At 52.0% G+C, this 288,358-nt stretch overlaps 1 protein-coding gene across 1 annotated transcript; it reads right to left on the bottom strand.

Annotated features, from left to right (window-relative positions):
- Window positions 1–52,716: 52,716 nt before the first annotated feature.
- Window positions 52,717–241,919, bottom strand: LOC133353379 (receptor-type tyrosine-protein phosphatase kappa-like). The gene is given in 35 exon segments (XM_061569582.1): window positions 52,717–53,945; window positions 60,287–60,422; window positions 66,086–66,249; window positions 67,656–67,781; window positions 76,641–76,772; window positions 80,893–81,066; window positions 81,816–81,965; window positions 87,215–87,350; window positions 90,809–90,963; window positions 93,688–93,804; window positions 97,272–97,369; window positions 104,569–104,605; window positions 105,804–105,880; window positions 106,853–106,940; window positions 107,552–108,117; window positions 119,223–119,234; window positions 120,399–120,449; window positions 124,734–124,811; window positions 132,768–132,922; window positions 144,635–144,764; window positions 151,038–151,074; window positions 153,297–153,392; window positions 153,394–153,565; window positions 157,024–157,126; window positions 161,019–161,220; window positions 164,218–164,327; window positions 166,420–166,767; window positions 170,954–171,247; window positions 172,217–172,388; window positions 175,621–175,736; window positions 176,571–176,649; window positions 179,571–179,735; window positions 184,716–184,828; window positions 200,946–201,071; window positions 241,516–241,919. Coding segments are annotated over 35 exon segments (5,133 nt in total). The 5' UTR covers window positions 241,874–241,919; the 3' UTR covers window positions 52,717–53,885.
- Between the last annotated feature and the right edge of the window lie 46,439 nt (window positions 241,920–288,358).

Below are 288,358 nucleotides of genomic sequence, written 5' to 3'. Positions count from 1 at the left end.
AACACGTCTGGCTAGCCGTGGAGAAGTAGACCAAGAGACTCACCAGAGGGGCCTCTCTACAGCTCCCCCTCGTGGAAGCCCTTCTGCCAGCAGTGGCGTGAGCGAGAGATTGCAGGGCTGCGCCTGTGTGTGCGTGCTTTTTTATGCGCACCACACCGCCAAACTCTTTACAGTCCTGGCACGTCCATTGCAGTGGCCGTATTACGTGAAAAAGTTTACTTCGTGTGATAAATGCAACGCCAGTAGTTTATGCTAATTCCTGGGCACCGCACCGCGCTTTGCTCCCAAGGTAGGATTTAAATGCCATGTTTATGCCGCAGGTAACACCGGCAGTTACGCTCGTCCCCGTAAAGTAATTTCAGCGATTTTGTTTTGATATGTAAATGGTAATTGTAGTGCATCCTTTAGCCCAGAACGGCCAAAATTGTCCATTTAAAAAAGAAATTCGAATGCCTCCGTAGAGCTCCTTTTGCACGCGCCTGGATATTGGTGTCTAATAAAACGCAGCGCGTGGAAGGAGCTGCGTTTAACACCAGAAGTTCTTGACTCTTGCGTGGCCGTGTTATTTCTGTGTTGCACTTGTTGTACTGTAGTTCTATGTTCACACGTCCGTGCTCCCCCCGCCTTCGCCAACTCGCACTGACCAGCATGGCGAGGTGTGGCCAAACATCTCCCGTGTCGAGGCCCTCGTCCAGCAGTGGATTGACAAAAGGGCTGCACGGGTACTCGTTGCACTTTACTCGCTGTGTTTGCCTTTTGTTTGCCGTACGCCGCCGATGTCATTATCAACATCAAGCAGTTGCATCTCGGTCCACGGTGGCAGCACTGGGCAGAAGCAGAGGAAGCAAAAGCTTCGGGCCTCAAGAAGCCCCACGCGGCCTGGATGTATGATTTAACAATACAGTATGGGTGCACTAAACATACATTCTAATCCTAATACTCATAACCAGCGAATCAATACAAAAAGAGCCAATTCATCTCACCTCTCCCTTGCCTGCATCTCTCTTCGCTCACCTCACTCCATTCTTGTTTCGTCTACGACTCCCTGATCTCACAACATCTCCATCTCTTCTGTCGTCTCACTCTTAGTCGACACATTGCGAGGTAAGCCCGCAAAGATATAATGATGAATCCTCAGGGTCCTCCCTCCCCCAATGTGGCCACCACCACCGCCACCACAACCGCCACCACCACCGCCACCACCACCGCCACCACCACCGCCACCGCCGCCACCGCCACCACCACCGCCACCACCACCACCGCCACCACCGCCACCGCCACCACAACCGCCACCGCCACCACCGCCACCGCCACCACCACCGCCACCACCACTGCCACCACCACCGCCACCGCCGCCACCACCGCCACCACCACCACCACCACCGCCACCACCGCCACCACCACCGCCACCACCACCACAACCGGTAACCTAAACGAGAGGCGACCGCTGCCCGAGCGACTCCACGGCGAGGGCTCTCGCCTTGACAGCCCCTCCACGTGGGCAGCGTGATCGTGTTAATGGCCACGGGACAGACGAGCACACGGCCGCCTCCTCCCTCGCCTTGACGTGCACGGCGCGAGAGTGGCGAGCCTCCCTCCCGCACCACTCACGTTTTCGAGTGTCAAAGTTTATCTTCCGTTTAGCCCGGTGACAAGCTCGAGGGACGCAGATTTGCCAGCGAGTGCCTCCGGTTATCAACATGAAGAGAGCCGAACAAAGTGCAGCAACGAGACAAACCCATCAAACAGAGGTTGGAACAAAAACACGAAAAAAAACACCAAAAAAACCCTCGGTGATGTTTCACTGCACTGATGATCACAATTGAAGCTGCTTTTCACAGCCGACCGGCTAATTGCATGATAACTTGTATCAAGAATACAAATACGCCTTCATAGGTTGACCTGGTTGTATCGCTCCCCCATGTGAGGTCAGGTTGTACCGAGTTGCATTCAGTTCCTAAGAAGGCAAATCGTCTGATATTGTGCCCGACAACACAGGGAACAACCGGCAAACGCATCTGGGAATCTTATCACATCTCAGGTGCATTCCCAGCAATTTGGTCATCTCGAAAGCTAAGCAAATTTGAGTCCGGATAGTGCCCTGGATAAAAGCAGGTGCTGTAGGATTCTCGGCGCTACGTTATGAGTTCAGGGCGGTGCCGCAGCAGATGCCATCGTTGTATTGTGCTCCAGTATCTGGTGCGGGAATATGGCTTACCATGTTATAGTGCTTTCGGAGTTATCATCGTTATAGTATGGGAATTAATTCACAGAAATGGCTGTAAAAGTACAAATACATTAACGTATCGGCCTCTCAGATGATTAAAGTTTAATGTGCACACAACGCAGACTGCAGCGTTCGTGATGAGCATGGCTGGAGATCGCTCGGGAGATTAATCTTCAAAAAGCATTCATCGCGTGGCTTCACTTTTATTCAGCAACTTTGAAGCCAATGTAGGCGTAATACAAGGTGATCTGTAGAACTTTAAATTACATCGTGTCTACACTGTTCAGACAAGTCGCAAGTCAAAGCAGCGTCTCCCCCGCTGCGAACGCGCGCAACGGTACAGCCACGAATGGAGCGAGAGCCCAGTAACGCGTGGGTGCTGCAGCGCCCTGCGCAGAGCACGTGTCCGTCCTCACACCGATTGAATCAGCCGGGATGGCGGCGCTTCGTGTCAAGGTCAGAAGACGTCACAGGGCTAGTGACGCGTAATGCCGTGGGGTGACGTCACGCCTCGCGGTGCCACCCGCACGGGAGGAGATGCACGCGTTACGGTCAGGGCGCAGATACCGTGGCGATAATTTTAGCGCTGGTATTTGTTGTCTTTCCTACAGACTTTAGGCAACTCCGTTGATAACATTCATTGCATTTTTTGTAGGCCAAGTCCCAAATAGCAACTCAGCATGCGACTGCTGAACGTCCATTATCGTTTGGGATCGTGGTTAAGAGCGTCATAGCCCTCCGCGCCACAGATGACTCGTTATTAACGCGCTCAGCCTTGCTTGGAAAGTGTTTAAACAAAAAGCTTCATTTTATTACTTAAACAACAACAACAACAACAACTTAACTGTGCCTATGAACCAATGTCTATGAAGACCACGTGTCTGGCGTGCCTAGCAACACTCCCTATTATGCCATTCCGTTTTAAGCTCGGCCTCGATTTGTGGTTGAAAATTTCATCGGTAAAACTTCAAAGAGCTAAGAACAACCCCCGCTCGCTGCGAAACTTCACGCAGGGCAGCTTCACCCAAGTGGCGTCTCGAGACGTGCTGTACACTCACACAAATGGTGCTGTGCACCAAGGCCGTAGCCATGGAGTCAACATTGGGGGGGACCAAATCTTCCAGAGGGTCTGGAGATCCCCCCCCCCCTCCAGAAAAAAAATCTAAACTTTAAAACGAATTTCCTGCCTAAAATATAAAAAATTCACTAACACATAGGATGGACTAATATTGTATTGTATTGCATTTCTCTGTTTTTTTATTTCTTACCTTTTCTTGTTTCATTGTATGTAATGGCAGAGATGAGGGATTAATAAAGTACAACCATAACCACAATCATATAAACAGACATTTATTTTATAGCAATATATTGGGGGGGGGACATTTTAAGCATTTTTGAATATTGGAGGGGATGTGTGTCCCCCCAATATATATATTATAATTACGGCCTTGCTGTGCACTCACCACGTCTCATTTGGGAGGCGGTCACGTATATCGCGCGGTGTGGAGATTGCGTCCAGGAGCAGCAACGCTGTCGGCTCACTTGGCGATGCCACGGGGAGACGGACAAACCAACGTCACTGCTGCCACGGGGTCCCTCGCTCGTGCTGCTGTACCACCGCGTGTAGTTCGGCACGATGTCCGACGTTTTTTTCTCCGTCAGTTTCAGCTCGTGCGGAAGCTCCACAAGCACGTGGAGCGAAACGTCGGGCATCGTGCCGACAGAGCCGCGCTACATTTCGTTTTTTTGCAAAATGTCCTGCGGGGAGATTTTCTCGTGGGCAAGGGAAGCAAATGGGCAGACCACGGGAACGGTATTCTACGAACGATCGCGATCTTGGAGAAATCGTGTCTATGCCGCACGTTAATCGGATACGAGAACGGGAACTGTGATGCAAAATCGTGGGCTGGGAGTGAACTTATTTCCAACTGGACCCAGCCAACAAACTCCATCCCATCTTTTCACGTTTGCCATAGGTGAGATGTTTGCAAAGTACAAAACTGATTCGTGTTTTCGTGGAGATTACTGAAGAACATCGGGGTTGGGAGGAGTTATTATTGTTCAACTGTTTTGCCAATGCACTGTTGAGATTAAATCATCTCCATGCTGCGTCAGCCATGGGGGTTGACACCGCATGGTTGAGGCGGGGGGTGGGAGAGCAGACGGGTTTAGATGTCATAACCGGGAATTGAACTCGGGTTCCGAACCAGTTAACCACTGCGCCACCGCTCTCCCATAACTTGTGTGTGGACCCTGCCTTCCATGCAGTTAAGATGCAATGTCTGTTGGCTCCGTCCCTTCCTTGAGCTGTAGCGTCACGCGATACGTAACTGCAGCCCGTAATTTGTTCTCTTTAGTTTTTTTTACGAGGAATGAACATTTATATTTGCGGTCACTACAACATCGGATTGCGCGCAGAATTGTGTAAGCAAAAAAAGACCTCCAAGGAATGACCATTTATGATACGGATTAAAGATACTATTGGACCAATGAGTGGGATTCCTGAGTAGGATAGTGGCTCGCAGCGCCAGTGGCCAGCAGGCTAAGTGACATGTCATTGTAAAAACTGTCATCGCTCGCTGGTACATTCATTACCCCTGCCCCCCTCGCACGCCCGAGCAGCGGTCACATTCGGAGGGGTCACTGAAGCCCGACACTAGAAATTGGAGCCGATCGTCTAAGTGGTGTCCATGTAAATGACTGCACGAAACCATCGGCTGTAATTTGGCTTCGGCTGCAATGTCACGTGATCCTCATGGCGGTACCCGGGGCACCAAATAATACAAAATGGGCGAGGCAATTAAATATTTTATTTCTGGGACACTATTTTTTTCCAGGGGTGTACTTCACTCCGCGACTGGGGTACCAATCAATCCGAAATCAGTGCTACTCCGCGATGTCGAAACGCAGCGAGGACGACTGCGCTGAAACCCTGAACGCTCGTACACACCATGGTGGTGCATCGTGCACAGCTCGTCGAGATGAGTCGATTGTTGATGGTCGGCGATGCGGCAAACTAAACATGACTACATCACGGACATTATGCGAGAGCTATGGTACCCCGGGGTGCCGCCATAATGTTCAAATACATCTTTGAAATATACAGCGAGTGCGTCGAGTGCCTGCGACCAGGCGGCCCGGAGCGTATGCCCACTACGGTGGATGCCGCAAGCCAAGCGGGGTCATGGGGGGGGGTGGGGGGTGGGGGGTGCGGCCGCCGTTCCCGCAGGCAATGCCCGTCACAGGACTCTGCAAGGCTCTCCGTAGAGGCCATCGGGGGGGGGGCAGTATCTGTTGTTGTACTGTACTATATATATCCAAGTTTGTGCTCCCCGGATTCATAAATCAGTGCTGACCAGAGTTGTGAAATTATGTGCGGTCAAATAACCACAGGAGTCCCGGCACAGGCTGGGGGGGGGGGGAGTCCCAGCATGAGGTGCAGTGAGATGGCCGTGTACAAAAACAACCGGAATGGGTTCAATAGTATGAGATCTCAGAAGCTAAGCGTGTTTGAGCCTGGTTAGTGCTGTGACCAGTGACAACACCGGTGTTGTGGGCACGGGGCTGCGAGGCGGCCAGGAGAGGGCATTGCCGAGAGCGTCGTCCCTGCGTAGTCGTGGCTTCTCTCCGGGTTCTCTGGTCATTCCCAACACGAGGCCAATCAGTCGTTGCTTGCCATGTGTCCAAATGTAGCAGGACCCGCCAGAAAACAGATGCTCAAAACTCAGCGAGGCATTCGTGGGTAAATGAGTAGCATTATAAATTAGTCACCACCTGTAAGGGATTGGGACTGGTGTAGCGTGGTTGGCATGGGCCCTTGTGTGCAAGGATCGAAATGGGCCCCTCTTGGCCAATTGCCCCTCCCCCGCTACTCGTAAGCCGGGCACCTGGCCCCCTCCGATGCACAGGCGCTGGTGCAGCTGCACCACAGTCGCTGGTGCAGCTGCATCACCTGCACACTCGATGGCCACGGCTCTGGGGAGCTTTTACTCGCCGTGAGCAGCACGACGTCGACACCGCGAGCACTGGAATGTGAAGGCGTTTTACTGCGTTCTAACGGAGCGAGGATATTATGCGTGATTAATTTGAAAAATCATGGAGAGTGGGGAAATGGATGGCAATAAATGCCGAGTGCTACCCATGACTTACGCTTTTAAACGGAGGTTGAAAACGTGTATGACTATGCTCTGTCCGCCCTTGTGTCCATCTGTCCCTATTTGTGTATTTCCATTTGTGTGTCTGTAACTTGGGGTCACGATACATATCGTAAGGATGACGAGATATGAATGAAACTTTCGTGTAAAGCAGTGTTGCTCGTCTAGACTCTGACCCTAGGAGGAGACTGGCCACAGTGACCACAGCGCTACCCGCGCCCTCCCGGGCAGAGCCGCTACCCGAGACCTGTCGTCTCACCGTGGCCTCGGGACGGCAGTACCGCCTCCTGCGCGCCTGGCGCGACTGCTGTCGGGTTCCCGGGACACACACATGGCAAAGCGTGACAGAATTCACGGATAAAATCACGATTAAGCTTTCTTTTATTTATATTTTCCGTATTAAGCACAGTTTCTGCAAATATAACCCGCTCGATATTGCACAGGGGACGGAAATGATAGCGAGGTGTGGTGGCATAGGCCCCGATGACCTCTTGACCTCCAAAACAGAAAATATCCAGCAGGCTAAGATTGGACAGTGGCCCTTTTTCAGAGCCGTTAACAAGCATGGCCAACGATTCACATTGGGCGCTGTTGACGTGCGAGTGCATGGGCCCTTATACGGATTCACAAAAAGGATCCGGCACTTAAAGCAAAAAAACAGCTCCTTAATTTGCCTCTGGAGAATTTCCGAAGTAAGGCCATGAGTCCCGTGGGGGGAGCACGGCAAGGAGAGCGCTCCCGTGGTTATTGGTGATGGATGACTCTGCGCGGAGCCCCAGTCGCGAGACTTCACCTTGTCAGTGCGGTTTTAACGCCCACGCTTTAACCCCATCAGGAGCAGGGCTCGCGCGGCTGTGCCGCTCTGCTTCGGAACGCCGCGACATTTAAGCATTCCGGAGGCTTGGAGGTAAATACTCAGGGGCCGGTGGCCCAGTAGTCAGGCGAGTGGCTCGCAATTCGAAAAAGGTTCGAAGTTCAAATTCTGGGTGGGATGGCACGAAGGCTTGGGAATGGCTTTTCACGTAGGGAGGCGAGTCGAGCAGGATTATGCTCATGAAATATTACTCATGGAACAAAAATTACGGGGGAGTTTAGCTCTTGGTCAAGGTCACAAAGCAACGGGTGGAGCTTCGCGTAAACCACCAAGCAAAGGCGTGGAGGCACACGCAGCTCAGAGGCCCCAGATTCATAAAAAAATAATCATAAACCAAATATCAGCTCGAATTAAAATCCTAACGTGAACAATCGAATTCACATGCAATTCCCATCTCGTCTGTATCGGTCTTCTCCCCTCTTATCTACATCTCTCTAATTTCACTGCATGTCTATCTCTTGCCTAGTTCCCTCTTGTCAACTCTCTAGGTGTTTATGAATCTGGTTCGGGCCTCAAATGGGCTATAACCAGTGCCGTTGGAAGTCAAGCTCAATTACGTAACTTTCTTGTAAAAATGTGGCTTGTAATTGTGTGTCATGCCATACAGAAAGGTGGCACTCTGCTTAGAGCGGCTAATACATCATGTGAGACAAAGCCTGCTGTTTGGTGGACCTATAGTTGTATAATTAATCTCCCCAGTGTAAGTAATGTCAAGCTACAGACATCATCCATCACTCCAAATGTGTATTTGTGTCAGACAGTATCTTCATACACGGCAGCTCAATTAGGATGCATCTTGTCTGAGAACATTACACCGAGAGGTTGGCTTAAGCGTGAGGCAACAAACAATGGCTCACGAGTCAGAGCCATCCAGGGACCTCAACACATCCATGTGCTGTCACCAACGAAGACTCAACGTTGCTCTAAAGGACGCCTTGTCTAATGATGCGTTGGGCTGCATTAAACAATAGATTCTTTGGAAATGATTTTCTATTCACACAAGTGGCTCGTCAATTTGTTGAGGTGTCAAAAGTGAACCGTTACGGTCATGATTACACGGGCTGCCGGGGAAGATTGGGTCATTGTTCCATGATGCACGGACGTCGATGGGCATAAATTAATGGTTATGTAAAGTAAAACAGCCTGGATTTCACAACCAACATAACCGGAATGTACAGATTTTACATTTTAAGCAAAAGGCACCATTTCACTCGTTTTTTGGGTTATTCAGCCAGCCTTACCTGGAAATCTTTACTTCCAACTTGTTTTAAGCTTTCCAACGAAGGCTGATCGCGTGTTTTGCGTCCGTACTGCCCGCAACAACAGGGGGGGGGGGGGGGAGACAGCTCTCATGAGGACCATCGACTCGGGGCGAAGTCCGTGTGAAGAAGTTGCCATTGGAGAGATTCCCGAGAGGAAACGAGCCACATTAATCAGAGGGTTGCCCAAAACTTGGAGATACAAACCCGAGGAAAAAGGACCGGATGCTAATACGCTAATTAATGTTTACCCTCGACAGCCGTGGCTTCCACGCAGCTAATTGCATGCTGTGTGGAGACTCGCGAGCTAGGAAGCGTCAGATGATGCTCGCGTTCGTGCAGATTTACCCACCTCCCTTGTTATTTCCACGATAAGCGCGCGACGCTTTCGCTAGGACCGGGGTGGCCACGAGCGCTGTTCGTGAATCGCGAGCCGGTTGTGGGGGGGGGGGCTCCAGAGCCCGGCGAGAGACGCGCAGAGCGCCCCAAGCAGCTCAAGGGGTTCCCAGATTCATGACAAACACAGGGACGCAATTTCGGCTCAAACGCAGATTGTAATCAACATTAGCTCATTAACATAAACACGCGATTCTATTTGATTTCTGTTCTCTATATTAACTGTACGCTCTTTTCTCATCTCGCTAAGAGATTACAAATCAGAAGTGGGGGGGGGGGGCGGAGCTAATAAACTATGTTCAGGGCCACAATGTTCACTCCACTGCCGACAGTGATGTGCATCTTTACCTTTATTTACACACAGTTACTAAAAAAATCTACTAACTTTGCTCCCCCAGAACTTGCCCATGAGACGATGCAACTCGGCATGGTCAAGTGCCAATCAAGTTGTTCACTGCCAAAGGAAAAACAAATGATTAAGTGTACATAAACGGAGGGCGGCACGCACATCAGTTGCATGCAGACCAGCTGTAACTTGCTTACCTGGGCCACAGTAATAAGGACAGGGAGCGCATGGGCATGGCGATGTGTAGGAGGCGGTTTAACTCACAGCGGTTCATCTGAACCAAGTCAATTCCTGGTTGGACTCGTCGTCCAGTGCAGTACAAAATCAAGCCTTGGCTTGACCAAAAAAACCACGAAACAAACGTCATCATCATCATCTCCATCATCAGCAGCCATGATCAATCCACTGCTGGATGAAGCCTTTCCCAAGCCGCCACCATCTCACCTCCGATTATCACGGTTGGCTACGTACGGTGCGAAAGAAGTTCAACATACATGTACGTACATCTATCACGGCTCAAAGATGTAACAATCCACGGGCCGGCTTCACCTGCACATGCCCCCCCCCGGTTTCAATCGCTCAATTTTTTTTCGGTGGGCGGCCGCTAGGATGTGTCCCATGCCTCTGCTGCGACTCCAACACGATTCTTTACCTTCAGTCAGAACCCATTCTAGCCATGGACGTGTCCGACCCAAGGCCACTAACTTTTCCTAATAATTTGAATCGTCATTAACCGGAACATAAACAAATGTAATGAACAATAAACTCTTTGGACGTTTGAAACATCATATTATACACGCATATTAATTTGAGCGATTGAGCCCACTTTATGTTTGAATAAGCATCTTCAAAAGCATTGTTTATTGCAAATAGCACATATCATGAAACGTGGTACATTAACACGGGCGCGATAATGACATATTTGAACTTTAGCTCAACTTCATAAAATTAGGCGCGCGCATGCGTATGTACGGACGGTTCTCATGTTTTATATATTTTTTTAAATAATTGAAATTTTAATTGTTCCCTGCAGGCATGACGGAGCCCTTTGATAGAGCCGGGAAGCGATCGCGGGGTCTTTGATCAGCTACAGCAGTGGTAGAAGGGGGGGGGGGGGTAAGTACATAGTGATTGGGAGAGCCAATTGAAGTCACTCCAGAGAGCCGAGGGCAGGCGCCGACCAAAATTGATTTTATTATCTTATCATTCTCACCAATCCTGCGACGCTATTAACTCACTGTGGCCACGGCGAGCCACAGTCGCCCCAGTAGACCAAATGTCTAGAGAATATCCACAGACATTAGCATCAACACATGGCCAGGCTCATCCTTGACAAGTCAGCCCTGTGGCAACAAGGGGGCTTCAGGGGGCTGCCCTAGTCCGCCCGCCCCTCCTAATTTGTTTACAGTCAAGTCAAATAATAATAAGAATTGCCTTTCCTCATATGCATAGAGGGCGACAGCTAGAGGAGCACGCACGGCAGACGAAGCAGATCGAATCTGTTTAACATTTGCCTAATGTTTGTTTAACGTTGGGTTGTGTGTCCCCCCCTCCTCCTCCACCACCCCTTTTCAACAGGGTCACGGCACAGGGAAGCAACAGCACGCATTCATTATTTGGTGATTTGTGGAAATGCAGTCGCATGGGTCACACATTAAATGTTTGTTTTATTTTAATACTGAAATTGCTGCACTTTCTACTTAAAGCATATATATACCAGTGCGTAATTTATGAAAGAAAACAAGATGTATTCAGGCTACATTTAATTCGCAGTAAACAATGGCACATATATATACATGTAAAAGTCTAAAATGCATCACAATGTCCTGCTGCTCAAATGGGCAGAGGCATTGGTGGCCATCTCCCGTTTACAGCCCTGCAAAGCCAGTGGAGGAAACTCGACGTTCCTCTGGTGGGGCGAGTCTCTCTCCAAGGCCAGCCACTTTTGCACCACACAAAAGGTGAACACACGTTATCAACCCCAGGAGCGATGGTGATGATGATGATGATGGGCCCAGTCGATCCCCAACCAGAATTTGAGAACTCGCAACCTTCAGATCGTGAGCTGCTTCCTCTTCCACTGTGCCAACCAGTCGGATTATTTATATATATATACAAAGATCCCCCGTATTGCCCGAAGACTGTTTAACACGTAGGCTTTCACGACCAATATCATCCATAATACGTCTTTTTTACGTGATTTCACCCTAAAAAACTGTATTATATACGCCTGAAGACTGTCGGGGCAAGTGCTATTCGCGAGCACCTATGAAAGCCGGTAGGGCACACGAGGGGGTGGGTGGCCAGCACCACGCCCGGACGCATTTGTCAGGTTAAAATGCTCTCTTTTTACGAAGAAGAGATAGAGTGTAACTTTAGCGACATACTAACAGGGTTGCCCTTTGTTGTCACTCGAAAAAATATTGAGCAAACGTAGATATAGGAGGGCAAACTTGCCACGGAAGGTGGTAAAGTCTGCGTACTTTGTTTTTGATTCGCAACGCGCGTTACAACGTGCCTGCTTGTTAGGCCTGGCGCGTGCGCGGTGCACCAACTTGGGCACTTTAACCCATCGCACACGACCTGCCAATCGACTAACGGTGAACCCAGACCGTCGGGTGGACAGGTGGAGCGGATTTGAGAAACTTTCCCATTCCTTCAACTGCCACACCAGGAAATGCAATCGACCTCTGTATTGCAAGTCCAGTGCGAGAAACCGTTGACACCGCTGTGGCGGCTTCGCCAGTAAAACAAAATAAATGAACAAAAACCACAAAAACCACAGCGCGTCTCCTCCGCCGCCTGTTCTCGTGATTCCCGGCATATCCTCTGCTGCCGTCTCGGCTCCGTAGTCCGAACACGAGTGGCGGCGCAAGTGTCGGGTCTCTGTGCGTGCCAACGCCACTGTACATGCACGCATTGCAGACCAAATAGAAATTGGCAGTCCTTCCTGGCCAAAGTCATAAAAAGTAATGGATATCAATGGCACTAAGCAGGTCGTCTGGGCTGACAGACGCTGGGCTTGTGGAATTCTCTCGAGCCACAGATGGTTAACCCAGGCGAGTGTTGGGAGGATGTCCCATCATCTGGAGAGGGCGGCTTTTACCAGCTGATATTTCACATTCTGTTGAAGAGAGCAATCTTTAAGGGCTATCAGGGGCTGCGCGCGTGATATAGGGTCACGTTCTACAAATTGGCAGCGACAGAATAAGGCAACTGGGGCGGGGGGGGGGGGTAACGCCACACTGCAACCGCCAAAGTCAGGCTCATTTTTGTCACGCTTTTTAACCAAAGGTTGAAAACATTAATGGATTAGCTCCCTTCCGCCGCTCCATCCGTCCATAACATGGGGTCACGATAACTCTCGTCAAGATGATCCAATACTAAATCCAATACTAAATTACATTTTAGAATAAAGTTGCGCAGCTATTAGGGACCTGCCCAAATGAAACTTTGGTAAAATGTATCAAGAGGTTTCCCAAAACTTGGCCGCAAAAAAAACCCCAGCGCTAAATGAACAAAGCCCTTTCTTTACGAAGGCAAACCTATACGCTTTGATTATATCGGTAAAGTCACGTAAAGTCACCGAAAGAACCAAAGTGTATGGATTCTTGCAGACACGAATACTTCAAATCTGGAAGGCAAACCTGTCAAGCCACGCGATCCAACCTAAAAAACACCCTGTATTATGGATGATATTGGTCGCGAAAGCCTACGTGTTAAGTATATATATATTTTCTTTCACCATTATAAACACAACGCTCATAATGTCATGCATTGTGACGAGTAGAGAGCTCAAACTCCGCGAACTCAAACATCATTGTCACGTGGTTAAGGCCACAATGTTTTCATTACAGCGCCGCATATTACTTTCTCACGGCAAATAATCTTAAGACTCGGCCGGCATCTCGCACCTAATAATTCACCGGTGGAGTCGGCGGGCTGCGAGGTTTTGCACCGCATCAGCCGTGGATCTCTGCACGGGTCCCTTCGGGGAAAGAAAAAAACACCGTTCAAGTGTTGAGCAAAACACGGCAGTGGCATTCTAGATCGCAGATCAACCCGGCCACGGCCGTGTTTGCACGGCGTTTAACGAGCGATCATGTCATGTCCGCGCAGGGCCCGATTAAGGCATGGGCTTTATGGGCTGCAAGCCCAGGGGCCTCCAGAGATTAAGTGAAAAGTTATTTCATTTGCGAATGTTGAATTTTACTTGTTGTTAGCCTTGTAAAAATGTGTTTTTATTTCACTTTGTTTTCCTTTAGAAAATATTACTGGGGGCCTCACAGTACCTGTAGCCCAGGGGCCTACACAATCTTAATCCGGCCCTGGGACCGCGACACGCACCGGTGTAACAGCAGTGGTATTGTGAACTTTTTAGGCCAAATTAAAATGGCCAGTGACAGTGTGTGCAGCAGCTACAGGAACTGTATAAAAAGTAGGGGCGAGTTCTACTCTGTGCAATATAGAAAGAGAGTTTGGTTACATACTGGGAATGATCTCGTCTACAAAGGAAGTGGAAACAACGGAACCACCATATCACAGTTGGCCAATCCATCTTTCACCGACGACCAAATACGGACGATGACGCCGAAGCGTAGTATCTCGGTTGAATGTGCGGCAACGCACGTCGCAGGGAAGTCGTAACAACGAGGCCTTGGTGGGGGTCAGAAATGAAGATAAAACCAGAGAGGCTGACATGCTCCAGGGAATTCATTATTTAGTACTGATTTATGTGTGGGCAATGTTTTAGATTTCTCATGGGACGGTTGTTTTTGCATCGATTTCTATTGGATTCGATGCTTTTCTCATTTTGGCGTCCCATGCCACTCTTGCAAAAGAGACTCATCCTCTTGAGTTCTCGTCGGGCTATGTCACTCATACGGGTTGTTTGACCACACTTCACCACGCTGGTCACTGGGTTCGTAGGTTCAGTGCACCAACCACTCCCCTCCGTTCTATGTTGTATACAGTACGCAATTTAAATCAGTGGCGTTAGCTATCGACTGTGCAGGCACTCGATAGCCGTGCCAGCACCCACGGCCCAGAAGGGCTCAGGCCCTGGGCTAAGGATGGTGGCGGGGGGGGGGGGTAAATTTGCCAGGGGGGGGGGGCGTCATTTAATTCCTTGCACAGAGCCCTCCCTTGTCACCCACCCTGCACTACGACTTAAAACTGGAGCAATAGAAAGCGTTAATAGCCGCAATGCATAGGGGAAGGAATATTTGCATATCATTTGCCGAGCTCTGCGACTGTTAATCTGTAATGCGCCTCCACTGGTTGCGTCAGTAAAGAAAGCGGTTTGTTTAGACAAATCTCTTGTGGCACCGTGAGCACGGAAGTCGTATATTATTAAAAAAGGATCAATTTGCACATGAAGGTGCAATTTTGTTTCGTAACATAACCCATCATTGCATCAAAAGTAGTGTTTTACCCCAGGCATAGCTGCTCAAATGGGCATAAAACCATTATTCCGGTAATGTGCAATGTGTTCGGAAAACAAACAGCATGTTTCTGTGCAGGGCAGTTATGTCGTGGTGTGTTTTGATGTTTTTTTGGGGCCCATAAGGTGCAGGAGCTGGAAAATGTCATATTTGTAGATTTCTCTTTTACATGCATCATCACCCATGTTCATTCTCCTGCTGGATGAAGACCACCCCAAGCTGTCACCATCTCTCATGGGTCCAGCAATGTTGCAATCCACCAGGCACCAGCACACGAGCGGAATTCATCGCTCCATCTCCAACGTGTTCCTTTCACTCGGCTGCCGCTCCGGAACATTTCTTGACCATCAGCAGTGAAGCGTCCTGTCGGAGCCTTTTCCTACGAACTTGAAGCACCGTCTCATCTGCATGATCTCTAGTCCACGTGCTCCTCCCAAATGTCATTCCAAGCATGCGTCTCTCCGCGCCACTTGTACACTTTTCAGTTTGCGTTCCATTGTATTTACCGTCTTTCTGAACCACGTCCTCGCGGGTGGCACACACCGATCAGACACACACAAACGATCAATCGGACTGTTACGAGTATGGCAGCTATCGAATCGTTTAAGAAAAGGCACTCCTTCAAATCATGGCATTGCCAAATAAAGAACCCCGCCTTGGTGGGTAATGTACAAATCTGTAGGTCATTTCAAAGTTTAATTTCCTGGCTTGATAGTGGCAAAATAGCATCCTATTGGTCCAGAGAGCATGCCCACGATTCTCAAAGAAGGCAGCGCTGTGCTGGATAGCAAAGTTGCATTCCCCGTTTTCCTGGTGGCACCTCCTGGGCACCGCTAATGTGCCCTAATGATTTGATAAATGTGAGTAATTAGCTGGCCCAGTGAAGCTAATCAATGACTCCTCTAGCCAAAGTACATCTGACTAATGGAGTGTGATGGGGTGACTGAGATTGATAGGAAGGTAAATGATGCATGCGTGTACACAACTGGGCCGCGCATAACCCATCGTTTTATGCTCAATTAGCCGATGTGGCCATCACAAACAACAAATCACTTCGGGCTACGGAGTAACTTTCATGCTATTTTTGTCTCACTTTTCTGAAATTGAGAAATGTTTCCCTATCACAATTGTGGGGGCGAGGGCGGGGGGGGGGGTGTGCCACAGTGGTGACGTGGCCAGGAGCGTGCTCAGACAGGTCCCATGTATGTTACAACCGTGCCGCTCATGTGTTACCGATGGTGATGAGACCGGACCGCTGTGTTCAGTGTAATATAAAAAAACACAATCACCGAGCTGCAGCCATTTTATGAACCAAAGCAGCGTACAGCTTCATCCGTCCGTGTGTGCACGCGCATCTCAGATTCAAATAAAAAACACAATTTTTGCACCGAAAACTTTGCAATGAACGTTTGACATTTGAGCGCATGAACGTGCGTTGCAAACAAATGAACGAGGAGACGAGGCGCACGCACGCCTGGACGGAGGCCGCGCACGCGACTGTTTAGGACGGAATTGGCTCTCGATGTGCAATTCCACGCGTTTACACGCATCTCACATGAAACCGCCGTGCCATACAAACTTTTAATGCCTCAAAAACAAGATTTTCATAGGTCGGTGATCTTCGCAGTTCAGGCGCAACTCAAGTCACACAAATGGCCCTGGTTGAGGCGTCATTTATTTATTTATTCAATCCTCCTCCTCTCTCCAGCGTGAATGTCAGCAGTTTTGTGGTGGCGCGTTCCCTGGCGGGAGTTGGGAGGCCGCGGCGACACGCGGCCGCCGTGGCGTGCGATCGGTCGCACGCTCCCCGCCGAGCAGACGAAGGCGGCGGAGCAAGAGGAAGTGTTCCCGAGCGGCGTTCCCGACATCCTTGGACTGTGTCTTTTGTATTTTCAAACTACGGGGGAGAGACGGTGAGGGGGGGGAGAGATGGGGGGGGGGCGGTCACGGCGATCGTAGCGCCGTGACAAACGCAACGAGGAGAGCTCCCCGGGTTACGAGCTTGGAAACAAATCAGACAAAAAGAGAGAAGAGGACAGGCGGAGGAAGGGAAAAAGAGCGAGAAACGGGGGGAGCGAGAGAGACGGGGAGCGAGAGAGACGGGGGAAGGGAGAGAGACGGGGGGAGGGAGAGACGTGGGAGAGAGAGAGACGGGGGAAGCGAGAGAGAGACGGGGGAGCAATCCAAGTGGGCTCCTAGAACGCGACCTGCCGCGTTGTTTTCTACCTGCATCCTGAATTGAAGATGCTGCCACTGGTTCTCAAGATGGTTGTCCCATTCATCTGACCGTATCTGCGTCTGGCGGAGGTCCGGAGGTTTGGAGAGGTGGGCTGCTGCCGTGAGCGACGATGTCTCTCGCTTTGACATGACCTGCAGACCTGATGGAGAAGAGCTTGCAGTTTAAACCTCGTGGTGGCATGGATCGCGGTCACGTCAAACGCAGGCCCAGATTTATTCACGTGCAACAGGATTTAAAGCTACACAAGATGCAAGCGTGCAGTTTCCATTGGTATCGTTACGAACTTGGCTACATGCTTAACGGGAATAACGTCTACTGTGAACGTTTATGACGAGGTGGAAATATATTTTGCTCAAAAAGAACAAATGTGTAAACACAATAACTATGTAATCCGATAAATAATACTAATTGCTTTCCTGTTGGTACTTCCATTAGAATAAAATAACATTTTTGAAAAAAAAGAGAGACGGGGGAAGCGAGAGAGAGACGGGGGAGCGGGAGAGACGGGGGAAGCGATAGAGGGGATGGGAAGCAGACGAGCTTTGCGAAGGGGTAACAGGGTCCAATGAGGAACTAGTCGACAAAGAAAGGGAACCCAATCTTCCTGCGAATAATCAGCAGTCCCTACGATGGAGCGCCACTTCACATTTTCAAATCTGTGCAGAAGAACCGGCGGGGAGAATTAAACATGTCCTTGTTTCTGTTGGCCTCAATTTTTGATATTTTTTTTCCTTCCCCGACTGCCAAGTACGCGGAACGAATTTCATTTGCTTCCTTTGCACAAAGCGCCTAGAATACCAGAGTCTAGAAACCGCTCTTCTTCCCGTTCGCGCGGACACACGACAGAATCATCACAATAATGACAGCTGCAGGTCGATCCATTTACAGATACCCCACCGGTTTATAATCGACGCCCATACTTTCTGCTCAACAGGGCGACTGAACGATTCGGAATTCGTTGTTTGGGTGAGGTTGTGTGGCTATAATGTCAAGTAGAGATAAGAATTAGACATTATACCCACACAATCAACCCCCAAAATATTGTGAATCATATTGCCCGTTTAAGCCTAAGAATGAGACTAGGTGATTCGATACTGAGAAAGCGATAAAGTAGAACTTTTGTATAACTATTATAATTTAACCAGGTAAGGCTCACTGAGCTAAGACACTTTTTTCAGAAGCGACCTGCCCACGAATGAGAGCACAACGAGGTGGCGGCTTGTCGCGTAGAAACGTATCGCAGCCAACTACTCGAAACGCGTGATGTTGATTATAACATGCGGTAGGAACAGCCGGAGGACCCAGAGAAAAATCCACGCGATCACGGGGGGAGAGACACGCAAACCCACGACCTCCTGTACACCAGGTGAGGTAGTTAACATCTCGTCCCCCGTGGCGCCCGAGTAAACTTGTGGACTAAGTCGATTGAGATTGGTGAGACATGCAGAAGCTCTGAAACGAGTCGGTTGTTTTTCTCTTCTCAAACATCTCCCCGTTTACACTATGAGATCTCTTTTACCAGTGGCAAAATATAATAGTAGGTTTTTACCCTTTTAACTGGTACAATAAAGGTGTCAGTTTTGTACCAGTTAAAAGGGTAAAAACCTACTATCATCTCCCCGTTGTTTGAGTGGGGTGTCTCTAAATGGATCGCCCTGTATATCCCACTGTGAAATCAGCAGCGGTGCAGTTGATGCAGCGGCACTTATCCTGCCCGTTCTGAATACATTTCTCTTGTTAATCCCCAGCGTGGCTTTAATGGAATTCTACAAGGTCCCTTTTGGGCTCAGGGGTCTTGTGGGGTCCTCTCGTGATGTATCGTTCCTGCAAACACTGCAGTGCAACTCACAGTTTTCCGTGCCAGGTATGGGCGGCTGCGTTCTGCCTCTGCTGGAACGGGAAGCTCTCGTCACTGTTCATCAATGTCTGGATTAAAATCACTTGTGAACAAAGGCCTTCATTGCTCGAGCCCAAGACACATTTCCATATGCTGCACGTGGACAATTCCACATATGCGGGAACCTCAACAATTATTTTGTTGTAAAATCATCCGAATAATGCAGGCGCCCATGTGCAGCCCTTTCGTCAATCTGCTGCCATGCGAAGGCTTTTCCACACAGCGCGGGTCTCGTTGTTTAACTTCACCACACGAATCCATGTGGATCTGTGACAGTGGGGAGCATGTACGTGGGTGTAGCAAGGTACGGTAACAACAGTGGACTTTGCCGCACCACCCACAGCGTCATCCCGCAGCAGTCTACAGCAGCAACCTGCCTTGTTATATGAACGGTGGTCACCCATCCAAGCTTCATCCAGGCTCAAAACCTGCTTGGGTTTTGGATATTCGCCGAGATTGGGCACAATTCCCCATGACTTCATTGAAAATGTAATATTACAAACTTACCCAGTTGGTATTCAAGTACCACCACAAGCAATACATACATAGATCATGATTACAGACACTCAACCCCGTTCTCCCCCGATCGGGTTAATAGCACAGTGTGTATCTGTTAACCCAGCAAGAACATCCTTTCGGATATCGCTAGTGAAACAATAAAACACTTAAGTCAGCAGTTTTTTTTAATTATAATCGGTTGACTTCTTAAAGAAACAAGGTGAGAGAAGTTAATGAATCAAATTAATACATCAGTCAATTGGCCCATGCCAGCAACAAGGTCAGAGAGACAATGGAGCGGACAGGGGGGTGGGGGGGGGTAACAGGCCACTCCGTAGTCCGCTGCACGACGGTCAAGCCACGTTCACTCACCGGATCCCATCGTCACGTGGCGATCTGCTCCGCGTTAAAATAAATATATAAAAAGAAACTAAATAAACGTGCAATAAATCAAAGTGCAAATCGTGCACTCCGCAGCCATTTAGGTGCCAGCCCCTTTCCTCGGCGGTAATTAATCAGAATTTCTGACTGCGTGCGCTTAAGGGCCTCACTTACACTGGGCCCAACCACGCGGAATGAGACGAGAAGGGTACCTTGAGAATTGCATTTTCCGTGGGATCGCTTCGTATCTGAGAGATCTATTTCACCGTCGTCGCGTGCATGCAGGCGTACGGGCTAACCCGACACATGGCTCAAGCGGCAGGCTGCCGATTAACTATGAAACCCTTTCAGCGTAAACAGACTCTCAAAAGGAAAGATTATGAAAAGATTGCGTTTATAAAACAATGTATTAAAACTTCTATCAGCCAACATGGTCAGCTTTAAAAAAACTAGGATGCGGTAAAGCATTTAAAATACTGGCAGCCTACTGCTTAACATCGGCAGGGGGAAAGGTTTTCGTCTCAGGAGGTACCAAAAAAATCAGGACAGAACATGGGAAGATGATCTCACAACACCAAAAGACAGGCGAACGGCATGTCAATGCGTCGTCTTTAGTGATGCGTTATTTTGCAACTTACAAAATCCATCACCTTTAATGTCCCGAACCAACTTACAAATATCCCAGGACAGCTAAATGCGACATCGAGGCACAGCTTGAAACTATCAGGACAGGTGAGAACCATGGTGCTTTTATTGCATGGTATTATCTGGGAGGCAATAATCACCATCAGAAGAAAACTATAAGCTGTGGGATTTAAACATCCCTTCTGCCGCTCTGTAGACAGATATTGAAGGTGCAAACTTTGGGTAGCAAAGACAAAGTTCCCCCATGTAGCCTTTAACAGATTAATTATTTGAACAATCACATATTAGCGAGTATCGCCGATGTAGTTCGGCAAGGCACACAAAGCGTTGGATTGCCAACGCTACACCCGGCCGCCTTCATCTTCCCAGTGCTGTTTACACACTACACCAGGGACTCATTTAAGGCAGAATCGACCTAGTGGAGGCCCAGAACCAGGTAAAATATTCACTGTTTGTCGTCGCAAGCGGGAATTTAACTCGGGTCGGTGTGTTCGTAACGCGGTGCGCTCACCACTAAGTGGCGGTGACGCCACCACGGCGCTTGTGGCAAGCCACGTGCACTGCGAGGCCACACATGAAGCACCTCCACACATAACACACATCCAATAATTGTTCTACGGCAATAACCCGCTCAGCGTTTTACGGCGTAACTCGTGGAAATTCTTGCACAGAGCGGTCTCCGATCAGAAGCCTCCTCCACTGCAACACGACCTGTCGTGTCCACGAGACGCGCCGCCGTATCGTGAGCACAGAGTACACAACACGTCTGGCTGGCCTGGATATGGGCCCGCTCTTGTGCAACACCAACTCTATCCTCAATTATCCAATCATTTATGTGCCGCTGAACTTAAGTGAGCAGACCAGTTCCGCGGCGCCTCCACAAGTGCAACTGCCGTAATTATTCAATCAGCCCAAAATGGGATTTGGCTGAGCGAACAAACATTGGAGTGCTGGAAAACGTATTTATTAGTACTGCTGTTTATACAGATATATGAATCAAGAACCAAAACTGGGCAGGCTAATAGAATTAACGAAGGAGAAAATGTCGGGCTCTTGGCATTTATATTTAGTTTTGCGTTAAGTGCCGTCACAATTTGAAACTTTTTACAATGGCTGGGACATTCGGGGTCGGTCAGGTTGAAAACTGTCGTGTCAAGCCGTGGGAGAAGAAGTCTGGGAGGGCTGATTGAAATCTCGGAGTTAAAAAATCTTCTACACTTATGAAATCAGGAAAACCAGACACGCGATTATTAAACAGTTGATCAGAGCCCGGTGCGCCACGCGTGTCCTTGCGGTGCGTGGCTGCCAGATTGGAAATCGTCTGTCGTGCACAAATGGATGCAGCTCGTGGCCGTGACCTCTGTGTGTTTGCTCGCCAGCGCTGCCCCTGGCTCCCGAGATTTGCAGCTCAAACTCTGCCAGCTCCGTGCGACTCATATCTCAAAGCTGAGTTGCTCACATTCATCAAATCGCCTCGAGTGCAAATTGTCAACAGCACGATTCGCAGGATGACAAAATACGGTGTCAGTGCGGCTCTGCAGGCCGGTTGGATTGTATTCATTCCTCTGATCAATTACCGAGTTAAACATGAATAGCAAATGCGTGCTCGCAGCCAGTCCGAGCCACGTGCTGATGCTACCACGCCTCAGCGTTCCCTGGTCAGAAAATGTATATTTTGTTCCTCTAGGAATGCATTTGCATTCCTCCTAGGAACCAATGTCCTTGAGTAATGGTTTTGGAATATTGGCTTGAATATGGAAATAGGGCCAAGGCGAACATCAATATATCTGAACTGGTTCTGAGATGCACCATCAACCCCCCTCCCCTCTCACCCATCCCCCCGACTCCCCCCGCTGGCCCCTCCCCTCTCCTCGACAATCCTCTCCCTCTGCCGCCTAACCCTGCCTGATCCGCAATGGCAAATATATGGGTTCCAATATTCAGAAAGATTGGTTTCCCTTCATTATATATGTGTGTGTGTACCCTCTTTTATTATTTGCAGTAACAATGTTTCTTTTCATACACACCTGTACCCATGCACTTTCGCCTAAAAGTTTGATTTGAAGACCACGTCAAACCCTTAAATGGGAATCAATTTCTCAGATTACATTCCGTATAACCCTCACGCCTCACCCCTAACCCTCTCACTAGGGCATCATTGCAGCCAGGTCTGCCTGGGTCGGCACACCACATCCAGTATCTCTCTCGCCATGTCAGTGGATAAGCGTTCTCCAGTCCACCAGCCATCCAAAGTGTTTACAGGGGGTAAAACAACCTCCTGGTAGGAACAAATACAACCATGGTGGCAACAAACGACCATTGCCCCTGGGGGTACAAATGACCGCCTTGCACATTTTGTCAAACCACTGCTGGATGAGAGCCTCTCGATGCATTGCCTGACCATACTTCACCACGCTGGTCAGTGTGGTAGCATGAGTAGGGTGCAATGCACGTTTCTGGGTGAGAACAAAATGTGCCCCGCCTAAGGGCAAGCATATTCATGACCAAATGAATGAATGTTTGAAATATTCGGAGAACCGATATTTGTTGACACTGTGTCCGGGCTAGGTGCTGCCTTGTGATAGGGCTCACACAGCACAGTTGGGGCCAAATTCATTGCTGCTGCTGCTGTGGCCGTTTCACTTACGTTGAAGCACGGTGACCAAATGAATGTTCTTAATAAACAGTGGAGGGAGGGCCACGAGGTCACCGTCACTCAAGTGGCCAGGCCGCAGATGGACATTTGTGGAATAAATAGAAATGTTTTGAAACAGCGTGCCGTGTTACAATCGCTGTTGTAGGTACCGCGTCTCGTGGAGGCGCGGGAGTTGGTGGACGTTATGAACCTGGCACCCTTCGCTTCAAGTCGAAGGCACGGCTAACATCAGTGGCCGAGTGATATTTGGACTGGTCCCGACTGCCCCTCTTCCCCTTTACCAACTCGCACTTCTCCGTATGGTTGATGTTGATGTCGATCAACAAACTCTCATTTTACAAAGGGGGAGTTGAGGCAGATGATTTCGTGAGTTGAAGCGGAGTGGTGCACTGCTGTGATGCCTCTGTCACCATTGTCAAACGGATATTGAGCCGCTGCGCGTTTCACGCTCCGTTCTGGGCGATGCGGTTTGGGGTTGCAGCACAGAACCTTCGCAGAAGATGGAAGGCAGGAAGGGATCTTTCTCGAAGGGTTTTTCACGGGATGTGTGTGACTTCTTGTGAACCCCATGGAGGCTTTCCAAGCACTGAGCATCATGAAGTATGGTCAAATAACCCCCGTGACTGACACATCATATACCTTCATCCAGCAGTGGCTTGACAAAGGGTCTCTCTACATTACCATTACAAACGTGAGAATACGTTTTCCCTTTTTTCTGGCAACAAAACAGGTTCTTTTGTTTGCATTCTGACCACAAGTATTGTGGTTAATGGAGACATGATTCCTTGTAAAAAGTTTCAGTTTGGTGTTTAACATCTTAACACAGCTGTTTTGTTGCCAGAAAAATGAGGAAAACCTATTATCATATTTTGGTACTGGCAAAGGAGGTCCCACGATGTATCATTATGTACGTGTTCAGTATATAATGTACTCGTACATCGTTAATTAAATTACATGCTTCGTACCTGGAGTGTCCCTCGGGAACATTTAGGCCTCCCTCGACAAATGTTTGTTACCGTTTCTGTAGCTGGCGGTGCTTCCCCAGTGTATGCCAGTTTCAGCTCTCTGGCTCGCACGCATAAATGAGCTGCGACATGAAAACGTTTCATTATTTACGTTATTAATACGTACATTTATATAGCTTCCTTTCAGAGCCTAAACATTATTTACGAGTCACCAACAATGTAAACTGAAACAACGCCAAATATCATTCCGAGAGTTAGAAATGTGAACAGAAGCCAGCAAACGGCAGGGTTATTAGTGTCATAAATTATCTCGAGTAATGCAGGCGGAGCTGAAAACCAGCCCCTTTAACCAAGCGCTCCCCGCGGGAGTGTCGCGGACCCATTGTGTCGGTGTCAGTGTTCCTCGTGAAAGGCTACACTTCTCCTTTCACGTTATTTCACTCATCGCTGAACAACGGTTACGAGCAAGGGGCCGTTTGCCTGCCGCTCGTTAAATCAGCCGGAAACATGTGCGGCACATCTCAAAACAATCCTCGCAATTACGGCGCGGAGCTAAGGCCGCGGTCCGGAATTCAGCATCGGCTGACGAGCATTGCATGCTGGGAGGGGTGGGGGGGGACAGCCCCATTAAGGCAGTGACGACATCACGAGCCATCAGGGACGACATCACGAGCCATCAGGGACGACATCACGAGCCATCAGTGACGACATCACGAGTCATCAGTGACATCACGAGCCATCAGTGACGTCATCACGAGCCATCAGTGACGACATCACGAGCCATCAGTGACGACATCACGAGCCATCAGTGACGTCATCACGAGCCATCAGTGACGACATCACGAGTCATCAGTGACGACATCACGAGTCATCAGTGACGACATCACGAGTCATTAGTGACGACATCACGAGTCATTAGTGACGACATCACGAGCTATCAGGGACGACATCACGAGCCATCAGTGACGACATCAAGAGCCATCAGTGACGACATCACGAGCCATCAGTGACGACATCACGAGCCATCATTGACGACATCACGAGCCATCAGTGACGACATTACGAGCCATCAGTGACGACATCACGAGCCATCAGTGACGACGTCACGAGCCATCAGTGACGACATCACGAGCCATCAGTGACGACATCACGAGTCATCAGTGACGTCATCACGAGTCATCAGTGACGACACCACGAGACATAAATGATCTGTCTCGACCACTTCAATATAAAAGTACAGATTTTGCTCTCCATCAGCCACACGAAGAGGAAGCTGTAACATTGTAATAAAAGGACTCGGACACTTCCTTCTGTCTTCGTGTCTTTTATTGGGTTCTCGTCCTCACCCACACGGCACTCTGTTATAACTCTGTATTTGTAGCCCCCGGCTATTCACTGCTATTATAGCTCCTTCTTCCCTCTGACTCTCTGCTTCATCTACCGTAACCTCCTCCCTGCAGACTCGCTGCTACCTCTATGCAGACTCCCGCTGCTACCCCTATGTGCAGACCCTCTGGCTGCTACCGTATGCAGACCCGCTGCTGACTCTGTATGCAGCCCCGCTGCTGACTGCAGCCTCCTCGCTGCTTCGGGTCGGTCACCGCTGGCCAACGGTGCCGATCCTCGCTCCCCCGTGTTCGTGGCGATCTCACCACCCTCCGCTTCGCCCTTCGTGGCCTCTCTCTGTTCCTGGTTCCCCGTCACTCCCGTCCTCTTCCGGTTCCCCTCCTTCTATACTCAACCCCTCACCCCCCCACGTGACCTAACTCCTCCCCTCATGACGGCACCTCCGGAGGGCCGTTTACACCCGCATTACATCACCCTCCCCCATAAAGAAAATCCAGCCGACCTCGGCTGAATTGCAACCTGAAAAGCAATGCGGGTGTAAAGGGCCAACACGTAAAAAGACACGAAGCATGCAAGAACAATATAACAATGAACACAACACAACACAATCTAACGAAACGTGAGGGATTTCGAGCGAGTACGGGTAGCCGGGCCGTCCCGGACGGTCGGCAGCCCACCCGCCGAGCGGGAACGTGGAAGGGTTTTAGGGGCGACGGGCGCAAGTTCTTCCGTCGCCATTGGAGGCCCGCCACTGTCCCGCTCGCGTCCAGAGACATCCCGTACTCGCGTCCGCGGAGGGATAGGAAGAGCTGCAGGTCCCGTGGGTTCCGCGGCACCGGTCGGCATCCCACGAGCGGAACGTCCTCCTCCCTGCGCTGTCACGGCCGGCTTGTCTGTGAAGGGTACGACAGGCGCTTTCGCAAGGTCAGCAGACACAGGCAAGGGCGAGTCGGCAGCAACAGACCCCGGCAAGGCAACTTCGGGAGATGACGCATCCGGCCGCGGGGCAATGTATGGCTTCAACCGGGATGTATGCACGAACCAGCGCCGCGAACCAACCTGAACACGCGCCGACTGTGGGTTGGGAACCTCAATGAGGCGGACCGGACCTTGCCACGGTTTGTGTAATTTAGGAGAGGTACCTGGCCGCACCTGTGGGCAATGAAGCCAGGCCAGGTCCCCCTTCTTCCAGGGGCACTCCCCCTTCGAACGTCGGGCACACCGCTCATTCCTGGCCTGAGCTTTGGCTCTAGCCATGCGGGCTCTTTCCCTCGCCTCAGTGACACGGCGAACGTTGTCCTGAATATACTCAGGAAGAGGCTTAACAGGCCCCCTCGCACCGGTTCCCAACTGCTCATTAATCGGCGGCACATTCTCACGGCCGTACATAAGGAAGAACGGCGAGTATCCAGTAGCCGCGTGCGGCGTCATGCGATACGCCGAAAGCACCCCAGGAATATGCAAATCCCAATCAGATTGATTTTCCCCGACTGTATGGCACAGCATGGCGGACAGAGTCCGATTCAACCGTTCCACCATACCATCCGTTTGCGGGTGGTAGGGGGACGTCCGTATCTTTTTGGTTCCAAGAGCCGCACACACCTCCCCCAACAATTTGGACGAAAAGTTACGTCCTTGATCCGTAAGGAGCCTCTCCGGCGCCCCTTTGTCCATTACATACCCAAATAGAAAGGCGTCAGTGATAGACGCCGCTGACTGGTCAGGCAAAGGCCAGGCCATCGGCCAGCGAGAGAGGTACTCAACCCCCACCAGTAAATACTTATTTCCCTTAGCAGATGGCGGAAAGGGTCCCAAAATATCTAACGCCACCAGCTCATTAACCCGAGATACTTTAATCGATTGTATCGGCGGAACATATGGATGTTTAGGTGGTTTACGGCGGGCGCAATCGGGACACGCGCGAACGTGACCGACGACATCCGTCGTCATGCCGTGCCAATAATAGTCTCGTTGCAGCGTCAATAGGGTTTTCTGCACCCCCAGGTGTAAAAGTGTGTCACAGTGCAAAGATCTAATCAACTCATACCGCAATGACGCAGGCACAACGAGACGCCAGTGTTCCTGTATCCCTTCCCTCCACATCAGTAACCCATCTCGGAGAGCAGTTTCCGAAATACCACCCGCACCGACTTCCTTACCCGCCTTCTCCGTTCGTTTTCGCAACGACACCAAAGATTCGTCCAACATTTGCTCCCGAATCCACACAGACCTTGGAAGACGCAAAACCCCGTCAGCCGTTCCCCCATCAACCGGTCCCGGTGTAAGCGGAGTTTCGGGAACATCCACTGCCAGCGCGACAGGCTGAGGGGGGGGGCTGAGTCGGTCCACACCTATGCGTCCCCGACGCACACGCACAAGGGGATCGTTGCGGCAACCTGGACAGTGCGTCCGCGTTAGCGTGACGCACACCCTTCCGATGGTGAATTTGGAAGGAGAATTCTTGCAACGTGTCCAGCCATCTCGCCAATTGTCCGGATGGCTGGTCCATCTTAAGAGCGTACTGCAAGGCCGCATGGTCCGTGCGGACAATAAACGACCGACCGTACAGATACGGTCGAAATTGTCGGAGAAAAAACACAATAGCCAAAAGTTCCCTGCGAGTGACGCAGTAACGGGTTTCCGCGGGAGATAAAACCCGACTCCCATACGCCACCACACGCTCAACACCACCTTTTGACTGGGACAACACCGCCCCAATACCAGTGTCACTCGCATCAGTATCCAGAATGAAGGGATGTTCAAAATCCGGATAATCCAACGTCGGCGCAGTAGCCAGTAAATCGCGCAGGCTCCGAAACGCCGCCTCCTCCGGCGGTCCCCACACAAATTTATGCCCCTTCCCAGTAAGGAGATGCAAAGGCCTGGCGATAGTAGCGAAATTCGGAACAAACCTCCGATAATATGAGGCGAACCCCAAAAACCGACGCACATCACCCACCGTGGCCGGGGTTGCCCAATCCCGGACACAAGCAGTTTTCTCTGGATCCGTGGCCACCCCGTCCGCACTAACAATATGTCCCAAGTATCGAACGGAGCGTTGCAGTAAATGACATTTCTTAGGCTTGAATTTCAAATTAGCAGAACGCATTCTGGCGAATACAGCCTCCAACCGCAGTAAATGCTCATCAAATGTGCGGCTGAAGACTATAATATCATCTAAATAAATGAGACATGTCTCCCACTGCAACCCCGTCAACACCAACTCCATCAACCTCTGAAAAGTGGCAGGGGCAGCATTCAACCCCATCGGAAGACAGTTAAATTGGAATAACCCCTGCGGCGTACGGAAAGCTGTCTTTTCTCGCGAGGGCTCGTCAAGGGGGAGCTGCCAGAAGCCCGAAGAGAGATCTAGCGTTGAAAAAAACTTAGCCCCTGACAAGGCGTCGAGAGAATCGTCCATACGCGGCAGGGGATACGCATCTGCCACCGACACTTTATTCAGCTTCCGAAAATCCACACAAAATCGCAATTTACCATCCTTCTTTTTAACCAACACAACAGGCGCGCCCCATGGGCTATTAGACGGAGATATAATATCCGCTTTCAACATGTCTTCCACTGCCCCTCGAACATGCTCACGCTCAGCCGGACTCATCCGACGCGAGTTCAACCGGATAGGGGCAGCGTCCCCCGTGTCGATATGATGAGAGAGAAGCGAGGTGCGTCCCAAGTCCAAATTGTCCGAGCTAAACACATCTGAATAGCTCGATAATAATTTATGAATCGCACAACGCTGCTCGGTGGAAAGGGCCGAATTTTCCCCACATAATTCGGCGATCCAACGATCATCAACCCCTCCATCGTGTGAAACACCACCCACAAGCCCCCCGTCCGGCAGGTCACTCTGGGCCGTAAACGCCGTAGTGGCATGTGCCACAACGGTACCAGCTGGCACACACACGCTTTCAGCACTCGCATTTAACACCTGCAAAAACGGGCGCTGATCTGGACGGACAATAGTTTGCGCCCCTACCAGCGCTAAGCCGCCCGTAACCGCGGCAGACGGCGACAGCAAAATCCCAAAAGCACCCTGCCGACCCGGAACCGGCTTCCGGTATCGTAAGGGAATGAGCATCTGAGAGCCAGGTGGAATATCAACCAAAACTTCCGATAGCGCCTGCACCTGGGCGACAGGAGCCGGTCGCCCCCAGGCGGACTGTAAAAATTCCAATTTCCGGCCCCCCGGTAGTTCTATGCAATTTTCATTGATTCTAATTAGAATGGGCATCTTAGCCAAAAAATCCGTACCCAACAGGCAAGGAACCGCCAGGGACCTCGAAATCAACACAACGCCCGAGGCCGAGACACCCCCGATAGAAATGTTAGCGTCCACCTGTCCCACGATGCCCATACTACCCCCGTTCGCAGCGATGCAGGAAGCGTAAGCCGGCCTCACGGCCCCCGGTGGGATGTTCAAAAGATGGAATATCACATCCGAAATAATGGTCGCGGACGCACCGGAATCCACCAAAATACGTACGTCCACCCCTTGGATGGACCCAGGTACAGTGGACGAACCGGTAGCGGCCGCGACAACCCGCCGAGCCAGCTTACGCCACTGCGTTATCGAGCGACAAGGCTCAGATACTGGCCTCCCGTATTTTACAACATCCGCGTCGCATAACAACGGCGATGAGTGAGGTGTCAGGCCTTGCCGGGTGTCTGGTGCGCACCGACTTGCCTGTGCCGGAGGGTCTTTCTTTGGGGCGTCCGCTGTCGAGGCCTCCTGCTGGGGCGGCCCCGGAACCCGGGCCCAGCAGTCCCTGGCATAGTGGCCCCGACGGCCGCAGCGGAAGCAGTCGACGTCGGGGCGGCGCGCAGCGGGCACCCCGTCCCGACGCGGCCGCGCCGGCGGCGGAGCCCGCGGCCCTGGCCCGCTTCGAGCCGGCCACGGAGTGGAGGCGGCCGACAACTCCTTTGGGCCGGTCGCATCCGGCACGTACACGGCCTTCGTAGGGTCCCACCCTACGGCCCCCCCATCGACGACAGGACCGCCCGTCCACGCCGTCACCTGTTTCCAGCGGTGGAGATTGAACTGGGCGTCCAAACACTTGGCCGCGGTCCGGGACGAGAGTTTTTCGTGACCGCACGCCTGCATGGGAATGCCGAGATCTCGGGACAACTCCAACATCTTCCCCAAGATGAGTGGTTCCAGCAGGTCAGGCTCCGTCTCCGGGTAAGCGGCCATAGCGAGTTCCAACACGGCGCCCCTGTACGCTACAGGTGACTCCTCAGGTGCGCGTTGCCGCTGCACGAATCGGCGATGGGCGTCATCCGGTGGCTCGTACGCGTCCGCCATTTCCTCGAACACCCCTCGCAGAGTTTTCTTCTTCGCAGCTTTTATAGAGCGAAAAAAACGAACGGACTCATCATCAAGAAGAGTCGGGAGCACCTCCAGTGCCTCAGCGTCCGTCCACCTTGCCGTACGTACCGCCGCCAAAAATCTGCAGGCGAACGCACTCCAATCGCCCCCGATGGAGAACTCTTTGACGGTTGTAAGGTGACGACTGCGACTCCTTGGCTTGCTTCCGTCCGTCGCTGACTCTTCCGGCGGTAAGTTCAGCAAGGCGTCGCAACGCTGTGTCGCCAAAATGGCGGACGATCCTCGCGGCGGCCCCAAAATGGCGGCTTCCCGCCTTCCGTGGTGCGCCACGCCCAAGATGGCGTCTTCACGCCGCGTGGCCGATGGCGGCGCCATCGAAGACGACCCGGGCTCCTGCCGATCACCACCATCACCTTCCAACGCCGCCCTTGGCGTGACAAGGTCACACAACTCTGTGATGACGGTTTTTAGGGTTGCCAGTTGCTCCGCCATCCGGATCCATCTTAAATCTTCGTCCTTCAACGCAGATGGGTCGGACGAAGGGGCCACCTCCTCGACGCCCGGGCCCTCACGGATCTCTCCCTCCGCCGAAGTGAAGCCGACCTCAGGAGGAAGATCGTCGTCGTCCGAAGATGAAGCCGACGCCGGGGATGGAATATTCTTTTTCCTCAGTTGTTTCACCATGCCGTTTCACTTCTGACTCCAGTGTAATAAAAGGACTCGGACACTTCCTTCTGTCTTCGTGTCTTTTATTGGGTTCTCGTCCTCACCCACACGTCACTCTGTTATAACTCTGTATTTGTAGCCCCCGGCTATTCACTGCTATTATAGCTCCTTCTTCCCTCTGACTCTCTGCTTCATCTACCGTAACCTCCTCCCTGCAGACTCGCTGCTACCTCTATGCAGACTCCCGCTGCTACCCCTATGTGCAGACCCTCTGGCTGCTACCGTATGCAGACCCGCTGCTGACTCTGTATGCAGCCCCGCTGCTGACTGCAGCCTCCTCGCTGCTTCGGGTCGGTCACCGCTGGCCAACGGTGCCGATCCTCGCTCCCCCGTGTTCGTGGCGATCTCACCACCCTCCGCTTCGCCCTTCGTGGCCTCTCTCTGTTCCTGGTTCCCCGTCACTCCCGTCCTCTTCCGGTTCCCCTCCTTCTATACTCAACCCCTCACCCCCCCACGTGACCTAACTCCTCCCCTCATGACGGCACCTCCGGAGGGCCGTTTACACCCGCATTACAACATGACAAACACACGCATGTCTCTCGCCCATGTGTCGCCTGTATCTCGCTCCTGTCATCCCACTACGGTTTTATCTCGTGTCTACATTTATCTCCGCTCTCCACATCTTTACCTCGTGTCGACATTTCTCCCTTGATCTCACGAGGTGATATACAAATCGAGAGGGGGTGGGGGGAACCCCACATCAATGTCTGCTGAGCACCTCCCTGCCCCCTCCCCAACCGGCCAGCACGAGCAGTGACGGCCACGCTCGCCTCGCTCCTCGCCGCGTCGTCGCGGGCACGCGGCGCCTGTGGAACGCCGCAGGTGCCGTCACGGCGGAGCAGGACATTGATTTTGTTTTCATCTAAACTCTGAGGCCCGTCACACCTCGGCAGCGTTTCCTGGCAATTGCTGCAACTCGCAATGCACCGCGGCAGTTTTTTTCCGCCTTTTTAAGCTGCGAAGTCCATTTCCTCGGCGAGATAAATGCCAATGTTGCACGGTGGAATAGCAGCTCGATGGAAAATGACTTCTTGTAAATGCACAACGATACGACAGCCATACACCTTGATGACAGCATTTTATTTGTATTGGATCATCTTAACGAGCTGTATTAGACAGAGCTAACAACGTTTATGCTTTCAAGCGAACTTGTAAATCGTTAAAGAGGGAATGCAAGTGCATCGATGCTCTGGTATCGTTCAAGTGCCCAGGCGCCTTGGCATGGAGTCCGTCACGTGCTTGTAGTAGCCAGCGTTCGCTTGTTCACGAAATTGGTGACGACAATATTTGTTAACGAAGAGGGGATGGGGAGACCGGGGGCGGGGGGTTTATATTTGTTTATTTTATTTCTCTTAGTCAGTGATGCCTCTGCGTGGAATAGAACCGCGTGACGATGTCTCAGCCTGCCGCCCAGCGCGGGCAGAAGCGCGGCCGTGACGCGAGGCAGCGAGGGGATGCAGCCCGACCGCCAGAGACGGCTCTGACCGCAGTGCGCCCACAGAGACCTCGCGCCCCGTCGGTGCGCGAGCTGCTGGTGGGCTTATACCGTCACACATTGAGAGGGTGGATTGTTTAATCAACTTGACTGAAACCATCTCCCCTCGTGGGAAGGAGGTCAACGGTGGTTGTCCTACGGACATACTCGCCCCCGTCACATGAACAGGGAATTTCCACCACTGGCTCAGTGCTGCCAGCAGGCGGTGAGCACCCACATCGCGATGCTCATTTGAGCAAGACATCTCCCGTGACTTTGTTGACTACGACCCAATAAAAAACACTGCTGACCGCGCTAAACGCGGCCCCTGGCTGCTCACACGGTCGAGGCGGCAGCGGCAGCGGCGTGGATCCCCCAGCAGCAGCAGCGCTTCCCGCACGCACGGGCGGTGGTGGCGTGCAATCAGCTCGGAGCGACTTGAACTGCGGGAGGTCCTCAGCGGCTGCGAAAGCCAATTAGAAGTCGATTGAGGAAGTCTTGAAGCTCTCACGGGCGCAATGGATATTAAACCGCAGCGGTCTCTAACAATGAAGTATATCCCGCTAATCACGACTCCAGCATGAAGGTGCAATTCATGAAAGAGAAAAAAGAAGCTGGCAATTTATTTTCAATTAAATTAACAAGGAGAGGCTACCATTAGGGTAGAGGCTATCGTGTTGACTTTTCGCAGATGGACATTAGCGTCGGGGAAGAGATCTAACAGCGATGGCGGTGGGAATGAAGCCGCGTGCACGTGGAGGTTGCCGTGTGGATCCGAGGTCAGAGCGCTGAGCTGGCACCTCTGAGCGGCTGAGTTCGAATCCAGACAAGCGCCTGGTTTGAATGTGGGTTCTCGAGCGCAGTGAGTGGATGGTCTCGGCCTTGGTCGCCAACGAGCGTGCGCAAGATGAGTCAGAGCGCCAGGGGACAGTGCTACCCTCGGCAGCGTGGACAGGAGGTCGCTTCAAGTCTGTGGTTCTCAAGCAAAAAGGGAGAGATACAAATACATCCTTCGTCCGATTATGCTCAAAGCAAGATTGGAATATTACGCAAAACGTTCACGACTGCTTCAAGCCACACTCAGTGACCAACCTTAAATTTCCTCATTCGCAGAACTGTCCATGTGCACATTACAATTCCGCGTAAGGCTTTCATCCAGCAGCGTATTTCTCAAACGGCTACACATTATAAATGATTATGTACATCTGTGCATGCTATTTCCTTGCCACACGGAGCTAAACAACGCGTTTGCTCTGCTGCGTAAGCCGGAGAGTTGTAACTTTGGAGGTGGCAGCAGTCTCTTGGACGCCCTTTCCGTAAACACGAATCCCGCCAGCGAAACGAAATAATGGATCATTTATCCCAAACCACCGTGGTGCCCGTGCACCCAGTGGGGAGCACTCCACCTCTATTACCCCTCGAGGATGTAGGATGCGCGTCCCCGGCGTCACACTCGTCTGTCTGCATGGTCGGTGAACTTATCTCGCACCGTACCGAGCCAACCGCGCGAAGCGGAGGTGCACGGGAAGGACAAGAAACTGAACACAAAAAAGCAGTTCTAAAGAAATGAGTTTGTCAATACAGATGATTTAAAAGTGCATAGCTGCAGTGGCTTCGTAATATCGGAAGAAAGAGCGTTCCAGACGGCCGCAGAAGCGCATCTGGAAGCGCCGCGCGATGATGATGTGTTACGTACATCACGAAACACATCTGAAAACACTCTCTTCAAAGAGGCATTGACACTGGGGCTCAGGCTGAATACGAGAGACGCCGAGGTGCAGTGCAGCAGGGTCCGTGTGTACTGCGGAGTGAGTGGTCCGTGTGCTGTGGAGTGAGTGCTGTGTGTACTGCGGAGGGGTGTGTACAACGTGGGACCGCTGTGGAAGGAGGACCAGAATCAAAAGGAAGAAATGAAGACGCAGATGAGAGCCGATTGGAGCGGTGTTGGACAGCTGAACCTGAACATGAAAAGTTGCCGATGTGCGCGGACCGCGAGAAGGAATTGGTCCAACGTCACCAGCAACAATTAGCGGCATTGTCCGTTCTCGTCGAGCCTAATTATCTGATCCGGGGTGGCTCCGCACTCTCTCGCGAGAGAGAATCTACCGCCGACAAACCCTTCGCCCCACGGGGGCTCTTCCTCTCGGCACGCGCGGCTGAACCGCACGCGACCGAGCGGCGCAATTAAAGCCCACCGATCTCGCGCAGTGAAGTGCACCTCTGAATCAATAAGTCCATAGCCTACAGCGGAGGCACCGCCGCTGCGGGGAAATCCTTTACTCGGGATTGATAGAAACAATACGGGGCGAGGCGGGCGGACGTGCGCGCGCGAGGAGGATCGCCGTTCCATTTAAAAACCTGACGGACCCAAGGCACGCTCGCGATTAATTTACAATGCGCCGGTGCGGTGTACGCACGTCTCAAACTCGACCTCCACAGCACACCCATTGCACGTTTAACACCACCACCTAATCCGCCGTGGGGTTCAGTCCACCGCTGCACGAAGAACATCCTGGAATCGCCACCACGACCCCGCGATTCCTGCGAAGTAATGACCCGCGTGGCGCCTGCACGCCATACAACTTCATCGCTCCGTCTCCTTGGTGGACGTCCTCTCGGACAGTAGATACGTGTGGTGAGAGGAGATACGACGTGCGGACAAGATCGCGACGAGAGAGATTAATTCGAGTTCATGACAATTGTATTGTCTATGATGAATAGGATATGAATTTGAGCTGATATTTAATCACCCGATTTTTGTTTCCATAATCCCGGCACCCCATGAGCTACTTGGGGCCCTGAGCTTTTGATCATTCATGCCGAGCTACGGAATAAAAATAACGCGTGGAATTCTCCAGAGACTATTAGCATTTGCGTGAGTAATGTGGTTTGTGCGCTACCGGGCGTTGCTTGGCAGTGCAAAGTGTCCGTGGGAGAACGCTTTGAATGATTATCCTAATCTGCACAACTACCGTACCGTACATCTATTCATCAATCGATCAAGCTTTGCCCTGCTTGTCATACATTTCCTTGAGAGGCAGCGCTCGCATTAGACACGGGAAGAGGCTCGAGTTTAGCTCGGCGGAGCTGCGCGCACGAGGTGATGTGAAGTTGGTTGTCACGGGAGGCTCTTGTGATATGAGAGATACATCGTCAGCAGCAGGTAATACATTACAAACCGAGCCACCAACACCGCCTGCCTCGTACCCCTGCCTCAGCCGTCACCTGCTATGACCCCGCTACCTGCAACACAGGGGACGAGGTCTTCTTTGTTTTGCGTGCCGTTTTTGCACTTGCAATATTTTACGAGTTTAAATAATATCATTAACATCGCATTGCCAATCCACTTTTGGGTGAAGACGAAACAAAGCTGCGTTGGACACGGCTCGTCGCCACGCCGGTCAGTGTGCCTGGGTGAAGGAGTTGCAATGAATTGAACTCGGTTCAGATGTCGATGAAGCTGCCCAGCACGTGCTGTGCCGAAACGTCGGACATCAAGGCGAACAACATACAGCAGCAGAAATCCGCAAAACACGGGGGAGAGCCGAACCGATGAAAGTTGCACAAAACCGAGTCACGCGATCGCTACCGAAGAGGGCAAGAGAACCAAAAAAACTCGTCCGCTTCCCTTAAAATAGACGCTCGCTATTAGCGTCCTTGCCATGTGCCGCGCTAATTGAGAAGAGGCGGGCGGCACTTGCACCTGTCTCCGAGACGATGTTCCGTGAGCAGGGGAGGGCGCAGCGCAGCTGTACCGCGTGGCTATCCCCAGCCGCATCGCGTGCATTGCGTCCACATTGGGAGCGAGCCTGCCGAATCATCTGCGGTATTTTCTTTGCTGGCTTTGCCGCGCCGTTTGACTGCCGCGAGCTGCCACGCCGGGGCTGTCCGGGATGAGGGCGATCGATTTGGTGACCCCCCCCCCCTCTTCCCGCTCGACATTCCTCCACCCCCAGCCCCCACTTGGGGGGGGGGCGCTCGTTTGGCAAGGGCGGCCCCTTTGGCTCAGGAGGGCTGCCCCGCATGGGAATTCATGGTCACGTGTCCATTCTAGCCGCAGGGGTGGCGAGGGGTGGCTCAGCGGTTAGCGCGCACGCGACTCGGTTGAAGAGGTTCGCGGTTCGGTTTCCCCAGGCCGCCCTGGTTATCACTGCAAGAGTGGTTAATAATAGAATTATAGTTAATTTAAAATAATGACACGTTGCATCAAATATTACAGTCCATTTAAGAGACATTGCGTGCGATTTAATGGTATTCGAGTGTGTTTCATTGTATATTAAACATCGTACTCATCGCAATTTGGCAGGAAGTGCAAATTGGTCTAACGTTTTCATAACGGTCACGTCTCCGGTCTGAAAGCCGCATGTTAAACAGTGGCTGATGATAGTTTTGTCAAGAGCAGTTAGGAGAGAGAATTCTATAAACAGACGCAGATTTTCTTATCCGAATTCCTAAATGAAAGTCTATATTTTATTTAGACTAACCGTACATGTATTCGTTTGTAACATAAGTTGTGTTTTAAGATGTAACAAAAGAAACGATTCACATGAATGAATTTGCAGTGGAAATTCTTCCACCCTGCAAATTTGGCATAAACGTGACAATTGTCCACAGCCAAACATCCACCCCTCCGAGATCGTTATAATAGGTACTGCTTAGTGCAGAATTCAACAGTAGCTGTCCTTTAGATATATCCTGGCCCCTGTCACAGGCACATGGAATTTCCACCACTGGGATAGGGCTGTGAACAGGAGATGAGCACCACGTGAAGGCTCATCTGAGCTTGGCATCAATGTGGCTGCGACAGCCGTCGACTGGCCCATTACGAACTGCTGCTGGCAGGCCGCGACATTCCAGACAAAATTTCTCTGTCTTGCTCTGAAGTGTAATTACAATCAAATCGATCGCGATGCAAACATTACTTTCTTAAAGATTATTTCTGGAGCAATGAACGAATGTAATTTCGGCCGCAAACCCAATTAACTGTTCAGAATTAATTATACGTCTTGTGCTTCATAAATTCAATGTTAATGGAATTAAATTCATAACAAACAGAAAATCTGACGTAAATGTTACATTTGAATCGTTCACGCGTTCGTGTACATCTATATGCAGCAAAGCCATTGTCACTCTTTGCATGTTCCGAGAGTGTACATAATTAATATCTACCGCTTATTTTAACCCCACTCTGCACGTTACACTTCTTTTTTTTTCACACAGGCTCTTGAGATGGCATTGTATTTAAATGCTATATGAGCTCACATCAATACACAGTATATTATAATTATATTTATACGGTAATCATTCATGACCTTTAAAAAATATTATAAAATGTGTTTTATCCAGATCTCTCTCTCGAAAAAGGCTTTTAGTCTAAATTGTAATAAATAACGGTCATATATAATTGCGCTGTATATTAGTGTACTTAAATATTATAAAACTACAGTCATCTAATTTACTAACGGTTATACATTCCTGTGATAAGCACATAAGTGACGACGTCACATTTATCTCCCGTCTATTTAAGGAACGAAACAGGAATATTTCTCCACAAATCTGACTATCGCCTGATTATGCTAATTGTAATTGCTGGCGAAAGTCGTACTCACAATTGTAAATGTTTTGGCTTGGTTATCCAACACACCGGTGTGCTGTACTAGTGACGAATTGGCACGTTCTGTTTACATGACAACCCCCTTACTAATTGGCGGTGTCGGGTAGTGGCGAGTTTAATGACGCATTTATATTTACGCGATCTAACCCAAAAACCTCTATTAATCACATACAGGTGAGTCATGAGACCAGGGGCCGTGAGAGGTGGCGAGGCTTGGTGAGGCCTTCGTTCAGCAGTGGATTGACCACGGCTTAAGGACGACCACCAGTGGTAGACACACACACACACAGTCCATCTTTACACTTCGTGAAAACACCACGAGCCACCACAGTGCGTGCATATCGTGATTCGATACAAACGTGTTACATTGGCGTCTATTCTGTAAAAAACGTGTAGAGAGAGAGAGAGTCAATGTTACAGCCAATCAGCCTGTTCTGGAAGACTTGAGCTGAATAATAAGGAGCCAGGCGTGAGAAATGAATGGAGGTTTTTTTCAACCAAAACTATTTGTAAGAAATCCATGAATCTATTAATTCTCATTCTGCAAGCCTTTGTCATCGCACTGCGGGATCGAGGACCTCCCCCCCCCCTCACACTGCGCTGGTCATTGTGTGTTGTTTGTTTACCATCACCACGCTGGCCAGCGCGGGACAATGCAAAGGACAAGCCATCCCAGAGACTCAACCTGTAACACCTGGGACCTGTCCCATGACCTGCTGCCAAGCAGCGAGATTTCCACGCTTCACGCGGCCTCAAAGCGCACCTAGCCTGGCACGAGTGATGCACCGCCGTCAATGTTGATTATGATTGTGCACTTTCAATGTCTTCTGTAACGTGGTACATTTTGCGCTGTTTTAAATGTGCTCTATTGTTGTACATGCTTGTGCTGTTGCTTTGCCATTTAGATGACCCAGGCCACTCTTTCAAATGTGGATGTCCACGTCTCGTAAATTCTCAACAAAATAAAATCGCATTTGGACATTGTCACTACACGGTGAATGGCGGTCGATGTTGTTATAACGGGGGCACAGGGGCTGGTTCAGGTGTCACTGGTTCACCAATATTATCCGTGGTCAGGAATCAAGATCTGGCTGGCCGGGTTTCAGTGCGCTCACCACTGCACCACTGCTCTCATCCCAGCAAAATAGTTATATGTTTTGTGAAATTTAAAATCGAGCAAAGCCAAGAGATTCAATCGCAAGGTGCAATTTCCAATGTGTATGTACATAGTTAGACAAGAACACAATGTACTACAGCACAATCAAATTCCCCATTGATGGTGAAACCTGTCGTGATGTCGGATTGATAGTCCGAACGTTACCTTCTGGGACGGAGTGACACGAGTGGCGCTGTGCTGCACCACACACACACACCGACACGCACACAGTGACACACACAGTGGCACACAGTGACACATAACATAACAAACAACCGCCATTCGCCACTAAGTGGCGGTGACGTCACCACGACGCTTGTGCCAGGCCATGTGCACCTTGAGACCACGTGAAGTGTCGAACGCTCGCTGGCAGGTCACGGGGCAGACCGAGGTGCCACGGGTCGACTGAATGAGATGACCGAGATGACTGGCTAATGCACCACCTGTGCCCCCTACTATGCCAACTTGTTGTGTTTTAGCCACCCGGCGCTCCGCTCGTTGTTGTGAGCGTCGCTCCTCCGCCCTCCGTTGTTGTTGGAGGGCACACACACACAGTGAACCACACACAAAGTGACACGAGCGGGGCTGTGCTGCACCTGACCCTGACCATAACCCTGACCCTAAACCTAACCCTGACCATAATCCTGACCCTAAATCTAACCCTGACCCTAAACTTGACCCTGACCATAACCCTGATCCTAAACCTAACCCTGACCATAATCCTGACCCTAAACCTAACCCTGACCCTAAACTTGACCCTGACCATAACCCTGATCCTAAACCTAACCCTGACCATAATCCTGACCCTAAACCTAACCCTGACCCTAAACTTGACCCTGACCATAACCCTGACCTAAACCTAACCCTGACCCTGACCCAAGCGGCCGTGCACACAAACTCCACGCTGCGCCTCGCGTCAGGCGGCGGGACAGGTCGCCGAGTGACTCCCCGGCACGGAGCGCTTCTCTCCGGTGCTCGGGGCGCGTCTCCAAGTGCGGACCCCGGCCGATAGAACCCCTGCAGCGCGCCGCGCGCACCGGCCCCCCTCGCTTCCCTTCCCCACACAACAAACACCACGCGCGCCATCTCACTCTCTCTCTCTCGCTGTATATTTAGCGCCAGCGCCAGCTGCCGCGAGCCCTCGCCCCATCGGCGGCATCTCCGCGATTTGCGTTATGCGACTTTTCCCGTGAGCGGCGCGACGCTACGGGGGGAGGGGGGAGGGGTGCGAGCCCTCCCCCCCCCCGCCTCTCCCCCCCGCCCCTCCCCCCCGCCCCTCCCCTCCGCACGCACCATGCCCGCACGTGCAGCCAGGCAGCCTCTGTATCACGTGACAGCAGGCTTGTGAGTATTATAATTATTTTTAACAAGTGCTTATTTAATCAAGCTTTGCTCATTTTCATGCTTGCTCTATTCTAATAATTTCTTGTCAATCACTTTAAATTGTCGCGTTTATAGCAGTGGGGTTTTTTTTCTCTCTAAAACGATCTCGCAAGCGAGGCCCAATTTGATCATTTTTCCCTTTCGGTTATCATCTTAATGCCCTTCTATTTTCTAAATTACGTTGCATCGCATTGCCTGTCCCCGGCTCGAGTTAAAACGTCTCGGCTGATAACATGAAAACGGTGAAATCAAAGAGGGGTGGGGGCGGGGGATAGAATCATGGAGCAAACAAATGAAGTCGGTTTGTTTGTTGTCTGCGGGACTCCAGTAATTGCCGTGCCACTGCCACGACGCCTGCGGTCTCTCCAGCCCGCGCCGCAGCCTCGCCATCAAATACAAACCCTCCAATGAATAAACGCATTTCATCAAAGCTGCAGCCAGTACCAATCTAATTTAACACTGCGACTACGACTTTGTTTTTGCCGGTTTTTTTCTACTTTCTCGTCGTTTCGCCCTAAAAACAACGGCACGGATGCGTGCGCTCGCCAACGGTGATGGCCTCGGACCGCTGGAGATGACAGCGGGTTTTCTCTCTTTGTGGATCGACTTGGATCAAGCAAGATTGTTGTTGATTCGTCGAATAAACGAAATCCGCCGGAGAGTTGAAAGAGCAGAACACGTCCCGGGAGGGACGAGAAGAATGCGCGACTCTCCTACATGATCTCAAGGGCGCGGCGGAAGGTGGAGGGAGGGATGACCCAAGGTCAATTGGGTGACAAACGTGACGATGTGAACTCACGGATGCAGCGCCACCTGACAGACTGCAAATGGCAGCAAAAGTGGAGAAAGTTCAAAGCCGATGCATTCATGGTGTGCCCACCACCATTGTGGTGGGAGGGAGAGATGGTGATGATAATGCATTATGAAAAACAGCCATTTCAGAAAAAAATGTAAATGTTATTATTTCCTAAACATTTACATTTTAACTTGCAACTGCCATTTATTCGTCTTCTTCCTGCCATTGTCCCCATTCTTGTGAGCCTGTGGCGTGCTGGACCTCTCAACCCCAGCCTGGGCCATCTCCACTCCTCAGTCCTTCGCATCCTCGCTCACCACTAAGCACCACCCCTTCCTACGTCTGCCTCTCCACCGTGCTACCGCCACGTTCAACATCGCCTCCCTTCTCACGTGGGTATCCTCTCATCTCGTGCCCTCGCCATCTGAGTCGACTGGGATGGACACCACCGCTCTTCTGCGTCTCTTCATTTCTCACCCCATCCATCACCTGATCCATCCCAACATCTGCTCCTCCCTGGTTTTGAGTTCAACATTGAGATACGTGTGTCAATTCTAGTCTCATCCCTGTCATATACTTTCTTATAGTTCCTACGGGCAATTACAACGTTATTTGTTTTCCTAAATAGAATACAAATGAAGTTCATCAAATGATAGTGATGTAACCAACCTCTAGCAGGTGTCGGGGTGGAATGGTGGCACCCCGGTGGTGAGCGCACTGAGTTGGATTCCCGGTCACGGCTGACATCAGTGGCGACTGTGGTTATATTTGGCAAACACATCCCCCATTTCTGAAAGGCAGAGGAGAAACCTTCATCCAGCAATGGATCGACAAAGGGCTGAACATTATTATAATTCATCGTAGTCAGCCATGCTCAATCCACTGCTGGATGAAGGCCTCCCAAAGCTGCTGCTGACATTTTTTTTGATCCTACGATGCAATAATCCACGAGGATGTGCACCTGTACTGATTTCATCGCTCCATCTCCTCGACGGATGGTTTCCGGGCCAGGATACATTCCAATTTCTGCTGGGTTGTGAGCCTTATGCTTATCCAATTTATTATGACATGGAATTGAATATCACGACTGTGGAGAGTGTGTACCTCCCCACCCCACCGTCGTAACTGCGCGTGGATGTTGACGATGACAGCCGAGCACGGATGTTCAATATTGATGCATTAAACATTAACGTGGCACAGGTACGCACATCAAAATGCAGCCATGTGTGGGATGGGATATCAATAATAAATACTTACAACCGATACTCTTTAAACATTTATAATTGTGCAGCACGACGATAAATTACGTGACGACTTCTTCTCGAGGGAAAACTTTCACAGATAACTGCGCAGCTGTGCGGAAGAATAAATTGGCGAAGAGATGGATTTATCAATTATTGTCTTTACTTTAATGAATCAACCCATTCAATTTTGACTTAAAACATTCTTGACTGCAGTCACGTAGAGAGAAAAAAAATAACACAAGTAAATAAATATTTGTATTATTATTTTAATGTTATCATCTTTTTCTATCTACGTGACTTTACCGAAAAAAACACAGAAAATGAATCGGCCAATTATACGATGCGTAGGAATGCAAGTGTGAACTATTTTCTTATGAAATTTCAACTGGGGAGTGTTATTGCTGCAGAAATTATTCCGAGTAATTTTTCTTTCCGACAAAAATGTGTCAGAAACTAGGGGCTTAAAATTACTTTGCCATCACAGTCATTAACAACACAGTACGGCTGAAACTTATGCGATACTTTATGATTTAACTCCCCCATGAGTTTCAGAGTCGTGCCGCGATTTGTCTCGGCGCCATGTCCGACGTTTCTCTCCAAGTACCGGGACCTTTCTCGGGAAACTTCGACAGCAAAACGTCGGACATCGTCCCGAAACGGCACCGCGGCACGGCCCGCAAAAACAAAACAGCAGCACAACCGCGGAAAACCTGCAAGAGGAAAAATTACATTTTGAACAGCGCCTCTACCTGCATGAGGAAGAGGTCACGGTGAGAGTGTGTGTCACCTACCCACCCACTTTAAAATCCTGCCAAAGCAGACGTGACAAAAGGTGGCAGAAACCCACAAAGCTGTGTCTTGGTTTTTTTTCTGGAAAAAAAAATCCGTGCTTTCAGCACATTGCCCGTGGCAAAGACCTTTCGGGTCTCGGGTTGGTATAAAACAGTCTCACGGGCGAGTCTCATGATGACTGGGAGCTGGGGGGAAGAAAATCAATGGCAATAGGAAGCATTCATCCCCGGGCGCGCTGCACGCGGCTGTGAGGTTGCTATTTCCACCGTAGGCCTCTCAGTAGGAAAACAAAACAATCCACAATAATCGTTTGATTTAGCTCACGCGATGCTATTTACAATAAGCGCGGCTCGCCAGTAAATTTGCGATAATACCAAAAGGGAACAATTTGTAACGTCTTGCGAGAGCGGACAAGAGATGCGAACGTGGAGTGTTAACGGGTTTGAAAAACGACCGCATTAGGAGCATTTTATTCCGAAAGCGGACCAAAGCCATTTCGCTCTAATTCATCGCCATCATATTGCAGTCCCCGCTGGATGGCCACGTCCAGGCTGGGGGTGATGTTTTTTTGCTGGCGCCGTTAACGTCTCGCCACGCGAAAGGAGCGGCTTCTTCGCACGACACCGCTGGGAAGCGGAGTCACTTCTGCGACGCGCTTCTCGCGCAGATGAATTTGTCTCCATGGAACTTGCAGCGGCATCAGGAAAAACGGTCCCCCACCGCCCCCCCCCCCGCCCCCTGGCAGCATCTGCTGGTAATTTAATTGAATTCACAACATAAGAAAGGCCACTGAAAATTGCATCGGTGAATTTTTGTTGTCGTTGTTGTTGTTACTGATTCAATTTAAATCGCGCCACGCATTGCATTAGTGACCTGGCTCGTGTCGCCGTGGCCATGGCGATGTGGGACTGCAAATGAAAATTTCTGTCAATTCCCAAAAGCATTCTCACGAACACATGTCAGAATTCCCAACGGGACGTTAACATTTGCAACCGCTTGTTGTCTTTTCCCCCACGGACGTCAACATATCTGGTGTCAAATCTGTTTCAAAATCTCCCCCCCGTTTAATTTCGTGCGTGTCACGGGAGGCCTTCACTCGTTGTATTGATAAATAATGAGTGAAGGACTCACACCTCAAAATAAAATGCTGAATATTAAGGAACAGGAACCTTAAAACTAATCTTTCTGGTACATGTATGCAGAGGCATGCCCATTTAAATTACGTTATTCTAATAACTGTTGGTGCCCCCCACCAACCCCCCCCCCCTCTGTAATCATTAACAATGAACTGTGCACAATCTACCGAGATGCCACACACCAGAGACACCGGCAGCGAAGTATGTCTTCGTCTATAAATCTCGTGCGTGAAGTAACCTTGGGCTCGATGCGCGGATGGATGGTTCATTTACGTGAGAATGAGGAGGATTTGGCCCGCAAGCAAACGCTATCCCCGGCACATCCCCAGAACTGAGGCTTCAGTCGAGTAGGGTTCCTCGGCGCTTGCCTCGCTCGCTAGTCCAGCAACACTCAGCTTTTTGCGCCAAACTTCCTGCAACCGTAAAACTTTTTTGGCGAGCGCAATTTTTTCCGCCCCCTTAAAATTAAATACATTTTCGTCAAAATGTTTTAACGCGACCTCGAGTTGATATAATATGAATTTCATAGTATTAACGTTGACTGCGTCGCTTGTGGAGAGAACGAGTGGCGGCGATGCGCCCGCACGCGCGATGCTCAGGGAACGGAACCCAGGGGACTCGCTGGAGCTCCACGAGGAGCGATCCGACCCGGGCGTCGCTCCTCCCGGCACCGCCGCAGCGTCGGCCACGCTCTCGACGACCGCCGCTGGATGCTGGGACCCCGCCAAGCCGCCTCCATCTCTCGCCGTCCTGCCACGTGGCGATCCACCGATCAGCTGTTGCGCGAGCCGATTTCAACACTCCGTCTCCGCCGGGGATGGGCTCTGTAAACTCGTCACTTTCCACGGCTGACACTCCGTCGACAACTTGGCCGTCGGCCGTCGTCCGTTCTCGCGACGTGCCCTGGTCAAGCCAGTCACCTTTCTCAAATAGTTGACATGATGCCGCTAACCTGCGTGCGCTCTCTCGCTCTCTCATCCTCTTTCTGTCTCTCAATGCCATTCCGAGCGTGCATCACTGCAGGGTTTTTTAACTAATTTACAGTTTATTTTTCATTAATCTCCATGTTTCTGGAACAAATACCACATCAGATAGCAGGCAGCCCGCCTTGGTGGAATGTCAGTGTCCACTCCTCAGTGAATGCCAAGTGAATTATAATATCCGTGGCGTGGGTGACAAGTATATTTATGTGATTTGAAGCTTTCGTGACTGCAGGAATCCATATTCTTTGGTTCTTTCGGTAAAGTCACGTAGGTATAAAATAAATAAAAATGACGACGTTTCGGGCGCAATACAAGCGTCCGTCACCTGATGACTTACGTGACTTTATCGAAAGAACCAAAGAGTATATATTTATGTTGCGTCGTGAATAGTGTACTGCATTATAAACCCGGAGTTCTGAGTTCAGTTCCCAACCAAGGCTAACATCAAGAGCGAGCGTGATCTGAACCGTCCTGGGCTCCCCACCGTTCACCAACCCGCAAGAGCCAAGTGTGGTGAAGTATGGTCAAACAACACCATAATCGACACGGCAGCGAGAGACATTGATCCAGCAGTGGATTGACAAGAGGCTGAAAACTAAAAAGCTGTAAATGAGTTTAACTCTCAATTTATGTTTCTAACCAAGGTACCCCTTTAAAACTATGGGCTTTTACCTTCAGTGGGCTCTGACCTGCAGATAAACAAGGGGTCGAGTGAGTGGATGATGGGGTTTTTTAACAGAACAGTTGCACAGTAATAAACTTTAGTGACAACCATGAATGAAATATCCCACCCATGTTTTAAAAAACCCCTTGCCTCCCGCATACCACAAGCAACACTATTTCACACAATTTGTGTTCCTGGGTAGTAAGTGTTATTTCGTAATTGCTTATGTCTAAAAAGTATAGAAAATGGCTATTATTCCCCACAAACTTTGCTTTTGTGACCAGGACAGTGATATTTAGAAATTTAGCTATTTTCAATGAGAAAACGGGCAAATTTGTGTCTTTTTCACGTAAAGTCAGAAAAACAACATATGAATCAAAACTAACATGTATTTATACTAAAGTAATACAAAAAAGTCTGTAGGCATAAGCAATTAGGAAATAACACTTACTACCCAGGAAAAAAAAATAATGTGTTACAGTGTAATCACTACACGTCATTTTGGAGAATGTTAAGGGCTAAATAATGAATGCCCCCTACCCATATTTGTCTCTGAACATAAAAAATAAAAGTATTTTTTTTACACAAAACCCATCTAAGCTCCGTTGCCTTCTGGAAGTGAAAATGAACAGCAGCATTGGGGTTGAACACAAGCAAACTCTGGACCGGTATCAACAACACGCAGTGTCTCATCAGCGGCCCGGCTTGCTGAAACTAATACTGGGGGACTGCGCGATGGTTTGTAGCAAGATACCGGCGACATTGGTTACTTGCGACGGGCAGGAAGGTTATCTCGGCTGTAGCTAAATTACACGTTAGCCCAACAATGTCATTAGAATTGGAGCAAGGGTTTATTATAAACAACATTATTTTTTTGCCAATTCCGTGAAGCTAATTATGCAGATAAGGAATTTACAGAATATTTAATCAACGTCCTGAGAAACCTGAACAAACACTATTTCAAGCCCTGGTGGCGAACGGCAGACGGGTACGGTTTATTCAAGATAATGTTCTGGCTACACCGCTACACCCTGCGAGTGGAATTTTAAAAGCCCTCAGGCACGTTCGGTCTGCCCGATCTAAATGGAATCTGCAACTGACCCGTGGTATCGCTGAGCGGATGATGTTTAGAATAAACAGCACTTGTGAATTTCGCAAAGTACTTTTCGAGTGGCGGTTTTTGGCAAAAGTGGCCACAATGATAACGACGGTAAAGGCGACACGACGCTATAACCCGCGTACATCTACGAGAAATCTACGAGAACCCGCGTACATCTACGGGAAATCAAATCATCATAAGCTCCTTGGATGAGCTGAGCCTTCCAACGATTTACCGAGCAGCTCCGGGCATTCGAGGCACTCGGCGAACGATTTAAAATGACGCTCTATGCATTTTGCACGGTCACCTTGCTGATCCTACTTAACCTTGCCGAGCAATGAAATACGGCTCTGGTCTCGCGAATACGGCGGTTATTGGCAAAAGCTATCTCAATAACGGTGCACACGCCGCTAATGTGGCTCGCAATACGACCCGAGGCTGTAGCAAAGCAATTCGTCGTTAAGGAGAAGATCGCCACGTTGACGTGATTTTTTAATTTAAAACAAAACACTGACGAGGCAGGCGCGCGGCGCGCGTCGCGAGAAACGCGCGACGATGCAGAGCAGATGGGTGTCGCGCGGTTGTAGTGTTACTCTCGGCGTCACTCTCCACATCATTACCATCCGCTCACTTAGAGCCATCGCCCGTTATTGCGTTAATATTCCCTTTAGCGAGCACTTCCTAAAGTAATGGACTTGCCTTCGCTCACGGAGAGCAGTTATCGCACGAACGGCAATCGGAGGACGCTTCGCATGAATCATCGGCGTCAACCAGCGCCACGATATCAACGCGCTGGTCGGCGTGATAATAGCATTCAAACGTTTAAAATAATTTTGCCCATGAGAATATATTATAATAATAATCATCATCATCATATTGCCCTCTCATGTCCACCATGTGGCCCTCACGAGATCGGGTGATGAGTAAATCCACACAGCGCCTCGGGTCGCATTGATAGTAGGGGTCCATTAGGGTTCCAGTCCAGCGTGGTAACCATTACACCCTAGCAGCTTCCCCAGGAGAGGGGAAAAAACATAATTATCTTAAAATATTTAAAACTTGTGTGTCGAGATGCACAACTGGCACGGGCAGAATCCACCAAAGCATCCGTCTTCATATGACTCCCTCTGCTGCCTGGAGCCTTCTTTGCGTCGGGCAACGCCACCTGTAATTTATTGAGCCCGGGGCTAATTGCCGGTACATTATTGGACAAATGGGAGAGTAATGATGCTAGCGCATGGGCCCGTCGCATTAATTTGAGTCCAGATGTCAATGCGCAAGCCACGATTACTGCCACCGAGAACAAATTGACACCTCCGCCACGGGTGGGACTATAACGGAGACGGGGCTCATTGGGCGCAGGACCCACTCGCACATGTACATGGCCTTCCCACGCAAGCTGAGTGTGGGGGGGGGGGCACCGTTAGAAAGCACAAACGGAGACAAACAGCAGCCTTTGGCGGGCAAAGCCACAAGAACGATATTCGCACGACTGTGCCCGCATTTGCGTAAACATCGGTCCTTCCACCTTCAAGGAAGCGGCAATCTTATTCAAACCCTGGCCTGTGTCCTGGCAAGATGAATTACCATTCTGAGAATTCAGTAGGGGGAATGGGAGATGCTTAAGCCTTGGTGAGGCAGGCTACAAGACAATTACTGAACGCAGCCGACTGGAATGGAGACTGCAATGGGGCTTATGCAGCTCATGGTTGCTGAGGCTACACGATGCAAACTGCGAGACATGTATTTTATAATGGGATGTGTTTACTTTCGGATGCAGTATTTATTTAGTTTTTCTTGAACCGATACGAGTATTTTCCGTTGATTTTAATGGTTTCACCACGCGTGTAAAGCACGTATTTTGTTAATGTATTATACTAACTTTCAGCCCTTTGCAAATCCACGGATTAATGGTCTCCATCCATCCATAATAGTTGTGGTGTTTTATTTTATCATACCTCACCACAACGGTAAATAAAAAAAAATATCCCAAAGTGCATCTGCCGTCGGCGACATGAAGCCGTGGAGGGCGCGACGGCTCTCCGGCAGCGGACCACGTGCTCACCAGGCTCCTCCCTCTGGCTCTCGCGAGGCTTCACGCGAACGCATGCACGTGGCCTGTTGACTCCCTCTGCCATTCGAAGGTGAAAGGACGCCTTGGTCAGAGTGCGGGCTGGTCAAGCACAGGGCCCAGAGTCTGTTCAAAAACCAACTCCCCACTGATGTTAGCAATGGTCAGGAATGAAACTCGCGTCAAACGAGTTTCATTCCTGAGACGCTGGACTCTTGATATGCAAATTATTTTGTCGAGGCGCCCTTCCCACCTTCCAACCCAGCTTAAATATATGCTCCAAGCGTGGTGGTGTTTCATTCAGACGCTGTCACCCCGACAGACCTGGTCTTCACCTGAGGACGGCTGCTTGCGTTGTGGCCGAAATGTCGTGAGAATTATTTTATTGTCTTATTTTATTATTTATTATTTCCCTTCTACGTGACTTTACCGAAAGAACCAAGAAGAGGAAGTCGCGTCAAGCAGTCTTACGTGCAGTGCGCAAACCACGTCACCTCTGGTCGTCTACCCCATGTACTAATTTACCAATTTCAAATTAATTGAAAACATGAAGCATTGAAACTTCAATGTGTTAATAAAAGAAATAATACGAGAGCTTCACAGTGTACACGTCACCAGTGTACACAGAACCGGGTGGTGGTGGTGGTGGATATGCACGTGGCCTCGAGTGCAGCACGGTGGAGGTGTGAAGCCATACCTGGCTCACCAGAAGGCAATACAGCAAGTGGACAAAATGCCATCCGTTTCCATCTGTTAGGGGATTGAGTGTTGCCCCCTTGCATGCGTGGGTTTTCTCTGGATGCTCTGGTTTCCTCTCACACGTATGAACACTCATCATCAAATGGCTGAAAACATTTAAAATAGAAATCCAATTCAAATCCTTCCTGAAAAAAGGAGTTATATGACTCAGTGTGGCTTTTCTGTAAAATCACAAGCACTCACTTTCACGAGCAAAGCGATCACGCTCGCGATCGCCACCGCTTCGCCAACGTTCACTACGGAGTTGAGCCGAGTGAACCCACGACAAATACAAGGGCGACAATCTCCACTTTGTTTACAAATACAGATTTATTTAATGCTCCACAAAATGAATTGCAAAAAAAAAGGGATCAGCTTTCGGCATGTCAGCTCTCTCTCGTCGTCACTTTAAACTGGCCTTGCAAACAGGTGACAATAAATACTCGACGTGCGGGGCATCCGTATGTACACATCTTTCCGCGGGGTCTGCTGCCCAGTCTTTGGCTTGGCCTGCACGGTCCCCCGGGGCGCCGCCCCTCCTCCTCGCCCCCGCCCCTCCTCCTCGCCCCCGCACTCCGAGAGGCTCCACGGCGCCGTCATCGCCCTCTCAGCGTTGGGCACGTGCGCCGAGCGATGCAAATTCACGCGGAGTCTCGCGATCCCTGTACCTCTCTGCCGTGCACTACCGTCATCGGTGCCCCGCTCCCCTAGGGAGACGCTGGACTGCGCCGCCATCGTTGGCATCCGTCGCGTGCAGCCACTTCCGATCTTGCGCCGTTGTGTTGGCTGGCGCCGTCTTCAAGATCGCAAGCGAAACCCACGAACGCCACAACCGCGATTCCGCACGGAAACACCGCGCGTGCGCTCACAGTCGTAAACTCGCACGCAAACTGCGCGCGCCCGTACATACTCATATTCAAAGGTCAAACCCCAGGACTGATGAAAAGCACTGAAAATAGGAGGCCCGGCAAAGGGCCGCACAACTCGTCAATTAAACAAGCTTCCTTTGGGCCGACGCGGTGTGTTTGGGCGACGCAGCAATGATGCATAAAGGTTGGAATTGTACTCTTTATACTCTTTGGTTCTTTCGGTAAAGTCACGTAAGGTAGAATTAAATCAATCACGACGTTTCGATCGCAACACAAGCAATCGTCATCAGGTTTTCCACTTGATGAGGATTGCTTGTGTATTTCTACCCACGTGACCTTACCGAAAGAACCAAAGAGTATGGATTCCTGCAATCACGAAAGCTTAAAATCAAAATTGTACTATTTACTTTGATATATAAATAAATCCAGCACATTATCTAAAGACCTGTGGTGTTTGGTGTAAGCGTACCAAACATCTGTTAAAACCACAGTTTGAACAAATGGAGGGCTGGTAGGAAGTGGGAAAAAATTGTCAGTGAGTGAAGTCCAGGGCCTTCAAGAGGGGGAGGCAGGGGGGCGAAAGGGAAAACTTTCCCCAGGCCTCACGTAATTGAAGGCCCCACAACCAGCTCGTGGATGGTGGAACAAGGGCCTCCAGGGACCTCTCGTCGGCCCTGGTGAAGGTCCGCTGAAAGCTCGGTCTCTACGAGACAGAGGCAATGGCAGTGTGTGTGTGCTCACCGGCACCCCCGTCACCCAAGCCATTGTGTCCGTAGACGTGAACACGAGTTTGTTCGAGGTGCAGAGAAGATCGCTACTCGCGCTCTGTAACCGTATGCGAAGCAACATAGGACGTGCGTGTGCTTCCCAGACGCCTTGCAATAATACACGAGGCTGACTTCACGTTGCACGATTTTACTTTAACGCAGAAGAGGATCGGGCCCAACGACGAACGGGTGAGCGAGCAAGCTGCTGCCCTAGTATTCGAACAGCACTGCGAGCGAATAATGAGAGAGCTTGGATTAGTAAGCGCCCACAGCATCTGAAAGGTAGCACGACTTCGTACCGTTTGAGCGACGGCATTCTGACGCAGTTCTCCAAACTGTCATTGTTTTGTTTTGTCGCTCGCTCCACGTGGGCCGGCAAACGGCGAGCACCGGCACGTTCGGTGCCGTAGCAACGTCACGCGAGCGGGCGGACGGACCCCGCGCACCTCGGCAGTCGCAACAACGGCCAACGCGAACCACAACCCTCCCCCCCCCCCGACTCGTCGGTGATCCGCGTAGAGGCCTGCTGCCCCCCCCCCCCTCTCGCATTGTGGCGGACAAGACGCGGGACGGGACGGCGGCGTACACGCCCGGCCGGCCTCAACTGCGGGGCCGGCCGCTACGGGCTCGAGCGTAGGGTTCAGCGGCGCGCGCGTTCGTTCGGCTCGCAGACCCACGGACACCACAATCATCTCACGACTTGACGCTGTCAAGCAGCACTCCGTAGATTTAAAAAAATACAAATATCCAGGCATTTTCTCACACCGAAGCTCGCCCCGTTATGTCACAATCCACTCGAAAAATACCGTTTTAGTTTATATCATCTGCAAGTATATTAACATTCAGCACTGCGTCTAGATAGCATTATTTAAATTACATTTCGCTGCATTGTTTCTTCAAGCGTAAGGATTCGAAATTCAAAATAATTAAGTCGCTCGGTGTACGCGTGGAGGTCTAAAAGACTTGGCAACCAAAGTCAAGGAAAATAAAATCTTACGGTACAAAAACACGTCCAACTCAAATCACAAATGCCAAGCAAATATACGGGAAAAACCCCCAACTTTTTTCCCCCCACTGCATATTAAACGCCTATGCCTCAAACAACATCAATATACGCAACAGTTAGTGCAAATGTATTAAAACGGACAGTTAAATTCCAAAGGGCAAGGTCATGATGCGGGGAGGGGTTGGGGCACCTACAGAAGCGGCAGCGAGACGCGAGTGAGCGAGCGAGCAGCTGAGCTCCCGCGGCCACTCTCGTGGTGCAGTGCCGAGAGCGAGGAGACGCGGCTCATCGACGCCTCTCTCCCCCTCCCTCCTTCCCTCCCCACCTGCCCCTTCCATCTTCACTCTTCGTCTCTCCCCTCTCCCGTCTCGCCTGGCTCTCAAGTTCTCCGGCTGTCCGCGGACCTCCCCCCTCCTCTACCGCCCGCTGCTGCTCCTCCTCATAACCTCTGCGCTCCGCCGGCTCTCATTTGCTCGAAGTCTTACTCGCTCGCGCTCCATCTCAAATCCCCGCTCCGCGCCGCTTTCCCTTCACCCCTGACCCCTCACTCGCGCTGCACCCCCCCCCCCCCCAGTCCACCGCCTCGCTCCCCTCCCCCGCTGGAGACGCGGGGACCGCGTGGGAGCGCGACAGGGTCCCCTCGGCTGTGCTGGACGGGGACGCGGGTGGCTGCAGAGAGACAGCGAGTCTCCACTCTACGGCTGGAACTGGCTCAGGAACTCCAGCGCCGTGTCGTAGCAGAAGCGGTATTGCTCCTGTGGACAGAAGAACAACAGCAGCACGCATCACACGCCTGCAAGGCGGCAACCTCGAGACTGGCACATAGCGTATGTTCCTGATCAGATCTGCCGTGGTGTGAACGGTAGCACAGAGGACCTGCAGTTCAGGGGTCCGCTGGTTGGATTCCATCGACTGTCACGGCGGTCTTAAAACAATTATGGGACAAGTTTCTTTAATGTCCCCACCTCTGTCCACCAAGCGGTATAAATGGGCACACCATGGTTCTTCTGTGACCCACGGGTTGTCTGTAGTGAAGTCACGTGCGGTCACTCCCACCTCTGCCAGCACGTGTGATCAGCGTGGAGGAGTAGGGAAAATACCCTCTACAGCTCCATTTAGTGGAGGCCCTTCCACCAGCAGTGGTGTGAGCGAGCAATTGCAGGGCTGCGCCCTTGCTCTTACCCTCTCAGTGGGGCTGCTATAATAGACTGGACTCATTATTCAAATGTAGGTTTCAGAATCAAAATCTGAATATTTATTTACGCTGCAGGAGGAATCCCACGAGCTATAAAGCTCTTTTTCACAGATGTCCAGTAAACATGGCCGGTGTCCGCATTGAGCATTTCTTCCGTCAACGTTTCACCATGCGCTACTGCAGACATCCTCAGCAGTTGAATCGAGAGAGGAAATGCCCAATACAGAAAACCACAACTCGTATTTCAAGTAGCTGCTAAAAAAATAACTCGCGTGAAATTCCTTACTTGCAAACATTTGCCTTAAAACAAACTCTACATGAGGTAGGCATCTTATAGTCCTACACCCCATTTCCACTGCACAGCTGAGCCATGCCGGAGCCGTACCGAGCTCGCTCGGCACGCGGCTCAGGAGGTGCCGGGTTGGTTTTCCACTGCAAAAGCCGAGCCGTGACACTGGGTGAGTCGGGGCACAAGCAGGTGACCACGATGGTGCGGTGCCCTCACGGTGTGCCGACTGACACCAACGTGTGGACCAAAATGATTAATTACCGGCCCTGGTCATGCTTGGCCCGAGCCACACTCAGACATCTTGCAAGGCCGGTTTTATGGTTTGCATCCGGCTCGGTTCAGCAGTGGAAAACCACTCGTACCGACAAGCCACTGTGCAGACTCGGCTCGGATGTGCGAGTGGGAAAAGAGGTGATGTCAGTCTGTTACCCGGTTTAAACAAAGGAGTGACCGACCGACACATAGCAGCAAGATGCACTTTTCCGAGCCAATTGTGAGCATCGCACCCCGCACTGCCACTCGCTTAAAGCACAACGGAGGCTTTCAGCCTCGATTACGGCTGTCAAGACGTCGTCCAGCTGAGAAACTGAAATTAGACACACACTTAAGCGTTTCCATTACTTTCACCCTTAACATCAATAAACTCTATGTGACATCATTAATACGTAAATGAGAAGCTTCAAACTAAGCCCAATAATAACTTGGTGTGGCTTCTGACTTCTATGTAAATATATATTTACACAAATACATTATTTTGGCCTCCTTTTGTAGACAATAAATTGACTCGGATTACAGTCCAATTTGATTTCAAATGCTCCTGCGATTGCCACCCGTTCCACATGCAAAGGAGCACACGCGTGTCAACGGCTTCTTATCAGTTTATAAATAAAGGAGCTGATTGACCGATCTAATTTGATTCCTGTTTATTGTCCTTAAGCCACCGGCATCACCGGCATCGATCGGCCTCTCGTAAACCGCGGTGGCCGTCGCGTCCCACGCCTGCTCGTAAACAAGCCGGCAGCCATCCAGCAGTGGAGAAGAGCCGTGTCCTCTCCTACCGCCGGAGTCAGGCCTGCGCAGGCCTGGAGCCGTTTCCCACGGTGTCGCAATGCGGCAATCTCCCCTGGCTCCCGCTCGGTCGCTCCACCTCCACGGCAGAAGTGTCCTCGGTCACACGTTGCCCTGCCCAAGCCCGTTCACGTTCATCAACTCAATGCGATCTATTGTTTAATGTGGCGCGGTGCAAACCGTCAGGCATATCACCGATGACTGCCCCAATACAGCACGCGTACTCTGGTGGAACAAGCCGACTCCCACTCAGCTACCACCTCGCATGCCTTGGAGTCGCTTACAATGTTAACAATACAATTGTAGCCTGCTGTTTTATTTTTTAATGCTATACAAACAAAGAAGTCAACGAGATGCCTCTAACCGGCTTGTGCTCTCTAAGTCATGTACCGCTTCCTGTCTCTTTGAGCGATGCCAAGCATGCACTTCTCTCTCCGTGCATTTTTGCAACATTTTCAGCTCACTGTTTTTTATGCACCACTGTTTTGCCAATGTCTATATTCATCACCCACATGCCAAAGCAGGTCATAGGCGGTGACTGAATATCTGCAATTGTGCCATGAACACCAAGAGCCAGATTGTCACACGTTGGGTGAGAGGATGAGTGTCACAAATTTGGAAAAACCGAGGGTGGCAGAAGGAAGGAAGCAATGGCATGGTGCATTGTCATCAAAGGCTCTGGCCACAATGACCCCTCGAGCTTCAATTATTTCAACCATTTTCCAGATGGGGCGGTGGCGTTTAATCCGTTCCTGGTGGTGTCTTTGTTGCGTAACCGCCGCGCTGAGATAGCCACTCAGCTCAGAATTTCACCCTTGTACACTTTGAAGTAGCCCACATGGCAGGTTTGTGACAATGCGTTTGTTAATATCATCATTCAGTGCCAATGCCCTTGTGTCCACAGTCCACAATTCTTTTGCCAATTTGCGTTTGAAGGTCACCCACTTAAATAGCCTTCACACAGACACAGACCAGTGCCTTCCACACTGCAGGGTCGCCAGGAGATAGCGGCAGATGGATGGACTATTGAGTCTGTCTGTGTGGAACTTTGAGAGACAGCTTTCTCCAGGCACTCTGGGGGCTTATGCTTTTTTGACCGTAAAAAATAAGTAAGCGGACTTGGTCAGGCAGGATATGTCACTGGATGGGACGATGGCCGGTGGTCAAGACTAACAACAGATTGGCAGCCAAAGGAGGGAACGCACCCAAAGGGCGATCGCTGTGGAGATGAAGCAATAGCATCGGCTCGTGCGCAGGTGCTGGATGAGATTGGGACATCGCCAGACTGAGACGGTGACAGCTTTTGGGAGACATTCATCCAGCAGTTACGATGATCACTCACAGATCTTGCCGCACATTAATCCAAACACTCGTTACAGTCGCGAGACTCGGCGAGGCTTTCCTGTCCAGGAAAGGGCATTAATTCACCTGGCCTCTGTTGGTTCCCACTCTCAAACTGGCTACACACTGGGAGTGATACGTTTCATTGGGTTTGATATTCATTTTACAAATGCATATACCGCATGTATGTTTGCGTACACGGTGTCATTGCCACGTATGTGTTAATGACACCCTGGACGCAGTTGCAAACGGGGTTTTCCATTACGAGGGATTTTGCAAGGGTGAAATATTTGGAGTAAAAATCCGAACGCTCCCGAAGGCGCGGCGAGCGGCGCGGTGTACGGCGAGCCGGATCGAGGTGGCTTTGGCGTCTATCTCCGACCCCGCATTTGTGGAGGTCCCATCGCCACCACCGGACCCTCTCTGCAAAGCTCAGCAACCTCTCCTCCTGCCTCTCTAGAGAGCTCAGCAACGTCTCCTCCTGCCTCTCTAGAGAGCTCAGCAACCTCTCCTCCTGTCTCTCTAGAGAGCTCAGCAAGCTCTCCTCCTGTCTCTCTAGAGAGCTCAGCAAGCTCTCCTCCTGTCTCTCTAGAGAGCTCAGCAAGCTCTCCTCCTGTCTCTCTAGAGAGCTCAGCAAGCTCTCCTCCTGTCTCTCTAGAGAGCTCAGCAACCTCTCCTCCTGTCTCTCTAGAGAGCTCAGCAAGCTCTCCTCCTGTCTCTCTAGAGAGCTCAGCAAGCTCTCCTCCTGTCTCTCTAGAGAGCTCAGCAAGCTCTCCTCCTGCCTCTCTAGAGAGCTCAGCAATCTCTCCTCCTGCCTCTCTAGAGAGCTCAGCAACCTCTCCTCCTGCCTCTCTAGAGAGCCCAGCAAGCTCTCCTCCTGTCTCTCTAGAGAGCTCAGCAAGCTCTCCTCCTGTCTCTCTAGAGAGCTCAGCAAGCTCTCCTCCTGTCTCTCTAGAGAGCTCAGCAAGCTCTCCTCCTGCCTCTCCTGCGCTTATATTTTTTTTTGGGGGGGGGGGGTGGTCTGCAGAGATCATTGCCAAATCAGCCGCGAAATGATCGTCCTCTCGAGATATCCCGCTGACACACTTACATCGTCTGTTGCCCGCGGCTGTCTTCATTACCTGGCTGACTATCGATGCCAATGGCACGGTGACAATGCAGAGCTCCCAGCACATCCCCTTGCTACTGGTGGCACAGCTCATCCATCATAACCCCCTCCAGCACCAAATGGAACTCAGACCTCCGTGTGCGTGCGTGCGTGCGTGCTTGCGCAGTTGCGTTGGTGACTGTGGGGAACGCTAGCAAGGTATGTATATATGTTGAACTTCTTTTGCGCTGTACATAGCCAACCATGCTAATGGGCGGTGCGGGGGAAGGACAACAAACTGAACACAAACAGAAGTTCTAACAGTGGTGATTTTCTGAGCCGTCCGCGGCCTCAACCTTAAGCTGACTCAGCCTTAAATCAGCAGCTGGTGCGACGTGTAAACATCAGCACTCGGGAGACAGAGTTGGCCGGAAGTGCTGGGGACCACACCACCCTCGCATGCACCGGGAAGACGATGATAGTCGCTCGCTGCAGCACTTGACCCAACACTCTGTATAGCCTACATGGGGATTCTTTGTCTTTGTGGTTATTAGACGACGTATTCCAGGCGTACTGGAGAAGCTGTAGCGTGTGCCCCCCTACCCTACAAGGGACTTAATACGTCAAAGCCGCTGGCACACACACACACGCACACACACACACGCACACACACACGCACACACACACACGCACACACACACACACACACAACAACAACAACAACCGCCATTCGCCACTAAGTGGCGGTGACGTCACCACGATGCTTGTGCCAGGCCAAGTGCACCTTGAGGCCACGTGAAGTGTCGAAAGCCCGCTGGCAGGAGGTCACGGGGCAGACCCAGGTGCCACTGGTCGACTGACCGAGATGACCGAGATGACTGGCTGATGCACCACCTGTGCCCCCTACTGTGCCAACTTGCTGTGCTTTAGCCACCCGGCGCTCCGCTCGTTGTTGTGAGCGTCGCTCCTCCGCCCTCCGTTGTTGTTGGAGGGCGACTGCCTCCAACTGCCCAGTAGCGTCCTTCACGAGCCTCCTCCACTGAGGCCGATCTTGACACCGCTGGTACCAGTCATCGGCAAGTCCACTCAGCTCCACGTCCTCCTGTACCACATCACTCCATCTCTTCTCCAGCCCGTGCCGCGCCCGTCTAGCCCCCTCGATCCGGCCGAACAAAAGCTGTTTAGGCATGCGGTGGCTGGGCATGCGGGCTACATGACCCAGCCAACGCAGCCTTGCCTGCCGGAGGAGCTCACTGATGGGACTTTGCCCAGATCTTTCAAGGATTTGTGAGCTCCTCACACAATCCAGCCTGGTTAAACCCAGGATGGATCGTAGGCAGGCCAGCCTAAATGTTTCCAACCGGCGAAGATGCTCCACCAGGGGGGTCCACGTCTCGCACACACACACACGCACGCACGTGCTCTTTATCCATGCCGCGTGATGCACTCCACCACCGTGTTTGCCCCACAGCAACATCATTTTTAGCCAAGCGATTAGCGCGTGTCTGTTCCGCTCGCTGAGCACCTCCACGGAAGCTTGAATTTGATTTCACACGGAGCCCCCTCGAATTTGCAACGGCGGTGCAGATGGGTTTTTATTATTCTCAATATCATCATCATGGCTCTTGCACACAGGCCCAAAGGTGGTCAGCAGTGTTCAGCACTACTGAGGGGACAATCGACCACAGTTTCGATGTTGCAATCGAAATGTATTCATACATCTCACAGCAGCGCAACACCTCGTGTTAGAAAACAGCCCACAGAAGTGGATATCACAGAGCTAACTCCAGATCCCTTCTGGTCCACACAGCACAGCATAGCACTTTTCCACCCATTATGCATGAGAGTAATGTTCATTGTATGACAGGCACCTACATTTAATTCCCAGAGGTGGAATTTCACCTAATTAAGCACAAAACCCAATTTAATGGGGTGAGGTTTATTGCGCAGTGACTGGGCTGAGGCCACCAGATCGCTGCGCTTGAGAAGCCGATTTTACCTACAGGCAGCCAAAACTGGGATTCGAACCCAAGTATGGGCCCAGCAGCCATCGCCCCTCACCCCGCGTCCACGGCCGCTGAGTGGCTCCGTGTTCGCACGCCCGCCCGCCACTCACCAGCGTCTCCACCATGTTGGGCTTGTTGTTGCGCAGCGTCTTGACGGCCGTGAACACGTCGGCCACGCTCTGACCCTTCACCATGTCGCACAGGATGCTGACGGCGCAGTACGTGCCGCTCTGACCGCCGCCGTTCCTGCCACGCACGCCAGGGTCACAGCCACGCACGCCAGGGTCACAGTCACTCTCCGTCCGCCGAAAGTCACGACGATCGTTCGTATCCCCTCCCGTGGTCCTCTCGGCTCGGTCCACCCAGACGCTTCCGACTGCCGGACGGCAGCACGGAATCCTTCGAGCCGGGCTCTTGCGGGGCTCACAGAGCGATGAGCTTGACGTCACGGCCAACTGAACCGCAACGTGGTCTGCCCCAGAGCCAATTTGCGCCACAGGGAATTGACGTTTGAGAAATATTTTTCATGCGTCCTGTGATACTCCCATTTTTGTGCCGATTTTTTTTTTTGCCTTTTACCATTGTGGTAACCCGGGTCAATCTTGCCAATGAGATTCCTCTATCCTGGTCCTCTTGAGTTCTCTCCCTGGTTACACAAAATCAACTTGAAACTGGAACCTATGGCTACACACAAACCCTCAATAAGACGGCATGCTTGTTTATGAAAGTCAATTCTCTAAGAGGTTAATGTCATATTCTTTGGGTCTGTCGGTACACAAGCACTTGTGTTGCGATCAAAACGTCGTAGTTTGTTGTTATTTTCTTTGGACCTATCTACGTGACTTTACCGAAAGACCAAAATAATATGAATTCCTGCAGTCATGAAAGCTTTAAGTCAAGACGTATATATGTCACTTGACATGCAAGGCATAATGGGAGGAACAATCCAATGGTCACGATCTCCTGTGTCGCAGTCTATAAATCACCTTGTGTGTAATATGACTCTTGCTCATGTCTCCAGCCTGCACACATTCCGGTCTGCTGAGTTTCGAGTCGATGTCATCACGAACGTTCCGTTCCCGCTCACGACTCACATTTATCCATCACTGCAAGCACGCAAGCCGCACCAATCGGGTACGAGGTGGATAGATTGTAGAAGTTTACAACAACAGCATATATTGAATTTTAGCACACCCATTCACTTCCGCCCAGAGTTTAATTTCAACCTCGAAAATATTTCTGACCCTGGCACGCAACATCCAATATACTGTACCTCTTTCGCTACTGTTGGGGCTGCTAGTCACGTGCCTAACTACGCCGTTCTGCCAGTGCCCTTGAAACTATTCGGTGAGAAATTAATCCCTGCTGCTGTCGCTGCAAGGACCTCTCATAGCGACAGAAGTGGGGTAAAGCGTGCGTGGACGTGTCGCTTCCCGCCATCGGTATTCCCATTCGGCAAGTAACCGGTTCCCCGGGCCTGCCCGAGGCAGCCTGAGGCTCCGTAACGCAGAGACGACGTGACATCGCCATCTCCTCTGCACCGCGACCGCACTCGTGCAGCGAGCTGCAGTTGCCATCTCGATGAGGTGCACAAAAAAACCCGGGACGCATCACGCAATTGAAGGATGTCTCCCAATATCAGACGTGGGGAGAATGGTGTGTAAGTGCGTCGCATTGAGCAGTGTTTTATCACGCAACCGACTGAAAACCGAGAATTTGAACGTTCTGTGGAAGGTCTTCAGATTTCCCCGGACAGCAGCAGCCACCTCAACAGAAGTGATCCGGGGGAAAACCTGGACGGGTGGCAACCCCACACTCCCACACCCCTCCTCGACAGCCAGTGAAAGGAACGCAGGCGAATTGTGAGTCACTGCGTCCTCGGTGCTGGTGCCAGGACACGGCTTCCTCCCGGCCGGCCAGGAGGGGGACGCGGGGTGCTCAAGCGCAGAGCCTCGGAGAAAGCGGCCGTTTACAACGACAACAAAAATGTTCCCACTCGATGATGGACGGCGAGGCGCGCCTCACAGGGTGCCGTGCTCACCCTCGCCTGATTGACATGGGAATGAATTATGCAAAATATAAAGGCCGAGCGAGCTTTTCATCAGCTCTCATAAATATTTCGAGAACATATAAATGTTGCACGCAGACTTTATGCTCGTAACTGTCCGCATTACAACGATGTATCAACGTCGTCTGTTTTGCAGCGTTTGCTTACGCCTGCGCATGTACGTACGGAGGTCTGGCCTCGACATAAACAGAGCGCCGGGTCAACAAAGAATGTGGAAGCTCTTGGAAGTAATCCACGGTAATGACCCTGTCACTCGTCAGCCGTGACTCGTTTGTTACGCGCGGTTTACGACGCATTCACAAATTTGGGAAAAAATCTGTAAAGTTTCCCTGCACTTGTAAATATTCAACGCCGCTCGCAGCTCTGAGATTTGGCAGCCACCCTCCGTGCCCAGCCCCTCTGGTCACCGCCATGCGGGCAGCGAGCAACTGCTCGCACAGGAGGAGGAGGCTTGCCACCTGTCTCAGGAGTGCCCTCTCTTTCAGGTAGCTGTCCTGGGAATGCCGTAAGTCTTCGCGGAAAACTTAGATTATATGTTTGTCAGTTCTATTAAAAAAATACACCACTCAGGAAAATCCATTTACTTGTAGACCTCGCCTGCTCAGATACTGGCAGATCGTTCTTCTTGTCCGTGACATGAGTTTTTTTCTAACTCAGAGGTTTCCATAATTGAGGACCAGACAGGCCTCTCTCAAACACCACAAGTGAGCAGCAGGGCCGGTTCCAGCTCCTCTCGGTACATGAATTTACCGCTAAGGAAAGTTAACTTTTGAATTAAAGCTTTCGTGACTGAAGGGATTCATATTCTTGGTTCTTTCGGTAAAGTCACGTAGAAGGTAAACAATAAAATAATAAAAATATAAAACAATAAAATTATCACGACGTTTCGACACTTGATGATGATTGCTTGTCTTACAGTCGATACGTCGTGATAATTTTATTGTTTTATATTTTTATTATTTTATTGTTTCCCTTCTACGTGACTTTACCGAAAGAACCAAAAATATGAAAGTGAACTTGCTTGGGCCAAAAGGGACATTCGGTGGTGCAGGGCCCACCCCGGCAGCCTGGCGGGCCACCACGTGTGAAGACACAATCTCAGTCACGGCTGTCGCTGCAAACGGCCCTTACAGTGACAGAAGTGACCACGATACGTCTCGGTTCCTTTGTACCCACAGAGGTAGCAGCCACACTCGCGAGCGATAACTCCCCACGGGCACGACGAGCCCGTTGGGGCCCTCAAGTGCGAGCGGTCGCACCGCGGCTCGTTAACCCCGTGGGGGGGGGGGGGGGGCGCAGCGCCGAGGGACCAACCCCTGCGCTGTGGATGAATCATCTTACTTGGGAGGAGTGGGCCGGGGGGTGGGGCGGCAGCCTACGTGGAACCAAGCGAGTGTCCCCCCCTGCCCACGCGCTCGCTGCTTTAATGAACGTGGCTTTGCAGAGGCCGCGTGCAAATTGGTGAGAACGCGATGCTGTGCACACACGATTTAGATGCAAATTCTGATTGAAAACTTTTCCGGCTTAAGGGGCAGGCAGTGTCAGAGTCAAGTCACCGTCACACCGCCGCGATATTACACGTGAGATTAAAGGTGCCGCGAGACAGTTTAGAAGGGGGATTGCAAATCCCGTCGATGGTCGGGCCGGAGCTCGCTCTGCAACACAGCTGTTAACGATGAGTAGTAAATCTCGCAAAATGATGTTTGCAAAGTGCGCAACTATTACATTACGCTGTGCCTGTGCTTGTAATTATGGGATTAGATTTTCCGGAACATTTCAGACCGTGTCACTCTAGTGAGTGCGTGTGTGTGAGCTCGTACGTTTGAGCATACGTGCATCTTAAGCGTGTGCGCGTGGAGCGGTGGCGTTGTGGTCAACGCGCTGCACCAGACACCCACGGGCTACCGTTCGTTGAGAATATCTGAGCTGGTTCCGAGCATCCCCTATGTCGACTCGGCCTTAAATACGTCTTGTTAACATCAGCACTGGGGGGAGACAAAGGCAGCCACGTCAACCCCCCTTGTTGCCGTGCCAGCCTGCTTTGGTGGTCCCTACCGGCTACTTGGCCAACGGTCTGTTGAAGGCTACACGGGGGATCTTTATCTCTGTGTGTGTACATGTCAGTGTGCATGTGAGTGGCTGTATTTTTATGCGTTTCTAGGAATGTATGCGCATTTATATGTAGCAAAGAATGCATGTGTGTGCGTGACTGAGAGTGCTTATGAATGTGTGTGTGGGGAGCGGTAGTGTAGCGGTTAGCGTGCTGGGCTACGAACCCGGCGACCAGAGTTCGATTCCCGCTCACGGCCAACACCAGTGGTGAGTATCTGAACCAGTCCTGGACCTCCCCGAGGCCGACTCAGCCTCAAATGAGTACCTGGTGTGATGTGTAAACATCGCCACTAGGGAGACAAGGGCGGCCACCCATCCCCTCGTGTGCTTTTCCGGCCTTCATAGGTGCTTTCTAACAGCACTTGTCCCAACCGTCTGTTAAGGCTATCTAGGGGATTTTTGTCTTTGTGCTTGCGTGAGAGTGTGTGTGTGTGAACATCACTTGAGCCCAGAGCCCTCCATTCTACAACAGCACCACAAACCGTGAGAACACGGACCGAGAGTAGTTCAGAGTAGCCGCCTCCTCTCAAAGCCATCTGTTCGAGGCGGACACGGGAAAGTGCCGATAAACATTGTGTCGCTGCATGAAACCAGAGGTGGATTGCGAGGGATCCGAGTCGATGACGCTGGTTACACTGTCGCTTGCGTAGCTACCGGAGCATCGCTGGTATTGATCCACCCTTTTCCGTACTAATGGAGCTGGCGTGCGTGAGTGCATGAGCGCAGCACTGACACGCCTGCAAATCTGTCACGGCCACTGACACGCTCTGCACTTCTGCAAGCCAATGCAATCCTTCGTCGGTGCCTGATGATGCAATTTTGTCATCGTCATCAACAAACGCCTAAAAAAATGCGGCCATGAAATGAAGTGCTGCGCATCCTCACAATATTTATACGCAACGGTTCAATGGTTATTTAAAACATGCTGACATACCGTCCCCTATGAAGCTCAATGTATGGCAGAACAACAACATCCTCTTGACTTTATCTCGGTGTGAACGACGGCTAATTGGAACGAGAAATCGGCCATTGCTCATCGAGAACCGTTTGACTTTCAGCTTCGTAAAAAATCGGCACCAGAGGCGGAACAAAAACATCAAAGGGCTTCATGTTGTGTTTTGCCGTCGCGTGCGGCCAACGATTTAACAGGATTCCCTGCAGATCATGCGGAGCAAGCAGAGTGTGCAGAACAGAGTAGGGGCCGTGGATGAACGTAAACGGAATGCCCGTGAGACGCTATTCTTCTCCTCGGTCAATCGTTCCCACTCTTGCGTGCGCTCGGCTGCTCAGATTTTTCTTTCTCCGTGAACTTCTTCTGTTGTGTGCCACTCCTCCAGCCCTCTCCACTACGCTCGCATCTCGTTTCACTGCATCCTCCCATCCCAGCCTCGGTCTCGGCCCTCCGCTCCTCATGGACTACACAACTGGCACCCTCATCTCGACATACGCTATGAACATGTGTAAATGCACATGTGCGCACGTTGTCCATACGTCGATGTTCACGGGTAGCAGTGGTGAGCGTACCGCGCCACAAACCTTGCAAACCCGAGTTCAATTACCGCTTGCGGCCAACATCGGTGATAAACATCTGAGATGGTTATGGGCCTCCCTTAGTTTGAAGCACCGAGCACGGTGTGTAAACATTATGTCTGGGGAGACAAGAGTGGCCCCAACGTGACACGCGGGGGATCGGTGTCTTGAACTGTGTGTGTGCGGCGCGTATCCTCACAGGCAGTGCACGAGCGTGCGGCCCTCCTCCTCGGCCAGCTGGTCCTGCCAGGCCCCGACGCGGCCCACCAGGCGCAGGAAGGAGGCGGGCGAGGTGGGCACGTCGCGGTGCGACGGCCAGCCCAGGTACTGGAAGTGTTGCACCTCGCGGTGCCCGTCCTGCGGCTGGGGCGACAGCGGAGACCGTTAGGCGACAGCCAACCACAAAGCTCCCTGCGACGAGCGGGAAGGTCGTCTGACGAAGCAAGCGTCACAGTCGGCCGCGGTCGATCGACCGCCAGGCGAAGTCCAACAAACAGACCGTTGGGGCGAGCACCTATGAAGGCCGGAACGGCACACGAAGGGGTGGGTGGCCAGCACCACGCACGGCCGCTATTGTTTCCCCCGTGGCAACGTTTTTACACATCGCACTAGGTACTCATTTGAGGCCGAGTCAACCTAGGGGAGGCCCAGGACCGGTTCAAATAATCGTCACTGGTGTTGGCTGTGAGCAGGAATCGAACTCGGGTTGCCTGGTTCATAGCGCAGCGCGCTAACCACGACACCACCGCTCCCCACAAGTCCAACATACGTACGTGATGCTCGACCCATTTTAAAATGTTTCCCAACATAATGAATTAACATTTGGATAATTACTCCAAACGAGTGAGTATATTGACCTCTATATAACCAGCAGTAATAATAATGATGCCAACGACATAACACTGTTTGCAGTTGTGCGCAATTCGTTTATTGCACACACACACATGCGCGCGTGCGGTAAACAGCTTGACTATTCACGGCTCCGCCGTCAGATTTAACGAGACATTTTAGAGGTCAGAGGCAACCAGCGGAGCTGTCGCCAACCCTGGCCCAGGCGCCATCGCATGCATATGTGGGAAATGGCAAGCGCTTTCTCAGTCGCTGAGCTGCTACAGATGACAAGAGCGGCTTCAATAAATAAAAACTCATTTCCAGGATGGCGACGCTGAAGCGTTGAGAGCACACGAATATAAAAATAAAATATATATATATACACGTCAAACTTTATTTTTTATTTTTTGCCCTGGCCACACAAATGTTAGAATGTCACTCAGGACCGATTTGAAATTGTAGCTGCTGAATAAATAAGACTTGCAATGTTAGATTAGATGCGAATGGCAAGTTGGCTTTGAACGCCGTGCATTCAAAGTAAAAGAAAAAATATTCCTGTAAGTGGCAGGAGTCACCAGCGTGAGACTCAAAAGGAAATAAATTATGGAAAATTTCACCTTCGGAGCAAGATTAAGCAATCGCATTACCGTCTGCGTAATTGACAACGAACAGTGAGTGCATTGTCAGATTTAACGACCCTGAAATTAATAACTGTGCGCTCTCCCCCCTCCCCATATGATTAGCAAAATTGCTCCCGGTTCCTAAAAATAAAATACAAAACATGCCACTTTCTCGAACCGAATTCACAAACAAAGCACACAGACGGAAAAATAGCGCGAGCATCTCATGAAGTGTCATCATCGCCCCCCCCCCCCTGGTCCCATTGCACGTCGCGGGCTCGCCGGCGTTCGCCCGGGGCGTGGTCCCGTCGCATTTACCCTGGAGACGTTGCAGATGCGGAATATCCGCGAGATGATGTCCACGTCCTTGCAAGCGGACAGGATCTCCACCTGCACGGGGCCGTACTGCAGCATTCCCTCCTCGGGCCAGTACTGCGGGAAAGTCTGTCGGCAGAGAAACAGCCCCCTCTTAGGCAAGCGGCGGTGCCGGGCACGGGACAAAGCAAAGCAAAAGGGCAGGGTTCTGAAGGAAGTCGAGGACCTTCGCATATGTAAAAAAATCGGGATGTACAAAATATCAGCTAAACATCAAATCCTAATGAACATAACGAGATCATCAACATGCAACCCCAATCGATCTGTTAACTCTCTTGTCTGATTATCTATTCTCTCATCTTACTACATCTCTGTTGTTGTCTATATTTCTCTCGTCTCGGTAGATATCCACGTCTCCCCTGTGTATCTCTTCTGTCACCCCACTAGGAATTTATTAATTGAAAAGGAGGAGCCCTGAAAAAAAATGTTTCTGCTTAGGGCCTCCATTGGGCCGGCTCCAGCACTGCGGTTACAGCGTCGAGCGGAATACGCCAGTGACAGATATTAGAGCTGTCTGCTCATTCAAAACACAGCTTTCCGGGGGAACTCAGGTCCCAGTAAAAAAAAAAGTCAATTTCAGCCACAACTCTTTGGGGGATTATTTATTTTTCTTCCACAGAATATATTACAATATACACGGGGCAGGCCAGGAGACAATTAGTCGCCAGATGGGATCGGCGCCCTGTGGAATTGGTCGCGGTGGTTAGCGGCAACCCAGGGCTCAGGGCGGTGTCATCTCTGCAGCGCCAGGGGGGATGGGAGACGCGGGGCAACGCGCAGTGGCGACAGATAACAAATAAAAAGTTAAAATCTCGCAGTCCTCCGGAATTGACGGTGCAGCACTTGCGCTGTACCAGCACCGGTGATACCAATTACCCACGCGCCACCACGCTCCGCGCTGAACCCTTCGCGTGTGCTCTATGGCAGGTGGCAGTGTTGGAACACACATTGTCAATTGCCTGTCCAAACCGTTTCTCTTCCTGCCAGGCTCTACAATTACGATAAAATGTGGGTTTAAGCAGGATTTAAACACGGCCACGTCTCAAAGCGCCATGCGGAAACAGCACGTGCGTGCAGTGTTCAGAGAGCAGTGACAGTTGCAGCAGCAAAGCAAGATCTTGAGACGGGACGTGACTCGGCGCGTGGCGTGGACATCACGTACGGCTGGGGGGAGAGAGAGTTCCTGACCGCGGGGCCCATCAGCGGGGAATGAGCGACCTCACACTGAGTGGCGGTTGCCTCGGGACTTCAACAGAACGCCTTGGTTGCTGGAGCGGAACGTGCGGGAAGGGGAGCAGAGTGAACCGAGAGTGGTGAGGTGGACGGGCGAGTCCACAGAAGATCTTTAAAGGTGGGGAGTGTGATCTTGAAAGTAATCCTGGCCTGGGTTGGGAGCCAGCGGAGCAATCAGAGTATTGGGGTCCTGCAAACTTTGTGAATATTATTAATGATGTCGCTTATCCATCATATAGTTTTTTTTTAATTAGATCATGTAAATATATAAATGTGTCGTTAAAACCCGCCACCACCCGACACAGCCAACTAGTAAGGGTTGTCACGTAAACCACCATCACCCCACACAGAAATTTGCTCTTATCAAGACGCTCATTCATCGAGCTAAGAAAGTGTCAGATGGTGACAGTCTGAGACATGAAATTCAACATGTTAAAGAAGCGCTGCAAATTAACGGTTGCAATGATGCACAAATCAACAGAGCATTGAATGCCAAATCCAAATCAAATAACACGAGCATTGAAACTGCCCAAGTAATTAAAACGATCAAAATACCATACATTGCGGGAGTAACTGATAAACTCGCCAGATGTTTGAAAATACAAAACATCCGAGTCAGATTTGGCACGGTACATAAAATACAGAATCTAATATTCGGTACAAAAGATGTGTTACCGAAGCTATCAACAGAAGGTGTGTATAGAATTAACTGCACGAGTGGTAAATGTTATGTTGGGCAAACAGGACGAATGATCAGCACGAGACTAAAAGAACATCAGAGAAATATAAAATTCTCACAAATGCAACTGTCAGCAGTACCAGACCACACGTGCCAACAAGGACACTCAATTGATTTTGATGTTGAAGTTCTGTGCCACACGAGCTACTCCTGGCCAAGACTAATTAGAGAATCGATCGAAATTGAAAGAAATCAAAATAACTTTAACCGTTCGCGTAGCTACCGCCTTAGTGCTGCATGGATGTGAATCATCAAATAATACATTATTTAAATGCATGCCTACAAAGGGCAGCATACTTCAATAGGGATTAACGTTGGTAGGGCTATTTTAATAAACACAATAGACAGGAAGGACAAGTTTTAAAGGCTCGCATAATGCACATGCATAATGTACGTTGCCTCAGTAATCACTCCCCCCCCCCCCCCCCACATTGTGCAAGAGCGCAGAAGGGTGGTCACCACATCTACGCCTCGATATAAGGAACGAAACAGTAAGACTTCTCCACAAATCTGGCTATTGCCTGATGAAGCTAGTTGTAATTACTGGCGAAACGTCGTACTCAGTTCGTAAATGTTGTGGCTTGGCTCTCCCACACACCGGTGTGCTGCTGCACTAGTGACGAATTGGCATGTTATGTTCACGTGACAACCCTTACTAGTTGGCTGTGTCGGTGGTGGCGGTTTAAATGACACAGCATTTATATATGTATGCGATCTAACCCCAAAAACCTCTATTATGGATTATATTGATATTGGTCGTGAAAGCCTCCTGCCACTTGTCAAAGTGATGTCGTTTATTTAGACAGCCTCCCCAGCCTCCTTCCAGGAGGGTGCTGCATCAGAGTGTGTGGCCGGTGCCATTCAATTCCTTGTTAAATATTTTGCATGCCAAAATGAATTGTGTGTCAGGAGAAGCCCAGCATGCAGATGAGGGGGTTTCCAATCACAATTCCGCAGAGGCAGGTTCGCGAGCCCACGCGCCGTACCGCAAACTCCTTGGCCACGTCACAGCCCAGCGGGAGGGTTGGGAGTTTCACAAATCTGCGTGGCGGCGAACGATCCTCGCCTGCCAATTGCAGGGGATCAGAGAGGCGAGGGCCAGGGCACCCGGGCTCGCTCTGCCACCCGCTACACAAATGAGCACTGCGAGGGGATAAAAGCAGAATTTCCTCGCAGGCGCGACCATGGATGAAGGCCGATGGTGAACTCCGAGTCGTCGTGGTTACAAGCCGGGGAAGGGACCCAACTCCTCGCGCCGCTAGCGGCCACACACTCCGTCATCTCCAGCACCGATGCCTTCGGAACGCGGTGTAATTATCGTTTGTCATCGATTTCTTGAAATTTGTCTTTCCAGCCTGCCTTGACAAACAAGTTCGGAGGCATCCCTGATAGAAGTCTCTATCTGACCGTGCGGTGTTATTTGTATGTAGAGATTCACTTAATAGAGCTGATAAGAGGTACGTTTGCTCAGACATCCTCGTGCTAAGATGAACACATGTTATCCTCTCAGTCTTTGATAGTAAAACAGTGAAATTATTCTGCAAAACCCAAGCATTGCCAAGCCACACGAACGTATCCCTTATTGCTTAGGTTTGTAATTCATAGCGTTTGATGTTTTAGAAGGGAGGGTTTGTCGAGACTGAAGTAAAAACAAATGTTAATTCTTTGAAATTATACAAAAAAAATGTACAACCCTCTCTCAATCTACTGCTGGATGAAGGCCTTCCCACGCCACGTATTAAACCTCACCACACTGCTCACTGGGGGGCGGTGAAGGGGAGTCCAGATACAACTCACCACTGATGTCAGCCCTGGCCGGGAATCAAACTCGTCGGTTCGTACTACAGTGCTAACCACTGCACCACCCCTCTACAAAATTATTATGATATGACACAAACGTATTAAATTTAATTAATATTCAGTTTATCTTCTTGGTTCTTTCGGTAAAGTCACATAAAATGGAAATAATAAATAAATAAAAATAAAACATAATTATATTATTTTATTATAACTATTTTATAATGTTAAATTTTTATTATTTTATTATTTCCATTCTACGTCACTTTACCGAAAGAACCAAGAAGATGAATCCCTGCAGTCACGAAAGCTTTAAATCGAAATTTAATATTCAGTTTGTTGTGTTTCGGAACAAATCAGCAGCAGCAGCAGCAGGGCTCTCTCAAGGTGTGGGCAATGCCAGGAGGAGGAGGAGGAGGCGGAAGGAACGTGAGTGAGGCCCGGCCACCGAATGTGTGTTGAACAAGCGCCGCTGTTGGACTGAAGCCCACCGCCATCGCGCTGCTCTCCCGCGCTCACGCACGGCAGCACGGATGCGCCCGGTGGCATTTGAGTCAACGTGATGAACAACCCGCCGTTTCCCCCCCTCGGGCGCTCACATTTGAAGAATAAAGCTGTTACCAGGAGGCCACCAAGAGTTAACTGTGAGCTTAAAAAATTAAGCGGTAAAGGTGCAGCCCTGCAATTGCTCGCTCGTGCCGCTGCTGGTGGAACGGCCTCTGCTAGAGGGTATTTATACCCTCCAGAGGGTATTTTTGGCCTCCTCTTTCGCAAAGTTCGGACGTCTTGGAAGAGTTGGGAGGAGTACCCACACTTTACCCTACTATGCGTGACCCGCCGATTGATAACCTGTAGCGCACCCGTGTACACCGCTGGGTGGACAGAGGCTGGAGGATTTAAGAAACTTGCGCCATTTGTTTAAATTCCCATGCGAGGAAGACGAGTCGAAGCGGCGACTCCGAGGGTGCGCGAGTCCACAGTGCGCCGACCGCTCCGCTGTGGCGGTGTCCCAACTCGAGGCAACCGGATGGGAGCGTCCGTCGCCCGCATTTACTGCCGACGTGGGGACAGGGCCCGTTGGCGTTCTCATCCCATAAACAAAATAATCTCGCTTCTGTCGCGCTCTAAGATTAACGACGCGGCCACTGATGAGCGAGCGGGTGTTGCAAATAGAAAACGTGTTTCTGGGGAAAGGTCTGGGGTGGGGCGGGGCGGGGGGGGGGTGGAAGCTGCGAGTGCACGGGCAGCGTGCTGGGGGGCACCGTCGTCGTCGCTCCGCCGGGGAGGAGGATGGCGGACGGAACCCCTTGCAGTGAGGCCGGGGCTCTCCGGTTCGGTTCTACCTCCTGGCGCGGCAGGTCAAATAATGATGCAGCTTTATTAAACCACCCCCCTGCACCCCCCACTCAGCAGTGTAAATGGGTGCCACCCACTGTTAGTTGATTGGCGGGCCATGTGTGGTGGGGTACAGCGTGGTGGGTGACTCCCAACTCTTCCAGGAGGTCTGGCCACCACAGAAGAGTAGGCCAAGTGTCACGAGCCACATTGGGAAAATTCGAAAATGACACCGCGAGTTACTCAATTGGGATTACACCGCAGCAGTCATCGCCCCCTGCAGGCAGACCGGTTGCCTCGGTCACTCTGGCAAATGAGGCCATCCTGGCCTCGCGACTTCTCACCTGGTGTGGAGAAATACACGTGAAACTTGAACCCTTTCAAAGGGGCTTCTTTTAACAGAGCTCATTCGAGTGGATTCTACCAGTAGCGGCACAAGCAGGAAATTGCAGGGCTTCACCTTTACCATGGTAAGCAGTGGTGAGCAGTAAAAAAGCGCAGTGAGGAGGGGGCGGGGAGAGGGGAGCAGCGTTTCTCCGGGAGTGATGGCTGCAGCGCTGCCCCCACCTCTGGCCATGCCCTGGGTGCAATCGTGTTACCGAGTGTGCGCTTTGGCATTCTGCTGGCCTGCCGTGGTGTCAGCACATTCACGTAGCGTGGCCTCGAGCCTCCGAGCTGATTGCATGATTTCTCTTCTCTTTGGATGCACAACCTACCCCCCCATTGTGGCCACTTTACCTCCCTGCCGTTAGACCAATCTTGAACCGTAATGCCTTCATCTGGCGCCCCAGCCAATTAAGCATCGTTAAGCACATTCCGGGCCTGCCTGGAGATTGGCGTGAGCTCGTAACTCAGGGGAGATTTAAAAACCTCTCCCCGCGTATATCGGGCTCATTTCCAAAGCGAGCGCTGCCAGCAGCATCCGGCTCCAGAGCCACAGCTCCTGTCACGCACCGCTCTTCACGCGCCCTTTGCTGCGCGGGATCTCGCGCGTTTGTGCCGCTGCGCTTTTGTTTTCAGGTCGTGCCACGTGTTGTCGTAAAAAGATGCCCGACGTTTCGCTCTGCGGTCACGTGGTTGGCCTGCTCGGGTTACTGATTTTGTTTGATTTTCCGTGTCATGTTTCAGTTCCCCCCCCCCCCCCCACTTGTTACTGTGGTGACCCAGGTCACCTTTGCAAATGAGAAACAATATCCTGGTTTCTGAGAATTCTCACGTGGTTTAAGAAATAAAATAAAAACTGGAGGAACTTCATCAGGAACCCAATATGGAATTCACTTTCAGCACGTAAAGTCAAATGTTGGACATTGTGCTCGACAACAAACGGCACGATTTGAAAATATGCGGCAGAGGGCTACCAGGGAATGTCTCACTCTGCCAGGGCCCCTCTCACTCTGCCAGGAGGGCTACCCGGGGCCTCTCAGTCCACATGGTGTCATCATGCACAGCCATGAGGGTCCTGCGTAGATCGTTCATTCAGCTGCGAGATCACCAGAGTTTGTCTCCGGACACAAACGCACGACGAGTGACTACAGTGCATCTCATTTGAAGCCTCTTGCGATCGCATAATCAACTTCTCCTTGCACTAGCGCTCTAATATTTGAGGCTACAGAAGCCAAATGAAAAAGTAAGTGAATTTACAGTAAACAAATAATATAGCGAATTTTTAAACACGCACGCAGATATTGCAAATATCGCTCTCATCGCTAAAGCGATTAACCAGGAGGGCAGAAGCTGTATACAAGCACGCCCCTAAGGAGCAAGGGCCATGTGTGCTTATATCCACGGTCGTGTGCTTGTATCAGAAGTCGCCCTTCGCCTTGCACATCAGCGTCATGTAAGCGTTGTGTCGCCTCTATGAGAGTTGTGCCTACATGAGGTGTGCTTGTATCTTGGCCTCTAGCTCGCTCTGTTAACTCACCACGCCGGTGACGGCGCGGGATTGGTCAAACCGCGTCCTATTTTACCTTACCACGGTGAGTCGCAAGCCAGGTAACAGAATCAGCATGTGTATGTATACTGGAGGAATCCCATGAGCGATAACGATCAGTAGGGGTGGGTCAGAACGCTACAACAACAAACAATACAGAAACACAATAGGAGTGCAAAGTAGAGGAAGCGTAAGACAATCACTTGGAAAAAATAAAAATACAGATAAATCTAAACTATTTCTATTTGACCAGGTAAATCCCACTGAGATATTAGCTTGTTTTTCAGAAACAACTTGGCCACAAATAGCTCAGCTAAGTGGCTTATCACGTGGAAATTTATGGCAGCCAAATAATTTATAAGGCATGTTTCAAATGTTTCAATTGCGCGCGTTGTACGTAGGCGAGAGGCTTTCAAGTAGCGTCGAGTTTGACAGTGGGGGGCAGGTGGGGGGGTATGGGGGGCAGGTGGGAGGGGTATGGGGGGCAGATGGGGGGGTGTGGGGGGCAGGTGGGGGGGGTATGGGGGGCAGGTAGGAGGGGAATGGGGGGCGGGTGGGGGGGTATGGGGGGCAGGAGGGGGGGGAGCCCACAGATGCGGTGCCGTCGTTCACGATGCTACTCGGAATAATGGCAGGAAGCAGTGTCGGAGCCGGATAATTAATGAACGCATTAGAAAGCAATTAGCGGCGGGATCTATTATAGAAACAGCAGCTCAGGACAGATTAATGGTATCGACACATTTGCGGAATGGGTGAAGAAAGACTTCCCGGGATTAGAAGAGGCTAGTAAGTGATCAGCAGGGAATCCAGGCGTGGATAGAGGGCATTAGTGCAATTGTTAAATACGCTGCGGTGAACCGAACGGCTCGATAGGGAACTTGAGAGCAGAGGGTTCCATGGGAATGACGATCCCCCCACTGGAAGGGCGCAATGCAATGCAAACGTTTGGGATTGCCAGGGTGTGGCGGGACATTGTGTGGCTATCACAGCCTCGCCGTGCACCCGGGGACTGAGTAACGTGGACGATGGCAGCTCTGGTGGTGGTTCTGTGATATATGTCAATGATGGCGGCGTGCAGAAAGAATGTGATGATGATGATGATAATGAGAAAGATGACACAGATATGGATGATCAGGATGCCACCTTGAATGACGGTGATGAGAGCAACCCTGGTGATCTTCATTCAATCACATTCATCATCATTATCAGCCTTGCTATGTTGGTCATGGGGGTTGTTTGACCATACTACACCATGCTGGTCAGTGCGGATTTCTTGAAGGGGCTGGGAGGGCTTTGAACTGGTTAAGTATTTACATTTTACTCGCCACTGATATTAGCCGTGACCAGAAATCAAACTCAAGTAGCTGGGTTCATAACGCGATATGCTAACCGATGCGTCACCACTCCCTCCCCCAAGCGCCCACATTAACATCATCTTCAAACTTACATTTTCAAGATGAACTTGTGTTTAATGTAAATTCTCACCATATTAAACGATCAATCACTGGCCGCGGCAGGATTTGGCGAAATCGGTTTAGTGTCCGTCACAGGGAGATATTGTGGACGCCCCGCAGCAGATAAACACATCTCGCGAACGAGGCCACGGGGGCCTCAGGGGGGTTCGCCCCTCCCTCGTACGCAACGCCACCGGTGCCCCGGGCCAGAGATAATCCCGGGGGTTTTGCGGGTTGGAGACACGGTGACACGCCTCGCGAAATAAGGTAATGGAGAACGAATGGTAACAAAGGTGCAGCCCTGCAATTGCTCGCTCGTGCCACTGGCGCCAGCATCGGCCCGCCGACACAACCGAGCCACGACTGAGCCACGACCGAGCCACGACCGAGCCACAACCGAGCAGCAACCAAGCCACGACCGAGCCACGACCGAGCGTTACCTCGCTGGCGTTGAGCTCATTGAGCACGATGACCGAGGTGCAGCGATAGTCGAACACGAGGCGCCAGAAGTCCTTGACGGTGTTGGGCAGCGGGTGCTGCGTCACGATGAACGCCGACGGGCGGTGGTAGCTCTGCGACAGGTCAAACAGGACGAGCGGGGGGGCACAGACGGGAGGATGTTACAAACTTGTAGCCTTGTTTTCAACTGCCGTGCCGGGAAATCGCATCGAACCGGCGACCTCTGGATTGCAAGCCCACGATGCTAACCATTGCACCGCGGCAGCTTCCCTCCCAGGAAAGTGCCTAAATTAGTAATATGAGTAAATAAATTAAATGGTAGGAAACCGAGGAAATGTCAATGAACTCTCATAGGCTCAGTCTCAAAGTATGCAAATACATTTTTGAATTAAACAGTTGTAGATGCATACAGATGGCATGCTTATTAATAATGATTTTGGATTCAAGAGATATTCTAAACATGTGACGTTCCCGTATGATGATAAATACTCTTCTACACAACCTGTTCTATTTGTGTCTCACGGCACACATCTGGTGGCTCAGTGGTGGCGTCATGGTTCGCGCACCTGCGCTACGAAGTGAGCGCCCTACGCCAGACTCCCGGCCACGGCTATGCCAGTGGAAAAAGATATCTGAACTAGGAGATCAAGTGAACATAGGAGTACAGCGCAACAACGGACTTCGTTACACTACCAGCACAACGACGTAATGCCACAGCATATAAAGTCTGTTGTGTATCCCAGTTAACCAATCATATAAAGTCTGTTGTGTATCACAGTTAACCCATCGGTTACGATCCAGGCTCAACGCTGCTTAGCTTCTGAGATCTGATGAGATGGGGCACATTCCAGATGGATTGGTCACCGGCTACACGTACATCGCTCCGTGCCAGGTTAACGATCTTCGCCATCGGAGCTCACGAGCTGACAAGCACGCATTTATGGCTTCCTCAGAAATCCCATGAATAAATCCTCCACGTGGAATTGATGTTCACTGCAGCAGAGACATATATTTGTCCAATACAGAGATACATCTTTAGGGTCTCACGAAAAACGCCGTGGAAGAGTAGGCCTAATACAGCCAGGAGGCACTGCTCTCCAGAGCCTTCTCCTCTTGCGGAGGCCGCTCCCAAGGCAGCGGCGTGAGGAATCAATTCCAGGGCTGCACTTTTCCTTTTAGTTATTCATGAAAAAAGTCATTACAATTTTCTCGGGCTTTTATGGCGAGTTCTACAATGTTACGGCAAGTTTGTTCTTTGGAACAAAACTGCAATGAGGCACTCTTACTGCGCGCGAGAAATAAACACTGATGCGCCTTCGGACTTCGGAGAAATCAATGCATTTATCGCAACAATTGCAACATATATGTTTTTGCAGCTGCATTCCATGAAACATTTACTTATCCATCGTGGTCAAACGGTGAACACACCGGGTTAGCAACATCCCGATGCGTTCTACTTGGCACTTCGTACCGTCTTTGAGCCCCGCCCCCCTCCCTCCCGATACGTTCCATTCATTGGCTACCACATTCTGATGAGCTCCCCCCCCCCTCTCCTCCCCCCTCAACTTGCTTTTAAGGGATTACATCTTGAATCATTGCCTCACTTGATGCAGCAAATCTGGCTGTGACGGTTCCACCTGATGACGGAGACTTGTGTTGCCTCCGAAACGTCGTGATTTTTATTTTTATTTTATTTTACTTTTATTAATTTTAATGTTTTACCTACGTGACTTTACCGAAAACACCTAAGAATAGTACAAATGGTCGCTTCGTGGTGGGGTACAGTGTGGGTATTCCCACCTCTTCCAAGACGGGGATGGTCAGGCCACAACAAAGTGGAAGCTCCTCTCCCATCAGGCTACAACTCGAGTGGAAGCCCTTCTGCCAACAGTGGCATGAGCAAATAATTGCAGCGCTGCACCTTTACATTACATATGTCGATTACTTTCATGCAGCCCGGTTTGGATTGTAAAAGGTCCCTGGTTTCTACTTTAGTGATATCGCCTCTTTGCCGAGCCTGGGAATTCATTCATGGCACAGCGGGGGCTCTTTTGGGGATTTTTTCTTTTTTATTTGCAGCCGAGCAAAATACGCGGGCTTTGACAGTGAGCCGCATGCTCGCCGAGTTGGCATTTTGCGCATACATATGAATGTCTTTATCGTCGTCATCACGGATCACGCACAGTGTATCCACTGCTGGGTGAAGGTCTTCCCGAGCCGCCAATTCGCACGAGCTGATGTCACCGCTCCCTCTACGCGGGGTACATCCTCTCGGGTGTGATCTCTCCCTTGGCTGCTACTTCGTCTTTAGTCTCAGCCACTGGCCATCATCACCCCGTCTCGCGACGTGTCCTGCCCAAGTCACTATGATGCCTCTAACTCGCCTATACTCTCTAATCCTTGCATTCCTTTTTCCTGTCGCTCAGTGTAATTCTAAGCATGCACCTCTCCACACTTGCAATGTCCATATTTCCGATCTATATGTCGCAGCAGGCGATACGGACTGATCGGGTACATAAACCTCTTTGAAAATCTCTGTCAGTCCTTTGAGAATGTCTAACAATTCATTCTGCTAATCATCCAATCATAATGATAATGTCTCCTTGTAGTCCCAGATTCAAATTAACTTTGAATTTTCATTGAAAGAAATTTATTAACGAGAGTTTTTTTTTATATTAGAACCTGTGACATGCAGGGTTAATTAGTAATTGTCAGCACCAACCGACTCGTGCAGATTTTCCCACTCAATCACACTATTCGAGAAACTATTTGCCCCTGTTGTTATCCATGGCCAGCATTCACACTGAGCGAAAGTGGGATTGTAACACAGCGCACTAACCAGTGCCATGGCTGCCCCCATCTCCACACCACACTACACACACCGCACGGGTCTGCCTGTTAAAATATTCCTAAGGCCAGAGATTGAACCCGGTTCAAGGGCGATGAGATCGCAATGCCAAAACCAGCGCGCCACCACCACCCCTACTCCACACACACGGCACGCATCTGCGTGTTAACATATTGCCCTGGCCATCCCGGTGTCTGAAGGGGACATGCTGAACACATGTTCAGGGACCACTGTTTGCTGCCATTAGCTGTCCACTAAGTTGATGAACCCCCCCTCCCCCCCCACCAAAGGACAAAATACACTCACGCAACCTTTCCTTTCTGAGCCAAACGGCCCAATGACTAAATGACTAAAGATTACGGAGACGGGACGGCACCAGACGGTGCAGAGCGCATCGCTCAAACGGGCAGCAGGCAAACACAGCAATCTCCGACACGGCACGAGCGATACGCTCGGTGTGAGGGGCGAGGACAAGGGTCAGCGCCGGAGTTGGTGTTTGACTTGGCGATAATTACGGTTACGGTCGAGAGATTCCCACAAATAAAATATATAAAAGCCCCTCCCCAGACCTTCACGTTCGTCGGCTCTCACTCTGGATGATGAACGCGCCACGTCCTCCACGGCATTCGATACAAATCGTCTAACGGCAAGGGTCGCGACTCCGAACCCAGGGGGTGCCGAGCCTCGTCAAGGCCGCGGCGGCGCGTTCGGAGACGGGCCGCGTCGGCCGCGGCCGTCAGTTCCTACGACGGCGCCGTCGCCCCGCTCGACCTCGGCGTTCCAGCGACCCCCGACCCGGAGCGGCCGCTCGGCCGACGGCAGCGGCGCTCGCCACCGCAGAGCGGCGGCGGGCGTGGGTTAGTGACGTCGCACGCGCCCGCTGGCCGAGTGGCTCCACACCCACAAGTCCAATGTCGTGGATGCCTCGACTCAGCATTGTATAATGAAGGAATGGTTACACCAAACGAGGAACCTGCACGTGGCACACAGTTTGCCTCCTGGGTCGACTTCCCCTGAGCTGGCAGAAGGTCGTGGGTCATATGCATCGGGCATCGAGAACTCTCACTGCATTCTAATGTGACCTCCGACGTGACACCCAACGTCCTTTGTGGTTGTTCTATACACGACCTGATCGCCCAGCACAACAATAACAAATCATGCACTCACGGGCAAATAGCGCATTCTCCAACTATTACTCAGCTTCTCTGGCACCTCCATCGATTGCTACAGAGGAAGGCCCAACACCTGAAACGTCGTTCATTATCTTTTTTTCCCCTTTAGGGCCAGAGTTGTGTTATTGACGAATGTGTTGGGTTTTCAGCATGGACGACCCCAGGCTAGCCCGGCGCCAGTATGGGTGGGGGGGGGATCAGTGCGGCGCTCACGTCCATGAGGGCGGCGTTGATGTAGTTGCTGCTGTCTCCGTCCAGCGTGAGCAGGAAGGGCAGGCAGCGGTCCGGTGGCAGCGTCTCCTTGTGCCGATTCTTGGTGTTGTTGCGGGGCAGCAGCGCGATGCTGCAGTCCTCCACGCGCAGCGCCGGAGTCACCGTGTTCAGCGTCTGAGCGCCGACATTCCGCAAGCGGAGCGTCATTAAAAACCCACACGGCCGCCGAAATCGGAGGTCAGAATGCCGAGGCACCACCGCTGAGAGCCTGGGTTAAAATCCAGGTTTCAGCCGCCTGTGATTAAACCGGGTTCTCACGTGTTGTGAGCCGATGGTCTCGGCCCAGCCACCAATGACTGCACGTAAAAAAACACCACATTAAATTTGGTTTTGGCACCTAATTTGGCTAAATTCCTGCTCTGAGGATTAAAATATCAGCCCAAATGTCATATGACAAACATTCCTCTCATGCACAGAGTGGCTGGAAAAGAACTTCCAGCCTACTGTGTGGACCAAAAGTCACAACTTTCCTGCTAGAGTTCCAAACGTACACTTAAATTTCGGGATGTACAATTGAAATACTATTGTCGTGAAAGAAAGAAAAAAACGGAACAGGTGTTATTTGTCGCAGGAATGTTTTCTTTTTGCTTTGGACATGATGATTACGAGGTCATTTTATTACCAGATGATCTTGTAAGGCCACGCAGGTAAAATTCAAAACCTAACGTGAAGTGGCGGCAATACAGAGCCAACTTTTACTGTGGATAAAGCAAATATTGCATATTTACGAAGAGATATCATATTTTCCTATAAAAATTCATACCGTATTTATTATTTCAAACCAACACACCTTAAAAAAACAATGAAGAACGCGGTTTATGATCAATTATGCATCGGAGATGTCGCAGCGGAGATCGCATTACCAGGAACTCCTCCTTGATCTGATTGGTGTGCGTTTGGGGGTCCAGTCTCGCCAGGTCGTAATACACGGAGCGGAACTCTGCGGCAGGGACCGCGGTGTCCCCGCACAGGCAGGCCTCCAGGATGACGTCGTGGATGAACACGTACTGCTCCTGCCCGTCGCATTCACACGACGAAACGAGCATTCACTCCCGGGGCATTGCTCGAGATTGCTTTGCTGCCCCGCTCTTCATTTACATGATTTTCTCTCCAATCCCCCGCAAGCCGGTTTGATTCGATCTCCAGGCGCGACAGGTGAAGCAATGGGGAGAGTTTCTTAAATGACCACCACCCCCCCCCCCCCCCCCAGCAGCATAAATGGGTTCACTACGTTAAGTCGATCGGAAGGTTTGCGTGCGGTGGGATAAAGCGTTGGTGACTCCAACCCCTGCGTAGGGGAGTAGGCCACATACCCTCTGCAGTCTCTCTCTCGTGGAGGGCCTTCTGCCAGCAACAAGCAATTTCAGGGCTGCTTTTACCACGTCCAGGGACCAGATTAAAACACCGCAGACTGTTGTAAAAAAGTGAACTTGGCTGTGTGTGATTGCTGAGACATGCCGGGAATCTCTCATAAAAACCATACAGCCGTCCACATTATCATACATTCAAGTTGTTCATCTGCGAGTCAGTCTGTAAGCCATGTCACTCGAATAAATATCATGCCAGAGAGTCTAGTAAGGGCTCCTTTACGTCCTAAAGGAACCAGGGACCTATGGTATGGATTAATCAGCAGTAGCAGCAGCAGCCACCATTGCCATCTCTCATGATCGTGCGATACAATAATCGCACGGAGCACCTGCAAACGGGCTGATTTCATCACTCCATCCCTGGTGTGAATCCACCGATGTTATTGATTATAAGCTAGGATAGACTTTGATCTGGATACAAAAAAAACCCACGACTGCGCTGTAATTACATGTTGGTCTCTCTCGATGCGTTCAGCACAAAGTTCAACGGAATAGAGTTCACAATGCAGTTTCATTAAGAAGATTAGCTTGACACGGGCCCGTACCAGCCTGGGTGCATACTGCACGGGTCGACTCCGCAATACAGAGCAAGCGTGCAGCACGCAGCCCACGCTGGAGCACAGGTCACGCCACCGCTCGTGACGCCACGGCCGCTCACCACGCAGCCTCAGTCAGGCACCGCCACGCGACAACAGACCCGCCATGTGCTATTGTTATTCTTACTGGGGTGGAGTGGTGGTACAGTGGTTGGCGTACTTCGCTATAAACCCCATGACCTGAGTTAGACTCCTGGCTACAGCTAACATCAGTGGTCGAGTGACATCCGAACCAGTTTCGGAGCACACTCTTATTAGCTCATTCTGACCAACGTGGTGAAGTATGGTCAAAGAAACCCCGTGACTGACATGGGAGACCTCCATCCAGCAGTGTATTGACAATACTAAAGATCAATTGGCATCACTATGTGTACCGCGACTGTGGCTTTAGCAGTAGCCTGCGTGAACAAAACTGTACGATAGCAATTTGAGCGGCATATTTTATTATTTATTTATGTTACGCTGTTAACTAATATAAACATGAAACTAAATTATTCGCTAAACAAACATGGAACTACACCAGGAATGCTGATGAGGTTTTAAACATTACAGTTTTATTATTTCGCTGGCACCTCGAACGGGCTGACCGCTTATTAAATGCAAACCACGGCAACCTCAGAGGCCACATTGTCCAAGCAAACATCCAGGATTAGAGGCAGTGGCAGCCAAAGCCCGCGAGCAGTGGGTGCCTACGAGGCCCTTGGAAAGGCAAGGTATGAAGAGTAACAGCTGTGTGTGCGTGTAACAGCAAGGGCAGCCGCGTGCCAAATGCGCACGCCAGCTCCTAATAACATCGACCCATTCACCGCGCTATCTCTGTACCACAGCGGTCGTCCGCCGCAACGCTCCCTCTGTCACAATCACCATTCAATCATCGTCTCTCCCTGCAGCGCCACTCTGACCACTCGCTAGCAAGCCATCTTCACCACCGTGACCGCTCGCTCCGCTCTTCCCCCTGATCTCATCTCTCCCTGCAGAGCTGCCGCGGTCGTCGACCACGAGTCCCTGTGGACGACGCGGACCGTCCACCCAGTTCTGCCTGTGATAAAATGACCGATGTCCAAGCTCTCTTCCTGGGCGGCGCTGAATATTTGCAGGCCGACACTCGGAGGGCATTGTGCACCGAGCGCTGGACAACTCCGCCGTCCGCCCACAAACGACCCCCCTCCCCCCCCCCCCCATTGTTAATGAAAGCACAGAGCGGCCTGCATCCGTTTCACTTAACCCTCAGGAACGCCGGGAGATCACTTTGGGAGACAATAACAGCACGGAAGAGCGCACGCGCATACACACACACATAGATATGACATTAAGCACGCCGTATTTGTAGGGACAGATATTATATTTAAATGGAGGCTCCATCCATTCAAAAGTAGATAATTATTTATTTTACTATCCTACGATTGCACGAGGAGGAGGAAGACGATGATGCGGATCTATGAAGGAGAGTCTCGGGTCCGGCTCTGAGGCCATGTGGCCCCTGAGTAAAACGTCTCCTTTTGAAAGCTGCATTATTAGTATTTTTATTATTTTAAGTTAAAAGAACTTTTCACCTGACAAAACCCATTTATGTGGAGAGCAAAAGAAAAAAGGAAAATACACAAATGTGAAATTTACATCATTGGGAGTGGACTCCTGCTTGCGAGCCCTTTCAACTTGTATAAATGAACGCAATTACCATCCTCTTTCAAACCGTGCCACTGCTCCACTTATGTGGCAGAGGAGGTTGGCCACATAAATGAGACAATTTCTGATCTACTATATCACCTGTGGCCCCTTGCTAAACAGCATCAGACAATAATGAATGATCCAGGAGAACAGTATGAAATGGCCCAGGCAATTTGTACTGTGAAATTGTAAGTGGCATTATGTATTAAGCCCATTATAAATAATTAGCATCACAGAAGACTGCCGCTCGCGTCGAGCTGCTCATTTGTACTCAAAATACACAGACACGCCGACACAGCCCAAATACACAAACGCGCTGACACGCAGACACGCGCACCCAGCCCAACTAAACAGACACGCAGACAGGCACACACAGTCCAACTACGCAGACATGCAGCCACAGCCATAATACACAGACACGCGCACACAGCCATAATAAACATCCACGCAAACACAGCCAAAATACACAAACACGCTGGCACGCAGACACGCAGACACACAGACACAAAGCACACAGCCCAACCACACAGACACACAGCCCAACCACACAGACACACAGACACACGCACACAGCCCAACCACACAGACACACAGACACACAGCCCAACTAGACAGACACACAGACACACGCACACAGACACACGCACACAGACACACAGCCCAACCACACAGACACACAGACACACAGACACACGCACACAGCCCAACCACACAGACACACAGCCCAACCACACAGACACACAGCCCAACTAGACAGACACACAGACACACGCACACAGACACACAGACACATGCACACAGACACACAGCCCAACCACACAGACACACAGCCCAACTAGACAGACACACAGACACATGCACACAGACACACAGACACACAGACACACACACACAGCCCAACCACACACGCACATAGCCCAACCACACAGACACACAGGCACACACCCCAACTAGACAGACACACAGACACACACACACAGACACACGCACACAGACACACAGCTCAACCACACAGACACACAGACACACGCACACAGCCCAACCACACAGACACACAGACACACAGCCCAACTAGACAGACACACAGACACACAGACACACGCCAGCGTGTTTCAGGTGCGCTCGTGGGGAATCATGTTCCGGGCAGCGCAGACAGCCCGGCTGATTTACGCGAAGATCTCTCGCAGAGATACCCACCCACCTACCCGCCACCTTTGTGTTGTCAAATTACAGGGGACATGAGGCTGGTGGCACTTTTTTGTAAATCAAAGGGGTAGGCAAATCGGACATTAAGGTGTAATCAATTGCATTATGGTCTATGTGACCACATTACCTTCCTCACTGATTAGGTTAGCAAAATGAGGGTGTTTGTTGGGCAGTGGCGATCATTGTCTGCAGCAGTCGGCTGCAACAGCACGTAATTACATCTTTGAATTAGAAACCGTAATTACATACGTGTGCATGCACGTGCTCGCATGTCGTGTACAAGCGCGCGTATATTTGTGTACGTAGATGCATACTGGCGCCGAACGGTGGGGCGGCGATTAGCGCCCTGCGCTAACCACCCGGTCGATCAGTTCAATTCCTGGCCATGGCTGATGACCCGACCCACCATCAACAACCCACGCTCACTGCCAGTGAAATATGGTCAAATAACCATGGGGAGTCCTTCATCCAGTAGTGGATTGATAAAAGGCTGTGAATTCTATTTTGTACATATTTTGCAAACATACCAGGGCCAGTAATGATGTTTTGAGAACAATGCATAGACATAATTACTGCATTAACATTTGTAAAATAATAATGATATTAATTCACAGCCCTTGATGAAGGCTTTCCCATGCCGTGCTAGTGTTGGGGGGTATTCGCCAGGGCAGTACGCTTGACCATACTTCACCACGTTCGAACCAGCTCAGATAATCACTCGCCACTGATGTCGACTGTGGCCGAGATCCAAACTCAGGTCGCCATGTTCATAGCAGAGGGTGCTAACCACTGCGCCACCACTCCACCCATTAAGCTTAATAAACCATTAGCCGTTTTTATAGCGTAACATAGCTAATGTCAGCTAACTATTTATATTCCACATTTAATGACTGCATATTGGTCGGCTCTCAAACTCCATGTCTGTCGCTATATACAATCCAGTTCATTGCTGTACTTTATTTAATTTGCTTTGCTTTTGTTGTTGTGGTGACCCAGGTCCCACTTGTGAATGACTCGTTCCTGGGTCTCTTGAGTTCTCACCCAGTCACAGAACTAAACAAACTCCATATAAATGACAGCACTGGCCCATTATACACATGCGTGTGTGGACGTGTGTATGTGTATGGGGAGCAGTAGTGTAGCGGTCAGCGCTCCGTGCTACGAACCCGGCGACTCAAGTTCGATTCCCGCCTACGACCAACATCAACGACAATTATATGAACCGATCCTGGGCCTCCCCTAGGTCGATGTGTAAACATCGCCACTGGGGATACAAAGGCGGCCGGGCATGGTGCTGGCCACCCCACCCCCTCGTGCGTTGTGCCGGCCTTCAATGGTGCTCGCTAACAGCACTTGCTCCAACAGCCTGTGTAGGCTACACGGGGGACCTTCGTGTGCGGCGCTGTGCGGAAGTGCAGGACGCACCTCGGTCTGCACCATGTTGACGCGCTGGGCCCGCAGCTCGCGCACGCAGTTGTAGATGTCGACCACGGCCTCCCCCTCGGCCATCTCCAGCATCATGTCGATGACGATGAAGCAGCCGGTACGGCCGGCACCCGCACTGCGCACACCGTTACACCGCACACACACACGTGTGCGTGCACAGACCCACATGCAGATAAGCACATGCAAATACCGTACTATAAAGACACACACGCAGAAAAATGTCAAACTCTCCATTTGGAACAAACGCTGTTGGGCAAGGGGCTGTTTTTGGCGGCGCAGTGAGGTGGTGGCGTAACGGCCACCGCACAAGCCAGCTGCCATGTTTGGAAGGCTCCAGCGTTGATTAATTTTGGACCGATTCAAGTGAGAAGGGGGCCCTGTCGCAATCCAAAGGTCGCCGCTTCGATTTCATCTCCCGGAACGGCATACGAACGATGGGCGAGTGTCTTAAAGTGCCTCTGCCTCTTGTCCACCCTGAATAAATTGATGTCCCACGGTCTGTCGTGGGGGGGGGGTAAAGTGTGAGTGCTCCCTCCTCGGCGTTGAAGAGTGGGCCAAATACCCTTTAGAGGGGGCTCTGTGGAGACTCTTCCGCCAGCAGTGCCTTGTGAAAGACATTGCAGGGCTGTGCCTTTACCCGAGTAGGAAGAGACTCGTGGCAGGCGGAGAGCACAAACAAGACTTTCCCACTGATGTCCATGGCACCATTCGTATAATTTTCACTCCTATCGTGTTTTTGTCGTGTTTGTTGTTGTAACTTTCTGACCCACCCTGACTGGACATCTGTGAAATAGAGCTTCATAAGCTCGTCGGATTCCTCCTGCAGGATAAACACAGATCCTGATCCTGAGCAGAGTTGAAAGCGTGCCGGGGAAGCATTCATCTCATAGCCACCACCCTTCTCCACACACTAAAAGACAAAGCTCCCCCGTGTAGCCTACATAGACTGTTGGGCGAAGAGTGGTTAGCGGCCACCTATAAGGCCTGGATGACACAAGGGGAGTGTGAGTTCAGCACAAGACTCCAGTAACAATGTTTACGTACCACACACAGTCTCATTTAATGCGGAGTTAACCAAGGGGAGGTCCATTACCAGTTCCAATTTCGCACAATATACGAGGGGATGGGTGGCCAACACCACGCCTGGCCGCATTTATCTCCATAGCGGAAATGTTTACACATCGCGCCAGGTACTCATTTGAGGCTGAGTCGAGCTAGGAAAGGCCGAGGACCGCTTCAGATAATCGTCACTGGTGATGGCCATGAGCAGGAATCAAACTTGGGTCGCCGGGTTCGTAGCGCAGAGCACCAACCGCGACACTGCCTCTGCACTCACACAATCGATACTGCCTCAGAATTACATAAATTGCCGTGGGTTTTCGACGGAACGCGTCGTGATATTTCAACCTCGTGTGTCGGCCTCAAAGCCGAGGTCTCCTCAAAGCTGTATTTTTGCACCTGCACAGACACCGATGACATGGCCTCATCGCAGCTTCAAAACCACAACTCCCTTCAAAATGTTACCCGAGAATGGCCATTGATTTTCAGTGCATTTGAACAAATCCGATTTGGATTGCAGCCTCAACGCCCATTCCATTTGGCCCAAGTCACCACAAAGGGCAGCGGCAGCTACAATCTGTGGCCACTGAGGCGGCGTGCACCTGCAGCTCGTTTTCTCCACTGGTGCTTGACGGTGGCGGCTGGGTCTGTACGAAGCGGACATTAGCGGTGGTGCTTCACCTCGACAATTCTCTAAGAAATGTACTTTTAAATCATATATCCTCTTAAGAATGTATCCTTATTAAAATGCATTTTTAAATCATGTATCCGTCTAGGGATGTATCGTTATAAAAAAATTAAGTTTAAGAAAAACCTGTGTGAAAGTAGAAAGTAAAAAAAAACCCATGGATTTTTAAATACATTTTGTATTATTTTTTTACTTTATTATTTATAATTTATTCAGAATTGATGAGTAAAAAAATCGAAATATAGGGCGCTGGGCCTCACTGCCCAAATGTCGTCATCTCAATGGCAAATTTAAACGCCTCCAACAGAGTGAGCGGAAAAATTAAGCCATGGAGCGCAATTAATTCGAACCCTGGCCAATAACAAACCAGCGTTCCAAGGGTCACTTGCATCGAGACAGCCAAATGCAAATGAGCCCCTCCCTCCATAGAAAGCGCCGACCGCGCCCCAACCGCCCCAACCGCCCAGCCAGGAGTTAGACCTGCCAGCCGCCACGGGGTGGCTTGCTCACATTTTGTTTACAGCTCCCGATTTAAATATATATTTAGATACACGTTTACCCAGAAAAGCCTCACAAAGTCTCTTTTTCAGGGGGGTCCTGCAAATTTGTCGCGGTAGGGGGCGATGTTGCTGTTGCGTGTAATCCCAATTGAGTAATTTGCAGTTAAAGTTTCAGCATTGGGATGTTGAGCCAATACCACTTACATTGTATGAGGAAAATAAGAGAACAAACCCAATATTCTTTACAAAAACCCAGCATTGAAAAGCACCCTGGTCGGTAATCAAACCCAGGGCCTGCTTGCTGCGCTGCCTCCATGCCACCCATGCGTTTCACGCTTAACAAAGTGGACAGTCAGGCCCATATTAGTGCCGAAGATACCAGCGCTGCCAGTTCCACATCAGAACTGCGCAGATTTCCATTACAGAAGGCCGCGTGGAAATATATCTGCTGTTTGTTGAATTGCATTGGGAGAAAAAAACGGTTAAATTCAAACATGGGCAAATGTTTTTTTTTGCATAATTCAGCTCAGTGCTGATATATTGAAGATTCGTGTTCGCACTGTGCGAGAAATAGCAGCGTTCCATCTGATAGGGCCGTGATGCAACAAGACAGACTCGGGGCCGAGCCTGTTATTACGGAGTGGGGGGGTGGCCACAGATAGAGCTCGTGATGGAATGACAGCCGGGAAGGAACAACCAAAAGAGAGATGGAACGATAGGCGTGGTTGGGAAATACCGATATAGCTGCACATGTTGGTGAGCAATGGAACGAGCACAGTGTGATTCAGCATAATAATAATAATGCCCGATACCAGCAAGCCACGCACAGTCTCAAGACCTTTTTAGGAGGGTCCTGTATTGGGATGTTTGGCCAATGCGACCCCTTCGCATGTAGGAGGAAACCAGGTGACGAGAGCCATGAATGTGAGGGGATATCAACAAAAGCTCTGCACAGATCGCTTTACAGATGCTCTCCTGGTTCCCTCGCAGAACCGAAGCTGCAACACTGCGGGATACTCAGGCAGTCTCCCATCCGAGTGCTAACCATGCTCAACCGTGCCTAGGGATGATGACGGCACTCAGGATGCTCAGCGTGTAACCTTTTCTCAACCCACCGCTGGACGTGGTCCTCCGTCATCGGGATTATTTGACCATACTTCACCACGCCGGTCAGTGCGGGTCGGACAAGGGCGGATGCGAGACCCCAAGGCGGGTTCAGACATCACTCGAAAACTCAGGTCGCGGGGGTTCGCGGCGGAGCGCGCTAACCACCGCGCCACAGCAGAGAGACCCGGAGCGCTGCGAGGGGCGGACGGGAGGGAGCACCTGCAGTGGACGACGACCGGGCCGGCCTCGGGCGGGTTGAGGCTGCGCACGCGGCGGATGAAGGCGAGCAGCCCCGTGGCGTAGTAGGGGACGCCGTGGTCAGGCCAGCCCGTGAAGTGGAACTGCTTCACCTCCTGCACTTCAAAGTATCCCGTCTGCACGCGCGCACGGGCGACACACGTCCACGGCCCCGTCCACCACCGAGCGCCACCCAGGGAGGGGATGGGGTGAGGGGGTGCAGCGAGGCCGCCTGCGCCGGTGTCTTTGAACATTCCTCAGACGCCGATGGAATTATCGACCCGTTTTATGTGCGTGTGTATGTGTGTGTGTGCGGGTGGGGAGCGGTAGTGTAGTGGTTAGCGCGCTGCACTATGAACCTGGCGACCCGGGTTCAATTCCCGCTCACGGCAAACACCAGTGACGATTATTTGAACCGGTCCTGGGCCTCCCCTAGGTCGACTCAGCCTCAAATGAGTACCTGGTGCGGTGTGTAAACATCGCCGCTAGGGAGACAAAGGCGGTCGGGCGTGGTGCTGGCCACCCACCCCCTCGTGTACCGTTCCGGCCTTCATAGGTGCTCGCTAATAGCACTTGCCCCTACAGTCTGTTAAGTCTATACGGGAGATCTTTGTCTTTTATCTTTGTGTGTGCGTGTGTATGTGTGTGTGCGTGCGTGTGTTGGTTGCCTGAAAGTGGGCGACTTGTGCAGGGTCACGCTTCAGTTCTTGTTTTGAAAAATAAAACCGAAATGCGCCGTGGAAAAAAAAAACACGATTCCGTGCTGGGTGGTTTGAGAGCATCTGACAAACTGCGATGTGGTGCGTGCGCGCGTACTCGTGAATGCGTATGTCCGTGTGCGTTTTTTATTCTGGCCATACCACTCACTCGTGCGCTGTCCCGACCTTTTCATAGGTTCCTCCCCTAGGTCAAGAGCCTGAAATGATTTGCCGATGCTTTGTGTAAAGATCAGCACTGGGGACACAGAAGTTATCGGGAGTGGAGCTGGTAACACCCAGCCCTTTGTGCAATGTGCTGGCCTTAATAGGTGCTCACCAACAGCTCTTGCCTCAACAATCTATGTAGGCTACAGGGAGGATTTCAGCATTTGCCTTTTTGGGTGTGCATGCATCTGTATTGAGAGAGGTGAAAGAGGTGGACACAAACCGAATAATGGACCTGGCTTCCTGGGCTTAATTCCCAGTCACAGACAGCATCAGTGACGGGCTTATCTTGACCTGTTCTGGGCCTCCCCGAGGTCAATTCGACCTTAATCGAGCGCCTGGTGCGGCACGTAAACATCACCACTGGCGAGACGGAGGGGGCCGGCCATGGTACTGGCCACATCACCCCCCTTGTGTGCTGTGCCGGCCTAAATCGGTTCTCACGAATGGCACTTTCCCCAGCCAGTGTATAAGGCTACACGGAACATCTTTGTCTTTGCTGAGTGTATGTGTGAGTGTGTGTGCAAATTGAGTGCCGTTTTTATATGCAAAGAAGTATTTTTTCAAGTCATGGCCTTGGTCGATGTTCGCAGCATTGTGCAGTGGCCTGCAGAGTTATTTACTTATTATTTGTGTGGTGCATTCGCAGCATTCATCACCCGTGTCAAGGTTTTCATCATTGTGTCACCGCCTGAACGCAAATACCCCTCTTCACTCTATCTACATAGAATGAATATCTGCAACGGTTCCACTATTCAAACCATTATGCAATCATCACTCACCGCACACATTCAATGCAGGCCGCGTGCATGTGTATAATAAACACAACATCGTCATCATCATCATTCCTCGTAATGCATCCCAGTAAACACATCTATTGCGTCATAAGAGAGCAGGACTTGAGCCAGACGCCCTCACTCAAAGGGATGATGGCCCCACTGTGAAGACTAATCATGGAGTGGCGGTCAAGGAACGGAATGCAAACGAAAAGACCCCCACCTTGGAGATGGAGCGATGAAATCAGTTCACGTGGAGGTGCTAGGGAGATGCTGTAACTTTGCATGACAGGGAGAGGTGGCAGTGGCATGGGGAGGCCATCGAGTAGTGGACTGACAATGGCGCATGATGATAACAAACCTTTACTGAATCCCAGGACAATTTCAGGAAGGTGCTGCTGCTACGTTGGGATGTTTGACTAATTCCCATGAACGAGTGTAAGGCTTCTGGGGTACCACCCACAGGCGCGTACAAAAGGGTGACACTCAAAGCTGCGCACAAATAGAGTACAGAATCCATTGTCGTGCTGCCAGATCCTCATCATCTTTGGCCAAATTACCAGTGACGTCCACCAATGATGAATCAAAATTTATCTGCATAATTTCTTTATCAGCCATCTTATTCTCTAAAAGTGTATATGTGTTTGTGAGTGTGTGCAGGTCTCTATATACAATATTGTGCAGGGCATATTTTATCCGTAGTCAGTGCGCTCAATTTTCAAAGTGGCGAACATGCTGCTGATACGCTATGCTCTATTGTGAGATATTAACAACTCAGCGAGGCCGTTGTTTTTAATGCTCAAATCGCTCCCACCAACAGTGTACTCTGTTATGGTTGACACATGTAGATGGAGTCAACATTGGGCTTGCATTCTCACTGCAGCACGTGGCTTTGGGAATCTGTTGCACTAATTAACTGCACCAATTCACTTCGTCCAATCGACCCTCTGAATAAAGTACCAACATTATTTGGCTCGACAACAATAATTTAGAAGGAGGAGGGGCTCATCCAGCCCGCTCCAGACCCCCCCCCCACCCCATCCCAAACTACAGGGCCGACCCACGCCCACGTAGGCACCACCGGCCGTGGCCACAGAGCGTCGTGGCTGCTGGGGCACGCACGCACATGCACGCGCATGTGCACGCACACACGCACACGCACCCTCTCCACGGTGAACGTGCGGATGACGTATTCGGCGAGCAGCTCGGTGTGCACGAGCGAGACGGTGAGGTCGCCGTGGACCTGCTCGTCCTCCGGCCAGTACTTGTAGCACTTCACCTGCGAACACAGAACGCGGCACGAGCGCTCGCACCGCTTTGCCGAGGCCAAGAAATGGTAGAATGCTGCCGTCGTACCTGTTCTCGGCAACCGTGATTTAAAAAAATATATATCCAGGTAAAGCCGCACACGGTCTTTCGCTACTGGACAGCGGAGCCCCGACCGTGGCTGCGGCACGGAGTGGGGGCCTTCGTCGACTGGGACGAGCGGTGTAATGGCCGGCTAATGGGAGCTCTTTGGACGCTTTCAATCAACCACGTCGCTCACCCTAGCGCCGCGGAGATGCGAGGTGGCCCCGGTTTCCTTCAGCTGGCTCCGTGCGCGCCCGTCTATCATCCAGCAGTGGACTGACAAACAGCTGTCCATGCGTATGCAGCATAACGCCACGTTCCGTAGTCAATGTTCCGACTTTAGATGCTTTCTTTCTGCTCTCCCTGCATGCCTGTGCCATGCGGAACCCTCCCTCCCCATAGCAAGCAGCCAGCTGGCCTCATACGATCAAGCGCGCTCCTCTGCGTGGCTTGCTGGCACACATGTGACGTGTATTAACCTCTTTTCACTGATGCATTACAGCCATATGCAGTGCACGACCCTCCCGGTACGAGTGGTTTTTCCATTGGTTATATGCCGAGCCGAGCCAGAACCAAACTATGACATGTGCACCTGGTTCATGTCCAAGCAGGGCCAGTGGCCTGGTTGACGAGGCTCGTTCATTGCTCGTGATATCAGTAACATGTCTTGAGTTTTAGAGTGGGACAAAAAAATTGGTGGCACCAGAGCCATGGCCCTGGCACGGCTTGGTTATACAGTGGAAAACGAAATACTTTAACCGGCCCGCAAATGTTCAAGGCTGTTTCCTTGAAGTAATCCAGCCTGGACACGTATTCCGCGAGTTGTGGTAAACAAGCTTGTATATTAGTTTTACTCTGCTTTCGTTGAGGAATTCAGGAAAGCATAACCCTCTGTGGCGTTTCCGTGCTGTACCGCACGCTGGTGTTGGCACGATGTCCGACAATTCGCCAAGGGTCTTTTGGTCTTCACAATCACAGAAAATCCCGAAGAAGCTCCTCACATGCCGAGCAAAACGTCAGACATCGTGCCGAACGACACGTGGCACAATCAAAGCACCCGTCGGATGGCTACGCAGCGGTAATGAAGAAGAGCGCTTTGGTTGCGATCCTCAATCACAAACGCGTGTCGGAGTGCAGGAGCGCGGTGTGCTTGGACTCAAAGGAACCCTGAGCCATGTGTTAGAATGACCAATATCGAGCTGGTGAACGGTTAAACTTTTTTTTTAAGGATTATCGTGAAATCTAGCAACACATAGCGCTCGACTGCCGGGGCACTTCCATGGAAAAATAAAATGATGGATTTCCGCTGTTCATTAGGGCGTTTTAGGTTGACTGGATATTAACTATAAACGAGGTGGTGCCGTAATCCGTGAAGAAAAAACAACATTCCGTGCTTTCGGTCAACTTGGGTCTTGGCAGTCGCGGAGCATCTTGATATAATCAGTCGTTTGCGATACTCATCATCGCTGCTGGCAATTAGCTGTAATCACCGGTCGCATTTGCGCGCGTCTAGATTTTTATGTTTTCATTTGTTAAGCTTACTTCTGTGCGCTCGGCACATAACGTGCGGCCCCCATATGATTTGCAACACAATGCAACTAAGTGGGAGTGAGTGCGAGTCAAGAGCTAACCACAAGAATTAGAAAATGACTTTTTGAGAACACGCGTTGAGAATTAATTGTTAAAGAGCAAACTGAGTTACAGAATGTATTACACACACCACCATTACAATCTCCATTTGCAAAGAAAGCTACCGGCTTCGTTTGAACAGCTACACCGAGGCAAATAGAAATAAATCAACGGTGCTGCTAATTTGTTTCTACAAGTGGAACATTATATCTGTATCAAGGTAAAGGTGCGGCCCTGGCTCTGCTTCTTCGCACCACTGCTGCAGGAAGGTCATCCACGAGGGGGAGCTCTAGAAAGCCCCTCTGGCTACAAGTCCTGGAAGAGGTGGGATCACTTATGCGTTACCCCACCGTGCCGGAACTGCTGAGATCACTTACCATGGCGTATCCGTTTAAACTGCCGGGTGGACAGGGACAGGAGGCATTTAAGAACCTTGCACCGTTCTTTCAACTGCCGTACCGGGAGATCGAATGGAACGGATTTTAAGTCCATTGCGCTAAAATTTGATTCAAAGCTTTCGTGACTGCAGGGATTCATATTCTTGGTTCTTTCGGTAAAGTCACGTATAAGGGAAATAATACAATAATAAAAATATAAAACAATAAAATTATCACGACGTTTCGACTGCAACGCAAGCTATCATCATCAGGTGTGAAATCCACAGCAAGATAAATTGAAAAAAATAAAAAATAAATCACCTTATGATGATTGCTTGTGTTGCAGTCGAAACGTCGTGAGAATTTTATTATTTAATATTTTTATGATTTTATAATTTCCCTTCTACGTGACTTTACCGAAAGAACCAAGAATGTGAATCCATTGCGCTAATCGTTGCACCGCCGTGGCAGCGTCCTTAATATCCGCCAAGCGAGCGGCCGCCGGTCTCCGGCGAGCTTTAGACGAGGCAACTCGGGCACGGCGAGGACGGCGCGTCACGGCCGTGCGGATTCACGCGCACGTCGAGCCGCATGGCCAGCGGGGGCGCAGGCGGCGACAGCGGCTCGCTAACCGCGCTCGCCTTGCAGCCCCAATTATCCGTCAAACTCTGAGCGAGCGTCGTCAATGTTTAAACAGCTCCAGCCGCAGCTGGCAATGATCTCACTCAGCGGCTGGACAGAGACGTGCGCGATTTGCTCCGCTCGTTCGAGAGCTCCTCGGACAAAATACGCAAACCGATGAAGCTCGACACCTTCACGGCTGCTAGAAAGGTTAAGGAGCAACCCTGCAATTTCCTGCTCACGCCACTGCTCGCGGAAAAGCCTCCACTAGAGGGAGCGCCAGAGAGCCCCTCCAGGGAGCTTCTCTCGATGGTGTTGGGTCTGCCTACTTTACCAGATGTCTTGATAGAAGTGGAATACCCACACTTTGCCACACCACGCATCATCTGTCAATCGACTAACTGTTGTGTACCCATGTATACTGCTGTTTGGACAGGTGGGGGGGGGGGGGTTAAAATAAATTGGCCTCGTGTTATAACTCGCAACCATTGCGAGTTTCAGTTGTGCATGATGCCATGGCAGGATGTCACGCATGCTAAACTCCAGAAATTGTCCAGCGACCCCCAATTAAATGCAGACCCTCGTAAACAAACTCGCAAGATAAACGATAAAAAATAACTTTGCGTAGCGTGACATATTCTCTGCCAAAACATTATCTTGGCGATGTAAAATAATTTTCCCTCATGGAAATATGAGGAAAGTGAAATGAAAGAAAAGGCGGCTCTGCACGGGAGAGGCCAAGGAGCCGGAAGGCCGAGGCTGTACTCACCCTGCCGACCTCCACCAGGTTGGTGACCATCACGATGCTGGCCGATTTCTCCTGCCACACCATCCGCCAGAAGTCGTACACCGTCTCTTGCATCGGGCCTGCACAGACAAAGATCCCCCGTATAGTCTCAACAGACTTTTTCAAGCAAGTGCTGCTTGTGAGCACCGATGTAAGGCAACACGGAACCCCAGGTGTTGGTGGCCAAGCACCACCCCCGGCCACCTTTGTCTCCCCAGTGCTGCTGTTGATACACGGCACCATGTGGTGATTTGAGGCCGCGTAGATCTAGGGGAGGCCCAGGATATTCACTACCCAGGACCAGGTCAAATATTCGCTCATGTTTGGCTCTGAGTGGACCTCGAACTCGAGTCACCAAGCTCCTAGCACACCGCGCGAACCACGAGACTACAATCCACACGTGTACAAAGACACATCCCCCGTAGAACCTCAATAGACTGTTGGGGCAAGTGCTGTTTGCGATCGTGCGCACACACACACACGTGGGGGGCATTGCTAGCTTTCTTCACCTGTATCTTTCTGAGCTGTGAGTTTCTCGTGCGGTGCGGCAGAGATTGAGCCAGATTGATTTGGCAGCAGCAGCAGCAGACTGCTGTAATGAGCAGGGCAGTGCCCGTGATGAGCCAGGCTTGCCACTGGATGTTATTTACGGTTCACCACTACACCAATTTCATTCCGCGACTTCATTCCGCAAGTGAACTGATAAAATATTGTCGTGCAATCGGTAATTAGATTTTTTAATTATTGATATTTAAGTGTCACACATACACCGCGACCACATTATACATACTATATGTGTAAAAGACAATTCCTTCTGTTTGCCTTGGGTCTAAATGCATATGCAGTTAGCGAGTGCCTATTAAGGCTTGCATGGCATTATATAGTGTGGTATATCCGGCACCACAATCTTTGCTTTTCTATCTCCAGTATAGATTTGTACACATCACACCATGTACTCATTTAAGGCTGAGTCAACCTAGGGGAAGTCAAGGACAAGTTCAGGCAGCACTTGCCACAGACACGAATGCCTAGCAATAGACTACCGTGTAGAATCCATTGTTCCAACACCTACTTTGTGCATACATACACAAAGCACAGAGATCCCCCATAAAGCCTTTATAGGCTGTTGAGGCAAGTGCTGCCAGCAAGCACCTGTGAAGGTTGTCACAGTGTACAGTGCTGACGTTTACTCACCACACCAGGTACTGATTTAAGACTGAGTCAACCTGGGGGAGATCCATACCACTCTTTTGTTAGCGGTGGCTTGGAATCACAGTCGGGCTGATAGGTTCACAGTGCAGTGCGTTAACCACTGCGCCACCGCTCCCCACGTACACACAAACGCAAGCACGCACACAGGAGGCGGCAGGGTAATACGTCTCTCACTCAGGAGAGAGGAGAAACTGCAGAGCTATTTATTATTGTAATAACTGGTTGTGCAACGATGATAAACCTCACGTCACCCTTGGCAGAGGGCTTAACAATTTCCTGCCAGAGCCACTAAAACGTCCCAGACACACGGGCAGCCGTTCAGATGCCGTTGTGTAATCTCCGCGGGTACCCCCGCACGAGTGTCTTGCAACGGCAGATTTCAATGTTTGCTCTCTGATCCGAAGACGGAGGTGGTGTTGCTATTTTTTTTCCGTTCAGTTATTTGATTTTTTTTTTACCAAGAGTGTAAATTTAGTCACCATCTTGGATTGTATTCACCTCGTGGACGGCAGTCGGTGGAGTTCCCGTCGCCTCTCGGTCGCTCTCTTCGCGTCGCCGACCAACGCAGCCAAACATTCAGTCACGTGCTCTTCGTTGTCAAATGCTGGTGGAGGAGCGTGCAAATAAATGCTTCTTCTACGCTATAATCAGCTCAGCCAATCAGTGAGATCAGTAAATCATCTTGTACACATTTGTAGCTAATTGCCATGTTTAGGTCTTCCTCGGCGCATTGCAGCATCTCATCTTCGTGCCGACCCCCGTTGATTTCGCATTTGTCACGGTCAGCCACGCTTTGGTCTTTCATGGGCAGCAGTGGCAGTCGTCTCGTCGCGGTCTGAACAAACTTGTCCGAGCCCAACCAGCCAACCTCACGCAGGGACCGTTTTTAAAGTAGGGCAATATAAAAAATAAAGGTTTAAGAAATTGCGAGTGAACGTTAAACGCTAAAGCGAGTAATAAAAAATGAAAAAGATATTTATTTATTTTTTACCTACGTGACTTTACCGAAAAAACCTAAGAGTATGAATCCTTGCAGTCACGAAAGCTTCAAATCTAGAGCTAAAGCGAGTAACGCCGCTCCATGCGTTCGTCTCGCGTGCATTCCGCTAGGGGACCCGGCCGCCGTGTGGACGAGGGGCCGCTGTGACGCCCGCCGCGTCGTCGTGCTGAACTTCTATGCCAACGATGTTGGACTTGGATATAAGAATTAGAAAGGGGGGTTGAGCCTTTTTCATTCGAGGCTAACCCCCCCCCCCCCCAACCTCTCTGAAGCTACAGAGGCTGCTGCATCTCGAGCCCCAGACAGAGAGAAGGGACCCCTTTTGTTTTCGCCTTGCTCACTGCCGGGCTAAGTGCTGTGAGTGACCTCTGTGACACACTCTCTCGCACCTTCGGATCCACATTCATTTCTCCTTCAGCAAGCTCGGAGACCAGAATCCGTGGCAAATAGTCGAGGTTAAGCTGACAAACAAAACACTTCACTCATTTCGTCCATTAATTTCGCGTCGGCAGCTGGGCTTGCCACCTGTCTTGATTTACCCAGGGACTTCCACTGTTTGATGTAGCTGCTGTTGCTGGGATATCGACAAGTCTTCCCGGGATTTTTGTCAATCTCGTTTTTTATCAGTTGCGTAACAATCCACCGATGGAGACAATGCATTTACATGCAGGATTCCACGATATATCCTTGTCCTTGCGCTATACATCCCAGATTGTATCTCAGAGGTGGCAACTCTTTTGGCGGCTATGCGTTTCGGTGTATCGGGCGCCATTTGCTACGCCCAGGAGCTTTGAGTCGGCTTTTCTCCGGCATCACCGGGACCACGGCGCGGGAGCAGGGTTGCGATTTCCGCATGGAAAATGCGGAAGGAGGGTTCAAATTTTCCCGCATTTTTGCTAAAGTCAACCGCAAACGGTGGAAAGACTACTCCTATGACCGCGCGCTTTTAACAACACGTTAATGCGTTCTATTGGAAAGGATACATGCAAGGCCCAGCATCACGTAGGGCTTTGAGTTACTGATTGGAATGAATATATGATTTCCGCATTTCCGCACAAGAACCACATACTTTATTCAAATGCGGAGCCGTGATTACGAGCACATGTACATGATGTATCCTTTCCAATAGAACGCATTAACGTGTTGTTAAAAGCGCGCGGTCATAGGAGTTGTCTTTCCACCGTTTGCGGTTGACTTTAGCAAAAATGCGGGAAAATTTGAACCCTCCTTCCGCATTTTCCATGCGGAAATCGCAACCCTGCGCGGGAGGGCGCGGGAGAGGGAGGGGTGCGGGAGAGGGAGGGGGGGCGCGGGAGAGGGGGAGCGAGGGGGAGAGCCAGACGGGCGCCGCCGGCACAGCGCTGTCACCGCACCAACACCGCACCAACACCGCACTAACACCGCACTAACACCGCACCGCCTATTCCCCTCCCCCTGGGTGCACACAAATCAGAAGTGAGCGTGTGCGATACTCACCGCCGAAAATGTAATTTCTGCTCGATCCGCATTCAATTAGCGACGGTGTTGTTTGCATGAATCCATTTACATCGTGCACGTCCGTAACCCTCGGTAACTTATTTTTTTCAAAAGCGCCAAAGCCATCCGGTTTGAACGAGGGGGCCGCTGCGCCGCGAGGCACCATTGTTTGAGCTCACGAACCGCTCCCTCAAGTTGGCTGCGTGCACGGAAGAAGCCCACTCCACTTCGAGCTGAGTTTGTCCGGACGCTCTGCTCAAAAGAATACTTTGTCAAAATTGTTGCACAGATGTACGTGTGCGCCTTTAATTGCGGAAGATGCAAACGAATATCTTTTGGCACAGAGTGTAATTGAAACATGCAATTGCAATGCAACAAAGTGAACAAAGAAGGATGTCAAGCTGGGCTCCCGATAAGTACGGGCGAAACAAAAGTCACATACGAACATCTTGTTCGCTCGTTGAAAAAAACAATTATTACATGAATAGAGGACACAGGAGCTGCAGAATGTGTACCTTGGGCAAATGTTGATTGGGATCAACCCCGGCACGAGAGTAAGCCTTACACAAAGGCCCTCTCGAGGGTGTTTGGCCTCGTAGCGGACAGGCCCCACAACACGGGGCTTGCCCATCAACTCACGGTGTTGCACTCATTTATGCTGCTGCTGGGCAGAGGTGGCAGGATGATTTAATCACCTGCCCCGTTGTTTCAAGTGCCGAGCCGAGAGATGGAATTGAACCGGTGCCCTCTGGATTGCAAGTCACAGTGTGCTGACTATTGCAGTCGAGTGGCATTGAGTGGGAAATCCAGATACCATCAGACGACAACTCACAACACTCATCTCCGCTCTGCTGGTTTGCTCTCATTTGTTGATGTTTTATTCTTTGGTTCTTTCGGTAAAGTCACGTATAAAGATAAAATAATAAATTAAATAATAGCATACTACGACGTTTCGATTGCAACACAAGCAATCGTCATCAGGTATAAAAGAAATAGCAACAAAAATCTAACCAGAAAACTATAGACAGACATATAAGCAGACATACATCATAAAGATGCACAGAGAGAGAACACGTAGTCACGAAAGCTCCAAAATTAAGATTGTTGATGTTTGGATTAAAGTCGGAGATGTCCTCATTAAATGTTTACTTTTGCCTTTCCTTTGGTACTATGGGCACTGTCATGTGCAGTAAGTGGATTTCGTCAGACATACAAGGTATTGCTTTGGCAAAAAATTGACTAAAGTGCCAATTAAAGAGGCTTTTCAAAGAATTTAGAATGACATAAAAAAGAAAGCTCCGAAATTGATCCTCGCATATAGAGTTTGGGCAGTTCACCAGCATTGTTTGACGCAAGCCTGACACTGCTGATGAGACATTGAATGCCAAAACCAGTACCAGAGTTTGCTTGTATTGAACCAAAGCTGCTGATAAGATACACTCTCCAAAAATTCCGCGTGAATGATAGGTTCTCTAAAATATACTTTCATTTGGGGAGAAACAAATATGGGAACGATGCCTTTATAAATAAATAAAATGGCAGCCACAGCCAGTGGATTGTCTCAAAACAATGGAACAAATGTAAAAGCAATCGCTTAAAATGAAAGAACGCACGAACATTACATTAATTAGGGAAGTATGATGAAAATTGCAAATGTTAAATGCGCATTACGGCAGCATTGTTATTCATCTCATCACAAGTTGCACGACGCACGTCACTACCTTTTATAGGATTAAAGTAAAAAAATAATTAATTCGCAGCACGAATGCCAACCACCCACACTTTTTGAGCAAAATTCCAGGCCATTATTTTCATGAAATGCACTCATTTGTGCACAGAACTTCGCCCATTGTTTAATTGAATACATCTGGGAGCACGCGCAGTGCGGGGGGGGGGGAGTGACAAACGGATTTTTTTGCAAAGCGGATTCGAATTATGCCGGAATAAAAAAAAAAGCCTTTCTAAATGAAATTACTATTTATATTTTTAACAAGAACAATACGGCCATAAATCTCAGACGACACGAAAACGAAAGTAAAATGGGGTATTGATCACTCATCAAAATCTCTACGACGAACACACGCGGGGCGGCGGTGGCGTCAACGACGACGAGGACGACGAGGAGGAGAGAACCGCCGCTCGCTGCCCTGCGCGGCGCCCGGAGCTCGCGGCCCGTGAAGCCTTCAGCCGCGTCGGGGGTTTATTAAGCACGAGGTAATGGGCCATTAATTTACAGCGCTGCTGCTGCTGCTGCTGCCTGCTATGTACACCGCGCGTCTCAGCAAGCGTTGGGGAACGGAGCCCAGGGTGCTTTTAATACCATTACCCCGCGCGCATACGCCGCCTGACTGCTAAGAGAGGACGCTGCTCAGCGGCAGAACCTCATTATAACCGAGTGGAACGGAGGATAAGCTTTCAGTTCATTATAAACGATTTCTATTGTGTCCCCACCCCGCACCCACGCACAGCAAATTATGCAAATTGTTATTTGCCGCGGCCTAATGTACACATTTTGTTGCGTCGAAGTGTGCCGAAATATGGACCGAGTTAATAGGCGGCGAAAAAACCGAGGCTTTTGTCAGGTTGGGGAGGGGAGCGAGAGGAGAGGGGCGAAGGAGCGACGGGAGAATGGGGATCGGGAATCAGAAATCCTCTGTTGTGACCTCGATCCCAAGGTAGGGCAAGCTTTGTGCCACTGTTTCCTTACGGATGGAAAGATGATCAGCAATATGAGTGCACGTCCATGTGAGGAATGGCAAGCGAGCCAGTGGATGGCTTCAGGTGAATATCTGAAAATCTGCCGGCGAAATGATGGAGGCAGGTGGTAGCGTTACTACGCTGCGGCCCGTGGTTTGAGATTGGTGATCGCAGTCCCACCCTGGGATAATCTCAATAGTCTATCGGTGAAGAAGATTGCCACGCACCTGCCGTGCGACGCCTGTGCCACTGTTAACCTCGTACCACAACACCCAGGTGCCGTGCCACTCAGTACCGCCATATCGCTTGTCGTGGCACGGTGCAGCATACAACACGGGCCCTCTGACCCTCCGAGGCCCAAGTTTAATTCCACATCACCAATGGCAGAGTCCAACATTGCACAACACAGCTAAGTGCTGTATAGATTCCCAACACTTCCCAGTTGTAATAACATCTCCATGTTTTCTCAAGATTTATGGAAATAAGACGTTGAGGAGGTAGTCAATTAGATAGTTTAAGAAATTAAGATAGGATGAAAAGAACAGGGCTCACCGATGATGATTATGCAGCTGATAAAGCAACGGAAATCAAGTGGAATTGGGCAGCACTAGTCATGAGGTCATGAGAGCAGCTGACGAGAGATGAGAAATTAAAATAACTCCGTTGGAGCAGAGACCAAGAGAAGGGAGGAGAAGCAGAAGGAGATAGCGGCAACAGCGGCGGCAGCAGCAAGACAACATCACAAAGGTCGGAGGTCACGACCGGACAGGATGGATTGGGGAGAGAATTGGGGAGGCCTTCACCTGGCGGTGGGGAGTTACTTGGCGACGACAACAAGAACAAGACAAAGTGCAGAGAGAACCCTGGGCTCGAGCCGCCATCATTCCCACGTACCTTGCGTTGCGACGTACTGCCGCGGCCTGTGGTAGCCCTGAACAGAGACAAACGGAGAGCTCACAGTCAGCACCGAGGCAGCAGCGAGAGCGAGCAGCGAGCATCCCGCCCGCATCACGCCCAGCACCCACGCGGCAGCGCGGAGGGAGACGCGGGCAATTAGCAGCGCTGACACCACAAGGTGCCGAACCATAATGGTTACATGCTTACTTGTCTGTTTTTTAACGTAAGCAAATTGTGATACCCGCGGAAGCGACAATAAAGCAGAGCTCAGCGATTAGGCAGAAACGGCTGTGGCGTACCTCAGTGTCACGAACGCTTTTTGTCGTGTAGGAGCGCTACCATTGTGGTTTATTATTTTTTTTGTGAGTTGAATCGAGCTAGCGAGAATGGGGAAAACGGGAACATGCGTCCCGCGCACCCCACACGCAAGCCTCAGGGGGTAAGTGGCGCTTTAGGGGAAGGAGGGAGTCGAGCCTGCATCTCGGCGCAAGTGCGGGCGAGGCAGCATCCACATAATTGGATATGCAACGTCGTCGCTACGATCTTTTTATAAATTTGAGAACGCGCATGCACACACGCATTCAACGGGAATTTAATTTATCTGGCGCGTCATTCCGTGACTTTGTTTCCGAGAAATGCGAATTCTTTTTTAATTACGACTCAAATTTGTAAGCACGCATGATTCGTATTAATTGGTGTTCAGCGGGAATGTACTTTCGTGTTTATTTGTTGCACTTCATTTGATTTACATGAGCGAAGACACTGTTATCCAAGCGTGTTGTGAACACAGGGATGTACTCGTGTCCTTACAATGTACTACGTCCACAACAATTCAAAACAAATCTATGGCTCACTCGGAATACAAATCAGACAATATTGCTATCGTCTAAAAATATCCTCTTCATCATCGTCGTCGTTTGGTTTGTTACACAGGGCCACCTCGAGAGAGGTTGGAGGTTTAATGGGCAACTTTCCCCAGGCCTCACACAAAAGAGGGGATGTTTTTTTCCGCTTTGAATTAGCGGCTAGCCCCGCATGCCATTCCGCCCTGGGCCTCCATCTCCGGGCCTCCAGGAACATTTGGGCGGCACTGATGTTAAACATGCCAGTGGGTCTCCTGGGCGTTAGGGCTGTGACGATGCAATCTATTTCCAAGCTAATGATGCGCGCGCGCGTCACAGTCCCCGCGTCTTCTACGCGCGTGCGCTGCCCGTTAGGTGAAAGGAACTTGCGTCGATGAAGTTGGCGTTGATGTAGTCGGAGTGAGGGTTGGCATCCAAGGGCTGCAGCAACACCCTGGAGTGGTCGTCTGGGGGAGTGCAAAGAAGCACGGGGGAGGGGTCGTGGCGTCATTGATATATCCAAGGTAATGCAAGTCATTTATCCAGGCACGCTTCGTTGACTCTCTAGACCCTTCAAGAGGGCCCTGCAGTCGGATGTTTGGCCAATGCAATTTTTGAGGAGTGTTCTGTGTGGGAGGAAACTCGATTACCCAGAGAAACCCCACACGTACGAGGGTTTACAATGGCAATACAATTTGTATTTATATACCGTCTCAATGCAAGCGCATCTCAAGGTGCTGTTCCACGCAGTGGGACATGACCGCTCTGGGGAAAGGAGTCACATTTATTATTATTTTATAAAGATAAAAGGACAGTCAGTGATAGGCAGAGAAGAAGAGCCTGGAATTGAACGGGGAGCAGATGGGATCATGAACCCACTCCCATCTCCTGGCCAACGGGTTTGAGAGTTTCACAAATGTGTACGTGATCCACTAACCCTTGGCTCACAAACGCTGGGCACCATGCGTGTGCATCGCCATCGTGAGATGTGGAAGCTGGGAAGATTGAGAGCGATGCGCAAGGTCTCTCCGCCAACAATCCCATCCCCCTCAAGGATTCAATTTTGAAAGGAAGGAAATTATACCTGGGCCGATAGGATATTCAACGGCCCCATTGTAGGGATCACATTATTATTATTATGAATGCGAGCGGCCGCACGTCATTCCATCAGATGATGGAATGGCGTGCGGCCTCTCGCGGTGGCACGGCCCAGAACAATTACCGCAAACTAAATTAATTAACTTTGCAACTAAGTCACGTGAAAATGCATCACACCCACGTGCACTTTCTTATGTTTTCATTAATATAAGAGTCGGCCACTTTTCGGTCGTTGCTGTTGTTGTTGTTTTTGCCATTCACTAAACGAATTACACAACAGCTGCTGAGCAGTGCATTGGATGGGCTCCGGTGGATTCCCGGCGCCGCTAGCCGGGACTCACAGGCGATGATGTTGCCGTAGCGGTTCTTGCCCCGGTTCTCCTCCTTCTTGGCCACCTGCCAGGGCGCCGACTGCCCGTCCAGGAAGCTCTGCGGTGACACCGTTAACGCACCACGGCCTCGCGTTAATGGAGCGCCGCTCAGAACGCGGGGGAGCGCACGGAGGGCGGTCGCCCTCGCCACATTGCCAAAAGAAACCGCTTCACGGAGATCTCACAGGACCGGAAGAATAACCATATCGTCCGGATAATGACGCACCTGTTTCCCATGCGTCTCGTTATCCGGTTGCTGTGTGTGACCAGATTTGTACCGCTTTATAGTCTAGATAATACGGTGAGAATGTAGATATATTGTCTTGAGTGGTATGTTGTTCAGCAACTGACAAGAAACTGGACATTTAATACGATCTTGGGAACCCCAGGACAGGTGGCGACAGTGGACAAACCATCAAGGCTACCGTGGCACCCATGTGAGACACACACAAACACAGTCACTTCTGTGATGATACTTTCGCATGAGCAGCTCAGCCACTTCTGTCACTGAACGAGCCTTCTGGCAGTTTCAGAAGTGATGGTGTGGCTGTGTGAATGTGGCTGCCCGCCAAAGGCAAATGAAAGTCCTATTGGACTCTCAGTACGGGGAAGAAGGTTACACAGCGAGTGAGCGAGCGAGAACAAGGATGCAAATATCGAAGCTCTGACCTCGTACTCCTCCTTGAAGCCGCAGCCCTCCGTCGTCTTCATCTGGTTCATGTGCTGCAGTAGGTCGGCCACGCGGATCGCCGTGCGCATCTGCGCCGGCGGGTACATCAGCTCGCCGGCCGGCACCGGCGCTGGCCCAAGGCGGTAGCCGGCATCCTTGGCACGCCCGCCCGCGTGGTAGCTCCCCTCCGGGCCCTGCTGCTGGCCTCCGGCGCGGTAGGCCGCCTCGTTGGCCGCCTGCCCCGAGCGGTACGCGGCGTCGTTGGCGGGTGGCGGCGGCGCCCGGTACGCCGCCGGGTCCGGGCCCCGGCCACCGGCGTGGTAGGCCGCGTCGCCCGGCGCGGCCCCCGCGCGGTACGAGGCCTCGCCGGAGACCTGCGGCCCCCGGTACGCCGGCTCCTTGCCGCGGCTCCCGGTTTGGTAGGCGGACTCGGGGCCCGGCGCGTGGCGCCCGGCGCGCGCCGCGTGTGGCAGCGTGTGCGCGCTCGACGTGACGCTGGGCGGGAGGCTGTGGCTCCCCGGGTCGAGCAGGATGCCCGAGTCGGAGAGCCCCGCGTGGCTGTCGTCTGCAACGAGCGGGGGGCGAGGGTCGGCACGAGAGAGGAGCCGCTGTGCATGCCGTGTGAACATGCATATGTGTGCATGCGTGTGTGGGTGTGTTCGCGTGAGGATGTGCGTGCGTCGATTGTACACGGCAAACGTAAAGATGCAGTTCTGCAAATGCTCGCTTGCTGGATGCTCGCATCATAAGTTTCCCGGCGCATGTGTTGCTAATCTAATAACCGTGTTTCTAAAAGGTGTCATTATATCCAGCTTCCACTGTAATATATTTTTAATGATAATAGCCCGAGCAGTATGTTTGTATTCGTAGCAGCATTGTTTAGTGAGCTTACCGATCAAACAAGTCAGACCTTCGCACGCCAGTTTAACTTAACCTTGCCACGGCCGTTGTTGGCCATTCTCGAGTTGCACGCACGCGTTGCGGTGGCACACAGGCCACCACCAATCATTGCCGGGGACAAGGCCACGTGCCAATTATTCAGGCTTTTAATGAAATACCGTAATTGAAAAGGATTTGGTGCTTTATACGTAACATAAAAAGCCAATAGGTAATAAAAATGCATACAAAACAATGCAATTTAAAAGCTTGGGACGCGTCCGTGGCCTTGCGCTATAATTCTGATGCACTGCGCTCGGCCGCTGAGATGAGCAGTAAAACCTGTGGGGGTTTTACTGCGCTTGGAAAATGACGCATGGCATGGTCAATGCAGCAAGGCACTCTGCCTCAGAAGCATCGGCGGCATCAGCAGTAACACCGCCATCAGCAGCCGCAGCAGCAGCAAGAGGAGCATGAGCGGCATCAGCAAAAGCAACAGAAGAAGCAGCAGAAGGCAGGGTCAGGTCACCCCAGGCACACACCAGCAGCACTCATGCCCGGACCTGAAGTTGGTTTCCAGACCCAGTTATGTTAAATCTGCCCAACGTCCTGGTTTGGCTGGGACGGTTGCAGTAGATTCAGAAAGGCCATGGTTCCAGTGACCGCCCCCAAAACCTTTTGAGAACATCAGGATGTTGTCCTCGGTCTGTGTCCGGCACCATACTTGCCGGCTACCAGAGCCCGATTTAGTCTCAAAACTCGGGAGAGTCATACTTGAGATGTTTGGCGAGTGTTCAATGCGGAACAGAAACGTGCCGTTTACGCATACTAAAGAGGGAACAAAATGAGATGTTCTCCACGTCTCCTGCCAGATGGTTTCCCTCATTTAGATCAATTTGTCATATCTGGATGAGTGACAATGTAAAGCTTGCGTCGTTTTATTTGACTTTTGGAACCAATTCACGAAAGGCTCTTAAGGCAAGCGCAGTGGCGAGCCCAGGTGTCGCCCATTCGCGAGAAACCAAGTGGAGGATGAAATGTAGAGACGTCACGAGGCCTCTCGCTTGGCCTGACGGAGGGAGACACGCGCCGGTGCTGCCGGTGCCGCGGCTTTTATTGCCGCCGCTCATCCCCAACATCCTCAGCGCAGCGTCCACGCCGCCCCACGCGCCAATCACACCAAGACATTAACGAGTGGTGGCAAGTGATTCATTTTGTAAAAAAAAACTAGAAGAGAACAACAAAGTACGATTAAAAGTTCTGTACTTAATTTAGTCGCGACAAGGGATGATTGGCCGATGATCGAGAACGATGATGATGGAGCAGCAGAAAATGCATGAAATGCATTCGAGAGGTAATCCTCTGAGGAGATGGAGTGATTATATAACCGCTGATGATAGGCATGCCCATGTCCAATTCATCGACACCCACCATGATCAATCCACTGCTGGATGAAGGCCTCGCTAAGCTGTCGACCATTTCTTGTTGATCTCTCCATGCTTCTCTGCGCACTCTTAAGTTTTTTTGTGTTTGCGTGTTTATTGCTAATGACCACGTTTGTGAAGCGCACGTCATCGACGGTAAGTACACGACGAGTACCAACGTGCCTGAAGAAGTGTTTAATCAGTGCGCACTCTCTGCTGTGACACACGCTTCAAAAACATATCTGACCGGGGAGATATTATTTATTATTAATTTCTGGCTATGTAATATTAGACCACTTTGGACAACCCTTGTCACAGCGGTCTGCTGAACACGCTCGGTGCCGCGCGGAGATACGTCAACTGCGCTCGTTGCATAGTTAATTACCCACGTTTTATACCCGGTGTGTGTGGGCGGCACATGGCGCGACTTCCACGCGGGATTTCACGTCTTCGGCCCAAGTGATTTCCCAGCTTAGAGAGCATCGAGTCCACTGGTGCTCAGCTCAAATTCACGGCCCTGAGCCAGTGGTGGAAATTCCACATTCCTATGGTGGGGGTAAGTCAATCTATAAGACAACCACTGGTCGCTTTCCCGAAAGGTGGGTGGATTGATTTTATCGACCCAGGAAAGATGATGAACCAAGTCAATTCCCCAATAAGGAGTTGAACCCGCAACCTTCCAATTGCGAGCCACTCACTCTACCACCTAGCAACCCGGCCGGTCTGAAATGCCACTAAGACACCTCCCAAAATAACCAAATCATTTGACCACCACTCGCTACTGACATTCAGTCGCAGGCAAAGACAGCAGCATTCACACACTATAAATGATGAGTCATGAAAATAAATAAATACACATACGTGCTGCAAATATAGTATACCTGTTTACATTTCAAATGCTATATAAAGGGTCACTTTTAAAAAGTGTAAATAACTAAAGAGAAGTAAGCGTATGGGGTGGAAAAGTAAACATTGGAGAAGTTTGGCAGATTCCTTCCCTTCCATCCGATCCCAATGGAGGTCTCTGTTGCTCAACGTTTTACCCTTCTCCACGCAAGGGCTTCCTCAGCCATTATGACCGACATCTCCCTTCGAAACTTTCTCCACTGGCAATATGAACTTGGTCGCCAGAGTGGTTTCTCATTATTAACGATTTCCCTGAAATATTTATACTTATGTAGTAACTGTGTTTGTCACTGTGTGGTGCCGGGCTTACGAAGCCACGGCGGACATTATGTGTAGCCCGCTTACTGGGCGTAGTACCACCAGCCCTAGCGGGGCTTGGGTGAGCGCTGGTCAGCGCGGAAGCACCGCGAGCAGTGTGCGGTGCGGGCTCCCGGCGAGGGAGCGAGAGAGAGCAGTCAGCCAGGGTTACGTTGGGGCACGATACGCTGGTTTACCTGCTAACATGTGACCGGATGATATTGGAGTGGGGCCACTGGTGGACGGGGGCCGCTGGGTGGTCACGTGGTCTAAAAGAGCTCTCGGGAGCCTTCGAGAAAGAGCTCGAGAGATCTGGAAGGTGGGCGGGGCGAAGGGCAGAGCCAGCCCCAGCCCAGGGAGATATAATGGGCGCCCCGTGAGTAGCTCGAGGTTCTTCGTATGCTGGTGTGAAGAAGATCCACGTCGGGGAGAAGAAGCCTCTGGCCACGCGGTCCGGGACCCAGCTTGTGGTCCGGGCCGGGATAGCGAACCGTGTCTAGTTCTGCCGTAGCGTGGTTAGATGGGCATTCAATACCCGAGTGCAGATTGTCTGATGTTACGTTGAAGTTGCTTAATAAATAGTGTTGCTCCCAAGACAACGTCTGCGACTCAGTTGGACTGACTACATTTATGTGGTGGCCTCCAGGGGGCCACTGCGGTGTAGAGAAAGTGCCCAGTGAGGGGTGGTACTGTAAGGGCGGAGCCCGGGTGTCGCTGAGAAGGGGGTCGCGTGAGGATGTGACAGCAGGGCAGGGAGGCCCCTAGTCGGGGGTGAGAGGATCACGTGGTGAGGATCCAGAGTCCCCACGAGGGTTCTGGAAGGGGGACGTGGCCAAGGGCACAGCCGGCCATGGCAGGGGAGTTATAAGCGGGGTCCCGAGAGGGATCGGGGCATTCAACTCTGGGACTGAAGTCGCCATCCTCGATCCTCGGGCCTCGGTCTCTGGTCTTCACGCATGGACCAGACAGCCAGTCAGCTGTCCTGGTACGAATATACAATTGTCTCTCTGAATGTCAGTTTAGTTCGTCGTGGTGGTCACCACCCTATGCTGTTATCCTGTTAGAGTTACCCGTTGTGTTAAATAAACGTGTTGCCTTCAAGTACAAGTGTGCGCCTAAGCTAACACACTACACTTAGACCCAAACATTTGCACGAGGCACGCGAGCGGCTCCCGTAAAACTGCGCATCAACAATGGATGTTTCTGGCGTCTATGCGAGTGCCCGCGACCCACGTCGCCGAGGGACGCGACATTCGACCATTGTGGGACCAGTGGCGCAGCGGGGGCTCACGTCGGCCCCGGTGCAATTAACCATTTGCCGTTCAGAGACGTCTTCAAGTTGGAGGGTGGGTCCACGTACACCGCTGAATCTCGGAACGTGCGAGCTGTTAGTGTGAAGTTTATTTTGAGAGGCATAGCGACGCTGTTTTTGAAGGCATTGTACTCACTGCAGAGAACGGCAGCGAGACGACTGCACTCTGATAACTGGTGCCAAATTGTGCCGCACGCCCTTCTGCACGGTCTTGTGGGAGCCTCGGTACCAATAAAGTTATTTAATTAAAAACATTTATTTCGAATCCATTCGGAATCCATATATAATATAATGTTGCCCATCCCTGTCCAATTTTTCTCCGTCTTCCCTGCCAAGTGGCCAGGGCAACCTGCGGCTCACAGGGCCCTGGTAGAGTTGCGCCGCCTGCACACTCAATAGTTGTGCCACTTGATGGAGGTCGAGCCAGGAAATGTCGTCAAGGATGGTGATATCACGTGCAAGATGAAAATCTAGTTCGTGCGGAGGGCAGGCGAGCGCCAGCGCTCCTCCATAGCTACGCCGCTCTTTGGGACTCGCCGTCCCTCCACGGGAAGCTCGCCGCACGTCGCCCAGCCACGATTGGGCACGACATCGACCGCCACACGCAGCCTTCCGCGAAGGCCGAGCCAGCACGAGTGTTTATTGCCGGCATCTCATATTGCCCTGCAGCAGTTTTGCCTCGGTGTCAACTCAGCACGAGGGGAATCAAGACCCAGCAGGCAATCAAGAGCGGACTCTCATCCCGCAATTCGTGGATAATTGTTAATCTCCGCCCATGGCGATGGTTTCTCCATGGTTAAGCTCCACGAGTGTGCGTGTGTGTTTTTTAAATGATTACGAGGTACATCTCTGTGGTAACAAAGCTACGGATCCTTGTTGGGAAGCTGCCCTTGGATTCAACGCTGCCTTCCAACTCAACCGGTCCTGATCTTGTTCATAATTTCAGATTTTGTCACACGGTGATACTGTGTCCAAATAAAACATTCACTTTTGGAACTTGCACATGTAGACTTTGGTTTTGCTCGAATATAATCTTGGATTTTTCCGCTTCAGTAAGACAGGTCGCTATAAAAAAAAAGAGACTCACAGTCTCAATGGGCCCTCACCTGGCCATACATTAACTTAGCTGTCTCGATTCAAAGCACTGAATGCCTCCCCCCCCCCCCCCCCATCTACCCTCATGTAGTCTACAATTGTGTAAAGCCTGTTGAGATGCGGCTGCATTGAAACGTCGTATACATTGTTGCTGTCGAATGCATTGGCGAGCGAGCCAGTGAATAGAAACCAAACAGACACATTTCGTAGGTGCAGCGCACTCGGATTCACGAACAAAACACACGACGGCGATCGTAGCGTGCGCGCGCGTGGCTACGGTGGGAGTGGTCTTCACTGCAATCTTGGTCAATTATGGAGAATGCGGCGGCAGGCGCGCTACCGACCGGGATTCCGTGGTGTGCCCGTCAGGCTCGTGACAACGGTGTAATAACGAATCGCATTAACCCGCTCCTCCTAATGCACCTGCTCTCAGAAGCCGCGGCCCCCAAATCAAATCACAAGCCAATGAAGTTGGCCTCAAATCAAATTGGAATCCAAATCCATCTCCTAATTGATCCCATTTCACCACCAGAATTTGCCAATTCCAGAGGGAATAGCGAAAGTGAGTGTTGCACCTCAAGCACAAAGAGGGCTTAGCGAGGAGCTGCTTGCTGGAAGCATAACAGGAATTTGCCTTTAAGATTCCACCACAATATTGATTGGGCGCGAGCCAATTGCTTTTAAAACATATATTCTGAAGAGATCTGCGCAAGTCACTGTGCGAGGTTATCGGCCGGCCCTGTTTGCGCTTGGCAAAGAAAACCTGAGGGGGCCCCAAACAGCTCAGGAGGGGACCTGAGCTCATGGAAATCAAAGGGTGCATGAAACATCAGCTTAAATTCAATATGAAGACAATATAACGAAACGACTTAAACTCTCTTACCCTATTATGTCTCCAGCTCTCTTCCCGTCTCACCAGCTCTCTGTCTCTTGTCTATATAGCTCTCGTTTCACGAAGATTCCGTCTCACCTAGACGTCTCGTCTCACTCCGGCTTAATTTTGTCCATCTCTCTCTGTGTGTGAGTGTGTGAGTGAGTGATTGTGTGTGTGAGTGTGTGTGAGTGTGTGTGAGTGTGTGAGTGTGTGTGTGAGTGTGTGTGAGTGTGTGTGAGTGTGTGTGAGTGTGGGAAGGGGAGCGGTAGTGTAGCGGTTAGCGCGCTGCGCTATGAACCCGGCGACACGGGTTCGATTCCCGCTCACGGCCAACACCAGTGACGATTATCTGAACCGGTCCCGGGCCTCCCCTAGGTCGACTCAGCTCAAATGAGTACCTGGTGCGGTGTGTAAACATTGCCACTGGGGGGAACAAAGGCGGTCGGGCGTGGTGTTGGCCACCCACCCCCTCGTGTACCGTTGCGGCCTTCATAGGTGCTCGCTAACAGCACTTGCCCCTACAGTCTGTTAAGGCTATACGGGGGATCTTTATCTTTGTGAGTGTGGGAGTGTGTGTGTGAGTGTGTGTGTGTGAGTGTGTGTTTGTGTGTGTGTGAGTGTGTGTGTGTGAGTGTGTGAGTGTGTGTGTGTGAGTGTGTGTGCTTGTGTGATTGTGTGTGAGTGTGTGGCTGTGTGTGAGTGTGAGTGTGTGTGAGTGTGTGAGTGTGTGTGAGTGTGTGTGTGAGTGTGTGAGTGTGTGTGAGTGTGTGTGCGTGTGTGAGTGTGTGTGAGTGTGTGTGTGAGTGTGTGAGTGTGTGTGAGTGTGTGTGCGTGTGTGAGTGTGTGTGAGTGTGTGTGTGCACTGAGCTCGCTGCACCGAAGCGTCTCTCTCAGTTTAACGCCAAACTACAGTCCCCAGCTCGACAGCGCTCGGGGCTCAATACAACATTCATTGCACCAGAAACCGCGGCCCCTGTACTTCTCTCCTTGCGCCAACGTGAGCCGCCGCTGCGGCTGACATTACTCGATAAGACCACTTTGTTGCGTGGTACCCCGACGCGGGGCGCTTGGAAGGGGAGATTGAACATTTCACGGTTGCACATTCGTAGTGACATAACCTCTCTTACCTCTCTTACCAGAGCCCTTCACCGCAGCTGCACACCAACGAGCTTTCGCAAGCCTCGTCTGTGCGTTCTTCTTACAAGATCGTTCGTGACGGGAGCTGTCGCTCGTGGAAGCTGTGCCCTAGGGACACAGCGCACTGCGCTAGTTGGGGGTGCTCCACGAGCGAATGGTTGCCGGTGGTTACCGGGTGGATTACGGACGGGACCTACGAAGTTCGTGCCCCCCCCTCCCCCCACTCTGTCACAGACAAGAGGAGCACCACTGCACTGCGGTCGTCAAATCTACAGTGGCTACCGAATCGGTGTGGAGCCCACCGCTCGTGCGCTGCCTGAACTCGCACACTCCATCCTGCAACACAATCGGCGTCGACATCACACGTCGACTTGGCGGTACCGAGAATTGTGTCCGAAGTTGTGGATGTTTAGCCGTATTTAAACATTGTAGGGGTGTCCAGAGACACATGCCATGTACCGTACCTGGCTCCACTGGCGCATCCCCGGCAATAGATCACGGCTACAGCCGGGGCTCAGGGAGAGGCGCGGCGAGTGATCCATCTTTGCACGCAAATTGTAACGAGCACCTGCCTTGGGCAAAAGTGATCTGTAAACTCTCCAGCTGAGCAATTATACACTCCAATTATACACTCCTTGCAACAGTTGGGGCATAAATAAAAAGTAAATAATTTCTCAGATCTTTGTGAAGGCCTCCCCATGCGGCTGACCATATTTCATTGCTCTGATCCGTGCGAGTTCGCTAAGATTGGGGGGCGGGGAACAAGGCCATTCAGATGTCGCTCACCACTGATTGTTCACTGCCATGGTTGGGAATCACACTCAGGTTAGTGGACTCGTGGCGTGGGGCACTCACCGCTGTCCAGATGCCCCACTGTCTAAACCTGGAGACGGCTGCCCCCATCACTGCCGTATCTCTATGGTCAAAGCTTCCGCCGTGAATGACGCAATCATCACCCGCATCGTGCGGAGAGAGAAACCCCCACAATATGGGACATTATAAAATAAATTTTCGCCCAAAATTCTATTCCGTTTATGCCATCGGCCTCACACAATGAGATCAAGCAATCGCCATTCAGAACGTTGCTGCGAGCAGTGCATAGTGAGCTTCAAATTACACGCAAACACTGCGTGCAAAAAGCACGCAGTCTCTGTGCGCCTGCAAAAACCATCGGCACTTTCCAAAGAAGTGCCCTGTGGTACTGTCGTTTTAGGCCCACCATCAAAATTAATTGGAGCCAATGTGACCGACTGACAGCGGCAGTGATGGAGTGATGGATAACTACGGACCGGTTTCACCCTCGTGAGGACCACTCCACAGTTGTCGCTTCACTGCATCACTGCTGCTACCATCGGTCGGTCACATCCCTCAAAAGTATTTTGATGGTGGGCCTAAGACAAGAGGACCACAATGCACTTCATCAGCAAGTGCCAATGGGTTTATTGGAAATGCACACAGGCTGTGTGATTTGTAACACGTGTCATCTGCTCATTGTGCAAAACTGTTGTCTGGCCTGCGCTATTATTCTGTGGTGCTGTGGGTTATCTCGTCACCTACAGAATTGAGCAGTAACATCGTCAGCCTGCGTCAGAGAAGGGCCTCTGAAGATATCTTCGTAGAACTACTTCTGAAGTCACTTGAATAGAGCTCCATCCACACAAGGAGCATAACTTTCAATGCCCTGTAAATAGCAGCATTAAGTCTCACATACGCAACTTAGGCAAATTAAGAGAAAACAAAATATATACTTTATGGTGGGCTTGTTTAGTAATTGGTGACTGTGCTGAGGCCATCAACTCACTTCACTTAATAAGCCAGTTCGTTCCCACTCTTTGTGAGGCTATGAGTGTTTATATAAAAGTCGATGGGTCTGTGTATACCTATGGTTTTATACACAAGTCTATCAGTCTCTTTGTGAGTCAATGGGTGTCTGTGTTAAGGTTATCGGTATCTAATGGAACCCCCCTAATTGAACATCTTCACCGGTTATAAAAATTTAGGCTGGCTTGTCTACGATCAATCCTGGGTTTAACCAGGCTGGATTGTGTGAGGAGCTCACAAATCCTCAACAGATCTGGACAAAGTCCCATCGGTGAGCTCCTCCGGCAGGCAAGGCTGCGTTGGCTAGGTCATGTAGTCCGCATGCCCAGCTACCGCATGCCTAAACAGCTTTTGTTCAGCCGGATCGAGGAGGCTAAACGGGCACGGCACGAGCTAGAGAAGAGATGGAGTGATGTGGTACAGGAGGACGTGGAGCTGAGTGGACTTGCCGATGACTGGTACCAGCGGTGTCAAGATCGGCCTCTGTGGAGGAGGCTCGTCAAGAACGCTACTGGGCAGTTGGAGGCAGTCGCCCTCCAACAACAACGGAGGGCGGAGGAGCGACACTCACAACAACGAGCGGAGTGCCGGGTGGCTAAAGCACAGCAAGTTGGCACAGTAGGGGGCACAGGTGGTGCATGAGCCAGTCATCTCGATCATCTCAATCAGTCGACCCGTGGCACCTGGGTCTAGCCCCGTGACCTCCTGCCAGCGGGCGTTCGACACTTCACGTGGCCTCAAGGTGCACATGGCCTGGCACAAGCGTCGTAGTGACGTCACCGCCACTTAGTGGCGAATGGTTGTTGTTGTTTTTGTTGGTATCTAAGTGAGTTTATGAACATCTATGGGTCTATATGCGAGTCTAAAAGGTCTATATGTAAATCATTGGCCATTGGGCTGAGACCATCAACTGCCCACACTTGATGACAGCTGGAACCTGGATTAAAACCCAGGGTCTCCGTGGTCCTGGTTTGGATGCTCTCACACCTGAGTCAACTGGCCACATGAATTACTAATTTTTCATGTGGTAGCTGCATAACAACAATAATAATACAATCACAGTTAAAAGATACCACGGCTTCCCTCTGCCAATGAGACCAGGTTTCCCAGTGTGTTCCATGCTGGGCACATTCAATGGCGCTGATTGAATGGCGGTGGGGGGGACGGAGAGGAGAGGGGGGAGGGTCTGCACGCCCGATGCGACGTGCATTTTCGTGCTCCACACGCGCCCTCAAAATTGATCACCGAGGATTGACTTTCAGTTGGAATTTAAACCGCGGCCAGGCCAACTGTTTGCCTATAAGCAAAGGTCACAATATCGACGATAAGTTTCTGGTGTTTTTTTTTACTTTGGGGCAGTGACATGGCCTCAATAAAACGAGTGTCATGCTGCGTGTCAACAACAGCGGGCGCTTGTCGGCGGTTAGATTTGATCTCCCGGCGCGGCAGTTTAAATAACAGGCACGTTTCTTAAATCCGCCCACCTCTGTCCACCCAGCAGTACACCACAAGTTTATCGACCAGCAGGTCACGTGGTGCGGCAAAGCGTGGGTACTGCCGCCTCTTCGAGGATGTCTACCCAGTGTGGAGGAGGAGGTCACACTACGCTCTCGAGGGGACCTCCAGAGCTCACTTTTGTGGAGGCCCTTCTGCCAGCAGTGGCGTGAGCAATACATTACAGGGCTGCACCTTTATCCATTTTATGTAAACCTCCTGACAATGATCCACAGAGGGTCCACATCTGGTTAACGAGCAGATAATTAGCGCCATGGTTAAAGTTCTCAGTGGGTGCGCGGCAGCGCTAGTCACTGAGAGGTGCGGAGATGTTTCAAAGCCTCATTGCAAAGCAACTACGACGGTGATGATAATGATGATGGGAACGATGTGTAACGAACGGGTCGCAGGGTAACTTTGATTCTGGTACTCACCGTTGATCGTCACTGCGAGTGGTTATGGCCAGCGAGGGAGGAAAAACAAGAAAAACGCCGCATTGCGGTGAGATTGTCACAGCGCTGCGCCCACGTTGGTTGCAAACGTTTGGCTTCACGGCCACGCGTAACACCATCGCACATTAGATGTAAACAATACGGCTATCGCTCGAACATTGATTTACAAAAAAATGCTGGGAGAGATACCGTCGGCTTAACTGAAATCATGGATAACACCACTGCTGATATGGGTCAAAAACAACATCACTTAACACTTGGCATCTAGTGCTGATAACTTGCAGTAGAGTAATTGCTTTTAATAACATTTAAACATATATAATGAATCAACTACAGGCAACCACAAATGTATTTGCAACAAGTCATTATTATCACATCACTCTACATTGACGAAATATTACAATTCTGACACGTGGCTTTGCCTGCCTGTAAAAGTGACATCAGCAAAGCATCTCCTTGTCCAAATGTGGATGGGCCGGTAATCGTGTTTGTTAATAGCCTTGAACCAGTGGTGGGAATTCCACATTGCTATGGTGGTGGCCAGTATATCCATAGGACAAAATAAAAACCACGCTATGTTGTTTTCAAGCCCAAACTAAAGGGCCAAAGCATGGGTCGGAGAAGGCAGTCAGGATCTGTTGCTTGAGATGTTCTGAGCATTCACGAGCAATTCCTTCACGGGGCTCAGCGCACACCGAGAGCTATTCTACTGCTTTGGAAGGACGCAGACCATGCTGCCACTGCTCTTTCTCTTGTACAATAACGGCATTTATAGGGCGTTCAAAAAAAAACCCCGACAGCAGCGATGATGATTATGATGATGACAGATTTCCAATCAATCACAAAACCAACGATGGGCCAATGAATGTGACACACGCGAACACAAAAGCGCACCGTCATTGTTCAAAATGAGTTATCTCTCAATGGTGTTGAGCTATGCAATGGGAACAGACACAAAACCACTAAAAACCAACTGCAAGCATGTAAGTAAGCGTTTTCTACTGGATAGCTCTCACCTAAGACCTCTGTAGGTACAAACAGGTCATCGGGGACTGGCCCATCCAGCAGAGTGAGCAAGTTAAGAAAGAAGCAGAACAAAAAGGAAGAATTACAAATGGTGTGAGCTTTTCCCGTCAGCGCCCACACCTGCACACACACCTGTACACTCCACCGCCCCCCCGCCACACCCCCCGGCGAGGGTTGCCCCACCTAGGAGGTGCACAACAAACGGCACGTGTCATGACAAGAAGAATGGAATGATGGTGTCCCCAGAGCGCGCGAGGGGAGAGCGACTCGTGCGCGAGTCGTCTCGAGGAGCGCTCCGTTATTACACGGACACAGGGCAGCCACCTCCTCTGCAAGAGGACGATCCTCTGGGAAAACCAGGGACAGGTGGCAAACCTGGCCGCGGCGGCCGCATCCACCACGCCGGTGACAACGCACTCGCTACGCCGTATTCCGTCCGCAGTCCCGAGTCTGGTCGACGCTGACCTGCCGGTGGAGTTTCAGTCAAGCCCGAGGCTGCGGATTTCATTGTCGGCATTCTCCGAGTTTAGTCAACTAAAGCAGTCGAACGTGTCTGTGAAACGTTCTCGGTTATTAAACGCGTCGTGAGGAGCGTGCTGTCGCTCCCCCCAAACCCAGCCACTTTATGACAGCCAATTAGTAAACCGAGTCAATCTTTTTGTCTGTACATACACAGCCAATTACCATGTTAGGCCTTCCCCAGTGTATTACTGTCAACTGTCAATAATAAAGTTACTCAATTATCTCGGCCTGCGTCCTCATTTAGACTCGATAATTTCGTCTCATCACAGTCGGTCTGCGCCGGGCAGACACAGCCACAGTCACGCCCAGTGGTTTCTGTCCCCTCAGCCGCGTCACTGCCTAAATCAAAATATAACAACCACCCCGTTGACAAATATTTTCGTCACTAATTTAGTTAACGAGATTAACGTCGGTCCAGACGCACGCATGGCACGGAGGGAAATGTCGGGTAATCAATCAACTTCCCCGCAAATCGGCTACGGAGCTACGCATAGCTGACGGAGGCGCCCCGGATGCCTCCCAGGGCCTAATGATTTAAAGGTTACTCGGAAAAGTGTGCGGCAACTCCTCTGGAAGCCGCGCGCGTGCGATCCATTATCGCCGTGGGTTTCCGCGCTTTTGCTGCGATTATTAATTGGCCAGAGGACACTGTTTAGTGTCACCGCTGATTTTTGTCTTGGGACGCCGCAGAGCGGACAGCGGCAGCTCTTCTATTGCAGGGGCTCAGCAACACTCGACAAAACACCAACAGCAGCAGCAGCTGCTGCCATACGTGCAAAGAGGCGGTGGTGTCACCACAATGCCCGTGCCGGCTCGGGGCGCTTTGTGACATCTGGAAGGCTCGCCGACAGGTTCAGGTGGTCAGGGTTAACCGACCGAGATGACTGACGGATGCTTCCCATTGCACCAGCCCAAGGCACGTACGTAAACACGCATGCATGCATACATACATATTTTTCCACTAAGATAGAGCCCTTACATACACTGTAGGGCCAAAGAAAATCCCAACCAGGTTCTTGGATCACAGTGCGGAGCGCTAACCACTACGCCACCACTACCGACAATACATTACTCACATAGGTGCAGACGTAGTGACGTCACTGTGTAATGCCGGCTCTAGAGGGGCACGGGGTGCGATGTACTCACATCGCGGACACCCCGTATGTAGCGACATCGCTGATGCCTCGTACATGTGGGTGTAGTACCGGCCCTAGAAGGGCTCGGTGAGCGCTGAGTCGTAGCGCTGAGTGGCACCACGCTCTGCGTGCAGTGCCGACCCCTACAGGATGGAGTGTGTCGGCCAGGGAATGGGGTTACTTTAGGCCGTGGCACTCTGGTTGACCCCGGAGGACACGTGACTGGTAAAGTCTACACAGGGGCCCCAAATCGGGGGGGCTGGGGGTGGTCACGTGTCGGGGCGAGATCCTGCGAGAAGGTGGTCGTGGCCAAGGGCGAAGCCAGCCACGACCAGGGAGGATAAAAGCCAGGTCCCCAGAGGGACCGGGGTTCGGCGTTGCTGTTGTTGTATCCTGAAGACGTCTACGTTCTACGTCCTGAAGAGTCACCAACACGTGGACCCGGACCCAGGCCGGGGTCCGGTCCGTTGTAGTTAAGTTACATAGTAATTAGCGCAGTTAGCCTGTGGTCCACCACAAAAGGTTGTTATCTTGTTAACCCCGAGTGTTGGTATAATACATGTGCTGCCTCCAAGAAGTGCGTATGCGACTCAGTTGAACTCATTACACATATATTCCACAAACACACCCAACAAACATTTCCTGTACAGCCTACACGGACTGTTGCAGCAAGCGCTGTTAGTGAGCACCCATTAAAGCTGGTACGGTGCATCAGGGGGTGGCGTTGGCAATACCACGCCCGGCCACCTTTGTCTCTCCAAAGTGTTGATGTCTTAACACCACACAAAGTACTCATTAAAGGCTGAGTCAACTTAGGACAGGGAATTGAACCATTTTCGTTCAGTTTATAGTGCAGTGCACTAACCAGTGCACCCACCACTCCCCTCAATTCGACACGCACGCACACACGCAACACAAACACACATTCGCACTCGCGCACACATCACCGCTCCACAACGTCAGGGTCAGGATTTTAATGAAAGATAGGAGGACGTCGCGCCAAGATAAAGTAACACGGCGATTGCGATCCAGGAGGGCTGGGACGGGTCGCCGGGTTAAATGAAAGTGTGTAGGCCAACACATTAACGCTGTTGACTCCATTCGCCAGCTCTTCATGGCCTTGTTTGACTCATGTAAACGGGTGGCGGTGCGCTGCCAAGTAATAGCGAGATAAATTTGGCGAGCCAAATGCAATTTCCTGTCGATTTAGCAGTCCGGCAAAAAAACAAACATTACCCAACGGAGCTGCCGTGGGGTCGCGTGGAATATTGCAGGGTTTAGGCAAGCGCATCGCAGGGCAAATATTTGCCCAGGAGCTGAGAGCTACAGGAAAGAGGAGCAAGGTATGGCCCGGCCAATATTTACAGAGCAACGCACCCTTGTGCGGGTTGCCCCGTTCCATGGGTTTCAGTTCACGAGTTGCCCCGGCTCAGAAGCGCGCAAGCCGCCATCGACATTGGAAATGGGCAAAAAAAAATGTTCGAGTGCGAACGCGGCCGTTGAGTTACCACGACATTTAGAATTCCTCGCGCACGAACCCCCTGTTTGTTTCTCGGCGTTCCCTGTTACGGGGCTAAGTTCGTCCGCCCCATATTTACGTTTAAAATTTTGGCAAAGTCATTCTTCCAACACAGCCTGCTACTTAAAATCACGCCTAAATGAACGTCCACTGCACGATTCCCTTCTAATTAACGATTCCGGCTCCGTCGCAATTAGCGCATTTACTTCACGGAGCCGCACCTCACGCTCGCACATTGGGAAAATGTAACGCTGGGATTTTAATTGGGGGTCTCGAACATTTCCGTGAACCAGATTTGGGGCACTGAACTTGACCCCAAGAGAGCATGGCGCGCTGTAGGTTCTGCAGCCCACCACCATGTGTGTTGAACCCTGGGGAGCAGTCGAGTCGTGGTTAGCGCTACGCTGCGCTACGAACCCGGCGACCCGAGGTCGATTCCCACTCACGGACAACACCAGTGATGATTATCTGAACCAGTTCTGGGCCTCCCCTAGGTCGACTCAGCCTCAAAAGAGTACCTGGTGCGGTGTGTAGTAAACATAACCACTGGGGAGACAAAGGCGGTCGGGCGTGGTGCTGGCCACTCACCCCCTCGTGTGCCGTGCCAGGGTGCTTGTGAACAGCTCTTGCCCCAAAGTCTGTTAAGGCTATACGGGAGATCTTTGCCTTTGTATGTTGAACTGACGCGCATTCACAACCTGCGCTCTTTGCAAGGTCGCTAACAGCGTCCGTGCCGCAGCAACGCGATTAGCCAATTGCTGCACTTTGCTGCCACTTAGTTTGCTCACACAACACTCAATTTAGCCGATTGCAGATGTCGCAGACGCGTCTCTTGGCGTTAAAAGCGGAGCGTCGCGTCGCTTAAATCGCGGTAAACAGTGGCTCGCCCAACGCCGCTACGCACATGCGCGGGGTCCAGCAGCGCGGCCGGGACTCGGTTTGATTCGAGACTCGGCATCGACGACTCAAAGGCGCGCTGCGGCACACAACGAGCGACGGGCTTTGAGACCTGCCCAGCGTCGAGCGGCGGGGGGAGGAACAAATGAAATAAAACGACGACAAAAATCAACAAACTCAAGCACACAGACAAGCACGGGGACCCACGGCCGAATGCTGGACACGCACATGCACACATGCACGCACGCACGCGCACACACATGCACGCACGCGCACACACGCACGCGTGGGAGCTTTGGAGCATGCCGTGTGACCGGGCGAGGCGGGGAGGGGCGGGGAGAGGGCGCACGGAGGCCGGGGTGTGCACAGCGGGCGTTTCAGCCGGTGGGTTACCTTGGATGAAGTATGGCTGTGCAGTTCTGCAGGAGGTGCCATGGGTTTGAATGGTGGTGGATGGAGAGGTGTAATACGCTGCACGCAAAACAAAGAGCAAACAGGGCCGGCGTTTGTGAGCGAAAAATAAGGGGGGGGGGGGAGGTCGCGCGCGTGGGCGCCGATTCGCTCCGGCGCTCGTAAGCGCGGAGCGCGCAAGGCGAAGCGACGCGCAGAGCGGCGAGCGCCGTCGGTCAAAGCGCTGACGGCTGCGAATTAAACACGAGAGGCGTGGGCGGGAGAGACACGCGCACAGCGATGACGAACACCGCGACGAGGCGCAGTCTCGACACGAATGGAGCCGTGTGAAACTTAACAAATTAGTAAACGTCTCGTCGTTAAATCATCGCGCTTCCCTGCCTGTGCTCGGTGGCTCAGCTCGTGTACCCCGTGTGGGATTTGGGGCTACGTGGAGCTGTGTGAAGTAACGTGGAGCTGCGTGGAGCTTTGTAGAGCATGTGTAGATTATAGTGGAGCTATGTGCAGTGATGTGGAGTCGCCTATCGCTGCATTCAGCTCTGTGATGTTGGAGCTGTGTGGAGGAGATGTGTTGAGTTGCGTGGCGCAGTGCACAGCCTGTGACCTGCAGCACACAGCTGCAGCGCAAGAAGCCGATAGCCACACAGCGTTGTTGTTGTTGTCGTCGTTGTTATTGTGGGGCCGACGCCTCTGCAAGGCGTTTATTCTGATTAAGGATTTTCTCGGAGGCAAAATCAGCGATCATTTGTGAGCTCCGGTGTTGACAATCACAGCTCCATGCATGATTTTTTTTCAAAGAATTTGAACGCACGACAATAAAAAAATCTCCTGAAAAGGAAACCTTGATGATTCACTCACAACCTTCGTGACTCTACTCCAAAAAGTTTAGTAATTCACGAGTAAAAAGGATGAACACGGAGGTTGCAGTGACAATCGTTATTCAAGCAGCCCTTCAACACCCACGACGCATTTAGCGTTGCTTTGCCTCCTGTCCTTGACAAAATACTCACACATTGGATCTTGATTTGAAGCTTTCGTGACTGCAGGAATCCATACTCTTTGGTTCTTTGGGTAAAGTCACGTAGGTATAAAATAAAATAAATCACGACGTTTCGGGCGCAACACAAGCGTCCGTCATCAGGAGATGGAGCAAAGAATGTGGCCGTAATAATCCACGTAGCAGGTGCTGGGTGGATGACTACACCACCGAGTCGTGAGAGACCGTGGCGGCTTGATGAGTTCAACCAGCAGTGGATTAACGACGGCTGATTGTTAGTTTCGCCGTTGTCATTAGTAACACAAAAACTAGAATGGCCCGCGTGGAAAAAATGCACGTGCGCTCAATGGCCTTCTGAGATTGCGTGACCCGCTGACCTATGGCCATTGACCTGTGGGGCCAATAGGGCCGGGCTACATTGGCCGAGGTCATTGTAGAGTTCTAGATTTGAAGCTTTCGTGACTGCAAGGATTCATACTCTTAGTTCTTTCGGTAAAGTCACGTAGGTAAAAAATGAAATTAAAATTAATAAAAATAAAACAATAAAATCACGACGTTTCGGAGGCAACACACGTCTCCGTCATCAGGTGGGACCGTCACAGCCAGATTTGCAGCAAATCTGGCTGTGACGGTCCCACCAGATTTGCTGCAAATCTGGCTGTGACGGTCCCACCTGATGACGGAGACTTGTGTTGCCTCCGAAACGTCGTGATTTTATTGTTTTATTTTTATTAATTTTAATTTAATTTTTTACCTACGTGACTTTACCGAAAGAACTAAGAGTATGTCATTGTAGAGGTCAGGAGCGCACAAGGCGAGGTCGCTATTCTTGGCATCGACCGCCCAGCCGACGGAGGCATGGTGGTCGGCAGGCGACGCCAGCCAACCTCGACGGGGACCACCACCACGGCGGCCTCGTTGTCCTGCTAGGCATGCTCCTTTGGCCTATGTAGGTAGTCCTACCCAGCAGGCCAACTGCAACTCGCCTACTAGGTCGACTGTTGTTGACTCGGCTGAAGGTACGTGGAACAAAGATAAAGACAAAAATCCCGATGTATCCGACACAGACTCTTGAGGTAAGTAAGTCCTATTAGCAAGCAACGATCAAGCCCGGCGCAGCGCACGAGTGCTGATGTTTGCACATCACGGCAACTACTCAATTAAGGGTGAGTCGACCTATGGGAAGCCCAGGAATAATAGTTGTTAGCCACTGATGTTGGCTGCGAGTGGGGATCGAACTCAGGGTTTGTATTGCAGAGCATTAACCCCGACACTCCCACTCCCGTAGGATTCTACATTTCTGCCCGGTTTTGAACAGGGGGACCATCGTCGCGTGTTAGGTGACCGTGATAACCACTGCACTACGGAGACCACACGAGCACACGGAGTCTGGTGCTGGGCCACACAGGCAACCGTGCAATGCAACCCCGGCCTCGTGCACGCTCGCTGGATACGCAGCGTACGGCGTGGACGCCGGGATGGACGTCGTACGGTCGCTACCGATGCCGGGCACAGGACCCCCCCTCGGACTTCCTCCACAACCATCGTCGCGACCACGAGTGGGACACCGAGCCCAACGCCAGCTACACAGCTACCAAACCAAACCGGCACTGGCGCCGGCTCCTGCAGCAGACGCTCCTATCCCAGCCCTGCAGGCTAGCCCCCAATCCCATTTGTCGTACGCTCAGTTTCGTTGTTGTTACATTAAACATTTTGTGCATGTAGCAAGGACCGTTGGTCACTTAATTCAACGTAAGCCATCAATGGAGCAATCCTTGATAGCCGTAATGATGAGGGCAGATCAAGTGAACTAAAACAAATGTCGCGACTATTAGCATCATCTGCTTAACATAACACAATTAGGATTCATAATAGAGGTTTTTTTGGGTTAGATCGCATGAATATATAAATGTGTCGTTAAACCCACCACCACCCGACACAGCCAATTAGTAAGGGTTGTCATGTAAACAGAACATGCCAATTCGTTACCAGTACAACACACCGTTGTGTTGGAGAGCAAATGTATGTATCATGTACGTTGATTGCCATATGAATAACCCAACCGGCAATGGATACCCATTGTGATTTATATGCATTCATTAATGCCTCCCCCCCTTCACACGTGAAGGGCTCACAAGTGACGTCATCACAAGTATCCCTCTATTTAAGAAAGGATACAGGAGGATTTCTCCACAAATTTAAATGTCACCTGATGAAGCTAATTGTAATTACTGGCGAAATGTCGTACTCAGATTGTAAATGTTGTGGCTTGGCTCCACACTGGTGTGCTGTACTAGTAACGAATTGGCACGTTTTGTTTACGTGACAAACCTTACTAATTCACATTTATATTTACGCGAACTAATCCAAAAAACCTATATGATGGATATTGGTCGCGAAAGCATACGTGTTAAACTGACAATTCGGGTGTTTTTGCACAACTGGAAACGACACGAGAACATGTGGCTTGTGCTCCAATTGTGGCCGACATTCACTGTGATGCACGATCGCTCGTCAACTAAACGAGTCGTAACTGAGCCTTGCTCGCATGTCAAGAATATCCACGGTGCGGTGTCTCCCACCAGCTCCTCGTTGTGCCATCATCACGACTCTCCTCCTCCACCAAACCACGCGAGGAAGCGTGCCGGCGGCAGCCACGACAGCGGTGGCGGTAGTGTCGGAACTTTATCCTTCAGAGCCATCCGGCCACTTCAACATTCAAGGACGTAATATTCCCTCTGCCATTCACAGCAAAAAAAATGCTCCCGTTCTGCTGCCTGCTTTGTCTCCGATGCACAATTTGGGGTTGAGGATACAATCTCGGCAGTTGGTGGGCGTGGGCTACAAGAATTACGAGTTTTGTGGTCGCTATGTGGCCTGGTATCACCGGAGCATGTGACAAGAACACATCCTTTTGACTATCCGAGACTATGCGTGCAGTGCGGGTGCTTACTCGCTATGATTTAGGGGAGCGACAGTGCCACTTGTAAATAATGTGGCATTTGTGAAAAGTTGCGGGTTTGTTATTTTGAAATGTCAACTCAATTGAATGTTTATTTGTTTGCTTATGTAAGTATATTTGAACCCACTCTGTGTCGCACTTTCATTGCCTTCCACTGCATTTTGTGCTTTATATGCCTCGAGCGTGTACTGCTATGGCATTGGGCAGCTGAACAACTGTGCAAGACTTCTCGGAATACAAGGAAGGAGGAAGGGAGCTTTCTGATGTGGAACCGAAGCCCTTGAACTGACAGTGGTTTGTGTCAGCGGTTCGTGCACTGCGCTACGGACCTGGCCACCCGAGTTCGATTCCCGTTCGTGGCTAACGGCTAAATATCTGAACCGGTTCTGGGCCTCCCCGGCAGGTCAACTTGGCCTTACAGAAAGTATCCTGGGTAAACATCAGCACCGGGGAGACAAAGGCGGTCAGGTGTGTTGCTAGCCATACTATCCCATCATGTGTGCGTCGATCTTCATAGGCATTTGCTACTGTTCAGCACTTGCTCCAACAGCCTATGAAGGCTACACGGGGGATCTTTGTATTTAGTTGCCTACGTGCATTACACAGGTTCACATTCCCCCAGTTCACACAAAAACGTGCTCAGGGTTCCGCAGCAGGCGCAGGGAAGTGCGCGGAGGATAAAATCGTGTGCCCATTCAGTCTGGCCCCGAGACGTCTCCCAAGTTAACCCCTTAGCTGCAACACGTGCAGGCATGCCCTGCATGCCTACGCCGGAATTACATCTCCATAAACATTGATCTAAAACATTTTTTGCGAGGTCCCTTTGTCCTTCTGGAACAATTTTTGTATGTATTTATCATTATTATTCGTAGCAGTAGTTGTATGGTTTATAGAGCGGACGCCCACACACAAAGTTGAATTTTTTTGGACGCTGTGTGCCGAGTGGAATAATTGGCTGGCGTATCGATGACGCCTCCTAACCCCGCCGCCGCGAGCCATTGTCTTTCCTGCGATGTACAAACATGAAGCCACCTACAAGTGACAGCCAAGGTTATTTACAACAAACCCAGGCCTGTAATTTTAATTCTCACTCTGAATAATTATCAGCGCTGTGTGTGTGTCGCCGCGTGTGTGTGCGTGCACGTGTGTGGCTGCCACAGGAGGGAACCGAAAGACAAATTATTTTGTTGGCACGTCGCGAATGAATGCTTCAATGAGCCTCCGCTCGTAGGCCACGTGGCGTCAGAGTTCATCAAGTGGCCACATACGTCGCACTTTGCCTGCGCAAATGTGTCAATTTTAAAAAATATAATCTCATCCCTGTCTTAAAATGACAATACGTGTGATTATACCGTCAGCGCTATTCGGTGTTTTTCAGAGTAACATTTCGTCTCGTGACAAGCAAATGGCATCATTGAAATTGGCCCTTTTGAAATACCACGGGCGACTGAATGAACCCCCCCCCACCCCCCAGCTTTAAGAAGGAGCCGCTATGATGGTCACATGCTCACCTCCCGTCAGTCAAGCGCACAACATGCTCATCGCAACACCGTCGTATCGAGAACGTTGATCCTCCTCCCACGTGGAACAATAGCCTCTCTCGTGCGACCACGTTCGCTCTAAGGCTGGAGTAGGCACGCGACGAGCAAACAAAGCCGTCGTGAGAGGCATACTTCATGCGGTGTGCCGGGTACTGAAATATATTCCAGCAAAATGTTTAAATCGTGGTTGACGAGCACATAAAATGGCTATGACACAAAAGCCATATATTCCCCCAACTGCCGTGAAAAACTGTTGGGAGAAAGCGCCATGAGTTGGAATCTACGAAGGCTGACACGGTGCACGAGGAGGTTGTGCCACCAGTACCACGCCTGGCCACCTTTGTTTCCCCAGTGCTGATGTTTGCTCATGGCACCAGGCGGTTGTTGTTATGCTGTGGCTGCAACCAGGTTTCTACGGTGTAACTAGGTCCACATCCAAAACGAGTATTGCCCAGTCGATTTTCCCTGTTCCAATATACTGCAAATACTTATTTAATGCCAAGTCAACGTAGCGGAGGACCCACGACCAGTTTGGATAATCGCCAACGATGATTAGCCGTGGCAGAGAATAAGACCGACTAGCTAACCATTACACGCGCGCATAAACATTCACATGTATTGAGATGAGTGGAGGAGTTGTGCATGCACGATAAGCATGCAGTGGGGATGACTATGTATGGGCGTAAAAGCACGGCGTCAAATCTCAACCCCCAGTGATTTCACGAAATTGTCACAATTCAGGGTCACGATTCCATCCAAAAGTCGATGCTCTTCTGCTTGATTTCTACCGTCTCTTGTTTGCACTGCTTCTTATCTCTTCTGTCTCGTCCCCACAATTCTGATGACCGCATTACGCTCAACGCGTTTGCATACACAACCTCTGAACAGGTCACAAACAAGCAATTGTTCCCATTCACAAACTGAACGTGTGTACCAAGGGCACAATAACCGCCTGGACTCTGTTCTAATCCACCCAGCGTCACTTGCCCTGCTATACGGGGGGTGGTGAGGGGGGGTTCTGGGTGTAGCTGTCGGGATTTTAAACAATTCAGCAAAAAGAAATTCAATTATATCAACAACACACGTAAATATATGTAGTGACGTATATTGAGTCACTACGGCGTTTAGCGACAGCTACTGAGGCACCAGAGTATGTATGGCATGGAAGGGGGCCCTAGGGGGCATGGTTCTGGTGACAAGTCAGAGAGAGGGCAGGTGAGGACGGGACAGTCTGGGCAAACCCGAGAGGGCACGTGACCAGGACAGGATAATGAGGGGGGCCAGAAGATTGCGAGAGGGACACGTGATGTATAGCCCAGAACCTTCTAGTAGGATCTAGAAGGGGGCGTGGCCGAGGGCGGAGTCAGGCCACGCTCAGGGGCATAAAAGGGAGGTCCCGAGAGCCGATCGAGGCTGTCTGTTGGAATGGAACCCGTCGGTGCTACGTCTCTTCGATGCTCGGTCCTCGGTCTTCGGTTTTTACGCTCGCTATCGTGGGTCAGGCAGTGTGTTACTGACTGACCCAGTTATGTAGTTACCCCATTGTGGTCTAGTTACCCCGTTGTGGTCTAGTTAACCAGTGTACGTTTATGTAGTTACCCTGTTGGGGTGCGAGAATAGCGTGTTGCCTCCACGTTCAAGTATGTACCTCCGTGGAACCCACTACATATATACAAGGAAAGTGTATTGCTTATTATGCCCTTGCAATTATACCTTGGTCTCTTGCCATGGTGGTAATATGCACCAAAGTTTAAAAATGAAGACAATTAGCACGGTGCATCGGGGATGTCGTCAGCTTTTTGACGTCTACCATCCCGAGCGGCGCGCTCCTCCGAAAGCAGCGCTCGCAGCTGGCAAGTAACTTCGCACAATTGTCTCCTCTTTACCACAGCCTATGGCAGCCTCCACACTCGTTAGGGGCCTGACCTTCTGCAGAAAATGCCCTCAGAGATGCTGCTCTTAACGACAGCAACAACGACAACGACAACCATTCACTGACTCACAACATCACTCAGTGAGTGAAGGTGTCCTAACGCTCACTCACGCTGCTCTTATCTCTCCTGGTGGGTGGGTGAGTGACTGGGTGGGTGAATGAGTGATTGAGTGATTAGACTGAGCGAGTGGCTGAGTGAGTGAATGGCTGAGTGAGCGATTGGGTGGATGGGTGAGTGGGAGAGTGAGCCAGTGATTAGAGTGTGCATGAGTGGGTAAGTTAGCGAGTGGTTGACTAAGTGGGAGAGCAAGCGAGCGAGTGGGTGGTTGAGCGGGTGGATAGTTGAGTGGGTGGGTGGGTGGTGGGTGGTTGAATGGGTGGGTGTTTGGTTGAACGGGTGGGTGGTTGAGAAGGTGGTTGAGCAGGTGGATGAGTGGTTGAGTGAGTGAGTGGATGAGCGACTCCGAAAGTGAACAGGAAAGACAAATTGAACAAAATGGGGTTTTTTGTGCAGCCATCAGCGACCGGGCCGAAGCCACGAGCTCGCCCCACGTGCGAGCGCGTGCCGCGCTGCGTCGCTCACATTGGGTGCTGACGTTGTGCGTGTCCAGGAAGGTGCCCTGGTCGTCGATGAGGGTCAGGCTCTGGTCACCGTAGCCGCGATCCATCGAGTTCACCATGTGCGTCATCTCCTGCCGCGTGGCGCTCACAGTCTCCTTGCGCTTCTTCGCCAGTTTTCTGCGTGAAGGGGATCAGAGGCCGGTGAGCGACGGACGCCGGCAACGGGAAGAGCGCCGGCAGCGGCGTGCGGCTGGGCACGCCGCGATGCCGCGACGCAGCGTCGCGTATTACAAGCGGCAGCACCGATTCGTTAGCCGAGGAATAAGTGAAAGATGTGACGCCGTTCGCAACGGAGCATTATAAGTAGTGATGGAAATTACGGACGCATTGATTCCTTGTTAATATTATTGCTATTGATTGGATTCGTGTTGCTTCTTAAACTCTCGATATATGTATCAATATGCTTGTGTAAGAAGCAATTGTTTTTGATTGGCACATGTCGTATGTAATCGGGCTCGTGTCACCTCGGCAGCCCCTAAAGGCGCTACCATTCACAGACTTTAATCAAATAATCGATTCTCGAACCGTGACAATCCAACAATTCGGCAGGAGTGGTGGTGGGGGGCGGAGGTGCAGTTAGTTGTATTCTACCGCTAATGATAAGTAATTCATTTCTGCTCTGTTTCTGCCTTCACCTCACGAGTAGCACAACAAACAAAACGGTTGTTCCATTGAGACAACGCCATCACGTTACGTGGGCCAGGTTGCTTGATTATCTTACTCTGCCACGGGGTAGAAATGTTTTACTTGTTTTCTGTATTAAAGTGCTCATGACATGACTAGGAGAAGCCTCACTATTCCAAAAGGTCTTCAACGTGACCAACATAACATTGATAAGGTCGATGCATTACACATTCATTAAGCACACACTGACAAATTTAAGCTCCTTCCAGGGCTGGGATGCAGCATTCTAAATTAAATTATATGAGCCACAGTAGCGTGACTGTGGCCATGCAACCCAAATCATGGGCTGCCAAGTCACCCATCTGTGGTCTGCGCTCCTTCAAGAGAGGAGGAGGAGGAACAGCGACATGACACGAACTCTTTCTCTCTGTCCACTGAAATCCGATCGTCCAGGCCAGCAGCAGCAGGACCGCGACATTGGTCTTGAGCTCCTGAACCATATCGCTGCTGCCATCGTGCGCAGGGATAGAATAGCCTGCAGTATATTTTGACATATTTGTTTCAAGTAATGACATTCTCGGATTATGTTAATTTATGGCAAAGTTTGGTGATTTCGTGCATCTGTACTTTAATAAAAGAGCAGATGATCAAGTAAGTATTGTTCCACTAACTTACAGGGTTACTGCAATATCAATGTAAGACGTAGACATTGTTGCCTTCACTTCTAACCTCCTGAGCATTTCCCTTTGTCAATAGAGACTTTAACTTTGCACACATCTCGTGACGAATCACGACTTGAAAACAAAAACGCCAATCAGTCGCTATTCCACAAGACGCACACGGGCGAGTTCTTCCAGCGCCGTGGGACGAGAGTGGCCACGTGCGTGGCGACACGCGATGCAGTACTTCTCGGACGGAGTGAGCCCCGCCACGTGTGGAACTTCTCTTGCAATATAAATAACCCCTAACTCAGGGTCTCCCGGTGTTCCGCACACTTCTATAATTTCAACCTTCCAAAAGGTTACAAGGCAGGGGAAGCTACGGTGCGTGTAATTAGAATTTCCAACGTCTTGTACGGCAGAGCTAAAGCATTCCTAAAGCATTCCAGAACATTTAAATATAAATGCTAACAAGAAAACTTTACAATGTGTCTTTTTTTCAACAATACATCCCATCTTGGCGATTGTAATTCACGATTTTATAACTTAAGGGTACCCTCAGCTCGCCCTGAATTTTTATAACATGGCTTCATTTACATTTCGCTTGCATTTTAAAACACACACAGACACAGCAGCTCCCGCTCCGCTTACTCTCCACTTCCTATTAAATATTGCGGCAATGCCCACAGAACCCAACTCAACGATGCGCTTCTCAATTATGCAGATGTCAGATTCAACGTGAAAAAGCAGGTACGATGCCGTCTGCATCCAAAACATCCCAGCCGGAGTCTCCAGTTCGCTGCCGAGGGTGTGAGACCGGGCCACGGCACCTCACCGGGCCATCACGTCCTGGCCCAGTGTGGCAGAGGTTCCCGGTTACAAGCTAGTTGAATATCACCGGGGGACGATTCGGAGCATGTCTGTGCGCCGTCTGGTTTATGGTGGACGTTAGAGATCACGTGACATCACTCGAAAAGCAGTAGGCCATGTGTCCCCCCGGCGTCGTGGTCCGAAAATATATTTATACAACATTTTAAAAAATACTCGCAAACTACTTAAATGGGTAAACCCACACAAAAACATCGCCCACTACTGGGAAACTAAATCTGTCTGTGAAATACAGCCTTGTATAATCCCAATGGCAGTGAATACCAAAAGTGATTATAATGATTGATCGTCCCCAGCACACGTCCTGCCCACAGCCCCTGCGGCTCCTCTCGGAGCCCGGGCATCATCGTCATCATCACTGAATATTCACACCGTGCCTCCCACGCACTATACCTCGAGGTGACTGACAGCAGGAGACCCCCCTCCCTCACTGGCAGCTCTCCCTATGCGGCACAAGGTGAATGCAGCATTGGCCTGCAAGAGGGTATTAGTCTATTCTGGCAGCAGGGGGGCATGTCACTTATGTGGCTTTTCGAAATAAAGCAATTTGAATAGTTTACAAATTTGGCAACTTTGTACCACGACGCTGGCACACGTCGGACTGCTCTTTTATAAAAAAAAATGTGAAGGAGACAGCGCAACTGTCTGATTGACAACACCTGCAAGTATTATCTAGGCTGGCCGCGAGGTTCAAACCACAAACCTCTGAAACAAGCGGCAAACGCGCGCGCTGCCTGGCCACGTCACTGTTCCCGGTTGGCTGGCCCTCGTGACACCAATGCACCCTCCCCAGCTCTGCTGCTCAGCGTGTTGGCCAAAATGTTTTTGGAGTAGACACGAGCTGTCTGGGAGAATGTATCGTTGAGGTGGTTAATGGCTTGAAACGCTCCGATTCCGAGCCCTGAACACATTTAAGTGAGAGAGCAACCTCACAAAAAGCCATGGACCTGCCATTAAACAGCCCCCTGAGCACAAGCCTGAGCACACTTTGCGCAGCTTGGAATAATGGTGCGTGTGTCAGTGCCTAGATGACAGCAGATGTTGGCTATTAACACACACCCTGTATTCATTAAGAATGCACCCACATAATGGGTATCCCTCTCTGAAATACATCAGCAGGCAGCACGCTGGTGTCACGTTAGCCATGCTCAGAAGCGCCGTGGTGCCAGAGTACACAGCACCTTTGCCTAGGGAATGATCTTCAACATTTCCCTGTCCATAGCCGGTCGTGAGCCTTAAATCTGCCACATCTCTGTGCGCTCAACTGGAACACATGGCGAGCTTGGTAGCCCCTCCCACTGTCAGCCCACCCACTGCTTGGGTAGCCCCACCCACTCTGTTAGCCCCACCCACAATGTTAGCTCCACACACTACACAGGTAGCTTCGTCCTTTACAGCACTTCGAACACGAGGACATAATGTTTTAAACTGGGGCCAAAGATCACGATTTTCGCTCAAGCCACAGGACAGACTTTTTCACACCCGAAATGTCCCAGCCAATCCAGGTAGTTTGTCCCACGAGGCACGGGGGCGAATTGTACTCCAGACTGCGGTACAGGACAACATATGGTGTCCATTTTGTTTCAACTACAAAAAGTATGCATAATATTTTACCCTTACAGCACTGTAATTCTCATGAAATTTGGACAGAGTAACAGAATAACAGCAAGAGAGACTCATCTTACTAAATGCCTTATTTCATTGGGAAATACACTAGGATTTACACTTTAAACTAAGATAACCAAACCTCCACAGTGAGCTGCTGTCTGGCCTGTGTGGGAGCGCACGTGGGGAACCGTCGATGAATCTGTGGCCTTGAATGTTCTGGGAAGGAGGTTTCGTGCGGCTCTCCTCTCGTTGTAGATTGCTCTGAACACCACTGCACAATTACTCGCTCAGGTCTCAGAGGGCACACGTGCGGAGATGGTGGCCTCTCACGGAGATGGTGACCCCTCTCACGGAGACGGTGGCCTCTCACGAAGACGGTAATCGCCACCCCCTTAGAGACCTCGCCAATGTGTAATTTATTGACATTTCCCAGTTTCTAGATCTGCCTCTGGCCTGTCGTCCGTTAAAAGCACTCCAACGTAAAAAGGCGACCGCATCCGGACATCCTGTCCAGCACGAAGCGGAGCCTCGTCACTCGCCGTACAAATGGGACGACGAGTCGGGCAGGTCAGACCCCTCTCACCCGGGACGTCACCGGGCACCGAGATAATTCTGATCAGCTGCGGCCGCTTCTGTTGCATTCCCACGCAAAGACTCGCGGCCGCAGAGATTACATGTCAACGGTGCGACAAGAACGCCGCACTCCGAGCACACTTGGTCTCAGATTGGAAGCGAACTGTGCCGCAATGAGCCTTACGACAGCCGCGCTAAGCCCTGCTCGGGAACAGAGAGGATTACCGTGGCTAATAAAAACAAATCGCTGCACAAATTGCGCTTTTGCGGTGCAGAACGACGCTTCTGGCACGCGCGCGCCCAGTCCCCCCCACCGCCCCAACGTCAGCTGGGTAGAGGCCGCCGCTAACGTCACGTCAAGGGATCAGCTGCTACAGGTAAGCCTGAGCCAGCTGCCAGCCCGGCCCTTACCTGTGCTAGGGTTGCCCCCTATCCTGGTTTTCCCAGTGTTCGTCTGTTGCGTAATGCTATACCACCCAAAACAAAGCGTATCAATAGAGTTTTCCCCTCTTCCGGTATTGTGAAATATTCTTCTTCCCATTCGTGTGTCCTGAATTTTTGTAGCTCAGGCGGTGGCAACCCTGACTGCACAGGTGCATTGCGCCCATCGACGTTTTTTTTCCGACAAAGTAAAAGTAGATTAAAAATAATAAAACGAGTATCGCGACATGCACTGTGGAAACGCAAGCCTTGGCTCAATAGGCAGACAGACAGCAGAAATTAAAATGTTATGCGAAGCAGCAAATCAAAACAGGGAACATAAAAACGTGAATTAGTTGGATGTGGGAGGGGGTGGGGAGCCGGGTGGATATGAGATTGTTTTTTTTGTGCACTGTTACTTACAAGTAATAGGAGTAAGAATGGGAGCTCCGCCTGTGAAGGGTGAGAAAGCCATGTGAAGAGAAGCGTGAGGACATCAGCGTCAATGCCATCCGTCCACAGATGAGTAACAAAAAAAATATTAAAGCTGCATGGAATGACCGAGCAATTCGAGACGTTAATACAAATATGCGGACGTGCACGTGGTCGCCATGCCCAGGGGCGGGTGGGAGCAGGCACCAGCACCACGAGCGCCACACAAAGGTCCCGCCGCCACGCGGCCAGCGAGCGGTCACGCGTTTGTCGGCAGGTTTCTTTTTTCAAGTCTCAGCAAGCCGGGTGCAGTAAAAGGGTTAAACTAGATGCTTAGCAATTGAGAAGCCACAAGAGAAATTCTCATTAGAAATAAATAAACACTGCGTATGCGTTGTTATTGTAATTTAGGAACTAATGCATACACGTGCACTTTTTTAGGGTACCAATATTCCGGGTCTAATTTCAGCCGGAGCTGGCTGGGGCTCGGGTCCAGAAAATAATTCCCCGCTGCAGGGTGGGGGTTGGTGGGGTTGGAGGGTGGGCGCGGTGAAGTCTTAGCGGCTGGGGGCTTTGCAGGGCCCCGGAAGAATATCCCATGATAAATTAATCCCGAGCGTGTTAGTGTTAGTACGGCCGGTGGCAGCATTCGCGCGGCTCTCTTAGCGGAGAGGGAGGCACTGGTTACCTGCTGCAATGCTTCACTGGCCAATGTGCCGGCTTCACTGGCCAACTCCCCCTAGGGGGATAAGTACAACACCTCGCGGAGCCGTGTGCAGACTGCGGTGTGCGTGGTGGGTGCGGAGTGCGTCTCGTCACACCGGCCGCAGCACACGGCATCGAGCACGGGACGCGCACGCGAACTTGGCGTGTGCGTGCGTGCGTGTGTGCGCGTGCGTGCGCGTGCGTCGGCGTGCGTCGGCGTGGGGAACGGTGGCTCAGGTGTTCGTGAACTGCGCAATGAACCCGGCGACCTGAGTTGAATTCCCGCTCACGCCCTCCCCTAGGTCGACTCAGCCTCAAATGAGTACCTGCTGCGGTGTGTAAACATCAGCATTTATGGATACAAAGGCAGCCGGGCGTGGTGCTGGCCACCCACCCGTTCGTACGCCATATCGGCCTACATAGCTGCCCGTTAACAGCAATTGCCCCAACAGTCCAAAAGGCTATACGGGGGCTCCTTGTGTGAGCATGGACCCAGTGCAATGTTGTCTGCAAATCCAGGTTTGGTGCCCTCCCCGACAGTGGACAGGATTCGTGAAACACCCAAATCAACAACTGTGATCACTGTGTGAGCGACGAGGTGCTGATGAGAGGATGTCAATTATTTACCCAAGGAAGCCTCACGGAGTCTCAGGACTATTTCTTTCACGTGGGTCCTCTTTACGGTTTTCCCAGGATCGTCATCTCATTGAGGTAGCTGTCACAAAACATCTAAGTCTTATGGGAGTATTAAAAGTCCGGTTTTTGTCGTTTGTTTAACTATACACTGCTCAAGGCAATGCATTTACATGGAGTCCTCCCCTCTCTCGGCCATGTCAGCTTTCCGTTCTTCACATGATAATGAGCCAGGTGTTTCGTACCCCCTGAGGTGGTGCCCCGAGTCCTGCAGAAGTCACAAAACTCGGACTCAGGAGGGTCCTGCTACAACGGGCGTTTGGCCAGCGAGCGATTGGTTTGGCAACACTCAACACCGCCATCTTCGAACCACAACGCAGCCCCACACCTGCAACATTCGGCAAGCCCCGGTGCAGGTCGCGCATCTATTTGGGAACCAGGGTCCATCCTGCTTAGCCTGTGAGATGCAAGGAGATCGGGCGCATTCAGCGCGACTTTGTCGAAGGCAAAGCCGTGAAAATTATGAATATGTTCAACGTTCTGCTTTCCCACAACAAAGCGCTTCATATTGCGCCCGGCTCAGTCTGACGCGGACACCAGCGCCCTGACGCTCGCCCAGTCCGCAATGTCAGATGCACTCCTGGAAAGCATCGCCTTTATGTTTACAAGGCACCACGCCATGTTATTAAACATCCCAATGAAAGGCCTCGGGGTTTATAAAGCGCAAGTGCCTCTTGCACAGTGAACGGCGCACACGTGACTGCGCATCAAAGGCAGCGTTCAAAGCGTACGATTGGCTTGCCACAGTCAAAGGGACTGCACTCCGAGTCTCTGTATCATATCGGCCTCTGTGTTCGTACCGACAGTCAAGGGTTTAGCGACGCTCGCAGGGCTGGCTATTCTTGATGTGGAATGACGGAGGGAGGCGCGCGCAGTGCCTCAAACTCACGGAGGATGATCCGAAGCGAAGCTCGCTCGCAGAAAAGTCTGGCACCGACGTTTGTAAAACGTTGCCCCCCCCCCCCCCCCCACTGCAGAAGGAAAGCCCAAAGCGGCACAACTGTACAACGGTGTCACCAATCGCAAGTCGAGGCCGTAAAATCTACCAGCAATTAACCCGGTTATATGATATAATTAGCGAATGTTGCAAACGCATGGGCAGCTACACTCTTAAAGAGCGGTGGTGTTCATAGGCGCCTATGTAAACAGCAAATGGGCATTGAGCACGAGTGGATATCTACCTGAATCCCATCAGCAGACACCGTGTAGTTTTTTACCCAACGGTGGCTATGCTTTTGTAACACCGTAGAACTCCTCTTATCCATGGTGATGTGGGGGTCGAATATCGCTGTGGGGTTATGCTGAAATGTACTCCACTTATCCTCAGGAAATAATGTCAGTTAATTGTGGATAATAGGAAAACAAATCTATTAACTCGTTCTAACCTTAAAACATTTGCAAATTTGAGTTATGATCTCATATCCCAAAGTGTATTCTGGGGAAAAAATCAAACAACTCGTGGGAAGTGGGACAAATTTGTTGAGCGACTTCTTTTATGCACCAAACATGTGCGTATAAAATGCATCCGGTTAGTAAAGCACGATGTGAAAACCCACAGATAAAAGGAAGAATAGCACTGCGGATAATGCATTTCCGGGACCATACAGCTCTCAGAGATAACAGGAGTCGCAGGTCATAGGGTTGTAGAGAGGAGGAGCTCTCCTGCGACGAGTTCACTGCCCACGCAGACGCAATGCAGGTGAGCGCGTGGCACAGTCGGACGGTGCGACCGCGTCACGTGCTCGGAGCACGAGGGCCCCCGGTGGACAGTGTGCTTCATCCGCCAGAGCTCCGTTCGTGTGATCTAAGATCGGTGCCCGATACCCTTGACAACAAACGCTGGCGCTGCCTCTGTGCTCGCCAGGCCTCGACAAAAATGAGAGGAAGTGCACAGGTTAAGAGCGGGGACTCGCGTCTATTAAAAGGTCCACGCGCTCTCAGTCGGCCCACGTTGTCACAAGATAAATGCCGGTCACCCCGGGGCAGCAGGGTCACACAGTTCAAGTAATGATTCTCTGTTCCTGAGCAAACCGCCGCGGAAATAAAGGTGCGTCCATTACTACAGGGAGCACACACGCGCACACACAGCCCACAACGTGAGTGGAGAGAGAGAGCTATTCAGCGAGAGCTATTCAGGACACACAAAGAGGGCCGATTCATTCTCACAAGCGGCGCTTTGTTGACCGGAGAGAGCGCTCTGTGGTTGCGCGCGTCAGGGAGTTGCGAGTGTGGAGTGCGCCGCTCACACGCGGAGCGCGGTGCGGCGCACCGAGCGACTGTCACGGATGCAATCGGCCTGCTCGTACGTTTATCCGATTGTTGTCTACGCAGCCCGCTGCTACGTTTATCAGATTGTTGTCTACGCGGCCCGCTGCTACGTTTCCCTAACGGGACTCTGCCGGCAGTGGCTTGTGCGTTGCGCAACCCACTCGTTACAGACACCTGCATAAGAAGCCAGGCTGGCCAGCTTGGTGAAGTATGGTCAAGCAACCCTCCTCACGGTGTGGGGAGGCCTTCATCCAGTGGTGGATTTTTGTTTTGCATTATTATACCGTTATATCCTTCCTGTTGGTTCTGGGTCATCAACATTATAGAGCCATTGTTGTGTTGAAAGAACTTTCTTTGTCATCATTTAAAACAGTTTATTAAATTAATACGACAATTAAACATGTAAATAACTAAAGGATGCGTTCATACGAATGAAACATCGTAATAATTACAATGGAAACAAGGCTATTATGTCCGCGCATTGCTGATTAATGAACGCCGATGCGCACACCAGGCCAAGCACAATCGTGCGATCGCGCTATTGAGCACAGAGAGATGTTTGTAACAAAGCAATAAACCCACGGCAATTGCACCGAGCCAGGACACAACGCTGGCGAGAAGCAGGCAGGGTGGGCTGTTAACGTGTGACGACGCTCCTGGAGGTAGCACGCGGGCCACAGGGCAGCAGTGACACACGAGGCCGAGGAGGAGCACGTACCAAGGGGGCTCTCTCGCTAGGAGTGGGCTCCTTGGAAACACAGAGACATTCGCCTAAAAGCTGTGGCAAGATCTAGGGGAGGAAGAAAGGCAGAAGTGGACCCCAGGGTTGCATTATTTGCCGAATGTAATCATTTATGCCGCCAACTGTCAATCATCTTAAACTGAAGGGAAATCTCGAGGTCACTTGAAGGAATCACAGAAGTAGTGCTGTGATATTCGCTTCCGCGGACCGTTCTCTAACACGAAGGGAAGCACTGTTTCATGACATCGACAGCAAAGAGGCCAACAAATGGAGGGGACTAAAAAAGATTCAAAAATAAAAACAGAGGGAAATTAATTTGCAGTTCCAATACAACAGCGCTGTGACCAAAATTCATTATCCCGATGGTAAGATTGTGGTGTAAGATTTGCCCAAACGTTAAGCAAAACGATAGCAATCTGGAGTGGTCGATGCATTATTAACGAGTCATTGTTGACGGGTCCTGTTCCTGGCGTGCATTGTAATTATACTTCTTTATATCAGAGCCAACACATGCAAGTGGAGAGAGAACATCGTGGACATGGCGGTGGATCAATGGCTAAGAAGAGATAATTATCATTGTAAAACAGAGCACACTGCCACACCGCTTCTCTCGTATTTCCGCCAGCTCTCCCCCTCTCACGGATAGCGCTGAATTCTAAAATATGCACTCGGTATGTTAATATTGCATGAAACGCACTTTGTTTTTAATAACTGCGGTAAATTTCAATAAAGTTGTTTACTTAAAATTACACTCGCTCAAAGATGCGCTTTTTAATTTTAATCATCAATTCCCCCACCCACTCCGGCTTGAATTAATAATCGCTTGAAGGTGCCGCATCGTAGCGCAGCGCAGTGGAACGCTTCCGAGCGGAAGCCGGGGGACTCGAGCGCAATCTTTGAAAGGAGACGTGCACCTGATTTACATTTGCGGGTATTACCGCAAATGTCAGGCGAACTGATTAGAGGGCACCAAGAGCTCATTAACGCCCGCTGAGCTTTCGCGCTAAATGTTACCATGTGAAGTGCCTTTATTTTCTGTTGCGCCGCAATGTGAAATAATAAAAACAGGTTTAAATGTCACCAATTCCATTACAGCTGTGGCTTCTTTATGCATATTTTATTAGCGGGTGGGCTGGCGGTTCGCAGGCGGCGCTGCGAACCCGGCGGCGACCCCAGTTCAATCCCCCGCCACTGCCAACACGCGTGGCGAGCGACGCTCCCGAGTCTGCCTTCTCCAACCTGTGCGGACCCGCGTGGTGAAGTATGGTCAATCAGCTCCTGTGATTGACCCAGCGTGGCTGGGTAGGTCTTCATCCGGAAGTTATTTTAAAAAGGGCCGTGTGTAAAGTTATTCTTCACATGTCGGGTTAAATGCCACGATACACAAATAAATTCTGCCCATGGGTAAGCTGCAAAATAAACTGGCTTCCATTCGTTTGGGTTCCGTGATGAACATCGAGCAACAAAAGTGGTTAAACAGAATAAACTGAACATTTAGCAGAACACTTTTGAAAAACATGGATAAACAATTCTAGTTCATTCCAAACTCCAATGCATTGTAGGACAAAATGTCATTGCATACAATAGCAATCGCCAACAGGACCAGATGCAATTATATTGAGAAGGCATTCAATGAGACTTGAAATGCCCGGAGGAAAACCCAGACAATCTGGATTAAATTGTCTTCGCCCATGTTTAACACCGTGCCTCTCACGTTTTGGCTAAAATGATGCCCTCCTCTCTCAGCCAGGGATCCCATCCAGACAGAGAGCAGTCACTGGGTAACGTGTGTGTGTGTAGCAACAGCGGAGCAGCCACTGTGGGTGTCTAACACAGCACCAACAATTAGAGATATGGCTAAAAGACACCCACAATTATTTTTAACAAAGATCGCAGTATTTGTGCCATTCTCTAATGATGGTTACGCCGATGATGGGACCTTTAAACACACAGTAGCAAGTGGACAGCAGACCAAGTACTGAATCAGTCGCCGGTAGCTGTGTAGACCTAATACAAGTAGGGTGCTGTGCAGCTGAGCTCTCCTTATCCGCCACTAAGTGCGAGGCAAACTTCACAGATCCCGTCCGTAATCTACCCAGAAGCCTCCGGGACCCATTGGGTCGCGGGGCACCCCCAAGTCCCACAGTGCGGCGGCGTGGCCCCCGCGGCGAGAGGGCGGCTCGTGAGGCGCTCGGCTGGTGCGTGCCGCGGGCCCACCTCCGCTTCATGTAGACGACGATGCCCAGGAGGATGATGAGGACGGCCAGGATGCCGGCGATGACGCCGGCGATCTTCATGGTGTGGTCGGTCTGGAGCTCGGCGTCCGGAAGATCGGCGTTCCTCGTCACTGCCGGCGCGAACAGGACGGGGGTCACCGCTTTGGGGTCGCCGCTAGACCACTCGGCCTGCTGTCCCCCCCCCCGTGGCACGGGCGGTGGGGGAGGGGGGGCGCCCTCCCCCCACTCCTCCTCCACTCCCCACGGCAGTCAAGTTCCACTGCTCGACTTAGCGCCAATGTCCTCTGCTAGCTCTACCCCCTGGAGCAGCCCGACAGACGTCATGACAGCTGCCTTTAACCGTTCTGATGCGAGTCTGTTCCAACAGAAGCTGCATGTTTACCTGTGATTTAAACCGTCGCAGTACGCATAGAAGATAATATGCTTAACTTTGTGCTTCGATCTGCGGCGTTGGATCTGACTGCCATTGCGATCAACGTATCCCACCCAGGTCTCCGTTGAAAAAGTGGCTACTGCTCACAAAGGGCCCTCTTCACCTGGTCTTAAATAAGAGAAACATCTTGTACCCTCTTGATAAACCTGACATTTACCCGACACTGACTAAACCGGAGCCTGCACGGGGAGAATGTTCTGTAACTCAGAGGGGTCTCGGTTCTTTCTTGCTTCTCGTAACCCTTCAATTCCCGTCGCATGCGCATGGCTGTTGTACAAGCGAGCTAATTTATTGGTAGTATTAGCGACCAAATTGGGCGTGCCCTGAGGGAGCAGGGATGGTTAAATCGCAAATCATATTGGAACATTTCCACTTTTATCCGAGCACACTTCTGCCTTTCTTCCTCCCCCAGATCTTGCCAAACTATCCGTCGTGCCAAGGCAATGCGCCCACCACAGAGATGCACCGACGGCTCTAGCTGACAGTTTAGAGATTGGCCTGCATTTAGACATTCACCTCTCCTTAATAAAGAGCAAATACAGTTTGACTCCCATTGGCCCATTGGTCTTCCTCATCAGCATGATTGTTTAACAAATGCCACTGGGATACCAAATGTTGTTGGCAAGGGCACTCCATCTAAACAAAATAGGGCACGACTTAAGTAAACTAAAATATATGTATTTATTGTTAAAAACTAATTATGCATTTGTGTTGAGCATCTATTTATTAACATCATGTTTGTACTTTGCTGGCGCTGTGCAACTTGGGTGGCAAGTGCACAGGTCAGGGACGCGAGAATGCGTTCCTGCCACGGTGCTTCTGTTCGCTACGGCACGCATCGGTGGACTGCGGATATCTGCGGACAAGTTGTTAAAACCCCGCTGAAATTCCACCAATTAAGTTGCCAAAGATGCCGTGATCACACCGATCCGTTACCATGGACGCAGCCAGCGGCATCGTCAAATGCCGAAAATATTTTGCCTGGCCTTTTCCCGTGGCGTTTGCAAACGGAGTGAGGAATGACGGTAATTTGCACAACGAGCGTGTGCATTTGCTGGAATTTCAATCTTTTTATGTCGAGGCCTTGGTCACAAACGGGAAAAATCTGAAGACGAAAATGTTAACGAGCGCCCCAATTGCGCGTCACGTTGACCAACGTGAGTTAATTCGCACACCGTATGCAGACAAAACTGCCTTGCATGCACTGTCTATGTGTGTATGTGTGCACAAATGATGCATAGACAAATGAGGATTGTACATGTGTGTGTTTTGAAATGTTAAATTGATTATTTAGTTTTTCTGCAATCTAAATATATCATTGTTACTGTTAGCGAATCAATTTGTGCCAATTTGGCCGCCAATTTGATGCAAGCACGCTAAATAAGACAACGCTGGCGCTTTTAAGGCAGATCCATCAGGCTCGCGAACACACATGGACACGTTCCACACCGCGGGCGAACGATTACTCTGGGCTGCTACAAGTGCCTCCACGTACGCCGTGTCAAGAGCCATTCCTAATGGCCTTGATCAACCGAGTTTAGTTTTTATTGCTGTCAAGTATAAATGCTAAACACTGCCGCTGTTGTGAATAAATCGTACGCGTGGATCGCAGCGTACGATGCAAGACGATCGCCATTTCGCCCGGCGCGGGGCGTAAACGGAACGGCATCCGCACGAAACGTGACGAGCCTCAGTTAGCCCGCTGCTGGTTACACGGCTATTACTAAGTTTACGCTGACAGACCCTCGCTCGTGCCATTGACGCTCTTCCTTCGTGCGACTCGAGTAAACCCCTTCTGCATTAATAATTCAATAAACGGCATTCTACCGAAACGAATGCTCACCAGGAACGTTTGCTTCAACACTGAAAACTCTCGACTGCTTTCACCCATCTGAGGCTCATCAGCAATGACAGACTCAATAAGCAAATGCCGATGCTCTAACAGATAATTATTGGCAAGTCGCGTCTCTCTACACTGTGGCTAAGACGACGAGAGCAGAAATCTAAAGAATATTTAATCTTTGCGCGGGGCTTTGTAATCGGGCAGAGGCTCCCACGTTTGCACAAAATTGATCTTTTCTTGCCGCTTTCTGCCGTGCAGATGCCAAAGAACACTCCACTTTATTTATTTCCTTTCAATATTAATTTATAAATAAAATGTCATTCGCTTCGAAACTCCGTGTGGGGTAGGTGCTGTGCGCCTACGCCTTATTTATTTTTATTTGGTAAACAAACTTGACCCGAGTGACTGGCAGCCTCTGAATTGGCAAACAGGCGCGCACCTTCACCGCTCTAATTTATTAAACGGCACAGACTGGCGGCTGTCAGCTCCGCGCAGTTTTTGTCCGTGGCCTTTATTCCTCGGCTGTGTCAGCAATATTTTTGCCTAAATGATTGGCAAGTTTCGATTTTCATTGCCTGCTCTCCCCGCCAAAATATGGCGCCTAACGAGTCATTTATATTTGGCGGTCCCGAGCACACCACTGTGCACGCACGTGGCAAATAACGATGGGGCATAACGTAGCGAAGTTGGCATGGGCCTTGAAAGGAAATTCCACTCCCCCCCCCCCGCCTCCTCCTTCCCACAGACCAATTTCCCTCCTCGTCACTGCCCGGCGTGCATGGGGCACTCCGGCCCTGTGCGCTCCGGTGTAATTGCACCGTCTGCACACTCGATATCTACACCGCTGGACGCAAGTCAAACGAGGAAATGCAACACACACATATTTAACGACGAAATCAGAACGTTTGGGGAAATTCCTTCAAAAGGGGAAGAACACGTGCAAGATGGGAATGGAAATGTGAAATGTGTGGACGACATGCGAGGAAGGTAGTGGGGTTAGAGGGGGGGGGGGGGGGAGTCGTTCCGTGATGGGGAGTCGGTCATGACACAGGAAATAGCCGGACCAAGGGGAAGGAGCTCGGGGCCGCGGCGAGTGCGCAAGCAAAGTGCCGGCAGCGCGTGCGGCGGCGCGAACGGTGAGAAACCTCGCCGTGGGATTTGCCACCAAAGGGCACACGGAGCCCGACACGCAATGGCCGGCGCTCGCACCGCAAGGTCAAGACTCGCGCGACTTTAAAGGGCCGGGCGTTCGCAGCGACGTGACGCCTTGCCACAGCCTGGGCCACGTGAGCCACGTTGTGTTTGAATCGCGACGAGAGAGTTTTGGTCGTGACAGAGGTTGCTGTTTGTTTACTTATTTAGTTGCTTGTTGTCACGCCGTCCTCGGCAGCTGTTGCGTTCAGCTGTGGTGGCTTAGTGGCTGCACCCAGCTCAAAAATTCAGGCAGACATTTAAAACATGTTCTGGCACTCTGCACAAATACTGCAGAGGTTTCAGGCAGTCCGCATCAAATTTTCAGACAGCGTCAATGAATATTCCAGACAAGCAGCCAGAATTGTGTCTTCACTCTGCGCAGCCTCCAACTTTTGCTCACTCTATCTCTCTGGCCTCTCCATCTCTCTGCTACGAAGGGCTGTGCTATTTATTAACGGGTTTAGTTTTGTACTATTTGTTCTTTAAGCACCACTTTGCTAACGGGCCCCAGATATTCAATTCTGAGAGCGCAGATGAAGTAAGGAAGCAACCCTAACCCACAAAGCCATAAAGACATCCCTCCCATCATCTCCTTTACCATGTTCTCATTACCTTACTGAATTTAAGAAGCGTATCAACGCTCATCTATTACTAATTAATAGTGTTGTTTGCTGCTGGATGCCCGGCATTTTGGGCCTTTGCTCAGCAACCTTGATTTTAAAAACAACCTCACTTTGCCTCGCACTCCGCCAGGGCCCCGGATGAAGAGACGAATGAGACAGAGACGCGGACACGGAGAGAAAGAGAGAGAGAGACATGCAAGGGGTGGGCTAACCTGTCTCGTGGTCCTCTCCGCCCCCCCTATGGGCTGTGGTAATGTGTGTGGTGGTTAGCTGACTCAACACTACAGCAGCTAAGGCAAGAGACATGCGAGAAACCTTTAAAACACACAGCAAACACCGGCAGCCCTCCAACCCCACTCTGGCCATGTGGCACCCGCGAGCACAATGTCCGCACTCGGCTCCACGAGCAAGTTCACTTCACAGCCCTTTGTCGATGCACTGCTGGATGAAGGCCTCCCCACGCCGTATCGGTCGTGGGGCTTGGAATGTCATACTTCACCACGCCGGTCATCGCGTGTTGGCGAAGGGAAGCGGGGGGTTATTGCCGGCCACCGACGTTAGCCATCGCCGGTAATCATCGAATGCCGGTCGATGGGTTTGGACCGCAGCGCGCTAACCACTGTGCCACCGCTCCACGGCCGATTTAGCTGATCGCTCTAAACGTTATGGCGTGCGTTTCACTGAAGCGGCGGTCCGATCCCGAATGCCCCCCCCAGCGCTAATTGGTGGTCCCTGCTACGCGGCTCGCCGCTCAGCGGCTTATTGTGGCGGCTCACCATTTGGACAGAATAGGGTTGAAAAGGCAACAGCATAAAAGGCAATCAGCATGTTCACAACTGTTTTGCATGAACACCAGAATCTCTGAAAGGTTAACATTAAGAGCCAGCATGCCTTAAGTGTGAAAGTGTCATCTCTGAAACACAAGAGAAAATGTGAATAATTCTGCCGAGTGGGTGTGTGTGTGTGCGTGTGTGCGTGCGGATGTCGTACGTGTGTCTGTGTAGGTGAGTAAGCACGCATGCACATATTAGAAAAGCACCATTTCATTTTGTCACTAAGAATCCATTTGACGAGGCTTAACCCGGTGACCGGGTTTAATTAAATCACAATTAATTAACGCGAATAAAATATACACATATATTACAACGGCCAGTCAGTCAAGACAAAATCCATATTGTGGGATGTAAAAGAAATACATTAAGTTGACAATTCAACTCTAAGCAATCACAATGCATCTGCTGGACAGGAACCATGCTGTCTGGTGGATAAAACTCAATTACGGAATCACTTACGACAAAACATCCCTTAGTCGTCTCATTCAAACGTAATGCCATTATCACAGAGCCCAATTATTCAATGTATCTCCAAGTAATTAAATTGTGATGAGCTAATGACACCGATTCAACAGCTAACGAAGCCTCCAAATCAGCCAATAAAATACGTCCCAGAGTTAGTGAGATGCATTGCCCTGAATTTTATTTTGGCGGAACTTGCAATCAGATTAGAATCGCAGCACAAAGTCCCATATCCGACTGTCACGCATCCAACCTAACCAATTAATCGCCCACAACCATCGTAGTGATATTATTGTGCGTACGTGATATAACTGTCACTTGCCAGCTCGCCACAAACCCGACCGTTTCACGCACAGCCCCACGTTGTTAAACTTAAGTACATTCGCTCACTTAAAAAGCACAGTCATGCATTTCCCCATGTTCCTAAAGTGTGCACTTTATTGTTGTCCAAGATGAGCATAGGTTTTTTCCCCTTTTTTCTAGCAACAAAAAACACCTTTTACAAGGAATCATGTCTGCATTAACCACAATACTTGTGGTGAGAATGCAAACAAAAAACATACTCTGATAATACATGCATTGTCTTCGAAACTGAGGAGGTCCCATGATGTTGTCCAATAACCAATCAGTGTACGATGGTGTAACTGCAAGGGTCTCTATGTTTGCCGACCGCTTCACGTATTCGCCCTCGCATGTCAGTTCCCCGGCGAGTCGGATATGCGACGTTGCACCGTACCGCAAAGTGCAAAAATGTCACCAAAGCGCCGATTAGTGTAGACGTTTGAATGATTACTCTCTCCGATTTCCTTCGGCATGAGAGCGCGCGCGCGCCATCTTACGTGGCGAACATCCAACGCGTTGGCGGCGCGTTCGAGGCTTTGCCGGGCCACCGCTCGGCAAGGCGCGAGCACGCGAGCGTGCACATTGTAGGGTAATGGGGGACGCTTTGCCCTTGCTCGACAACAAACAACACGTGGAAGAAGTTGGGGCCTTACCTCGCTTTGCGAGCTTCACGCAGGCAATTTTGGTTTCCTGGACAGAAGAGGGATGACAGACAGAGCGGTGCCGTGATTTAACCGACAAGAGATTACATTTGTCGCAAAGAGAGAGAGCAGGAGATTTAGACGGCACAAACTTCTGAACAGATGGTGCCTTCGACCGCACGCACACCCTTTAAAAAAAACTAAGGCATCTACCATTACGTTGACTCATGAATCCCATGAATCACGGTACATTTTATGTAAGCGAGCAGTATGGCTCCACAATCATTATCTATATAATCTTATCTTCTGAGCCAATGGCTGCCAAATGCCAGTGCTCGCAGTCCAGCTCAACAAGCAGCGCGTTGCGCAGGGCGCCTGAGTGACTGATTCGTTTCTTTGTCCGTGCGGGAGTGCGTTAGGATCTACGGTGGTTACCGTGAAGGAAGCCCTCAGAGCGCATTACTTGTGAACGTTGTCGCATTCGTGATCATTCTAAAATCCGAGTGTCTCCCTGCACAAATGAGCGCTCGTCTCTGTTGATCTATCCACTGGTGAATGTTGGCCTCCGCAAGCCGCCACCATCTCTCATGGTCCGAGTGAACCGTCGCTCCGCTTCTTTGGCGAGGTGGCCACCCCCCACGCCGCGCATCGTGGCTGGCACGACGCAGCCAAAAATCAGCGGCTACTTGGCCCGCATTGGGACACCGACTTAATGATCAATTAGCGTCTCCCTGCCGTGGCACAGCCCAGCGCGCCTCGTCAATGCAACTTCTGGTCAGCGGCGAAGACGCCGGTCCAAATTGATCGTTTTCCCACAAGGTGCAGTCGTAGTAAATGAGGTCACGGCGAAGGTTAGCGCGGAGAAACTTAATAGGGAAGTTTACACGGAATGAGAATGAGGTTGACGGACCGCGCGATATCATTTTTTTTTCGCAATAACAGGGGAGGGCAAGCTTTCGCGTTGCGGCGGCACGCTGGGGAGTGACAATCGCATGGCGGTACAAGGCCTGGAACGAAGTGCGGCTCGGGAGTGGGACGGCATCACCGCAGAGGTGCCCGGGGGCAGCGACCTCACACTCTACTCTCACCTCGCCATGGCTGCGGAACCTCCCGACGTCAACGCCTGCCGACGAACGACTCTTGCTGGCCAAAATCCATGCCGATCAATGACACAACTACGATTAAACATATGGATTATCCGACCAAAATTAACTAACAGTTAAAAGTGCAACTGATACAAAGTAAATAACGGAACACCTACACGCTACATCACTCAGCCCTTTCCACTCAATGGATTTAGCGGTGATAAATGCCACTTGTATTTGTCAAATCAATGTTCCGCGGCTATACAGCCGGTCACACAAAGTGCAGCGGAGCACCTCCCACAACTTGCTCGGCATATGAGAGTCATAATCTTGGCATGACAGTAAAGCTAACATTTTAATTCTCAGAGCTGTTATTTAGCCAAATTAAAGGCAGATCCAACTTTCTTTTGACGTGTGTTTTTGTGCACAGTCAATGGTGGCCATTAATGCGCTGAGGCTATGAACGCGCTGCGCGTGAGAACCCAATGTAATCACGGGCAGCTGTAACCTGGAGTCGATCCCAGGCTCTCAGCTGTGCTGGCTCAACCCTCTGACCTCCGAGCCACCCAGCCTCCCCTCTGCCTCCAAATTGCTTCCCTTGAGCACCCAATTGGGACCTCACTGCACACTTGGGTAGAGTTGGCTGCCCCTTTGAACACTTGTTGATTTCTCCACCCATGTTGAGGTCTACCAGACACTGTCTCATCATCCACATGGAGTTCAACGACCATACTGCAGTTCACGACAACACACTCACTCACCCAGTCACTCACACAGTCACTCAGCCAGTCACTCACCCAGTCACTCACCCAGTCACTCACCCAGTCACTCACGCAGTCACTCACCCAGTCACTCACCCAGTCACTCACCCAGTCACTCACCCAGTCACTCACCCAGTCACTCACCCAGTCACTCACCGCACTGCAGGTGAGCACCCATCTCTTTCTCTACATCTCTCCTCACACTACCCGGCTTTGGAATTCCCTTTGATCACCTCTTTTCCCAAAGCTCTTTGAATAACCTTGCTCAATTCACGGACGTATTCACCCTTTATCTCTTACAAGCGTTACAAGCGCCGATTGCCGCTGGCCACGTGGCACTCTGGGCCCTCCGCGACCTCCGGGGCCTCCGGGGCCTCCAGGGCCCCATGCTGGGCAACCGCGAGAGACTCGCCAAGGGCCCCCACCTCCTGCGTGCTGCTGATGGCCTGGAAGAAGATGTCGTAGACCTTGCTGGCGGCCAGTGGCGCGTTCCAGTAGCCACCGTACGTGTGGTTGTCTCCCTACGACGAAGCGCCGCTCCACGGGGAGGCCCTCGGGAGGAAGCTCCGCCGCAAAGTAGAACGGCGAGCCCTGGGCCCGCGCCTCGCGGTACGCCAGCGGCGTCGAGAAGCAGCCGCCGGCCTCCCGCCGGGCCTTCCCCGAGGGGCCCTCCTTCACCACCAGCTGGTACGCGCTGCGGGGCGGGGGGGAGATTGGCGGTCGCCGTTACCGCGGGCATCACCACGGGCCCTCGTCCCGCACCGGCGTGAGCGCCGTGGAACGTGACGATGCGCGAGCGGTTTGCGATTGTCGCCGCTCGATCCGTACGCGGCCAGAAGTAAACACAAACATTCAGGAACTGCATTGCCAGTGGTGTGCATGCTCAAACTGACATCAGATGCTTTGTTGATTCGGACCTCATCAAGTGAGAATATTCTAGATCATGACATTTTCGTCATTGGCCCTTCCTTCGAGCAATGCCTCTGTATTATGAATGCCTCTTCTGTTCTAAGATGGATAAATGACTAAAGGAGTTACGTTGACACCCTTTTGTTAAACCGCTGCTGTGTGAAAGTCTCCTCATGCCATGCTGATTGCAGGAGTTGCTTCACCGCGCTTCTTCACGCTGATGCTAAAGAGGGCACCGACAACCGAGCCGCTGATGTTAACCGTGGCCGGGAATAAAACTCGGGTCGTCGGGTTCACAGAGCAGTGCAGACCCACACTGCGTTCACCACCACACTGTTAGGCAGTCGTCTTGCTTCTCCCACTCGTTCTTCCCTCGCACTGCTCCACTGCGGAATTCCCTCCTCCCATCATTGCCATCTCTATTCCAAAGCTCGCATAATAATAACCTCGATTCAAGAAACGTGTCAACTCATCTGTAGTATTGTTTGTTGCTGGCTTAGCAACTGTATAGAAAATAAAAACACATGACAACACACTTCTCCATAAACTACACTATAGAATTATCATAATCATATTTAAAATCAGTGCCATTATCCTCATCAACACCGCGACGATGTGCCACATCCACGTGGCGTATCATCTTGGGAGTTGTCACGGCCAACGGTGGACCCGGCAGCACAGCGGACGATTTTTTTCGCAAATTCCGTCATCGTTCATGCGAGCGAGAGTGCGAAGCGGGGTACGGAAAGGGCTCGCGATAAACACACGGGAGCAGCTGCATAAATTTTAGGACCTTCGAGTGACTGCGCCAGTGGCTTTGGCGCGCGCGGCGCTGGCAACCTTGGGCACTGACCTGGCGGACTCAAGTCCCCGCATCCTCCGTCGAGAAGCGGCGGACGGCCATCAATTTTAACAGCTCATTTAACCGCGAGTCGAGGCTCCATTTATATTCATCGAGCGCACCTCACCACAAGCCCGCGGATGCGTGCAATACGCGGCGGGGAGCGGCGGTGCAGCATGCTACAAACCCGGTTACTCGGGTCCTATTCCGTGCTACGGCTAACAACGGTGGAGAGTGAGGACTTAACCAAAATCTGGGCCTCAACCTGGTTGTCGATTCGGCCTCAAATGAGTAGCTGCTGGTGCGGCGATCTAAATAAAAACCAGCACCGGTGCGGCAGTGCTGGTCACACCGTCTCATCGTGAACCATGCTGGCATTGATAGATGCTCGCAAACATAACTTGCCCAAGAATAATTTAGCATCGATGAGAATTAGAAATTGATGATAAGAGAGCATTGGCCAAAACAATCAATTCGTTCATTTGTGATTTTTTTTTGTATTTCTCAGGATGCTCAGAATACCTTAATTTTCCCCGAAATAAAAAAAAAAACGCTGACACTACACTGTGAAAGACTAACGCGGTTTCATGTTTTCCGATCAAATTAGTTCCGCAAATCTTTTGTGACATCTCACTGGCAGTTTGTGTTTAGGGGTCCGTATTTAATCAAAACGTCTCACCCACTGTGAGTCAACGCGCAAACGGGAGGCAACAGCAGCTTAGCATGCAGCTCCTTCGCCTGCTAGTGATGCCCAACCCTGATGTGTGCGTAAGAACTTCAATTAGCCTGGCCTTAGATGCATTCAAATCTTCAAGAGACTTACAGACGATGTGAAATTAGCCAAATCAATTTGCGTAATTTGCACATCAGACCCAGTGAAACATAGACATGTTGGAAAACACAATTTACTGGCCTTTAACGAAACAGCCACGAGATAAGATGTATCTAATTAACATAGTAATTTACTTATGCAAATACTCTCGTGCTTTACTGCGGGCAAAGTTGGAAATAAAAAAAAGTGTGTTGGCACAAGAGAGCCAGAAAAATCTTTGATAGCAACATATTGTGGTGGTTGCATCATACAAAAAAATATTTCCCAAGCCAATACAAAACCTTTTTCATTAAAAAAAATTGAGTAATTAAGCATTTAACCCGCACCGTTGTGCTGCACGCGGATTGCCACCGTATCCGAGATCTACAACCGATTACGCGCACACCAATACCCGGCACCGCTGAAGGAGAGGAAATCACCGCTACGGCGTTCGTTATTGGTGGAGACGTGCACGGGGTTCTTATACATGGTGGCTTCTTTTTGTTGCCCTTCTGCGTGGAGCAAGCAACGCTTCGTGATTTCACAACCCAGGATTTCTGAGCTCAGGCTGGATGTCAAACCCTGTGTGCTAGATGAGACCAGACCAAAATGGGAGTTACCACCTGTCCTGGTTTTCCCAGGACCGTCGTCCTCTGTTCCAAGTAGCTGTCTTGGGAAATCTGCACAACGACGAGCGGAGCGCCGGGCGGCTAAAAGGCAGCGAGTTGGGAGCTCAGTTGGGAGCACGAGTGGTGCATCTGCCAGCCATCTCAGTCAGTCAACCGATGACATCTGGATCTGTCCCATGACCTCATGCCACAGCGCACCTGACACTTCACGAGGATGCAAAGTACACCTAGCCTGGCACAAGTGCTGTAGTGACGGCACCACAGCTTGGTGGAAAATGGTGGCTGCTGTTGTTGCTACCTGTATATGTATGTGCGTGTTTGATATGTGTGTGTGTTTGGTATGTGTGTATAAGTGTACAATTGTGTGTATGTGATTTTTGTGTATGGAAGCCTATGTTTTGGATCTGGGTGCGTATGTATGTATGTTGATATGTCGGTGTGTGATTATCTATAGAGCCTTAAATTAGATCCAGCGTGTAAACATTGGCATTGGGGACATAGAGGCGTGATGCTATTCAATAACAGCACTTGCCCCGACATTCTGTCAATGCTACAGAGGGGGTGGTCTTTGTTTTGGCTTTGTGTGTTTACATGTCTGTGTGCGTGTGTGTACATGTGTGTGTGTGTGGGGAGCGATAGTGGAGCGGTTAGCGCGCTGCACTACGAACCCAGCGACACGGGTTCGATTCCCGCTCACAGCCAACACCAGTTACGATTATCTGAACCGGTCCTGGGCCTCCCCTAGGTCGACTCAGCCTCAAATGAGGACCTGGTGCAGTGTTCAAACATCGCCACTGGGGAGACAAAGGCAGTCGGGCGTGGTGCTGGCCACCCACCCCCTCGTGTACCGTTCCGGCCTTCATAGGTGCTAACAGTACTTGACCCTACAGTCTGTTGAGGCTATACGGGGGATCTTTGTCTTTGTGCGTGTGCGTGTGTGTTCGTCCGCATCCTTAACTGACCTGATGGGGGCCCCTCTGGCCTGTGCCGGTTTCAGCAGGATGGTGGCCGTGGTGTCCGTGTAGTCGATGAGCGAGTCGGCGCCGTAGTGGGGCAGCGTCGGAGCTACAAGCACAGCCGCAGGAGAGGCGCGTCAGCCTGGGGCGCGCGTCGCTCACGACCCTCCATCTCCACCTCCGACACGCAGAGGTGGACACCGCTTCCGTCGTGTTTACGTACCGCGTTCGACGGCCAAAGATAAAATACCACAGTGACATTCAAACGAGCGACGCTGCCACACAGCGGTGTGACGGTCCGCGCACTGGTCCTGCGATCTGGAGGTCGCCAGTTAGATTCCATCTCCTGGCACGGCAGTTGAATAATGGCCTCAACACAGTTAATCGATTGTCAGGTCCTGCGTGGTGGGGTAAAGTGTGGGTACTCCTCCCTCCTCCATGACAGCATTAAATAATAGGTTGAATACCCTGTAAGAGGGCCTTTCTTGAGCTCCCTCGAGTGGAGCGAGTCATTATGGGGCTGCACATTGATCTTTTACACAAACCCCTCCGGCTACAACTGTCTCGCTAAAGATGTGTTTTTGTTTTCATAAGGGACCAACATTATTTGTTTTGTCATCGTCAACACTTCCCCAGAAAGCACATTCCCGCTGCCACCCCTGTAGCGCAAATTGAAATACCATTCGAGATTTAAACAGCGGCTAAATGCGGTTGCGTCTCGGACCCCCTTGCAGGTCACGCTCGGCGTCCCGTCGCCCTCCTGTCTAGAATCATCCAGTCTAAACGCATCCATGATGACATTCGGGTCACGGAACATGTTTGCCCACCACGACCCCCGTGCGTTCGTCCGACACGCGGTCGGTCTCTCCGGAGCGCGGTGAACACAACGGAGCGACGTCGTCAGGCGCCGGCAGCGTCGCTCCGGCTCCCTGTGCGGCCACTGGGCGCTGGGGGTCACGGAGAGAGGCGACCTCTCCGCTGGCACCCTGAGCGGTGACGGCCGCTGGTGCCACTCCTACCGCTGGCCCCGACATTGGGCATCCCAATTTAACTGACTCATAAGTAACACGACGTGTATGTACAGCCTGTTGTCAATCCACTTGCTGGACCACCCAACCCCGGGATGGTCATAGGAATGTTTTTGACCATACTTCACCACTATGGGCAGTGCAGGTTGGTGAACACGGACTGCTCCACGACTGCTCCAGCAACCACAACAACAACAATACTAATAATAATCTTTATTTATGCCAGAAAGCCAACCTGATTCCCAAGACGCATTTTCCATTTTTCGGAGCATCCTGCATGGGAAGTTTTGTCAGTTTCTCTGATGAGTGCTCTTTGTGTGTGGGCGGACACTACGTATCTGGAGAAAACACAAGCAATCGAGTCAGGGCATATTACTCAAAGCGCTGCTCAGATGGATTCAATAAAAAATATTTTTGTATCGTCTTTGCCTTGCAATTTCACAGAGCAGCAAGTTTGTAAGTTTCACAAATCTTGTCGTGATTCACCAACCCTAGCCTCAAGGAGGGCCGAATTAGAGGCATGTGCCACCAATTCCGGTTAAAAACGGCTTCCCACTAATGATCGAGCGGTGCTCTTTTTCTATCCGCAGCCCTGAGCCTAGAACATTCTGGACTTCTCACAAGGCGGTACTCATTTTACCACTGTGCAGGTTTTTCACGGTTGTGCCGCTGCACAGATCTCCGCTGTGTTTTCGGCCCGTACCGCGTTTTGTTTGGCACAATGTTCAACGTTTCGCTCGGCGTGCCGGCAGCTTCTTTGGAAACTGAATGAACACCGTGTGCCGGGAAGCAGTTCATGGGCACACGGAACGAAACGTCGGACATGGTGCCGAAGAGCAGGCGGCATGACGAGAGAGCGCATCGGGGACTCATGTTATCAGGGAGTGGGACTGATGTCATCGCCGCTCGAAGGGTGCAGCGCTAGGTCTGCCACCGGCCAGGATTCACACATTCACGACTTTCCGGCAGCGCGCCCACAACATCCCTAACCCCACTGTACCAGCCGTCAGCATGCTCAACGAATACTCTGGCAGCAAAAGTAAACAAACTTCAGCCACGGTAGATTTAATCGCCTGGCAAACACGAGTCGGAGGGCACAGGGCGGTGCGGGAGAATTAAGTGCTCTCTTTGCAAATTGCGGTCTCCGTGCTCCGTACTTCCCATGCGCAAATTATTGCCGCGGTCCCACACATAACTGGAATATTTTCGTTGCACAGAAAGCTCTTTTGTGTTCCAAATACAATATATATAAATAAGCGCGTAATTCGATCATGAGAATGGCATCTGTAGCCAGCGACGCAGGATGCAACAAACACAACATCTCCTTCTCCGCATCTTTGTCGTCGTTGTCGACCCATCCACTGCTGGATAAGGACCTCGACAAACCATCGCTATTTCTTATACCCTCCCGCGACGCGACAGTTAGTGATCCGCTCCCTTACACGAGCGGATTCGATCGCTCCATCTCCACGGTGGGCGACTTCTCCGGGAGTTTCTCTGCTTCCGCGGCCACCGTCCTGCCAGCGACGCATCCTGGCCAAGCCAACTTACTTTTCTTCACGGTCAATGCGGTGGCCCCCTAACATCCTAAACGATGAATACCCCACAGCTCTTGGTAAATCTACTGCTGGATGAAGGCCTGCCCGTGCCACTTCCGGGTTTTTTGACCATACTTCACCACGATGGTCAGTGCTGTGAAGAGGGTGCCGAAAACCAGTGCAGATATTGCTCACTGCTGACGTTCGCTGTGACCGGGAGTTGAACTCGCGACCTCGGGTTCACAGTGCAGCGCGCGAACCGCTCCGCCAAACTTTCTCACAAACGAGACTGCGATATTCTCAAGCACTACAAGAGGACTGAAGAGTTAGGGGTCGTTACTAATGACCTCTGCAACTCAGTAATTAAAATAGAAATGTATTTTTAAAAAACTGGGATTTTTTTTTTTACACAAAACAATCCTGAATTAGCAAGCGAGGTAGTGTAATTTCTGCAGAAACACACACTCCTGGACAGCTGTGAAAACTAACTTTATAGCTCATCGGATTCCTCCAGTATAAATAAATATCCTGATTCTGATTCATACGTACACTCAAACATATAAAAGACAAAGATCCTCCGCATAACCTTAATAGACTTATGGGGCAAGTGCTGTTAAGCGAGTGAGGGCCAGCTGCATGACCGGACGTCTTTGTCTCCCTAATGGCGATGTTTACAAACTGCACCAGATCCTCATTTCATGCTGAGTAGACCTAGAGGAGAATAATCGTCACTGGTATTGATCATGAGCGTTAATTAAACTCGAATTGCCGAGTTCGTAGAGCGGTGTGCTTGCCGCTGCATTCCACACACACATACCACGCTTATAAAATACCTGTTCAGCTCCCATCCTAATTAACATTACTACAAGTGTTTCAACTATTTGCGTGTATAAACACGTACAGAGAGGTTTTTCAATTAATTTGCGTTACGTAAAAAAAACTATACACCAAAATTGCAAGCACATTCCTGCTGTCAAGATGGAAATTAATTGGTGAGCTTGTCGAGAATCTATCTTCAGTGTGGGTGCTTCTCTATTAAGGGGGAAGTGGGGGGCGGAGGTCACATGGCTCCCTCCCCCACGGAAGGGCACCACAGTTGCTGTACCACTCGGGCACCTTACAGGGCCCCCCTTACTCACAGCAGAATGTTCATCTCACCAAACCGGGGGATTTTGAATGAGTCAGCTCAGACCATCCACACTGGGGGATCGATAGAACACAATCACAGTACTGCATCAAACTTCCCGCTGCAAGGATCACACGGCGACGTATCATCAGCCACGATAGAATCGCTGCTGGATTTAAGAGCGTCCCTCACGGTGGCAACACTCCACCTGGCTCCCGCACGCGAGCCGATCTCGTCGCTCCGTCTCCTCCGCGGACGTCCGCCCTCCCCGGATGTCGCGAGCGGCAGCGTGACGGTAGCGCGGCGTACCTGAGATCTTGGTGGTGAAGTAGACGGTGGTGGAGGGCCCGAGGCCCTTGACGGTGCTGGCGCGGATGGAGAAGGAGTAGGTGGTGCCGGGGTAGAGAGCCGGGAACAGGTGCTGCGTCTCGTTGGCCGGCTTGTGCGCCTGGCCGTGCTCGTCCTCCACGTTGAACGCCGGGTCCACCGACCGCACGGCGCTGTACAAGACCTGCGGGGCGACGCGGAACGTCACCACGGGCGACGGCCACACGGCCCGGCGGTGACCGCAAGCGTTGCGGCCGGGCCTCGCCGACTCGCGGCCGCGTGGCCACTTAGACCCCAGTGGGATCATCGCACCGAATCAAGCGCCGAGTCAAATTTTGTTTGATGGGTTTAGTTTGTACAGTCATTGGGTGACCAGGCTCAGACTATCAACTCGCTGGCTCTACGGTTTGACCTCCGAGCTACCCGGCCACTGCAATTACCATTATTTTCATATTCCTTACATTTGAGAGGTTTTCGCGAGTTATGAAAACGTGTTTTCATTAATAGTAAATAAGTGGAAAGCACCATGTAAAAATACAAATCAAATAAATAAATACACTTTTTTCCCAGATATAAAAAAAATTCTAAATAATTAATTAAACACATACTGCTGATGGCACACCGAATGTTGAAAACGCTAAATAGTTTGCTTGTATAAACAACTTTTATTATGAATAAACAATACTGTCTGGCAACATAATTCTGGGATGCCGAGGGGCTGAGAAATCTATTTTTACTTTGAGAGAATAATAAGTAAATTTTATATTAAATTACTACGCAACATTGCTCCCACGCCACAGTGCATAATGAGTCTTAGACAATAACGCAAATCGACCACCTTCAAAACTCCCCTTAATGGCCACGCACAATCACTGCGAAGCAGACGAGGCGCCACGGCAAATCAACTGCACTCACGTCCTGCTCCAACGCCGGAAGCTGTCATCCCAGAAGACAGGTATGATCGTCAAGGTAGTTATGGATGTTTGTACCAAATGGTCCCCTGCAAGCTGGGCCCACGGCCAGCAGAAGAGCGGAGGGGTGCTGCGATTGCCGGTCTCACGATGCGACGCAAAACTCCACGGTGTGACAATCGTCGCGACATCGATGTCCCTGAACTTTGCAATCGCAATGAGCGATTGCAAAGTTCGAGTGCCGTGTGCTTGGCACGGCGGAACACCGCCGCACCCATCAAAGCAACCCCACAAAGTCGCTATTTTTTGTCAGAATCCAGACAGAGCCCTCCCCTCTCCCACCCCTCTTTATGAAAGGAAGCGTTAGATTTTATTTATTACTTTAAGCCAGGGGCTCCCACAATAACGGTGACGCGTCCGTCAAGTGCCCTTGCCTTTACCGCGAGAGGAGTTAGGCGTGCTTTGTGTCTCTTGTGGCAAATGACTGGGGCTGGAACGGGACGAGTGAATTCTTGGCAGCCTGGTGTTGAATAGCGGAATGCCCTTGAACCGCGTGAAAAAAAAACGAGGACGTGTAATTTAATGTGTCGTGTTCCCCGCTAAAGAATCTGCAATTCCGCGGGCTTCACCAAAAGGCAACATACACATTCTAGAAGGATTTTTTGTTGTTGTAAACAAGTAAAAAAGTCGCCACAAACAAAAAACACACACAGCACGCTAAATATATTGAAGGAGGCCATTCGCAAGCAGCCTTGGCGATGGTTGGTACAAGCACAATTTTCATTCTGCGATGTGTAAAGTGTAAAGTAATTAATTGGTGTGACGTGTACGGTCTGCAAACAGATTGAGATTTATATAGCATACAAAAACAATCAATAGAGTGCGTTTCCTCCCTCTAGGATAAATTGACATTCGGCAGACAAATGACATCACCATCATCGTAAATGACAGACGGCTCCTCCGTGTTGTAAATGTAATGAGCCTGCAGGTTGTCTATTAGGCGTACACTTTCCGTCGCCTCCGATTCAACACAACAACACACTAACAACACACTAACAACACACTAACAACACACGTTATACTCGACATCGTCATCACTCACGATCTATCCACTGCTGGACGAAGGCCTCATAAAGTAAATGTGAAGTGCAGGAGGCAAGAAGCAGAAGAGTGACGACATCACTGATGGAGCGGTGGCACAGTTGTCAGCACAATCCGGTGACCTGAGTTTGACCCCCGGCCCTGGCTAATTTCAGTGGTGAGTGTCACGTGAACGGATGCTGCTCACCCGTCCACCAACCCCACTCACCGGCGCGGTGTGTTTGGCGCAGCAACCCCCGTGACCTGCACGCCATGGAGGAGGCCTTCTTCCGGCAGTGGATTACCAATCGACTGTGTGGCTCCTGATACGATGTCCCTACTTAGCAAGTTAGAGATATCACGTTGAGTGTTAAGAAGAGTAAGTGGGCTGGGGCAGCACCACGGTGCTGGAAGGGTCGATAGCCCGGTGGCCGAGACTCTCCGAACGTAAACATGCTCTCACGCTCTGCTTGTTTAGAACTCCCGGGGGAGCTGGCAGCAAACCAAAGTTTCCCGAGACAGACGGCTCCGACTCTCTCCCAGTCCATCGCGCTACGCGGGTGTCAGGCCTGAGCAGGGCCCGCACGAGCGTGCAGTGCCGTGGGTAGCGGGGGAGTTTGGGACTCGAGGACTTACGCTGGCGGCTGGCCTCTGGCCATGGACGCAAAGCGCATGGTCTCGCACAGTTTGTCTATTAGTGGCAACTCCTGTTCGGCAACAATAGCTGCGTGTAATTAATGTGAGTAATACATTCATATGCATTTTTAATGATTTAGTCATTATTGATCTTAAATTCAAGTTATAAGGAGTAAAAATCAATTTGTGTGCAGCAGCTGCTGGGCGGATGGTTGCACCGCAGGATCATCAGAAGTTGCGGCGGCTTGGGGAGCACATTCATCCAGCAGCGGATCGACCATGGCTGATGATGACGATGATGAAATAATAAAAATGCTATATATGCATAGTGTCTGGGTGGAGCAGTTGCGCAAAAACTAGCGCGCCGCCCTATGAACCTGCCATCCTTAGTTTGATTCCCATTCACGGCGAACATCGACGGAGAGTGATATCTCAACTGGACTTGCAGGCAGTGGGTCAGTGGCTGGGAATCGACAGCACTCACGGCTGTGGCACAGCAGAGGAGAACGAGCGACGTGCGGCACGAGCGTGCGTGTGCCCGACACGGGTCTCACCTCGTATTGAACGATGGCGCCGTTGGGCTCGTCAGGCTCACTCCACTGCAGGAAGATCGTCTCCTCGGTGACGACGCCCTGGACACGCTCGAGGGACACGGGCCCCGGGACTGAGGAGTAAGAGGAAGAGAGACACTCTTTACTGCACCGCGTGCGGGGCACCCGTTCACTGCACCGAGTGGGGGACACCCGTTAACCGCACCGTGGCCACAGCCACTGCACCAGCATTGGAAGGAAGACGCGGCTCAATGAAAAAAAACAATCCTGTCTCGCAGCGACACAAACCAGGGCCAGATCGATCCCTCGGTGGAATTACACTCAGCAATCATCGTCCCTTACTGGGCAGACTAATGCCCGCTTGTCGGCAAGGTGACGAGCCACCTTGTGCCCACAGGGACAACTGCCACTGGGGGTGCCCTTTCAAATGTGCAGAGATGAGATGTGATGAGGGTCACGTCACGCTCACACGTAATCATTGAACATCAAATGGAGTCACATCACTAGAATTGATGTGGCAGTGCAGCTGCTGCGCCACAGTTTTAAAGGGTTTTTTTTTTTGCTTTAAATGGTCCACCCAAGTCGATCGGCAGGTTACATGTGGTAGGGTAAAGTTTTGTTTACTCCCCACCTCTTCTAAGATGTCTGGCCTCTGCGGAAGTATAGGCCCTTCTGCCAGCAGCGGCGCAAGGAGATCAATTGCAGGGCTACACCTTTACCTTTTGACAAAGCTCTCAAATTATCGTTGCTGCAGCGTGGGATGCAAGGCCTGGGTAAAGTTTGCTCCACGAGAGGCGTTTGTGGCTTGTTGTTTTGTTTTGCGCTCGGGTAGACGTTTAATTACAGCTGGACGCAGCAGCAGGTGGCGAGAGTAACGACCGGACCCCCGTAATCGCGCCGAACGTCCCACGGCGGGGATTCCGGCGGTGCTGGCCGCTGCAGCAGCTGGCTGCACCGGCAGAGCCGCGTGGCACAGAATATGCAAGGGTTGGATTTGAACAAAGGTAAAGTTGCCAGAGGTCCTGGTTTTCCCAGGATCTTCTCTCTAGCTGGGGCAGCCATCCAGGGCAATATATGAGTCTTCCCGGGAAATTAAACTCCTGATTTTTGTCAGCTGTATTATAATAATAATGGACCGCTCACGATGATGATTTTACATGCAATCTTCCACGATTTCAGCATTGTGAGATATGTTTATTCACACAATGTGTCCCGGTAAGCAGCCACGGCCACAGCAAAACTAAAAGGCAAGCAGCCCAACCGGGACCAGCCAACCCTCAATCAGCCACGTGCGGAGTATCCAGGTTACCGTTCGCCCGTGCTGTGATTAAGTCATTGCGGGGCTGAACCTTTATCCTCTGGCAACCCGGGAAAGTGTCGCCCGCTGTGGAAAACGGGGTCGGCGCTCGCACAGAACCGCACGGCTCGGCTCCAGGCGGGAAGGTGCACACCGAGGAACTCAATTACCCGGAGGGGCGAAAGGGCAGCCTCAGTGGAAAATGTTACTCAACGTCAAGGAAGGGGCCGGCGAGCCCACTGGAAACAGGGCCTCATTGTACGCGGTCCGAATCGAGGGAGACTGGGAGTCCTGCCAGGAGCTTTTCATCTTCATTTCCACCACGGCTTACATACGGCCAAGGTGGGAAAGGAAAATACACAATCGTACAAGAGGGTGCCAGATGAAAGCTCGCTCTCTCCGGGCAAGAATTCTAAAAACCAATAAGCTGAGGAAAAAATTATCTCAACGTCCCAAAATGTCAAAAAAGTTGTAATATTTGTTTTAATAAATAGACAACGAGATGCAGCTTTGGCACCAAGTGAAAGAAATCTCCTTGAAGGTCGCCGGAGTGAGAAGGAAAGGCCCCGTTAAGCCCCCTGTGACCTCTCTCCACCCGGGCGACCTCCCACGCCGGCCCTGCAGAATGAGCACGGTTGCCACCTGTCCTGGTTTTCCCTGGATCGTCCTCTTCTTGAGGAGTGTTTACACACAATTCTCCCCTATTCTGGTATTGTGAAATATTATTTTTTCCACGATGTACCCCGGTTTGTTGTACGACAGCAGTGGCGGACCAGTGTCAAATTGGTCAGCATTATCTATCTCGTCTGGATCAACGATATCCAGATTTCATTCAGCCATTCAAATAAAAAGCGGCGACTAATCTAACCCCAGCAGCAGCAACCCCGAGGCGCGGGGGCAGAGCTCACCGTCCTCGTCCGTGTGCGTCACCACCCGCTCGCTCGCCTTCCGCCCCTCGGGCGTCATTAGCACGGCTTGCAGGCTCAGGTTGCGGAACGGAGGAAGGCCGGGCAGCACGAAGCCATGAGCCGCCCTCCCGGCGTCCCTACACTCCTCGCCGCCGCCGCCGGCTTCCGCCGCCGCGCCCCCGGCTGTGCCGTTCCCCGCCGGGCCCCTCGTGGCCCAGCTGCGGTAGCACACGGTGACATTGAAGGCGTGGCAACGCGTGACGTTGTAGCCCAGCGGCTCCCACTGCAGGCTGATCTCCCGCGAGCGGATGGACACCACACGCAGGTTCAGAGGGCCGTGCTTCGGCTCTGCAGACGGAGGGGAAAGCGACCGTGAACCTCGCTCTCGTGACGATGCTTACGGCACACGGCCATCGCTCAGCACACCAGTCCTACGTCATTCAGTACACTCAACGATTTCACCATACTTCGCCAGCGTGGGTTGGTGGAGGGAGTACCAAAACCCGGTTAATATAGCACTCACCGCTGATGTGTGTAGCCACAAGCTGGTAAATGAACCCAGGTTAATCAGGTCTCAGAATTAGTCCAAATATTGTCAACTACTACTTGTGCAATTCATTTGAGACAAACATGCAACGATCTTCGATTGACGAATTAAAGATGATTCTTATGATCAAGATATGTGAATTGACTTAATCATACGACAAACTATAATTTGCCAACGTTATTTTGGAACAAAACAAGAAAAAATACAAGCAAGTTGGCAAAAATGAGACCAACAAGAATATATTTTTCTATCTAAAAGTCACCCTTCATCACGACGATTAATTGAATGACTTGTGCTATGAACGATGGCATGTTTTGCGCTAAATGTTGTACTGCCGCGACAAGATGTGTCATGTCTGACACAACGGATACATCTGCTGCCCCGTCGGGGAGTTAATAGTATTTTTAAAGCAGTTTCCACGCTCCACCGTGCTCTTAGCCGGGTTTTTGTTGGCTATAAAAATGAAACCATTACGATAAACGTGTTTAGATGAAAGTAATCGCTTTCTGCACCTCCCAAATCTAAATTCAATCTTGACACATGTCCTAAATTGAAAATCCTCTCTGCAGGTGATGACAGTAAGGAGCGGAATTGTCACGTGACTGGTGGGCTTTATTAGACGTGGGAGATATGCAACTAATTTAACCCAGACTTGTAAAAAAAAAAACTTCAAGAGCCAGATAACTTGTGGAGTTTAAATGATCTGTGTAACAACATTGTTCTACCATCTCCTCGTTTACTCTGCTTAGTACGCTGTCTTTCTTCGATTTACCTTTGCACTGCCAATGCACGCACTGTATGCCACAAGTTAGCTGGAAAATAAGGCGTGTGATTTGAAAATCGCTCTGTAAATACGTGTTGGCAATTAATGAGATCTATTCAGATGATGATGAAGAAATAATTGAAAGAACAGGGCTCACAGATGATGCTGCTGTTGTTAAAGCAAAGACAATCGAGTGAAAACGCACAGCACTCGTCATGAGAAAATCTGACAAGAGATGAGAGAGGAAACGAACTCCGTTGGAACGAAGACGAATGGAAGGGAGGAGAAGCAGAGGGAGACAGTGGAAGAGACGGCCGCAGCAGTAGCAGCAGCGAGACAACATCACAGAGGTCGGAGGTCACGACCGGACAGGAGCAGCCGGGAAAAGGAGGGGATTGAGGAGAGAATGGGGGAGGCCTTCACCCGATGGTGGGGAGTAACCGGCTGACAACAACAATCAGTCGTTATTATACCGATGAATGGCTCGCGTACCACTGGCTTTCACGGGTAGCCTCTCAGGAGCTGATCCCTCATCCCTGCTCAGCAATATCACCAACTCATGTGCAGTGCATATACGCGTGTGTGTGTGCACGCTTTTAATCCACCGCATGCCCAGGCAGCTTCTGTTTGAATGTAAAAGAGGGTGCCAAATATGGCGGCACGGGCGGGAGACGATAGGGGATGATGCGGTACAGGAGGATGTGGAGCAAATTGCAGCGGTACCAGCAGTGTAAAAATCGACCTCTGCGGAGGAGGCTCGTGAAGGACACTATTGGGCAGGTGGAGGCAGTAGTCGTCCAACAAAAACAGGGCACAGAGGAGCGATGCTCACAACAATGAGTGGAGCACCAGGCAGCTAAAACGCTACAAGTTGACACAGTGGGGAGCACAGGTGGTGCATCTGTCAGTCATCGTGGTCAATCAACCCTGGGTGTGTTCCATGACCTCCTATCAGCAAGCCTTCGACACTTCACGTGACCTCAAGGTGCACTTAGCCTGGCACAAGTGTTGTAGTGAAATCACGGCCACTCAGTGTCGAATAGCAGCTGTTGTTGTTCAGCAATGTTTTTGTCCGAAACGCATTCAAAATCTCAAACTTCAAACTGAATGTTTTTGCCCAAATATAATCATCACAGCTTGCACTTAATTCGGCGGCATCAATGCAGAATAAATAACGGTGTACGCTGGAGCGTGCCGCGGACCATTGCTCCGGTGCCGATACAATTATTACTTCTCTCCAGCCACTCGCTCCGGCGGAGAATGTTACGCTGCTCGGAGATGCCCTCTCGATCCCGTGCCCGTGGAGGATAGTTTAACAAGTAATTTGAAGCACTTGGCCCATAGGCTTTGACACACGCTCGTGTACACGCAGCCATTTCCAAAAGATAACGCGGGCGGACGGGCGCCCATTGAGACCGACGCCGGCACGCCCCACAGGACCAGCACGAAGCTAAATCTTGCTGAACGTGAGACAATAAGCCCTGGCGGCATTCCCTTTAACCCATGGCGCACCCCCCGCCCTCCGGCTACCTGACAGGCTAACAGGTGAGAAAGCAGCAAATTATTGTTGCGGCGGCCTCAGCAGAGCTCGTGGATGAAGTTGAAATGAATTAATAATGTGCCCGTTACAGCAGCGCGCTCAATAAACCCGTGACTCAAACTGAACGTGACTGGGAATGAGCTGCAGTGCCTCGCCTCAACACTCCACTGCAGCTGCAATCAACGTGAATCACGCATCAGCAACGTGCGATGCGCTAATGGGCACAGGATCGCGCACTAATTGCCGGTTGCCATGCGGCTTGTAAACCAAACGCAGCACGGCAGTGACACGAAGATGTGTGCACTGCCCCCATGGACTCGTGCACATCTGCGTGCACACGCGCTGTGCTTCCCTCTTCTCGTGAAACCTTAGCCACAGCTGCCCGTTATGATTAATTATACTTGCGCTTTAATTTCTCGGTGGCTCAACCAGGACACATGGTAAGCTGCAGCCCCTCTCTCTCGGGACCCGCTGGCGAGCTGTTAACTCACTCGCCTGGTGTACAGGAGGTCGTGGATTCGATCTCGACACTGACGCCTGCTGCTGCTGCTGTCTATTTGGAGTTTGCACATTTTTCTGTACTCACATGCATTTCTTTCCGGGTCCTCTGGTTTTTCCCTCCACATTTAGAAACATGTGTTAAGAGTATTTGCTGATATAAATTTCCACGTGATAAGCCACTTCATTGAGCTATTATTTGTGGCCAGGTCGCTCCTGAAAAAGAGCTATATAGCTCTGTCGGCCTACCTGGTAAAATAAATTACAAAATTGTTTCCATAATATACGTTTTTGTGGGTTAAATGACGTAAATATAAATGTGTCGTAAACAGAACATGCTCATTTGTTACTAGTACAGCACACCGGTGTATTGGAGAGCAAATCCACACTATTTACAATCTGAGTACGACGTTTCGGCAGTAATTACAACGAGCATCATCAGGCGACAGCCAGATTTGTGGAGACATCCTCCTGTTTTGATCCTTAATTAGAGGTATAGATGTGATGACGTCACTTGTGAGACCTTCACGTGCGAAGGGAGGAATTAATGAATGCATATAAATTGCAATGGGTATCCATTGCCGGTTGGGTTATTCACATGGTAATCAACGTACATTATGCATGCACATTGCTCTTGTACCTCCTGTCGTTTGTGTGCAATAAAATAGCAGTACCTGTTATTGTATTTAGGCGATCTAACCGAAAAACTTTATTACAGAGCCTACGTGTTAAACAAAAATTAGTTTTTTTATGTCTCTATCAGCACCGCCCACTTTTCAATAGCCGTGCCCACCCAACAACTAGCCCCACCCCCGTGGGGCGTGGCCTCTCGCTGGCCCCGCCTACTGCTCACAGGCTCCGCCCACTACTCAGGTCGCCCTACCCTTTACCCAGTCGGGCAAGTGGCACCATGGGAGTGCCTTTCTGAAACAGGGAGTGTCCCAAACCAAACCTGTACCGTTTGTATCTGTACCTACGCTGCCCTTTCTCTCTCACCCCCCTCACTGTTTACCCCATACCTGCGCTACCGTTATTATCAATGCTCTAGCCAAGACCTCGGTGCCCTGCGCCTTCTGCCTTACACTCTACACCGATTACCTCTAACCCCACGTGGGTGTGCAACCCCAGCCCCTACTCTCCACCTCACGCCCGCCACTGCCCTCCCCCCGCCCGCCCCGCCGGGTACCTGCACAGCGCGTTCGCGTGATGAGCGGCGGGCCCGGAAGGCCCGTGCCGCCCTCGCCGGGCCGCGTGAGCAGCACACGGATCTCGTAGGCCGTGTCCGGGTCCAGGTGCCACAGCTTGTAGGTCTGCGAGTCAGCACGGTTCACCTCGGCCCACGTCCCCGCGCTCTGCTTCCACATCACCTCCTTCAGGATGATGGGGCCCTCGCCCACGATCGAGTTGGCGTTGAGGTGGACCCACAGGTTCGTGGGGCCCACGCGCAACAGCAGCGGGGGAGCCACGGGCGTTGGGGGCTCTGGCGGGCGGTAGACGGTGATCGTTAGAAATGAAACATTTAAAGTGGGGGCAGCACGGAGCAACACGGCCGATGTGTCGCGTATTGAGCGAGCTGACCGTTCAGTCGCCAGTGATGGCATACGTCACAATAAACCCAAACATTTGATTTGGTTATGCACTCCATTTGGCTGAATTCCAACTATTGGAATTAAATATTGATTTTACTAAAACATGATAATTATTAATCTAATATGCAGAGTGGGTTAGATAATGATTCCCTCTGCTCTCGTGTGGCTGGTGATACCGATGATGTCACCATCACCTACCATCCAGTTAAACTTATGGTAGTAGAAGTTAACCTTCTCTTTCGAAGTATTGTCGCATTTTCAGATTTGTGGAGCAATCAAAGTGGCAATCGGCACGGTGATACATTCCCTAACTAATCAGATATCCCCGCTGGAACTCCAACACTTTAATATACACCCGCGATTGTTTTTGTTGTATCTTCTATGCAAATATCAGTGCAAATGTACTTTAAAAAAATCACTCTTTCTATCCACTGAATCCTCCTACTCTCAACATGAAGAGGCTCCACTTTCTGGACAGATGAAATTTTGTGGGTAAGCACGTTTTTTCCAGGGCACCCGATCACTCATAAGATTAACTGTAACTACAAGCGCCCAATTTGCATAACTCTTATTTACCAGGAGTTACGAGAATTCCGATTGCAAACAGAACTTGCGACATTGGCTACCTCGCTCTGTGGCTACGCAGCCCCCTCACCGTCGCCAGCCCAGCCGCGGCTTATGTCGCCCAGTAAGGGCCTTACTCCTCTTCTTCTTCTTCCTTCGTTAAGAGGGCAACATCTACAAGTGTATCGCTGTGATGTCTCCTTCGTATTTGTGGATCGGACATTGCGTTGTTATACGTTGTTCGCTCTTGTTTTGGAATACCACAGTCGCACACTACTGGATTATTTTTCTCTTACCCCTGACGATGAGCGAGGCAAAGTTGGAGACGCTGGCGCCCTCGGTGCTGTGAACGACGCAGCGGAACTTGTCCGAGTCGTCCTTGGCGGCCGTGGGGAAGCTGTAGGTGGCCGTGTAGCGCCGCGCCTGCAGGTGGCTGCTGGCCACCATCACGTCCTTACCCTTCTGGCTCTGAGCAGTCAAAGTCAAACACAATCGTTGATTTCCTGCCTACGATGAGTATCAAGACTGGGCTCATCTCCTATACAACCCTGAGCCATTGGTGGAAATTCCTCATTGCTATGTCAGCGGCGAGTTCATCCATAGGACATCCACCATTGTTGGCTTCCCCCACAAGGTGGTGTTCATTTTAATCGACCCCAAGGGAAGGACGATGGGGCGAGGCAACCCCCCCAAACCGCTGAGCCGGTCGAAGCATCGGGACACGGACAGTTGCTGTTAATGGCCAAGTTGCAAATGGCGACAGTGTCTAAAGCCACCAACAGCCTTGGTTTTAACCAAGGTTGCGGCAGTGCTAAGGTTGGGATTTGGCCCATGTTTAAAATGTTCAGGACCTCTTGCTCATCGCATGATGGAAGCAACTGGCAGAGCTACTTGAGCAGTGGGCGGAGCTGACATCAGAACTCAGCTATCAATCTGAATAATCAGAATCAAAATAACTAGTGGGGGTAAGGGTTGGACAAAATGGCCAATTTGAGATAGGCCTCCCACAAAAGAGGGCCCCGCAACAGGGATATTGATGGCGGGATAAGAAGGGCCTAAATGAAACCTCTGGGCGGCCCCGATAATCAATGCAGCATCTGAAAGTAGCACCGAGGCATAGAGAGGCCACCTGCCAGTTGCCGTCAGGTTTGTGAAGGGGTCAGAGAAGCACACAGGGGCCACGTGGCCAACCCTTAGTCATTAGCAGAGCCTGATAGGAACAGGACAGTCATAGATAATGATAGGATTATAGCCATATAGCCACGACTATCTAATATAGCCACGACTATCTAATATAGCCACGACTATCTAATATAAAAATACTCATCCACAGCAGGGACATGTCAGATGAAGAGTACAAACGGTATCCTAAACAACACGTATTTAGGATTATGGAAGACAACTGGTGGGCAAGTCATGGGTGCAAAACACAACTCAGAGCATTATCGAGTCATCCAAGGGCACGGGATTTTCAGAGAGAGATGATGGTGTAGAGAGAGGCAAGCGTCGAGCCAGATAACGCTGCAGCAACAGCAGCAGCAGAGCAAACAGGTGGCAAGAGGGTTTGAGAAGCCATTGCAAATATTCAGCAAACGGAAACCCGACTCGAGATAACAGAAACATTCGCCAATGACCACATTAGCTGCGATGTGGCAGCACGGACCAAAAAAACAATCCAACACCGCCACCATCGTGAACAAACACAGCTCTACGACTTAAACACACTCAGCAAATCAGAGGAGGCAAAATATGTTCGCTGGCAATAATACTGTCAGAAGGGGAATGATTGATGAAGGAAGCTCGTAGAAGCAAGGGAGAATGCTGGAGGAAAGTTCAAGAGGTAGAAGAAGGAAGGCGGTAAGAAGACCATGGAGGTCGGAATGGGTGGGAGGGTGTGACGATGAGAGAGCGTGGAGAGTGGAGAGGGGAGGACATGGGAGGGTGTGGAGATGGGAACTGGGGAGACTTTGAGAGTGGAGGTTGCAGCAGGAGGGCACGGCTCGGCTGGCGGTAGCAGCAGACACCCGCGTGCCATGGAAAAACCCACGCTTGGCACAGCCACTGCGCTGCACCGGCCAGAGGCGCACAAAGCCGTCTTTGTCTCTCATGCATTTTTAAACCTAACAAAAGCAAACTTTGTTGTTGTGACACATTTGCAATTAATGAATTCAAAGTAAGCAAAAAGTAAATTAAAATAACAACAACAGCAACAAGAAGGAATTAGTGTTTGAGCGCCGGCCCGCTGTCAAAGTGCATCTGCTTCTCGATTAAGCCCACGGTGGACCGAGCCATCTCGAGAAAGCAACACGACGTTTCACAAACAAACAACATGGAGGAGCACAACACCCCAGCCTGCGCAGGCTGGGAGAGAATCCTTTGTCGCAAAGCGGGCTTGCCCACGGATGTGTGCGACACACACACACAACGGACTTTTCATTGAAAACCGTGACAGCTCAACTTAATGAATTTCATGATGAAGTAAGGGGACTCGTGACGGCACCACGGAGGAGCTGTTCTCACGTTCGCACTCAACGCCTCGGGCTCAACAGAAAACAGCACCCAGGCCACGAACTTTATAATGCAGATGCTTGCAATCACAGGGCCTGCAACCTTGGATATCTTTTCTTGTAAAAAAAGTTAATTCCGAATACAATACGGCCACGTACGCGCCGCGCCGCGTTATTCTATTTGCGCGTAGATTAGCCGCACGCTACCAGCGGTCGGCCATCCTCCCCGCTCGCTCGCAACGCGTTCGGAGGAACGGCAGCTGGGGCGGACATGCCTGAACACGAGGCGGCCACTCCTACGAGGAACTCTGGAGACAAAGACGTCCGTAAATTTGAATGTCATTTAAATGAAAGAGGCAAAGAGACTTTGTAAGCGGGGTTTTTTTTCCTCTTAAATTTTTTTCAACATTTCTTTTTCTTGTTCATAACTGACCCCTCTTACAACAAATATATCCGAGCAGGGACGGGCACACAAAGGAAGTAGAGTCATTGAAACCCCCTTGAGACCAACAGCCATAAAGATGGTGATAGCAGAGACCAGTAATGGTATTTTTTTTATAAAGCCTTTGTGCTCATCCTATCCCACTATTTCATCATAATAAAAAGCTCTTATCTTGACCTCTTCAGCCTTTCACGAACACAAGCATGAGCCAAATGCCACTCTCCCGTGCTTGCGTGAGAGTGGCCGTCTCGGTCGCACAATGACGGCTCCCCTCGCAGCGAGAAGCGATGTCCACCCCTGGCCCCCGAAGGAGGCATCGTTGGGGCTGGTGGGAGAAGCGCCATGCCCACTGCTCGCCCACCACAGGGCTTCACTGCAAGCGTTAACCCCCTCGACACCCGGCACACCACATAAGAATACCTCTCGCTCGGGCTACGGCGGCTGCTAAACAAGTGCCACAAAGTACAGCCGACCGGCGACCCGGAATGTTACTTTGTGAGAAAGGATGTCCTGCCTAGGACGCGTGCAGCAGCAAGATGCCCGACTCGTGCGCTCGCTCTACGAACGAAGACGCGCGTCCCACCGCCTCGCATCCCTCTCCTCCCCATAGCATGGAGGGGCCTCCTGGTGGGTGCCGGGCACCCCCTCCCCCCCGTGTTACTGTACGTCTCATGGTCCCTCCTTCAATCAAGGCTGCGTTGGGCGCAAGGTTCGGCGGAAAGAGAGGAGGAAGACGGAGGGAGGAGCGCACCTGGAGCCACAGCGTGCCCAGCTGCTGCCGCCGACTGATGAGGACACACTGGATGGACGCGTTCTGTCCCGCGTTCACCTCTTCGTTCACCAGGTTGAGGAAGTGGGGCACCTCGTCTGCAGGGTGGACACGCCGCCGCGACATCAGCTCACGCGAAGAAGCTCGATGGATTGTGGCATCGTAAGACCGTGAGAAAAGGCGTGGGAAGGTTGTCATCCAACAGTGGACAGATCGTGGCTGATGATGATGATGAGCGATGGTCACGTTTGGCGATACGTGGCGTGCGAGCGTGGCGATGAACCGGGCGCACGTCAACGATTCTGCGCGACCGTCGCTGTAACAATTAGCGCAGTGCAACGAGAAAGTCGGTGAAGCCAAACGGGGCCCTCGCCCCACGCGCGCACACGCGACAACATCACCAGTGGGGTTCATTTAGATGCGGTTTAAATTTTAGTCGTGTTCCTGGTCTAGCCGACGGCAGCCTGTGACACTTCAGCCGAGTCTGAGTCTGTGGATTTCATTTCCTTAGTCCAGTTGACTATACAGTGAAAGTCCATTCGACTTTTTTGCTAAACGTTGGTTAGAGTGCCAGACACTCCACCACCCTCCCTCCATAGTATCAGCTCAGCAAATCAGTGCACTCCGTAAAACTATTTTATGCACATACATCGAAATCACCAATTGTGGTCTTCCTCAGTGCAGTGCGGTCTCTAATAACCAGATGCTCCTAGGCAGCATCTTCATTCAGACTCAGCAACTCTGTCTCGTCACGGTCGTGTTTGGTCTGTGCTGGGCAGCAAGCCTAACCATCATCACGCTCGGTGATTTTCATCCACTTATCGTCGACCAAAATGTGAAATAAGTAAATAAACATCTTGAAGAGTATTTTCATCAACAATCCCGCTCACGAATCGATCTCTGGTGGCCCAGGCCGAGCAGGCAACACTCACTGCAGGGATAGTTGAGGATGTGGACATCGGCCAGCGCGACGTAGGACAGCTGCACCGAGCTCGTGACTTCGAACACGATCTGGAGAAGACAGCGCAGCGAGTGAGCTCTGGCTTTCAATCTCCACCACCGCCACCACTGCGCCCTCTCAAGTGACGCTGCCAGAATGCGGGAGCACTGTTGTTGTTGTTGTTCAATATTATTTCACAAAATCTCGAATTCCGGTACAATATAACGTTATGTGTCTGTCTCAGTGGGGACTGAGGATGATGATACGTGAAACGGTCGAATTTGTGAACATCTAGAAAATGTAAGAGTCACACCCTGTGTGAGTGCTGCACAGAGTGTGGGCGGTTAATAGATACGCCTCTTTGTGCCGTACTTTCAAGGGCGACGATTGTTTGTTTTATGCTGCCGATCACCATCCTTCATCTCGCCACGTGCAGGGATCAAGGACTGATCACCCAATCGCCACAACAACGTGAACATGAAGGCGACTCAAAGTTCACCTCTCCTTCCCTTCCAGAAAAAAAGATTTCGTTGTTTATTTGTTGATGTCAGCACACGACTGAAACGGACACTTTTAGAGGTCCTCAAAAGCTCCCACCGGCCACGTTGCACGTGCGTCGTGCAGGTTTTAATCCCAGCGATTTGACATTTAAATTGTTATGTGGAATTCCTTATCGCGGGCCTGGCAAATGCATTCCTAGGAGCAGCAAATAAAAAATCCATTACCACCACAAAGAGGGACATGCATTTGAGCATAATCTCTGCATTCACGGCTCCTTTCATGACAACAAAAAGGGAAAGAGCCCCAGCAAATTAATTACATTGTAGGGTTTTTACGGCATTTTCTTTTTGGGGTTCCCCCCACCCTCCACCCCCACCGCCCAAGGGAAAACAACATTTATTTAGGCAATGATCCTTTATCGAGTAGGACTTTTCATACGATAAGGATTGCTCGCACTTTCATTTCAAAGGCGTGCATTCCGAAAGAGTGTTATTTCCCCGTGAATAATTCCCGAGATGCACCCCTTCTTTTATTTCCGATTTTGTTTGGAAGAAAGAAAATCTGTCAGTGACTGGGACCAAGAAATCAACAAGCTGCTCCTTTTAATTGCTTCCCCCACAGTTGATCTCACATTACTCTAATAGAAAGATATTTTAAACGATTTCTAAAATGGGAAGGTTGAGAAACCTGTTAAAACGATTTAATTAAACCGAAATTATTATATTAAAAGAGATTGTAAATTCAATCATTCCGTGTGCATGGCTTGCACGACCCGGACATGACCCCAAGTAAGAAGACCAAGGCACAAGCGCAAACGGTGTTGCAGCGTACGAATCATGGTACAGATTTAAATTACAATAATTTTCCCTCTCACTGCCGCAACACTGAACCTGCCTCTGCAAAATCACGGATCCGTTCATGAGGACTCATGAAGACCGCTTGAATCCGTGATTACAGAGGAGTGGTTGCTCCAGTCTAGCCAAGCACAGAGGGTTGGGGTTCGAGCTGGTTTTAGGGTTAGGGTTTAGTTCAGGATTAGGTAGGGGCTATGTTTATGGTTGGGTTTAGGGTTGGCGTGGGTTTTTTGTGCGTGAATATGAAAGTGTGTGCGCGCATTGTGTGCGGAGGCGTTCTTGTAATAGTGAGTGTACCTATGATTTTTGCATTCTGTGTGTGTGTTTGTGTGCATATGTGAATGCATCTGCGTCTATGCGTGTGTGCGTATCAGCCTGTGGGGTGTCAGGCACAACATCCATTCATCTGCATGGGATCTGAGCACACGTCACAAGGCACGTCGATCGTGGCATTGAGCCCTCGCTCGAAACGCGACGCCGCATCTCAATGGCCACCCAACTCCACCGGCGGCCATCGCGACGCGCTTCCCGGCAAACGCGAGCCCCCCCACCCGGCCACGCGTCTCGCCCCCCCCTCCCTCCCTCAACGAGCAAGCAGAGCCTCAGGGCCTCCCTCTCCAGCGCTGGCGGCGGTTGAGAAGGGCCGTGAGAGGCGTAACCGCGTTTAATCTCCGGCTGTGTAAACGCCTGCACGACGCGTTCCCCACCGGCTGTGGCCAGAGTCACTCTGTCCGTGCGGATGATGACAATGACGATGATGACGATGATTGCTGCGGAGCGAGCGACCGAGCGGGAGACGTCGATGTTTTTGCATCTGCGCTCTCTGCCACCGGCATGATCTTGCATCTCAACGGAGTTGCTCAATGGCAAGCTGCAATGTACTTTAAATCAGAATCCTGATAAAATATAGTTACATAACATGCCATGTGATTGATTTTTTTAAGAGAGCTTTCCAACGAACGTTGAGAGCTACTGCGTAGGGTTTCGAGATTAATCCGAGTCGCTCTCCGTGCTCTTCAGCACGATGCCCGAGGAGGATAGCATTGCGAATCCATGCGTATGCATGATTATTAATCCTCCTTTTTTTAGCAGCTAATCGAGGCACAGTGGAGCACGTTTGTGCTCGGAGCTCGCATGACCCCCTCCCACGCCGTGCAAGGCAAATCCCCGGTGCTGAATCGGTGGCCCGCGGCTCGGTGTGCGCTGCGCGTCGCCGTGCAATTGGGCCCTCGCTTGTAGGGACAAACAGCCACAATGCTCCCTGGGAGGTAACAAAAAACACACACGGCAGGTAAAGGCACAGCCCTGTAATTGTGTGCTCACGTCACCGTTGGAGAAAGGGCTTCCCTCTAGAGAGCTCCTAACTCTTGAGATCTCACCCTAGAGAGAGCTCCTTGTCGTACTTTTCCACGATGGCCAAATATCTCGGCAGAGGACAACCAGGCTGAGGCCTGCTTAGCTTCTGAGAGCTGACATGACTGGGCGCATTCGGGGCGACGTGGCCGTGGGTGACGTGATTGGCGCTGCCACCATCCCCGCGTGTTGCACCGCGGCAGCGCGGGGACAGAAGCCCGGACGCCTCCACGAGTCCGCGTCACTCCGACGACGACGAGGGCGGCGACGGCAATGACTCTGACCTGGTAGGTGTTTGGCCAAAAGGTGCTCACGGCCAGCTCGGCGAAGACCCACCCTCTGGAGCGCGGCACGGGGGCCGTCCAAATCGGCCCCCCGAGTGCCCCCCCGTTCACCCGCACGTACGCGTGGAGTGAGCCCGAGGCAATGGCCCCCACTTTGCTGACAACCTGAAATGAACGCATGGGGGGGGGGGATGTTGGGGTGTCAGTGCCAAGCACCGGTCACGCACAAGCAAGCGCACGCGTAAAGCTTACCTGGAGGCTCAACCAGGACACATGGCGAGAGCTTGCCGCTCCTCCCTCTCCCTCTCTCGACCACGCCCCGTTTCACATAGCCACGCCCACTCGTAAACAAGTCCTGCCCAGTGGCCTCCCTGTGACGTCACACACCTAGCTATATTAAAATATACATCGTGGGTTTGTTGAGGACTCCACTCACTGAAGGATGAGTTGACTATTATACTTGCCAATTATTTCATGGCCTGGAATTGTATTCATTGACTGTATTTATGTTGAACTGCTTTCTCGCCGTATGTATCCAACCACGCTAATCCGGACCTCAAACAAACCCCAATCATGAATCATATGAAAGGCTGTGAACTCCTACGTATGAACGTCACCAGGATCATAGCACAGAGCAGACGAGTACTACCACTGCTGACCCTCCCACCCACCACCACCTGTGTAGCTTTCGTAGACTGTTTTTAGCGAGTGATGTTAGCGAGCACCTATTAAGGCCTATACAGCATACGGGAAAATGGTGTCATCACCAAGGCCTACCAAACATTGCCTCCCCCAATGCTGATGTCATACACAGCACCAGGATCCTATCGTAGGGAGAGTTGACCTAGAGGATGCTTGGGACTGGTTCATGATCACAATAATAAACAATTTATAATGCGCGCAATGTTGCGCGAAGCAGAGCTCAGTGTCGGATGGCGTCACGCGGTTCCAGGGAGACTCGGTGGTTAAATGTCGAGCTGAAGAGAAGCGCCTCTAGATGGTTTTTGACCTATGAAAATTATCAATCGTTACAGACGTGGATAAGGGGGTGGCATTCCAGATGATGGAGGCTGCGACGAGAAGCAATGGCAGTCCTTGTCCTGGGAGTTTCACGGAGGTTCTGCGACGCACTGCGAAGGTTTCTACGATTCATTGAGGTGTGTAAGGCGTTGGCGGAGAACTGAGGTCCGGTGGGTAGCCGATTCAGATAATCACTCGCCACTGATGTTAGCTGTGGCCAGGAACTGAAGCCTGGTTGCCGAGTTTCCACTGCACCCAGCTCTCCACAAACACACAGACACAAAGACAAAGACCACCCCCCTGTCTCGCCTGAACAGAATGTTGGGGGCAAGCGTTGTTGGCGAGCTGCACCTATGAAGGCCAGACTCACACACGTAGACATACACACGCCACTCTGATTAGCACGGTTGGTGTGACGTACGGCGCGAAAGAAGTGTAAAATACATGCGTAGACACAGACGCGCACACAGGAAGAAAAAAAAGCGTTTCAATTTGTACCGTGCAGACCTGGCGAACCCTCTGTTTGTCTGGACAAATAGCGCAACGTCCACCTCTCCCTGCACTCAGGGGAAATGTCAATCGTGTCGGCGTTCCCCGCTGTAACCACAACACAAAGACTAATGTGTTTTTTACTCGCAAGGCACATTTATTGCGCTGAGCGCGACGTCTGGCGTGTCGTCAAGCCACCTCGATCGTGCCTAGTGTGGAGCGCCAGCGCTGGGGACGGGGGTCTTCGGCCCCGGTACACTCACCGCCCATGCCAACTCTCACCACCCGCCAACCGCTTACGAAGATAAAGAACCCCCGTATATCCTGCAACAGGCTGTTGAGGCAAGTGATCTTCGCGATTGCCACTGAAGGCCGCCACAGCGTACGGTGGGGTGGCAAACACCACGTCAGGCCACCTTTGTCTCCCCGGTGGTAATGTTTACACACCGCACCAGGTACTCATTTGAGGCCGAGTCGACCTTGGCGATGCCCATGACTGGTTCAGATAATCGTCACTGGTGTTGGCAGCGAGAGGGAATGGAACTCGGGTTGCCGGGTTCATAACGCAGCACACTAACCGCTGCACTACCGCTCCCCCCTTACGCACGCACACTCACGCACGCACACTCACGCACGATCCCCAGAGCTCACTCCCAGGATGCACTTCAGAACACCTTCCCTCCTTTGGCGCCATTTTGTCATTAATCTCAGGGGCCACGATCCCCTCTAGTGATGTGTCCTGCCCAAGGCCCTTCACTTTTCTTCACAGCCAAAAAGATGCCTCCGAGTCGTGTTTGTTCTCTGATCCACGTATTGCTTGATGTATATCTACTGTGCAATTCCAAGCTTGCATCTCTCTATCCGGCTTCTTTGCGTAAATTTCAGCTTCCGCTCCATTTTCGTGGTCCAAGTGTAGTGTAATAGCGCCGGCTGGGGGACAGCGGCGGCTACTGTGGTCGGACAGACAGCACACACGCCGGTGAGGGTGTGAACGATGTGTGGGCAGACAGGAGGCACCAGGGCAAGGGTCACGGAGGACGCCATTCGGAGGGCCCTGGAACCTGCTAGCGGGTTCGAGAAGGGAGGCGCAGTTAGGGCGGAGCCAGGCCGCGCTGGGAGCATAAAGGAGCCAAGAGCGGGAGCTCGAGGCTGCCGGTTCTGGGAGTGGACTCTTCTCGTCGTTGCTGTCGTCTCGACGCCGTCATTGCTAAACATTTCTAATAGATATTGCGCTATGAAAGATAGTAGTTGGCTATCTCAGTCAGCGCCGTCAGTGTTAGACGGCTCGTGTTGTGTACAGGCTGGGCTGAGCTACTGTGGAGAGTGTGTGGACGAGACCGTGAAAGTTGTTAATAAAAAAATTGCCTCCTATAAACTCTGTCTCTGAATCGTTGACACTACAAATGTCGTACCAGATAATGTACACCAATACAAATATCATCTATAGTTATAATAAACTTGTTTTAAATCCAGACAGAACTAAGCTTGACCTTCTGGTCTTAACCCGGGGACGAGAGGAATTCTACGATGCAACAGATGCAACCGCAACTCCTAGATTCACATCCGGGCACGGGAGCAAGTGGCCCCGTGTAGTGGCCACTGGAGCCGGACCCCCACGCTAATTCAGCCAAAGTTAGAGTATGGGACCATTCATACCTGGGGGAAGGGGGGGGGGTAGAGTACCCAGTTCCCTACCTCATTGTCCTTCATAGAACTCAGCGTGAAACATTCAACGCGATTCACGATCAAGCAGATTAACTCCAGTCACTCACTGAATGGCAGCCAGTCACCTCCCTGTCACTCTTCTATCACTACTACTACCACCATTTTATCCAGGATTTTCCTGTTGCGTGTAGTCACTTTAAGATGTTTCTTGTTCATGTTTTTGTTTTGTTGTGGTTGCACCCGAGTCAAAAGCCGCATGGCTCACAGGGTTATACCTAATACATGAAACTGAAACTGAAACCATGGTTACCACACCTGTGAACTTCACTTCCCGACGTGGTCTACCAGACTGGATGTTTTGTGTCACCCAGGCTGTGTTCAGCCACCGCACTGCAGGTCACAACACTCATAATTCTGCTTCTTTTCTCACACTCTGCTCAACTCTGGAATACCCACCCATCGCCTTTCCCCCCCACCTGAGTTCCTACACCCTTGCTCAATGCAAGGAAGTTATTCACACCCTTGCCTCTTACACCTTCAAAAGTCCAGTTTGTTCCTAGCCACTTGGCACTTTGAGTTTTTGAGCCTGTACTCAGTATCCATGATAAACAAAACAAAAGACGGTGCAACAACGCAATAATGCAGCAACGCAGCGAGCCACAGAAGTCGAATCTGTTTCTGTGTGGAGGTACAGAGGAGGGAGCGGCGGTGGTGTACATGGTGCGGCGGTGGGAGGGGGGGAAGTGGAGCAGGGGAGGTGGGGGTCACCGTAAGTCGCACATCCGGCCCCGGGGGGGTGCGGCGGCCGAGACATCACGGAGGAGGCTCGGAGCCGTTTAACCCCAATTACTGCGGCCTCGGCGCCCGGGCGCTATCAGTGTCGCCGGAGCGATCAGCCGACCTGGTTCCCACGGGCGTTTTTTGTTGTGGCGGAGATTTGTTTGAGGTCGCGATGACCTCGAGATAAACAACGTATGCTGCGTCTGTTTGGCTATCACGGCCAAAGAAAACACCCGATTTTTAAATGAAAAATGTAAAAGAAAATGCATCACTTTCTTGTTCGAATTTTTCAAAAAAAATTACCAATTTTATTCCGAACGTGCTATTGGTGTCACGGTGTCACGAGACAGAGGAAAAACGACATTTACATTCAGAATTCTTGCAGGAAGAGCCAGTGGGACATCGCCCCCCATCCCCTCGTTAGAAGATGACCTTGGAAGGTGACTTTATATGACTACTTCTGAAAAGCTTTCATCGCCAAAACAGTACATGCTTTTGGAATAGTAGAAAAGTGTTTGAATGTTTTTATTTTCAAAACAGGAATTGTTTTTCTCTCTCTACGAGAGTGAGCGAGTACTGTGCATGTTACCAGTTGAAATTATTATTCACAGTGACTTCAAACAACACTCTTCCTTAGCTTTCTTTAAAACAAAATCGAAGTAAAAATAAAGGGATAAATGCGTATTGCTGATAACGAATGTGTTGCTGACATGTGCGTTCAGTGCGTGGCGCATGAAGCGTGTTGCCCGTGGTACGTGGGGAAGGGGTGGCTCAGCGACGAGCACACGATGCACATTGCACTGAGCTTGGTGACCGGCCTCCCATACCTGGCCTACCATCAGTAAGCAAATGATATATTGCGCCTTGGTTGACTAAGACTTAAATGTGTACTTGGCGTGGTATATAAACATCGGCAATGGCGAGACAAAGGAGGCTGGTCATGGTGTCGGTCATCATACCCTTCAACAATATATCTCCGACCTTAATAGGCTATCGCTAACAGCGCTTGCCCCAACACCAAATGCAGTGGTGTGCGTGGCGCACTCGGAGTCACGCACAAGGTACACGCGGACGTCCGCCACGTGCGCGGGGCACGTGCCGCGTTCAGGATGTGTGCGGGGCGTGCGCCAGCCGGGCAGGTGGCGGGCAGTCAGCCGTGCAGTGTCTGCGAACACAGTGCAGCAGTCTCACCTGGTAGCTGAAGTCCAGGCAGTGCGTATCGTTCTCCATCATGGCCGGCAGCGCGAGACGCGCCTTGCTGCTGGTAGGTCGGCCCGCGGCATCGGCCAGCATCACAAAGGGCCCTGAAACCCACACGCACAATCCACACGCGCGACCTCTTTTTCCACTGCAGAAGCCTAGCCGTACCGCAGACGTCCAATGCAAAGAATGAGTCGAAAGGCGTGCAGATGATGCGTTAACAGGCAATTAAAAACATGCCCAACGTTTATTTTGATCCGAAATCCGATGATAGGATCAGTATGCAGTTGAAAGTATTCACAATGAGCCAGTACAGCCCATGTTCCTGATGAAGCCACGTGATGAAAGGCAAGGTGATGAAACCTGGATTTATCTAGCGCCGAAATGTGATCAAATCGCAAGATGCTGCACAGAAACAGTGAGCAATATTTATTGTTTCGATCCAGTCCGCTATCGGCAGGTAAACACAGTAAGGTTTTGAGCCTGGAGTTGACAGCACAGATGGCTGGGGAACAAAATTCGAGAGAATGTGGGAAGCAGAGGAGAAAGAGCAAATTGCCACTGAGCTAAGGTTGACTGGAGGCTTCGACGGGAAGCCAGCGGAGAGGGGATTGTTAGGTGAGTGTGTGCATGGTGGTAGAGTGAGATGAGAGGGGAGAGGTAGGTAGAAACGAGTCCTTAAAGGATCTTGGAGAAGAGGAGCGTGATAATGAATTTGATCTGGGACTGGGTTGAGGTGTTGATGCATTTCGGATCGAGGGGAAAAGAGAGTGTTGGTTGTTTAGGCCGGACCTCTTTTCAGTTTTCTACCAATACCCAGACTGGTAGAAAATAAAGTAAGGGAAGCATTCCTCCCTCAGAGTCTTTATTAGAAGCGTCATGATGGAACATCACACACATACATAGAAAGGCACGTCGGTATTTTTCCACAGTTGATGGAAAAAATAGTGCAGGCCGTGTCCTGGAAACATCTAAAAAGTCATGAAAAAATATATATTTTACAATATTACAACAGCCGGAAAGAGGACCATTTTTTCGCATAAAACTCAATAATGAAGTCGTAAATTTTACGGAGAATTCCCACTTGAAGCGTGATTTACAACGCAAATAATTACACAAACTATTATTCATATGGCTATTAGGCATCTGCGGCATCGGGGACAGCAAGACAATTGGAAGGTCAAGCTGCAGGAAAATTGGGTTCAGCCCCAGCAAAGGGAGAAAATTTGCAATTTACTTTTTGTTTCAGCTGCTGGCCCCGAAAGGCTTTTTTTGCGAATCAAAGCAGCATTGAGCCAAATTCCCCGGCCGACTCAACACAACTTTATTTATAGCCAGCGGCACCACGAGATGACATGCGCGGCAGAACAATGTCACCCAAGCATCACAACGCAATCCATCGCCGGAAGCCGCGCTGCTTCCCCCGCCGCCTCCCCCTCCCTCCCCTCCCTCCCTCCCTCCCTCCCTCCCTCCCTCCCTCCCCTCCCTCCCTCCCTCCCTCCCCTCCCTCCCCCTCCCTCCCTCCCTCCCCTCCCTCCCTCCCCTCCCTCCCCCTCCCTCCCTCCCTCCCCTCCCTCCCCCGCGATCTTCGTCGGGCGTCACCGGATTTATCGCCGCGCCCGCCACCTGCGCGCCCGGCCTGCCGCGAGCACGCAGCACCTGCGCACGGGGGCCGCTGCATCCAATTCTTCAGATGCACTCCTGTTTTTGAAGGATCAGGTTTTTTTATGTTAAATATTTTTTATCTTGTTATTTTTCCTCCGCCAGCCACAACAAGCGAGCCGCAAGCGAGGCCTCAACTTTGGCACGCGGTGTGCGACCAAACGCGCCGCAGATACTTCTCCCGTGTACCGTATTGCAGGCGTCTGATGTCTTTTCTGGTGCTCGAGAAAATGTAAAAAAAAACAATTTTATCGCGCAACCTCCTGCCCTTGATGTATCCCAGGTCGCCCGAGCGAAAGAGGCAATGTTTACATCTCCTTGGGGTTGGGTTTCTTTTCAACACAATTGCCGAGCACGGGCCGTAGGCCCAACTCTCGACAGCTGAAAGTTTACACATTTCCTAAGCGGAGCACGGTTATAATTGTAGGGGATGGGCAGGGAACTCCACATCGGAGTGGTGCGAGGGAAGAAGCAGGGAGTCCGGTTGGATGGAAAGTTACTAAAACGTTCATTAAAAAATTGCATATTGTATTTTTATATGCTTACAAAGTTGAACGAAGATAATGTAATGTGTGTACTTTTCAATTACAGGAACTCGCCCTTTACAGAGGATATACATGGCGATACGAATATTGGAAATAAAGGGGGAGAAATGTGGTCACATAAAACATTTCATATACAAACTCTTGTTTGTAAATTTACGATGTACGCTTGGAATTACATCGAGAGACAGAACAAGAAAACACGTGGATTAGAGAACATACGAAAATAAGTAATTAAAACTGTTCTTAAAAAGTGGGATTGTGCAAGACATGCCATGGCTAGACGACACAACAACGACTGATAGTCAAGAATAGCGACTGAGTGGCAGCCGAGGAATGGAACGCATCCGTGTGTCAGTCCACCCATGAGATGGAGTGGTGAAATCAGCTCAGTGTGCAGGGGCTAAGTGGATTGTTACATTGTAGGATCATGAAAGATGAAGCGAGGCTTTCATCCAGCAATGGATTGATCATGGCTCCTTTTGATGATGATTCACTACCAAGCCCATGTTTGTACATCTCCCTTGCGAGATGCGATGATGATGATAACGGCGATGACAGTACCACGGTAACTAACCCGAGCTGGAGGATTATCTCCAGATGAGCCATTCTGCGCACAATAATTAAGGGGCGCGTGACTTTGTTTGAATACGTGCGCTGTTCATTCGGATGTTGAAAAAATAATAAAGCCGCCCCGATGCAAATCGTCCGTTCGGAATCCCCCCGGCCACTCGCTTGGCGCGGCCTCTGTCGTGGCCGTCCGCACCATCGCGGAAAGCACACAACGTGCACGGATTAATTACTGTGAAGGGTACTTTTTTATCTCATTATACGCTATTATATTCATTTGATTATTCGCTTGCCATGGCTCAACCTTGCAGTGTCAATTACTGCCACGCAACTAATTACTTTCAGTATTTGTTTACAGTTATGCGTAATAAGTCGGGTGTGCGGCAGCACAAGTGACCGGGGCAGCAGCAGCACCTGGAGATATTGCTACCCATGTCTACACAGAAATATTAATTTCAGATGTACATAGCAAGGGAGGCTGCCGCGGTGGTGTAATGGTGATTTGCGATCCAAACGCCGAATCCATCTGTGGCGCGAATGATGATGGAGCCGGTTTCTCAAACTCTACCCCCACTCCTGCCCCCATCCACCCACCTAACCCCCCCTGACCCCACCTCCATCCCCCCAGCGGCATGAATGGATACGCCACAGGTTGTCGGCAGGGCGCGTGCGGTGGGTTAAAATGCGAGTCACTCAAACCACTGCGGGTCGTCTGGCCACCGTGGAAGAGTAGGCCGAATACCCGAGAGACGTGCTCCATCGGAAGCTTCCTCCAGTGGCATGGCCCTTCCACAAGCAATGGCACCAGCAGGCAAGTGCAAGGCTGTACCGCGTGCCGTTTCACCGGCAGCAGGCGGCCATTTGAACACGAGGGGCGCTTTGGGGCAGGGTCAGCAGGTCTGGGGAGGATTCTCAAAGCTCGCGTCCTTGTAGCCCTTGGCGACATGTGGCGAGCAGGCCGAGCAACAGCAGAGGCGCTTTCACTGAAGCTGTGCTCCGAGTTGGGTTCCACATGCCACGGACGCGGCTCTAAACCTTCTGACGACAATTAATTACAGTAATTGGAAGAGACAAATTAACGATGCTGCTCAATCCCAGCGGAGAGTGGCAGCAGATTAAATATCTCATTTTGGTGATTAAGCCTCTTTGGGATGTGACTTGGGGGACGCGCGATGTGGCAATTTATTTTTCTATCATCGCTAACGGACGCTCATTTCCTAAAATGCTTTGAAAAGATTTCCCTTTAATTCCTTAATGAACCCAGATTTTATCAGCTGAAGTGTTTATTCCCAGAGGAATTTCTTTTTAATGATAAATCGCTTTTACTAAAAACACCACGAATGAAACACAAATGAACGACGTCAAATGCACAGCGGTTTCACTGCCATTCCTCATTCTCGTGGCGAGAGATGGTTCGGGAGCACGACTCGCGGAACATCCGGCAGTGCACGATGCTTCGTGCCGTCGTCTGACTGCCGCATTTTGTTATCCCAGTTGGGGAGTACGGCCGAAAGGCCCAAAAATGGCGAGCGGCCAGCAACACCGGGCCTATTGAAGATAAACTATTCGTTTATTCACCAGGTAAAGCTCAGTGAGCTCCACAGCTCTTTTTCAGAAGCGATATGGCCACAATTGATAGCTCACTGAACAAAATACTCAAAACGAATGTTGCTAAATAGGGAGGCAAAACCCGGAGGACACGGATAAAAATCCACACGACCAAGGAGAGAGACACGCAAACTCCAAATATACAGCAGGCGTCAGGGTCGGGATCGAACCCACGACCTTATACCAGGCGAGATCGTTAAACATCTTGCCACCCCCCCCCCCCCCCCCCATGTTTCATCCCGACCGCCAGGGTTTTTAATAATGTCGGTTGGCCTCGGAGCAGTGCGGGACAGGCCTTCTGGAGAGCATCAGTTCAACTGTGGCACAATACATCTCTTGAAACGTGAGATAGAAGACGTAAGCCACGTTTGTACGTCAGCAGGCATTAGCGTGTCTCAATAGTATACCCTCAGCTAAAAACAACTCGCTACTATAATTAAATGTGATCGTGATAGATTAAAAATACAATAAACAAATAAACGTGCAGTTGAAGTGAACACCGAAACACAACTCCAGTTGAAATATTTAAGTGTTGAACTGTAAATACAAGCCGATAGGGGTAACAGGTGATGCATACTAATACACGGATAAATTCAGCCACTGTCAGTGATCGTAAAAACATCCGAATCAGTTTTTCAGTAAACATTACGCTGACTTACGGCGTAATAACATCCGCTGTAAGAACGCTGATTTGCGGCATGTGTGGCCCAACCTCAAATTGAAAGGCTGCGGCCCGGCTCGCCGGCCCAGGGTCAGAGACGGTGGCGGCAGCAGCAGCCTCCTGGGCTTGGCACAGTCACCAGGGCTTGTGCCACAACCTCCGACCGCTGACCCACGACTGCTTCCCGCTTACGTCCTCGTTCCACGAGCCCTGGTAAAAGGTGGCAACCCTGCAGCCATGATTTGTGTTGCTTAAACCACTGCGGGCGGAAGGGCTGTCGCTCTAGGCGGTAACTGGCCTACTCTTCCTCGCTGTCTTGGAAGAGGTGGCAGGACGCACACTTTTACCCCATCGCACATGGCCTGCCAATTGACCGACGGTCGTGAACCCATCCCATGTATGCAGCATGGGCCCTGGTGCAGGGAAATAAATCCCCCCCCTCTCCCTCCCTCGTCTAATTTCCCATCCTTCTTCGTAGACTGGAGCCTGGGCCCCTCCAGCCTGCGCGAGCCCCGGCGCAGTTGCACCGCCTGAACACTCGACAGCTACGCCACCGTCACTCAAACCACCCGTGGGCGATTGGCCAACATCATGAGGAAAAAGCGTGTTTATCATTGTTTCTGTCGGACGGTTTTTTCTATACTAAATTGACTTCTTTTTTAAATAAACATAGTTGGAAATTATCATTAAACTTCCTTGTTAGGAAATTGTTGTTGACATTTATTACCCTGGGAGGAAAACAAAAAATCCAATTACGCACCTAGAGTTTTGAATTTTCAAGTTTGTTCATTTAATCGCAAACAATTAGAGATTGCAAATTTGTGCTTTTCAGAGGCTCCTGTAACACCAAGACAAACAAGAATAACTGAACAATGTATGGGAGATGACTCGGTGATTGCAACGGATAACTTGCCACGCTATGAACCTGCCACAGCTGTAGTTGGATTTCCAGTCGTGGGTAACACGAGTGGCGAGTGACCAGCATGGTGAAGTATGCGCCTGATAATCCCCACAACCCACACCGTGTGGAGGTCTTCATCCAGCAGCGGACTGACCAAGGGCTTTACATTTACAGAAAGATCTATATGTACACCCAACTAATTTACAATTACTCTGAAACTGTATTCTCATCAACTGAAAGCGATGGCTCCAAATCCGTGTGGAGAAACGTGTTAGAAGATTAATGCGACTACTTTGATTGGTGGGAGACGTGTCTGGGCTTTGAAATAAACGCTGTTTTCTCTATAACTTGTCCCAATTATTTTAGTGGGGCATCTATAAATGGATCACCCTGTATTACTACTATAATGAGCCAAGAATGTCTGTGTGTAACGCGCGTGACGTCACTCCACATGCCGCACCCCCCGTAATAAATATTCATGAGCGGGTGGATTTTTTACACTCACGCACAAGAAGGTCGAGCGGAAATATTTTATTTCGCAAATTCGCTTTCACTTTGACGTTTCTTTATTGAAAGTGTATCTATTAAATGATTATATGCGGCAACACAGTGGATTTGGTGTCTTAATTAATTCTTCAGCACTTGAGACAAAAGGTAAGTCTAATTTATGCTTCTACATTATAGTAAAATAGACATTTCTCGGTGATTTTCCAGATATTTGCATCGAATTCCAATTTATTTCAACCCCAGCGACTGAAAGCAGAAGAGAATAAAGTATGAAAGCAGCGAATTTGAACAAATTGAAGGTCAGTTATATACAGCCTTACAGTGGCATGAAATTAGGTGTATTATGACGTGGTTTAGTGCAAGATTCACTGCCATTAAATTTACACAAGATACAATTATACTCTGCTCAAATTTTTTCATAAATATTACAGCTTCCGTCCTAGGACGGGCAAACAAGCTAATAAAGGATATATATTACAATGAAAGACAGCTTCTCTATGCTTATTTTGACGTAAGCCACTCACTGTGTGGCGAAAGGAAAATCTCAACACGTGGCCCAACCCAGAAAACAAGACTTAGATTGTGAAATATTCTCATGATGATAATACTTGGATGTATTTATCCAGGAGAGTCACACTTGGTCTTAGGCCTCTCTTTCAAGACGGCCCTGCTGCCGCTGCATGGAGTTTTTATTTGAAGATGTTTTCAGCCAATAATTGGCGAGTGCTTATGATACACGTGGGAGGAAACGGGAGCACCCGGAGACAACCCACACGTGTGAGGGAACAACGCTCTATCCCCGTACGGATGGACACAGATGGAGATTAATTCACGTTCTGTACTCCCGTCTCCTGGCGATCAGAATCACGATGTTTTATTTGTCCTGGAGAAATCCGACGATCAAGGCCACGGCACCTCCCCGACGTCCACGGGAAGGGAGGTTCACGGCGTCTGTTGGGTGGTCCACCAACCCGCGCTCGTGCCTCCTCCACAGCGCTGGATCACAAGGATCGTTTGCACCTCGGAGGTGGCGACTATCAGACAGGGAGCCTCATCAGAGCGGTGAGCTCCACTCGTGAGTCCACGAGTGCCTCCCACGTGCACCCCCCTCCCCTTCACCCCCCCCCTTCCCCCTGCTAACGAGCACCGCCTGCTGAAAACGAGATTTAATTTTCACATTATCTTTATATTAAATATCATGTGAAACACAAAGTGGCTTATTTCTAATATTGGGACTGTCACAGAGCCACAGGAATGCCATTTTATCGAGACAAAGTGAAATTTCTAAAATAATAAAATTATGAATGCTACAATCACGACCCAGCTAGATCAACATTGTTGCTCGGGGCACCCCGTTAATGAGCGAATATACTCCGGGAGAATTCACTTTTACAGACCCAGCAGGGCCTCACCGAGTCTCAAGGCTCTTTGTCACGAGGGTCCCGCTACAATGGGGGTGCGGAGGCCGTGGTAACAATCCCACAATCCCACGGTCCGCAGCCCACCATTTATCTCCTCTCCCATCCTCAAACTCGCTCAGTCGCCTCCTCCTCACTCTTCTATCACTACCACCATGGTAACGGAGCTCCACTCACCGATACCTCGTCATGTGTTGAGAACTCGGTCCTACCAGACTGACCATTTCATTTCTTCCACACCGTGTTCTACCACCCGCCACACCGCAGGTCACAACAATTCTCTCTCTGCTCCTTCCCTCACATTGTTCCACTTTGCAATGCCCTCGTCTTCCCCCCCCCCCCTTCTCTGAGTTCTAACAACCTCGCTCAACTCGAGAACCATTCGCACTCCGCCACGTGCTCGGGTCGAACCACGCGCTGTTCGACAACAAGTCCCGACGCTTCTCTCCACGCGCCGTGAACTCAATTCGCAGAAACGAAGCGACCCTCGTCAGCGACATTACACCTTCAATAGTGCTGTTTGTTGCTGACCAGCAGCACCCCGTGCACCGTCGGGGTGCCGGCGGTGCCGCCACCACGGAGGAGCACTTTGAGGGCGGAGCGACTGGCGGCTGCAAGGGCCGATTCACTTCAGCGACGGACAGCGCAGATAAGAAGACAATAAAGATCACTTCACAAGCCCTCACAAGCAAAGCCCTTCACATCTATAGACAGGCACGCTCGTATACGCACGCACGCACACATGACGCATGCAAACGCACAGGAAGAAAAGCAAGCGATCCACTTGTTTCTATTAGCGAGCTCCTAGTAGGCCAGCACGGCACGCGGGGGTGGGTGGGTTTGTGGGTGGCCAGAACCACTGGCCAATCTGTATGTTCACACACCATACTCATGTGAGGCTAAGTCGACCTAGAGAACGCGCAGGACCAGTTTAGATATTCGTCACCGATGTTGGTCATGAGCTGGAATCGAACTTGGGCCGCCAAGTTCGAAGCCCAGCGCGCTAATTACTCCACCACTGCTCCCCACGGCACACACAAGCACGCGTGCACGCACAAACACACGCTCTTCACACACTTCAGGAACTGGAGAATCTCCCAGCTGCATAAGCTCTCAGCACGCAAAGTGAAACGTCGGACACCGAGCCAAACAACGCTTGGCAGGGCCCGAGCATGGAGAGCGACGTGACGCGTCGCCACCGGGAGACGGGCGGGAGGCGAGTGGCCACGTGGACACAGATGAGAGGTCACCACTCGAGAGAGGCCCTTTCCCAGCTTTTAGTGATAAACATTCCCCAACTTATAGTGATAAACCCGGCCACAAAGCATTCCGCGCTTCCGAAGGCGAATTTAAATCACAGCCTAAAATGTGTTCCAAAACAGATAAAAATGTTTGAAGAGAACAGCAAAGTGGTGCGATTATTTTATTCTGCAGCTCTCCGTGAAATTGAACGGCGGAACAAAAAAATAATATTGAATGCGAAACGCTGAAGCACGCGCATGGCGCTAGATGACAAGACGCAAGACGCTCTAAAATTCCAATTTGTAACACGAAGACCGGGAGATAAAGCCGCCGTTTCCCCTTGCGGGCGGCTCCTGGAGCAGGGAATGCATTAAGACAAAAGGAAACGCTGCAATATCTTCACGGGGGCGTGCCGGCTTCAAGAACCGGCTGCGCAACGCGTTTGTTGCGCGCGGCGGCATGTGGATACTCTGGTCTCCAACAGGCCCGAGCAGTGCTGCTGCATTTTTTTTAACGCAACTGGAGTCCATGCGTCATTGGCATACCTGTCTGAACGACCCCCTCCCCATTCCCCGCTCCCCACCTCAAGACCAAACACCTCCCCTACCTCATTCATCGCGCACCGCTCTGGGAGGCGAGTGCACGGAGGGCAGGAATTCTCTTCGTTTCTCTCTCGCAGCTGTTAAAGCATTCCACGGTCACCTGACCGAGGGTGCTGAAATATCTCCCGTGTGACGCACGCGTTCCTCTCGTCGCGACGTGACACACAGCGTACGGCTCCACTTGAGAAGGCACAAGAAATCCGGGACATGTCACGTGGACAAGATGAAGAATATTATATCATAATACCAAGCATAGGGCAGAATTGCATTTAAAATCATCGTCATGAGTGGTGGTAGATTTAAGAACCTTACACCGATGTTTCAATTGCCTTGCTTGGAGATGGAATCCAACTGGTGCCATCTGCATTGCAAGTCCAGTGTCAGAACCAAGACGCCATTATGGCAGCTTCCCTAACTCTTTATAATATAAAACTATTTATAATGGCCATTATAACTATAATAAAGTCTCCCACTGCTCCTCACAATAATGAGTCTTACCATGTACCATTGTAGTTAACGATACAAATGCAGAATGAATGGCACGCGTGTTGTCCAATAGAAAGATAATCATGACACACGCATTCATACACACACATGTAGATCCCCCGTATCGCCTTAACAGATGGTTGGGGTAAGCGTTGTTAGCGAGCACCGATCAAAACCAACATGGAACATGAAACGGTGGCGTGACCAGCAACACAGCTGGCCACCTTTATCTTCCCAGTGATGATGTTAAGCCCGAGCCGACCTAGGGGAGGCCCAGGACCGGTTTGGATATTCCTCATCTATGTTGGCGTTGAGCGGGAATTGAACTCGGGTGGAAAGGGTTTGTAGGGCATTGTGCTAGCCACGACCACTCCCCCATGCACACGCACGCATAAGCGTAAACACAAAGTGCTGCTCCCGCACACTCTGTGCGCACGACACTTCACACACCGCGCAGACAAAGCTCTCGTGTTTGTGCAGGAACAGGAAGGCACCAGGCCATGTTTAAAAAAAAAAGTCGGCGTTAAATGTTTGTCGTTGCACTTCCCTGCAAAAGAGAGCCCCCCCGTGCGGACGCCGAACCCAGAGCATCGCACGGCCGCCCACGGAGTGTCTGGCACCCGATGGCCGAGCGTGCACTACACGCAGGCCACTGGTGCGCTCACCAGACCCTACACGTTTTTAAAATAGCAATCGACGAGCGAAGAATTCCTTGGGGTAACTGGTCAGGACCATTTATTCTAAATTATATATAGAAAGAATAATTTTGGTTGAGAAATAAGTCGAAATGATAGCTTTCAGAATAGAGATAAAATGAAAATAACAGGGCCAACCGATGATGATGCTGTCAAAGCAAAGACAAATAAGTAGAATTGGGCAGCACTCGTCATGAGAGAACCTGACGAGCGATGAGAGAGAAAACGAACTCCATTGGAGCGCAGACCGAGAGAAGGGAGGAGAAGCAGAGGGACACAGCGGAAGAGACAGCAGCAGCAGCGGCAGCGGCAGCAGCGGCAGCGGCGGCAGCAGCAGCAGCAGCAGCAGCGAGACGACATCACAGAGGTCGTAGGTCGCGACCGGACAGAAGCGGCTGGGGAAAGGAATTGGGGAATGTGGGAGACCTTTGCCCAGCGGCGGGGAGTTACAAATTGGCAAAAACAATTGCAACGACAACAATAACTACATCAACAACAACATTTATCAGAGACAAGGTGAGTGGCCCTCCAACGTCCTTCTGAGAGTGACTTTGGCACAGAAAGCACCTCGAGTGAACAACGTCGACTGAAACCATTTATTACTAAATTGTTCGAAATAAATTGAAAATAATGGGAACCAAAACATCGTGTACTCGTTGGGGAGTCGCTTGCCATTTTACTTTCCATTCAGTACATATTTACCAGAGCCAAGCTTAGCCTGCAGTACAGGCAAATGGAGCAGCCACTAGAAATTCCCCGCTGGAGGAGTTCGTGTGACTCAGTGGACTAATATCATTTCAGTGGCGAGTCCAGGTATCACCTGCTGATTATTAAACCATGCTCTCAAGGTAATGCACAAAGCAGCTGCCTTGTTCGATCTCGGAAGCTTAGCGAAGTCGAGCGTGGTTAGTCCTTGGATGGGAGACTCTGGAAAAGCGGGAATTCTAGGCTTAGGCGCAGAGGTGGCAAGAATAAAAATCAGTTGAGCGATCCATCTGTGCAGAGCGTTGGGTGTTACATGGCTTGGAACCACAGTGGTCACACGTGTGCCTCAAAGCAATAAATAACTGGGTTCTATTCCTGACTTGGGCACCTATCTATCTATATCGAGTTTGTATGTTCTCCCCCTATTATGCATGGGTTTGCTTCAGGTTGTCTGGTTTCCTAGCATAGCTAAAAACATGCCATTGGTGTTGGTCAACAATGTAGCAGGAACTGAATAAGAGTCTTCGGATTGAGCGAGGCTCTCCTGCTTAAGGGGCCGACATATTTCTCATAGTTCTCTCGCCTCTTTCATTTTTCTCGCAACAAAAACAAAAGCCCCTTTCTGGGAGGCAAGAACGGAAATGTCACGGAACGGCTCTCAGTGGCTCAGGGCACCTGCAGGCCAAGCGTGGCGTGGCTTGGACTGGCTTCATCAGTTCCCAACGTAACAACGAATAAACAAATATCACACCACGCAGCAACACGACAAACTCACTCGCCACCGCAGCTGCGGGCTGCAGGAAGAAAAGTTAAACGGCACCTGGGAATTTTACATCAGGAGAGGCAGGCTGATCGTGCACATGTGGAGCTTTCCTTTATTGCTTTGTTATTTTTATATTTTTCTTTCTCTTGGTCGCGGCTGCTGAGCACAGGGCCCACAGGGCCCAAAGGGCCCAAAAGTGCCAAGCGGCCAGCAACAATCATTGCTCGTCTCTTCTGGCCGGGACACCTCAACACAGACTAGACCGCCCGCAGTCGGCCACGAACGCCACTGTGAGGTCCACCTGCAGCAGTCAGAGGCTTGACCACATCATGCGTCTTCTGCGTGACAAGCTACATTGGTTTGGGGCAGAGTTCAATCTTTGGCTGCCCACCTACAAGGTGTTGCACAAGGGGGCGGGTGGGAGGCCGCCCCCCAGTATCTAGCAGACCGCTTGCGTATCGGTGTCCACCAATGAGCCCACACATCTTCTGGGGTCTCCTGCGCCTTCCGGCTGATTTGGTCATAGCCAGGCTTAAGAATAATCTAAGTCAATCACAATCTCCGCCCCCTCGCGAATACCCACCTTCACACCCACCTTCACACCCACCTTCACACCCACCTTCACACCCACCTTCACACCCACCTTCACACCCACCTTCAGCCCACACCTGCCCAGCCGCCCAGCTGTAGAGCAACTGCACCAGAGCCCATGCCAACCACGCCACACCACCGCACCAGTCCCCCCCCCCCCCCCCCCCCCACCAAACAACCAGCGACTCTGCAACCCCCAGTCAGCTCACCCGGTGCATCCCAGTGACGATTTGCCACCTCTACCGGTCCCCGGACAAATGGATCCACGCACAGGCCGTGTTGAACTCTCTCCGCGACGAACGTCGCGAGGGACCCTGTCCAGTCTCCCCCACACCGGTGCCCATAGCCCAGCGCCAGCGGAACTCCGACCCATAGGCCCCGGAGCAGTTGCACTGCCTGCACACTCGAGTGCTACGACAGTGTCGTCGACAGTCAGGAGAGTCAACTCAGTGAGAGCTTGGCGTTGCCACCTGTCCTGGTTTTTTCCAAGATCGTCCTCTCTTTGAAGTGGCTCTCCTGGGAAATCTGTTTGTCTTCCACGGAACATGAAAAGTCCCCGTTTTTGTCAGTTGTCTAATAATGCACCGCTCGAGACAACGCATTCACGTGTTTTTCTCCCCTCTTGCAGTGTTGTGAGATATTCTTCCGCACGTGACATGCCGCAGATATTTTGTTTCACCGAATTATGGGAACGAACTGGCCTGCCGCAATAACACAAATTTACAAGCGACACGCTCCTCCGAACTCCCCACGCACGCAACGCAACGCCCAGAGGAAATAACATTGAGAGCGGGGGAGATGTCACGACTGCCTCTGCCAGCTCCTCCCAGATGTGGGTGTGAGGGTTGAAATCCACGACATCGTCCAACAGCCAGCCACGACAGGTTTGTCAGTTGCCTCAAAGCGCACCGCTCAAGACAACGCACGCTCATGTCGTTGAGATGTTATTCTTTCTGTTTTTTCCACGATACGTCCCGTAATTTTTTGTTTGTTTGTACAGCTCAGGAAGTGGCGACCCTTTTGAGCGGTGGCGATCAAAAAAACGTGGCAAGGGCTCTCAATCCCTGGCCCTGCCACCACTCATAATTGAACTGCTTTCCATCGGTAAATAAAGCGCCCTGCGGTGCCACGCTAATAACCTTCACCTGATCAGGGGCCTCCTCAACGAGCCTTGCCTAGGCATTGCCCGCGGGAAGCCACGGCCCACAGCGCACTTACAAACACCGCCAATCTATTGAATGCAGCTTGGATGTATTTGTATATTTACATATTGCCGTTAAACATCTTGGGCACAAACCAGTTGTTCTATTGTGTGTTTTAAATGGATTATTTTATACCACTGCATCCATTCCACATCGCTAAAACACCACTGCATCCATTCCACATCGCCAAACAACTTTGGCTCATGGCACAACATTAATTGTGCCATGAGCCAAAGTATGAGAATTTGCATAAACGGCCCATCTGTTAGTGAAGGAGCCTGAATAATGTGAATTCCATCTCCCTGTGTGGACGTCGTTTGTTTATTTTTAAATGGCATGCAAATGTAACGGTTCCAAAATTGTTTGTGACTAAGTACATTTGTTTTTAAAGATGCAGCCCTGTAATTACATGTTCACGTTCCTGCTGATCGAAGGGCCTCTACTGAAACAACTCAGGAGAGCACCTCCTGAGGGTACTTGGCCTACTCTTCCACACTGCACTGATGTCTTGGAAGAGGTGGGTGTACCCACACTTTACCCCACCGCCCGCGCCTTGCCGATCGTCTAACTGTGGTGTATCCACCTATACTGCTGGGTTCACAGAGGCGGGGAGATGCAAGATACTCGCACAATCCTGTCAACTGCCGCGCCGAGAGATAGGATCTGATTTCCAGTCCAGCTTGCTGACCATTGCACTGCGGCAGCGTGGGACTGCCACCTCCGAGAGACAAACAGAGCAAAGCAAAGGCCTTGCTCTGTTTGCCCAGTGCCACTGGCTCGAGTGGCTGCAATGGCAGCGTGACGCAATGGCACAGTGACACAATGGCAGCGTGACACAATGGCACGTGACACAATGACACAATGGCAGCGTGACGCAATGGCACAGTGACAAAATGGCAGCGTGACACAATGGCACGTGACACAATGACACAATGGCAGCGTGACACAATGGCATGGTGACACAATGACACAATGGCAGCGTGACACAATGACACGGTGACACAATGGCAGCGTGACACAATGGCACGGTGACACAATAACACAATGGCAGCGTGACACAATGACACGGTGACACAATGGCAGCGTGACACAATGGCAGCGTGACACAATGACACGGTGACACAATGACACAATGGCAGCGTGACACAATGGCAGCGTGACACAATGACACAATGGCAGCGTGACAATGACACAATGGCATGGTGTCACAATGACACGATGGCAGCGTGACACAATGGCAGCGTGACACAATGACACAATGGCAGCGTGACACAAAGACACAATGACACGATGCTTACGAGTCACCCTCTGTGTTTGAGAAGGAAACACAGAAGTGGGAATTGCACATCGACGTCCGAGATTCCCCTCGGGCGGCCTCTACTCCGCGGATGGAAGAAGCCTGAACTTTGCCACTTGCTTCTGCGTATGAGAGTAATCGTCGATGTAGGACACTCAAACCAATGATTACGATTATTTTTTCTCAAAGCTGGAAATCAGCTAAATTAACCGCAGGATCGAGTTTAAGGAGATTGTTTTTTGTTGCGCAGTCATTGGCGACCGGGCCGAGACCATCAACTCACAGCACTCGGGACCCGGTTTAAATCACAGGCCACCGGAACCCAGAATCAAACCCAGGAGCTCGCGCACTTGAACCTCAACAAAAAGCGAAGCAGCACGACACCCCACCATGATCCCACAGGTGTTGTGACCGAGAAACACCGTACACATGCACCGATTCGGTGACGCTACCAGACTTGCACGCTGTCCTCGTGTTTAAATCGGAGATTGTAACGGAGGCGCTCGGGCCAGGCGCGCCGTGCGGTGCACAGGCACGGGCCGCGGTGAGACGACGCCGCTGTGGGGGTGGGCGACTCCGTGATAATTGTAGCCGGGCTCCTCAAGGGCACATCCCTAACAGCAAACGCAACCTCACACTACACAGTTCCATTCACGTTGCATCATCTTCACCAGAGTCACCGTGACCCCGCGCTACGCACAGACAAGCCAAATGGACAGAGCTGGAGCCACGCTGCCGTCGCTGACCACGCCGCGCCCCCACCCCTCACCTGCCGGGGCCTCCAGGCCGGGAATGGAGTCCATCTCGTGGGTGGGAACCTCTTCCCAATCAAAGTCATCCTCGGGGTCCTGGTGGAATCCGCAGGCAGGGAAGGTCACGCCGATCGTGCAGCCGCCTGTACTCGCCGATGAAAAAGAGGGAGGAGAGAGGGGTGGGGGGGGGTATAGAAATGTTTTAATTTCACGGACGTAACAAGAATGGCCACCCCTTCCCACGACCCTCGGGATGGGGCGGCCGGGCGTGGAGACGCACGCGGCACCGCATCGCGTCAACGGCCACCGTCCACTCGCAACAGAAACGCGGAGCCACACATGGCGAGCATTTTGTGTGCGCTACACACAAGACACACGAGGTGAAGATGCACCCCGAGCCCCGCCCAGTAGTGTGGCCAGCACCATGCATCGCCGCCGTTGTCTCCACAGCGCTGATGTTTTACGTGGTGCACCAGGTGTTACTCAATTAAAGTCAGAGTGGACCTATGGGAGGACCCAGGGCCATTTCAAATGTCACACTCATCACTGATGTTAGCCGCATCCGGGAATTGAACTCAAGCGGCCGTGTTCATAGGGCAGTGCAATAACCACGAGGCCACCGGTTCCCATGGACACACACGTGAACCCTTACACACTAAAAGACAAAGACACAAACGCACGCGCACACACACACACGCGCACGCTCGTCAGATTCTAAGAGCTTCCGTGAGCAGCAAACAGGAGGCTGCGCACGGCTTAAAACCAAGCACACCCGTGGAACGCTCACAGAGCCAACCGAATCCGTCGTTCGCTGGACGTTAGACGCAGCGCACAGCGCACACCCTGGCGGACCTCTCTGCAGCGACAGCGGCCACGGTCTCCACACGCCTGAGGCGCCCGAGCCCCCCGGACCCATGGATTTAGCCAGTGGCGTAGCGTGCTTGGAATGGACCCTCGTGCGAGGAATTAAATTAGCCCACCCCCCACTACCACTGCCCCCCCACCCCGTGTCCAATGTGTGCCCTCTTGTAACCCGGCGCCTGGGTCCCTTCCGGCCCGTGGGTCCCGGTGCAGTTGTACAGCCTGCACACTGGACGGCTACACCGCCACCAGAGTCAGCGGTCAACAAAGTGAAGTCATCGAGAGCTTTGGTTGCCACCGGTCCTGGTTTTCCCAGGATCTTCCTCGTGTTTACGGTGGATCTCCTGGTACATCTGTAAATCTACCCCCCACCCCTCAGTCCATTAAAAGTCCTGGTTGTTGTGAGTTGAGTAATTACGCACCACTCAAAACAACTAAGTCACGTGCAGTGCTCCCCTCTTGCAGTATATCCAGGTTGACACTGCATGGATGTAGAACCTATTTCGCACCGTACATAGCCGACTGCGCTAATCGGAGGTGTGGAATTGTGCATCACTGCTTTCCAGAACCAACTGGCCTGCCGCAGTAAAGACAATTCACAATCTTATCTTTACTGAAGCAGAATCTCACATTTACGAGTGACACATTGGTCCCCCCCGACCCCCCTCTCCCCCAGCAACGTCGGAAGACAATGCCACTGCCAAGTCACAGCTGTCTCATTGCTCACACGACAAACTGGTTCTCGTCAGCACCGGCGGCCAGAGAAAGGGGCGGCAATTCCACATTCTCGTGGCGAGGGCCACAGAAGAAAGTACATAAAGCCGGACAAACCATAATGGGGTTTTTTTGCCGAATGGGAGAGACCCCAAATGAGGGCTTTCAGAATCGATGGCTGCCTTTCAACGTCGGCCAATTCCATTGCCCACCATGTGAGAGAAACCGCACTTGGCAGCGCCAAGGAAAGTGATATAATAAAAATCATCATCACTCTTAGCGCTCGCTGCAGCTCCACCTAGAGCAACATAAAGCTTCACGCAAATCGCTGCCAAAAAAGCTTAAGATGTCTCCCCATGGTAACGCAGGAATCCTGTTCCACTCCATCCGCAAAGACATGCGGCATCTGTGTTTGAATTGCAAGAATATGCGGTTGGCTGCTGGAATAATGCATAATCATGTAACATGTTCCGCTGCACAGCTCCGTGGAGTCTTTTTGTCAGAAGAAACTCTCAGCACATGCAGCGAAACGTCGGACACCGTACCGAACAACACGTGGACAACACGTTGCACTACCCGAAAACTCGTCTCGGTGTAACGATTTGAATTCACAGGGGCTCATTAAACTAAACTATAGAACTATTTTTATTTTACCAGAAGCGACCTGGCCACAAATGAAAGCTCAAAGAACTGGCTTATCACGTGGACATTTATAGCAGCCGAATACTGTAAATGCGTGATATTGATTCGAAATGTGGATGGAAAAACCGGATAACCCGGAGAAAAAATCCACACGACCACGGGGAGAACACACAAACTCCAAATATCTCGCCACTGCACCGACCAATTCTTATTAATAAACGGCATTGGTTACAATGTGAACAGCCTAAACAAGACGGTGATCATGAGTATAGACTACAGTTCTATCAAATTCTCTCTCGCTCTCTCTCTCAAAATGTGTCACTAAAGTTGATTGCCATGGGGCAAATAAGGAGTGTTCACAGTTTCACTGAATTTCAGAGACTGATGGCAAGGCATGACCACAAAACATGCCTTGGCTCGTCAAAAATGGCACCCATCAATACAAACAGGCGTTCGGTGACTGCCGCTGTCGCGCAGCTTGGACCGGCTCCTACACCACACGAGCCCTTCCCACCACGCAACCTGACGGACAACTCCACGTGCCGGCACGCGCGCCGCAAGGAGCATGGTTTGTGAGTGAACGCGGTTTAAACGCCCCGGTGAAGTCGGCCCTGCCAGTACCCTCTAGTATGTCGTTGTGAAGCAGTCCGATTGAATGATGATCCCCGCACTCACTGTTCACACCTAGTCCCTCGCTCACCAGCAGCCAGTCACCTGCCTGTTACTCTTCTATTGCTACCATCAATGGTGACCGTTCCCGGGAACTCCACTCGGGACTCCTCCACCCATGAGGAGGACTCTGTCTACCGGAATGACTGCTTCGTCTCGTCCACCACACTGCACGTGGCAACAACACACTCACCCATCCACTCACTCACCACACTGCCGGTCACAACACTCCCCCTTCTGCTTCTCCCTCACACTGCTCCACTCTGTAACTTCCTGCCATTGTCTGTTTTATCATAAACTCGCTCAAATCAGAAACAAGTGAACTGTCATCGGTGACAACTCTGACGGTACTGTATTCCCTGGACCCTTTGCTCAGGAGCCGTGTCGAAACGACACCCACGCTGACGTGAATCTTGTCTCTCTCGCCAGGCCCACCTGGCCTATCAAGTGTAGTCAGTCTCAGGATTAAAATAATACAAATATCGCAGGCATGAACAGACATTAGACACGTCTGAACACTGTACGTTGCAAAAGCATACGCAATGCATTTAGAAAATGACAAAATCGGCGCTGTATTTCTTCTATCAACAGATGTGCGATGCACCGCGATCGCAATTGCAACCGACCAGCAAACTCAGCCCACATGCTCCCGGGTCAAAGCGAAACAAACATACGGTGGTGACATAGAGACACACGCACACACGAGTACACGAAACAACGTTCACGTGAAGTCGGACCCAAGGCAATATACACCCTGCTCATGATGCAAGGTTCCAGCGAGTAATCGGGCGGTGACAGACAGGCGACTACTTTCTGAATTTACTTTCCAAAGCTGCGCGAGCCCAGGCCTCGAGTGAAACTCGTGGTCGTGATCATCAACTTTTTTTTTGGCAGCAAAACTGCGGCGGCGGCGGTGGCGGCACAGATTTTTAGCAGCTGCGCACTCCACGTCGCCCGGTGGCCCCGGGCCGGCGGCCTTGCTGTGGTGGCCGTGACCACACGCACGGAGAGCGTCGCTGGCTCAACGCCACCGGCACAACGACCAAGGTTCTCGTTTATTAATCCCTCGCAATTGTTGAGCGCAGGCCCCAAAGGCACCAAAATGCAAACCATAAGATCAACAAACACCAGCGTTGACATTGTAATATGCGAGTTAATTACCATCTTTCTAAATAATACTCAGAGTTGATGCCTTCCTTGACTTGAGCAAGATGGTTGTAAGAACTTGTAGAAAATAGATGGGGGGGGGGAATTCCAAAGTGCAGCAGTGTGAGGGAGGGAGCAGCGAAAGAATAGTGGCGAGCGAACATCCTGTGGATGAGACGAAACAGGCGGCGTGTGGCTGACCTAGACACGGGCTGAGGAATCAGCGGCGGGGGAGGTTCACGGGGACCTTGGTAGCAGCGATCGCAGAGTTAGAGGGACGTGACTGGCCTGTGTTGCATTGTACAAGGTGCAGTGAGATGGGAACTGGGTGCTCTGCCACAGTTATGGCAACAAGATTCCAACTTGGCCAAATTCTGCACACGCACAGTTAATTACGTCACAGTGCCATGACCAATGTCTGGTGGGAAAATTATTCGATTTGAATTTTCAAAACAAATCTTTATGTATTTTCCTCCTGGATGCACTCAGGTGACAGCGGGCGTGGGAGTGGTGAGGGCCCCAGGGGCCCACGGGCACACGCAGCGACTTGACTCAGCATCTTGCCGTGTGAGATTTCATTTGTTTTGTAGACTTGATACATAACTCCTTTCCAGCCATTTGTTATTCAGAAGAAAAAAAACATGACCCCCACACCAGTGTGGGTCATTACATTTCCATGTGGGGCATGAGGTTTGAAGTGGGCGGTGTGGGGGGAGGGGGGGCAAAGAACAGGGCCGGTTCGGCAAGCGCTTACTATGGCTGGGGATAGAAGTCCGATCGGTGGGTTCGCAGCGCTGACCACCGCGCCTCTGCTCCGCACCTCCGATTAGCACGGTTGGCTACGTACGGTGCGCAAAAGAAGCGGAGTTCACAATACAGACATGCGCCCGAATAGACTTCAAGCGCGATGAAATTAGTTGGGCGCAGAAACGATTTGAACGAAGTCGGTGTCGTCGTCGGCGAGTGCGTCAGGAGTTATCGCTCGCTCGCACGCGGAGAGTTTGATGGCCCGGGGACGCTCGCCGATCGGGAGGGGAGCGCTCAAGCACTCCATCACCATAATCATGCGCCGAGCACAAATGAAGACTGATTTGGGAAGCAGCTGTAATTGCATGAGGCAATTTGACAGGAAGGTTTATGGGCAAAATTATGCCTAAAATATAACCAACGTGGATTCCAATCTATGCAAACAGCGGTTTGTGAATTTATTTTGCATGAATACTGAAATTAATTGAAATTAAGGCGGTGCTTTTTTTCGTGGGGAGGGGTGGGGATTATTATTTTTATTATTATTAGTTTTCCTTCCCCTGGGCAGAATCTCTGCGCGGCGGCCGTGAGAGAGGGCAATGCACTCCGCACATGGAAAGTCGAGTGCATGTGCATGGCACGTGCCATGCACATTTGTATCGCATGTGCGTTCAATACGGGCGTAGAGGGCCTTTGTATTTGCAAATCAAATGGGAGTCTCAATTTATGGACACATCCTTCACGAAGTACAACAACACACTCAAGACGTTGTAACCTTTGTTGAATTATGAAAATGGCTTTGAGAATGGAATACAAAACAATGCTTTAAAGAGCCTTTCCAACCTTACATTTCTTTTGAAGTCATACCTTCTATGCTGGCATTATTAAAGCATTGATTGATGTCAGTAATTACTAGAATGGGAAAAGTACTGAGAGAACAAGAATGCAAATAATGTCCCTTCCCTCGTGAAGCTGCATAGCGTACAGCCCTTTGCCAATCTACTGTTGGATGAAGGCCTCGCCAAGCCAAATCAGTTGCGTACCACGCCCTGCCACATTCATCTCCCCAGTGCTGAAGTTTATACACCACTCAAGTTACTCATTTAAAACTTGCGCCAATCTCGGCAATATCCAGGACCAGTTTAGAGAGACATTTGCCATGTCTACTAATTACTGCACCACCACTCCCATCAGGTGAGTCTCACACTCAGAGACATACGCATACTGCGTGCACAAAAACAAATGCTGTTAGTGAGTATCACTGCACACGAGGGGGTGGGTATCCAACTCCATGCTCGACCACCTTTGTCTCTACAGTGCTGAAGTTTGTACGAGGTACTCATTTAAGGCTGAGTCGACATAGGAGAGGCCAAGGACCGGTTTAGATAATCGCCACTATTGTGAGACATGAGCTTGGGTCGCCGGGTTCGGAGCCACTACACTACCGCTCAGTACACACACACAGACAAATCTGCGCGCACTGTCTTGTCCATACAATATTGCGCACAGTGGGAAAATAACTTTGACAGAAAGCGACAGACGGAGCGGGGCCAAATGACACACCCAGACACAAAGATCAAGATGAATAATAGCAAAAGGATACATCCTGAGCATTCGCGGTTCAATACACTGAAGAGAAACACGGCACTCTAAAACACCCCCTGCAGGCTCACACACAAAGTCGACTCGAAGCAGATTTAAGCCCCGGGCGGATGATTTAAGAAGCTACGACGACTCGGTACGGGGAGGGTGCTGAGCGCGTCCCATTAGCCGCACCAGAGCACCGTGTGCCCGATCGCCGTTGTTCGAACCGAGGGCCGGCAGCGGCACGCGCGCACAAATGGTATCTCACGAGCACTCTCGGAGCCATCCTGAGCTCGGTGCGTAGACCGGCGGCGACGTTTTAACCGCCACCCTGCGTCGTCCCCTGCGTCGACCCGGGGGGCACCGTCGGCTGCAGCTGTACACTACAGGTCAAGGTGCGGCCCTGCAACCGCTCGCTCGCTCGACTGCTAGCGGAAGGGCCTCCACGAGAAAAAAACTGGAGAGGGTTATTTGATCTATTCCTATTTAGTCGGTTCTTATTTGGTCTATTCTTCCATGCTGACGAGACGTCTCGGAAGAGGTTGGTGTACCGGCACTTTGTCCCACTGCACGAGACGCGCCGATGAGCTGTGGCGTGCCCGTGAACATTGCTGTGTGGACAGAGCGGTGGGGAGGGAGATTTAAGAAACTTGCCCCGTTGTTTCAAGCGGGGTGCACAGGAAAAGGCGAAGGAACATAGGCAGAGGGTGGGGTATCAGGTGGCAGGGCCGGGCACTTTGTTCCCGCCTCAACAGCCGCCTCTGCATACGTTCCGTGGCCCTGCCTGCGGAAAGTTTATGAAATTAATCAATAAAGGAAACTGCTGTGGATCGCGGCATTGACGGAGAAAACACAACAGCCCCGGGGCTCCCTCGAACTTAATCTGGCCCCGGTGGTCGGCACCAAAACCAGGAGAACTCTCTCCCACGACGGCTTCGATCGAACGCTGCGACCTGTATTTAAAACGTACGCGCAGTCCTAAACAAAATAGTATCGATGCCTTGCCCCTGTTAATTGCTGTGCGGCGCTTAAAGGCTCTGCGACCAATCAATTTGTGCCGGGCGATGGCGTGCCGGCTGGCACCGAGGGGCGGCCGATGCCGTGGGTGCCGAGCGGCGTGCAGGAGGTGGAACGGGGCCCACGGGCGGAGCGTGGGGCCAGGAGGCGGGGCTGTTAAGAGGGCGGAGGAGCTGGATAGGGGCCCCCATATGCATTCATGGCATGAGGGTTCGTGTCAACCACGCTGCGCCACGAAAGGCAGCCCAGAGTTAAATCCGTATGTGCCACGTGCCGTCAAATAAACGCGCACACAAAGCACAACTGGCAGGAGTGCTCGCTGTTATAGAGCTCACGTGGGAAGCACTCCTTGTGTTCGGCAAGTGTCTGCGTTCCTGAGAGCAACCTCTTGTGTTTTTTAACTACAAACAAGTCCGTTGCTGTCTGCTTGATGTTTTGAGCCATCAGGCCTGTGCTCAAAACTGTGAACAAGAAAAACTGCAACCACCACAGGCCCCTACTGCAAGACGAGCAACACTCAGGCCCACGAGTACAAGTAGGAGCGAGAGAGGGCGAGCGAGCGAGAGGGTGAGGGCGAGAGAGGGTGAGCGAGAGGGTGAGGACGAGAGAGAGAGGGTGAAGGAGAGGGTGAGTAAGCAAGATAGAATGGGAGTGATTGAATGAAAGCGTGATAGGGTGAAAGTGTGAGTGACTGAACGAGTGAATGAGAGGGCGATCGAGCAAGAGAGAGGGCGAGGGATCGAGTGAGAGGGTGAGAGTGAGTGGCCGATTGAGTGAGAAAGTGAGTAGGTGAGTGAGAGAATGAGCGAGTGACAGTGTGAATCAGTTATATGATGAGAGGATTAGCGGGAAAGAGAGAGGGTGAGTGACTGAGAGGTTGAGCGAGCGAGCGCAAGCCAAAAGCCTCAACACATTGCTTATGAATGAACAGTTTAACTCTTCTGCGTTCCACACAAAGGGGAATTCTATTCGATCTTCTGGCTGTGCGCACTCCATCGCACGCTCTCCCACGCCACGCTCCCCTCCTCCGCTCAGCTGATGTGCCTTGCTCGCTCGCGTCCTCGTCCGTGCCGTCCGTGCTGCGACAATTCCATCGGCTCCGAAATAGAGTTCCAACGCTTCGTAAGGACGGAATGCACGCAATGGAAATCGCAGCCGTAGGTCCCCACAGCGAGAAGAAACACACACGTGTGTGCGTGTCTACCTGTACTAATAAGCGAGCATATGGGAGGATGAGCGAGGTGAGTAAGTAAATACGTGTACGAGTTAGCAAGTGAGAGGGTGAACGAGTGGGTGAGAGGATGAGTGAAAGGGTGAAAGGGATGAAGAGAAAGAGAGGAGGAACAAGATGGAGAGAGAGAGAGAGAGCGGACGAGTGAGATGAGGAGTGAGGGTGAGCGGGCGAGCAAAAGAGAGTTGGCAAGCGGGAGTGTGGCGAGTGGGAAACCGAGGGAGCGTGTGGGTGTGTGGACAAGCGGACAAACGTGGCGCGCGGGCTTGTGCGACCGTGCAACTGTTGGCAATGGGAACTCCGAGTCCTGCTGCCTGGGCTTGGGAAATACGCGGTGCCCTTGGAAGTGCCGCTAAGCGCTCAATCACAAACATCAGCGCTCACAGAACGGCGCACGTTCAACCTCCGAACGCCGTGAACCGCCCTGCGGCAGCACGGCGAGTCTGCGACCGCGAGGGCGTGCACGAGCCGTCGGAGCGAGTTCTGTCGTGAAGACATCACGCTTGCGAGCCGATTCCACGGCTCCATCTCCCCATTGGATGGCCTCTAAGCTCGCCGTTCCCTCCCTTGGCTGCAATTTCCTCATTAGCCTCGACCACCGGCCATCATACAATCTGGCCCTGATGCGTCCTGCTGCCCAAGCCCAACTTGCTGTTGTGTTCTCCAATCCGTGTGTTCTTCCTCTGTCCACTGAAGAGACTCTTCCCCGCCATAGGAATGTGGAACTTCCACTCCTGGCTCAGGGCTGTAAACGGGAGACAAGCAAATGCCTCAATGCTCACTTGAAAAAGAAACAACTCTGCCTTTCCTCGACTGTTGTGAAAAGTTCAACGGACGAGCTGTGAAAACTTGTTGAGGAAAGAAAGTCAAGTCCGTCCCCCTACTTGCTCAACGCAACGAGCGCCTTTGCAATTTCCTAGAAGCAAAAAAGGGCTCTCATTGTCTCCCGCTCTTGATAAGTGCGAGCATTCATTTAACGCTCACACAACGGTTCTTGCTTGCGTGGAGCAGGAGATTAAAACGCAATTGAAAATTTATCAGATTCTTTGCCAAACTTTTTAAGAGCACAGTCTGATTTGTTTTGGCAGACCACGTCGAGGAAGCTAAATACCAATTAAATTCTGCATCGAGATTAAAATGTACCGTATTCTCTTCATTATTTATTTACTCTTTTTTTTAATACTCACAGCCACCAAGCGTATTCATTAAGAAACAATTTGCGTTCATTTATATGCTAAAGCAATTAGCCGAGAGCTGATATTGAGCAACGGTGGTTGCGACTTTGCGGTAATCATTCTGCGATCCCCATCACTGACAATGAAGCACCGGACGGAGCCGTGCAGGAACAACCACTCAAGAGGCATTTAGACAGGAGGCAGGGACGGAGCCGTGCTGGAACAACCACTCAAGAGGCATTTAGACAGGAGGCAGGGATGGAGCCGTGCTGGAACAGCCACTCAAGAGGCATTTAGACAGGAGGCAGGGACGGAGCCGTGCTGTGGCTCCCTGTGCTCGCAGCCCCGGCATTGTCCTCCTGTTAGTTACGTACCAACAATAACAACGACAATGATGCTACGCCACTCAGAACAACATGTTTACGTGTAGTTCTGCCCTCTTCCAGTATTGACAGAACAGATATTTCTCCGATGACGTGTCCCTGGTTTGTGAATCTCAAAATTAGCAACCATATGGTTGCTCCGATGTAAAAGGTCAGCGCGCTGGAGTTCAAATCCAAAGGTCGCCGGTTCAACTCCATCTCGTGGCGCGGCAGTTGAAACAACGGTACGAGTTCCCGGCAACTCCTCGCCCTCTGTGCACGCAGCAGTGTACACGGCTGCAGCGGTCAGTCGATCGGCAGTGGGGTAAAGTGTGGGTACTCCCAGCTCCTCCAAGACGTCTGAGCAGCAATGAGGAGGAGGCCACACACCCTGTGGAGGGACCACAGATCCTTTGAGCGAGGGCCGTTCTGCCAGTCATGGCGTGAGGCGAGCCATTGCAGGGCTGCACCTCTGCCTCTTCAGTTTGCTTCAGTGTCTACGGCGCGAAAGAAGTTCAACATCCATAAATTATAAACTGCTTGTTCACCGAATAATTACCCCGGCATACAGGTGCAGCCGCGGTCTTTGGGCTCCACCCAATCGACGGCGCCTTCTGCTGTTAGCCGCCCGGTGAGGGTCTTGCCGACAGCGGCAATCAGACCCAGGCTTGCCGGCGTTCATCCGAGCACTGATTGCGTGCCCGCGCGCCCGGCTTCGGCTATGTAAATGAAGTCTCGCTGCAAACCTTGTCTCCACTTGGACGTTTGTGTACTTTAACTGCACTCCGATAGGCGATGATTACACCGCGTGCCGATTTCAAACGGCAAGCTACAAGTCGCTTTTCAAACACAAAAAGTTCTCCGTTACATTTATAACAGTTTAATTGGTATTGCGAAGGTGCGAGTAACACCGCCGCATGGGCCTTCACCGACACACCGCACAGCGCTCCGATGCGATCGTAATTCACGCCACGCGAGTCGTTCGGCATGACGTCCGACGTTTCGCACCACATGCCAACAGCATCCAACGGAACAGAATTGAGTGGCGCCTTTTTTCAATTTGGTCGCTCCTCGATTTGGTTCCTGAAGATGCTCCCAGCACGTGGAGCGGAACGTCGGACATCGTGCCGAACGACACGCGGCACGACCTGCGAACGTGTTGCGGAGGTCAGATCCAGCGTGAATCATCTGCCTCTATCCCCGGTGGCAACGGGAGGGAATCATTGACAATTGGCAGGTGCGCAAACTCGTGCCACAGGCTCCCAGATCTCCACACCGCACGTCCACACGACGACAAAAACAACTGAATCACAAAACCAATGAAGTCACCGCCAGTATTGTTCGCACGGCAACGCAGACGACTCGTGCACGATGGCACGGGGACGATCTGAAAATGCCGAGCTCCGCCCCCCCCCCCCCCCCCAAGGCCATTCCATTAGAAGGCAGTTGCGACTGTTATTGAACCGAAAGCTGACCCGGCTTTCTATCGACAAAGGCCGCCGGGCATTGGACACGACTGCCATTGACCGTTGCATTCCAGTCGCGCCCGTACGCCATATTTACCACAATAAAGTGTGCAGCATCAAGCACAATCTAATATCGTATCGAACCGATCATTTTGAAGGCCAACTATGCATTTCAGCCAAGTGGTTTCAATCAGTTTATAACGACGCACGATCGATTGTCAACCCGGCGCACATTGACATGCTCCGGAGAGCGGAGCGCAAGCAGGTCTCTCTTCACGGACCATCTTGGGCAAAGGTGTGCCTCGTTGGCAGGAGCTGAATATGACGAATCTGCTGCTACTCCTACTTCTACTACTGCTGCTGCTACTGCTTCTACTACTAGAGCTACTGCTGCTACTGCTGCTACTCCTACTTCTACTGCTGCTACTGCTGCTTCTACTACTGCTGCTGCTGCTACTGCTGCTACTGCTGCTTCTACTTCTACTAGTGCTACTGCTACTTCTGCTGATACTCCTACTTCTAATGCTGCTACTCCTACTTCTACTACTGCTGCTACTGCTTCTACTACTGCTGCTTCTGCTACTTCTGCAATAATCACAAGCCATCCATTGTCCATCAATGGTTGGCTACGTACGGTGCTAAATACGTCCTACATACATACAGTATCCCTTCTATAGCCACGAAGCCTTCTGCCCAAACCCACTTCCTTTGCTGAACAATGTGGCCGCTGCCGTGAGCCTGCGCGTGAGTTCTCTCATCCGTGCGCCCCTCTGTGTCGCTCGACGCAATTCTCAGCGTGAAACACCTCCACGCTTCTTGACGCATGTCTCGCTCTGCGTAACATTTTTGCACAGACCCGTAGCAGTTTTAGACTAATGTTGAGATGCATATATATGTGTGTGTTTTTTATTACGCGTGAACAAAGCGGTAAAAGTGAGAGACTACGAGCCGTCACGCCGCGCTCGTGAACAACAACAACAACAGTCGCACTTGAGACGAGCCCTGAGCCAGCGGTGAAACAAAACTCGACGTTCCATGGGTCGAAGACCGGTCTCTCCGGCAGCACGCGTGGAATCGATCGCTGATCGATCAACAGCGGAGGGATGAACTGAACCCCTCCAAAATGCCCCCCCCCCAATTATTTCCCACACTGCCCCCATTGTCGCGGGGCACTCACGCCGAAAGCCGCAGCGCTGGGGCTGTCAGCTGGGGCCGGATTGCTGTCCGAGTGTTGGCAGTGGTCACACACACACCTCGTGTTGTGAGCAGGAGACACACACACACCCACCCCGTGTGTTCTGAGTGCCGGGTTTAATAAAACACCGCAACGCTGACAACCGAGGTTCACAATTTTGAAGTAAGAATCGGCAGCACGGTCATTTTCATTCTATTTTAGGGTGGGGAGGAGAAGGGAATGCCATTTTCGACAAAATGTTATCTCAGTTGTACTGTAAGTGTCAAGCAGTGAGACAAAGTACCCATTCGGATCTCTCGCACAGCGACGTAACCCTCTGTGTTAGAGAACGGCCCACGGAATTGGATATCATTGAGCTACCTCTGAGACCCATTCAAGTGACCTCTGGTTCATGCAGTAAATAGCAACACTTTCTCACTTGCTCCACCTAGGAGAGTAACGCTTGTCGCATGACAATGAAACGGATATTATATTTTTAAATCTATAATTTATCCGACCAAATTAAAACGTGATGTTTGTTTTTGCGCGGTCGTTGGTGATTTAACCGACCCCATCGACTTGCTGCACTTGACAATCCAGTTTGATCGCGGGCGGGCGGGCGGCTGGATTAGAACCCAGGGGGCTCAGCGGTGCCGGCCCGGCACTCCGATCACCACGACCACCGCGTTCAAGGAGCGCGCGGCACCCCCTTGCCTCGGGCTCGCCGCCGTCGGCGCGTCGCTTCGCATCGACCACCCGCGCGATCGTTTCCCGTGCAGCCGGAGCCGCCCCGTCACGTGACGGGGCCAGGAGGCCCGTGCCCACCGGCCCGCCGCGTTCACAGGAGAAGGCGCCACATTTGAATCCCGCGAGCGGAACACGCGCGGTCCCGCACGCGACATGCGAGCCCGGCGCCTGACTGCGGCGAGAGGTGACGAGGAGTGACGAGGGGTGACGAGGGGTGACGAGGGGTGACGAGGGGTGGCGAGGGGTGACGAGGGGTGACGAGGGGTGATGAAGGGTGACGAGGGGTGGCGAGGGGTGATGAGCGGTGACGAGCAAGAGTTCGGAACGAGCCCCCCCGTCCCACAACGCCTCGCTGGTCTCGTCGAGGAGCATGAACGGTCACGCGAACTCCGGAGGTCATCCTCGCAGCAGCAGCAGCGCCATTGGCTGGCCATCGAGCAAAGAGGGTCACAGCATCGCGCACTTTCAGATGCGTTTCTGGAACACGATTCCTTCCGATATTAGGAAGCTACTGGAGCTATGCACTTCAAAATAATCTAGATTTGAAAACTAATTGTGCTCAGTTTGTTGTACTTTCCCCGCTCCGATTAGCACAGTTGGCCATGTACGGTGAGAAAGAAGTCCAACATACAGTACATACGCAGGTACATAGAAACCGTTCGGAAACAGAGGCCGTGGCTCGTGGGCATATTTCCGTGCCGAGGCCACGTGTCGTTCGGTTAAGAAATGTTTCGGGCAATTTTTTTACAGTATTTATAGTAAATCTACGTCCAATAAATATCCATTGAAAGGATAACAATGTCAGCACTTATTGCTTTATCTTTAATCTGACAACATTGAAACGTACGGTAGGTGTCAAAATAGATGAACAGGAAATCTCATCAGCCTCAGCTTGGCCACCCTGCACCTATCCCACTGACTCCCACCACCCCCTGCACCCCACCCCCCGCACCCCACCCCCTGCACCCCACCCCCCGCACCCCCTGCACCCCACCCCCCGCACCCCACCCCACCCCCCGCACCCCACCCCCCGCACCCCACCCCACCCCCCGCACCCCACCCAGAAACCGGTCTCACCAACTCAGACAAGACCGGGGTCATTGTCCTCTCCTGCGAGTGCCCTCCGTGGGATCACGCGAAGGAGCTCACGGCCTCGGCAATGACGCGGACTCAGCCGATTTGACTCTGCTCACCCGCAGTGCCGGTTCGGTAATTTGTACAAACTGCACGAATGTGAACGAGGTACAACATGAGCCGTCGTCCTCAACGTCAAATATCCAAGGGCTTGCATGGAGGCGAGGTCGAGTGTCTGCATTCAGTGCACCTCCTACATACTGTTAGGGGCAAGTGCTGTTAAAGAGCACACCTAGTAAGCCGGCACGGCGCACGAGGGGGGTGCGGTTAGCCAGCCTCAGGCTCAACTGCCTTTGCCTCCCCAATGGTAAGGTTTACATCCTACAGCAAGTACTCACTTATAGCCAAGTCGACCTAAGGGAGGGTGCAGGACCAGTTCAGATATTCGCTACTCGTGTTAGCCGTTGCCGGCAATCGAACTCGGATCGGCAGGTTTATAACGCAGCTTGCCGACTGGTGCGTCGGCGCTGTATCGCTCGCGCACACTCACAAAGCGCACGCACACGCACAAAGCGCACGCACACGCACAAAGCGCACGCACACGCACAAAGTGCACGCACACGCACACGCACAAAGCGCACACTCACAAAGCGCACGCACACGCACACGCACAAAGCGCACGCACACGCACAAAGCGCACGCACACGCACAAAGCGTACGCACCCTCACACAGCGCACGCACACGCCGTCTCACTCGTACCCTCGATGTCTCCGACAAATGTGGCTCAATTAACCTCGGAGAGCGAGCGCCTCTTTAAAGATTCCGAGCACAGAGGTGGCGTGTCAACCAGGCGCGTCGGTTTACAGCCAAATTAGCATTTTATGGGGAGGCAAACTCAATTTCCTTGAAGTTTCTGATGTCTTATGCAAATGAAGTGTAACTGATACCATTTCTGTTGCCTGTGTTGCTACCATCATGGGACGAACAAATTAATGCATATAAATTGGCAAACTGTTTTGCATAGTCTGGGCAGGGCAATCTCCCTCGGATTTAATTTGAGGACACTTTATCCCGCCCCCCACAACAAAACAAAAATGTTACTTTTTTTGGTTTAAAGTGGTAACATTACGGCGACGGCGTGCGGGGAACAGTGAGACATTGTTATGATCATCATGCCGCATGAATTCACTTGTCCGCAATGAACGAAGCAAGGTTTGCGTCTCACAACGGCACCTCCCAACCACAGCAGTTCCCAGCGCGACGGCTCATCACTTTGAGCTTCTGAGCCGCGACTCCGAACACCTGACAACAGCAGCAGCAGCAGCAGCAGCCACATGTCAATCCTCGCACCGGGCCCGACGTTGCGCCGCTGCCGGGGAGTGGAGTCACCGCATTGAGGCCCTGCTTCTGGACACGACTGAAGTGGGAGAGATGCTCTCAAATCTCTCACACACGTGCGTCTCGCCGACTTCAGCTGTTCACTTCGGCCAACACGTTTAATAGGCGGCGCATAATTGTAACGTGAAGGCAGCACGCGGTGACATCCAGGGACACCCAGTTGGGGGGGTGGGGGGGGGTAAAAGGAAGGATTGCTCGTACAAAAGGAGGGGCCCACAAGGGGCCTGTTTATGTCAGTGGCAAATAGGGGAACCCCGCGTGGCATGGTGCCTCGGGCCTTGAGACAACCCTTGGACGACCCCGGCGACTACATTCAAGAACAGTTTAAACAACGCCTGATGACATGCCCCGCCGATGAAGAAGCGTGACCGATACGATCCGCTCACCAAATTGAGATTCGGGGAATCGCAGTCCGGCGAAGGCAATCGCAGGTCGGCGGCCGTCACCTCCGCGACCCCGCGACCCCCACGCGCCGCCAATGTCGTCGAGCGGCTACAAAGTGACAAACAAGCCGCCACGTGGTCCACGGAACGCGGCTTTTTACATTTTGAAGACCAAAAACGATTAAATGGATTCAAAGGTCGCTTTGAACGGCGAGGCCGCCACACCCTCCCACCGAGTCGCTCGCTCATCAAAGGGAGCGGCGGTCGCACCGCTCGTGCACGGGACGCTCGCTCTTTACCGGCCGCGACCTCGCCACTGCTGGATGAAGGCCTCCACAATCCGTCGCCGTCCGTCGCGAGCACACGCGACGCAATTCTGCAAGTTTGGGAGGAACCCGACCTCGAGTCGGTAAAGAGGGCGGCGAGGAGGGAGCCATCGGCGTAGTTGGACGGTGTCGGTGAGCCCCAAGGGCGGACGAGGTAGAAGAGCCACCTCCCTTGCCGAGCCTGGCAAACCCTGATTAACGAAGAAGCCAATGACGACATGAAACTCAGAAAATAAAATCTAAGCAGCCTACCCCAAGGAATAATAAAGGACTTCTGGCGTCGAAGAATTTGAAGATAGTAATCAGTTTAACAACAAGCAGCATAATCGAAAAAAAATAGATTCCTCAATTGAATCGTGACCCCAAAATATGACGAATCAATTAATCATCCCGATCCTCACCATGTGAATGTCAAATTTCCACCGGCAACTAAGGGTCACAAGCCCTCCCCTGCCCGGCGAGTGATCTCCGCGCGCAAGTGCACGGCAGTGCATCGCGTTCATCGTGCAGCTCTGGAGTGCGTCACGCCAGCGATAACATCAAACCGCTGCTGGTCTCACATCAGAGGCACCTGCCACGGGATTTTCAACGCGAGTTTGCGCGACACTGCGCAGAACGGCGACGCGGCGCGTCGCGAGGCCGCACGATTCCACGCGAGCATCGCTTAGAGGTTTTCGAAGACCGCGAGTTCTTTCTTATTTTTTTTGTCCAATTATCTACGTTGTCTTGTATTCTCAAAGTGCATCTGACACAACAAAGGACGTAAATGATAATGGAACAAAAATGTTCTCTGATCCTGAATGATCCACGTTATGAAGAGCACAAATTATTTTATAATAGTACTGTAATCATAATGTTCATAATGTATCCACAATTTCCTCGCCGAGTCTCGAGGAACCTTTGTACCGAAGGGTCGTGCTTCATTGGGGGATGTTTGGCCAGTTTCATGAGTAATGAGAGTTTGACTTCATGAGCGAGGAAACAGGAGAACCCGGAGAAGCCCCAGCACCGCGCCAGGGAGACACCCAACAGCGCCACCTCGTGGCCACACCTCGCGGCCCCATGCCTACGACACCTGGCAAGCCCAGGCTCAACTCTGCTTAGCGTCCGAGATCTGCCAAAATTGGGTGCATTCTGGCCAGAGGCCGGGGGTCGCGGTGGGAGGGCGGCAGCAGCAGCAGCAGCCGCGTCACATCCGACCGGCGCGATCTTCGTTTTGCACGCGGCCACAAGAGACCATTCACACGCGAGCCATTGGAAACCAACACTGTGCCCCGCGCAATCCTTAACATTTACAGGGAAGGACAGAGGATTTAAAAACCCCGTTATCGTCAAATAAGTGGGCGCATTAATAAGCGCACTTCAAAGCCAGCGCAGTTCTGCTCGAGTCCCATCAGGAGGCAATCTAACGATGACGAGCGCTTCATTGTGCCGGCGACGGAGCCGCAGCGATCAGTTCTAGTGACGACCCCCGGCGCAGCGTCAAACACTTCTCCCCTGCACGGGATGAGCGGAGCAATCACGGCGGCGATAGAATTTAATTTATATATAACCGCAATAAAATAAATAACAGAGGATTATGAGTTACGGAAATGATCTGCCAGTCAAACGGAATTGAGGCATCGTGCATATATTAAAACATTTATTAACCCCTTTAACCTAAACCTGTGTCTTTTTCATTTTTTATTGAAATCTCGGCCAAATTATTCGCGAAATTATTATAAGCGCAATCGCCAACAGCTACCGCGGTTTTTTTTTCCCGACGCATCGCGAAGATTTGCCTGCCGTGGGCAAAGCGAGCGACGCGCCGCTGTGCCACGGCCGTCTTGTCGCCTGCGGGTCCCGGAAACCAAAACGGGGCGCTTCATCGTCCCACCCAGCGCCTGCCCCTCCCCGCTCGGGCGCTTGTGACCCATTCTCACTTCCTTACGAGACCCGCTACATTTACCCTCCGGCTACGCCGTGAGGCGCAGACAAACGGCACAGACGCGAAACACCGTGCTCACGCCACTGCCGGTGAAAGGAGCAAGCGATTGCAGGGCTGCCCCTTTGCCTTCGCCGATGAGAAGACGACATGTCGAGATCTCCCGCGGGTGGGCGGCCCCCCGCCGCTTGCTAACTTCTCGGCGGCGCACCGAGAAGTTCCCGCGAATCACGGGGAGCCACCAAGCGGCAGCTGGGAGAGGATCCCGCAGGGCCAGGAGCGCCGTGCAGCAGCCCCAGCAGCGACGACACCTTCAACATGCCCCCCCAACGCCACCCACCAACACCGCCACCCACCCACACCGCCACCCACGCACACCGCCACCCACCCCCACCGCCACCCACGCACACCGCCACTCACCCCCACCGCTACCCCCCCGCACTGCCACCCACGCACACCGCCACCCCCCCACTGCCACCCACCCACACCGCCCCCCCACTACCACCCACCGCCACCCACCCCCACCGCCACCCACCCCCACCGCCACCCACGCACACCGCCCCCCCCCACCGCCACACGCTCAGAGTTGGCACGGAGGAATTTCACCGAGGCGCAGATTCCTTGAGAAACCACCTTCAACGAGAGCGCTCGCGCCGGCCTTGCCACAGCGGTGACGCACGGCAAACACAGCGCAAAGCCGTCCCCCAGCAGCAGGATTTGCATTCAACATCGGAGGCCTTCCGCAGTGCGGTGCGAGGAAGCCCCCTTAATGCCCGAGCGCAGCTCTGCACACACTCGCGCGTGCGTCCCCGCACTTACACAAACCGCCGTCCCATCGCATGTGTGTCACTCGTTCTGTTCAGCGGCTAACAATCGTGTTGTGTTTGTTTAACACTGGCTGAGCCGTGCCCCCCACCCCGCTCGAAACAAGTCACGCTATCCGTCTGCCTGCGTGGCAGGCGATCTCCGACACGACATCAACACATTCATCTCGTCCCGCTTTTCTTCAGATGCGGTAGCATTGTACGCGATTTAAATCCACATTCGGTCTCCATCGGCCGCACATCAACGCATCCTCAACCTAAACGCGGGATTATCGACAGGCATTTATTTTGAGACCTGCCCTTTCACCGCCGGCCCACCGCATGGGACAGCAGAACTCTACGTCCCGAGACCCATGGGCACGCGAGGGCATTTCTAGGCCACTGTTACGGGAGGAGGCACAGCCGCTGTGGGTGCCATAGGGGTCTGGACAGAGATGTGGCGTAAGAGACACCACACAGCAACCACAACAACAACAACAACCGTAGACCGCCACTGAGTGGCGGTGACTTCGCCACGGCACTGCCACACGGTCAACACAATCGGCGTGCACACATGCACAGCCAGCACACACACACACACGTGGTCAACACAAAGGACGAAGATCCCCCGTATAGCCTTCATAGACTTTTGGGGAAAGTGCTGCTAGCGAGCACCTATGAAAGGCTGGCATGGCACGCGAGGAGTGGCTGGCTAACACCACGCCCAGCCGCCTTTGTCTCTCTAGTGCTGATGCTATACACACTGCACCAGATTATCATTTGAGGCTGAGTCGACCTTAGTTGATACACGTGCACGCTAAGACCCCCCCAAGTCCCAGAGTGGGGCTGCACCTCTCGTCATGAGTACAATTGGGGGAAGGGTTGGAAACTTTCCCAGCGGCGTGGCGAGCGCGAGGGCGCGGGCCGGAGCGAGGCATGGGCGCCGGGCTACGGAGCGGGGTGAGCGTTTGGACAGAGGCCCCCCCCCCCCCCCCCCCCATTTAATTCCTTGCACGAGGGCCCATGCCAACCGTGTCACTGGGCGGTGCAGCTGCCAGGCATCGCGGGCACCTTGGCACGTGGGGCGGCCCTCCGGCCTCGTCAAGGAGGAGGAGCGGCGCCCGGCGTGCGAGTAAATTAGCGACAAATAAACGCGGCCGTGAGCCGCGAGCAGCCGCGAGCAGTTTCACCGAGGCCGGAATTTACGTCGAATCCAAAGACATTTGAGACTTCCGCCAAAAAAAATCTAAAAGCAGCTTTCCAAAGCCACCGACTGAAATGTATGAATCGTAAAGAAGCCCGTTTGTTTCCATCTTTCTCTTCACTTGCACGGCGGCCACTCGCTGACGACAACTTGCCAGCGACGAGGGAAAAAAAACCGCGCTACTTGACAGAGTGTCAAAATTATATCAGTGGCGTTGGCCCGCAAACAAATTGATAAATAAAAGTGATTTGGCGATGGCGGCGAGCGAGGGGATGCTCCGTGTCCTTAACGGCGGCTGGCGAAACAGGGCCGGTTGGCACCGTCCCCGGCTCGCGCCCCCCCGGCACAATGGGGCCTTTATCCATTGGTGAGCCATGGCCCTACGCCATCCCGGCCGAGTTCCCGCACGCCGGCTCGCGGTGGCGTGCGTCGTGCCAGCGCGAGAACTCCGCCGCTGCCAACGCGAGGCCGCGGCGCAGCATCGCTTGCCTTGCACCCCCCACCTCCCCACCCCCCCCCCCCCCACAAGGAAAGAGGAGAGGCGGATCTAGAAACTTTCCAAGGGGAGGACGGGTGCACTCGTAAATGTCAAGATATTTAAATTTGGCCACACATTTATAATAATGTAAAAAAAAAATCTGTTCCATGTATTTCTTCTGATAAATGTCAATATAAACAAAACGTTGAGATCTGAAAGGGTGGGCGGTGATTGTTCCCATCACCGACCCCCTCCCCTAGGATGTGTTATTGCAGAGCCCCCACACTGTGGACGTTGGGGCTGTAGTCCAGCAGCGAATAGCTCCTGGTAGTTCCTGGCTGGACCCGTTGTTTGCCGAAGCCATTTGACTGTGTGAATGTGTGTGGGCCTGTGTGTGAATATCTGTGTGCTGAATAGTGGGGAGCGGTGATGTAGCAGTAAGCGCGCTGCTCTACAAACCCGGCGATCCGGGTTCAATTCCCGCTCACGGCCAACACCAGTGACGATTATCTGAACCAATCCTGGGCCTCGCCTAGGTCGACTCAGCCTCAAATGAGTACCTGGTACGGTGTGTAAACATCGCCACTGGGAAGACAAAGGCGTCCGGGCGTGGTGCTGGCCACCCACCCCCACGTGTACCGTTCCGGCCTTCATAGGTGTTCGCTAACTGCACTTGCCCCTACAGTCTGCTAAGGCTATATGGGAGATCTTTGTCTTTGTTTTTTTGTGCTGAATGCGTGCATGCTGACTGTGCACTGTGTTGGCAGTGCCGAGCGCCGGGCAGTTTAAGCACAGCCAATTGGCAGTGGAAAAGCAGCACAGGTGGTGCATCTGCCAATCATCTCAGTCAACCCATGGCACCTGGGCCTGTCCCCTGACCTCCTGCCAGCGAGCGTTCGACACTTCACCAGGCCTCAAAGTGCCCCTAGCCTGGCACAAACTGTGTGGTGATGTCGCTGCCACTTAGTGGCGAAGATGTGGCGAATGGCTGTTGTTGACCACGTGTGTGTGCTGCCCATGTGTATGTGCTGACCGTGTGCGTGTGCTGACTGTGTGCATGCTGACCAGGGGCACAAAACCTAGTGGGTGTCCCTCATTTAGAAACCGTGTCTCAAAACATTGCGGGGTTTTGTGCGGACGCCCAACTCGCAGCAGTGGCTGTGCCCCCAGTCTCTCTGCCAATGCAAGCGGCGGATACGACGCCACTTAGCCCACCGCCAGCGCCCACCTCGCCACGGAGCTGACAACACAAATCCCAGAGGCGTGACACTAAAACGTTCATGTTAAATTCGATTAAAACATCCCCCCCACACCCCCATAAAAAATTTAACTTTTGTTCAAGTTCTGTCTGTCCATGCACCCTGATTAAATGATTCGGAAACGTCTTGCCCCTTCAGCCGAGTCAATCACACGCAGAACACCGAGTCACTCCGGCGCGCGAGCCGCTCGTGCCAACGCAATCACCACAACTGCCACAATTACCGCCGCCGCCGCCGCCTGGCCCAGCGGCCTTCTCGCGTGAACACGAGAGGAGGCGCTGGGGCGCCACGAGCACGGCGCCAATTTGAGTTTGCGTGAGTTTGTTAATGGCAAGACAGAGCAGCGGCGCCGCTGATCGGATCCGAGTCGTGGACTTGAAGAGCGCCGCTCCCTCCCTCCCTACCTCGCTCGCTCTCTCGCTCCTGCCATCGCGTGAATATTGAGCAGAAGCCAGGCGAGGAATGTATTTTCCCGGCAAATCCTAATTTCTGGTGTTATGTCATAGCTGCTGGAGTCCCACAGAAGCCTCGAGCGGCCACGCCTCCCATCACATCCCCGGAGCTCGGACTCCGACAGCTGGCACCCAATTGTGCCGAAGTGGCGTCGTGTAAGACACGCCATTAATCACGCCTTTGACTTCCCCGTACCAGCGTGAGGTAGTGACGAGATGTCAGCGTGAGGCAGTGACGAGATGCCAGCGGTGCAGGCCTGCGCTAGTATTGTTATTAGTGGCATTACCCTTTCAACGAGGGCACGAGGCGTGGCTAGAAGATGATTCTCGTCCCCGAGATTCGAGCCGTTTCGCTGGGACGTGGGAGCTGTGACTCAAGCAGACTCCAGAGTACCCGCAGGACGAGCATTCATTCATTTCTCACCGAACAAAAACTCTAACTTTGGATGAAACTTTTAATTTAAAAAATTTTGAAGGTAAAATTGTGCTATAATATCACATTGCCCTATTCAAAGAAATTAAAGTGTCAAAACGTTAATATCACTCACACAAACACTGCAAACCTCTTTGAACACAGTTAAATCGAAGTGGCAGTCTTTGCATCGCTACAAGTACAGAGTTATTTCGCCATTTCCCCAATTAAATGTGTTACATTCAGAACTCTGCAACTAGCAGTGGATCGCCTTGTGCCAGAGAATAACTCTAAAACATTATACCACAGAACGACTTCCTAAGTCACTTCAATAGGCCTCAATAGCCACAAACGCGGCACAACCTCTTTCTCTTGTTCATCACGCCTCAAGCAAACTGAAATCTCTGCGTCTCAGAGCTGGAATTCAGCCAAAGTGATTTTTTCTTAAATATATATTCCCCTAGCAAGATGAGACAAAATGTAGGAGCTGCAGTGAGACAAAGAAAGGGTGAGATACGGATGGGGCAGAGATTCAGTGGAATGAGAGGGATGTCGACAAGAGGTCGATAGTTGGTATTGTGTTTTACCAACATGTGTGCTGTGTTGAGACAATCAACTCAGCTGACTTGAGAATCCGGTATTAATCACAGGAGTCAGCCCGGGGTTGAACCCAGCACCTCAGCGGCGCCGGCTAAAGTGCCCTGACCTCTGGACCATGTGATCGCTGCACTCGAAAGCCCAGCACCGATTTCAAAACTCTAAAACGCAGAAATTAAAATAAGCTGCACGCAAGGAACCTCCTGAGGAACAGCAGCAATAACTTAATCCCACTGCGTGATACTGGGGGCACTGTCAATAAAGGAGCTGTGTCTTTGGCCCAATAAATAATGTAGCAACATTTCCAATCTTGCTTCCTATATCTATTTGTTATTCTGTCACGGAGTGGCTCTTTCTTAATATTTAAGGCGCCCTCACAAACACATTTCATTAGAGGTATAACAATGCGCGAAATGTGACAGTGCTGTTGGTGCACTCCCCCCCCCCCCCCCCCCCGCAGAGGGCAACCAATTTAAATTAGCCAATCGGAGGGCTCGCTCAAACGAGGGCACGCTTGCCAATTACTGCTCCCCATTTTCAAAACCGCGAAGTGGAACGGAGGACAAAAGGGAAGCAGCCACTCAAATCCCCGAGCAGAAACCCAGAGAGGCGGCACCGCGATTGGCTGCTCGTACCGCGTTTACCGAATCTGTTGTTGGCAAATGCCACGTCCCACAAACACGATTTCTGTGAATGTGGAGGTCACCATGGTGGCGGTGGCGGAGTGGTAGTGTTGCGGTTAGCGAGCTGCGCTACGAAACCGGCGAGCCAAGTCCATTACCCACCCAAAGCCAACATTGGTGACGAATATTTGAACCAGTCTTGGGCCTCCCTAGGTCGACTTAACCTCAAATGTATACCTGGGGCAATGTGTAAATATCCCTACTAGAGAAACTAACTTCGCTGGACATGGTGCTGGGCACTCACCCCCTCATGTGCTGTGCCGGCCTTCATTAGGTGCCCACTAACAGCAATGGCCCCGCCAGTCTGTTCAAGGCTATAGGGGGGGTCTTTGTCTTTTGGTGGTGGTGCCCAGCGAAGCTCTGTGTGAACGCTGAGGATGCGCACGCATAGGGCGCTCGTTTAAATGCTTCGGCTACCCAATGTCCCTTGCATCACATCCCAACCATTCCAGTGCTCTATAGCAGTCTGGCCTCCCCAGTGGCAGCTGTTCCTGGGTGTGCAAGGCGTACCCATGGCCTTCTGGGAAAGTGACATTAGTCTGCCAGTAGGAGGCAATGCTGCCGTGCGGTTTTCCCCAAATATGTTGCGAGTAGTTTATCAAATTTGACAAATTTGGAGCATAACGCCAGCACAGATGACCTACTTTTCATGAAAAATGTTTGAACAATGACAGAAACGTTGCACTGGCACACGGGAGAGCTCTGTGCCGGGTAAACGCCATATCTTATCCATGGTGCCATGTGTGGCAGAAACACAGAGAAACACACCCCACTAAAAGAGTCGATGCTTCCACAAACTTCGGTAACCTCCCGCAGATTCCAAACTATCCCACACACACCCACACCCCCACATGCTCATGCACACACACCCACACCCCCACATGCTCATGCACACACACACACGCTGACGGGAACCTGACACACATCACCCGGCACTAATCAGCAGCGATATTAAAATGGAACGAGAAACCTCCGGTCAGACCCAACTTACAAAACCACACACAGCGCCAAGCCTATTGGCATGCGTACCGGGCCAACGCAGCAGCAGCAGCAACAACATAGAAACCTCGCAACACACAAAGCGCTGCTCGTCTTGTTCGGACCAATGTCCGACATTTCGCTCCACGTCGCTTCAAGTGTCAGACATCGGCACGACCCGGGGACGCGCAGGGGCACTGCCAGAGGGCGGCTGCCGCGGTTGGGCTGCCGCGGTTGGGCTGCCGCGGTTGGGCTGCCGCGGTTGGGCTGCCGCGGTTGGGCTGCCGCGGTTGGGCTGCCGCGGTTGGGCTGCCGCGGTTGGGCTGCCGCGGTTGGGCTGCCGCGGTTGGGCTGCCGCGGTTGGGCTGCCGTGGCCACAGCGGCAAAATACTTGCGGGTGCAGAGCAAGGCTCTACGTGTGCGATACGTTTCACAAATGAAATGGCAAATTGGGTTCAGAAAGAAGGACCCTAAATGCAATTGTACTGCGAGGCATTTTAACCGCTTGTCACGATGGTTTGTAGCTTGTGCATCTTAAAATGATTTAATAAAAGCCGGCCTCGTGACATTTACGACGCTCTCGTGGTTATATCGGCTACCAGCGAGAGCGGACACCGGCTGGTCGTGGAGCCAATCTTTCCACACGTTTTTGCAATTTTGTTATTTTTCTCCAACGCTTTGTGGAACATGTCTTTTTAGGAATGAAAATAAATAAAAAAAACCCAACATCACGTCGCCATACGTAAAGTTCGGGAAATTATCTGCTCGCTTCACAAACAGCAGATCCGCACATTGTCGCTCGCAATGACCCCCCATTCCACGCGGGCTTCAATAACCCGGGGCCCGGTCGAAATTAAACATGCATGTGCACTACACGGCTCTTTTTATGCATTGTTTAACAAAGGCAAAAGGGTCAATTGATTAGGGAGAAGCTGAACAGACGAATAAAAAACCGCTGGGTGTTGTGTCAACAAGGCTCAACACAGACTCGCGCGACCCTGACAGATGGCAACATTTACCCAATCAGACACGCACGGCGATCCCAGCCGCCGCTAAACTTCCTCCGCTTCCAGACATCAGCGGCGTCGCAGTCGGCGGCGCGCTGGACACGCAACCCAGAAGTCGCCGGGTCGATTCCATCTCGCGGCGCGTCAGCTGCAATCACGGGGCGAGTTCCTGCAACCAGCAACCCCTGCGCCCCTAACCACCACATCTGTCCACCTGGCAGTGTGAGTGGGTGCGCCGCGGTTTGTCGATCAGCAGGTTGCACGCGGTGGGGTAAAGTGTGGGTACTCCCACTCTTTGGAGATGTCCAACCACAGTGAAAGCATAGACCGAAAATGCCCTCTCGAGAGGCTCTGTCGAGCACATGGAAGTTGATCGGTAGGCTGCGTATGGTGTATGTACACATGTTGAACTGCTCTCGCAGCGTACGTAGCCAGCGGTGCCAAGGCGGAGGTGCAGCAAAGTGCGAGTACTCCCATCTCTTCTGAGCTGTCCGTGCCAGCATGAGAGAGAGGAGGCCCAGACACCCTCGACAGCGGCTCTCTGGTGCTCCCTCGACTGGAGGCCTCTCCCGCCAGCAGTCTTCCTGGATGTGGCACGGGTCGATTCGTGCCAGAGGCACACGCAGCTCGCGCACGCATGCTGGGAGCGGCGTTGTAGCAGCGCAGGAGAGCGGGAGATGGCAGTGGCTGAGGCTCAGAGAAGCCTTCATCCACTCGTGGAAAGACCGTGGCTGTCATCAATGGCTATTCCCGGCACGAGCATCGCGTGGACACGACGCGGAGCACGCTCAATTTCGTTTCGTTAAAGCGCTGATTGCAACGCGCGCTCTTAGCACATTGACGCAATTAGGCGGTAATTGAGACGTGACGATCGCAGAGTTAAACATCGTGGTTCCAGCCGTGTTCACTTGCCAGCCGTGTTCACTTGCCAGCCGTGTTCACATGCCGGCCGTGTTCACTTGCCAGCCGTGTTCACTTGCCAGCCGTGTTCACTTGCCAGCCGTGTTCACTTCCCAGCCGTGTTCACTTGCCAGCCGTGTTCACTTCCCAGCCGTGTTCACCTGCCAGCCGTGTTCACTTCCCAGCTGTGTTCACTTGCCAGCCGTGTTCACTTCCCAGCCGTGTTCATTTGCCAGCAGTGTTCACTTGCCAGCCGTGTTCACTTCCCAGCTGTGTTCACTTCCCAGCCATGTTCACTTGCCAGCCGTGTTCACTTGCCAGCCGTGTTCACTTGCCGGACGTGTTCACTTGCCGGCCGTGTTCACTTCCCAGCTGTGTTCACTTCCCAGCCGTGTTCACTTGCCAGCCGTGTTCACTTGCCAGCCGTGTTCACTTGCCGGACGTGTTCACTTGCCGGCCGTGTTCACTTCCCAGCTGTGTTCACTTCCCAGCCGTGTTCACTTCCCAGCCGTGTTCACTTGCCAGCCGTGTTCACCTGCTGGCCGTGTTCACTTCCCAGCTGTGTTCACTTCTCGGCCGTGTTCACTTGCCAGCCGTGTTCACTTCCCAGCCGTGTTCACTTGCCGGCCGTGTTCACTTGCCAGCCGTGTTCACTTGCCAGCCGTGTTCACTTCCCAGCCGTGTTCACTTGCCGGCCGTGTTCACCTGCCAGCTGTGTTCACTTCCCAGCTGTGTGCCCGCCTATTTGGACACGGATAGAAAAGCGATACAGATCTCCCCGCCCCGTCAATGTCGGCTTTCGAAATCTGATTCCGCTTCAGAATGTTTGCGCTAAGTACAACTGATTGGTGAATGTTGTAATTTTTTTGAAGGTCCCTTCCTAAGTTTATTCATTGCAATTACAAGTCAGTTTGCAGAGTACTTTTATCAACTTACTAAAATCGCCTTCAACCGGCACATCACGGAGTGAGCTAATGCAATTGTTCCCGACGTGACCTACGCACAAGTGGGGAAATGAACAGATAATTTTTGCTTTATATTGCAATTCACGGAGCCCTCCAAAAACAAAACGCAGGGGACCCACGGAGTGAAATCGCAGTAATGAATGCGCACATTTTGAGCAGTTTTTCGCGCAGAACTTGGCAGCAAATTCTGAAGCCAGTGGCAGTTGGACGCCAGAAGGCCCCCGAGCAGCCTCTGAATCAACACGCGCCCTGGCCTCAATGCTGATCACATCGTACAGCGCAGCAGAGAACATTCTGGAGCGTTCGTTGACACATCGTCATCATACTCATTGGGAATGGACGTTTCGGAACGCCAATTTGGACAAGTCGGTGGCCAAGCGAATGAGCGCGTTCGTCGCCAAAGTGCCCGCGACTGAACGATTCGTTGTACGAGAAAAGTGGGCTCGTCGAGATTGGTGTCTCTCTTTCTCTTTCTCTCTTTGCAGGTTTGCGGTTTTATGCGAATGTGAAAAGCCAAGATTTTCCTGAAGGGTGTGTTTTTCACCTCCAGTTAGACGCCACGCGAACAAAATCACACCATAACGCAGGCCTCCTGCACGGTAAGCGATCGATAACAATGATCGTAATGATACGGCTCAGAGTCTTAACGCAATGGAGAGAACATTTTAAAAACTACTTTTGAAATGCGGAGTATTGGCACTGTGGTTATCACACTGTACTGCAAACCCAGCGACCCGAGTTCAATCCCCGGCCACGGCTGACACAAAGTGTCGAGTGGCATCTGAATGAGTCGTCACTACTCCCCAACTTCGCCGTACCCACGCTGAGAAGTGAAGCGGCGGAGCGGTCAAACAATATCACGATGCACGTGAAGTGGGGAGGCCTCCATCCAGCCAGCGATTGCCATCCCTGTACAACATTTTCTCACGTGAATGTGTCTATCGCAGAGCAGTGGGGCCCTTGGTGGAAGCGAACGGCCCACAGAAGTGAATCCCACAGAGCTACCTCTCGAGGTCCCTTCAAGCGACCTCGAGTCCACGTACTCCGTAGCGGCACGTCCCCAACCAGTCTGCGTGTGGCAGTCATGATCGTTGCATGACGGTCGGACCAAGAAGTTTCATTCGGCTTGACTGGCAGGAATGAAAAACATAAACATCTCGAGTGAAAGTGGTTTTCTCGTGCGAGCCACCTTGACTGTGGCATTTTAAGACGCACATTCCCCAAGTGGCAGACTGAGGCAAAGGCATCTCACATTACACGCAGGCAGAGCAGCAGAAGAGGGCATCTGCTGAGACACAGCAGTGCCAAGGCTGAGGGCACCCTGCCTGGCACGCACACGATACCGATGAAAGAGGGAAAGTTGCCCTCCTGATCGCAGTGGGGTTACCCACACTTTAACCCACCACCTGGGTCGCAAAGGGTTACATCTCCTCAGCGGCACGCGTTTCACCACCGTAGACAGTCAACAGCTGGATGAGGAAACAGGAACTGAATGTTAGCCGTGACCAGGAGTCGAATTCAGGTGACCGGGAGCATGGCACAATCTGCCCACCACTGCGCCACCGCTCCCGACAGCCGGCTCAACGAGCTCAACGTGACGTCAGCCACGCGGCTACAGGAGCACTGCACGCAGAACGTGCCTTAGACCGCAAGCAGCTGTCAGTCACGCTTTCCCATGAGTCACCGTGCATCGCGGTGTGGTGCTGCGAGTCCCTATGCACCCCCACACGCGCCCAGGGATGCCCTCGATCGCTCCCGCTCCCAGACCCCCCCCCCCCCAGCAACGCGCTCCTTCTCCCATGTTAATGCCCACGTGACGGACCCAGAAAACTTCCAGCACCGCTCGTCCACTTGCCAGTACGTACAGACTATTCACAAACACAAAGGGGGAAACTTAAGCTCGTTTGTAATTAGTCGTAGCTCATGCATGCGTACGCACGTGGTCCAAAACTTGATGAATAGCCCATGCCTTTCCTTTCAACATTCCCCATTACGGGTTTTATATATTTTTTTTAATCACACATTTTCATGAGTGAGAACAATAACCTGGCACTGCACCCGTGAACAACGCACAGGGGGATTTCGCGAGGCTTTGCCGAGGGTCCCATCGCGGCGTAAAGTGGCCGTGCCGAGCGGGGAGAGGAGAACACCGGCGCGCCTTGTCGAGGCGGCGGAGCGGGGAGAGCGGCGCCCTGAGCTCCGGTCACTTCGCTCCACCCTCGGGGCCGCCGCGCGCCGCTTCGTGCGCACCACGTGGTGCTAGAACTCTCCCGTGGAGTGGAGGGAGGCAGCGCGGCGGCGATGACGCGAGTGGAGGGGGTGGAGGGGCGCGCGGTCCGCGCCTCGCCACGACGTCGAGGACTCGGCCACCGGACCTCCGCCCGCTTCGTCTCCCAATGTGTGCCACCACACCGAGGGTCACAACAACTCGCTTGCTCGCCTACTCGCCACACTGCAAGCCATACTCCTTCTCTTTCTGCCTCCATTGCCCAAGATTGTACAACCTCGCTCAACTTGAGAACTGTGTGAACTCTTGTCGAGTACTTGATAAGCGGTTGAACGTCGCTGCTTGTTGCTGGGCACAGAGCGGTTTGGGCCTGTTGGCCGACTGTGCTTAGCGACGCCAAACGCGGCCCGATGGTACTGCCATCGTAGGTGGAGGCTGGATCGAGACAACTTGTTTCTTCATTTCTCTCCGAAGAGCTGGGCGACGGGCGTGCGTTCCTGCACTGGGGAAGCGTTCCGTCTGGCAAGGGAAATTCATCGCGCTCGGCCACACGTCGACCAGATGGGCTCGCTCCGCGGTTAGCGCAGATTGTGCTGAATTATTCACGAATTAAAACACCCTTCAGAAACATTTGTCTAAATATGCCCGGTGGCAGAGTGTCCCAGGAGGCGTTCGCTTTGGCCAGCGTCTCCGGACCGCGGCGCCCGCGTTCCGCGCGATCGGAACTTGGGAAGTTCCTTTGCGCGAGCAGAGGGGCGGGCGGGGGGGGGGGCGGTGTTTGGCAGATACCAACAAAAACACAAAGAGGGGGCAGCCACAGTGGTGCCACGGCCAGCAGAGCCCACCGCACTCACGACCCAGGCCTGGTCCAGTTCCATCTCCCGGCGTGGCAGTTGAATCAATGGTGCAGGTTCACACAGCAGTGTAGGCGGTTAGACTACTGCTCGTACCGTGTGGTGGGGTAGAGTGTGGGTACTCCATGGAAGAAAAGACCAAAATGCAATCTAGAGAGGAGCTCTACAAGAGCTCTCTCGTAGAGACGCTTCCGCCAGCAGCGGCGCAAGCGAGCGGTTGCAGGGCTGCACCTTCATCAAAGGAACAACCGCCGATATTTCCAGTTGAAGTCAGCAACGAAGCCTCTCGTGCGTTTGTTTTTTTTTATATCCTTTTAGTTTATTCATTACTTTATTTATTTACTCAAGGCCGAAACCTTGGCCGTGACGAGGCGCTGGTGGAGAGGTTGGGGGAGGAAGCCGCGTGGACTCACTCTGCGCTGCCTGCCAAGGCACCTGCACCAGGGTGGAGCCCCCTGTCGCTGCTGCTGTTGGTACTGTTGTTGGTGCTGCTGTTGGTGTTGTTGGTGCTGCAGCAGCAGCTGCCACGGCCCTGCTGGATGAAAGCCTCGCCAAGCCATCGCCATCCCTTTCAGCCTCACGACTCGAGCTCCCGAGCGCGAGCTGAATGTCTCTGCTCCATCTCCGTGGTGCACGCCCCCCCCCTCGCTCGCTCCTTCGGCTCAGGCTCCGTCGTGAGTCTCGACCACCGCCCACCATCCCTCCCGGCGAGGCGCTCCACCAAGCCGGCGAATCAGGACGTGGGCGACGCAATGCCTCCAACTTAACAATCACAAGTTACATCTGCGAGGTGCATTTCATCCGTAGATCCCAATGCGCCTTGTACGAAAGTCAGGAAATAGACAGAGCCAAAGGAAACGGCCAGAACTCGGGGGGTTCGAGGCCTGGTTGACGAGGGGAGTCTTCAGGCTCGCCACTCTACCACGCTTCTTTGTGCCACGCTAGTCAGAGGTTTCCCCTTTTTAGTTTTCTCCGTTTCCACAGCAAGGGGCACTTCAGGATACAGGAAGCGCACGCGTAACCGAGACGTTTTAAAGATGAGAAACAATGTTTCAGAAAACTGTGAGAGTTGATCAGGCGGTTGATTAAAACCGTGTAATTATAAACTCATAATGGAAAGTGCTAAGCGTGGCTTCAAACATAACTGTTTTGTTGAGGAATAAACACATGACCCCTCACTCCCAAGTGCATTTAATGAATGTAAGAGTTGCTTATTGAAGCTGGGTATAATGTAGCTTGTAAACATAATGGACGACCACGATTAGAAAACTATTCCGCAGATGCCGTTAATGATAAACGCCTAAACCGGCTGGCAGACGGTACTTCGTGTGTGGTACAGCGGCAGCAGCCTGTGCACTGCTACAAACCTGGTGCCTTGGGTTCGATTCCAGACCATAGATGGCATTGGTGAAAAGCAGTATCTGAAATGGTCTTGGAACTCCACTACTTCGATTAATTCAGCTTTAAATGAGTTGATGCCGTGGTACGTGGACATCCGTGCTGAGGAAGACGGCTGTGCATCGTGCCTGTGAGTAGATTGTTGTTGTGTGCTGCTGTACAGCACCACAACGCACGTGTCTCCAATATAGCCACTTGAGATGTATTATATAATCCAGCCACACCCACCAACACAATCACCCAGCACCCATGAATCACACCACCCATGAACACTCAACTAATAATTCTAGATTTGAAGCTTTCGTGACTGCAAGAATTCATACTCTTAGGTTTTTTCGGTAAAGTCACGTAGGCAAAAATAAGTCAATAATAAAATAATAGAAATAATAACAGAAATACAATTATAAATCACGACGTGATTTTTTTTTGCCTCCAAAATGTCGTGATTTATTATTTTATTTTTATTATTATTTACTTATTTTTACCTACGTGACTTTACCGAAAAAAACCTAAGAGTACTCAACTAATACTTAACCAACGCACTCACAGAAAAAAAATCACCCATATATCCCTAACAGACTGAGCGAGCACCTATGAAGGCCGGCACACGAAGGGGCGAGTGGCCAGCACAACAACACCCGGCCGCCTTTGTTTCCCGAGTGGCGAATTGTTTATACATCGCACCAGGCACTCATTTGAGACCGAAACAACATAGGGGAGGCCCAGGATCGTTTCAGATAATCGTCACTGGTGTTGGCCGTGAGCGGGAATCGAACTCGGGCCGGCAAGGTTCATAGCACCGTGCGCCAACTGCTACACCAGCACCCAGCCAGCACCCATGGACACACTCGCCACCCAGAGACCCACCCAGCACCCATGGACACACTCGCCACCCAGAGACCCACCCAGCACCCATGGACACACTCGCCACCCAGAGACCCACCCAGCACCCATGGACACACTCGCCACCCAGAGACCCACCCAGCACCCATGGACACACTCGCCCCACAGAAACCCACCCAGCACCCATGGACACACTCGCCACCCAGAGACCCACCCAGCGTCATGGCTATCGAGTGCGCAGGCAGTGCGACTGCCCCGGGCCCCACTCGCAATGGGGGATCAGGTGCCGAGCCATGGCGGGATGCATAAAGCTCCCAAGTGGAGGACATTTATTCAAACTTCATCATTAGGGCCCCTACATAAAAAAATGTATTTTTACGGGTAAATATCAATAAAATACCAATGTTCGGGGTCTCAATGGGGGAGGTAATTTCCCTTCCACTCCTGGATCCCCCCCCCCCCCGTGGGCGATTACGAGGAGCGAGTGGCCAGCCCCATCTGTATCCTTGCACCACGCCCGTGCCAGCCAATCCGTGCCAACTGCCCCCACCGTGCCAGCCTCTGCTGCCAAGCTACCGCACCACCCCTCTCCGTGCAGGAGACCCCAACCCTGACCCTCACCATAACCTCAACCCTGACCCTCACCATAACCTCAACCCTGACCCTCACCATAACCTCAACCCTGACCCTCACCATAACCTCAACCCTGACCCTCACCATAACCTCAACCCTGACCCTCACCATAACCTCAACCCTGACCCTCACCATAACCTCAACCCTGACCCTCACCATAACCTCATCCCTGACCCCCACCATAACCTCAACCCTGACCCTCACCATAACCTCATCCCTGACCCTCACCATAACCCCAACCCTGACCCTCACCATAACCTCAACCCTGACCCTCACCATAACCTCAACCCTGACCCTCACCATAACCTCAACCCTGACCCTCACCATAACCTCCTCCACGAGCTCGACACGGAGTGGGAAGCGAGAGGTGCGACATCCACGCTTGGCGGTCGCCCAGCTCTCTGTTGCAACTTGAATGTGCGGAGCTTCGCGCTTGTTTTGGTCTTCAACCAAAACAAGAGCGGTGATGCAGGTCCGGTGGCCCACGAGACCCCCCCCCTCCTTCCTCACACCCCACACCTGCGTGGTGCGATTAAAATTCCGACAGCCAAAAACCACTGCCTTGCCTGCCCTGCCCTGCCCACCTGCCTCCTGTGGAGTCAAGCCCGCGGGTGAGCCGCAATGCTGGGCTGGGCCACTTGGGCCGAGCAGGGCAACGTGCGGCTGAGCAGGGCAGGGGACGTGAACTCCAAGAGGTCTCAAACACCACTGCAATAGCCCCCCCCCGATCCCCCCCCCCCAGCTCCCCCCCCAGCCCCCCCCCCCCCCCCCGAAGCAGCTCGAAGGGGTCGTTGGGGAGCCACGCAACTTCAAGTAAAAAAGACAACGGCTGTTGCCACGGATGCCGCCACACCACCCCCATCACCTCCTTCCCCCTGCCAGATTGTGCAGTAAGCAAAAGCGACACCCGTTCAGCTCCGGTCTCAGCCCACACGTGCCGCTCTCAGCCCACACGTGCCGGTCTCAGCCCACACGTGCCGCTCTCAGCCCACACGTGCCGCTCTCAGCGGAGGCTGCGGGGTTTGTGTGACGCCCTTCCCCTGCTTGGGACGCGCGCGCAAATGCGTACACGCGATGTCTATCATCTTGTGTCGCGATGTCTATCATCTTGTGTCGCGATGTCTACTCCTACACCCATAGGGCTCACATTTCATCACCTGGCACGCCACATCCACCACACCTCTCGCTGTGGCTTTGACTCCGAGTGGTGTGCCTACTCCAGACTACCAGCGACCCGGGAAAATATTCAGTGATAAATGAACCCCTGCTGATGCCTCGTAAAGCTATTGGCAATCCCCAAAAAACGAAACGGATCCCATGTCGTAGACACACACAGGAGGCTCCATGCTCCAGGAACGTCCAGCAATAGATTCAAGCTTCGTTCATTCATCACAACCCATGCTTATCCACTGCTTTTGTCAAAAATACTCAAAAGCGGAATTGTAAATTATTATTGTGCATTAAAAAAACCTGTCGTTGTGTAATCATTCTATATCACCCGCTATGACACGGATCATAAACATGAACAACAGATAAAGAAGAACACAAACTAAAGAGATGTAAAACCCCGATCGGGCGCGGAGCCATCGTTACGAAACGGCGCTGACGTGAAGCGACTGGGAGGTGACGTCGCCGCCGTGACGCCCGCCTGGCAGTCACTTGGTGGGTGGTTTTGTTCTCATTGAACGATGCCGAGTCTCGTGCAGGGGAACAAACAAAGCTGCCTCGGCTTCTCCCGTCTCAGATGATGATGCATACGGGGGGATAGTTGATACGGCGGATTAGTAAGAGTGGGGATGCAGCAACAAGTGGAGATGCGGGTGATGCCGCACCGGGCTGGGCTCTCTGCACGAGACTGTGTGAGTCTGTGGGAGTCTGTGTGAGTCTGTGTGAGTCTCTGTGGAGGTTTCTGTGTGTGTCTGTGGGGGTCTCTGTGGGGGTCTCTGTGTGAGTCTGTGGGGGTCTCTGTGTGAGTCTGTGGGGGTCTCTGTGTGAATCTCTGTGGGGGTCTCTGTGTGAGTCTCTCTGGGGGTCTCTGTGTGAGTCTGTGGGGGTCTGTGGGGGTCTCTGTGTGAGTCTCTGTGGGGGTCTCTGTGTGAGTCTGTGGGGGTCTCTGTGTGAGCCTGTGGGGGTTTGTGGGGGTCTCTGTGTGAGTCTCTGTGGGGGTCTCTGTGTGAGTCTCTCTGGGGGTCTCTGTGTGAGTCTGTGGGGGTCTGTGGGGGTCTCTGTGTGAGTCTCTGTGGGGTCTCTGTGGAGGTCTCTGTGGGGGTCTCTGTGGGGGTCTCTGTGTGAGCCTGTGGGGGCCTCTGTGTGAGCCTGTGGGGGTCTCTGTGTGAGCCTGTGGGGGTCTCTGTGTGAGTCTCTGTGGGGGTCTCTGTGGGGTCTCTGTGGAGGTCTCTGTGGGGGTCTCTGTGGGGGTCTCTGTGTGAGTCTGTGGGGGTCTCTGTGTGAGTCTGTGGGGGTTTCTGTGTGAGTCTGTGGGGGTCTCTGTGTGAGCCTGTGGGGGTCTCTGTTCGTGTATTTCTCTCTGCTGAGACGATGGTCCCCGCGTGAACCTGTGGGGCTGTCTCCGTGTCACTGAAAACTCATCAATTTAGAGTTACTTTGTGTTTAGTTTGGTCTCCTTCCCAAACACCTCCGATTAGCACGGTTGGCTACGTACGGTGCGAACGAAGTTCAACATACGTGATGGACTTCGTAAGTCTCCGCAAACGGGAGTCACAAACAAGCACGCGGGGAACTCGACTCAGCGTGTCGCAGCAGTCCCCTGTCTCTCTCCACGTGGCTGCTGCTGCTGCTCCACTACCCACGCGCCTCGTCTGCCAAGGGGCCATCCATGCAGTGCCGAGTAGGCATGGGTCTGTCACGACTTGACCCCCCCCTCCCTGTACTCACGCGGACTTCTCACACCCCCTCCCCCACCTGCGTAGGTACGCCTGACACCCCCCCCCCCCCCCGTATCCTATAGAACGGCCGATATTTAATCGACACAGAAACGACCAAGGATTAATAATATTGACGTGTTTAAGCAAACAGACAGGCCACCGCCGGACTAACTCATTTGAAGGCCAACGTAGACGAATTATTATCGAGGCTTCACCCCCCCCCCTCCGTTTCCTATGCGTACATTGTCAGTAGACCCCCCATGCGTAAACTACGCATTGGGGTTTACCCCCCTCCATGTGTACGCACTAAGTGGATGGCCCTCCTAGCCGCGTTCCACGCCGTGGACTTGGGAGGCGATCCCCAGCCCCCCCCCCCCCCCCAGACTCGCCACCACCACCACCGACTCGCCACCACCACCACCGACTTGCCACCACCACCGACTCGCCACCACCACCACCACCGACTCGCCACCACCACCACCACCGACTCGCCACCACCACCACCGACTCGCCACCACCACCACCGACTCGCCACCACCACCGACTCGCCACCACCACGACCGACTCGCCACCACCACCACCGACTCGCCACCACCACCACCGACTCGCCACCACCACCACCGACTCGCCGTGGTCCGGGGCCGCAGGGCGGAAGACCGCGAGGAGGAGACCCGTCGGGGTTGGAGTTGACCCCTCAAACTCACGGCGCAGCAGAACTCACTCACTCACACGGGGCACTGCGCCGACACCCTGGCAAAGATCCCCCGTATAGCCTTCGGCAGACGATTGGGGCAAGTGCCGTTCGCGATCATTTATTGAAGGCCGGCTCGACACCCGCACAGACAAGCACACATAACACACTCAACACACTCACACACACACAACACACTCACACACTCAAACACACACTGACAAACACACACAACACACTCAACACACTCAAACACACACACACCGACAAACACACTCGACACACTCACCGACAAACACACACAACACACACACACCGACAAACACACACAACACACTCAAACACACACACCGACAAACACACTCAAACACACACACACACACCGACAAACACACTCAACAAACTCAAACACACACACAAACACACCTACAAACACACACAACACACACACCGACAAACACACACACACCGACACGACAAACACACACAACACACTCAAACACACACACACACTCAAACAAACACACACACAACACACACACACAAACAAACACACACACCGACAAACACTCAACACACTCAAACACACACACACCAACAAACACACACACACCAACAAACACACAACACACACAAACCGACAAACACTGAACACACTCAAACACACACACACACACCGACAAACACACACGACACACACAAACCACCGACAAACACACACCGACAAACACACACAACACACTCAAACACACACACAATAGAGGGTTTTTGGGGTTAGATCGCGTAAATATATAGATGTGTCGTTAAACCCGCCACCACCTAACACAGCCAATTCGTCACCAGTACAGTACAGCGGTGTGTTGGAGAGCAAAGCCACAACATTTACTGTAGATGTTGACTGTAGATGTTTACTGTAGATGTTGACTGTAGATGTTGACTGTAGATGTTTACTGTAGATGTTGGAGAGCAAAGCCACAGGGACACATTTATATTTACGCGATCAAACCCCCAAAAACCTGTATTATGGATGATACTGGTCGCGAAAGCCTGCGTGTTAAACACACACAACACACACCGACAAATACACACACCGACAAACATGTACACATACACGTTTAAACACACGCACTCAAGACACACACACAGACAAACAGAAACACGCACTCAAACACTCTCACACGTGCACACACAACACTCTTGCAAACAGTCGAACACTCAAATCCAAAGATCCTCCGTCTAGCCATCAACAGACTATTGGGGCAAGTGCTGTTAGCGAGCCACCTATGAAGGCCGGCACGGCACACGATGATAGAGGTGGCCAACACCACGCCCGACCGCCTTTGTCTCCCCTAGTGCTGATTTTGACCCGTAGTGCCAGGTACTCACCTAACACGTGGTAACTAGTGTAGCTAGTTACGTAGTAACTAGTGTAGTTAGCCTGGTGGTCACCACCGTAGGTTGTTATTCTGTGAAGGGGAAAGTTACCCCGTGTGTTGGAACTGAATAAATGTGTTGCCTCCAAGTCTACGTCTGCGACTCAGTTGAACTCACGACATTAGCACCCACGACCCCAGCGCTCCCCGCTGCACACAAATCCGTGCACGAGACAAAGATCCCCGGACACTCGCACAACACAACTTCAGCAGGTGACAGACCCTTCACCAGGTGACGTGGCCAACTTTCACACAAACACGCGTGACCACACCTGCCGTGAGCGATATAGGCGCACACAATGACTCCCACTCACACCACCGTCACCACCACCATCACCACCACCGTCATCACCACCACAATCACCACCACCATCACCACCACCATCATCACCACCACTATCACCACCATCACCACCACCATCACCACCACCATCATCACCACCACCATCACCACCACCATCATCATCACCACCACCATCACCACCATCACCACCACCACCATCATCACCACCACCACCACCACCATCATCACCACCACCATCACCACCAACACCAGCACCACCACCACCATCACCACCACCATCACCACCACCGTCATCACCACCACCACCACCGTCATCACCACCATCTGGGGGTGGCCACGCGAAACTTTTAACTGATCTCAGCGACTTTAAGAAAACATTGCAGAGGAGCGATGCGCACACGTGGAGCTGATAGTCACATTAAAATACATACGAGGACACACAACAACGTCCCGAATGAGACGAATGAACGAACAACAACAAAGATCCCCCGTACAGATTTAACAGACTTTTGGGGCAAGTGCTGTTCGCGAGCACCGATGAAGGCCGGCACGAGGGGTTGGGTGGCCAGCACCAAGCCCGACCGCTTTTGAGCGAGACGACACACACACGCAGTTGTTCCATTAAGACTTTAACACACACACACGCCATTGTTCCATTAAGAGTTTAACACACACACGCAATTGCTCCATTAAGACTTTAACACACACACACGCAATGGTCCATTAAGACTTTAACACACACGCACGCAACAAGACCCAAGCTTACACATGGGCAGACAACTTCCCAAAGACGACGTCAGCAAACATACACAGCAATAAGACTCGCACACACCCACTTGCTCCATTAAGACGTTTATACTATGCACGGGAACACACACACACTAATTGGTCCGTAAGGACATAAGCAAACACGCAGACACAGAGACCGCCGGCGACTCACCTGCCCCAGGTGCGGCTCCTCGGGTCCGGGTCAGAGCCACGCACAGAGCCAGCGCGATCCACCGCGGAGCCATCATCGTGCGTGGTTTAAACAGCCCGGGTCGGGACGCGAACTCCCCGACTCCACGAAACTCCACGGCCTCCGCTCTCCTCCGCGCGCCGACTCGCCACGGCTTCTCCCCTCCCTTCCTGCGCGAACGGACGGACGCAAGCCAAGTTGCTGCTGTCGATGCTGGGCAGGACGAGGGAAGGAGGCTACGACTCCAGCGAGCAGGAGCCAGCGGGCATCGCGACGCTGGGGCGAGGCGCGGGTGCCGAGGCGGCGGAGAATTGGCAGCGGTCGCGCGCGCGCATCGCATGCGGGCGAGGCGCGCAACCCTCGGGTCCGACAACTCTTCTTCTATAGCCGCGTTCCTCGCTCACCCAGTCCCCCCCACACACACACACAACTCTCCCCTCCCCCCCTCTCTCTCTCTCTCCTCCCTCACGCCTCACTCCGCCCTGCCCCCTGCCCAGCGGCTCACACGGAACGACCACATCCACAACTCTCGCCACAGCCAGCGAGTGCGCCGCGCGGCTTTAGAGCGCTGCGCGTGCGGCTGCGTGGGCTCAAATGCGGCGAGCGGTCGCCGTGGTTGGAGGTGGCGGTTGTTTCTGGAGGTTGCTGGCGGTGATGCGAGAAGAGTTTTGGTTCGGAGTGATGAGCGAATCGCGCGAGAGTTGCACCTCTAATTAGTGGCACGCGGCCTCGCTACCGGCTCGGCCAGTGAGTGATTGACGACGGCTACCAAGCTGGTCGTCTCTCGAGCGGCCGTTGCGGGGGGCTCCTCCGGTCTGGCCCCCGTGTCTGTGCACTCGCGATCGTGAATGCGCATGGACAGGGACCAGGGAGACCCCGCGCAACAACAGCGAGAGAGTCGAGCTCGTGGACATCGCGGAGAGAGCGGAGTTCATTGGAGAGCGATGGAGCCTCGCTTGAGCCCGAATTCCACCGTGGTCTCCAATTCACCTTTGGACGTCGTGAATGTCACCGTACTCAGCGGGTTGTAAGGCGCTTTGAGAGATCTGACGTACCCCAAACGTGTGCCCCATATCAATAATATATACACACACACATATATACACACACGTACCTATCGGATTATAAGACGCACCTCCAACTTTAGCTTTGAAATAGAGAGGGAAAAAGTGCGACTTATAATCGGCACCTTCACAATTCACTTAACTCATACAGGGCTGCACGGATCTGCCTGTGGCTGTGTGTAGTTGTGTAACCGTGTCTGGCACTGTGGATCTGTTGAGTTTGTGTGCAGCAGCTTTGGGTGTGTGGCGGTGTTATGTATGAGTGGCTCTGTGTGCGGGGGGATGTGCCCACCCTTGCCACAACAGCTTTGTGTCGGCTACACGGGATATCGTTGTATGTGCGAGAAGCTGCGTGTTTGTGTGTGACTTGTTAATGTGTGGTTATGTTTGTGGCTTTGTTGGGAGCGAAGCACTACGAACCCGGCTACTTGAGTTCGATTCCTGGCCACAGCTCGCATCAGTGACGAGTGATAGCTGAACCGGTTCTGCATCTCCCCTAGGTCCATTCATCCTTAAATAAGTACGCTCTGCGGTGAGTAACCCAGACCTCTGGGAGAGACAAATGCGGCCAGGCGTGTACCACTCCGGCCTGAACAAGTTCTCGCTAACAGCACCTGCCCCACCAGTCTGTTAAAGTCTATGAGGGTAACATTTGTGTTTGTGACGTATGAATAAGAAACGGCATGCGAGCCAAAATCATGCTGTGTGAGCCGTGCGTACGCAGAGCCTCACTCGGAGTCTGTACGAGACCTGGGGTGTGGGTGGGCAGTTGGCAGCAAACATTCTCGTCGGACCCCCCCCCCCCCCTCGTTGGGAAGCCGAATCCCCGAGGATGGATGCAACCTCCAGCACCGGGGATGAGATCGGGAGACCCCCCCTTGCACGGTCATGAATCCCAGGACCGCGTCGCCTGGCGCTGGCGCGCCCCCTAGCGACCAGCGGACCGAGCATCTCGGGTTGGAGAATGTTGCGGAGAGCCGCGGGGATGCTTTTGCGCAGAGCGCTCAGTCGCTCACTGGAGACTGAGCTGCACGAGGAGAAGAGACCCCCAGGTGTGGATCAGATGCCGCGCGGGGATCTCATCTGAATGGCGCGAGCGCACGTGGGCGCACGTCAGCGGTTGCACGAATGACTGGGCCGAGCGTGCGGCGCCTCTCGATGGGGACTCTGCGGTGCTTGCCTCTCCGCCTCGTAGCAGCGCACGCGAGCGGAGGGAGGGGGGCGAGTCTGTGAGTCATCAAACAAATCATCGTCGTCGTCGTCGTCGCGGGAGAGCACCGCGCTCCCTCCCCGCGCGCTCTCCGCTCCTCGCGACGCCCGCGGTGACCCAGCGGCCCAGCGAGGGTGGCTCCCTGTGGCGATCCCATCGAGGAGCCCTTTGTGTCTATCCCCTGCTACGCCGTTTCGGCCTGCGACTTGTTTGACCATACTTCACCACGGTGGCCAGGTTGCTGTAGGCGGTGATGGGCCAGGAGCGGTTCGCGCACCACTCGCAGCCGCTGACATTCGTTTGGGCGGGAGAATTGAACTCGGGTCGCCAGATTCGCAGAGCCCTTTTCAAATCCACTGCTGGATGAAGGCCTCCCCGCCTCCACCACGCCGTGTGGATCATGGGAGTTTGAGAGGGAGCATGGCAGTTCGTTTACACATCGCGTCCTGCTGTGTGTACTCGTGCCCTTATAATCTGACTTCGATTATGAAGTTGGCACAGAGCACTGCCCGCGTTCGAGGGAGCTTCCCACGTCCGCGCGGCTGCTTCCACAACTTTTTGGGGATGTGGGGAGGGCGGAGAGGGAAACGCCAAGCGAGCAGAGCGCGAGATTAACGGACTCGAGCAGAAGGCGGTCGTGTTCGATGCCCGTGAAGCCTCAATAGCCACAGCCTCCGTCGCGAGCGCTGACTGAGTGCTGTAAAGGGAGAACACAAAATGGAGCGGAGGGAGGCAGCTGCTTTGCTCAGGGCTCAGAGGTCAGAGCGGCGAGTCAGCACCCATCAGACCCCTGCTCGCAACCTGGGCTCAGCCACTGCCCGTCATTAAGCCGGGGGCTCGAGTGATGACGAGTGGATGGTCTCGGCCCGCTCACCAAATGATGCAAGAACACATATCTTAATGAAGAAGGCGCTCGCCATATGAAGTCGAAATTCATCTTTCTCATCCCTCTCTTGTCGCATCTCACTTCTCCCATCGAACTCATCTTCATCTCTTGTCGAACTCGTTTCACGACATATCTGCCTCATCTGTATCTCACGTTGTCAAGTTGTAACGCGACGGAAAGAGAGGACGAACTCAGAGGGGCGAGGAGGAGGAACCGCAGACGGGGAGCGAGCGGGCAGCAGCAGCAGCCGCGGCCACGTGATGCCACGTCCCCCGCGTGTCTCTCTCTCCATCTCTCTGCTCGTCCATTTGGCGACTGTCCACCACGAGCCAAGTCCAGTCGCCCTTTCCCCCTGTGCACTGCCGCACTGGCATGTCGACCCCGTGGTGTCCGCCTAACTATGAACGCTAATGGGAGACTTGCCCCGCTCGGTGTGTGACTAGAGGCCACTCTAAATCAACTGCTGAATTAGACATCAAAGGTGCAATCAATCGCACGACGCCCTTTGATTGCGACTGCGTTTGCTCGCGTGGATAATTGTGTGGATGCGCTGGGGTAACGAGTGATACCTGAACACGTCCCGTTTGCAGCCCTGAGCCCGTGAAATTCGGCATTCCTACGGCGGGGGACAGTGTCTACAGAGGGACAAGGGGTGTGTTGATATCAACTGCGAGGTGGTACTCACTTAATCTCCTGCAGAGGAATGTTGGGCCGAAAAAGGCCTCAAATAGGGTTTGAACTCGCCACCTTCAAAATGCGAGACGCTCACTCAACCGCTGAGCCACCTGTCCAGATAGTTGGAGGTGAAGGCGCCGCGCTGCAGTTGCCCCTGGAGGAGCAGCACCCGCACGCGCGTCATCAGGTCGCGTGCCAGGTGCTCTGTGGATCTCTACGATCGCAGCATCGTGAGAGAAAATAGCGACAGCTTGAGGAGGCGTTTCATCCAGCAGTGGATTGATGACAAATGATACTCGTGATGATGATGACGACACCGGAGTGCTCTTGAAGTATTGTGGCGAAGCGGTGGCGCAGTGGTTCGCACGCTACGAATCCCGACGAGCTGTGAATTCGATTTCTGCCCATGGCCCAACATCATTGGCGATAATATAAACAGGTCCTGGGTCAGCCTGCGATCGATCCTGTCTTAAATGAGGACCTGGTGCGGTGAGTAAACGTCGGCACTGGAAATTATAAAAACATGCGGCCAGGCGAGGTGCTGGCCACACCACCGCCCCCCTCCCCCATGACACACCGGGCTGGCCTTAATAGGTGCTCGCTAACAGCACTAACCCCAACAGTCTACGGCTGTAGGGGCTCGTTTTTGTCTCATTTGCAGGCAGCGTCTATCCGTACCGTGATCATCACGATGACAAAAACAGCCGCTTTAGAACCCGTTCTGTGATCCGGGGGAGAGGAGGTCGCGCACAAGTCGTCACCTCCGCCTCATCATCATCATCGTCGTCGTCGTCATCGTCGTCATCATCAGTGGGGGCCGCGCTCCAGCGGAGAGCCACGCTGCCGCCTGCTGAGATCCACTCCGCCGCCACGGCCAACGAGCGGCGTGGTGAAGTTTGGTGAAACCACGCGAGTCAGTGTCGGTCACGCAGTGCCGCCTTCCCACAGCAGCTGCTTGCATTGACAAAGGACTGTAACTGAATGTAACGATTTTGACAATCCCACTGTGTTTTCCTGTAACGACGCCTTAATCGTTAGATCTCCCCAGGCTTATCAGCAGCAAACTCACCTGCGCAGGTGTCTTCTCACCTGCCTCGACCTTCCAGGTGCGAGCAGAGAGCGGAGATGCGTCTCGCAACTGGGACAATGACGATTCCTCGAAGAGCTGGGAGGAGGGCTGGGAGGGCAAGGGGGTAGAGGGTACGGGGGCTTAGAGCAGGCTACCCTTTGCCCTGCCCATCCCGACCTGACTCCCCCCCCCCCCCCCCAATCGCAGCCACAGCAACAAGGCTGCGGCAATCCACTAATTGGGCTCGCGGTGTCGGCCTGGGCATGCCCTGCAAGGCCCGGTAATGACTGCATGAGGCGCACGTTAACGAGCTCAAGCGGATGCACCTCGCACGTGCTGAGATCAAGAGGAGGCGATTTTCTGGTCCTGCTCCTTCGCTAGGTCCACTCGGCCACAAATGAGCACTTGGAGCGGGGTGTGTAATATACAGCAGCAGCGGGGAGATAGAGGCAGCCAGGCGTGGTGCTGGACACACAAGCCGCGCGCGTGCTGTACCTGTCTTGATAGGTACTGTACAGCTTACAGCACATTCATATTCTTAGGTTTTTTCGGTAAAGTCACGTAGGTAAAACATCAAAATTAATAAAAATAAAATAAAGATCACGACGTTTCGGAGGCAACACAAATCTCCGTCATCAGGTGGGACCGTCACAGCCAGATTAGCTGCATCAAGTGACAGCACTTGCCGCAACGGTCTGTGTAGACTACACGGGGCGCCTTTGTCTTTGTCTACGTGCCTCGTTTTAACCTCAAGATTATTCTACGTGAAAGGAGCACCCAATAATAATATTATTCATCATCGGCCATGATCGATAATGCTGACAGAAGGCCTCTCCAAGCCATCCAGCACCTGCACATCACTCGTATCAAGCACCAACTTGAGACGAACGATGGAGTGGGAGCCCTCCGTCTCCCTCTGCCCGGCACCGTTCGCATATCCGTTGCCATTCTGAGTCTTTACGTGAGCCTGTGCCTCTGTGCGAGTATATGATGAGTCTCTGTGCGAGTCTATGAGTCTCTGTGTTAGTCTGCTTTCTGTGAGAGTCGATGAGTCTCTATGAGTCTCTGATCTCCATCGCCCTTCTATTGCATCTTTATTTCGTCTTCTAAACACTTTCCCGAACCATCTAAGTCTCGCCTCCCTCACCTTCTCTAGAATATGTTAAATCCTCACGAAGGCTCTAAACTTGTTCGATCCACCTTCCTTCCCTTGAGATTTTCCCAACATTAAAAGTGCGCTGTAGAGTCATATAGCCCAAAAAACCCATAAACATTAGCAATGGAGAGACGGTTCTATAGGATCCCTGAATTTTCGGCAGGTGGAGAACCTCGCGTTACATAATTCAGCAGCGTGGAAGGCGGAGAGACAGCAGGAAGCTCTTTCAAGATAAATTTGAACAAATTAGGAGTGTCTCGGAGTGGTCTGAAGAGAGGGCCCTTGAATGAAAGCAGTCGGTATACGTTTATGAGGATGTTTCCTTTCTGTGACCCGTGGGCTTTAACGAGCGTCTGATCGCTCCGCGCGCTCCATGGAATATTCATCGCGCTCGACCAGCGCAGCGCGACTTCCCCGTCTCGCAGAGACGCCTCCTCCGACGGGCGATGCCCTCAAATACGCCTCCTCCAGCCGCCGCGGTGATCCGAGCTGACGTGCCGACACGGATGGTCGGCTCGGAGTGCCTCCCTTCTCAAACGAGCTCACCTCCTGTTTACAGCCCTGAGCCAGTGCTGGCCAATCTACATTCCTACGGCGGGGGCAAGTCTATCCGTAAGAAAACCGCGGGTGACTTCCCTGCAAAGTGGTAGTCGCTTTATCGACCTCAAAGCGATGATGGAATTAGTTAACTCCACAACCAGCAGTTGAACTCGCAATCTTCCCATTGCGAGCTACTCGCTCGACCGCCGAGCCACCTAGATCACAGTAGGGATAAAGGTGCAGCCCTGCAATAGCTTGCTCACACCACATGCACGACAATGCAATGTATTTATGCATAAATGAGTCTCAAAAGTATTGTGAGGCCGTGCCATTGCCATGTTTGGGTGATTGTTGTTTTGTCTGGGTGATTGTTGTTTTGTCTGGGTGATTGTTGTTTTGTTGGGGTAATTGTTTTGTTTGGGTGATTGTTGTCTTATCAATGGGAGTTTGGCATCAGAGAGGGAGGAAGGCGGACGGGGGAGCTGGAGGACCCCCACCACGAGCACGAGGGCAGAACAACTCCCGGGGCCGCAGCGCCACCGACTTGAGTCGTGCACGCGTGAGACGGGGGGGGTCGCTTGCTTCCCATGGCGATATTCTTCTGCACGTGAGCTTCACGGGCTGAAGCCTGGGGCCTCGGATTCTGAGAGGCCCCCACTCATCACGAGTATGTAAGCACTGTGTAAGTACTGTGTAAGCACTGTGTAAGTACTATGCATCTCGATTACTTTATAATGGATGGAATGCAAGACTATAGCGCCGATCGTTCCTCTTGAGTAATATGGTAATTAAATCCACACCATCACTTCACTACAAATTATACGCCGATATTAAACAATTTAGTTCGGCTTAACTTTGATGTAGCTAATTAGCAGTTCGTCAGATCTTTAAATGACGATAAAAAAAATCATTCATTGCAAAACAACAGTGCAGGCTGGAGTTGTGTATGTTATCTATGCACCGTATGTTGAACTTCTTTTGCACCGTACGTTGCCAACCGTGCTAATCGGAGTTTCACACAAACACAGCAACAAAGACTAATGTCCCCCGTATAGCCCTAACAGATTGCAGAAGCAAGTGCAGTTAGCGAGCACCCCATGAAGGCACGGCACACACGCACAGACTGAGCGCTGTATCTTATGCATTTATTACAACGCGTGCATCACATTCAAAACTATAACAGCAACCACCACGGCGAGTAACTCTGGAGAGTTTGGCACCGTGTGTGGCTGGGGCGATTAAAGAGTCGGGGGATGGAAGTGAGGGCGCAGAGCCCCGGGGACCACTCCGACCTAATCCGGCCCCGTGCACGCGGCACCCACGGAGCCTTGGACCACCGCGTGCTCATCCCGGACGCACCCGCATGGATCGACCCCCTGGTCCAGGCGGGGTCGGGGTGGTCAGGCGTGCCCAGACTTGCCCCGACATGCCCTGACCTGTGCCCCTCTGCAGCCTCTGACTCGAGACCCCCACTCCATCTCCCGCTGTGAGTCCCGTCTGTTTGTGACGTGTCCAAGTGTTTGCTGTTCAATCGCCAAACAGGATGGTCCAGCGACGTTTTCACAAACACGGCCAACACCAGAGACGATTATCTCAACCGGTATTGGGTCTTCCCTAGGTCGACTCAGCCTCAAATGAGTACCTGGTGCGATGTGTAAATATCGTCACTTGGGAGATAGAGGCCGAGCGTGGTGTTGGCCACCCACCCCCTCGTGTGCCGTGCCAGCCTTCATAGGTGCTCGCTAACAGCACTTGCCCCAACAGCATGGTAAGGCTACACGGGGGACCTTTGTCTTGTTGTGTGTGTTATGGTGTGTGTGTGTTATTTTGAGTGTGTGTATGTGTTATGTTGAGTGTGTCTGTGTTATTTTGAGTGTGTGTTATGTTGAGTGTGTGTGTATTATGTTGTGTGTGTGTCATGTTGAGTGTTTGTGTGTTATGTTGTGTGTGTGTTATGTTGTGTGTGTATGTGTTATGTTGAGTGTGTGTTATGTTGAGTGTGAGTGTCTGTGTTATGTTGAGTGTATTTGTGTGTGGACCCCCTTAATTGAACATCTTCGCCGGTTAGAAACATTTAGGCTGGCCTGCCTACGATCCATCCTGGGTTTTACCAGGCTGGATTGTGTGAGAAGCCCACAAATCCTTGAAAGATCTGGGCAAAGTCCCATCGGTGAGCTCCTCCGGCAGGCAAGGCTGCGTTGGCTGAGTCATGTAGCCCGCATGCTCAGCCACCGCATGCCTGAACAGCTTTTGTTCGGCCGGATCGAGGGGGCTAAACGGGCACGGCACGGGCTAGAGAAGAGATGGAGTGATGTGGTACAGGAGGACGTGGAGCTAAGTTGACTTGCCGATGACTGGTAGCAGCGGTGTCAAGATCGGCCTCTGTGGAGGAGGCTCGTGAAGGACGCTACTGGGCAGTTGGAGGCAGTGGCCCTCCAACAACAACGGAGGGCGGAGGAGCGACGCTCACAACAACGAGCGGAGCGTCGGGTGGCTAAAGCACAGCAAGTTGGCACAGTAGGGGGCACAGGTGGTGCATCAGCCAATCATCTCGGTCATCTCAGTCAGTCGACCCGTGGCACCTGGGTTTGCCCCGTGACCTCCCGCCAGCGGGCGTTCGACACTTCACGTGGCCTCAAGGTGCACATGGCCTGGCACAAGCGTCGTGGTGACGTCACCGCCACTTAGTGGCGATTGGCGGTTGTTGATGTACACTCGGTCGGGTCAGTGCCTATCTGCGGGGACGGGCATCAGGGAAGCCGCATTCCGACACCAGCTCCCTGCACTCTGCCCTTTCCTGCTCACCACGTAGCCGGATGGTCGTCCATCCAAACGCTTCCCAAGGCTCCAAATCCTACTGAGCTTCTGAGCTCTTACTTTTGGGAGCATACCGTGTGATTTATGTCATCGGTAGGTAACCTTTCAGAGCTGTGTGTATTTATATAAAAATATAACACCCTCAATAAATTACAACGGCGAGAAGCTTCAGCATGCGATAATGCAGCCTTACCCTCGCCTGTATTGAATCTCGTTACGAGAATTGAAGACTCGCCATTGCCACTCGCGTCTCGCTGGCACGCGGGGCAGTGGTGTAAAGGAGTGCGTCTCTCCACTGCGGGGTGAGATGGTGTTCAGGACGTTCACACATGTTCGGAATTAATTTCACCACCGTACCCTCATCGCGATGCGTGCTTGCGATGTTTGCGCATTTAATCGTGCTCCGTTCTCTCATCACATTTCATCACTTTCCGTGCGGCGCTAACTGCGCGATCGTTACGGCGAATTTGCCCGCGTGCGCCACGATTTGTTTTGACGGCGGCAACAACTAGAAACGGTGGCACGAGCAGGAGGCGCCCACATCCTCCGACATCGCGGGAGGGCCGCGTGCCCCCTCCTGACGCAGCCTGCGGGCGCGTGGGGTCCTCCTCCCGTTCAGCTGCATAGACCACAGGGGCAAGAGCAGTTCATAACATAATAGTGATCATCATTATTACAATTTACAGACCTTTTTAAATCCACCGCTGATGAAAGCCTCCCCATGCTGTGCCGGTCGCGATGGGGGGGGGGGGGGCGGGGAACGGGATGGTTTGTCCATACTTCACCACACACTGTTCACAGCGAGAGGGCGAGCGGGGCTGATGTTAGCCGTGGCTGGGAATTGGATTCGGGTCGCGAGGTTAATAGCGCGGTGCGCGCTAACCACTGCCCCACCACTCCCCCGCAGTTCCGTTAAGCGAGCGCACGGAATAACGCTGCTGCCTCGGCAGATCGCGCAAATGTGAACGTGGCGAATAACGCACACATTGACGCATTATTCATTTGTAGATTGACTCTGAAGGAAGAGGATGTGAGTTTTTAATTTGAGAGGCGCATGTAAAGCATCTCCAGAAGTGTCTGTGGGCAGAGCGAAGACCTCTCTCTCTCTCTCATATATCCGTCACAGTTCATTCCTTAATATCCGCAGACGCCACGAACAGAGTCTCGCAAGCCTCGATTGGCGGACTGTCGGGCCCTCCCTTACATCTCGCGCGCTGCCGCTCTCATTGCCACAAACACGTGGCGCCAAGCTCACAACGCGCGCGCACGTGTGTGCACTGTGCAGGGAAAGGGAGTGGGGGTTTTAAGAAACCCGCGCCATCGTTTGAACTGCCACGCCAGGAGATGGAATCGAACCGGCGACCTCTGAATTGCACGCACGGTGCGCTGTGTGGCAGCGGGACGGACTTCTCTGCGGAAGCTTGCGCAAGGCGCGGGGGTGCTGCTGGCGGTCCGCACGGAGTGCCCATCGCGGCTTTCGCGGGCGGCTGACGCGCCTCGTGGCTGGGTCCACACCGACATCACAGCACCCGCCTCGCTGCGCCCTTGTTCCCAGCTCCTCCCGTCCGGACGGGACGAGCACGCGAGCGACATTTCCATCCGAGACAAACGCTCGTGACAATCGGGAATACAAATTGATGGGGTGTAATGTCTTTCGCGGTCTAATTTTATAGACGATTGATCTTTAACGTCTATTTTAAAACGGATCATTGCTCAACAATAAACGCGGGGCTAATAAAGCATATTTCGTAATTGGGCAGTGACGGAATGCGTGGAGGGCGAAGGAAGTGGACGTCTTGCCAGGAGAGCGACGTGGGTGGAGTCCAACGCCGCGGCGTGGCGAGGAGATCCCAACGCGATGTTCACATTCTGCAGCCATTCCAGGAGAGCCAAGGGAGGCCCTGGATTCGGTGACTCGATTATTTGACATTTGCAAAATATAAATAGTGCAGAAGCCCTCTGTCAAGCCGCCGTTGGATACATTTCTCGCCAAACCGCGAGAGTCGTGTGGCGCTATTTGACCATACTTCACCACGCTGGTCAGCGCCCATTGGTGACAGGACGGGTGGGATAGGTGGGTGGGCACAGCGCTCGTTCAAGATCTCACTCGCCACAGATATTAGCCGTGGCCAGGAATCGAAATCAGGTCTGCTGGTTCAAGCAAACTAACCTCTGTTCCACCGCAATCATGCGGTTCTTAGTTATATTTGCGCCTTAAATTAGCTTTGCATATTCTTCGAGGGTTGCAGGGTCTTAGTGCGTGTTATGTGTAATGCCCGCAATGATGTATTGGGTACATTAGTCCGAGTGACGGTCACCACACAGCACTTGCCATCCGGAGGTCGCCCGTTCGTGATCATCGCGCGCGGCAGTGGGCAGAGCGGCGCGGGTTTAACCTCCTCCCCCTGCAGCTCTGTCGACCGGAGCAGTGGAAGAGGCCTCGCCATTCACATCACCTGGGCCCCGCTTGCAGTGAGATTATGGTCTCAGTCCGATTGCCAATGGCTGCACAAACATACATCACAATTCAATTGGTTCTCCACTTACTTTGACTACATTCGAAGTAAGACATCAGCTTCATTGGGAATTAGATAAATAGCCTGAAACCAGGTAGCAACGTGCTTCTGTGTGGACCTCAGGTCCCTCTCGTTACACTACTTCGATATCGTAATGGGGATTAAACTTGGAAAAGAGACAACACATATGTTTAATAACTACCTCTCAGCTAACAGCATCGCTCCTCGCGATCGTAATCCAACGAGCGTTCACGGCTTATGAATGACGAGACCGTGTGAGAGGCACGTGTTATCTACACCTGAGATTGGCCAGAAGCGCTATTAGGGCTTTAAACAGATTAGCGCAGTAAACGCATTACGGCGTTGCACCACACAGACGCACATCTACACCGAGCATCGTGGGAAGCTCTGGCCACGAGACAAACGCCCTCGCTGCTGCCATGATCTACCTGCTGCTGGATCAAGGCCTCCTCCGGCTGTGTGGAATTGAAACTCGCAACTTTTGCATTGCGAGTCAAGCTCTCGGAATGACAGTGACACACATGCGTGTTCTGCTTCGTCCGGTTCATGTTGATCGAGAGCGGCAACTATCACTTCACACTGAGCTGGTGGAGTCCTCATGATGTGTGGTAAATTAACCCCCCACACACTGTGTGACCCGCACAGTGTGGGCAAGTCCTCTTCCAACAAGGGCGGCACGTGTGAGATGCATGTGCAAGTAACACGCAAAGCCAAACACATTAGAAGCGACCCCCACCCCGGTCGGGTCAAAGATCCCCCTGCACGTCTACGTCGACCGCTTCCTGCGCCAATTCTCTGCGCGAGTGGAGGTCGGCCGCTCATTCAATAACTCAGCACCACGGCACCAGCACGCCCACGCCGCAGACAAAGCGCGTTTATTCGGCAAATTTTGCTGTAAACTTCCACCCCCAACCACCCCGTTTGCGCACGTGAGGCGTAGCGGCCTCCTCACTCGAGGCACTCTCCGCAAATCTCCGCAGAGCGATTCAAATTCGCCTTTTCTATCTCCCTCCCGGACTTGGGGTGCGTGGAGCCAGCGACCCAGACTCGAGGTGCGTGGAGACAGTGACCCGGACTCACTCGTTGCGCTCCACCACTTGGTCCGCCGTTAAGGGTTCCAATACCACGGAGGAAGTTCGTGCAAGAGAATCATAGTTCGCCGACGACACCACAGATGTCGACCTTGTATCGCGTCTCAATGCGCCCGCAGCTCGCGATCACGCTACGCAAACGAGGGACAAGTTTACAAATCGTCGTCGTTGTTGTTGTTGTTGTTGGCAGCCCAGACGTTCGTGGATGCCCGGGGCAGAATATTAGATGGCGTCCCCTTATCCTTATCCACAGGCCCGTTTTTTTGGCCCTATTTTGTGCAAACCCTGGCCAATTTTTCAAATTTTGCCCCCCTGTCTGGAGCCAGTGGACTTCATCTGGTGTGTCCCTCCAAGTGAAAGTCCAATGCAGCCAAGGACCCCTTCCGCTCCTGCGTACGAAATGTAACCCGTGTGGTCTCTCGCATTTCCCCACCACCGTCCTTTCATCCGCAACGGCGTTCGGAGTGCGGAGGTAGGCAGCACCCAGAGCACGCGGTCTTGCCTCCTCCCGTGGGCACGGCGACCGCGTCTCAACTCGGAGCGCGCACCGCGGAGCGGCGCTGGTCACGGCGCGCAGTGCGACGCGCGCGGAGGGAGACCTTAGGCTAAGCCCCGAGGCAGAGCCCTCTCCCGTCTCGTGTCTGTGAATCGCCGCGCGATGACACATTCACAATTGCAGTGACAGCGTCAACAACATTGTGACACTTCGTGCAGGAAAATAAGGCTATTAAAGCCCTAATAAGTGCGTGACCTTTTGGGGTTTTAACTCGTGCCTCGGCTTGTCGGGAAATACACTCACAACTGAAATTCATTATCACTATTTAATGAACATTTTTAATGTCGGGATTACCCCACGGTGTAATTAAAAATTGTTAATTTCCGAGTGGGAGGCGGTCGATGGCAACGCGCTCAGACGAGACTGCGCCTGTGCGCTCGGCGCCACGTGGCTGATGTTTTCCCTAAGCCAGGAACCCAAAACGTCGGAACAAATTGTTCCGGATCGTCCAAGCGGGGCATGGGCAATGAACCCGATGTTTATTTATTGTCATTGCAGCCATTCTCACTCCAGTGCTGCATGAACGTCTCCCGCCTCACACACACGGGGATGTTGAACCAGACGTTGCCGTGCGGATCAGGACGGGTTGGAGAGAGAAGGCAGCAAACGTTCTTATATCGCTCGCCACTGACGTTAGCCGTGACCAGGAGTCGGACACAGGTCGCCGAGTTCATAGGGCAGCGCGCTCACCACTGCACCACCTCTACACCTCGAGCCTGTGCTTCATTCCGTGTGTTCTCGCCAGACCTGGATTCGTAGAAATTATTCATAAAAGTCGTCCGCAAAAAAAAGAATACATCACTCGTGTGAGTGATGGTTGACCTGTGTGGTGTTTAATATCCATCTCCTTTCCTTGCACGTGCTGATGTCTTAATCATCCGTGTGATGTATTCACATCTCTGTGCTTGTGCCAGCCTTATCACTCATCAGCCAGCTGTCCCAACCTGTGAGTAATGTCAGGGTGTCTAATCATCAGCTTATCAATGTAGCTACCCTCTGTCAAACCACTGCTGCACGAATGCCTCTCCACGATGTTGCTGGCCGTAGGGGTTGTTTAAACATACTTCACCCCGCTGGTCAGTGCAGGTTGCTGATGGTACAGGGATTGGCAAGAGGCGATTTTGGGGTTGCTCCGCGTGTTGTTCGGCACTATGTCCGACGTTTCGCCCCCACGTGTTTGCTGAAGAAGCTCTCGGCACGTGGGGCGAATCGCCGGACATCGTGCCGAGCACCACATGGCAGTACAACCGAGACGGTGTCGAAGAGCTGCACAGCGCAACTCGCCGCTGATTTTATTCACGGCAGAGAATCGAAGTCGGGTCGCCGGGTTCGTCTGGGCAGCGCGCGAGGCACCGTGCCGCGGTGTAACCAATTCGCGAGCAACTTTTTTGCAATTTACACAATGGGGAGGAGCGAAAGGAATTGCCTGGGAAATTAAATAAACGGTCACCAAAAAAAAAAAGGAAAAAAGTGTGTCGAGCGGAGAGAGCAGCTTCTCATTATCATGTAAATGGCTTGATTTAATTTCCTATTAGGTGGCTGTAGCAGAGGCTGCGATAGCGCGACGCTGCGGGCGATGTCAGCATGTCCTGTTTACCGCTCGCGAGAAGGGGCCTCTCAATTTCGCCGACAGAGTTTTTTTGTGTTTTGTTGGCACGCGAGAGAGATGACAAAGACCACGAGGCGGCTCTTCCTCGGGACTTCGGGTCGTCACGCGACGTGGTTCGCCACGATGTCCGACGTTTGCGCTCAGCGTGCTTGGAGCTTCCTCGGGAAGGGAATTGAGCGCAGGACATCGTGCCCGAATAAATGGTGGCACGGCCAGAAGCAAGCGTGGGTTGTGAGCTGCACGGTGACCCCTGTGGGTGGGGAGCTGCACGGTGGCACCCGTGGGTTGTGAGCTGGCGGGCCGCGTGCTTTGCATGAACGCCGGGCACGATACTATTTCATTTGTGGCCGAGCCGTCGCTACGGAACGATTCTGTCACGAACTCTTCACCTTGCTACGAACCTCGTAGCGTGGAGAGGCCCTCTTTCAGCAGTGGATTCATAGAAGCACTCTACACATACACGCGTGACTCAGTCGTTGTGTGTAGGTGACAGAGGTGGATACGGCCGCTTTCTCGCTCTGGGATTTAGCGACACTGTCCATGAACTCAAACAACTCAGCCGGGTTACTCGCTTGAGACAACACGGCCCGACAGTCTTTTGCGGGAGACGCCAACAATCCGCAATAAATCCGGGAGACGAGTGCGGTGATTGGAGCGAGTCGGAAGACGCGGGCCCATTGGTTACGATGAGAAATCACTCGCGTTAAGTTTACGGTTTAATCCATTCGCAACACAGTGGAAGGCCGACACAAGTCCTGGCGCAGATCCCTCTTCTCACTGATCTCGTTTCGTGGCTTTCACTTGCATGTGCAGCGAGTCACGGAGCATGCATCTGTAAAGGATGATGCCACACATGTCTGGAATGGTTGAGCACACTGGACTTGCAACCCAGATTCCATCTCCCGGAGCAAAAGTTTAAATATTATTAAATCCCCAACGCCACTGCTCCCCCGGACCAGCCGATCGACTAACACCGCAGCAAGTCGATCGGCTGGTCCCCACTTGGTGCGGTAAAGTTTGGGTAACTCTCCCCTCTTACAAGACGTCCGGCCAGCGTGGACGTGGAGGCAAAAACGACCCTCCAGCAATGGCATCGACAAGTCACTTACAGGGCTGTGCCTTTACATGCCACCTTGAAGCCGCACTCAGGAGAGGGCTCGAACAGCTGCAGGAGACGTCGGTTCATCAGATTCAACGACGCGGCATGCCGAGGCTTAGAGGACGTTGCAGCGAGAGAGAGAGAGTGGAGGCCGGAAACTGAGCAGTAGCGCAGTGCCACGGAGAGGAAGGAGCGAGAGGCAGAGGCCGTCCACACGAAAGGCGGTGCACCCGGGCGGAGAGGAGGAGGAGGACTTCACAGAGACAACCGCAGGCCGAGAGGAAGCGATCGACGCGACCGGAGAAAGGAAGGGACGGAAGAAGTGGGCTCAGCCTCATCAGCTGCAGCAGCAGCAGCAGCCGCCGTGTGGCGAGTGACGAGAGAGGAGCGAGATTAATCTGCATGGGGAACGCCGCAGTAAAACTCAAAACACCGAAAACATCTGGCGGGCATCTGCCGAGTCTCCCGGAGGACGTGGAGGGAAGCAGCAGCAGCAGCAGCACTTCTGGCGGAAGCAGCTCTTGGCTTGCTGCCCTACGCTTGCCAACCCTGCCGAGCGAGGCGGCGGGTGTTGTTGCACGGAAAGGGGGGTTGAGAATCGGCATCCCACCGCTTTTAACATCCGTAGGGTTGGCGAGAGTGCGGCCCGCTCTTCCTATGGTCCCGATCAGCAAGGCCGGCGACGGTGAACGTCAAGGGCAGGGGTCAACAAAACCTGCGGCTCTTTGAGGACTATTCCATGATGTTATTTTCTAAGGACCGTCTCCTATTCGCGTGTATTGCGGCTCTTGAAACATTGAGGGGTTTTAGTTTTACCCAATTCCAAAAAAAGGTCTCTTCTTGTTGATTTGGTTGGCCACCCCTGGTCTTGAGCAACAGAACCCCCCCCCCCCACCCACGTCGCCTCCTCTCCCCGTGTGGCCGCGCCGTGCGCCTACGCCTGGAGCCAGCGGGGGGTGATGCCCGTCTCTGGTGGGAAATTCCACATTTCGGTGATGGGAATTCATAATTACATTTCTGTTTCAGTTTTTTGCTATTTCCAAAGCGCTCTCGGCATCGTACCACGCAGAGCCCTTTGTGTCAATCCACTGCTGGATGACGGCCGCCCTACGCTCCTCCGACCTTTTGCTACAATTCAGCGGGTGGGTTGCTCAAGACAGATAGCATAGACGTACCGTACAACGATTTAATTTGCTGCACTGCCCTCTGCTGACAACGTAATCCACACCCGTTCATGCATGGTGGTGGCCGCCCATCCAGCCCCTATCCATGCTCAACCCCCGCTTAGCTTCCCAGACCTGATGAGAGGTGCAGCGCAGTCTGGGCGATTTGTTCATTGGCAATAAAATAACGACATTATAATAAATCATTATTTCAAACGGCTTCATCTCATGCGGGTTTATTTTCATCATTGCCCTTTACTCAATGCCACGAGGACATTATGCAAACACACTGGATAATTCTCGACTGTTGACAGCTAATCTGCAAATCAAACGCGCCTTCCGATAATAGCGGGCGCTCCGCTCTTGAACCTGCAGTGCCGCTTTTTTCCTTCATTCAGAAACAAACGCTCGTCTCTATTGAGAGGGAGCGCGTAGGGTTACGCGCAAACTCCGTTACACAACGTGCCCCGGGCCCAACGCTGTCCACAAGGCGCGCGAGGAGCCTTTGCCTTTACCCCGGGGCCAAAGAAGAGTTTACACGGCAGGCAGCCGCGCGCACAGACGCACAGACGCACACCTTCGCGCTTTCCGATCCTAACGTGAAATATAATTAGGGATCGCCCTTACCGAAGTGATAGAAGCGAACGAGCGTTGCTAAAATTAGAAACACGGTGTGGCCAGGTCAAAATAAAACCTACCCTCCAGTACCCAATTAGTGCGGCTAAGATGCTGGCCGCGATGGATGTCGTGCGCCGGTGTGCTGCCGTGCAGCTCTCCGACGCGTACCTCGCGCGTGCGTGCTGTTCGGCACAATGTCCGACGTTCCGCTCCACGGCGCGGGAGCTTCGCCGACAACTGAACTGAGCAGCTGACGACGAGTAACGTTTGCAGGCCCTTTCAAAGTGGTGGCCGCGGGCCGTATTGAACGAGGGAACGGGACGCCTCTGACCTGCAGGATGTCGGTTCTCGTGAACACAATGCCGAAGGCCTTTGCGCCGAGGCAGGACATCACGGCGACCAGGGACCGGGGCCGTTCCCCGGCCGGAGCGATGATCGCGCCGCCGCCGCCGGGGGGACAGCGGGCAGGCGATTGGAGTGAGCGGCGCCACTGGGCGCGAGAAAACGAAGCCAAATCTTAGGGCCCCAAGTTGATCGAGGGGGTGGGGCGGCAGATTTGAAAAATGACGCCGCAGATTAATACAGCAATGACTCAGTTGGGATTACGCACAACAGCAATCACCCCCCCCCCCCCACCTGTGAAACACTTGGCAGGACCCTCCTGGCAAAGAGTCTTGAGACTCGGCGACGTTGTTCTGGGTAAACAAGCAGAATAAAAAAAAATAAAAGGAAACATATACACACAGTGATGCACCAAAAATAAGTGTAGCTCTAAGTCGACGCCTAAATAAACACGAAGAGATAATTATTCTGATGACACTAGAACAAATAACGTAACTGCCTCGCCTGCTTAATATTCACTTAAACACCCACACGACTGCAATCCAGCACTACGTGATGCAGCCTCTTGTCCGGTAGCCACGTGACCCATGGGGGGGGGGGGCTGATTTTACTCGTTTGTCGTGGGGCTGACCCGGGTCACTCTTGGGAGATGAGACTCACCCGGGACCCTCGAGCTCCTACCTGGCTACACAAATAATAATAATCATAATAATCGTTGTGACAGTAACAACCTGGGAGGAGTGGGGGGCTCCAACATTGCTCTACTTCGGGCCCCCCAATGGGCCAGCACGGGCACTGAGTGTAAGGCAGGCAGAGTGTCTTCGCTCGAGGCTGGGGGTGCATCCGCATCGCATCACCCAGCCAGGCAGCAGCAGCGGAGGAGGACGTACAAATGCCTATTGATCCACCGGACAGGAGGACGGGGAGAGTGAAGTGAGTCGATTGCCTCTTTTTGAACAGCGTTTTGTGTTGATGAAACAGAGCCGTGAAAAGATCATTGTTGGGGGTGAGCGTAAAGCCATGTGCGTGGGACCTCATTTGAAAGTCAAAACATGAAAGGGTTTATTTATATGCGCTTTGTAAGCCGGCACATTCAATTAACTGCTGTAACCGCCAGCCGCTCCGATACATGCACGGACTCGCATTCGCCGTTGCCGTCTATTATTATTGTGAGCGAGCGAGCTGGGAAAGAGAGATGCAATTCAGACTTGTCAGGTCGGATTCCTTTGTGCTACTGGGAAACACGAGCACCCTGAGAACGACACCCCCCCTCCCCCCGCGAGTGTCTCTCCCCGCGGCCCCCCGAGAGGGCGCCGCGCGCCTCCACACTGCTCCGTGTGTTCGTGCCCCCTTTGCCAGTGCCACTGTTGGATGAGCGGGACCCGGGGTGGTTTGACCCCACTTCTCCACGCCAAACATTGTAGTTTGGTGAAGCAGGGAGTTCGTAGAGGGTGGCTTTTGCTGCGCTGAATCAGAATCGGAATATTTTTCTTGGAGAAATCCGATGAGCTATGAAGCTCTATTTCGCAGATGTCCAATAGGCGCTGCCCTCTGATGCCAGCCCCATAGAAGCCCCAAGCTATGCCGTGGGGACGTCCCTGAAGAAGCTTCCAGCACGTGAACCAAAACGTCGGATGTAATTTCAAACACGCGGCGCAACCGGAAACTGTGTGTGAGAGCACCCGCAATGAGCTGTGCCTGGGCCGTGTGAGCTGTTTATGCCCTCAGAGTCAGAGAAGGTGGCATCCAAAACAGCAATATTACCCACAATGCACCGAGTGTGAGAGCGCTGGGATTGATGCCCCGGCTCATGCGATGTGACACCGGGCCCTCTCTCTCTCTCTGTCTGCTTAACACAAATGGTGCCCGGTTCTTGTTACTGTATATTTAACAATGACAGGGGATGATTAAGGTAAAGCAAGTCTTTTTCTTAAAATATGTCAAAAGCCGAGCGCTGCGCTCGAGTCCGCTCCGTGTTGCGTTCGTGCGGAAGAGTTTTGGATATTTTTTTAAGCATCAGACTGAAGCCTTATGATCCCAATTATTTCTGAACGCCGATCGACATTTGGTCCTGTTATTAAGGTACAAGTTTTTTTTCTTCGCCGCCGTTTCTCACACCTAGAGACGCTCCCCTAACGCTACGCCTCCGTACGGCTCGCGCCGTGAAGTCCGGGCGATGGTCAGGGTCAGAGGGGACCACCACACGAGTGAGAAACGGCAGAGGCGGTGCCCGCTCCACTGGGGGGCCTCGGCGGATAATTATTCTGCATCTCCCCTCCCCACTCGCTTCAACTCGTCAACTTGTGGGGAGTTGACAGAATAAGTAGAGATAGAAATCTCGTGAGACGAGAGAAGATGGATATATATATACAGACGAGACCGGTGAAGTGGAACGACAGATGTCGACAATAGATAAAGATGCAGCGGGATGAGAGAAGAGATACGCAGACAAGATGGCTCGTTATGTTTATTAGGATTTCAACCCGAGCAGAAGTTTTTGTTTTCTGTTCGCACGAAGAACCCAGCTCTCCTTGAGCCGCTTGGGGGTCCTGAGCGTTTGCCTTGACAGCGCCGCGCCGCGCACCGCGGACGGACTAGGGACGGATCTCGAATGGAAGCGAACGCGGCACGGGAGGTCACGTTGCCAGGGATGAGCTCCTCTCGTCGCTGGCGCCGCCTCTGTGCAAGAATCACCGCCGTCGCATTTCGAACTCGGCGCGTCGTTTGCGTGCTCGCACGAGGCACGGAGCCGTCACCTCCAGGTCTAGACACAAATATAAATGAAACGCCTCCCTCTCTGTCTGTAAGCTCGCTGTGACGAGACGCCGCCGCTAATGGGATATTGAACTGATAAACATCCCTGAGGGTCCACGCGGCGTTCCAAATGAAGACGCGCATTTCAAGTTGGTTAACTCCGTCCCAGGAAGAGTCGTGGTGCTGCGGTTAGCGTTCCGCGCTGTTAATTGGTCACCCGAGTTCGATTCCCAGACGGAAATAAGCACTTGACCTCGGAAAAAATATCTTTAAAAAAATAATAGAAGCGGCTTAATTAAAACATAATGAGTATTAACATTTTGCCTGTACGCATGGTTAAGAATTGCCCTATGACCTCTGATAGTAATTGATTCAAATTGAGAGTGGTGGCGTAGTGGTTATCACACTGCCCTGTGAATCTGTCTGATTTTGAAATCCTGGCCACGGTTAGCATCAGTGGCGAATCCTAGAATCGGTGCTTTGTCTCTTCTTCACCCAGCCACACTACCCAGCGTGGTGACGTATGGACAAACAACACGCACGACCCACACAACGCAATGTAGAGGGCCTTCACCCAGCAGGAGACCGACAATGGGCTGTGAGTTGTTACGGTTACTCTGACTCAGTCTGAAAGCTTCTGCGAGCGTGCGTTTTTTTTATGACGCTTGTGACATAGACGAGGATGTAATTAATGGTTGGTAAATAAAGATAAATATATGCGATAGTGTTGATAAAGGGCCTTCAATTTATCACAATTTTCATTATTTAATGCAAAATGTAAGCCATCATTAATGTCACGATCGAGTTTAAAGAAAATACAAATTGACGTAATTGTCAAGTATTATCGCACCATTCGTAATTAATAATGTAAACATTAACACTAACTCCGGGGGGGATGGTCGGGTGCTGGTGTGATAGCGCGCGTGCGTGAAAGGCGGGCTCCGTGCTCTCGCGATCAGAGGCCAATTCTCATTAAAACCCAGCGTGGGCCCCGGGAGCCGGAGCTTTCATGGGTGCACGATCTTAATGTCTCCTGAAATCTCCCCCGCGTCCAAGGCGAGCGGCGAATTAATACATGAATGAGGTGTGCGGCAGATTAAGCCGGGCCCGCTTTATAGGGTCAGCAGTCAAAAGGACACTTTTTAGAAAAGCAATCAATGAAAAAAGAAGAATTGTGCCGTCATCCCCCGCGCCGCTCACCGAAACGTAACGGCCGGACAGTATCTCCGGCCGGAGAGACGTCAAGAAGCGAGACGCGTTCTCTGTGCACTTTCGCATCGAGGTGCAGAGGGACGGTGGGCGGCACGCTCGCTGCTTGTTGCCGTTCTTGTCGCTGCGAGTTCTGACAGCTGCCGTGCACGTGCTGCTGAGTCTTCCAGCGCACGCCATGGAGCGTGGCGGGTCGGGTGCGCGTCGAATCGCCGGCGTTCCCCATCCCGCGTCGCCCTCTATCTGGAGCCCCGCACTTGACACCCATCCGACCGATGCGCACTCGAAAGCTATGCAACTGCATTTGACCATCGCAGCCGTCTGCTCCATAGAGGACATTTTATCATTGCCTGCAGCCCCTGAGTGGTTTTGGGGTTGTGAAGCTGCATTTGAGAATTGCTTTGAGTTGCTACAGCCACGAAGTGTAAAGCTACTAAATGTCTCGGAGGCTCAGCCAGGGCACGAGGTAAGCTGGCAGCCACTGCCTCCACAGGCTCATTATCAAGGAGGGTCCTGCTACGTTCGTATGTTTGGCCAACACCAATTACATTGCATGTAAGTACGCGGTCAATTGTTTGACCGGTACAAAACCCAAATTTTGTAAACACTTAGGGGGACACGGGGATAGCCGAGCGTAAGCCATGGGGCTGCCCAGACAAACCGGGACATTCGGTAGCTTACACATTTGGCAATGAGCGCTCCATCAACCCGGCTCTGGCTGTGTCCATTAATTGCTTTCGCGGCGGCGCAGCCACCAGAGAGTCCACCGAGGGATCACAGTGGCCCCCTGGAACCCACGCCGCGCCAGGAGGGCCCCAAAGCCGACGGGCTCGTCAATCACACGCCGTGCGGTGAGCGCGCGCCGCTGCCAAATGTTCTCCGCGCTGCGGCCGGCCGAGCCACACGACAGGGGCGCGCTATCTCTGCCCAAAGCCCACGCAGCTTCCGCGCGGAGCCACAGTGGCTGCATTTTAAGCTCATAAACCGCACTGGCTCCAATACAGAACTCCGCTGTTTTCACTTTAGCACACGCTGGGTTCGTGTCGACTCACACTGCAGCCAACAGATCGCACGCTGCTCCCAATTAAACCAATTAAACTCACACTGCTCCCATTTAAACCCACGCCGTTGTCATTTAATCATTTAAACCCGCATGATTTTTACTTTCCTCCCAAATGTGACCCCTCTTGTGCCATCGACGGCAGGCAATTAGCTGAAGTATCCACGTGAATCTCGTGTAGGCCAGCACCACTCTTCGTCATAGAGGACAGCCCATGCAAGAGAATATTAGAGAACTATTTCTGAAGTCCCTTCAAGTTAACCTGTGGTCCACAAAGTAGGCGGACAGCACTGAGAGAAATGTTCGTCGTACGACCAAGCAGCATTGTAGCCAGATTAAGCGCAGGTCTGTTTTTTGTGCAGTCATCGGTGACCGGGCTGTAACCATCAACTTAACGGCGGCAGCGAGGATTCCAATCCAGCCTCTTGCCTCTGAGCCAGCAGGCCACCTCTCTGCTCACATTGACACCCAAACTGCAGCCGTTTGCACCGACACCCCCAGCGCACACTGTGGATGGTGTGTCACTGGCAGTAGGCAAATGAGACAATAGCGAAGCATGCTTCCTGTTGGCAAGGAAGGGAAGTTTGACCGAAAAAACTGAGGTGGATATCCTCCATCAACTTCACCTGCTTTCATATCCTTCTATTTGTTTGACTCCACACAACATATGCGGCTGTGCATTGTAACAATGCCTCGAGACAGCGAGAAATTGGTGGCGCAAATGACGACCATCGTAGCGGCCAGCTGTCCACAACACGACTTGCCTGTTTGCACCGCGTGCTTGCGCGACGCTCGATAGCATCGCGCTGCTTGACACATTACCCCGACGATGGCAGCCTTTATCAGTTCCTCCTTGAGCAAGTGGCGACGTCTCTACGAACGCACGCCGAGGCACGTTCCTGAGTCTGCATGGCTCTCTGTTTTAATCTCTGCCTCTCGAGTTATCATCGTGCCGAGAGTGGCGCCTTATCATGCGCCATCTACAGTCGCTTGTTTCACTCCGCCGCTGGATCAGCGTCTGCTCCTCTACGCTGCGCGAGTTCGACAGAGGTTACTCGATCTTCCTTCCACCTTGACGGCGAGTGCGGCACGGTAAAGGCACAATGCACGGGCGCGGGGGCATAGAAGTGCAGTACAATGGGTTTATCGCACGTTCCTATGCTGCCCACGACGTAGCAGCTGGCGTGCAACGCGGTCCCCACCCGCCCGCCCCCTCTGCTGATCGTCACCGCGCGTCGTTGCGCAGTGGGGGGTGTGGGCGGTGCATCCGCCAGCCACTGCAGTTCGTTAACCCGTGACACGTGGACCTCTCCCACGAGTTCCTGCTCGCACGCCGTCACCTCTCCACGTTTGACATCAAGTGCACCTAGCCTGGCACAAGCACCCTGGTGACTTTACCACGAGTAAACAGTAAATTACCCTTGCGTGTGTTACGGCGGTGAAGTGGTTTGTGCACTGCGGTACGGACACGGGGACTCGAGTTCGATCCCCAGCAATGACCACTATCAGAAGCAAGAGATACCAGAATTTTATCTGGCCTTCGCTTAGGTCGACTCAGCCTCAAATGAGAACGTGGTGTAGTTTGTGAACATCACGACAGGGTAGACAAAGGTTGCTTGGACGCAGTGCTGGTCACACCACCGCCTCGTGCTCTGTATCGGCTTTAATCGATGCTCCCTATTGGGGATTGCCCCAACAGTCCATCAGGATGCATGGGGGGGGTGTATTTGTATTTTGTCCAAATATAAAGATAAAGGTGCAGCCCTGCAACGTATTGCTCAAGCCACGTTTGGGCGAAGAGCCTCCACTTGAGATAAATGTGGCCTTCTCTTTCACGCTGGCCAGACATCTTATGAAAGTAGAAATACTCACACTTTACCCCACTACACGCGGGCCTGCAGGGGCGGGGGCGGGAGAGGCGAGGGGGAGGGTTTAAGAAACGTGCCCCATTGCTTCAACTGCCGCCCCGGGGGATCGAATAGAATCGTCGACCTCTGGATCGCAGGTCTAGAGTGCTGATCACTGCACCACCGTGGCAGCATCCTTCCGACACATTTTGGACCAAGCATCGGTGAAGACCCTACAGGGCTTGGTCATCAGCTCTGTCTCAAACAAACACATTTTCTCCTCATCACAAAATGCCTCAAACGTCAGTGCGCACACACGGCGCCCAAAGGTAAATTTATAGTAAAATGCCACCTAGCTGCGAGGCATCAGTCTGACATTTTAGTTTTAATTGAACGATCACTAAACTCATGAGAATTCGCTGAGTAAAACAGCAACACTTTGTTTACCAATAATGACACAATCCCCGCAAGTCGTACAAAGTGTCGGAGAAAAACCTTAAATTCCTTGTCTGCTTTCTCATTTTATACATTTCTTAATTATCGGGTATTTTTTTCCCCTCAGGAGGATGTATTAAATATTAACATTATTCTTTGGGTATTTCGGTAAAGCCACGTAGATTTTTTTTTGTCTATGTGGTTTTACCGAAACACCCAAAGAATATGAATTCCTGCAGTCACGAAAGCTTTAAGTCAAGATTTAAATGTCAAACGTGAAATATTTTTGCTCGAGTAGTTCCCATCATAAGCCCAAGAAGAGTAAAGTATCAGGAACACGGGGCGCTTAATCGTGGAGGCCATCGCGAGAGAGAGAATATTTTGCGAAATCTCCTAATATTTTGCCGACGTGTAAGAGCGCGATAATAAATTACACGCGTTTCGGTGAAATCATCGCTTGTACAGAAATTGCTAATTAGATACCAGCTGCCACTTCTTTTTTTACAATAAATGGGTTTACGCCTCACGTGCGCGGCTGGGCACCCACGCGTCTAACGAGGAGGATGAGGAGCAGGCGGAGGTGCTGTGTAGAGGCGGCAGGGTCCAAGCTCGGCAGACTGGGGATGATCACAGGCGCCACGCACACCACGAGGGTGGTGCACGGGACAGCCCACAGTACACAGACCAGCGTGGTGAGGTATGGTCCAATAATCCCCGTGACCCGCACCGTGTGGGGAGGACCCCGTCCAGCAGTGGAGTTGACAAAGAGGGCTGTGGGACTGAGAGCGCCTCGCATCACATCTCAACACATGTGAAAGGGCACCCACAGTGGCAGCTGTCCCTGTGCGGCACACGGTGTCCGGTAATCGAGCATTAGTCTGCCAATTGAGTGGCATTTAATATATATATCAGGCACATTTGGAGAGTGTTGTCTGCACAATGTGGTATCGTGTAAAGAGTTCTACTCTCCGAGGCTGCAGAGACAGCTGTTGACATGCTCATGAAATGTTTACAAATATGTTTTTTCTCATGATTCTCCCTTTCAATGAAAGTTTGTTTTAAATTAAACATTTGTTTAACATTTTATTTTTTAATCAGCGCAAGATTAGCAAAAATTAAGTTTCAGTTATTTTGTTGTTGTCCTAATAAACACGACCTGGAAGCCTGGAACACAACAAACCGTTCACACAGAAAAGACGAAGATCCCCATGTGGACATGCGGACTGTTGGGGCAAGTGCTGTTAGCAAGCACATATTAAGGCTGGCAAAAACGATGTAGGGACATGATGGATCGTAACACCCAGCCATGTTACCTTTGTCTCCCCAAAGGTGATGTTCAAACACTACCAGATACTGATTTAAGGCTGAGTCAACCTGGTGGAGAGATGCTTCCATGGTGCAATGGTGACCACACTGGCTTCCAGAAGTCAACGGACACTTTTTATTTCCCGGCGCGGCAGGTGAAACAATGGTACCAGTTCCTTAAACACTTCCGCCTCTGTGAATTCAGCAGCATACATGAAAACGCTGTCGCGTGTTGTGGGGTAACACGTGGATCATCCCACCTCTGCCGAGACATCTGGCCAGCATTCAAGAGTAGACTAAATGCCCTCGAGAGGGGCCGTATAGAGCTCCCTCTAGTGGATCCCCCCTCCTGCAGCAATGGCAGCAACGGCAATTGCATGGCTGCGCTTTTACCAACCAAATCAGGTTGCACATATCGCATTTCCACAGATGTTGCCTGTTCGGCCATGGTTGGGAATCTAACTTAGGTGATCAGTTAGGCGGCCAGGATTCGCGGAGAATGAACAACGTTGCCACGAGGGGTTGCTCACACACACGCATGCATACAGACGAGCGCGCAAACACGCACAGCCAGGCACTCACTGCACACGCAAAGCCACTCGGTTTATGCCTGACGGCCAATAAACTAGAGCACTTGACACTTTAAAAAATTGAATTGGTAAAATGACGCTCGCAGAGAACATTTTTAAATTTGGTGCAAAAAAACACATTCTCATACCGCTGATGACTGCGTTTGATATGTGAACATTTATCTGCAAGGGAATAGATTATCTTTTGAATGCAGTAATGGCAGACGTTTAATTGATTTTTAAAAAATGATCTCATTCTAGGCCTAATGTTGGAATTTACTTTCTCGCCAGGGCAATGTCAACAGCCTGGGTTTAAACGCACGTCTCGGAGTCCCGAATTTGTTCTCCGATGAACTCAACCGTCGCACAGGAGCCGCACGTGGCGATGAGTCCCGAGCTGCAATCAATCCCACACGTGCGTCCGTGCGAGCGCCCGCTGCCATGTTGAGTGGGGAGCGGTAGTGCAGCCGTCACCGGCCACCCGAGTTCGATTCCGGCTCACGGCCAACACCAGTGACGATTATCTGAACTGGTCCTGGCCCTGCCCTAGGTCGACTCAGCCTCGATTGGGTACCCGACGCGACGTGTAAACGTCGCCACCAGGGAGACAAAGACGTCCGGGCATGGTGCTGGTCAGCCAACCCCACCTATTGTGCCGTGCCGGTCTTCATAGGTGCTCGCTAACGGCACTCGCCCCAACGGCCTGGTAAGACTATACGGGGGATCTGTATCTGTATTGCGATGTCTATCTCAAAGCACTCCTGGCTGCAAACATCAAGCGGGCCCCGGAGTGCGCTAATGAAATGCAGTTCATCACGACGGCGCGATGGTTTATCATCGCTAACTCGTAATGAAGACGTGCATGGACCGACACCTGCAGCCTCGCAGCGAGCATCGTGCGGAGGAGGGCTCGGTGTGCGTGCAGGGCTCTGTGTGTGTGCAACACGCAGGGCTCTGTGTGTGTGCAGGACGCAGGGCTCTGTGTGTGTGCAACACGCAGGGCTCTGAGTGTGTGCAGGACGCAGGGCTCTGTGTGTGTGCAACACGCAGGGCTCTGTGTGTGTGCAGCACGCAGGGCTCTGTGTGTGTGCAACACACAGGGCTCTGTGTGTGTGCAACACGCAGGGCTCTGTGTGTGTGCAACACGCAGGGCTCTGTGTGTGTGCAGCACGCAGGGCTCTGTGTGTGTGCAGCACGCAGGGCTCTGTGTGTGTGCAACACACAGGGCTCTGTGTGTGTGCAGCACGCAGGGCTCTGTGTGTGTGAAACACGCAGGGCTCTGTGTGTGCAGCACACAGACGCAGGGCTCTGTGTGTGTGCAACACGCAGGGCTCTGTGTGTGTGCAACACGCAGGGCTCGGCTCGTGGGGCACGCTGGAAGGATTAGCACACGAACGAAAGTCGTGGGGGATAGTTGACTATACTTCACCACCCTGGTCAGTGCGGGTTAAGTGAAGGCGGGCCGTGAGAGGACAGAAGTACAGTACAACATTGGGGATAGTCATCACCGTTGCCCTGCGCTGCCCACATCGTAGCAAGCAGAGCGACTGAACGCAGAGCTCATCCGGAGGGCTCAACCTTGAGCTGCACCCCACGTCTCTCCCGGCACGTGGAGCGCTCCCCTGTGGCTCACAGAAAATGAGAATGACAACACAAATAACGAATATAGTTGCAAGCATGAAATAAAGTAATGCCATTTTATGTTTGTCACGAATATTCAGAATATTTCATCCACTAGTGCTGTACTAGTGACGAATTAGCACGTTCTGTTTACGTGTCACCCCTTACTAGTTGGCTGTGTCGGGTGGTGGCGGGTTTTAACGACACATCTATATATTTACGCGATCTAACCCAAAAACCTTTATTATGGATGATATTGGCCGCGAAAGCCTCCTGCGTGTTAATCTCCCAACACACCGCACGCACGCGCGCGCGCACACGCACGCGAATTAGACTTTAATGTCGATAAAAGTCCCTTGTGAACCCCCCCCCCCCCCCACAAGCGATTTAAAAAATACTCTGCATCATGTTAAATTGAAAGGCGCAAACAGACGACGAGCCGGGCCCCGATGAAAGAAAAAAAGAAATCCCCTGGGCATCTCAAAGGGACCTGCTTATTAGAGTCCGCGAACAAAGCGCCGCCGATGACGCGGGGAGCCGCGCGCGTCACCCGCGAGCCCGGCACTCGCGCCAGCACCGAGCGACCCCCTCCGATTGTCTCAACCCCGGCGGGCGGGCGGGGGGGGGGTCACCGTCGCCGCGACCAGCGTAAGTGCCGCACGTGGGAACGGGCGTCATTAAGCCGGCATCAAACGCCCGCTCCTGTCCGCCTCCGATCAATGATCTGTCACACCGCATTAGGTGAGCAATTACGGAAATGGCACCTTGCGGTGTCCTGCCGAGAGCCGCGTGAGCGCCGAGCCGGCGGCTCGTTATTCCTCGGCCTCTGCTTCAGCCGGGCCGCCGTCATGCCGGAGATGGAATATCTTGGCGGACCTGGCCGGCGAGCGTCGTGAGCGGGGCTGCGGTGCTCGCCGGATCGCCGTCCCGGTGGTGGCGGCGGTGGCATTTGGTGCCACGGCAAGAAATACGCACACGGCCAAGTTGTGAGCAATCGAGATTCGCGTGGGTCAAGTTAGAATCGGCAACACCGGAGCTTGACCTTTCACCGAGTGGTTTGCGGGTCGCTGGAAGACTCGAATACGTGGACTCGTAGCAGCCACATCTGCGTGAACAGGGGACTGTCAAGTGCCCTGTTAATGGACCTGGCCTCGAACCTGGTTTATCCAGACGAGTGTGACGGCTTGAAGAAGGGTGATTTCCGACAACTCCCCCACGTGCTATTGGGGTGCATTGCGCTGTACTGTTCGGCACGAGGCCCGACGTTTCACTTCTTGTACCAGGAGCTTCTTCAGGAACCGCACTCTAAAGCTCAGCTAAACAGACGGATTCACGTACCTACTTGCTGTACTGTCGTCTCCTGGCCACCACCTCGCAGTCCAGCGGGAGTGGAGAAACTGAGCGGCTCGATTCACTTCGCGAAGCTCCCAGTCCGCGAAGCGAAACGTCGGACATCGTGCCAAACAGCACGCGGTACGACCCGAAAACACGGGTGAGGGCTGCGCGGCAGCAGCACGACAGCGAGGGTGCGCGCGGGTGTTGGGAGCGCCGCATCCGAGCTGACAGGCGGCGTGGCCAGGCCTGACGGAGAGACAGACGAAACGTGACGGCTCCGAGCGGAGGCATTAAACGGGGCTCGGCGTTACACGCGGCTCGGACGCGCCGCTCGCCTCCCGGATTGAGACCAAAGAGGCGCCCGTTTCGCGAAACACCGACGCGCCAACAAGCACGGCGCTGGCGGTGGCGGGGTCTCACGGGGCGAGGATGCGAGGTGATTGGGCGACCGATTTCGCCCCCTCTGCCCCCCTCCCCGACCTCCCACGCACTCAACTAATTGGATGCCAACCGCAACGGATCTCTGCGCCTGGCGTGGCCAGGCCGGGCGCGGGGTCAAACTCTGCCGGTCACCGGCTCGGGCGATGTCGCCGCCGCCCGCTCGAACAAGACCTGAAATTGGAACCACGCGTGTCGCCCGGGTCTCGCACAATTAAATTGATGGCTGAGAATTCTCCATTCGCCACCCGTTGTCACCACTCACCTTAAATTCTCAAATTAATTGCCTGTGTCATGCCTGTCAAAAGAGTGTGAGATTAATTGTTTAGTTTGTTTGAAAAAAGAAAAAAGAAGCCAAACAGCAGTGGTATTCCTGTAAGATATCTACATCTGATACGGTGCGGGTTTTGGATGTACTTGTTTACTTGAAATATATTTAGGCTTTTAATATTTTCTGGATGTACTCCTTGGATTATCGATTTTTTTTTGTGGCAGTAAAGGTCGCGCATGCCTTCACGGCTGAATAAACTCAACCAGACGACAGCGAGATAATGACGGTGCTTATGCGAAACATCTGGGCAGCGTGGCAATTGCCAATTCATGGGCCCTGAATACAAAATATAAGTAGAGATCATTCAGTTTCTTACAGCAGCCTCCGACCTCTTAGCGATTCGGTGAATTGTCGTTATTTTTATGAATCGTTTAGCTCAAACAAGTTTTAATCGTTTATATTGGTCTCATGTGTTCTGGAAAAGCCAAACGAATATCAATTATCATGATGCCAATAGCATGTAGTAACGATGGCAAATACTCTGACTCAGCGGCAAAGGGATGCCATTGTCTTCGCTGTCACAAAGCAAGGTCTCAATACAACGACGTTGAGAAATGTAAATCACGTAGGAGGGTGCAGCAGCTACTCTCACTCACTCAGACAGTAGCAGCGCACACGGAGTGGGCAGTCCGGCAAGGAGAATTGCTGTGGCCAAAGATTATTATTGGCGGCAACATTCGCAGAATTTTCCAAATATCGGATAACAGGGAACCAAAATCATGAATGCAAATAGGTAAACATTCACCATTCCTGACGACATACGTTCCATATCATGGTGTTTGTCCTGCCTGCGTTGTTCTATGCGGCTGAATGTGCATCAGCAAGGCATTTGCAACATGGGAAAACCATTTATTCTTAGACGCGTGAATTGACCCAAGTATCACAGCACAAACGAGAATTGTTACGGAACCTACAGATGATCTTCATGACGGGAATGACTGAAGAAAGCAGCCAATCAATATCTTAGCAGCTGAGCTCGTCGACAATATCAGTGAGGTGTGTGGACAGCCCTTTTATCTAACCGCTGTTAGATGACGGTCTGACAAACATGCGCAAAGCGGTTGTCATGGGTCTACAGGTCAGTCGGGATTCGTCTTGTTTAGCCCCACGTGAGCCCAGCCTGCCTCGTGAGCTGGGATCTCAACTTGAGCGCTCAGAGGAGCTTGGGGACACACAAGGAGTGCGTGCACGGTCTGTGTTTGTGGTATTGCCACTCTGGTTTGTGACATTCCCGCTCTGTGTTTGTGACATTGCCGCTCTGTGTTTGTGACATTGCCACTCTGTGTTTGTGATATTGTCGCACGGAAGTAGAGGGCCTCAGATGGACCGCTAAATAAATACCAATCACCACAGCGTCTACAAGTAGTAGATACCTAGATATAAACAAGCGTTAAAATATTATGCATAAAAACAATAACAGCCCTTCGTCAATCCACTGCTGTATGAAGACCTCTCCGCATCAGATATCACTGGCCACTTATGTTAGCCGTAACCAGGAATGAAATTTAGGTCGCCGTGTAAATAGCCCAGTGCGCTAACCACTGCGCCACCACTCCACCCCACCTCCATAAATCAGAATATCATGGCGTGTAATTCTTTCTATCGTTATCGCCACCAGCAGCGGCAGCCATGATATATCCGCTGCTGGATGAAGGCCTCCTCAGGCTGTCGCCATCTATCATGGGACTGCAATGTAACAATCCGGCCGGTATCTGCACACGAGCCGATTCCCTCGCTCCGTCTCCGTGGCAGACACCCTCTCGGGCGCGTTCGGAACGTTTTCTGTAATTCCAATTGTTATTCTCGCCCGCGGGCCATCGTCCATTCCAGCGACGCGTCCTGCTCAACCCCCTCTTAATTTGTTGTAACCGTCAAAACGGCAGCTTCACTCTGCGTGTTACCTACCGCGTGCGCTCCTCCGTCTTGCTCTCAGCGCACGCCACCCACGGACGAGTGTTGCGCTACACGACGCGCAGTTACACTCGGGCGCCGTGTGGAGCGGCGCGGAGCGAACCTGCCGGGCAGGTGAGGGTTAAACCTCGCGCTGTTTGGAGTCCACCTGTGTGGGGTGTTGAATCGCTCGGGGGTTGTAATTGCAGTGCGATGCCCCGTGGTTCCTTGACACAGCGCGTGCCCGACAGAGCAGGCAGGCTCGCGTGCCCCGAGCACACTCCCGTGTTGGTGACGTGCCATCAGCACGCACGAACTCTCGTCGTGGAATCGCGTCTCGTTATACCCTCTCTATTGATACCTTCCACATGTAATCATTATCCGCGCCATTATGATCCATCTCCCGGCACATTGGCGTGCGTTTCTTAAAATCCAACCGCACCCACCCCACGACCTCTGCCCACCAAAAAGTAGATAAGGTGCACGGATTGACAGGTCGCATCCGGTGGGGTGATGTGTGTGGGGAGAAAGGGCAAAAAATCCCCTCCGAGAAGGCCTCTCTGGAGTCGCGAGAGCCGCTTCCGCCAGCACCGGCAATGACAAAGCAATTGCAGGGCTGCACCTTTCCCTCGTTACGATACTGATTACGAGCTGCCAGCTCAGCACGTGTGCTGGCTGAGCCTCCCAACAATGTTGCAGTCTGATGCAGGAGCCTCTGGCCAGTGTCGAGAACGGTGTCCTCCCACTCCTCCTCTGCGCTTCACGTTGCTTGGCGTTTGCGCTCTCAGATGCGGGCGATCGGCCAGCGGCGGCCGCCTCTACCCCCCCACGGCACATGTGGTCACGATTTTACTTAAATTCCACGAAATGCTTTTACAGAACAGTTCCACGAGTTCCTTGGTGTTTATTCACAGAAGCAGGGTGTAAACACACGGGGTGGAGCGGGCGGGGGGGTGTTTACTACCGTGACATTATGGGTATCTGCAGTCGAGTGATCTTAGTTGATGAAATTAGTATTAGCGACGCGACGATTAATGCACATTTTGTGCGAGTGTACGGTTAGCGATTTAAACGAGGGGTTTGTTGTGCGTTTCCTGGCAAGGGGCCGGTGTTGTGCCTCGCAGAATCACGCAGCTCGCCTTCCAGTCAAGAATAATCAACTTTCCACTTCCCCGCCCTGCAGATGCTACCATGCAGGGAGCAGCGGCTAGCACCGTTTCCAAAACGTCTGGCCAGCGTGAGGGAGAATGCCAAATAACCCTCCAGAGGGCCGCTCTATGGCAGTGCTCTTCGCTCCTAGGCCCGAGGGCCACTGGCGGCCACTGGCGCCCCCTGGGGGCCTTTAGTGAGGCCCAAGACAATACACAACACGTGATCACACCACAGCATTGTGCTGCTATCAAACCCGATGGTTTCAAATGTGTTGCGGCACTCACACTGATGGTGTCTTATCGGGGAAAGTGGCCCCTCTCTGAAAATTAGTGAAGAACGCTGCTCGAGGCCACACTCTGGTGGAGGCCCTTTCGCTCGCAGAGCGAGCAATTTGCAGAAATGCGCCTTTTCCCTTTCTGCGGGAACAGTTTGGGTTGTCAATGTACCCGTGTGTGTGTGTGTGCACTATCAATGTTCCCGTGTGTGTGTGTGTGCACTATCAATGTACCCGTGTGTGTGTGTGTGCACTATCAATGTACCCGTGTGTGTGTGCACTATCAATGTACCCGTGTGTGTGTGTGTGCACTATCAATGTACCCGTGTGTGTGTGTGTGCACTATCAATGTACCCGTGTGTGTGTGTGTGCACTATCAATGTTCCCGTGTGTGTGTGAGTGCACTATCAATGTTCCCGTGTGTGTGTGTGTGCACTATCAATGTACCCGTGTGTGTGTGTGTGCACTATCAATGTACCCGTGTGTGTGGTGTGCACTATCAATGTACCCGTGTGTGTGTGTGTGCACTATCAATGTACCCGTGTGTGTGTGTGCACTATCAATGTACCCGTGTGTGTGTGCGTGCACTATCAATGTACCCGTGTGTGTGTGTGTGCACTATCAATGTACCCGTGTGTGAGTGCACTATCAATGTACCCGTGTGTGTGTGTGTGCACTATCAATGTACCCGTGTGTGTGTGTGTGCACTATCAATGTACCCGTGTGTGAGTGCACTATCAATGTACCCGTGTGTGTGTGTGGCACTATCAATGTACCCGTGTGTGTGTGTGTGCACTATCAATGTACCCGTGTGTGAGTGCACTATCAATGTACCCGTGTGTGTGTGTGTGCACTATCAATTGTAGCCGGTGCTCAATGTACCCGTGTGTGGTGTGCACTATCAATGTACCCGTGTGTGTGTGTGTGCACTATCAATGTTACCCGTGTGTGTGTGCACTATCAATGTACCCGTGTGGTGTGTGTGTGCACTATCAATGTACCCGTGTGTGGAGTGCACTATCAATGTACCCGTGTGTGTGTGCACTAACCCGTGTGTGTGTTGCACTATCAATGTACCCGTGTGTGAGTGCACTATCAATGTACCCGTGTGTGTGTGTGTGCACTATCAATGTACCCGTGTGTGTGATGTGCACTATCAATGTACCGTGTGTGTGTGTGTGCACTATCAATGTACCCGTGGTGTGTGTGCACTATCAATGTACCCGTGTGTGTGTGTGTGCACTATCAATGTACCCGTGTGTGGTGCACTATCAATGTACCCGGTGTGTGTGTGCACTATCAATGTTACCCGTGTGTGTGATGTGTGCCACTATCAATGTACCCGTGTGTGAGTGCACTATCAATGTACCCGTGTGTGATGTGCACTATCAATGTACCGTGTGGTGTGTGCACTATCAATGTACCGTGTGTGTAGTGCACTATCAATGTACCCGTGTGTGTGTGTGCACTATCAATGTACCCGTGTGTGAGTGCACTATCAATGTACCCGTGTGTGAGTGCACTATCAATGTACCCGTGTGTGTGTGTGTGCACTATCAATGTACCCGTGTGTGTGTGCACTATCAATGTACCCGTGTGTGTGTGTGTGCACTATCAATGTACCCGTGTGTGTGTGCACTATCAATGTACCCGTGTGTGAGTGTGTGCACTATCAATGTACCCGTGTGTGTGTGTGTGCACTATCAATGTATCCGTGTGTGTGTGTGCACTATCAATGTACCCGTGTGTGTGTGTGTGCACTATCAATGTATCCGTGTGTGTGTGTGTGCATTATCAATGTACCCGTGTGTGTGTGTGTGCACTATCAATGTATCTGTGTGTGCACTGTCAATGTATCCGTGTGTGTGCACTGTCAATGTATCCGTGTGTGTGTGCACTGTCAATCCACTGCTGGATGAGGGCCTCCTCCCCACACGAGTGGTTTGATCACACTGCACCACGCTTTGTCATTGCGGGTTGGTGACGGTGCGAGGCGCATACACGTGGGGCCATAGCAGTGCAGTACAACGGATTTCGCTGCGCTGCCCTTCAAGTACCCCACTGCCTGTAAGCACTATCCAGGCTCAATGTGACGAGATCGGGGGGCGCACTGCGGGCCGTTTGGCCTGGCCCGTGTCACGACTCTGCCGTCTGGAGCGCTCAGCCCGCAGTGCGAGTGGGACCCGGGTCGTGAGCTAGAGTCCCTCCCGTGCAGCAGCAGCAGCAGCAGCAGCAGCAGCAGCAGCAGCAGCAGCAGCAGCAGCAGCAGCAGCAGCAGCAGCAGCAGCAGCAGCAGCAGCAGCAGCAGCAGCAGCAGCAGCAGCAGCAGCAGCAGCAGCAGCAGCAGCAGCAGCAGCAGCAGCAGCAGCAGCAGCAGCAGCAGCAGCAGCAGCAGCAGCAGCAGCAGCAGCAGCAGCAGCAGCAGCAGCAGCAGCAGCAGCAGCAGCAGCAGCAGCAGCAGCAGCAGCAGCAGCAGCAGCAGCAGCAGCAGCAGCAGCAGCAGCAGCAGCAGCAGCAGCAGCAGCAGCAGCAGCAGCAGCACAGCTGGGGAATGCGGCACCGTGGGGCGCCCCCTCTTGCCATCGCGAGGGCGGGCGGCTCGGTTTGGGTATCGCTCCGGTCCTCAGTCGGCTCTCGATCGCCGTCACGGAACGCCGGGGGGGGGGGGCGGGGGGCTCTCGATCGCCGTCACGGAACGCCGGGGGGGGCGGGGGGCTCTCGATCGCCGTCACGGAACGCCGGGTGGGGGGGGGGCTCTCGCTGGTCGAGCTCTCGCCCAGCGACACCGCCGGGCACAGCGGCAGCACGAGCAGGTCGCCAGCGGAGGGATGCGGGGGTCCTCTTGGCGCCGGCGTCGCTAATTAAGCCAATTCCATTTATTTTGCGACCAATTTCCGCAAAACAACCGCGTGTTTGCGGCAATTTTCCGCGCCGTGAATCGACGGCGTTTGGCAGGGCCATTAGGCCTGACAGACGAGCGCGCCGCGGGCTCGCGGCCCTCCTTCTCCCCGCGCACGGCGGCCGCTGCGGGCGGCGAGGCCACCGAAGGAGAGATCATTCTGAACAAGTGGACCTATAAAACGCAATGAACGCCGTAAAAACACCACATGGCTCGTCCGAGGGAAGGCGCAATTTAAATGACTACAATTTTCTTCTCCGCCGTAAAACATACTTCCGTACACACTTTAAAGTGCGGTCGTAAATCTCCGCGCGCAATCAAAGTCTCTTTTACAATTATCTCGGCGCGGCCCGGCTGAGTTAGTCCCGCGATTGAGGCCGTAATTGTTGAGAAGCAACTCGCCCGGAGGGAGGGGAGGACACGCGGCAGCGCGGTCACGGTGCGGTTCCAGCCCAGTGGCCGTCCTGGTTAATGCCGCAGGTGTATTCATCGTACAATGGAGCCGCCTGCTTCACAGCGTTTGATTAGAGATCCCGTGATGGCGTTAAAATAAAGAGTAGGAGGCCATGTGTGCCGGTGTCACTGTCAAAATCTAACTAATTTTAAAGTTACAAATTATGTAATTGGGTAAAGTAGCAACATCGCCCCCGACTGCGAGACGACTGCAGCCTATGCTCGTCTGAAACAGCGCGCTCACGAGGGCCGTAGCATGGCACAACTACCAAATCTACTCCTGATTTCATGTTGGTGCTGTATTATTATGATCGTTATGCGACTGAGCAAAAAAACGGGATCCCCGGTGGGTTTGCAGATTTCAAGGAAAGTCCTGGCAAAATCTGGACACGTGTAACGCTCCAGAAGGCTCGCACAGATCGCCGCGCGGTGCGTGACAGCGCGGAACAAGCAGCTCGGATGGAGTTCTCGTTGGCTGCGAGTGGAACAGTGGAGTGGCGGTGATCCGGGTCTCTCTTCCGTGTTCCATCAACCTCAGCTGCGGCAGCCTGGAAGAGCGGCTTAGCCGATTAGGGATTTATAAAGTACGAAGGCATTTATAAGCAAAAACTAAAACTGCCGTATTAAAATAAGAATTCCTTTGACCAAATCAGGCGGAATGCACCCGATCCCATCAGACAGAGGAGGCTAAGCAGGGTTGAGGCTGCATGGTGCTCGGAAGGGAGACCGCCATGCATCACGGGGGTGCTGCAGGTGGCTGCAGGGCTGCTTGGTGGGCAGCTGAGGACATTGCAGAAGCGTGCATTGTTGTCCTGTTAATCTATGCTGCCAGGTCGTATGTAGCCACTTTCTCCACTCCGCACTGGCCCGCCCGGTGAAGCATGTCCAATCAGCCCCAGCGACCCGCACGGTGTGGGTAAGCCCTCGTCCAGCAGTGGAGTGACAACTGTGTTGTACAAGTACACGTGGGACACACAATGCCATAAGTATACAAGGTAGTATTGCACCGTGAAATATTACATCACCGGGGTGTGTGCGAAGGATTCGTGTTGACAAACAATGGAACCGCTGCCGCTCTCCAATCTGTGTCCGGGTTGTACCGCGCGATGGTCAATACGATGCTCCCGGCACGCGGAGCGAAACGTCGGACAACACGCGGCACGAAGGCCACCCGGACAGCCGCAGAGCAGCACGACCCGCAAGAAGAACGTCAGCGTTGGAAGGAAAACGTCGCAGTCCATGCACTGCGGTCCACTGCGGTCCACTGATATCCACTGATATCCACTGATGTCCACTGATGTCCACTGATGTCCACTGCGGTCCACTGCTGTCCACTGATAGCGACTGATATTCACTGCTGTCCACTGATGTCCACTGATATCCACTGATGTCCACTGATATCCACTGATAGCGACTGATGTCCACTGCGGTCCACTGATATCCACTGATATCCACTGCTGTCCACTGATATCCACTGATATCCACTGATATCCACTGCTGTCCACTGCTGTCCACTGATGTTCACTGATATCCACTGATGTCCACTGATATCCACTGCTGTCCACTGCTGTCCCTGCGCCGCAATGTCATCAGGAGGGAGCCGTGGCTTCACCTCATTCTCGTCGCATCCCTCCGCAACGAAGAAGGGAGGCGGCGTTCGAGGTTGTGCCGCGTCTCGCTCTCCGATGCGTTTTGTTCCTAAATCGGACGCACGTTCTGTCCCCGAAGAAGCTCCCCGCCGCAGCATGGGGAGCGAAACGTCGGATATCGTGCCGAACAATGCGTAACGGGACAGCCCGAAAGCCCATGGGGAGAGCCCTCGTTCTGCCTTTAACGATGCGACGGCTCGTGAGTTTCACGCAGTGTTTGATTGCCGGCTTCACCTCTCCTCCTCCTCCTCGTGCCCCACACGACGAGGCTGCCGCTCAGCAGCTGCTCTGCTTCGCTTTATTGCCGCCTGGGACCTGAACCGCATTGTGTCTGGCGTGACCCCTGCCTCGTGAAGTCCTACGGATGGTGAAGCTCTCCGCGGCGAGCGAGAGAGTTCACAACGCAACGTAGCGGCGCCAGGGCCTGCGACCGCTCGCGCCTTTGCTGGCAGGAGCGCCTCCACGAGAGGGAGCTCTAAGACGTGATTTGGCCTACTCTTCCATGCCGGTGAGACGTCTGGGAAGAGGTGGGAGCACCCACGCTTTACTCCACCCCAAGAGACCTGCCAATGGACTATGGTGGTAGCGAGCCCACTGATGCTGCTGGGTGCACAGGCGGTGGGTGGGTGGATGGGGGGAAATGTAACCAAGCTGGCGACCTCTGCGTCGCGAGTGCAGTGCCGCCACGCCACTCGCACAACTCCCACGCCCCGGTCGGCAGCCGCCCTTGCCGCTCCTCAACACCCAGGGGCGAGTGTCCTCGAGGTGGCAGCGGCGCCTTCTGCGCTCGCGAGCGCCGTGGGCTCACGGCCACGCGCCCTCGACTTGCCATCCGGATTCGACTGCTCGCGCGCCATTTGAAACGGCGGTGCGGGTTTCGCAATTAATCTGTTTAGTGATCGTTAAATGAAAGCCGAAATGTCAGACGATGCCTCGCAGCTAAGTGGCATTTTACTGTAAATGCATTTACCTTTGCGCGCCGTGTCTGCGCAGTGACGTTTGAGACATTTTGTGATGAGGAGCAAATGTGTTTGTTTGAGACAGAGCTGATGACCAAGCCCTGTAGGGTCCTCACCGATGCTTGGACCAAAATGTGTCGGAAGGATGCTGCCACGGTGGTGCAGTGGTCAGCACGCTGGACCTGCGATCCAGAGGTCGCAAGTGCCATTGGCTCTCCCGGGGCGGCAGTTGAAACATCGGTTTCTTGAATCTCCCCTCTCTCCGTCCACCCAGCAGTCGAAACGGGGTCACCACAGGAAGCCGATCGGGAGCTCACGTGTGTTGGGATGAAGCGTGGGCAACTCCCACCTCTTCCCAGATGTCTGGCCAGGGTGCAAGAGCAGCCTCGAGCCATCGCCTCTTCCGCCAGCAGCGAGAAGGCACTCGCAGGGCTGCGCCTTCACCGCTGTTGTTGTTGTTTGTTTACAACACAAAAGCACGCGCCCCGAGCGGTGTTTGCATTGCCGCAGGGAGCAGCCGCCTCGCCGGGGGGGGGGGGGGGGGGTGGAGATGAGTCGCTCGCACGCACGCACGCACTGTCTATCGTGGAGCCCAAAGTACCCATTTGGTGTTGATTTGTGATATTTCTCCTCGTTAATAATCCCCGGCGATCGCCACCTACCTCTGGCAGAGACAAACCGTTTGCCGATGCGCGCGCGGGTTAATCTAGCACGCGGGGGCATGTTTATGGGTAATCGATGTATCGTGTAATCGGCTGGAGATTCATCAGGCCGGTCTCGAGCGCCGAGTTGTCGGCTCGGAGTCCGCGGCCGCATCGGCGCCCGGCGGTGTTGGTCGTTTCTCAGCAGCCGCCCGCGCCTCGCGCCGCGCAAACTTTTTGAAGGTCCTCCTCTTTTTGTGTCGAATAAGCCCCTTTCCCTCGCTGGCAGCTCATAAATAAAATTCTTCCCATTCCCTGATTTATATGACTTACTCTGCTGACCCTCTGTCTCATTTGCGCGGTCTTTCTCTCTTGCATAAGCCGGCAATATCCCCGTCCGTCGTATTAGCCCGCCACGGGATTTTCGTCGCGCTTGCAGTTTTGGGAATTCTTTTGGGGAGTGGTGTTGCTATTTCATGTTGTCACAGCGCGTGAAAACGTTGAGTGTTCGATGTGCCTGGTTATTAGTTACAGGCGCGCACGTGTCACATCCCTGCGCATTGTATGCTGACAACAATCATTTTGTGCGCCGAGTTATTTTTTTCACGCGCGGAGATGCAGAATTCAGCAGCAGCTGCTGAATTCTGTGGAATTCGATATCATCTTCCGGCAAATGCAGCACAACCTATTGGCCTCGGCGTATTCAAGCCTCCGCACCATTAAACATCGCTCTGCTTCAAAAAGTATAAAGGCGTCGTAATTTTTCACGCCGGGTTTCAGCCTCGCCGCGAATCAAAAATAACAAGCGTCGAAAAAGTAGGCGACGCCAACTTTCCCTTTGACGACTTTGTCTCCGCTACATTTGCATAGCCGCTGCTCGCAGCGACAAGAGGAGCACACATTCCGTTTGAGCGCTCAAATGGCTTCGCTTATCTCCCACCGGCAGCCCAGCCGCCGCCCTCTCTGAATAAAGGAAAGCGGCACGCGGCCACGCAGTGATTTAGGTGTGCGCCCCACCACAGAGAGAGACAAAATCCATTATTTTGATATTTCCCGGCGAACAAGTAGGGAAAGCGATTGTATTATGTTGGTTCTACCATCCCGTGAGCAGCGGTGTGGGACACAGGTGACTCGTGATCGGCCGTCGCCGGAACCCGTGCACCGTCTGCTGGCGGCTGACGGCCCCGTGCCTTCGGGCGGACGATTTCTCACATCGTGTGGCCCTGGGCAGTGCGGGGGGCACGTTCTGTCCTTGGTGTCAGCGCTGCTGGGCGTCCCTTGCACCCGGTAAACCGCCACGAGCAAAACAAACGCCGGCGTGAGTGCCACAGGAGGACAATTGCCGCGCCACTTTTTTGCTGAAAATCACTTCAGGAGGAGCACTCGATTCATTCATTGGCGCACCTCTGCTACGTTTTCACGACCGTTGGGAAGCGGATAAAGGGCGCGCCGCGCCACTCCTGGTGCAGGCCCGGCACGGCTTATTTCTCATCCCACAGGCGGTGGCTGAAACCCAGAGGGGGGGGGGGGGCGCGGTGTGAACCCAAGTTCGCAGCAGTGCCCAACTCTGACGTCCCCGGGCACCTCCCAAAAAGGACATTGTAACCTCTGACCTTCTCTCTCCACTGGAGGGGTGCACTGCGCACGAGGCACCCACAGGGCCGACGCCGGGGCCGGCGGTGATAATTGATAGTTGATAATCTCTCCGTGAGGGCGGAATGATGAATGCGGCGCATTGCCAGGATGCATTCAAATGCGGAGTACATTAATTCAATAACAAGCTGATAAGACTCGTGCGAACACGGCGCGCCAGATACACCTTGTAGCTTGATGTACGATGCGGGCAAACAACCTATTGTTCAAGTCAGACGCCGAGATGGATAAGAGGGCGAGCGCCCCGCTTATGCATTCAGGTCGCACACACGCAGCGCACACACGCAGCGCACACACGCACACACGCAGCGCACACACGCATTAACACACACACGCATTAACACACACACGCAGCGCACACACGCACACATGCAGCGCACACACGCATTAACACACACACGCATTAACACACACACGCAGCGCACACACGCACACACGGAGCGCACACACGCATTAACACACACACGCAGCGCACACACGCAGCGCACACACGCACAAACACCGTCACAACTCTATGAGAACGATTAGAATTAATTAATGGTGAACCCCTATTAGGGCTTCCAGCGGGGGTCTGCGCCGTAGCTTCCCCAGGACGCCACGAGACGCTGCTCGGTAGCGCCGTGGCAAGAGCAAGGGGGGAGAGGTGGAGTAGCGAAGACGTGGGGCGTGCAGACGGTGCCACTGCGCCCGAGGGCATGCGTGTGAGGCTACACATAGTGGGGGTAGGACATGTCGGGGGGGGGGCCTCATCTCATTCATTACACCGGGGCCCATGCCGACCGCGGCTATGCCACTCAGACCCATACACTTACAGAGACCCGTATGTATTCATGTTGAACTTCTTTCGCACCGTACATAGGCTGGAGGGGCCCAGGTGCTAGGCTAGCTACAGGGCTAGCAGGACATTGAACGGGAGAAGGGGGAAGGGGACTGAGACTCGTTGAATTCGCCCAGGCCGAGCTAACGGAGAGGGAGGGGCTCTAATAATAAGCGCGACGCTGTGGGGGGCCTTGCTCGTCGTTAGCGGCGCGACGGATCATTTCCGCCGCGCGGACCTCGCCAGACGAAGGGCACGCGGAGCGCGCAAGGCATCCGCAGGAAGCCCTTCGAGATATTAGTCTGAATGAGACCATATAACTGACCGGGGAGTGAAATCTAATTTCTCCGAATATCGCAATTACAAGTTTCTATGGACAAACTGACCGCGGTATTTTTTGTTTAATATCCCTTCAGTTTGGTTCTCCTGCGCTTGAAGCGTTCCGAGGGTGGAACTCGCCGCGTTAATTTGCTTCGGGCATCAATTTAACAGCGGAGTGACCACCCTTGGAAGTCCGACGCCGCGCTCGAAATGAAACATCTCATTTCCAGCCGCTCGGGTGAGAGGGGTGGGGGGGTGGGCGTCCGTTCCGCCCTGACACCGTCGCCCCCTCCATGTTTCTTCAATTCCGGCGTCACTCGGCGGGCACCCCCGGGCGGAGTGATGAAAACGTCCGCGGAGCCGCTCGCTATTTCCGCGCGCGCACCCCCCGCCGGCCGTTGCACCGCCACCGCTGAGCGCAAAATCGGGGCAATTTTTCAACGCGACGACGACGACGATGGTGCTGCTGCCGGCTCGACCTGCGGCTGCGATCAAACACGCGGAGCGCAGCAGAGGCCCCCCCCCCCCCCACCCCCCATGCCGCGAGGAGCAACGAGGCCCCCTTTTCTGAAGGGCACCTCCGGGTCACGGAAAAAATCATCTCGGCGGCCACACTCCAGCGGCGCCGGTCGCCGGGAATTTGGGAGATAATTTGCCGCGCTGAGATGCGGCTGTTCGCCCCTTATTCTCGCGCGACCGGGCCGGCCGCCAACCTGGGGGGGGGACGGGGGGGGGACGTGGCCAAAATGTTCATTCTTCACACCTGCCTGCCCCGGGGGGGGGGGGGGGGGGCTAACAGCCGGGGTCACGCAGGGTGCTGGCTGCGCGCCGACGGCTCCCGCTACATTAGCCCCGTGAGCGACCCGGTCACTGCTCAAATCGCGCTCCTAACGTGGCGTGTCAGCGTTCGGGACGGGGACAAAAAATACAAGACGATAAAAAATACGCTGAGACGGGGGAAACACAAATTTGGCAATAGTCAGGGGTCCACTTAAAAGACATTATTCAGGTAATTTTGAGACACTTAATCAGTATCACTTAAGAAGAATATTTATGACAATAAGAAAAAAATGTCCCCTACAAAGTCGCGTGGTTCGGCAGCGTGGTAAAACCCATTTTTGTGCTGTACTTGCTATGCTCCCACGTCTATGTGCTCATCCAGCAGTGGATTGACAAACGCGCTGTACGTACACATGTACACCGAGTCAGCAATGCGGCACTGACGACCAACTTGAATAGCGCTTTTTTTAAACGATTTCCCTCTCACGCGACCTGTGTATGTGGCGAGTTTTATCAGTTAGCCTTGGTGACTCAGAAGCAATCATCAGCCAGAGGGGAAGGCGACAGGGCACAGCAGTGGTAGCCACGGGGCAGGAATTCGCTTTCTCACTCCCAGTGGCCGTGCCGGACAAGGGGCCCTGGTTAGAATTTGCGTCTGTGCGTGCATCACGTGACGAGGAACCTTGTGTGCCGGGCAAGCCACACACATGAATTGTCATCGTCGTTCAAGAGATCAACTGATGAGAGACGAAACTAACTACCTGAGCCTCTCCGTCTGCGGCCATGACTTTTTTTACTCTGAAAGTGTCCCAGTGCAATGGAGCATTCAGAGCAAATCAGTTGTCTGCTTCCATAAACATGTCTTAAACTCACTAAAGATCAATGACCTCTTTAAAGTCTCAACCTTGGACAGGTTCCTTAGTCAGAGGAGGGACTCCACGTAACTGTGACGCATTTTGACTCGCATGTTGCCTCGCAACAGAAGTGGTTACAGTGGCAACAATTGACAGTCATCCCCTCAAATAAAATGTAATCATAACTATTTAAATAAATCAATTGAATCGCTAAAAGGTGTCAAAATTCGTAGCATTTTACCTTCACGTGCAAGTGAAATATAACAACTAAATGTGACTTCAGGATGTAAAATAACTCATTTAAGGCCTCCATAAATGTCAGCCCGAGCAAAAAATTGTATTCCATAATTTCAACTAAAAGTAAATTTGATTAAAAAAATAACGTTCTCTGCTTTCTTGGCTCGAAAGTGCACACATCAGTCGCGTTGGTAATCACGACAAATCCGCAACTCCTCACGAGAGCTTAAACGACTGATTTGGAGGATGCAACATTTTTAGGTCACAGTGAAGACAAAACACAAATCAATTCCGTTTCTCGGAGCACTCAAACCTAATGGAGTGGTTTGTCACCCAGGACTACACCCACGGCGAATTACCACTCCTGAAAACGCATACAAATGCATCAGCGTCACTTTCACATCAACAACACTTTTATTAAAGGGCTCAAATGAGGACACAAGACTCTCCAAGCCAGCTGGGATAGAGCAGAGGAGTACTCTGCCTAAACAGTGGTCATGGTGCAAGCCCTGCAATTGCCTACTCACACTACTCCTGGCGAAAGGGCCTCCACTAGTAGACGGAGCTCTAGTCTCTTCCACACCGAGCACACATGTTGGAAGAGAAGGGAGTACCCACACTTTACTCCACCCATCAACTGTAGTCACCCTTAACAGTTGACTACCCCATGTATGCTGCTGGCTGGATGGAGGCTGCAAGGGAGGGAATTTAATAAACCTGCACCATTGTTTCAAGTGCCGAGTTGGGAGATGGAATCGAGCCTGGTGACCTTTGGATTTCATTGCACTGCTGTGACAGCGTCCCCCTCCACCACCTGCTCCACCCCGCGTCCCGCTCCACCCCGCGTCCCCCTCCACCACCCGCTCCACCACCCGCTTCACCCCGCGTCCCGCTCCACCGCCCGCTCCACC

The sequence above is a fragment of the Lethenteron reissneri genome, chromosome 43 (assembly GCF_015708825.2).
Source record: "Lethenteron reissneri isolate LAM-NWPU_2019-01 chromosome 43, ASM1570882v1, whole genome shotgun sequence".
NCBI classification, from domain to species: domain Eukaryota; kingdom Metazoa; phylum Chordata; class Hyperoartia; order Petromyzontiformes; family Petromyzontidae; genus Lethenteron; species Lethenteron reissneri.
This window is presented reverse-complemented; position numbering and strand designations above follow the sequence as displayed.